The 279,905-nt window shown below is 49.6% G+C and overlaps 11 protein-coding genes across 17 annotated transcripts; 9 read left to right on the top strand and 2 right to left on the bottom strand.

The window, feature by feature from the left end:
• The first annotated feature begins 80,787 nt into the window (after positions 1–80,787).
• On the top strand, positions 80,788–97,726 carry TBC1D24 (TBC1 domain family member 24). Of its 3 annotated transcripts, none has more exons than XM_088523005.1 (8): positions 80,788–80,881; positions 86,177–87,211; positions 89,084–89,101; positions 92,527–92,685; positions 93,439–93,502; positions 95,320–95,415; positions 95,835–96,069; positions 97,250–97,726. In XM_088523005.1, exons 2-8 carry the CDS (start codon positions 86,253–86,255, stop codon positions 97,402–97,404), a joined length of 1,686 nt encoding a protein of 561 aa, XP_088379131.1. In that variant the 5' UTR covers positions 80,788–80,881; positions 86,177–86,252; the 3' UTR covers positions 97,405–97,726. The 3 variants fall into 3 exon arrangements, with proteins under 3 accessions (XP_088379131.1, XP_088379133.1, XP_088379132.1); XM_088523006.1 differs by lacking the exon at positions 80,788–80,881 and adding an exon at positions 85,903–85,971; XM_088523007.1 differs by lacking the exon at positions 89,084–89,101.
• A 15,343-nt stretch (positions 97,727–113,069) lies between these two features.
• On the top strand, positions 113,070–123,400 carry ATP6V0C (ATPase H+ transporting V0 subunit c). Its single transcript, XM_088523067.1, has 3 exons — positions 113,070–113,317; positions 121,138–121,321; positions 122,559–123,400. Exons 1-3 carry the CDS (start codon positions 113,242–113,244, stop codon positions 122,761–122,763), a joined length of 465 nt encoding a protein of 154 aa, XP_088379193.1. The 5' UTR covers positions 113,070–113,241; the 3' UTR covers positions 122,764–123,400.
• Positions 123,401–130,942: 7,542 nt separating this feature from the next.
• On the top strand, positions 130,943–139,007 carry AMDHD2 (amidohydrolase domain containing 2). The gene is made up of 12 exons (XM_088523003.1): positions 130,943–130,952; positions 131,250–131,356; positions 132,000–132,136; positions 132,878–133,017; positions 133,558–133,612; positions 134,372–134,584; positions 135,808–135,896; positions 136,208–136,352; positions 136,583–136,690; positions 137,374–137,442; positions 138,061–138,162; positions 138,391–139,007. Exons 2-12 carry the CDS (start codon positions 131,274–131,276, stop codon positions 138,477–138,479), a joined length of 1,230 nt encoding a protein of 409 aa, XP_088379129.1. The 5' UTR covers positions 130,943–130,952; positions 131,250–131,273; the 3' UTR covers positions 138,480–139,007.
• Positions 139,008–141,195: 2,188 nt separating this feature from the next.
• On the top strand, positions 141,196–144,869 carry CUNH8orf33 (chromosome unknown C8orf33 homolog). Of its 3 annotated transcripts, none has more exons than XM_088523061.1 (5): positions 141,196–141,362; positions 141,681–142,273; positions 143,100–143,190; positions 143,295–143,441; positions 143,576–144,869. In XM_088523061.1, the coding sequence occupies exons 2-5, from the start codon at positions 141,689–141,691 to the stop codon at positions 143,770–143,772; spliced, it is 1,020 nt and encodes a 339-aa protein (XP_088379187.1). In that variant the 5' UTR covers positions 141,196–141,362; positions 141,681–141,688; the 3' UTR covers positions 143,773–144,869. The 3 variants fall into 3 exon arrangements, with proteins under 3 accessions (XP_088379187.1, XP_088379188.1, XP_088379186.1); XM_088523062.1 differs by lacking the exon at positions 141,196–141,362 and having other exon boundaries at positions 141,645–141,809; positions 141,912–142,273; XM_088523060.1 differs by lacking the exon at positions 141,196–141,362 and having other exon boundaries at positions 141,645–142,273.
• Positions 144,870–146,207: 1,338 nt separating this feature from the next.
• On the top strand, positions 146,208–165,455 carry LOC148594964 (uncharacterized). 2 transcript variants are annotated; one of them, XM_088523243.1, is made up of 6 exons: positions 146,208–146,297; positions 146,649–147,538; positions 159,394–159,442; positions 160,785–160,875; positions 163,349–163,399; positions 165,179–165,455. In XM_088523243.1, the coding sequence occupies exons 2-5, from the start codon at positions 147,173–147,175 to the stop codon at positions 163,386–163,388; spliced, it is 546 nt and encodes a 181-aa protein (XP_088379369.1). In that variant the 5' UTR covers positions 146,208–146,297; positions 146,649–147,172; the 3' UTR covers positions 163,389–163,399; positions 165,179–165,455. The 2 variants fall into 2 exon arrangements, with proteins under 2 accessions (XP_088379369.1, XP_088379368.1); XM_088523242.1 differs by lacking the exon at positions 146,208–146,297 and having other exon boundaries at positions 146,550–147,538.
• A 4,928-nt stretch (positions 165,456–170,383) lies between these two features.
• Positions 170,384–184,139, top strand: LOC104578724 (uncharacterized). Its single transcript, XM_088523002.1, has 13 exons — positions 170,384–171,271; positions 173,953–174,169; positions 175,534–175,691; positions 176,008–176,109; positions 177,055–177,252; positions 177,442–178,001; positions 178,909–179,188; positions 179,770–179,980; positions 180,858–180,994; positions 181,931–182,044; positions 182,996–183,199; positions 183,496–183,589; positions 184,033–184,139. The coding sequence occupies exons 1-13, from the start codon at positions 170,401–170,403 to the stop codon at positions 184,094–184,096; spliced, it is 3,210 nt and encodes a 1,069-aa protein (XP_088379128.1). The 5' UTR covers positions 170,384–170,400; the 3' UTR covers positions 184,097–184,139.
• A 1,335-nt stretch (positions 184,140–185,474) lies between these two features.
• On the bottom strand, positions 185,475–188,195 carry LOC148594963 (uncharacterized). The gene is made up of 4 exons (XM_088523058.1): positions 187,772–188,195; positions 187,253–187,431; positions 186,482–186,616; positions 185,475–185,863 (listed from the first exon to the last, which is right to left on the bottom strand). The coding sequence occupies exons 1-4, from the start codon at positions 188,193–188,195 to the stop codon at positions 185,486–185,488; spliced, it is 1,116 nt and encodes a 371-aa protein (XP_088379184.1). The 3' UTR covers positions 185,475–185,485.
• A 5,576-nt stretch (positions 188,196–193,771) lies between these two features.
• Positions 193,772–199,690, top strand: RNPS1 (RNA binding protein with serine rich domain 1). Its single transcript, XM_088523064.1, has 7 exons — positions 193,772–193,829; positions 195,430–195,585; positions 195,904–196,095; positions 197,283–197,385; positions 198,495–198,648; positions 198,921–199,062; positions 199,531–199,690. Coding segments are annotated over exons 1-7 (855 nt in total). The 5' UTR covers positions 193,772–193,827; the 3' UTR covers positions 199,637–199,690.
• A 907-nt stretch (positions 199,691–200,597) lies between these two features.
• TELO2 (telomere maintenance 2) lies at positions 200,598–216,386 on the top strand. Its single transcript, XM_088523225.1, has 20 exons — positions 200,598–200,884; positions 201,103–201,371; positions 201,447–201,515; positions 202,061–202,208; positions 202,567–202,669; positions 203,314–203,382; positions 204,224–204,365; positions 205,432–205,568; positions 206,336–206,427; positions 207,839–207,949; positions 208,265–208,353; positions 208,538–208,629; positions 209,503–209,619; positions 210,166–210,237; positions 210,607–210,777; positions 211,508–211,599; positions 212,346–212,445; positions 212,791–212,855; positions 213,506–213,621; positions 215,976–216,386. Exons 1-20 carry the CDS (start codon positions 200,598–200,600, stop codon positions 216,077–216,079), a joined length of 2,445 nt encoding a protein of 814 aa, XP_088379351.1. The 3' UTR covers positions 216,080–216,386.
• Positions 216,387–217,441: 1,055 nt separating this feature from the next.
• IFT140 (intraflagellar transport 140) lies at positions 217,442–276,218 on the bottom strand. 2 transcript variants are annotated; one of them, XM_088523014.1, is made up of 29 exons: positions 276,072–276,218; positions 274,990–275,211; positions 272,604–272,725; positions 272,350–272,492; positions 271,215–271,390; positions 270,073–270,164; positions 268,866–268,972; positions 267,991–268,139; positions 265,907–266,110; positions 265,716–265,788; positions 265,009–265,100; positions 263,855–263,982; positions 262,225–262,342; positions 261,647–261,774; positions 259,684–259,831; positions 258,465–258,596; positions 256,549–256,745; positions 225,692–225,869; positions 223,132–223,322; positions 222,003–222,098; positions 221,523–221,655; positions 221,289–221,432; positions 220,744–220,872; positions 220,364–220,546; positions 219,641–219,847; positions 219,241–219,453; positions 218,988–219,154; positions 218,479–218,620; positions 217,442–217,700 (listed from the first exon to the last, which is right to left on the bottom strand). In XM_088523014.1, the coding sequence occupies exons 1-29, from the start codon at positions 276,216–276,218 to the stop codon at positions 217,497–217,499; spliced, it is 4,365 nt and encodes a 1,454-aa protein (XP_088379140.1). In that variant the 3' UTR covers positions 217,442–217,496. The 2 variants fall into 2 exon arrangements, with proteins under 2 accessions (XP_088379140.1, XP_088379141.1); XM_088523015.1 differs by lacking the exons at positions 272,604–272,725; positions 276,072–276,218 and having other exon boundaries at positions 274,990–275,112.
• On the top strand, positions 233,119–254,423 carry TMEM204 (transmembrane protein 204). The gene is made up of 3 exons (XM_010226278.2): positions 233,119–233,771; positions 243,580–243,735; positions 254,175–254,423. The coding sequence occupies exons 1-3, from the start codon at positions 233,498–233,500 to the stop codon at positions 254,417–254,419; spliced, it is 675 nt and encodes a 224-aa protein (XP_010224580.2). The 5' UTR covers positions 233,119–233,497; the 3' UTR covers positions 254,420–254,423.
• Positions 276,219–279,905: the final 3,687 nt, after the last annotated feature.

Here is a 279,905-nt window from a genome sequence, read left to right as displayed (position 1 = left end):
CCCAGGGGTGAGGCTGGAGGTTCCCTGTTGGCCTGGAGGTAGCCCCCCTAAAGTAGACCTGGTGGCCACCAGCAGCTCCATCCTGCTCTCCAAATCACCCTCTGGGGAGCCAAGAGCAGGAGACACCAGGAAGGTCTCTCACCAGAGAGTCTAGGGACATCCCTGGCACCATCAGCACTGGCATTGCTGAGGCTGCACCATCCCTTGGAGCCATGTGCCAGGGTCCGGGCTGAGCTGATACCTTCTGATCCTGCAGCTATCCCCTCTGAACCCAGTCCTCCAGGCCTCGCTCTGTGTGTCCTCTTTCATAGGCCTCCTGTGTCCCCAAGGCCACACAGCCCAGGACCACAGGGCTCAGCTCTGCTCGCAGCTTGGCTCCCAGACCTTGCTGGAGGGAGCTGCTCCTCCAACCACTACAGTCAGGAGCTGGAGAAGGAGGACTGCAGGGAGACAGACACCATCTCCTGTGGCACGCTCATCATCCTGTGGACCCTAGGTGGCTCATGGAGGCCTCAGCGTCCTGCATCCCTGAGCTCTGCCAATGCAACCCTGGCAGTGAGGGAAACTGAGGCAGGGAGGAGTGAGAGGGGAGGACACCTGGGAGCAATGCTCCGTTCTGATGGGAGAGCTGCACTTGCTGCAGGAGACCAAGCCTGGCAGCATCCATCACCAAGGTGGGAACGGCGGCGAGAGAGACACACGTAGCAGGGAGAGGAATGCGTCCACAGGACGGCAGGAAATGGTTGAGCTTCGGAGTGCGGGAGCCGCCTTCTAAGAAAACAAACAGCGGCCCAGGGCGGCGGGGGTGAAGCACCGGCAGAGCGGGGCAGGAAGCGGGCTCCTGGGCCAGGAATGCCGGCTATGTCCCCGCTCGGGGCAGGTGTGCCGGGCCAGGTCAGCTGCCCGGCCCGCGCGCCCAGCTGCGGGATGCGGGAAGCCTTGGAGCCGCGCTTGCCGGCACAGCCGGAATGGAGCTGAGCAGCGGCCAGGGACGCACCAGCCCTCCCTGGCCCCATGAGGCATCCGCTGCCCGCACACAAAGTCAAGAGAGCATCACTTCCCGATCCCAAAAGCGTTTTGGAAGTCTGTGTGTGAAGCACACATGGTGCAGAGCCTCATCCTGGGGTGCAGAGCCCCATCCTGGGGATGCTGGGGCAGGCACAAGCCATGACCAAGTGCTGGGCAGAGCTTTGCTGTGTCCTCAGAGCCCATGTTCCATGGGGCAGCCTCCTGACAAGGGACCCTGGGGAGCAGGAGGAGAGATGGGGGTTCTAGGCTCTCTGCACACTGGTTAGAGAGGAGGTGGGTTGTGCCAGGCTGAGCATCCCGGCCCCTTGGCAAGGCAGACTCCTTCATCCATCAGTGAAGAGCATGGAGGAGCCCTCGGGCCAACCTGCCACGAGTATCCCATAGCCTCCAAGTGGGATGAGGCCCCTGCCACCCATAGCCCCGCGCTGGTCCAGCAGCAAACCTGCCGGACACCTGCCACCACCGCGGCCACCTGCACCTCCATGGGCCCTGGCACCCCAGCAGAGGGATGCTCTGCCCAGTCCCAGGCTGATCTGCAGCCTCAGGGATATTTCTGGACCCCTTCTGTCCCATTTATAGGACAACATGGCACAAAATGCCGACTGGATCACAGTACTGTTTGGAAACTCCACTGGCTCGTAATATAATATCTGGCAGGGGAGTCTACAACTTTATCTGCAACAGATCAGGTTGGAGCAAAACCTTTTGAGACAGCATCTGGAAGTGGTTTAACCTTCGCCAAGTTTTGCATGAAATACCAATTTTCCACCCCTTTCATTTAGTTTATTGAAATTAGGAGGGGAAACTCCCCCTCCTCCTTTCTCCCACTCCCCTCGCCCTTCATTTCTCCTCCGGGGCTGCTCAACTTCCCAGATCTTTTCTGGAAAGGACGTCATGGAGTTGGGTCTCCGTGCAGGAGCACCTCTCCGTGCTGTGTCAGGCAGCGAAGCCATGATCACCTGGGGCTCTCAGACCATCTCAGAGTGAGACTCATCAAAGCAGGCACTGGAGCAAGGAGATAGAGGGCCAGAAATCCGCTTTACATGGCAGGGACCTGGTGCCGTCTTGGCTCTTGGGTGCCCTCAGGGTGGCTGTGAACCCTTTGTGGCCGAGAGCGGCAAGGGGATCTCAAGAGCAGAGTCAGCTCATCCGTCACCTCATCACCCAGCCCAGCCCAGCTCCGCTGCATCCTCCCCACAGCCTCCTCCTCCTCCTCTCCATTTCTCAGCCCATCACCACCCTTCACCCAGCTCTTACTCCTGCTCTCCCAGCCCCCTGCTCCCTCCTCTGTGTTCCAGCAGCCAGGAGGATGCCGCACCAGTGAAAATCCTTCACTTGGTGCCCTGCTTGTCCCTGCAACAGCCTCAGGTGCATTGGGCAACAGTCTGAGGGAAAGTCCTGGCACACTGAGCAGGGACACGACTCATCACACCTGAGCTCCGCTCCCACCAGGCGCTCAGCGTGCGGAGCCTGAACGGGAGCCGGCGTTGAGCAGCTTGAGGCATGAGGAGCCAGCTGCCAAGCGGTGCCAAGTTGCTGCAGATGGAGAGGCTTCAAAGGATGAATGTTTTAGCCAAACCTGATATTTTCATCAAAACACCCAGAGATATGTTCCCAATTCCAGTGCAAGAGCCTGCCAAGTCGCAAGCCCTTGCTCCAGAGCAGGGACACATGAGCTTCTTAGCAAACCATTGAGTGGATTTGAAAATCTGGCCAAATTCTGCATTCAAGCACTATTTGGAGGAACAATTGAGGTTTCCAAAGCCTGAAAATTTTGTTTAAAGTGTTATCACCTGAAGCAGGGGCCTGGCCCAGAAAAGCAACTCACAAAAGAACAATTATCCAGCATAGGACCATGGATTTGTTACCAGCCCTGCTTATCATATCCCCATCATATCCCCTACAAAGACATAGCTGGGGAAGACGCTCCCAAGTCGCTTGCTGTGCCTGGCACGTGGGTCTCCCGCGCTGCTGGGGGGGCTGGCTAGCTCATGTGCTGTGTTTGCAAGGGGCGAGCAGGTGTTTGGGGATGCAGTTGGCCCGCCCGCTTTTTTGATCGATTTGCATGTTTGACAGGGTGGCTGCTGACCACCAGATCTTGTCATTCCTGGCATGGAGCAGCACCAGTATGTTGTCCCTGGAGGCAGGCAAGGGAGAGATGAGAGATGGGGAGTCAGCTCTCTCCCTACCAGAACAAGGGTCTGGGGACATCCCCAAGGAAGGATGGATGTGGTGGAAAGCAGGGGTCTACTTTGTCTCAGCAAGAAACTCGGGCACCTAAATAGCTTCAATTTTCTGGATTTAAAACAAATCTTACCAATGCACGAAAGTCTTGCCCAGCAGCCCAGCTGGAGACTGCACCAGCAGATGCTGAGCTGCCTGCAGCTCCCACCGACACAGACAAACCTCAGCGTGGGGAACCGTCCCCACACAACTCTTCCTCTGACACCCAAGAAGGTGGGGAGCATCTCCAGACCAAAGCAGCGCAGTCCCGTGTGGCCAGGGCTGTGGAGACAAGCTGGTGCCCGAAGCGGGATGCCAGCTTGGAGGCAGCTCCAGCCGCACCGAGCACCGGCTGCTGCCGAGGAGCAGAACCCTCCGTCCTGGAGCCAGGCAGCTCTGGTAGCTGGCAGGTAGCTCATCCTGTTGCCATGGGGGCAGAGGCACCGTGGTGGCACCACCTGCCCCTCCAGGGTCCCAGCTTGTCCCAATCCCTGCACCGGAGAGGGACTTCAGGCACTCATATGGAGAAAATCTGCAATTTTGCTTAGTCTAGACTTGCAGTGATCGCTCTGTGCCTACAAGCAGGAGGTCTGGATTCCATTTACATCTGGTTTTCTCAGCCTGTTCTTTAGTGACCCTGACCACTGCTCGAGTCAGAGCAGCACACAGGTCTCCTGCCCGTCGCACCAGCCCTGCTGCTCGCTTAGCCTGCGTTCACACCCCGAGTCTTGGGCAGTCTGCGCTGGGAGAAGTCAGTGCAGCCCAGCTTTACAGAGCCAGACAGGGGTCTAGAGGCTCATTCTGCAGAGGCTTGAGTCACCCCAGGCCGTGGCCACCTCCCACGGGTGACCATCAGCCCCGTTGCGTCCCTCTCGGCCAACGCCGGGCACCCGCTCCCACACCAGCTTCCTCCCTTTGCTGCAGCCCTCGGTTGCTGCCAGCGCTGGCGGGGACCATATGTCCCTGCTCAGCTGTTGTGATGCTCCTGCCAAGGCTGAGCACCACTTCCTGCAAATCCTGCTCCTGCCAAAGCGGGAATTAGTGTACCTCTCAGATCACCCTCCCCACACACACACCCTCTCTGGATGCTGTGGGGCAGAAGGTGCCCCTGTTAGACTCCCCCCATGGCCAGGAGTTTTTTCTCCATTTTCCTCCATTTTCACCCTATCCTGAACCATCCACTTACATGGTGTCGGTCTTCCCCCATTGGGATGCACTTGTGCCTCCCAGGCTCAAGGGGCCCTCAGGAAGGATAGACAGGGACCCTCTCTCCCCGCTGCCCTCCCGTCTCCATCCAGCATCCTGCCTCTGTGTCCTCCTTCTCGTGCCCAGGACTCTCTGGCTCTGCCCAGGACCTGCCTCTCCAGGCAGGGGAGAGCAAGGGCACCGGGTCCGAGAGCTGTCCCCAGCCAAGGAGGGTCCCCACCGCCTCCAGACAGAGCCACGCTTTGGAAACTGCCTTTGTCACCCTTGAGCAGGACAGGAAGGGCATTTGTTCCTCAGCTGGCACAGGGCCCGTGGAGCCAGGCTGCCAGGCAGAGAGGGAGGAGAGACTAAGCGCCAGCTAAGGGAAGAGGGGTGGGGGGAAGAAATGAATATAGATCTTAAAAGCGTATTTACTGTGTCCTGGGCTTTCTTCTTCCTGTCTCTGCTCCCAAGAGGACAGCGACCATCCTATGTGCCATCAGGGAGCAGAGATGCAATTGCATTGGTTTCCCATCAGCTCCTGGGAGATGTGTGAAGGCCTTTCTGCTCTGGAGGGAAAGAAGCTAGAAGGGGTCCCAGGAGCATTCCCAACCTGCCCTTCTGCAAGACGGATCTGTCCTGTGGCCTCCCAGCCAAGACATCACGCACGGGCTGGACAGGTCAGCTGCAGGCAGCGGGTGCCATGACTTGGGATTGGACCCATAGGGACCATGGGCATGAGATGAGACCCCCTAAGAGCCATGGGCACAGGATAGGACCCATAGGGAGTGAACCCTGGCGTGTTAGCATGGATCTGCAGCTGGTGGGAAGACGTCCATCATGCTGCCCACTTTTGCAGGGGTGGCACCCCACAGTGAGCCGGGTATGTCCCTCTGGGATGGAGCAGCAGTAGGAGCTGAAGGACCCCAGGAAAACACAGGCCTCGTTTGGGGTGAGGATTTATAGCAAGATCCGGAGACAGTTCCCAGTAGATTTAGGCTGTAACTCGTATCCACGCACTCTAATCCACAGGTGAGACCCCAAAATGCCTCCTCATCTGTGATCCAGAACGCCTCACATTTGCCACCCATCAGCAGTTCCAAGAGGCCCCTTCCTGATGGGGAACCAGTTTCGGAGGGACAAGAGGGCCGGCCCAGCCAAGGCTGCAGCCAGGGTCACTCTGCGACTTTAGGAACAGCTCCTGACCCTGCTCTGCTCCAGGTCCATCCCTGCCGGTGCATTCCCCACAGACCACTCAGCATGATGGGAAAATCCCCCCAAAACAGGCAACACTTTCAGGGTTTTCTTTGCACTTCTGGCAACAGCTCAGTTCTGTTTCCTCAGAGTCGGAGTCAAAAAGCCAAACCACTGCTCTGATCTCACTGCATCTCCTGCCGTCCGCTGCCTCTGGAAGAGCTTGCAGGGCCAAGGATGACTCATCTGTGCAACATAATTTGTGTGAATCATCCTGATTTCCCAGTGCCCCACAGCTTCATTCGTGCACAGAATTGCATCTATCTAATTAAAGGTGTGAAATGATTGCATTAAAGCAATGCTAGGCTCTGCGTACAAACTGCTCTGACAGCTCACAAATGGCTCATTTCTTCCTTTTTTTTTTTTTTTTCCTCTTTGGCTCAATTTCCAAAGAAAATGAGGTTTACGCAATCTCGATGAGTGTGGGTATGTCCTTCTACCTAGCCCTGTTACTTTCAAAGCCATCAGCCATTTTCAGCTGAATTCAGCATAGGGATAGAGAGTTCAAAGATATTCCATTCCTTCCTGTTTCTTGGGAAGAGGAGAGCAGGAAAAGCCCCACTTTTACTGGACATCAGAGGATGCACATCGGAAATCTTCCTTAAAGTACAAATTCTTAAATCAGGGCTTACCCTCTGAAAATCTGCTCTTTTCCATTGGAAATTTTACCCTGATAAGTGGTGCTCAATTTGATTCACCGAGGGAGCAATTTTGACCCAAATGAAAATTTTGAAACTTTCTTCCCTCTTAATAATATTTCAAAAAAAAAAGAAAGAAAAAAGAAAAAAGAAAATTCAACCTCGAAAGAACAACAGTCAAGCAATACCTAACTTGTTTCAGGCACTGTCAGAGAGATCTGAATACTTATATGATACAAACTGGACCATCACCTAGATTGGAAGCATCCCTACCGATGACAAACTCATAATAAATCCTACTGATGACACTGTCGTGCACTTGGCCAGATGGTGCCTGGGTCTCATAGCTAAAGGTAGGGATGATGCAACAGCTGATGCACTCAGCTTGCAGCCCTGCTCTGGAGCTTGGAGGGGACTCTGGTCCCTGCTGAATTCCAAGGCCACCATAGCTATGGCTGCTTGAACAAGGTCCTGTGACACTTGGCTAAGCAACACCGGTGGACTGGGGTGCCTGTTGCAAACTGTGGCATCTCTGGCAGCGAAAAGAACTTAGGAACATGGTTTGACAGTGATGGTGGTGACGGGTTCGGGGTTGGACCTTGAAGGTCTTTTCCAACCATAATGATTATATGATTCTATTCTATTCTATTCTATTCTATTCTATTCTATTCTATTCTATTCTATTCTATTCTATTAGATGATTCTAAGAGAGGGAGTCCTCTCTGATCCTCTCTCTTTCACCACCATCCATCATGTTGCTGGCAGAAGGCATCAAGAGATGCTTTGGCGTGAAGCAGGGGAGGTTGGTGCTGCTCTCAGAGTGCTGCCCTAGTCCCTACTATGTCCTCCTTTGGTGGGTCTCCAGTTGCGCGGTTTTCTAGCTGGGTGACCCTGCAGGATTCTTGAAGCACTGGGACAATTGGTTTGCAGGAAACATGAAGCCAGAGGAGTTCTTGGTCCAATTTGTCCCGTTACCCTTCTCCAATATGGAGTTGCTCAGGAGAGGGAGCCTCAGGGATGTGCTTGGGCATAGAGCAGGAGCACGGGGCACTGCTTTGCCATGGTGGCCCACTGCTATGGAGAAAAGCACCAAGGCAGAGCCCAGGAGAGGCGTCTGCCCATGAGAGGAGCCCATGCCTGTCATGGGGCACATCGAGCCCTCCTCGGAGCCTGGCCCTGGGGCTCGCTGTGCTACGGAGGTGCGGACCGATCCCAGCGGCTCTTCCCTGATGGCTCTTTGCCACCTGCGAAACCCCAAATCCCCACACACCCAACCCCAGTGGCCCCGCGCTCTCCCCCTTCATGCCGCAGCAGGTGCACCGCGCTGCGCTGCTCCCCTCCCAGCGCTGCCCGTTTTAATTAGCCGATAAAGAATGCGTCCTTTTGAAGCAGGTAGGGGATTCCTTGCATCCCTGGCATTGCTGGGCTGCCTGCCTGTAACCCTATGCCAGTTAAAAGCTTTCTCCGCCGGGCCACGGCGGCCGGGGCCACCTGCTCGCCCCACACCTGCAGGCCTCGCCCTCGCTGGCTGCCCGTCGGTCACTGCTTTAATTACCCAACGTGATGATTAACCGAGGGGAGCGCAAGAGGGCCAGGGGCTTCTGCCTGCCAGCAGGGCTGGCCGGGGCGGGATGGAGGAGCAGGGGGAGAGGCTACGGGTCTGCCTCGTGTGCTCGCCTGGCCGGCGGAGGGGCTTGAACCTTGCTGAGCAGCGGAGGTCACGGATGCAGAGATGGTCCAGAGGTGACAGCGCCAAGTGCTGCCTCTGAAGCAGTCCCCAGGCAAAGCCTCCACTTCAGAGAGTGGCAATGGGGCTGGGGGCCAGAGCTGGAGGCTCCCGCGTCTCCCCATAAACACCCCATGGCCCACAGGAGACTGAGACCATGGGGCTGAGGAGACACGGAGATGCTCATTGCTGCATCGGTGTGCGGGCAGGAGAAGGCAGCAGCTCAGGACCCTGCACATTAGGCTGCACGACCAGCAAAACGTATTTCAGCGTGTGCCTGTGTGGTCTGCAGTTATGCCCCATCCTGAGACAACCTGAGCGCAGGAAGCCCCAGGCTGAGCTTTAAATCTCCCTGCCCTCCACCAGCCCCAGGCAGCAGCCCCGCAGCATCCCCCCTGCCCCGCTAACAGCACCCCCTCTCCGAAGGACAAGGGCATCCAGGAACGGCAGCCAAAGCCCCCGTCCGCGCTGAGCCCCGCACACCACGACTGCGCTGCTGATGGCATTCAGAGCCCACTCTAAATCAATTGCTGCGCTCTGGCAGCTCTATTTCCACGGTCCCATGTTATTCTTTCACTCAATCACGGGGAGAATGACTCTGTTTTCCTTCAGCAGTTTTGGTTCTTTTTTCTTTTTTTCCCCCTTTTCTTTCTGTATTCCTTTCTTTCTCAGGGCAAAGGATGGGGTCGGAGCGAATATTCATTTCCACGGTTCCAGCTCATTGAGAACAATAAGGGCAGTAAACAGAGGGCAGCATTGCTCAAGAATGTGAAGCATTTGCCTGCGGTTTAAAATTACATTTTTTTTTTTTTTACAAGCTAGAATATGTATATTTAGAGACCTAGGGACAGGCCACACTCTGCTCCCCCACCTTGCTCCCACCCTGCACCCCCAAACCTATCAAGCTTTTCGTTATAAACTGGCCATAAACGGGAGAGGCGGAGGGTGGGCGGCGAGCGAGCAGCTCCAGGGAGGCCCCGCTGCTTCTCCAATTTGCATCCCAGCAATGGGCCTGTAGTGGGGCGAGCAGACACAGGGATGCCACCTATAGCCTCTCCCTCCTGCTCAGTGTCCCCAGGAGCTGTCCCTCTGCAGGAGGACAGCTCAAAGTGGCAGGTGAAGGAGGATATTTGCCCCTGTCGAGGCATGGAGCAGGTGTCAGCACTGCTGGATAAGCCTCGAAGCTGTGCGCGTGCTGACCCGGTCCTGGAGGGCCAGACACAGCCTAGGTCTCACGGGGACAAGGGACTGCTCCCAGACACGGCTCTGCAGCCAGTGCAATGCCCCATCCCACCCAGATCTGTGCTGTTACCTCGTCCACAAAGGCCGGGAGCATCTCTGTCGTACCTGCTGTGGGTCAAGTCCTCTCTTTTCTTCTGGGTCTGGAAAGACTGGAGGGCTTCAGCCAGCAATCACTTCTCCTCAGTTCCCCAAATCTTCTTCTCTTCCTCCCTCTCACAGGAGGCAGCCCTACCATGAGAGTCAGCTGAGGACGCCCAGGCTCACAGCTTCACTTCCGAAAGAAACAGAGGAGGAAAGCATTGTTTTATTGAGAGAAATTGCTTTCATATCCCTGCCCCAGAAGACATGCATGCATCCTGTCTCAGTGCTGATTATCTCCAGATCTGCACATATTGGCTGCGTGATGATAATTGTCTCCTGCTCCCTTCTCCTGCAGGCCCCCTCCACGCAGCCCCAGGGCCGCCTTCACTGACCTTCCGCTTGGGGCAACACATCCCCAAAGAAAACAAGGCTCTGCTTGCTAGGAGCAGCTGTGGTTTCCCCATCTGGATCCTTTTTGCAGCTCTCGTTCCTGAAGGCAGCCAGTCGCGAGGAAGCTGAATGGAAACATTTGGGTCCTTTCTCTTTGCTTGCCTCTTCCTCTTTGCCCTCCATGCAGCAAGGAAACTCTTACTGCCTCTTCTGCCACCAGGACATCAAGCATGACACAAGATCTTCCCTTGGAGAGGAGCAAACACTCCTCTGGTGAGGATGGCACTCAGGCTATCCTGGACCCGTAATTCTGCACTGCAGGATGGACCCCTAGTGCAGGATCAGTTTAGGCCAAGGGATAGATCTGGACTAGATGTAAGCCTCTGACTGATGGAGCCCTGCTTCCATAGTCATTTTACAACAGTTGAACAGCCTGAAGAGTCACAAAGCATGAAGGAATATAACAGAAAGTCCATAAATCAAATAAAAGGCATAGACATAAAACTGGAGAGACATTTGCCTTTTATTGTCTCTTCAGACAGGCTTAGCATTTAAAGGCTTTTATCTCCTTTTTATGGCTTTTAGGGTGGGCTCCAAGCCAATAGGTACCTTGTGTCCTTGCTCTGTGGTAAACTACATCACAAGGAAGTGAGGCTTGGGAGCAATGCAAGAAAAAGGTCCTTTAATTAGAGGAATATATATATATTTGTGTGTGTGTGTGTATATAAACATATATATATATATATATATACACATTCTCACACACAATACACACATATATTGTAAAAATGGCTTTGCCTCCCAGCAGGCAGTAGGATGCATTAGCATCTTAGCTCTCCAAGGAGTGCATTGAAGAACATAACAGGCAAATTACTACCCACTTCCTTGGAGGGGAACTCCTCACAACTGCCAGGCTTTCAGACTGCATATATCCGGGCTTTCAGGGTGCCAAACTACTCCCGGTTAATGAAGAGGCATCTTTCATGCTCTGGACACTTCAGCCTGTGCCTAATGTTAGATGATGGGAGCAACTGTCCTGTTAAACTGTTTTGTGAAAGCCCAGAGGGCAATCCTCTGGTTTTGGGTCTAGGTCAGAAGATGAAGAGGTATCTCAGCATGCCAGCACCTCAATCACTTGCACAAACAGCTAGAGAATTACCGTGTTCCTTCCTAATAGGCCCTTAGCACATCTACTCCTCTCTTATAGAACACATGCACACACATAAACACACACCAGCATGACCTCTCCCAAACAAAAAACTTCCCAAAGCCCACCCTCCCCGAGCCAACTGTCCCAACTGCAGCAACCAGGGGCACCTGGAGAGGAGAGAGAGCGTCCCTTTCAAGAGAGAACAGAGCTTTGATGATTCCACTGAAATCCCTCATCCCAGGAGAGGTCTGGGAGCTGGTAGGTGTGACTAGAAAGGAGGAAGGCATTAATTGCTTGAGAATCCCAGGCGAAACATCACTTTCGACAATTTGTCCAAATCACCTCCAAATAAAGGGCACCAAAAAAGGATGAGGGCTGAGGTCTGTTCCAGACATGAAGAGAGAAGACAACCAGGGGTAAGGAGATGTTTTAGAGCAAAACATTTCTAAGTGAGTGAGCCATGAAGAACTGTGGCTATAGGCAGCTCGACTTTGAGTGCCTTGCCTGCCAACCGGAGCTCAACCTCCCCAATCTGGTGTGCAGACCCCTCTGCAGGGGGACTGGCCGTCTGTGGTGACCCGTAGTTTCAGGACAGGCTGTTCGTGCTGCAGAGCTGGATTTGCTCAAAAAACAGCATTGAAATGAATGTGCTTTCTGTGACGCTCCCTGCTGACACCAGACATCAGCTCGCATGATGAAAGGCTTTGCTTCCTGCCCCCTACCCCAAGATCCCCATCCTCTCCCCAGACCTTCTCCTAGAATTATTCCTGTCCCTCCATCTAAGGCCCTCAATGCATGGCGGGGGCCCAAACACAGGCTGAGAGGTGAAGGTGGCCTTTGTAGCCACATCTCTCATAGCCCTGTGAGAATACGCCCTAAAATATGATGCTGATCCCAAGATGGGTCATAGCATTACAAATGAGCACCACAAACTGGACATGTACTAGAGACCACAATGCCAGGAGCAGAGCCAGAAGCAAGGATCACCAGTGCAAACTGTGCTGTGCAATTTATGCTCTGTAGTCCTGCTCCCCGCATGACCAAGGCAGAGAGAGATTGGGTGGAAGCTCAGCTCTGTCCACTCCTTGGCCCTCTCCATCCCAACATAAAGGAGCACTGGGGCCGAGCTGCCCAGCATGACAAAAGCTGCTCTTTCTATGGCTCTCCTGCACCAGACACTGGGTACACAGTGGCAGGGAAAACCATCCTTCCAGTGAGATACGGAACTAGGATCCAGAGTACAGGACCCTCTGGCTGCCTTCAAGAGTCAGGGGATGTTAAGTCAGAGGATCTCCACCTCGCCTCTCTGTTCCTCCCTGGATTTTCACCCAGTCCTCATCTGGGTGACTAGCTATGGTGGGAAGTTGTCTATACCTATGCTATAATTACAAGTAGTTAAGAAATGACTGACAAAAGTGATAAGAAATAGGAAGAAACGGGTCTACACCAAGGGCTGCCAATCCTGTATTTAAGCTGTTAACTATGTGTCCTGTTTTCTCCTGGCAGGGTTGGGGATTTTCTGCTAAAATCCCATAGGCAGCTGGGGGCACAAGACAGTGATTTAGGTGCCTAAGCAAAGATTCAGGAAGTTTTGTTTTCCAAATCTCATCTTCCTCTTCTTAGTAAAAACTAGTTGTGTGGACAGGCATGGCGGCACCTGAGAACCATCACAATGAGAAGGGCAGATCAGGAGAGGAGGTCTCAGCAGACCTGTGCTTCCCAGAGCGCTCAAAGACAGTGATGTCCTCAGAGCTGGGACTTCATGACCAAGTGGAAGCCTAAGTTTTATATCATCATTCAAACAAATCACCCTTTAACCAGGTGACAGGCCCAAGGAGCAGCCGCAGGGCATGGGAGGACCTGATGAAGGAGAGCTGCAACAGCTTCTGCATCCCTTTTCAGGAGGCCACAGCAATTCCTGCAAAAGGGGAACATGGACATGGTCAGCAACCCATAGGATGCAAAAGTAAACAGCATTCGAAGAGTTAAAGGTGGCTTTCCCACCCAGCTTACGCTGTGTGCCAATCCTCCAAGCCATGTGTTTGAAATCCTTTCTGCTATCTCCTGAAAAATATTTACAGTACATGCAGATAAATTAGCTGTAGTGCTTATTACGTCTCCCTGGAAATATATACAGCAGTTAAAGATGTTTAAAAAAATAGCCAAAAGCCATCTCTTTACTATATCTGGAAGATATTTCACCATGAGGGGAATTTACAGGGCTGGGTGGCGGGGAAATCACATTTATTTTCACTCGAGTGGAGAAAGTTAAAGGACCCTTCACTGGAGTTTATTTTCATCTCTAACTGTGAGACAAGGGCCAAAGTTTGCTTAGAATGGGCCCGAGTGTGGAGTTGGGGACATGGAAAGGTTTATATACAAGCAGTGATGGAGACCTTGAACAAAGGACCTTGGTGCGACAAGCTCCACGGAAACCCTAGGTGCCATCGGGAATGGCTTGCCCTGCAAAGGCCTGTCAGCTTGCTCCCCATCACCCCCGGGCATCACTCATGTAGGACACCAAGTCAAAGAGTTCATAGAAATGCACAGGTGTGGACCAGGGCTGTAGGAACAGACTTGCACCATTAATGCAGGGCACACTAATTTAAAGGACCTCTGGATGTGTCCCCAAGGCAAACTGGCCATGTGGAGGCTCTGGTTTGGGACACCATCACTAGACAGCCCTTGCCTCCCTACAAGCCAAGTTACAGCCCATCCTAAGGATGACTGCTGAGATGCAGACTCTACTCTCTCAGTTCTCAGCTAGGGTAGCACTTATTTCTCTGAGACAGTTTTATCTGGCATCTTAGGTCTACTGACTTGTCCAGACCAGGTGACCAGACTCTTCTGGTGTCCCGGCCTCTCTACTCCAGACTCCACAGTACATCCTACCTCTTGCCTGAGGGGAATTCAACTGTGATTTGTGAAGCTAATCACAACTGTGATTTGTGAAGCTAATCACACTCCTTACACGTCTTCCCCAACAGGAGGCTTTTTTTTTTTTTTGTCCTATCTGCCCTATAAAGCACCTGTTTCTGAGGATGCTTAAAAGGTCCTGAAAACCTGCAAGCCGAGATTCGTTTTTAACACCCCACACCCCTCATTTGCTATTGATAAAAAAGTTTCTGCTTTCCTTGGGCATGAAGCCATGTCTACATGAACCAGCAGAAGAAGGCAACAGGAGCTGGCTGACAGAACATGCTGCCCATTTCCAGGCGCTGCGTTGGAGCAGCTCTAGTCAACCCTATGGACTGGACACCTTACAGATGCTTTTCTGGGGGCCTGCCCAGTAGGGCACAAGCCCATGGGATGGGAACAGTGCAGACAAAGCCAGGTACTGGTAACAGGGTCTGCTGACAGCCCCAGAGAAGGCAAGCGATAAACCAGGCCCTGCATCCAGCCATGGAGCCCAGTCAGGAGCAAAAGGAGATGGGGCCAGGGACAGAGTTGGAGACAAGCTACCACCGACGTCAAAGAGGTCTATCAAGATGGCACTCTCCAACACCTCCAAGGTCCATGCAAGAGATAATATGGAGGCGGGCACACCTCCAAGGGGCAGTGATGGAACTGAAGGCCCCTGGGCTCCTTGGTCCATGGCTGTGGGGTGGCGGAGGAGAGCATGTGGGGCTGGTCACTGGAATCAGCCTATTAGTCCATTCAAGGTCCTGACACCCTGAGATTGCTCAGCGTCAGCATCCACACTCTAAGCACAGCCAACTGGGAAACTTGTTCCTGATCCAACCTAAATGCTAAGGGAGATGCTCCCTTTGCTATTACAACCTCTGTCACATCTGATGCTGACGTCAATTCTTGCCTGCAAGAGAAAAGCAACAACTGATATTGTCTCCCTGCACTGATTTCTTACTTGCTTTCAGGTGAAAATAAAGATGATCCTTAAACCATGTCTTCAGCTGGAGGGCCCGGTAGACATTCCTCATCACCAGACTTCAAAGCTGATATGAGACCTCCTCAGATGTCTTTCCCTGAAGCCCTCAAACTGCCCCCACATCCACTCAGGGGCAAAAGAGGCTATGGTAAAATACCTCCACTTCTCATTTAGCTTGCCGTGAGCGCTTGCAGTGAGGACCATCACAGTCAGGGAAACCTTCTTGACTTAATTATTCCCTTTCCTTCTTTTATACTTTTTTCCTCTTGGATGATGCCTCTTATGGCAAAGGCACCTGCCAGCTAGAAGTCAAACGCCAAAGCCCCCAGATGCACTCTCAAGAAGTCACTAACCCATTAGATGACACTACGGCCAGCTAACATTGACATGTGGAATTGAACTGGTGGTCTTGACATAAAAAGCTTTGGGAAGCCATTTGCTAATTCTCCTGAGTCACTCGCTCCCTCTGGCTGTTTTGAAATTCATATCTAATGAGTGGTTTGGGTGAAGGAATTCTAAAAAGATGCAAACAGTTCTTTTGCCAAAATAAAGAGAACCAGAGCTGCGCTCATAAACATATAAATCACTTCTAGTTTTTAGCTTGCCAAGAAGATACTTGTTTCTTCATACAAATGTGGGGGCAATCAGGGCGAAAGGACTGGGGCAGGAGAGGGAGAAGGAAGAAGCATATTATGAAGAAGGACCTAAATGAAATATCCTACGGCATCTTCCCAAATGGAACATACTCGTTTCTTACAGTAGGACACCAGGGGCACTGGTGGCCCTCTAGAAAGTCTCCAGAAAAAAAAAAAATGGTGGAAAGCCAATCAGTGGAAAGTTGGTCTCTTCACAGATTTTCTGGGGTTTGGCTCCACAAACAATGATCTGTAGCAAATTAACCAATCTTAGTTTTCTCTCAAAGTGAGAGATGTGATATCTGGGCCAGGCAGGGAGATGAAACACCCTGGAGATGGAGGGAACATGCCTGCCCTCCCTTCTTTCTGGGAACTCTTCCAACCCAACCCAACCCAACCAAGGGGATGTTGGTGATCCCCTTGTAGTGGCCATGTAGGCTGGAAGACAGAACCAGGAAGGCATGAGGTTGAGGAGTTGCGTGGGGAGATGAGCATGGGACACTGGAGATGGAAGGCTAGGAAGGAGATGGACCCAGTGCCATACTAAGAACATTGCTGTCCTGGCAACTTGTTCCCTGTTTGATCATATGACTCAACAGCTAGAGTTAAAACTTAGGATTTTTACTAGTCTTTCCATTCATCCTGCATTGGAGATTGTAAGTCCCCATCCCACTGGGATGGGGGGTGCTAACCACTGGTAGCCAAGAAGGTGGTTCCAGCTCCTGCATCCCTCCCTGTCAGCACCTATCCCCCAGAGTACACCACAGCTCTAAGTGGGGACAGCACGCGGGCTCCCCAGCACAGATAGCTCCTCATGCACAGCGAAGACCCTGTCTGGAGAACTTGTTCTACCAATTTCTGAAGGGGGATGTGAGGCTGGGGCGCTTGGGTGACTTACCATGACGCCCAAATGAGACAAGAAGGAAAACCTGCAAGAGAAGTCAGCTTTTAAATCATATGCCGAGTTTCCCCTGGACTGTCACAGGGCCCTAGGAACCAAGGCGCTTCTCCAGGCACAGCCCTCCTCACAGCGTATTTGCACATCTTTAGAGGTGCTTGTCTGTAAGTTTGTTACTTGAGCAGAACTTTTATGGGACAACAGAAAAAGGGCATGACTCTCCCAAAACAAATCCAGGCATAGGACAACCCTTGAATGGCTCCAAGGATGGAGCTCACCTGTTTGCAAACTCCCTTGTAGCAGCCCTCTTGGAAACCATGCTGTTCATTCCTGTGACATTTGCTATGCCTCCCAAACACTCTCAGAGGACAGGCTTCACTCAGAAGAGTCCACACTGTTTGGCCAGAACAGCACATAAAGATTGATCTGGAAGAAAGATAAAAATATCTCCTTGTCTGTCTCCTTGTCCTAGACAAAGTCTAGGAAGCAGGCAGGAGCAAGGAGAGCCCAGTGCCAAGCAGGAGTGCCTGCAGCCCTGGAGCTGTGGGCTCTGGGCAGGCTTGGCCTGCCTATGACAGGGTGTCTTTGCTTTACCAGTCACTTGTGCAGGAGGTGGGGGAACCTGCTCCATGAGAGGGAAGCTGCTCAGAGGCAAGAGGTTTCTCTGGAACTTGTGCTAACTGCATTTTTTCCCAAATAAAGTCTTCTAACTTGGTCAAATTTGAGTATATTCCAGGGACACAAGACAAATCTCAGGCTCTCTCCTTCCCCACTTGCCAGATTTCAAGCTCTTGCTTCAAAGGCAGAATTTTAAAACAAAATAAGGACAAATGCTTTATTTTCCCCTACCCTGGTTCTTGAAAACAGCTACGCTCTCCAGCTGAAATTTCTCCCCCTTTCTCCCCTCCCCAGATTTAACTAGAGGCTGCAACTCACCCTGAAAAATTCCCCCACAGCCTGGAACAGCTGACAAAGTTAGGAACAACCTAAGGCAGGATTTTCTGAAAGGAAAAGCATCCCAAAATGTAGGGGATTATTCAGGCACCCTATGCCCAAAGCACGTGGGGACTATCTGCAGCACATTCAGGGAGCAGTCTCTTTATTTATAGGATACCGAATATCTGCTTCATTCTTCTAGGGGTCTTTCCTCTTTTTTTTTCAACTTGCGGAAGCCAAGCAGATAACCAAAGCCGTTCCTCACTTTCACAGCAGATAAGCTAATTGTCGGATGTGCCCTTTGAGATAAGAGGATCCTTGGTTTATGAGAAAACATGTGTTCTTGGGAAACACAGTCACCGAGGCTGATGCATGTGATAACCCGAGGATGTGAATGTGCAGACTCTCTTTCAGGGAAACTTCGGAGTCTGCCTCTGGAGTTTCACTTAGTGTAGAGGGCTCAAAGGCAGCTGTATGAGGCCATGGAGACCACCACAGCAGGACTTTTCTGTTAGGGGTATTTTAAGCTGCCCCCACCCCACCTCGACTTGAACCTCCGTTGTTTGATGGCAAACTCCACTCCAACCCTTTTCCTGGGGCTGATGCTGTGCTGGGGGCTGCTGGAAGCCTGCAGCACAGCCACAGCAACACGCAGGCTGCAGCAGGGACGAGGAGCGTGCCCGGGACGTGCAGGGGACATGGACACAGCCGCACGTGGGCACCGCGACGCTCTGGTGCCGCGCGCTGGGCTTTGGCACCGGCCTGGTCCCCAGCAGCAAGGTGTCCTGCACAGCGAGGGCTCAAACTGACTTTGTGGGCAGACATTTGTTCTCCCCCGGGGGAGCTGGCGCGAGGGGACAACCTGCCCCTCTGCGTAGCAACAACGGCCGCGGCCTGAAAGGGCTGCAGCCAGGATGCGGCACGTGGCTGCGCAGGCATGCGCCCCGCTCCCCCCACCGCCCGTCTTCCGCGCCCGGGCGCTCGCTGCCCTCGCTCCAATAAGAGCAGGGCACCTCGTTCCAAAACTCACAGCGGGCTGGAAGGGACGTGCCGCTGCCCCGGCCGGCTGTGGAGCCAGCTCAGCCTGTCCCCTGCCAGAGCGGCGCGGCAGGGCACGGCGCTCTGCCAGCTCACGACGCCGGCACCCGCGCTTGGCCTTGGCTCCCCTGGGTGAGCGCTTGGTGGGGGCACATGGGCCAGAGCCGGCAAGGGAAACTGCTGGGAGCAGGAGGTCTGAGGGCAGGGCTGCTCTTCCCTTTCCTTAAAGCCTGGGAGAGAGGAGGGAATTGAAGAGGGCACTGGAGGGGTTTAACCCCCAGCCCCTTCTGTCCAGCCCTGTGGAGGAAGCTTGGGGGTGCTGAAGCACTCTGGCAACAGGAGATGCTGGAGGGAGAGGGCTGCAAAGCTCTCAGTATGGCCTTGCCCTCCCGCACACACAATAGCCCCGAACAGGCCAGAGTGGGGCATCTCACCCACATGGTGGGGCAGCCTCCCGGCTACCCGTGGGGCTGTCCCCCGAGCGCCTCCCTCGCAGAGCCACCCCGCACAGCCGGCACCTGCAGAGAGGAGCACACAAAGGACCTCTGCATCCCCCAGATGCTGCTACATCCCCCGTGCCGAGGAGCTCCCCAGTGAGCCTTGTTCCCTGCCCCCCCAGGCAAGCCACCCTCACTCCACTCCTCTTCTGTCCTTTCCCTCCCTCCCCCTGAACAGTCATCACTCACCAGGCTTTGATTACGGCCACAAAGGAGCCTTGGATGAACCATGGGGAAGCTGGAGGGAGGTGGGCAGATGATGAAAGAGCTGTCAAATGGGATTAAACAGTAACCGTCTCCCCTACTGCTGGGCAGAGGGAAGGGGGACAGATTGTACTGGATTGTAATGCATGAGCCCTCCTGCTGCTGGAGCCTGCCAGGCCCATCCTCCCCACGGGCTACTGGCTGCCCATCCCGCTGTCAGTAGGCCAGGGTGGCAGCCTGCGGCGGGGGGAGGCTGGGCGCTCATCCCCGCGCTGGAGGTGATGGGCCCATGATGTGTGGCTGCAATGCCTGGGCAGCAGCAGCGGAGGACAGGTTGCCCTGGGATGTAGATATGGAAGGCGAATGCAGGGAGAGCGTGTACAGGAGGCAGGGCAGCAAGGAGGATGCTGCTGAGCTGCCTCCAGTGAGGAAAGGGTCTTTGCAAAAAGACCCATGTAACACCCAAGCACAGACACCAGCACCACCTGCCAAACCCCAGGTGCTGCCTTGGGTGAGAAGCCCAAAGCATTGGTCCTCCACCTTTGCCCTGAGGCTTGCCATGGACTTAGGAAGGGCCTTCTGATTTTTTTTTCTAATTTTTAATTTGAAAAATGATATTGGAAAAGAAAATTTCTATTTGCAACTAATGGCCATCAGCAGTTTAGAGGGGAGCTCTGCCCATTGCCAGTCACCACCTCCAGCGTTGATGTCCCATCAGGACTCAGCCTGCAGGGCATCTGCTGTTCCTGACATGGCAATCGCCACCCCAGTCACCTCCCTGGGAGGACATGGTCTGGCAGGTGATACCTCTCACTCATCCTTCTCACAAAAAGTTATCTAGAACCACCTTTCTTCTCTTGGCCTCAGACGGGCCAGGGCAGCAGGTCTCTGCCAAACAGGAGGACAGGCATGAAGCAGCCTGGGCAGGAGCATAAGGACCAGTGACTTTCCCTACGTCTCCTCGGAACACAAGAGCACCGCAGTGACAGGTGCTGCAGGCGTGAAGAGCAAGGGAAGCCATGATTCCACACGGACATCTTACATGTGTCCCTTGCTCTGCTGAGTGGCTCCTTGAACATATTTTGTTCCTCGTCCTACCAGCCATGGGAAGAGCTACCAGAGGGAAACCCCTCATGCCTCCCGTGGGGCCATCCCTCATGCCAGCCTGGGCCTGCTGGCCCTCGTGCGGCCCTGCTTTGCTTGCCAAGCGCAAGTGCTGCAGTGCAGCGGCCCGCGTGAGCGCGGCGCCCGCGGCCGCCTCCCCACCACCCCGGCGCGGGAGCCCCCAGCGCGCGGGCGTTCACACGCGGGGCCCCCGGCCCCCCAGCGCACCACGTCCTCACCACCCACCCCGCCAGCGCCGGCTCCAGTTTCTCACAGCACCCTCCTTTCTGTGCCATTCGTCATGGCCCCCCGCACAAAAGGCGGGCAGAGAAAGCAACAAGGAATAGGAAAAGGAAGGAAGATAAAGGGGGGGAAAAAGAGAGAGAGAGAGAGAGGGAGCAAGCAAGGACGAAAGAAAGAGGGAGGACAAAGAGTGAAAAGAGCCAGGTCCATCACGGAGCCAGTGCGAGGCGGCAGGAGGGAAAATAATTAAATAAACACTGCTCCTCTGTGGCTTGCGGGGCGCGCAAGACGGGCTGACCGTGGCTGAATGCTAAATGCGGGCCACACAATCGCCCATCCTGTGGCCCAGGAAGCTGCAGCCAAAGCACCTCGTGTTTATTCATGAGCGGCGCCACTTGTCCCGCCCACACTGTTGTCTCCGGATATCAATCACACCGCTTTTATTTGGGGGCATCTGTTGAGGCCCCGTGGACGGCCCAGGGGTAACAAATGAGGTGTTGGGGCCCAGGAGAGGGAATCCAGTGCCGCGCTGCTCTTGCTGCACCCTCCGTGCTGCTCTGCCCCATCTTGTGCAGCCTGGACGTGAGGTCTGCACCCACAGCAGCGATGGGCACCACAGCAGGCTCCTGTCTTTATTTGGAAAACACCAAGCACAAGCAGAGCAGGCTGCTCCAGGATGAACACATGGGTCATAAGGGCATCTTGGCAACCCAGAGCTGCGTGATCAAGGCAGGGACCCTCAAAAAGTGCTCCCTCATGCAGACAGTAGCTGGAGAGAGCAGGAAACTGCAGACTTGTTCCCATCATAGCTCCAGAGGCCGCGTTATTCTGAGCTGCATCTTCTGCCCTGAAGAAGGGCAAAGCCTGGCTGTGGTGGGCATCGCATCCACTAAATCCATCGGTTGAGGCCCTGGGGAGATCCCTGCCAAAGGTCAGAGAAGTGAGAGGGGTGGGCGACAGCACTGGGGTGGATGGAGCTGTGCTGGGATTCAAGTTGCGAGGCAGAACGCTGTGGAGCTAAAGCAGCAGCTCATAGGCTGTAGAAGTGAATCCCAGAACTGTGTTATGGGCCAGGTCACAATTTTCCTTTCTTTCCTGCCAGAAAGGAGCAGTTACTTTTTGATGAAAACTTCTCCTCTTCCCTCTGTGGTACATGGAGGAGAAGGTCATCATGGGAAGCAACGATACTCAGCACCAAAACAGAATTTGGTCATGTCAAGAGACTCAGATCATTCACAAGGTAGAAGCTCAAAGAAATAAGCAAGTCACTGGAGTGTCCTGGAGACATGAAGATTTACATGGCACAGGCATAATGAATGGCAGACAGCAGGTCATGTCAAAGAAACCTGGCGACTCTTCTGTGTTCAGGCCTGCGTGCAGGTTTAGTTGGCAGAGGTGACTGAGCTGATGCAGACGACACAGTAATAAAAGCATCTCCTGTCTGGAAGCTGACGCTCATCAAATTCAACCTTAAAATAAAAGCTACAACATTATAGCTGACAAGAAAGATGGTGAAAAAATAAAGCAGCTATCAGTGGCTGACCATGACCATGTCAGGCTGGATCTTCTTCCCAAGCCAGTGCTGTTATCCTGCTTCTGGAAGAGGAGTCACAGCCTCTGTGTGCAGGGTGGACTCCACCCCAGCATTCTGGTGGCAGACAGCAAGTCTGTCCCATTCCTCACCACCGCCAGATCTGGTACATGGAGGAGGCTAGGGAAGGCCCCGGGCTGAGACAGCAGCCGTGAAAAGCAAACCTGGCCCAGCAGCTCAGGGAGCAGATGGTGCCGTCAGCAGGAGGGAGAGAAGACACCTCCATGTGAGGGCCAGGAGTCAGCATAACAGCACGGCTCCCCTGCCAGTACCCGGAGGTGTCTGTTAGGTCAGCGAAAGCATCTGAGTGAGCAAGCATATAAATCTGATCACCCACAAATACATTTGTCCTCTGCCTTGCATATAAATGTCAGAGAGCTGTTTCTGCAGTGTGCACATCTGCGAGTGCCACAGTGACTAGGAAGATCTCAGAGCTTTGCCTCCACCCCCATCGGCTCAGACTTGGTCCCTAAAGGAAGCTGGCTCAGCACTTCTCACAAGAGCTCTATCCAGGAAAGTATTCTTGGAAGGGCATAAGGTTACTGGCTTAAAAGTCGCCTTGTAGCCATATAAACCCCAGCACAGCTGCCAGCTGTACTTCCCTGCCTCCCCTCCTTTCAAGCCCTCAGCAGAAAACACCTCTGTAATCTTGGCCAGGAGCTCCCGATCACATCAGCAATTACCACGTGCATAGGCTAGTTCCTGCCTCATGTCTCTCTCCCTATGGCCATGATTGATTGTGTGCACTGGACTCCTATCTCCAGTGTTTAGGCAAGGCCTCTGGCAAGCTTGGAGAAGATCCTGTGTGCAGAGACACCAGAGCCCCTAAATCAGAGAGTGGCCAGTGTGGCCACAGTTTGGAAACCAGGCACTACCCAAAGTTTGAAGGAAAGCCATGGCCTTGGAAATCCTCAGCCTTGGGGACCCTGAAACCCCAAGGCTGAATTTGCAAGCAGCACCCTTCCATGACTGGTTCATGCAGCCAGAGGAGATGGAAACCCTCGCTGCAGCTGGGGCCCCCATGCCCATGGTGGCCCTGCGCAAGGGGCAGCTGTGGACTAGGAGAGCCTGCCAGACAGGGCAGACAAAGACAGTGCTGTTCTCCCTCCTCAATCCTGTGGAGAGCCTGAATATCTCACCACAGGTCACCTGGGGAGAGCCACGTTGGGAACCAGATATCCCAAAGGTCAGGTGAGTGATTGCACCCCAGTCACCACCCTCTCAATCTGACAGTACTTGGGATTAGCCCAGCAGTCCTGCTAAATAATCTGCTTTCAGCAAGATTATTAAATGTATCTCTTTTAATTGCCATCCCAGGACGGTGCCACTAGACCTTCACCTTCTCCTGGCCCAGGTCAAACCGCTTGCTGTGTGAGGGAGGGCAAAAGGAGGTAGGTAGGAAGGAAATAGGTGGGAAAACCAACATAAACTTAATCCTTACAAAAACTAAGTATGTTCTAACCAAAAGCAGGGAATCTGGGGAGCTTGGGGAATCTGTAGGCTGAAAAATCTTATCTCCTTTCTGACCAGGTGCCCTGGGCGAGGGCTTTGACTGGGAGAAGTACCATCAGGGGAGAGAGGATGGTTAGCAGATAAGCACCTCACCATCTTGTATTCTAGCCAGTCCACATCCCTGCTCTGCTGGGAGCATGCTTTCCGTGAGCTCTGTGTTTTGGAGACCTCACTTCCCACTAATGAGATGCTTCCTAGGTTGTAATTCGGACAAGTTGGCTTCAGTTAAGAGAAAACCAGAAGGAAAATCCTTCCAGTCCTTCCGGCTTCTGTAATTGAATGCAAATTGCTCCGTAAATATCTGCAGCCAAACACCCCTGCGGCCACAGAGCAGAGCAGGGAGTGCCTCGCTCCAGAAGGGATGGTTTCTACCACAGGGTGATTTTCCCGGCATGCATACTTGGCTCTTCATGACAAAGGGAGAGGGCTGGGAGGCACTTCCCTAGCCATCATTCTCACTTCACGGAGGCGACGACAGGGTGGACAACATGTGTGCAGGAGGCAGTGATCCTCCCACTGCCCCCTGCTGCACTTCCTTGCCCACCACCCTCATCCCCTCACAGATGGGCCCATCTCTGGGACCCACGGCCAGTGCTGGCTGGGTCAAGGGCTGCCTGGATAGTCCTTTCAGGAAAGGAAGTGTTTAGAGGAAGAGCAATGACCTGTCTGTGAGGGATCTTCTTCAGGAAAGTAAATGATACCAGTTCTGGGTGGAGGGAGTGAAGAAATTCTGGAAGGAGACAGCTGCCCCTGGCTTGTTTGACATGGGCTATGTGGTGAAGGTGAGAACCCCCATTTCTCCTGGAGTCACTCTGGACCCCTTGCCCAGTGTCAGAGAAATCTGTCCACAGCCCCTAGCTGCCTTTCACATTCGTAGTAGGGTGCCTCATTGCAAGCAGGGGAGCTGTTACAGGGATGTTGCAATTGCACTCAGCATCCAAGTGTCAGGAATGCAACTTCTTCTCCTCTCTGTGGCCACTACTCTCCCCCATGTGGCACAGGAAAGTGGCTGGTCTGAGCTCCAGCGCTCCCTTCTTGGAAAAGAGCAGGAATGACACCAAGAGCATCACCTTGCTCATAAACCGTGAAGAAATCCCACTACAACCTGCTCTCTCCTGGCCACCTGCAATGAGCCACAAGAGAGAAACAGGCCTGGAGAACAGTAGGGATCACAGGGAGCCCAATGGGGTCATTTGTGCTGGGGTGAGTCCTGCCAGGGTCGGCTGGGATGTAGACACAATCAGGAGATATGGGACAAGCAAGGGGTGAAAGGGAGCAAGACAATAAGCAATCTGCCCCTCCACTATCTCTCCAAGAGCCTCAGTGGGGGACCACTGCTAAGGAGAAACCTTCCAGGACATAACAGCAAGCTCACCAGGTGCTATACGGCCCAGCAGCTCTGGGCTGCTGGGTCAGCCCAAAGAAATCAGCCTGGCTCTCCTTTTATCCATTTACAATAAGTTCCTCCTAAATGCTCACAGGCCCTGGGAGAAGGGATGCTCTGCGCTGTGGCCCATATACCACACTGGCACTGCTGCCCACAGGCTATGTACGAGCACGGAGACCACGCCAGCCTGGTGGCATGTGAAGTGACGAGAAGATGCCACTGAGCCTTCAGCCTCATCCTAGCTGCCAGCAAGTTCCCCCGTTGTTCAGTCTGTCCTGTCCCATGGGAAGAGGCATCTGCAAGCACCCAGTGTGATCCGGTGACAAGATGTAAATACCACACGTGTGCAAATGCAGTAAGCTGTGAACATCTCGGTGCAGACACGGGCTCATGCAATGAGATCTCTGGATACACAAACATGCTCCCAGGGAGACATTCAAGCAGGCAAAGGGAATGGTCCCAGATGCCCAAACTTGCTAACAGACAGATGCAAACATTGAGCAAGACAGCCAGGGTCCTGCGACATGTGCATACACACAGTCAGACACATCCATATACAATACCTCATTAAACATGGGCAGTGTACAGCCCCAGATTAGGTCTGGCTGGGCTGTGGGCACCAGGCCAGACTGGGATCAGGGTTCAAATTCGGCTTTGACAGTCTTGAAATCTCACAAGCTGTTCTCATGGGATTTCCATTGCCCTGGACTGTCAGCTGTCACAGAGGAACTTTGGGGCAACCCTGGTCTAGAAGAGGGGACAACATGTTAAAGTCCATCTAGTTCCAAAAGCAGGCTCAGATCTAGTGACCTGAATTGAAAGCACCTTCCCTGCACTGCAAAGGGGATTCCAGCCCAAGGCTTCTGCACATCAGACAGAGCTTCCCTTCTCCATGGCGTCTGGGGATCCACCCATGCACGAGACACATGTTGGGGCTGTGGAAAGGGATGCTGATGGATTAGCAGCCCTTCTTCAACGTGCTGCGAACACAAGGAGCCAGGAGCAGGGGAAGCTTTTCAGAGTGATTGAGTTCCTTCATTCTCACACATGCATTTCCTCCCCGGCTTTAATGTGGGGATCCTTCTCGCTGCTAATCACTCGTCACAGTGACTGCAGCGACTACCCTGGCTCCCAGCAGAGCCCAGCAATGCCCCAGGGCAGCTCTCTTGAGGATCTGGGGCTCCTGAGACACTCAAGACCTCTTAGCTCAGCCAAACCCATGAGGACCTCAGAGCAAGGGAGCACATCTCCTTGTGGACTTAACCCCAGGTTGCTCTCCAAAAAGTGACAGGACACATCTCCCTTCATTGGGATGCTCTGCCTTATCAGGGGCTTTGCTGCCATCTCTCAGCGTGCTGAGGAAACACAGCAAGGGAGCAGATACTCCCAACCTGGTCCTCAGATAATATCTTGAGGCCTGGGAACAGCCTGCTCTGGCCCATCGTTTCCTGTGAGCCCGCAGGCCACCACTGATGCAGCCACGGTGCGACCAGCATCTTCACAGGAGAGTGGCTCCTATCAGGGATGGTGTGAAAAGGGACCCAGTTACCTGTAACGCTTCACGGGATGAATACAGAAGGATTTCTCACAGCTGGGAACTACACAGGCCTGGCAAAGGCCTTCACACCAGTGTACAGCCTCTCACTTAATCTGGGGTCCGTGGAGGAGTGAAGGGTGAGGGTTGAGGAAATAAAAACCCACACAGCCTTTGCACTAAAAAAAATCTGCTACAGGCTTGTGATATTATGCCAATTCTTTATAAATGCATCATTTCAAGAAATAACAAATTCTCTATTTGTCATTGCAGAAACAAAACCTCCTGGCACCCAACTGGTTTATCCCACCTCTTATCTCACTGTGCAGGCAACAAGTTGCCTGTCAGCAGCTAAAACATTGTACAAACCCTCCCTCCTTTCAAGACTCTGTACCTCCCTTCCAGTCCAGTTTGAGTCAGTTGAGTCGGTGATGTTGCCTTGCAGGCTCCAGCTCCAAGCCACCCATCTCCTGTCCCCACTTTGAGCCTTCCAGGGTCCCTCCTTGCTCCCTTTCCTCACACATTGCTTTTGCTCCATACTGGTAACACTTCATTTTCCATTCCAATCCCGTGGTCATACTACTGTGCCTGGCCCTTCTTTCCAGTTCAACAAACCTTCCTCCCTCAAAATGGAAAAACTTCTGCATCATCCCAAGCCCAACACATAGGGGAGGGATTACTCTTTGTGCTAAGCTTTTATTTTTACTTCCTAAAGGCTGGTGATTGCTGTAGCGAGTGGTCTCAGCAGAACACAAGGCTGAAGTGATCAGGGATGGGCAATGAACCGTTGTGGCTGGCCGAAAGTGAGCTATGACCGTGATGCTGCTGCTCTTCCCATTCCCATGTCTCTTCTGCTGTGCACCAGGCCGTTCTGAGAGCAGCTAAGTCAGCAGCCAGTGAGATGGGGTTTGGGTCAAGCAGGGGTGCTGATGCATCAGAAGGTCAACAGGCCTAAAGGGATGGTCAGGCATAAGGCCCAGGCATGCCTGTGGAAGGAGACAGGTCATCCACCACCAGCTTGTGAGAGCGTCTTGCCTTTTCTTCTTGGGACAGGCAATGAACACTAGCAAGGCAAGCAATCTCCCAGATTGGCTGTAGACATGGAGCAGCAATTCCTTCTCCACATAATTTCTGAGTGTGACCATAAACTCTAATTTGCCCAGCTTCTCCCTCATGAATGCCAGATGGACTTCAGAGCCCATACGAGCATCCTGGAGAGAAGGGAAGCCAGAGTGTCCCCAGAAACCCAATCTCTGGTGCCAACCCTGGGAAACAGGAACACTTCACATCTTCATTGTGTCACCAAGTCCTCAGCGGTACATAGCAACAGGGAAATGCAATTATTGAGACAAATGCAGCTGCCTCCCACATGAAGGAAACAGAACTGGTCAAAGCCAGGAAGCTCAGGAGGGGGGATGGAGAAAATTCTCATTAAATACTATTTTTTTTAATGACAGTAGAGCTAAGAATGCATTTCCTTCTGCAATGACACTGCACGTGCGCGCAGGCACACACACACAAAACAAACAAACAAAAGCTCTAACACACACTGAGGTCCTCCAGCAATGCCTTGAACTGGTTTGTGGGAGGGCTCTCCTACAATGCCACGATCTCCATGGCCGCTCCTCTCCTGCTTTGACAAAAGCAAGCGTTACACATGCCTCAAGAAGCCAGTCCCAGAGCCAGTAACTAAGGCCCATTTGCTGTTCTTTCCATTGTTCAGCCTTAATGAATTGCCAGTGAGGGATGACCTCTGTGTCCCTCCTAAACAAAGAAACAAATACATTTCTCAAAATTACAGGGCAAAGAAAACATGTCAGATTGCATGATGGCCACAGAGCTACTGAACGTGCCATTGACAAAGACCACGAGAGCTGCAGCAAGCCAACAAGGCTAAAGATCTGCTGTAATCAGGGAGGAATTAGGAGAGCTTTGGATGGAGGTGACAGCTCAGATGGAAAAGATGGACCACCCTGAAGAGCTCTGGAGCCCAGAGCCTTGCAGGTGCAACCCAGTGTCTCAGGCTTTTATCAAGATCAGCACAAAAAGTCTCAAAGATCTCTTCTTAGATGGGACCCCCATCTGTGAGCACCTAGCAAAGGGGTCCTGAAGAACTAACTACATCCATGCAGCATGTAGTGTATGGGCCACATTGCCAGCCAGGAGAGCTCACCCATTTTCTAGACATCCAAGACTTCCTCCCCTTTCTGTGAGGTGAGACCTTTCATTTCTCTGCAAGGATCTGGGGTACAGCCAGTGATGTCCACCGCAGTATCTCCTTAAAAAAAAAAATCATCCAGGTGAATTTTCTGAGATGAAGAAAGCTGCCCTGTTAAGGTCATCAGAGAAGAGTTTGAGGGCAAGATTCTGAGAACAGAATGAGTGCATATATGGATTGGAACAACTAGCAAAGGGTGATGCTACGAGTGTCTATCCTACCACAACCACCACTGGCCAAGACCAGAAGATGCAAGAGGAACCCAGGGGAGTAGAAGGGACCAGAAAGGCCTCACCTCAGAGTCAGTTGCACCAATTGGAGCCAAAGTCCACAGGTGCACCACTGTTTCAGTGCTAGGACTGAACTCTGAAGCACAGTCTTGTGTTGATTCAGGTTGATCAGCAGCATGCCTGTTACTTTTCCTCCCTGCATCAGTTATCCAGGGTTATCACATCACCATTCATCTGTGTCTATGGCTCAGCTGTCCTGCACCTGCCCTGACTGCTGGTTTGGGGGCTCCAGTGGAGGTAGATACAGCAGCAGTAAGATCCAGCAGTTATTGATTTATTTTTCAATTCTCCTTTTTTGCCTCCTCTTTCCATGACAGCTCCGAGTGTTCAAGGGCGGAGAGACTTCACTAACATCGAGGTTGTGCACTTGCCTAAGATATCTAGGCCACTTGAGATCTCATTCCATGGCCCCATCATCTCTAGGCTTTAGAGGAGATGAAGGTATTTCTCCAATACTTTCTACTTTTCAATGTGTTGCAAACTATTTTCTGTATCAGCTGCTCCACCCAAATCCCTGCCAACGTCCAAACATCTGCAACTCCTTAGCATGTGGCATTCCCTTTTTTTATTTCATTCTCACTGCTGGAGTTAACCTTCCCGCTTCCCAGCCGCCTAGAGGCATGCACTGCACATCTCTTGGTTTTTGTTTGTTTTTTTGTTTTCGTTTTTGTTTTCTACAGCATCCACTCCGCTGAGCATCTAAGGTCTCGTACCCACTTCTCTCCATCTCATCCAGTTGCAGTAAAGGCAAGCTTCTGCTCATGGACAGTAATGCCACTTTGTGGCTCTACAAGCGTTAACACTGCAGTCCTTGAGCAGTGGGCACATCAGCATTGACTTGTTCTCTTTCCTCACGTTTCTTTATTTAGAAGCTGTTTTTTCCATGGATTTTTGGAGCTCCCGTAGAATGTTTAAGCCACTGCTGCTTGTGTGCAGAAGCACAGCTTCCATCAACGGCTGGTGGAAAAAGTAGGAGGACCTTCTCCCTGCCTTCTATACTCATCATGGCTGCAGTGAGCTCTTTCTCTCCCTCCCTTTGAACCACCTTTTTGCTGAGGCCTGTCATTCCAAAAGACATCCACCTGTGCAAACACAGTGGTTTACCCTTTCATTCTCACATAGAATCACCTTTCTTCTTCCCTGGCCCCTTGCAACATACACTGTGTCCAGAGTTAAGCCCTCCCCATCCACTCTCACTGTGACTTTCTCTCACACATGGACACACTCCATGTTTCTTCAGCTAAACAAACACTCTTTAGGTAGACCTTTTGCCCTGTCTGTACCAGTTCTTACTCGGCAATTCTGCACTTGTGATCAGTTTCCTTACATTGCCAAACAAGGACATTCCTTCCTTGCATGCCTTCTTCACAGCGACCAGACAGCCTACCCAGATGCAGGATAGTTGCCTTCTCATGTCTCACACAGTTAGACTTCCACATTGATGCCTCTATCCAGTCATTTGAACACCCATGCACAGATTGCTTTGAGTTCTTTCATTCGTTAAATACCCCAGGAGCAATTCTGGGGTCTCAAAACATAGGGCAACCCCACCGACTGCTGATATCTCCTTGGGAATCTGCAAGTGACTGAGCCTGGAGAAGAAACTCTCCACCCACCTGCCCCAGCTGGTGGCCATGGGATATTATCGGGTAGGGGAGAGCAGCAGAAGAGGTGGGATAGTGTTGTTTCATGTCACCCACTCTGCACTAGCTAGGGTAGAACCAATCATTGAAGAAATGAAAGACAGATCTAAGCAGTGGTGGAGTCACGCTGCCTGCTATGAGCAAGAACAAGGAGTCGGAAAAAATGACATGGGAGTTTTCAATCTGAGGACACTCCTTCCCTGCTCAGTGTTTGGGTCTGGGAAGCAGTTGGAAAGTGAAAGGAGTTGATACTTTTGCTGGCAGTTGAGTTCAGCAGGGGTCAGAGCTAATCCAAGCAGAGCCGACAGGAGGGGAGGGAAGTGGCGAAGTGAGTCAAGCATTGACACGCTGAGAGGTAAAAGCTGTGTCAGACGCTCCCAGGAGGGAGGAAGCAAATGTATAATCAAAACAAAACTGACTGGAGCTCGTGTGGTTGATGGTGGGTCTGCAGAGGGCTCTAATTTTACACTAAGCTGCCGCAGGGAGCATGGAGTGAGAGCAGGGCTCAGGGGTGCTGCTGTTGTGGGCCATGGTACCTGCCTGTATGTCGGCAGGAGAGAGAGGGACTATTTTGATTCACCCATGTTACAGGTAAACAGGTATCTGGCCTCAAATATATCAAGATGCCAACAGTCCACAGATCAGCTCGTGGATGGTCTAGATTCATTTTAGGTCTCATCTCAGAGCAGGACAGGGATGGTCCTGCAGGAGCTCAGCCTGATAGCCTGTGGATCATGTTAAGACTGCTGTGACATCCCAGAAACACTCAACACAGGTCCTCCAGCCCTGTGTTTGCCCATAGCTCCAGCCATTGGAATTGTTGTCACCAAGAAAGCTCAGCACTCCGGAAGGAGCAGAGACCAGGAGAAACTCAAGAAAAAATGAGCTGTAGCTCTGCAGGCAGCTCTCTCACCTGCTACCTGTGCTGAGTACCTGGCTCAAGACAGCCTTGTAGTAGTCCAACTGGGTACTAGTGGCACCAGGCACGGCATGGGAGAAGCTTTCCTTGAGCCAGTCCTCCCAGCAACCAGAAACAGCATCAAACCCAGGACTGCTGGAGTGAACAAGGGACTGGACCACCAAAGGAGCTGGCTCTTTGGTGTAAAAACCTCCCAGCATCAGTTTGCAGGTTGCATCCAGCTGTAGCACAGATGCTACTGGAGTGCACACCTAGAGATGGTAAGGTGAGCAGAGCCAACAGTCTTTTTGCAGACAAACATCAACAGGTCATGTTGGAAGTTTCTGCAGATGCATCATTCTGCATTTAATTCATCAGAAAATTTGGGACAGTACACGAGTGCAGAGAACTAGAACTAATCTAGATCCAGGTTGGGATTGTGGCCTGCTTATACCGGATTGACTTGACACTACATTTTAAGCACAGACCCAAATCACAGGATGATACTAAGTTGATAAAATCAACACTAGGCAGCCAGAGTTCATCTGCTTTAGATCAAGGGGATTACTAAAATTTTTACATATTTGTTAACAAACAGTGGGATATTTGTATGGAATCATTTGGGCCAAATCCATCTTCCAGAGAGTGGAATATTTTTTTCTTTTTTTCCTTACACATACTTTGTGCTCATCTAAAATTTGGGCTAGAGGAAAAAGATACATTTATCCTCTACAGGTATCTAAAAATCTAAAATGTATGGTTTGCTAGTGATCCTGATTTTTCTGCCCCAGGGGATTATAAGTATTCCTTTCAAAATAAAGTGATATACACAAAACACAATGATGTTAAGGACACGCAGGTACAGAAACATACACATGTCCTGTCCCACCAACCAGCCTGGGGAATCCCACTCCTGGGACACTGCCCGCATTTGCGGGGTTGGAATAAATATTCCTTAAACAGCTGCCTGGCCCTGACCTTTTCATTTACCTAGTCCTCAGCCTTGCACTAGGTCTGGGAAAAACAGGCACTAAAAAATCTTAAAGCAATTTCAGCAACAGCCATTCATGGGATTGGAAAAAAGTCTTGCACACACAAGCAGTCTGGGACATTTCAGTTTCTTCACCTATGTCTTCTGACTTTAAGATTTTGACTCTTCGAATTTCTGAGTCTTTAGGCCATGCCTAAAGTGAGTTACACGTCGTCTTTTTTTTTCGGTGACTGCAAGAGTTAGAATCATCCTTTTTCTTGCTAAGAAATGAAATGAAGTGAAATGAAATGAAATGAAATGAAATGAAATGAAATGAAATAAAATAAAATAAAATAAAATAAAATAAAATAAAATAAAATAAAATAAAATAAAATAAAATAAAATAAAATAAAATAAAATAAAATAAAATCATAGTGGAAGTCTCAAGCTTGGTCCTTAGGAGTGATGTAGCACATCGCTCAGGAAGGATGATCTGGCACAGCTGCAGTGCAAAGGTGCAGCCGTGGGACACGTGCCCCTATCCCTAACCTCCACACAGGCCCCCAGTAGCTGCATTCGAGAGCAGGAGGGGGGTTTCTCAATCTGTGGTGGAGAGCAGAAGGGAGAGGAGGCTGGAGGAGGAGCAAGGGGAGAAGACTTGATGGGATCATCATATGCCTCAGAAATGCAATATAACGGGTGGGTGCAGGTTTTCAGTTTTCAGGAATAGCCACACTGCCTCTCGCCAGCACCAAATTCACATACAAAACTGCAAGGAATGACTCCAGAGGGCTTGGCCATGAGGACGGCTGAAGCCCCTCCTAGTACAAGCGTTGGACCTGCAGCCTTTTGAAAGTGAGTCCGACCTTTTGGCATAAAAATGTTCCAGCTCCAGCAGGCTAATCTGTGAGCAGGGTCGAGCCAGGGTCCCATCAGCCTAACCACACAGCATCCAAGGGGTTAAGAAAACCAAACCTGCCACAAGAGATTTGAACAGAAACTCCACTAGAGACCTTGAAATCCTGTTAATTGATGCCACACATGTGCTGCATTTAACCTCTGCCCTTTGCTGTAATAGTTTACACAAGTGGCACGAAGGCCGATGTTTCCTGATGTACGGGATTGCCGTGTGATGCTTGCAGTGCTGCAGTCCACCCCCAGGGACAGTGAGGCCTACGCTGCCCCCCAGCTCTGGTGGGCACCGCCATGCTGATCTGTGACAGCATGGCTCCCTGTGGAAGCCCTAACCAGATATGTTTGCTTGGGAACTTACTTCACCGAGAAGAGCCTCTTCTTCCTCATCTGAGCAAGGAGGTCAGGTCCTCACCTCCTCACATGGCAGCGAGGTTCTTAATGTCTAAGTTGTTTGTGAAATGTCTTTTAGGCATATCACATCTCAAACCCTTGAATAGGAATCAGGCTCCCTTTGAGGGCAAATCCTGGGCAAAGAAAGAGTTGCAAGTTCTATTATCCAGCCACTACTAACAAAGCCCTGGTCATGGTCACCGTAGTAAATACAATCCCTTCATTTGGTGCTCAGGAAGGCAGCGTCTCAGCAGTGTTCCCGAGCGTTGCTGGGTCTTGCCCTGGCAGGGTAGAGAGATGACTGCTGTTACTGCTGTTCAATGCTACTACTGTGGGAGCAGCCTCTTCTCAACTCTGCTAATGCTAACCTTGTTCCTTGTCGCTTGAGAAAGACACTCTAGAGTCAACACTAAAAACACAAAAATCAAAAGAGTCATAGCCATTGTCGGGCCCTATTATATCGAGACAAAGCATAGGGTAAACTAGTCTTCCCAGGTTTAACTGTCTTTAAAATACCAAAGAAAAACCCACTCAGTGAACGTGAGGCCAGAACTAAAGTGAAGCCTGATTCTTTGCTGTCCTTCTGGACTTCGTTTTGTTCCATGCAGCATGCAGAACAAAGTGAGAGTAACATGGGCCCCGACTGGGACATTGACAGTTGGCAATATACGTGCAAGAACGCGAGTAGCTTCCCCAACATGGTTGAGAAATAAGTTACCTGTTTCCAAGAAGCCAGTGAGAAATGTGCCTCTCCAACCCCATCAGAAGCATTTTTAGCTCCCAGAGTCTGAACTCTCTTCTAGTTTGTTGAGGTGGACTGTCAAGTAAAGTCAAAAGTGTACATGCTCTGTGAGGTCTTGTTCAGAACAAGGCTGACAGGCTTGTCTGGAGATCATCCAAGACTTTTACTTGCACTTAAATGCAGAGATTTCTCATCACTTCCAAATCTGAAAAAGAAGAGCCTGGTAGTTCCCACCAGACATATGTCAAACTTCAGGTTTTTTCCATGCCGCCCAGGCCTCAATGTTTGACAAATTGGCGTTTTGTGCTGGCGGCAGAGCAATGCAAGAGATGCAGGAGGGGAAGGTCTCAGGAAGAAGGTAAGAGACAACAGGACTTTCTGGGGCTAGGGAAGGTCCCAGGGGCCACCTGAAATCATAGAACAACTAGAGAAGTTTCTTTGCCCTTTTACAGGAGTTAACACACCACGAAGGATGAATGTGTCTGGTTAACGTATAAGAGAGTTATCTCTTCAAGAAGGCTGTCAGCTATGAGGTTTTCTCTACAGTTATAAAGGACAGAGACATTACAGTGGAAGTTGAGACCCTGGCTGAAATTTTGAGATGTATATGATGGATCCACCAAATCCCCAGGCTGGGATTAGACAAAACATTCTACTCATGTCACAAGGGTTGTGCCACCAGGATGACCAGTCCTTCGGCCTCTCAGCTTTGATGAAGGAGCATCTTACTGTCAGCACAACACCCCACAATGCAGAGAAGGATTGAGACCCTACCAGTATATCAGGTTAAAAGTGGCTTCTCCTTTCTCCTAGAAATTACTAGGAAACATCATCACTAAGGAGTATTAGCAGAGGTGCATAATCAGATGAAACAGCAGTAAACATCGTGAAGCGTATCCTAGCTAAATTGACATACCATAATTAGCATATCCTCTGGTAAATGAAATAAAGTGAAATGAAATAAGGTCCTAAAGACAAAGAAAATTAAAGATGGGCCACTTACTATGGTATCAATGGCCATGAAGCACATGATCTGCCCTTGGACAACCCAGAACTGGATTTATACTGTATCTTTTTGCATTGCCACTTTTATTGCCAGCCTGGCCATAGTGCTTCATGGAACTGGACCCTTTATGATCAAGAGATTCAGAGCCATGATCAAGTTTTCAGATTTGAAAGAAATGCTAACACTTCTCTGTATATTTAAGTGCAATACCAGCCCATGATGTCGCGTATCATGGAGGCAGAGTTCTTGGCGGCAGAAGACTAATATGATAAGAGCATATCCTTATCTACTCACATTCCTACTTGTCCAACACTCAGAAATAACATTTGTTTTAGAGGCATAGTCTAGAAAAATCACCATCCCATGAGGAATGGCAGACTGCTGATGTTTAGATTTGTTCCATTTCAAAATGTCCTTTCACTCACAAACTGCTCCACAAAAGAAAATTCTTGAAAATTTCCCTTTTGGAATCATACCAAAAGTGGCAAAATAAAATTTAAGTTTAAATAAGTTTAAATAAAGGGTTTTTTTAATTCTCTTTGGAAAGTGGTGTGAGCACCCTTCTTAACAGCCCCAGCTGGTGGCAAAGTCGGACTGCAGCGTTTGACTTGTGACTTTGAGTGGCACAGGATAAAACACTCATTCCTGGGACAGGGGGGTGACAGCTCCATGCTACCACTAGCAGAATTGGTAGGTTGTGGCCACAGGGCCTCAACCTTTAGATGGGAACTCACCACAGTGACCTCAACACCCAGCCATCCAGGCTGCTCAAGGCAGGACAGAACTTCTCCCACAAAACCCAGGGGGAAGAGGTTTGTAGAGATGGATGAGTTTCAGCCAGGACACCAAGGCTAAACACTGTCCTCCTCTGCAGAGGGCCAGATATCCTATTTTGATGAGATCTTAGGGCTACCAAGCTCCAGCACTGAGCACATGCTCCGTTGTTTTCCCTGCACAGCACCGCTGGCATCCTGCCTGCCGGACACGGGGCACGGTCCTCACATGGCACCCAGCACCAGGCCCTGTTCCTGCAGCATCTCCCATAGCGGGGAAATGCCAGAGCCAGGTGCTGGGGCAGATGGCGGTGGGAGCAAGGCCGAGCCCAGCCAGCAGGGAGCTGGGCAAGCACCAGCACCTTCTCCCCGGGGCTGCACACGCGGGACCTCGTGCCAGGGCTACTTCCAAATAAGATATGGAGCCAGTGCTGCTTGAATTTGACATCATGAGAGGGAGACAAAGCAGAGAAACTCACCCCCAGGCTAATCAGTGAGCCTCTTATTTTATCTTCAAATGTTCCTCCACGCAGCCATTAAAGCTGCCCAGCCAATATCCCAGAGACAATTCTCTTTGAACGACCGCTTTGTCTGGTAACTTTATTTACACTTTTGATGCCAATGTTTATCCACTCTTTAAAAAGCTATTCAGAGCGTCTCCCAAATTAACTTCAGATGTGAGAGCAATGGGAACATTCCCTACATCATATTTCATACACTTTTGTGTTATTTAATTCTTGGAAACTCTTTTTTTTAAATATAAAAATATTTTTTAAAAAATCTCCAAGGTTTTGGAGACTATAACCTCTCCCTGTGTGGTCTGCAAAATCTGGCTGTAAAGCTCTTTCCTAAAGTTCACAAACTCCATTATAAATCGTCTCCTTATCTTGCTTATTAGGTTTCTGTTTTTACTGACATACATCCTGGATAAGAAAATACTCCAAATGGCCTCTGCCACCAACGGGCCTGCACCATTGGCACGAGGTGCTCTGACTCAGGATGGCCATCATGGCTGCCCTGATGATACGGAGTGGGATGACTGGAATAGGATCAGATGCAATGCAGTGGAATAGGATGGGATAGAGTGGGATGAGACATGATGGAGCAGAAAGGTATGAGATAACAGCACCTGCTTTCTCCTTTTCTCTGCAAAACCCTGCTCAGATTTCAGCTCTTTTCCTCAAGATCACAGAACCACAGAATAATTGAGGCTGGAGGGGACCTCTAGAGACCATCCAGTGCAATCCCCTGCTCCAGCAGAGACATCTAGAGCACGTGGCACAGGGTGGCATCTAGGCAGCTTTGGAAGATCTCCAGAGAAGGTAATCAGGAGTAGTCAGCATGGATTCACCAAGGAAGAGTCATATTTGATGAACCTCATAGACTTCTATGATGAGGTGATTGGCTGGATGAATGACGGGAGAGCAGTGGATGTTGTCTACCTTGATTTCAGCAAGTCTTTCAATACAGTCTCCCATAACATCCTCATAGGAAAGGTCTGGAAGTGTGGACTGAATGAGCAGACCGTGAAGTGGATTGAGGACTGGCTGGATGGCAGCGTCCAGAGGGCGGTGATAAATGGCATCGAGACTAGTTGGAGGCCTGTGACCAGTGGTGTCCCACAAGGGTCAATACTGTGCCCAGTGCTCTTCAATTTGTTCGTCAGTGACTTGGACAAGGGCACAGAAGGCACCCTCAGCAAGTTTGCAGATGACACCAAACTGGGAGGAGTGGCCGACACTCCCGAGGGCTGCGCTGACATTCAGAGAGACCTGGACAGGAAGGAGAGTTGGGCAGAGAGGAACCTCATGAGATTCAACAAGGACAAGTGCAGGGTCCTGCACCTGAGCAGGAATAACCCCAGGCACCAGCACAGATTAGGGGTTGACCTGCTGGAAAGCAGCTCCGCAGAGAGGGATGTGGGAGTCCTGATTAACAGCAGGTTAACCATGAGGCAGCAATGTGCCCTGGTGGCCAAGAAGGCCCATGGGCTCCTGGCTGCAGCAGGAGCGTTGCCAGCAAGCGAGGGAGGGGATCCTGCCCCTCTGCTCAGCTCTGGGTAGGTACCTCGAGCACTGGGGGCAGTTCCTGGCTCCCCAGGACAGGAGGGACGTGGAGCTTCTAGAGAGGGGCCAGCACAGAGCGACAAAGATGATGAAGGGACGGGAGCCTCTGTCGTGTGAAGAAAGACTGAGCGAGCGGGGCCTGTTTAGTCTGGAGAAGAGAAGGCTGAGAGGAGATTTGATCAACATGCACAAGTACCTGAGGGGAGAGTGTAGGGAGGATGGGGCCAGGATCTTCTCAGTGGTGGCCAGTGACAGGACAAGGGATAATGGGTACAAGCTGAACCCCAGGCAGCTCCATCTCCACGTGAGGAAAAACTTCTTTCCTGTGAGGGTGCCAGAGCCCTGGCACAGGCTGCCCAGAGAGGCTGTGGAGACTCCTTCTCTGGAGATCTTCAAACCCGTCTGAATGCCACCCTGTGCCACGTGCTCTGGGTGTCCCTGCTGGAGCAGGGGCGTTCGACTAGATGATCTCTAGAGGTCCCTTCCAACCTTAACCATTCTGTGATTCTGTGATTCTGTGAAGGAGACACCACAACCTCTCTGGGCAGCCTGTTCCAGGGCTCTGTCACCCTCAAAGGAAAGAAGTTCTTCCTCACGTGGAGATGGAACTTCCTGTGTTTTAATTTCTACCCGTTACCCCTTGTCCTGTCACTGGCCACCACCAAGAAGAGTTTGGCCCCATCTTCTTTACATCCTCCCCTCAGGTGCTCGTACATGTCAATCAGATCCCCTCTCAATCTTCTCCAGGCTGAACAGGCCCAGCTGGATTAGTCTTTCTTCACATGATAGACATTTGAGTCCCTTAATCATCTTCATTGCTCTACGCTGGACCCTCTCTAGAAGTTCCACATCCCTCTTGTACTGGGACCCAGAACTGCACTCAATGCTTTAAGGAAAAGGAAACTTAGACTTTCCGTATAGGAAGAGAAAGCCTAGACTAAGCAGGGCCACACTGCTGAGTATCTGGATGGCTGGGGCAGGCCTTCAGGAGGTTGTTGCAATGGCCCTGCAGATGCAAGCCCCAGACTCTTGCGCCTCCAGGAGATGCCTGCACTACAGCTACTTGGAGACAGGCCATGAGCCTGTGAAGGTTGGTATGCTTAAACTTCCAGCAGACCAGCTGTGGTGACTAAAGACGGAGACAGGTACCACCAAGACACCTACAGGCTGGATTAGTCTTTCCTATTCCCTTCCTAGTCCTGATGATCCCATGTGGATCAGAGCATAGGATTGCAGGCTCTTCACCTCACCAGAGCTCAGCTTCCTCCACTGTTGATTGACACTGGGTTGACTGGTGGCCTCTGCCCTTGCAGTGGCTAAGCCTCTTCGTGGTTCCCGTCTCTCAGCAGGAAGCAGGGATGCACAGACATTTCATAGGCACCATTTCAGAGACAGCAATGACCAAAGCTACAGCAGTGCCCAGAATGACTCAGGTTCCCAGTCAGATAGCATCACTACCTCTGTGCTCGAGTTCTCCACCGTCTTGGGCTTTCCAGCTGACTTTCCAGCTGTCAGACAGGTTAAAAGGCCTCTTCCAAGTTGGACTGGTTTTCAGAAAAAAATGTGGTAGACAGCTTGAGTCAGACTGAAAAACCACCTGACACAGCCCCAAATCGTGTGCTAAACTTCCTTACTTCATGCCAACATGACATCACCAGCCCATCTGTCCCCATGGCGGAGGGGCTTCCTTCCTTCCCTCCAGACTGTCCGGAGAAGAGGAAAACAGTCAGCCTAAGGACTGCTCAACAGATCCGGAAACAGAGACTCCTCCTGCTTTTGGGCCAAACCAGAGAGGAGTCCGATGAAAACTGTTCCACCTCCTGGGACACTGCAGCTGTGAACAAACCTCTGGACAGGACTAAGAAGGACCTGATGACAGCAAAGGGCTTGAATGGGAAAGCAGGAATCTGAGACTTTGTATTATTTGGACTCATGAGGAAGCAAGATTTCCATGCAGTTAACACCCACCCTGCTCCAGCACCAGAACCTCGTGTGCCAGGCAAATCCATTCCTGACCTAAAAAAAGAGGCTGAAAAAATGGTTCTTCACCTTACTACCAGGAGCTACAGGAGCTGCTGCGGAGGACCACCTTTTGGGCAGGAGGCTTCTCCATGGGTCTCCCAGAAAGACTGTGAGGCTGTGAAGAGCATGCCAGGCTGCACAATGGCATCCTCTCAGCTATAGCCTCATTCGTCCCCAAGTGCCTCTCATCCGGACCCCCAGGCACCAGACACTGGGAACAGGCACAGGGATGACATGCAGGGGGGCTGCTGGAGCTGAAGGAGAAGCCCTGGAGAGGACGTGTGGGAGACTGCAGTGCTAGTCCCCCTCAGGACTGTGGCCCTGAGGTGAGGTGGCATGAACAGTTTATCACCTTCTCTTAACCACAGGGGAGCAGAGAGGGTGGTACTGCGTCCTCCTGGCAGGCTCGGATACATCCGTTATTTATAGAGCACTTGGGGATGCTCAGAAGCAAGGCGCCACAAAAGCATGAGATGTCATTACAAAGGATATGATTTAAGGCTGGGAAGAGCTGGAAGGGGAGGGGGATCCAGTTTGCATGGAAGACTATACAAAATAAATCCTGTCCGAAAGGCTTCCCGCCTCCGCAGCAGAAAGCAGAGCTGTATCAGCCGGACCGTCTCTGCCGTGCTCTCCTTCTTCCTTTTAGAGGCATGGAGAGGTTTTTTGCTCATCTTTGTTGCAAGACTTGCTGGTTCCCGCCAGCTGATCCACAGCCAAGGGGAATGTCAAGGCAGGGGGAAAATAAAAACCTCCGGCGCGCGTCTGAGGTGGAACCTCAGCAGAGATGTCTACCCTCCTCTGGGTGACTTCCAGGCACCGAAGGCACTGGAGAGGTGCAGCATGGGGGAAGCTCACCACGCGTGACAGCTGATAGAGGCCATAGAAAAGGAAAGGTTTATGAGCTAGAACCCACCCTCATCAGTTCACCATCACTCCATTCCTCCTGCCACGCAGACCACCTAGGCTTAGGCTTCCCTTAGCAGAAGGATGGCTTTCTACATGTGCACTGTTTGCTCTGCCTCCTCTTCCCACCGTTCTCAGTCCATACCTTTTCTCAAATAGCTGCCCACCTGACATGCCATTGAAGCAGCTCTCCAGCCCCTGTCTCCAGTGACAATCCCAGATTACTCTGCCTAGGACTGTCTGAGCTCCGCATGCCCCTGGAAAACTGAAGACTTAACTGTATGCACATGTGAGATGACATCCCTGCCACTGAGAGAAGATGATCCAGGGAAGCTCTGCAAATAGCGTTGCATAAGCCCTCAGCTATCACGGATATGCAGATGGGAACTGCATGCAGAAAGAGCAGGCCAGGATCTGGACATCAGAGAGTGACTTGTGAACCATGAGCCTTTCAGCAGCTGCAGGAAGCCAAGCAGCACAGAGACCCAGGCTTGCGACTCGTTTCACTCCATTCAAACGAGGGCTCGGGCAGACTTTGCTGGTGTCATTCAAGACATGGCCACCTTTAGACACCTGCCCTGCCCTTCTGCTGGAGGTCAGGAACCCGCAACACGTCATAGACACCTGTTTCAAATATTGCACTTAAGCATCTTACCTTATAACTGCCAGTAAAGACAAGGCTGAGCTCATGTACCCGCAGAAATGTTCTGTTCTGCCAGCCCTAATCTGAAAAAAAAAATCAGCTTTCTCACTAATCCTTCCCTCCTTCCACACAGAGCAGGTAAGCAGTTAAACTGCCAAAGCAAAGGAAATCTCTGCAGCTCTCTCAGCTGTGATCTGCCTCTTCGCTTAAGACATCAGCTTTCCATGACTAATACACTTCTCAAAATGGATCCAATCAACTCTTAGCAGAGGACACAGCATCCAGTCTGAGAAGACACTGACAATAACCAAGAAAAAAAATAGTAAATAGAAGTCTTGGTCCTGGGGATGTTAGAGAAAGTTATTTCAGACATGGATGCAAAGAGGGAGGCGCCTTCTCCCACACATGGTACCTCCTTGGGAATAGTTTGCCTGAGCTCAGATAGCTCTGTGTGAATGGCCTTTCTCTCTTTGCTAACACGCACTCAGCTCTCCATCTACATCCATTATTCCTGCAGTTCTCCTGGTGTTTCCCAGGCTACATGCGAGGGCTGGTAGCCCACTCCCAGTGGGATCCCAGTAGGAAAACATTTAGATGCCCAGCAACTGCTCCCACCCAGCCGGGGCAGAACAGGGAATTAAAACATACCTGGAGAGCTTTGTCAGCATGAAGAATTTCAAAAGGTGAAAATAGCTCTTTTCTCCTCACCCAGTCCTTACTTTCCCCAGTAAACAGAACTCCCATGCAACTTATTTCAGGCAGAAAAAAAGGCCTCATTGTAGAATATGAACTCTTTATTTTTCAAACTCGAGGTCATGGGTGTAAACTGGGCCTTGGATGTGTGAATTCCTTGCAATTCACTTGCAGTGGAATCCAGCTGGAAAAGGAAATCTCTCACCTCTTTAGCCTTTCTTGAGCATCCCAGCCTATGCTGCTTAGACCCTTTCATGGCTCCTCTGCTTTCTCCATAGGCACCCAGCTCATCTGAGGCTGAGACCTTTGGGAATTCAGCTTGTTGCAGAGAGAGATTTGGGATTCAATAGGCAAAGTTCATTCCCTGGGAGATCCATCCCAGAGGGCCTTCACTGCCTCTGAGGAAAACAGGGCAATACAGCTCCAAGCTTGGACACTCCTTTATCATCCTGAAGTCAAGCAAGAAAATCTTGGCCTGTAGGCACCTTTGACTATGACTTTGTGTCCCAGGCTCCTTAACTAGAAAAATAAGGACGTATTTATGCAACATACACAGACAAAGAGAAGTTTGAGATTAAAGATTCAAGAGCTACAGAGCAGCAAAATCAAGAGGCCCCAAAGTTTCCAAGTTCCTGTTGGCTTTGGAGAGAAGTCCATATTGCAGGAAGCTGAGGCTTCTCCAGATCTCTAGGGTCTGTAAAACTTGCTTTGAGACTCTCCAGAAAGCAGGTTTGCTTCCACGATTTCCGGTATTTCCTAGTGCGGGAAAGTCTGAGAAATGCTGCAAGAACAGCCTTTTTATGAAGTATTTTGGCACCTTTGCTTCCAAAAGGGATCTAGAAAGTATAAAGGCTGTAAAAGCTGAGAAAATAGGGCGGAGGAGAGGGAGTTAACCGAACATTTTCAAACGTTAGCAAGTTTGATTTGGGGGCAGTTCAAGTCTGAGGTGAAAGTTCGGGCAAGGTACTTATTCTCCATGAATCAGAGCATCCGTCCTTATTTATTCTAACAATCACATGATGGAGCTGCAGAAAGCATGGGCTGAGGATCAAAGGGCAGCTGTTGAGAGGCAGGGATTTGTAATTAGAGACAGGCCAGGCCAGCCGCTCTCAGGCCCGGGATTGCACCTTCTCCCCATTCAGGGGAAGTGGGAGCTGAGCATTTCATTTAATCCACTGCAAGAAATACAGGTAGATACTGACAGTGTAGTTAGCACAGCCACAGAGATGGCCTGGATCTGTCCTAGAGTTACAGGAAGGGAGATGGGACTCTCCAGCCAGCAATGTGATTGCTCCATATTCAACAGCGAGAGGCAGGCCCTGGAGAGAAGCGAGCCCACCAACTCAACAGTTTTGAGAGGCTGGTTTATTTAGAAATCTTGTATCTATTTAAACTTAGCTTGGTTATTTACATGGTTACTAATTGTATTATTAATACTAAGCTTTTATAGTTTGTGCTGTAAGATCTCCGGAGAGTCAGTCCCATTCCACAAGCCACAGACAGATTCAGGGTGACCTGGTGGCCCTACCTGGGTGCCTCAGGCTGTGAAGAGAGAGGGTGCATCCTCTTACCCCTGGGCTGGTTGTACCCATGGAGACATGGTAGTGCACGGCGTGTTTCAGCCTCTCATAAGTCGGCCTTGGCTGCTTCTGACAGCCCCTCGGCACCCACGCCGCACACTTCCGATCCAAACCCGCCGCTCTGAAGCTGCTGGAGGTATCTGACTCTGAAGCCCATTGCTCTTAATTCACTGCAAACTGTGGCACCAGCACAGAGCAAAGAATGGGGACAGGGTATTGTGAAAGTTCTCAGGGCTGGCACACGCTTTCACCGCGGAGCGGGCACTGGGGAATTTTGAAATTCTCCAACAATGGAAAATTCCTTCCTCTCTCTCTCAAAAAAAAAGTTCATTTGGGGTAAACTGAAGCATTCTTGCTCTACTTCCGACTTTCCTTGATTGTGACTTCTCCATTTTGCATTAGGCAGGATGATGCAATAGCAAATTAAAACAAAGTGTCATTTTTTCCCAAACCTGGACTGGAATTTTCCTGTCCTGAGTCTCTTGGATCAAGATGATTTGACATTGCCAGAAAGAAATGGAAAAAGGTCCCAAACTGAAACTTGGCCAGTGCAACTTCCCAAATCGTTTTGGTTTCAACTGCATTGTGCCATTCAACTCATTCTACCCACATTTATCTGTCAAGCTGCAATGTTTTATTTCTGCTGAAATACTACATGAGCATCAATTATTTCACTGCCCAGCCAGCCTCCATGTTCTGACCTCTCCTAGATCCCTTCATTCTTATATTTAGTGTGTTATGATTTGTGCCCACAGGGTTTTGAGAAACAAACTTATATACACATAAGGAAGCTTGAGGGAGGAATTCTTGAGAGAGAAATTCTTCTATTCAAAGAAGGCAAAGGAGAATGTTGCAGCAAACCAAGTCAAGGAAGAAAACTACTCAAGGTCAGTATGGCTGCCTCATCATGGCCATCTAACCCATTTCTGGAGGAAACTTGGTTGGAAGTTTCTACAAACAAGACTGGAAGGTCTTGAACAAGCCTTGGACAAACAAGACTCAGCTTGAGCGGAATGGGAGGGAAGCATTAGTAGCACTAAGATTTGCAGCCTAGGAAAAGCCACCCGGCTTTCTCAGGGCTCCGACTGAGCGACACTACTGAGATCACTCCTGTTCCCTTTCTGGACAGTAGCACCCATTTTTTTTGAGCACATTTAATCGGGAAGGAAACAACATTCGCAGACCAAATTACAAAAACAAAGCCCTAACAAACTAACAAAGGCCATAAAATACAATAATTAACAGAGTAAATAAGCTGAACACACATTAGGTTGCGCCTATTAGGTAATGACAAGTAGTTCACAAAAACCACTTCTGAATGGACTTCACCCAATATGCATTTAATTAGGGTTTAATAAAGCAACAGCGTGTTCTTAAAGGCCAATTAGAAACATATTCACTGAGGTTTAGAAGCTATGTAATAGATGCCTGTAGGAACCAGATACGTGCTGATTACATAGCTATTAATCCTCAATAAAGGCTCTAATAATCATTTTGTGCTTCAGGAGCAGGCAGCTGCTTTATTAAATCTTAATGAAATGCATACTTGGGAGCTCTCCTTCAAAGCCAGCCTGTGTTATGAAGATGGGCTTAGAAGTGGCAGTCTGCTGAGAGAAAAGACCCCCTCCTCATCACCACCTCTGCCACCACTGAGACAGGTTTATGGCAGATGCTGCACGTGCAGGGTCAGCACGCCAGGAAGGCAGCAGTTAAATCTTGCTCTGCGGGGTGCGAAAGATTCCTAGGGAACACCCTGACACATGGGAGTGCTTTTCACCCTGTGCTGAACACTTGCTCGTGCAGGTCATCTGGTTAGGAGCTGTGCAGGGAAGCCAAGCAAGTGCTGAGAGGACCCTGACCCACATGGTCAGGAAGTCACACATTCAGAAGGTTCCAGATCTCTTCCATGCTACCCTCTGAGGAGCTCTGCTCTAAAGCGCCTCTGGGAGGCTTCCTCCCCGACGGGATATCTGCCGCTCCACCTCTGTCCTGGGCCCTGGATCCTGGTGAAGATTCTGGAGCCAGGGAGCACCGGGAAGGAGCAGCCACTCACCCCGCTGCAGGCTCGGGCTGCACAGGAGGAGGGCGCAGATGCTCCAAGCTCCACAGTTCTGCCTCCCAGTGCTGCCTTCACCTGCCTCTCTTACTCCAGACCCTAGTGGCCTGTGGCCAAGGCCAAGTGCAGGCCAGAGCTCTACCCTGCCACATGAAGACCCTTCATCCCAACCTGCCGTCCAGCCCATCCACTCGAGGAACCCGCGCTTCGCTTCATCCTGACCCACATTCCACCAGTGTGCACCTGTCCTGCCAGGTGCACCAGCGAGCATGGACATCACTGGCAGTGGCCTCCTGCTCTTGGGCAGCTGCCTCATGAGGACAAAAAGGAGCCCAAGCGCTTCTCAGAGTATCATCTGGGTCATGCACAAACACCCAAAAGGGGGGGCCAACCCCCTCCCCCAATAACTAGTTCCCTAAGCTAGGGAAAACATTCCCTCCCAGGATGGGTCCTTGGGCAGCAACATGAACCCGGCATGCCCAGGGCCCGGATTTGCACGGCATCAACTGTAACCACACACAGCCCAGGCGAAAGAGGAGCTGAAGGACACGAGGTCTCTCCTGCCAGGACGATGAGGAAGAGGCGCTGCCGTGGGCGGCCGCACGCCAAGCGCCGAGGGAGGGAGCGTGGGGCAGCAGCGCAGCCCACGCTGCGGCGGGGAGCGAAGAGCTGCCGAGCAGCTGGTTCCCGTTAGGTGCTGTCAGGCCCCGCTCTGCCACAGATGGACCAGATCGCAACATCTCTAGTGTTATTAATTAATGTGTTTTCACAGAAAATGGAAACTTCTTTCCAACGTCAGGGACAAGTTAATCCGCGGCACAAATTGGCCCTAATAACGAGCCCAAGCAGGGATAGGAGTCTGCAGAGACAGGCAGTCCACAGAGAAATTAATGGGACAAGATATTTCATTTTGTTGTTTCTGCCCACTAAGAAAAGCCAGACCTGGCCAAGGTACAGGCCACACACTTCCCATACGCCTGTCTCTCTGCTTTCTGTCAAGGAGAACCAGCCTGACATCTCTTGCCGTCTCGAGGGCAGAAAGGCCCAGCTGGTGGCACCATCCCACGCATGATGAAGAAGGGCTCCGAGGTCTTTGCAACAAACCCCCCCGGGGTGGATGAGGAACAAACCCTCCCTGCAGAGAGCCCCAGGCTGCAGGAGAAGCACCTCGTCCTCGGATGGGAGCCGGACGCCGGCAGGAGCGCGTGCCGGCGCCGGAGCAATGTGCTGCGCAGATGTTGCTCTGCTGTCCTGGCTGCACAAGGGGAGCTGCCGCCCTCGCTGGCAGTGGGACAGGCCCCCTCTGCCAGGAGCCAGGGATGCGGCTGGGCTGGCCCCAGCGCACAGGGCTGGTCTGTCTGCTCGTGTTGGGCTCTCCACACCACAGGCATGCGAGGGAGACCTTGCCGCACTGCAGCGCTGAGGAGCCGCAAACGACGCTCAGATGCTGCCGAGGGCTTCATGCCCTTGTTCTCACGCCAGGACCCTCTGCTGCAGGCCACGCGGGCACGGCTCAGTGCTGTCTTCTCCTTCCCACCCTGTCTCTAGACCAGTGATATACTGACTTGACTGGAGATGGCCTCACTGACGTATCTCCTCTGTGTGCAGGAGCAATAGACCAGAGAACAGGACTCAGCGTGATAGTCACAGACGCAGGTTACACCAGTTAGGGCTTCAGACTTGTTTTCATTCCCATGGATGAGCCCTGTTGTCCAAACAAGCAGCTTTCCTCTAGGCACTGGCCTGACTCAAAAGCCATAATCTCAGGTGCTCTCACTCTGACCTTGGTGGGCTGGCTCCAGAGGTGGCAGCTACTGCCTGGAGGGAACCGATCCAATGTGGCTGCAAACACCACCAAGCTCCCAGATGGATATTCAAGAAGGTGATGTCAGCACTGCGAATCTACACTATCTCCGGTTCACTGAAGTTAAATCAAGCCCAGCACTGCCTAACACTGGAAGATCACCTGAGAGCTTAATGCCAACTCTTGCCAAGTAAGGTGAGAAAGAGTGCCCTCCAGAAGGGTTAGCAAGGTCAGATGAGAACAACAACCAAACAAATATGGGACTTCTTGAAGTTCACAAAAGATCTAGCTTTGCCTCAAAAAGAATACAGAGAAAAATGGGTTCCATTTAATGATGATGCTCAGAGGCAGGGATATATTCTCATGCTGAGGAACCACTAAAAGAACTACCAGGAAGTCAAGCCTGAGTTTAAGCCCCATCAGAGGTCATCAGATAGCTACCTTCAGGAAGATGCTCTTTTATGGGTGTCTGCATTACCCACTTTTCCAGACTCTTTTCAGAGGTGCCCAGCAATAGGCACAAACGGAAGCAAAGGAAGCTCCACCCAAACATGAAGAACCTCTTTACTGTGAGGATGACAGAGTCCTGGGACGGGTTGCTCAGAGGGGTTGTGCAGCATCCTTCCTTGGAGCTACTCAAATGCCATCTGGACACAGTCCTGGGCAACGTGCCCTAGGTGACCCAGACTGAGCAGGGGAGTTGGACTTGATAATTTCCAGAGGTCCCTTCCAACTTCAAGGATCACCTTCTGTGATCCTTAGGTCAGATGGATCTTATGTTCAGTAGTAAGTGCACCAAGAAAAGGCAAGCAGGAAAAACTCTCCGGGAGCTCACAGGGAGGCATTTAGAGATGCCAGACAGGGTTGCAATTGTCAGTGGCTGTGTCTGCAGATGAACTCAGGAGAGACCCTTCCCATTAGTAGTCAGCTCCCCAGGACTTCATGAGTCAAAATCTCCTCCACATCATTAAGATCAATAGCCACCAAATATACCGACTACCAAAAATCTCTCTGATACCTTTTTTTAATCAAATATGGTAGTGTGGTAGCATAAAACAAGCCTTTGGGAGGCGAAGGGGCTAGTTCTGAACAAAGACAGCAGCTAAGGCCTAGCAGAACATGACAAGTCTGTTCCTGAGCCTTGAGAACTGGCACTAGGGACAAGAGTTTGTCACAGAACAGTCAGATACAAGGAATCCCAAGACCCTCTAAAACTCCTCTGCCTCTGGCCCTTGCAATAAACCTACCTCTGGTCTCCATTTCTGATGGCCAGCTGTTTCTTATTCCTAGACCTGTTTCCCTTCTACTAATTAATCAGCTCCAAATGTCTCTCCACTCAGCCTGCTTGAACCTGAGGCCTGAAATACGATGTCAGCATCAGACAAGTTCACCCAGACTCTTCACACTGCAGGTGAGGAGCCAGGAAGTGCAAACAAGAGACAAACATGATCACGTGTAGTCACACTCATGCCTCTATATAGCCAAACTCTGCAGTCCCAGCACAAGGTGGACAGCACTGTCTCTTTGGCAGAGAACAGCAGATGGAGAGTATGTGACATCAGTCACTCTTGTTGTCCCAATTCCTGACTCTAGCTCCCATGCAGAAGGAGGCAAGCACTAGCCCTATCACCGTATGTGACTCACCTCTGGACACAGCTGCAGCTAAGTCTCAAGGCAAATAGGATACCCAGGATGAATAAAAGTAAAGAAGAGATGAAGTTCTTTGCAGACTGGGGCAAACAGATGTCAGCTGTGCTTACCCACCACTGGCACATCCTCATCTAGAGCAGAGCTGCCTGAGCACGTTGCTCCTGGGGAAACAAGAACCAGGCCTTGCATCCAGGGCACCAGAGCCAGGGGCCCTCCTGGCCCCAGCCGGAGGAGCTGGGACCAGAGGTGTTGTCGACACACCCAGGCTGCACATGGCTTCAGCTTTAGTGTTCAGCCTCCCTTTCCCATGGAAAGCCTGGAAGAAACCAAATTTTCTTTTATTATCTTGGATCTGATCTTCACAGAGAAGGTGCTGCAGGGTCACCCATTGCCAGGATGTTCACAAAGTTTCCCAGCAGAAGAATGAAGCAAAACAAGGGAAAGCTCTTTGATCCTTATGTGCCTGGTGCTGTGAGCCAACGAAGCATTGAGCGTGAAGCTGCACTTCCCGTCCAGGTTTGGGATCACTCCTCTTGGCAATGGATTTTCTCTCTTCTCAGACAGCAGCAAAGAACTTCTTCATGCTGCTGAAGTTTCATTTTATCAGGGCTGGCCACAGAGAGGTGCTGGGGACCAGAGCTCTGATCCTGATTCTGCTGGTTGTCCTCGGCAAGGAGGCACATCTCAGTGCCTTGTTTTCCCATATACAGAGCAGAGGAGATGTCTCTGGCTAAGCTTCTTCCAGATACATGGGGGAAAAGCACTATTTGTCAGGTTGTCCTATGTATTTTGGGCCCCTATTACAGATAGTATAGCATACTTCACCATCATAAAGCTCTGAGGATGGAGGACACCAGCAGCTTCTTGCTGCTTAACCCCTTCTGAACAAAAAGAATTACCTGATAAATTGAAATTGAATCCTCAGTTTTGAAACACAATACCAAGGAGGATTTTGATGCTGGTTTGTCCATCTCTCCTTCAAAACCTCATTTCTTCCAATGAAAAGGCCACTCTCTGCAAGGGAAAATGTTTCAATAACGAGCCCAACGCCTGTTCCAGAGGTGGTGAGTCTCTCCATGTGGAAGTATGAACTGAAAAGTTATTTTGGCTTCTGCAAATGGCAGCCCATGGAAAAACAGGACTGTCATCACTGTGAGAATTCAGATTCTTCTTCAAATGCTCAGATCTTCTGTTGGAGCTCTCTCAAGCCTAGTAATTGGGTATTAAACAGATCCAAGCAACATTTCCAGCACCTAGAATATGGGCATACCTAGAATATGGGAAGGATCTTCCTCTTCCACAGAATTCCAGGAACCTGGAGTAACAGAAACCAGGGCCAAAGTAACACCTCTAAGCAACAGAGGCAGGCCTGAGCTGCTTGGGTTGACTAAGTCATTACAGTTGAGTCCTGTTTTTGTTAAGACAGTGGTGATCCTCAACGCACTGCATGACTTGGTTGCCATCCCTTGAGGAAAATGTAACTATTTATTCAGCTCCCAGGAACTAAGGGATGAAACTATAGTTTACCTTGCACCAGAGAAGAAAGAAGAAGCATGTAGAATATTTAATATTGGTGTGCAGAGCTTGTCCATCTCTTCCGCTTCTGCACGGGATAGGTCATCCAAGACAAGAAAGGGCTCCTGTTCAGCAAGTCAAGCTCCTCGTGCACTAGCCATGTCAAAAGAACCTGAACTTTGGTGACAACCTGTAGCTGATTCTGTGCCTTGTCATGGGGGATGGAGGGATTACTGTTTGCCCTGTGGATATGCAAATGTCCCCCCTACAGCAGCATGGAGCATGGGCCGCGCTGTGTTCCCGCACAGGCATAGCGCTTCTTTCTGTGGCCACTCAGGCCACAACAGATGTGAAGCTGAGGCCTTTGGACTTGTTGCACTAGTAAAAGCTGCAGAAACAGCCTCAGTGTGGAAGAACAGGCAAGCTATAAGCAGAGGCCATCATGGAAGCTCCTAGCATCTCTCCCTTTGCTGCGGTCCTCACTGTACGCACCGTTCAAGGGGATTTGGGAACATGCCTGCTCCGAAGTGAACAGTGCCTGATGAATGAGGTGATAACATTTTGGCAGATGGCTCCAAATGCAGCGAGGCACTTGGAGGGGTGTAGACAAAACAGAGAGGTGAAGCCCAGACGTTTAACTTCAGCATCTGGATGTGATTGCTAAACAGAGACACTCACATCTGACCATTCTGCCTGGAAATAAATGGTTTGTTTGACCTTCCCCAAATCCTGCCTCAAAGGTGTCTTGGTCTCTCCCAAGCATGTGGCAACTGCTCCCTCTTTGCTGGGACCAGCTGGACATTAGACAAGAGCCACACATCATTGTTTGAAGCAGCTAAAGGGCATCAGTCTCATAATCCCACAGTGCTCAAGAGTCCGGTGCACTGCCTCGACATGCTCACTATCTGCTCACACCACAGAAGTCTATGGATATGGAGAGGCCTTGGCTTTTGACTGAGTAAACCCACATTCAGTTCATGCAAAGCTCATCCCCAACAAAGAATCCCACCCCAGAACAGCCCTCAGACACCAAAAGACCCAAGTTTCTCCTCACTAGCACAGGCCAGGCCCAGTTCTGCCGCAGCTTCATCCTGTTGCCAGCAGCAGGTGAAACGTGAGTGGGTTTATAAGCCAAGAAGGGCCCAACCTGCTCAACATCTTGGGAGACCCCTTCTCAGGGACCCCATCTCATGCTGTTTAAGCTAGAGAGTCTCCTTCAGAAAGGATATCTAGTCTTGGATCAGAGACAGCAAGCACTGAAGAATCAAGCACGCTCCTAATAAGTGGAAATTGTAGACATTGGGTGGTGTTGAAGCTGACAATGAAGATAGTGATTAGTGATGACGGGCAGTACCAATTAGGGCTAATCTGCCTAATGGCCAAGTCTGAGGGTAATGTGTGTGACTGATGGTGACAAGTGATGGCAGCTGGAAGAGGCCACAGTGACCACAGAGATGTAAGACAATGCTGGTGGCACATTGAACAAACAAGTGGTGACACAGTAATCTGTTACTTGGACTATTTGTAATACCGCAGACACATCTGGCACTCTGAACGCATTTCAGTTCTTAGCTGCTCCTGAAGGATCAAAAAGCGACAGTACTAGAGGCAGCAAATACAAGCTGATGGAGACGTCACTCTGGTGAATTCTCACAGGCAGCACAGGATGGAAAGCAGAGAGGGCTCTCTTTGCTCTGCCAGGTCCTCAGCCAATGGACATCAGTTCTGTTCGCTCCAGCATGGCTCCACCAACACCCCTCCAAGTCCACAAGAAGAGGGCAGAGAGCAGGAACTGTCATGCAAGAGAATCAGTGAGCAGAGCAGTGGCCGGACCAACGGCATGGGCCATTGCCATCCCAGGAAGCCACCAGCTACAGCATGCACTGCTTTCACCTGGCAGCCGCATGGTCAGAGTCTTCAAGGGACTGCTCTGCCTCATCACCAAGGGGGTCGAGTTGTGGGTCCAGCATCAGCTGGGAAAAGGTGCCCAAATGCCCCATCTTGGCAAGCTGAGGGCACCCCATGGAGCTGCCCCGGATGCCAGCTTGCCTGGCGCCGGCCACTCATCCTGGCACTGTCGCTGCATCCGTCACTCACTTGTGTAAGATCGTGGCTCCATGCCAGCAGCGCATGGGCCTCACGAGCGGCCTGCTGGGGCCGCTGACAAGCAACACGCTGGGGCAGCTGGGGCACTGAGGCTGGTGACCTCAGAGCCACATGAGAAATGCGTTACCCAACCCCTGCCCCCATCTCCTCTCTGCAGCCTTTGGTGGCCCAGCCTGGGCCTTTGGTGAGCTGCTTGGGGTCCCCTCTGTGCCTCTACATCTGCCCTTGAGCTTTGGACTCGGCTGCAGAGGGATTTTGTGGGCAGCAGAAGCATGGGCTGGTGCTAACACCTGGGAGGGCAGCCTGTACAAACCAAGCCGGAGAGAGAAACAGAGGCGAAGCTTCCCATGGGCAAAGATAAAGGGCAACAACACGTCAGCTGGCTGCGATAAGAGCAGTCACACAAAGCAGGTGCCTTTCTCGGAGCAATATGTTAACTGTCACCCATAGCCTGGGGAGCGTGACAAGGGCCAGCATCTCATGCCCATCAGATTTATTCTCTGCTTGAGGTTAAACCAGGGCTACACAAGCAGACTGCCAAGGCCTGTGTGTGCACAGGGGCAAGTGAAGCTGAGTTAGACTAGCTGAAAGCTGCCCAAGAGTGACCACAGAGTTACTAGATCTCATAAGGTATAATCAGGCTTCATCAGGACTGCTGATGAAGACTGAAGTTCTCCTCCCCAAGCCTTCTCATTGGGGTAAAAAGGACTGGCTTTGTACATAGAATCATAGAATCATAGAATGCTTAGGGTTGGAAGGGGCCTCTAGAGAAACATGATACGATCAGGCGACTGCAGGTGAGAAGAGATGCTCTGGATGGCTCAGGACCCAGGTGGTTGTCTCTACCACTGCACATAGGCTGCACTGCCAAGCGTTCCAGTGGGCTGCAAATGGGGTTATGTGACTCCCTGCAGGTACTGAAAGCCATTTGCTTCTCACATGTCACCCAGTAAAGCAAACGAGAGAGCAGGTCTGCTGAAGGCTGTTGGATTAGAGCACTTGCAAGGCAGCTTCATCCCATACTAGCTACCTTGCATGCACAGTCACCGAGTAGCTGTACATGCTGAGCTGGCACACGTTGGGATCTCAGCCCAAGACTGTCCCAGAATCAGGGTCACAGTCCAGTTTCCCCATAAGAAAAGATGGAAAGAGGCATGTTTCTGAGTCCCTGGATCCCAAAGGGACTCTGCTACACTCAGACAAGTCTACAGCAGAGCTCTAGTGCCCCCAAAAGCCCTCATGCAGAGACCGCAGGTCCCTCCTGGCCTGTAGTTTGGGTAATCATTCTACACCTGGGTAAGAAATAAACCAAGTTTTGCCCATCAGGACACCTTGCTTTTGCTGGAGCAACCAGAATGGAAAGCCAGAGCCTTTTGTCCAGGCTGGTACAGAGTACCAGTGCACCTCCAGACCTTGCAGAGACACATGCACATCGCACCTCCCCTCTGCCCTGGCTCCTTTGAGCTCCTTGCCCAGCGCTCCTCACCCAAGACAGGTCCCCTCCAGCTCTGAGCCAAGGGAGCAGGATGGGAGCTCAGCTCATTTCAAGTCATTGCTTTCTAGCACTCAGCACCTTCACTCAGGCCTTCTCAGACCAGCTGGTTAACAAGCTTTGCCGAAATTCCTCTCTACTAGGGCTGCACTGAATGCATTGCAGCCAACTGGAGCGCAGGTGCATCCACCAGAGTCTCTTGCCTGTATTTCTTTCTCCAAGATTAAATGAGGGACTTGGACGAAGGATATGGGAATACCCTCATACTCCGATCAGGATGTGGCTACAACCCAGGTCATAAGAGCACACATGCAGCGTGTGCTGGCAGATGCTGCTGCGAACTTGGAAAGGAGAATCCCTTCCCCTTACGGAGACTCTGTAGCCGTATCCAGTGCTTGGCTACTTGGATGGTCACTGCCTGCCTCCAGCCCAGTCTAGGTCTGCCTGTCCCGCTTCTGCTTCACACCATACATCTCTTCTGCTACAGCTGGCGATGGTGACAGTGGCACAGATCTGGAGCCAACCACCCAGCCTGCTGTGAGAGCAGGCAGGACAGGTTAGAGACCTCCATACCCTATAGAAAAGCCGCTGCACTCACCTGAGGTCACCTGGCCCACCCATGACCAGGCCAGAAGAAAGCTCTGTGCCACCATTTTTCCTTTCTAGAGCAGTGCCCATATTGGGCACCTTGCATTGACACCTCCACCCTACATTAGCAGTCCCACAGCAGTCCCCAGAGCTGTTTCAGCTGCCAGCAGGAATGCAAGTACATGCTGAAACAGCAACTCCCTGCTGTCTTCCAACAAGTGCTTCCTTACGGAGCGAGAGGTGTCCCCATGCGGTGACTGCTGCTCCAGGCGTATGTGGCTGCCATGGTGGGGTGCTCTCCGCTTCCAGCCCTCCGTGAGCACTGATCTTATCACCAGCCTCAAGACTCCCCACGTTTTTGCCTTGGCTTTGAATTTGATCTGGTTTTAATTTGAGGGGATTAGGCTGCATTGAGCTCTGCCGCCCTTGATTAGCGCGCGGGCTCATACAAACACACACGCGCGCACGTGCACAATTGCCAGATTCAATCACACGTGTTTGCTCAAGACCTTTTGGAAGTCTTTGGACTTGGACCAACTTTTCTTTTCTTACATGCGTTTGTTGTAGTCCGATATTTATAGTTTACTTAAAATAAATGGCTCCTTATGTTTCCTGCTTCCTGTTCCCGAGGGGAGGAACTCAGGGGGTTGCTGTCTGTCTGTGATGCTGTCTTCTTCTCTCTTGAACCTTTTGATATTTTTCCCTGTTCCATAAACATTTTTGACTGTATCCTACATTTGCCAGACGCTGCTGAGCCTCATACCAGTTTCTGCAGAGGAAATTTACCCTTTCAGTAGTTCTGAAGACCAAGATATTAGATCAGACCAAAGCGGATAATGCAGCACAATGTATTTGAAGGACAGCCTCGCAGCAAAACCTTTATGGAGCAAAACCTGGAGGAGGATGAGGAGCAGGTGGGCAGCCAAGGTGGTTTCTGGGCCCCAAGAGCCATGTGCCGATCCAGACCCTGTCAGGGATTTGCCATGTGGCCAGGGGGACCTGGGGGCCACCAGCTCGCTGCCACAGCACCTGGTTTGCAGCACTGAGACACACACGTGTACTCAGGGTGTGAGCAGGAGAGCAAAGGGGTGGCCAGAGAGGGACATGCCTTTTGGAAGAGAGCATGGAGTCCACTGGTGGTGGAGGAGAAGGGAAAAGGAGAGAGGCGGGGATGATTCTGGTAGACAAGACAAGACCCTCTCCCCCATCTCCTTTTGTCTTCCAAAATCTGAGCATCATGGCACAGTGCCAGGCAGCATGGCCTCCTGAAGAGCTCTGCTCCAACCCCGGCCAGCTTAGAGCAAGGTGCCTGCTCCAGACAAGATCTGCATATCTCTAAGAATGGAGATTCCCACTCCCAGCCAAGTCTCCTATTCTAGGATTTGACCACTTCCATGATTTGTCCTTGTTGTTAAGGGGAACGTTCTTGGGGACTTTGGCTGTTTGCAGGGCAGTCCTGGGGAGGGTGAGACTCCGCTGCCCTTCGACAAAGCTGAGCAGAGGGGATGCTCCAAAGCGGCAGAGGGACACTCAGCCCTCGCTCCCACACTGCTCCCTGTACAAAGGGACATGGAGAGGGGTCAGGCGATGTCCTGAGTGAGGAGGAACAGACCTCTGTTGCCTTGCGGATCGCAGGGAGAAAGTCCGGGTGTGAGGCGGCCGGGATGTTGTTCGAGCATCTCCACAGACAGGCAGGAGGATAGAGGAATTAAACCAATGTTTGTGTGGCCTTTTACTCCCAGCAGCCTCTTGGCAGCTTTCCCCATCACTCGGGCCGACGAGTCCCGTTTATTTTGGAAGAGCTGTTTGTTTTCTAACCCTCTGCTGCAAATGGAACGTTTGAGTTGTGAGGGATCTGGCATCCGTATGTGCTGACAAGGCGTCAGCTCCACGTGATGAGCTCAGGCCCAGCCCTGGCCCCCGAACAGTCTCGGAGAAGGACTTCAGAGCCGGGGCCGACCCAGGCATGGCCTCAGAGCCGGCAGCACCAGTGGCCGCTCTGCAGAGGTGCTTTCCATGGGGACAGGCTGGCTCCAGGGTGACGGGAGATGGGGACGATCCTCACAATCTCCGCAGGGGAACTTGCAGTTAGCCGAGCGTTTGTGCATGTGGCTTGTGGGGATGCTCAGTGCAAGGGGGCTGCTTCACCAGCATCTCCTCCTCTTCAGCTGCAGCTTGTGCTCACCCCTCTTGGCTCTTGGAGGGGACATCTGCCCATGACTGTCCCTTGAGCAGCAGTACCCTGATGTTTCTCTGCTCCCCAGGCCACCCTGCCCCACACAAGCCTGCTTGTTCCTGGAAATCCCGTGTGGAGGAATCGTCCTCCAAGTTATTCACCCAGAAGGACGAAGTAAAAGCCTGGTGTTCTCCTTGTCTTCCATCCACACACCAGCCCTCCTGGAGCTGCCCACTAGCCGAGGGCAACAGAAGAGCTCAGGTTATTTCTGCAGGATGCTTTGACCTCAGTTGCTCTTTCTTTATTTATTTTCTTTTCCTCTTTCTCTTTTCTTTCTCCCTCCCTTCCACTTCCAGCTGTCTGCAGTCCATACAAGGAGCATTTGACTTTCGCACAGAGACGCTCACCCTCTGCCTGCCGGGCTGCGGCGGAGGAGCTGAGCACCCCTGTGGGGCCAGACAGGGCTAGGAAGGGCGAAGGAGCGGGATGAGCCTCGGCTTCTGGTGCTTCCCACCACCAGAGGCAGCGGCGCCGGGGTCCATGGTTGGAAAATGCCAGCAGACGACTCTGCTGCAATGAGGACAAGCTCCCTGCAAAAGTGGTCTTGCAGCTAGAATCACAATGGACGGAATTAAACACCAGTCAAAATGCTCTCCGCTGGGAGCAGGGCCACCAGCCGCCGCTCTGGCTTGGCAGCAATTCCCGCTTGGGCCGGCTCCACACCTTGGCGCAGCCCCACCTTGCTGCTGGGGCATGGGACAAAAGGGAAAAAGCCTCCGGCTGTGGCTCGGGGACACACGGTGCCCTCTCCTGTCCCCTCCGTCGCAGCCCCGCAGCCACCCCAAGCAAAGGCGGCCCCGTGCGCTTGCTGTGCCGGGGCTGCCGGGCACAAGGGGTGGCCTCAGCATCCACACTGAGCACACAGCACCTTCCTTTGCCAGCCCCCCTGTCCCACATCCCGTCCCTTGCCTAGAAGCATCACAGGTTCCAGGAGAGCCCCCCAGATGGGAGAATGGACATAGGTCAGGTCTTCAAGAGCTTCCAGGAGGAGCAATTCCTGGCAGCAAAGCCCAATTAGGAGAGGGACAGGGCAAGGACTGAGCAGCACTTGCTTGGGTATTTCTGGGTAAAGGTCCTGGCAATGCATGAAGGAGCTTGGTGTTTGGATTGGTGTGGGGACAGACCGCTGGTGCAATGGGAAACGGGCTTCAGTCGATACAGGGTCTTTCTTCCAGGAGCTCAAACAAGTATTCAGGTCCCTGTGCCTCAGTATTCACAGAGCAGCCAGTCTTCACCCAGCCCCAACCCTGCTCTCACTGATGTCCTGCCCCGCAGGACCCTGTCATCTTCCCAGGGAGAAACGGGCTCCCGAAGCCCTGCCTGCCCTCAGCCACCCCAGATGCCTGTGCCCCTTGGGACACCTCTGAGCAGTTGTGCTACCCCCAGAGAACCCAAGACCCAGCAAACGGACAGGATCTGGGAGCCACATGGGAGGTAGATAGCGGAGCCATGAATGCCTGTGAAGGGACATCAGCCAGAAGATTAGGAGGGTCCGTCCACTTCTGCAGCTGCTGTTCTTCTTTTCTGGACCCTGGCATCACCAGCCAACTCCCACCCCTGGCCTTTTGGTTCCCCCCAGAGCCTCCCTGCAGGGACAGGACCCCATACATTGCTGCTGAAGGCAGCCTGGCCTTTCCTGCAACACACTGACAGCTCTGCAGCTGCTGCGGACGGAGCTGACGTCACCCAGAGCAGCAGCATCGCCACGCAGAGCCCAGCTGCAGCATGGCTGGTCAATGCAGCGCCAAGCTCCCACAGGCCCAGCAAAAAGGGCAGTGGGTGAGGAGCAGCCAAATTGCCCTCATGGCCCCAGGAAGCACCAAATTGCCCTGAGTGGCCCCCGGAAGCACCCGGCTTTGCCCTCCCCAGCAGAGGAGGAGGAGAAGGAACAAGAAGACTCCACTGCCACTGACATCGCAGCACAGGCCAAGATGCACAGTGGACTTTGGGATGCTCAGGTGGAGAGTCCTGGACACACGGCACAGCGCCAGCTCTTCCCATCACTAACCCCAGAGGGACCCGCTCCTCCCCCCAGCACAAAGAGTCCTCAGAAATGGTCGGGGACATCTAGTTTGGAGGAGAAACCATGGCCTCAGGTGGGCCAAGGGGACATGGAAGCATCTGAGAGCAGAGATCAGCAGGATGTGGCAGGCGATGCAGCGGGAGGACGACACCAGGGCTGATCTGTGCTCCCGTCCCCATCCCAGTCCCCTGCACCATCGCAGCAGTTGAGGCCATCCAATGTGCCATGATTTTGCTGTGGTCCCAGGGTGCAGCAGCAGCTCCGAGGCTCTTCCAGCAGCCATGGGAGGACAGGGCTTCACGGGGCTTCCAGAAGCTTGCTTCCCCAACATAAGTGGTTGAAAAGCCCGGCTGGCCCGGCAGAACTGATCCAGAGGACGTATTTGATACGAGCAGAGAGCAGTGCCAGGGGCCAGCAGGAGATGAGGGGCCTCCTCCCAGGTGGGTTGGCACAGACAGAAATGGACACTCGTTGCACAGCAGCCATCAAGCCTTATCCCACCTGGCTGCCTCTGAGCACCAAGTGTTTCTATGCCAGCCAGAGAGGAGAGCGACATCGAAGAGGATGCCTAAGACCAAGAGACTCTCGTTTGGAGAGGGCCTGACTCTCTGGGAAGGACGTGCCAGCCACAAGGGAGCTTGTTCTCCAGGTCACGGAGGCCCAGCCAGCTCCAAAGAGGCCTCCTCCAGCCATGGGGGAGGCCCAGCCTCAACAAGATGCCCTCCCAGCCAAGACAGATCTGTGCTGTGGAGAGCAGGGGATGAAGAAGCGCCAGTGTAAGGATCTGACTGGGATGAACAGGTCTCCATCCCAGCCATGCTGTGCACCTCTGGCCTCAGGCAATGAGCTGCCCCTGGGTTTCCTCTGGGTAAGGGAGGGTCCTTCTCCTCCAAGAAGGACCAAGGGCCAAGTGCTCTCTGCCTCCTCAGCAGAAAGATGCTCTTAGAAGGATTTGCACTGTCCCCACTCCAGAGTGGCCTTACTGGTTGGGTAATCTATTCACGTGAGCACATGGGTGTTTCAAGAGAGATGTCAGAGCACACGGGGCATCCAAACAGCTGGAGCCCTTTGGCCCACAGGGCTGCAGATGATCCAGAATGGCACCTCTGGGAACCCCTCTTGGCCCTTGTTCAGAGCAGCAGGAGCTGCCAGGTAAGTGGCCCTCACTGCTCTCTGCAGGCGCAGGGAAGGAGGGCAGACGTGAGATCAACCCCTGGACCCATTGCTGGAAACCCAAACAGAGTGAGCCGATCATGGTATGGAGACAGGGCTCCCCATCCCTCCTTCCAAACCCAGCGACGCTTCTCCTCCAAGCCCATGCCAGAGCAGTGCACCGGCTCCTCCGTCTGCAGTAACCACAGCTCGCACGTCTTGCGCGCTCCAGGCCCTCGCAGTTGCTTGCCAGACACTGTGGCTTGGCCCCTGCCCCACAGCCTGCGCCTGCGGCCCAGGGTAAACAAACAGCCTTTCTGCCAGGGCTGTCGCCTCCGGCCACCGCGGCCGCCTCGCTCGGCCCCGGCCGCTCGCGCAGCCCGGCTGAGGCGCTGCGCAAGGGCCAGCCCTGTGGTCGCTGCGGCTCGGCTGCCATCGCGGCTGGCGGAGCGCAGCTCTGACACAACAAACAAACAAGAAACATGCGCCGCGTGGCCGGGCTCGAGCACTGGAAACAGAGATAAGCTGCTCCAAAAGCCGAATCCCAGGGAAGCGGTGCAGTGGGGAGGGGAAGGCTGCCGTGCCCCAGCAGGGGAGCAGGTGGCCTGGGAAAGGCCAGGCCGGCCTTCAGCCCTCAGCTCTGCCTCGAGGACGCTCTGCTGGGCAGCAGTGGCGCCAGGGGACTGTGGCTGGATGAGAGTTCCCAAGATCCCTCATGTGGCTGACACAGGCTTTGCCGTGATCCCACCTCAGCAGTTTCATTTTGCCCAAGGGTGAGGTTTGACCCTGAAGTTTATGTGACTTGAAGTCCCCTGGTTTAGGGACAGCACTTGGCCCCTCAGCAGGGTGGGCTCAGGGCACTGACCCTGGCTCGTCGCCTGCACTGTGGCTGCGCTGCCCCTGGACTGTCCCCACTGCCACCTCTGTGGGTGCAGGGCTGGCAACAGCAGCCTGCGAGCGGGAGCACCCATGGGCTGGACACGCAGCATCTCCACACACCTCACTCATGGTCCCCATCACGGCTCAAACACCTTCATGCTGCGCCTTGGCAGAGCAGCAGCCTTGTTGTTTAGGATTAGGATCGTATTTTTCTAAACAACTGTTCTTGCCCCTGCAAGGAGCTTGCCCCTTGGAGCAGAGCTCCTTTTTTTGTGACAGGGGTATAGGGTTGTTTCTGAAGCCCTGATTCTCTGGAAATTGCTGAAGCAGGCAAGAGAATAGTTCATGGTCCTCTTGAAAGCCTCCGACCTCCCTGGAAGAGCTGGCTGCGTTAGCAGTTTGAGCAGGAGAAGACTTGTGCTTTATTCCCAGCTCTGCCGCCGGCTCCCTGGGTGGCTCCAAGTGAATCACTTCCCTCCGCTTGTGCTTTTAAGTGGGCAGCACCGGCAGGGATGGTCGCTGCTCCCCAGCGCCAAGCCAACGTACCTGGGTGTGTGCAGAGCTCCATGGGCAGCGAGGACCTAGCACCTTGGAGAAACGCACTTTCAGCTCCATCAGGACCCATCCCTGCCCTGAAGGCCAGATCATCTGTGTTAACAGGCAAACCTAGAGATGGTTGACACCCCAAACTGTTTGTTAGACACACTGAGGTCTGCACCTGCAGGCATGCGGGATGTGGGTCCCACTCCCATTCCCATCACAGGTCTGTGCCAGGCAACAGCATCCAGCATTTGAGCAGTGAACTACACGTTCCCAGGGCACCTTCTTGAAGGGTGGCTTCTGGGGCTCACGAGGCAGTGAAGTGAAGGCCATAAATGTAGAGGTTGGTGGGGGTTGTTGTAAATGGGTGTCCCTGGCCAGGTATGCGGAGTAGCTCAGGGGATGTGGAATGGGAAGGATTAAAGCTGTTTGGAGGAACTGAAGCTCAAGGGCACAAAGGTCCACCTGTGACAAGAGCAGCCCCTGATTACACTGGCTAAGAGTTTCCATCCAGGTGGCACATAATGTTCTCCACATTTTGCTGAAAACGAAAACTATGGCAGAGCAAGGTGATGGACCATGGCTGGGCAACAGTGCGAGCGCAGGGAGTGAGGATGTCTGTGCCCTGCCCGCACCTCCATCACACACAGTTCCCCAGAGAGGGGGCACCAGGCAAGCACATGGGTGCTGTTCCCCTCCAGAGGGCACGTGGGTGTCCCGAGCACAGGGCCAAAAAATAAACCATGTGCGTCCCCTCCATGGCTCAGGACAAACAGCCATGGAAAGGGAAGAAAGGAAAAATACGTGCATCAGCATAGAGACATCTACCATAGGTTTCATGTGTGATGTGGCTTCCAGGGTCACAGGAGAGAGATGCAGGAATCCAAGGAGAAATGTGGCAAAGGGGAACATGGGGAAGTCTCTAGTGGACAGCCCTGGCAGCCCTGTGCCCAGGGCTGAGGCTTGACATTCGCTCTGCTCTCTGCCATGGATGGTGGCACGGCCTTGGCCACATCAGCCCCAGTGCCCATTGCTCTGCTGGCTGAACAGGAGCCTGCAGTGAGCCCAGGTGGCCAAGAAGTCCAGCAGCCTCCTGGCTGGTGTCAGGAACAGCGCAGCCAGCAGGAGCAGGGAAGGGATCGTCCCCCTGAGCTCAGCACTGGTGAGGCCGCCCCTCGAACACTGTGTTCAGCCTTGGGCCCCTCGCTACAAGGAGGACATGGAGGTGCTGGAGCGTGTCCAGAGAAGGGCAGCGAAGCTGGGCAAGGGCTGGAGCACAGACCATAGGAAGAGCGGCCGGGGGTTGTTTAGTGTGAAGAGGCGGCTCCGGGGAGGCCGTATTGCTCTCTACAGCTACCTGAGAGGAGGCTGTAAGGAGGTGGGGGCTGATCTCTTCTCCAGAATAGCTATGGATAGAACAAGAAGAAACAGCCTCAAGTTGCGCCAGGGGAGGTTCATGTTAGACATTAGAAGGAATTTCTACATGGAAAGAATGGTCAAGTCTTGGAACAGGCTGCCCATGGAAGTGGTGGAGTCACTGTCGCCTTCAAGAAACATGTAGATGAGGCACTTAGGGATATGGTTTAGCAGGATGGTGTTGAAGGGCTTACAGTTGGACTCGATGATCTTGAAGGTCTTTTCCAACCATAATGATTCTATGATTCTGTGTCCCCAGGGATGCTCTGAGAGACCGCAGCAGCTGAGGGGACAAGGTCTCTGCCCGAGTCACAGCAGGAAAAGCTCACAAAGAAGAGCCAGGCCTGCCACATCCCACAGACCTCTGCCAGGCCTGCGCCCACAGCCCCCGGCCATTCATCCCCGTGTTTTCCAGCCTGCTCCAGGCCAGGCAGCACTGCCCAGCTACCTGCAGCGGCAGCTGGGAGGGAAGGGGCACCCTCTGCCGCTGCTGCGGCCGGCACGGCCTCATCGCTGCGCTAACCGGCACGGCCAGAGGAAGTTTGTAAATCCAGCTCGCTCCTCAAGATGGATTTGTGTTTGGCATCTCTTCCCATGGGGGCCACAAGAACAGACTTTGATATCATTTTGGTATCATTTTACTAATGAAAACAGACCGCGATTGCCAAACATAGCTGAGCATCTTGAAAGTGCTCTTTGAATTAAGGAGGCATTGCCAAATTTAAAGTACATGTTCTTAGTTCAGAAAGTAAACCACATAATTAGACACAAGGCTAGCAGAAGAGAAGGATGCAGGCACTAGCATAGCGCTGCATGCTCCTACGTATGGCTGTACCAGATATGTGCCCGGCTTCTGTATCGCTCCTCCGGAGGCAGCATCCCTGGGACTCTGTGTTCAATTGGGAGCTGTGACTTTCCAGCCTTGCAGCATCACTTGGAGGGGCTCCCAGCAAGGAGAGGGTCCAGCATCGCCAGGGGACGCTTGTTCGGGGTGTTCAGCTGCTGGCTGCGTGGGGAAGCAGCGGCAGACACGGTGACACAGCCTGTCCCTGTGCTCCTCTGCTGAGTCCTAGCAATCTCAGGGCTCCTTAGCCAGGATCCTCAACCTAGGGCCAAAAAGCAGGAGAGAGGAATCACGCCCTTCCTCCCCACAGGGCAATGCTGGTCAGGAATTTGCTGCCATTGCCATTTTCCTAAAGCAAAATCCATTTGTGCCCAGCTGCAATTACCAGCTCCGTGACCTTTAAGACTGGCTCTCTGCGGAGAACGCAGGAAACAAGCAGATTTGTGTGCTTCAGTTTGATCCTGCTCGAAATATTTTTGGTTGTGGTCGCAATCCCAAGTGTTTCATCTCGGATCCATTCCACACTAATGGGTAATTCCCTGGCAGGCCGCGCTGCCAGCGGGGTTGTCACTGAGACGCAGCTCTCCCCTGGGCCCTGCTCCTGCGCTTGGGGGCATCTCCGTGGCTGCTGTGACTGCCATGGGTTTGGGACAAGCCCATGCCTAGTTGACAACACATTAACCATGAGTCAGCAATGTGCCCTTGTGGCCAAGAAGGCCCATGGGCTCCTGGCAGCAGCAGGAGGAGCGTTGCCAGCAAGCGAGGGAGGGGATCCTGCCCCTCTGCTCAGTTCTGGGGAGGCACCTGGAGCATTGGGGGCAGTTCCTGACTCCCCAGGACAAAAGGGATGTGGAGTTTCTAGAGAGGGGTCAGGGCAAAGGGACAAAGATGATGAAGGGACTGGAGCATCTGTCCTGTGAGGAAAGACTGAGCGAGCAGGGCCTGTTTAGCCTGGAGAAGAGAAGGCTGAGAGGGATCTGATCAACCTGTACAAGCACCTGAGGGGAGTGTAGGGAGGATGAGGCCAAACTCTTCTCGGTGGTGGCCAGTGACATGACAAGGAATAATGGGTACAAATTAAAACTCAGGCAGTTCCATCTCCACGTGAGGAAGAACTTCTTTCCTGTGAGGGTGCCAGAGCCCTGGCAGAGGCTGCCCAGAGAGGCTGTGGAGTCTCCTTCTCTGGAGATCTTCAAACCCGCCTGGATGCCGCCCTGTGCCATGTGCTCTGGGTGTCCCTGCTGGAGCAGGGTTGGACTAGATGATCTCCAGAGGTCCCTTCCAGCCTCAACCCTTCTGTGACTGTGTGAATCCATATAGCTCAGCAGAAGCGTTTTTGGGGAGATGAAGATCCATGGCTGTGGGTCCAGGTTTAGACCAGCCTCTTTTGCTGGGGTCCCTTGAGCAGCTCCTGAGCAGAGGCCCCAGGCACCTTTGGTCAATCGCATTCACTGCAGATCAGCGTTAGGCACCTCCACCTCTGAGGACACTGCCGCCCTCACACCTGCAGCCCGAGGAAAGGATCGGCTCGAATTGCAGCTCCAGGTGGAGATCTCGGCTTTCACCAGCCCCAGCTCCTTGTGCTTTGGTCGATATCTCCACCAGCCGGCCTGGAGGGTCACAGCTAATGCAACAAGCAGCTTCCAGACAACCAACAAGCCGCGCGGGACCTTCCTGGAACTTCTGGCTCTCACTGGTCCAGACACACAGCGTTTCCTAGCACGTTTAATCTCTCCAGCGTTCAGCAATGGTGGCAAGCAGAGGGGTTACCCCTCAGACACACACTGCCAGCATGAGGGCTCCAGCCCTGCGACTCCCCTGGGATGTGCAGCAGCCAGGGCTGCTGTCAGCCACTTGCCCCCACAAAGGACTTGTAGTTCATGCATTACATCCTCCTGCACCGGGTTGTGTCCCAGGGATCATCTCACACCAGCAGGGTCTTTCTAGTTGTCCATCAGCAGGGCCTGGGCTGCTCGCCTCCAGACCTAGAAAATTTTTACTACTTGACCCAAAGGCGCAGAGAGGCGAGCACAGACACAGTAGCAGACTGCAGCATTTATGGACATGTGTCTCAGTCGCACACAGGCAGCCCCAGGCTCTCCGGGACTGCTCTGAGCTGCCTACATGGGAATCTCCTCCAGCCCAGAAGACCTGCAGCTGCAGTAGCGTGGCCATTTGCCTAAGCTAACACATCCAGCAGTGCAGCGACGGCCCCAGGCTCAGCTGGCTGCAGCCACGCTTCACCTCGCTCGCATCTGAGCAGCGTTTGGACTGCGCTGTCCCTCGCCGCCGGCCCTGGGGCTCCTCTGGCTCAGGCAGAAAGGGTTTGCGGAAGGGAAGCTCTGTGTCCTCCAGCAGTGCCTGTGAGCTACGTCAGCATCTCCTTTTGCCACTATCCGTTAAATAACCAGGCAGTTCTTGGCCATGGGAAGCAGGTGTACGTACAGCTCCCAAGAAAGACTTCCACAGTTGTGATGCCGAAAAGTCTTGCAGAGCCTGGGCACTGGGCTGCCTGGCTGGGGTAATGGGCACATGCCACCATCTCAAGTGTGCCAAGGCTTCCAGGCAAATGTGGATGGTTGAGACTTTGTCCCATTGCCCATGGGCTCATATTTGTTGTCCTGTTTGTTTCTGAACCACCCCTGCTCTCTGGGACCAGCTCCTCCAGCACAGCACAAGACACACTGCGGCACAAAACTCATTTTACTTCTCCTCTTGGACTTGCAGTACCTAAACCAGCCGGATAAACCAGCTGAGCATCACACAAGAGCTTCAGAAAGCACCTGTCATGCATCCCACGGTGTATGTCTCTCCCTCTGGAGCTGCTGTTCGTAGGAAGCAGGAGATGGACCAGCAAGATGCACCACGTGGCTCTAGTGCAAAGATGATTCCAGAGGAGCTGCCAGACTGCAGCGCATGGAGCCTCTGAGCACGGATATTGTGCCAGGAACCAGGCAGCTTAGAGACAGAGACCAAAATCAAGCTTCTCCTAGCCCAAACCTTGGTTTCATACTCTGCTCGTGCCTTGGGAGAGTCCTCAGAGTGCAGCTGCAGACAGAGGTACAGTCTCAGGACAGCTGCTGTAGATCAGCGCCCGCTGGCTCCTTCCTGCGGCACAGAATTAGTTTGCACCAACAGAAAATACCACGTGAGAGCCAGGATGCGCTGTCCTCATTGCCTACGCAGTGCTTTCGGCCACCACCCAGCAGGGAATGGAGGAGCTGGCTGCTTTAACCTAGTTTCCAATGGAAATGAGACTTTAGCAAAGACACTGTGTTTGTCCATCCTGCCCCTCCCACAGCTGTGAACCCACCAGCCAGTTTCACCCAAATCCAACAGGTGTAAAGGTCTGATCAGATCTGCAGAACAGGGTCCCTCTCTCCTGCCCGCTGCATGGGATGAGCCCACGCAGAGAGCTGCAGTATGAGCTCAGCTTCCATTAGACAACAGGAAACCTATTCACGTCGAAGAGGTCCCGAACACCCTCTTCACACTGTAGCTTCAGCTGGACTTGCACCTTCCTGAACACCAGCAGATCCACCTGAGGAGGGCAGGTTGCCTCGGGTCTGCTGCTCACAGAGACTTACTGCATCTGGCATTGCACTGAGGCTGCCCCCATCAAGAAACACAGAGCTTAGCACTGAGATAACCAAGATCAGCAGGACCTCATGGAGGGAAGATGCCTCCCATCTCAAGGAACGAGCAGCCAAGAAAGCCACAAGAATCAGTCAAGCCTAGGTCTCAACAGGACCATGATTGTCTCATACTTTCGGGCAGTTTTCATTAAACACTGAGAACAAAATATTGGGGAAACAATAATGTCAGTCACTAATGCGTATGCTACAGTGCTTGAGTTGCTCATAAGAAGAAGCACAAAAATAATACAAGTTCACTGTTTATCTGATCCTGGCCAAGGGCAAATTGAGCAAACAGCTCAGGGCTCTCTCGGACGGCACAGAGCCCACAGCCCCAGCCTGCCATAAAAGGACACTGGACGCAGTGACTTTGGCAGCACTGGCTGCTGCACCTTGTCATGTCAATAAACATCCCAATATATGTCAATAAACGCCTGATATCAAAGGCTGGTGAATGGTCCCACAATGTCAAGGAGAATAGCATTTGCTGTAGAGAGACAAGGGAGAAGGCAAAATCAGCCCTATAAACATGACACCTCACCCCTATGAGATATCCATGAATAAGAAGAATTAGGAGGACTCATAGGGGAGGCTGCCTCTTTCCCACCTCGAGGTCCAAAGGCAGCTGATCCACAAACTTACGTTAGGCTGCTACAGCAGCTAATGCGTGGCTCCTGGCATAAGGCTGTTATCCCAGGAAATCGAGACCTATCCACAGGCACGAAACGGGCTCTCCCCCATGTGACTAGACTAACACACTCCCTTCGGTTGCTTGCTTTCAGAGGGAAGCTGTTTTCCGAGACCTTCAGCGTAAGAGGGTTGCCTGGAATACAACCAAGACCAGTGACAGGACAAGGGGTAATGGGTACAAATTAAAACACAGGAAGTTCCATCTCCACATGATCTCCACATCCTTCCAGTGAGGGTGACTGAGCCCCAGAGAGGCTGTGGAGTCTCCTTCTCTGGAGATCTTCCAAATCTGTCTGGATGCCACCCTGTGCAATGTGCTCTGGAGCTGGAGCAGGGGGTCCCTATCAGCCTCAACCATTCTGTGGCTCTGTGCGGAAGCAAAATCCCAGGAAATACCTCTGGACAGCAATAAGAAGTCCTGCTTTCCTGCTGGTTTCCCCCCAGCCTGTCCTGGTGACTGGGGTTACCCCTTCCTAGGAATAGGGCAGGTCTCTGCACGTGCCTTTGTTGAACTTCATGAGATTTCTCTCTGCTGATCTCTGCAGCCTGTCAAGGTCCCTCTGAAGGTCCCAGAGCCCTGTGGTGCATCAGGCACTCCTCCCAGCTTTGTGGTGACCTTGCCGAGGGTACACTCTGTCCCTTCATGAAGGCCACTGCTGAATAAGTTGAACAATACTGGACCCGGCTCCTCCTCAAAACACTGCTCTTACAGCAAGGAAGCTGGGGTCTGTCCAAGATGCTGCTGTGTCAGTGGATTGGGGATGAAAAGGAAGGCCAAGCTGTAGACCAGTCTAGCTGGGGGGAGATCATGGGTGAAATTCCACCCTTCTCTAAACATCTAAGCTGCGCATATGACAGCAACCCATTTTAAGAGCAACAATGCCCCCTGCCTGTCTCCATCCCAAGGCTTCCTCATGCTTGAATTTTCCTGCCTGAAAACAGTAACTGGGGTCTGTCTCTGCTCTCCTACCAAATCCGAGACACCAAGCTCCAGGTTTACTGAGATGGGACTTTGAGGCCTGGATTCTGCTTCAGCGTGGTGTAGAGTGAGGATGGCCATGCTGGATTCACTGAGGTCCCTCTGCTCTACAGCTAGAACCAGGACTCAGTATTGGACAAATTAGGCCACTTTCAGGGACTTAGATCCTCAGGAGTGTTCAGGAAATCAGCTACTTCTGGTTTGGGTTTAATGAACCACCCCGATAACTTCATCCTGCATCTCCTTTAAGTCATTCACCTTTGCCAACCTCCCACTGTGCCAGAGAGATCGTCCCACTGACCTGGCCAGGCAACTCGGTATCTCCTGGGTTCGAGCTCGAGAGCGGCACCTTTTCTTGACTCACTTCTGCAGAGAGAGCAAGCAAAGACCAAGGAGATGAGGCAGGTCAGAGTGCCAAAGGAGGCCTGACAGGCTAGAAAGAGGGCAGACATTTGTGGAGAGAGGTCATGTCCATTGGCACCTGCATCCCAAGGAGATCCCTAGGAGAGCCTTTCCCCAGGAAAAGGGTGCCATGACTCCAAGGAGCAGGGCAGGAAAGCTGCCAAAACAGCTTTCCAGAGAAACCAGAAGCTGGGGTAGGATCACAGATGTCCCTGAGTCGGAGTAAACTAGGACGTGGGAATCTCAAACAAGGGGCCGAGAAGTGCAGCACGGGCAGAATTTGGGGAGATGAGTCACAGAGCGGGCTCAAACAGGAGACCAGGCTGTCACGCGGTAGCCCAGTCACTGCGCACCAGCCTCACGGCCCACGTGTGTTCGCTCAGCCCGTGCAAGTAAGGGCACTGCAGCTAGTTCAGTGCGGTTCCCCCACGTCGGCTAACTCGGCTTGGCTCGCATGTGGCACGAATTAAGGGTGTGCGCACAGATGCCCCCGCTGTCAGCTCATGCGTGGCAGCACGTTGAGCCGTGATAACTTGCCCAGCCCAACCCAGCCTTCAGTCTCATTAAAAGCTTGGTCACGGGAAGAGGAAACATCCTCTCATGTTAACGAAAAGCACCCATGGCTGTGGCAAAGTAGCTGAGGAGGTCAAGGAAAGCAGGCATTGAGTCGAGCCATGCCAGGGATCCATCCTAGACCTTCCATCTTGCGTGTGCCTTCGGCAGGACACGGCCTCCTGCGCTCCTCTCCAAGGCTTGAGCCTTTTGGGCTTGGAGATGGCTGCTTGGCAGAACTGCCTCGCTAGGAACTTTCGCAACAAGCTCCCTGTGACTCTGTTAAGCAGCCTGCATCATCTGGTTTGACTTTGCTGGGTTTGTCTGTGTTCAATATATTTCTCGCAAGGGTCCCAGTTCAGCCCTCATTGACGTCAATGGGAGTCGGTCCATTCTCTTCAGTGAGAGCGAGGGCTGTTCCCTTGGTGCTTATATCTCAGCTGTTTCATTTCGGTGCCCAGCCCTGTGCACCATCCTGCTTCAAACGCGACCTTTCCCGGCCCTGCCGAGTGAGCTGGGGGTCTAATCGCCTTCTCCTTGCCTACCACTGACAGCTCCTGCGCTGGACTCGGTCCTTGCTCTCCCTGCCACAGTATCGCTTGCGTTTGTCCTACATTATTCATCTTGGCTTTCTGAGCACCTTCAGCATCTTGTTTCCTCAGATTGATCCTTACCAAAGTGTCTGTGACTGAAACGTAGACAAAGCAACAGAATCTTCTTTCTACCTGGGGATATCCTTCTGAAGCAAGTCTTCCACATTGACTTTAGAGAAGGTTTTTTCTCTGGTTCCTTTTATTTCAGCATTAGCTCCTCAGTGAGCACTTCTCATCCTAACTTAGATCTCTGTGTGGGGAATTATCAAAGCGGGAGGCTGGACAGCCACTTGGAGCACGAGCATCTGGTTTCAACGCCTCACTTTGTTCAGGATTCCCGCTGAGACTTTGGAGAAGCCATTCAAAGTATTTGATCCCTCCTGTGGAAGCGGGAGTTGTGCTCCCCTGTCGCCAGGGGGGTTGAGCAGCTCATGTACGGTACCCACAAGTACTTCTGAGACCACTCTTATGATCCCATGCAGGGAATTCTGCATCCCCAAGCCTTTGTGGGTTAGCACCATAGCTGCTTCTAAAACACTTCAAAACGGGACTTAGATGCAAAATATTAGCTGATCAGCCGCTAGATAAACCTTTCACCACATGTGGGACTGCCAGAGAAGAGGCGGGAGCAGCACGCCATGCTTGCATTCCTCCGAGCCCTTCCTAGAGCACTCGCTGGAGAGAGGAGCCTGCCCTAGACAGCTCCATGGTGAGACCCAGCACAGCCTCGCCTGCGCTCCCACACTCATCTTGGAGCCAAACTGTCTGTCTGATCTACATTATCCTACAGCAGATCTTGAGTTAATGGCACTAAAATTCTCCAGAGAAGACCCAGCTCATAGAAGAGGGGAAAGACAAGGAATGAAGGAACGACTGGAACTCTTCTTCCACATTCCATCTGGGATTGGCTGGAGCTGGCTCTAATTATGCTAGTGGAGCTCAACCCTCCTTGTACTTCTAAGGCTGCCACAACATCTCCCAGTGCTGGAGATGCACTCCCAGGCGAGGCGGGAAGCAGATGGGCTGAGCACAGCACCCCCATCCCCCGGGGGAAGGCACAATTTGGGAAAAGGGGATCCGTTTTATCAGTAACAGATATTCCGCTGGAAGGGGGGCAGACTTCCCATGAGCTTCAGCAGCGGGAAGGGACTGGGCAAAGCCATGGAAACAGCAGCCAGACGCCGTTCCAGGCAGCCACTTTCGAGATGTGGCGCTGTCCCAGTGACACGCAATCATGGAGCACTCAGCCTCAGGAAAAATCCCATGTCCCATGGGATTTGGATACGAGAAAGGGGAAAGACAAGGCTTCAAGGCTGATGTCATGCAGGGCACCCCTGCCTATCTCCCTGGGGAACTGTAGAGCCCTATTGCAGGGAAGGCTGCTCCAGCTAAAGCACGGGCACAGCCTCCGGCTCCCAAGCATGGTCGCATGGAGTGAAACGTCGAGGCCAGCAAGGATTATGGTCCCCCAGCACTGCCCCTGCCCCGTTTGGTCACCAGAGATGAGCAGAGATGCAGAGCCACTGCTGGAGAGTGACCTGGGCGGTGAGGAAGGACGGACGAGGTGACCAAGGGCTGTCAGCGCCCAGCTCAGGCAGGCACTGGGCAGCAATGGCAGCGTATCCACTATTTATGAGGAGCAAAGTGCCACAGAGCACAGCTGGGTCTGCACTACCTTCACCAACACCACGGCCTGACAAGCTCCTAATAAACCCCAACACAGGGGCACTGCACTCTCCTGGTGCTCCAGGGCAGCAGCTCCCAGCCGGAGCCCTGCTAGGCAAGCGCTTCCCCAGCATCTTGCAGCGCTTCCCGGCTCCTTCCCGTCACCCAGAGTGGCTCCATTCCCTGCCCACTTAACCCACGCCCCACCTCGTCCCGCGCACCACCCCGCTCCGCGTGGGCGACGGAGGACGCCCACGCCTGTCCTTGTTGGTTTTGGCTCGGCACTAGCCGGCTGCTTCCAGCAAAAGTGCTATGAATAATTGCCCAATTAACTGGAGGAACTTCCAGATGTGCGTTTGCTTTCATACCCATGCAGGCCCTCCGTCCCACGTGCCCAACGCGGCGCGGAGCGGCAGCACCGGCCGGGCTAGCGTCCGCCCCGCTCCGCTTCCCGCTCCACCTCCTCCCTCTCTTGAAATGGGGAAATGGTCTTTTTAACGACCCCAGGGAGAGGGAAATTTGCCCTGCCTGCCAGAGCATGGTTAGGCACGCCAAAAGCCAAGCAAGCAAAGCAGAAAGCTGATCCCATGTTATGATTTTTATCAGGTGCGCACACACTGAACCCTTTTAAGGCAGGTATTTTTTGGTCTTATTTTTTTTCTTTTCCCCCCTTTTCCCATTTATTTCGCTCTAAGTGGAGGCTTTAGTATCACCCAGATCACTTGCATCCTGCAGGACGCACTGAAGCCCTTCTGGATTGTGGGGCTCCTCTGTTGGCAGTGGGATCCAGCACTAGGATTGCCGCTCAGAGACTGCATCACCCTGTCTGGGGCCCAGGCAAAGATCTGACCTGGGCATGGAGCGCCTGGGACTCAGTCAACAGAATAAGGCCTAAAGTTGCCTCAGATCCTGCAGCTGATGTGAACTTCCCCCTCCCCCCCAAAAAAAAAAATAAATAAATAAGTAAGAAGAGGTGGATTTCACCTCCACTAAATTTAGTGGTGTGAAAGATCATCACCCAGTCTGGCCTGAATATCGAAACTCTAGGAGCAGAAACAGAAGCAGCTCCAGAGTGACCTGTTTCATCCGAGTTGTCCAAGACAAAATGAGCTGGTTTGCCCTCAGGAGGCTTCCATCTCTCTCCTCTGCGCAGCACAGATGGAGCTCAAAGGACAAAATTACAGCAGATGGCAAACTTGGGGAAGTGAATGCCATCCAAAAAAGATGAGGGAGGTTCTGGTGAGAGGGGAGAGACTGTGCAGCACCAAAGGAGGTAGAAAACAGGGAAGTGAACAAGCTTTCAAGGTGGAGTGGGTACAAGACTGTGCTGTTTCCTGAGGACAGCAGGGCCGTACGTCTGTCCTGCACCTTCAGCGTGGCAGCCGCAGGGCCGGGCCTGACCTCCCAGCACGCCACAGCCAGCGGGCACGGAGAGCACTGGGGCCACGCGCTGTTCTGCAGGGGTGGAACAACCAGCTTCCCCTCCGCAGCCTCCCCGCCACCCCACAGGGCTCTAAGTGGGCCGTAAATGTTTCCAGCATGGCACTTTCCCAAGCAGGCCCCGTAAATTACAGTCCCGTGCCGATAATAAGCCAGGTAATAGCGCCACTTTTTTGTCCTGCCAAGTGCACAAAAGGTGGCAGAGGGGAGCGGGGGCGGTGGGGGGAGCTGCCTATTAGCACCGGGCTGGGTTTTTTTACATGCACGGAAATTGTTTGTTCAGCTGGAGGCGAGAATGGCCCTGAACCCGGGAACAGGCGCTAATGAAAACAGCGCGCGCAGGAGGGGCACAGAGCCGCGATTCACGCTGCGGCGCAGGTGCGCGCGGCGGCCACGCTCCGAGGACCCACCAAGGCTGCTTGCGCTCCGACCTCTTTCCACACCCTTGGAAACACTAATTGCAGGATTTGCCTCACCATGGACTCAGAGCTAGGAGTCCACCCTGGCAAGCAGATTTTGCATCAGTGGGAATCCACTCCAGCCATGGGCCATGGGGGAACTTCATCTTCTTCTAACTCTTCGCTGCAGGTTCAGTTTATTCTGTGCTCCAGAGGGCAAAATAATGAGATCACCTCTTGCTTTGGCACTTGCTCCCTCACTGCTCCCGTTCCGTCATACAAGATGTCCTAAGGATGCAAATGCTGGAACAGCAAAGTCCCAGTTTGCCGGGTGAAATCCAGCAAGCGCCCTGGGAAGCAGTGCTGCCCGCGGGATGGCGCGGAGGAGCACAGGGCCTAAGATGTCAAAGACAGCGCAGGACGTAAATCAAGTGCCATTTACTCCTTCATCCGGGTCTGCAGAGTGTGCCTCAAAGTCCAAGCAGGATGCAGGGGGGCAGTCGCTGCATGTTTTGGTTTAGCTCGTGTCATGAGAGCGTACTCTGCGTCCCACCATGGTTATGTCCTGGCACCTTTTCCTGAAGGGGAAAGGGTGGCTGCTTTAGGACGCTGTCTCCTGATTTCTCCCTGGGATGTGCACCCAATCTGTGCATGGCGAAAGCCACCCCATCACTGCCAGGACAGGCACGGGCAGCGTGCCCAGGGGCCGGGAGCCACATCTGGCCGACACGAGTGGTAGGAAAGGTGCTTCACACCGCAAGCTCTACATTCAGATAGCAGCAGGTGATGGGAAACGTGTTGCTCGATTATCCCACGGTAATTCCCGGTTTTACCCACAGGAGGTCACACTTTGCCAGGCTTCACAAGCTTGCCGTGCGGGCAGCATTGCTACAAGCGCAGCCGATTTCTCTAGCCCTGCTCGGGGTTAAGCACCTTCCGTGGGGTTAAGCACCTTCTGTGCGCTCTGTCCTCCCCTGCTGATGCTCTGCCCGCTCTCCTAAAAGCTCCTGTGCACACATAGTCTTCCTCCATGAAGCCTGTTCCACCACTCGGGCATCCCTTGCTGTCCTTCCCTTCTTGCTTTCACTCCTTTACTTCTATCATACAAATAAAGACTAAGAAAGCTGGGCCTGTTTAGCCTGGGCAAGAGAAGACTGAGAGGGGATCTGACCAACATGTACAAGCACCTAAGGGGAGAGTGTAGGGAGGATGGGGCCAAACTCTTCTCAGTGGTGGCCAGCAACAGGACAAGGGGTAAGGACCCTTTCTACCTCTTGGTAATGGGTAGAAATTAAAACACAGGAAATTCCATCTCCACGTGAGGAAGAACTTCTTTCCTGTGAGGGTGACAGAGCACTGGAACAGGCTGCCCAGAGAGGCTGTGGAGGCTCCTTCTCTGGAGATCTTCAAACCCACCTGGATGCCGCCCTGTGCCCTGTGCTCTCGGTGTCCCTGCTGGAGCAGGGGGTGGGACTGGATGATATCCAGAAGTTCCTTCCAACCTCAGCCATCCTGTGACTCTGTGATTCTTTTCTCAGTCCAGCTTTCCAGTGACTCCATTGCCTGTGCCAAGTAGACTCCATCGCGTTCGCTATTCAGACCATAACTCTAGCCTGAGTTCACTAGAAAAGGTGACGCGTTATTCTCCTAGGTTATCTCCCAATAACACCCTGCTGAGCATCCGTGCAGGAATTTGGAGAGAGCCTGCAACTACTTGTACTTTCCGAACACTCAAAATAGTGTTTCAATTAGAGGGTACCTTCAGTTTGGGTCCTCTTTCACGATTCAGAAAGAAATCCTTCAATTTCCCCATGCCCTGGCTTGCTTCTCTAAAGTCCCTCAATCCTCAGGTTTATTTGCACACCATTTTCACGCCTCGGTTTCCCTTGGGAAACATGAGTATACTGGCACTGTCTTCCCTCAGAGGGGTGCCAAAGCCTAAACATGCACCAACTTCAAAGGATCAAAGCACTCCAGTAAAAGGGTGCCCTAAATATTGAACACGCCTGGAAGCTTTTCATCCCCTTACCGAATCCTATGGAATTTTGCCTATCCATCTTCAGAATTTTTCCTATGCATCTCTCCACCCTACTTTGCTCGCTAACTCCTTAGCTTCATTTGATGTCGGGGACACAATTTCTTTCAGAGCAAGCGCTCTTCAAGACCCTTCAGAAGCAGCCACAAGCAAACGTCGCACTCGGCGCTGGGGGTTTTATGCATTTTTGTGTTACTTTTTGTCACTGCGTCGCATCCTTCCTTGCAGCCCTTTACCATGTCTATCAGGCGCAGCAGGAAAGGAGCATTATCTGCTCGGCAAGGGCCCGCGTGACCAAGTTGCGAGAGTTTTACGGCACCGTATAAAAGATTACAGCTTTATGGGTCACTTAAGCACTCCCGGCTAACAATCCTTAGTGCGGCCGCCGTTTATACAGTCGTAAACAGGCCGCGGCAGCCGAGGGGAGTCAACTGTCCACGGCGGCAGCCCCCCGGGCGCGGAGCAGCCCCTGAAGCGACTTTTCTGCCTCAGGCTCGCCCCGCTGAGGACACCGGGCCCCGCTGCGAGGCTCCCGAACGGGCGCCCAGCGGCTTCGCCCCGCGGCCGCCCGCCCCGCGCCTCAGGGCAGCCCCCCGCCCGCCCCCGCCGCAGCGCGCGCGGCGCCTGCGCACTCGGCGCCCGCCGCCCGCTTTGCGCACGCGCGCAGTGCGCGCCCTGGCGCCCCCCCCCTCAGCGCGAGGCGGCGGCGCGCGCGTGCGCGGGGGCGCGCGGGCCTGACAGGAGCCGCGGCGCGAGGCGGCGGGTGAGGGCGGCGGCCGCGGGGGTCGGCGCGGGCGGCCCCGCCGCGCTCCGCGGGGGCTCCCCGGGGGCTCCCCGGCGCCGCGGGGCCACCCAGGCCGCGGCGCAGGCGGCTCCGAGCCGGGATGCGCCCGCGGGACTGCGCCGGCGCCCCCCGCCCCGTCCCGCCGCCACTGCTGCGCCCGCGGCGCTTTAAATGCCCGTTTTGCACTAAAAGCGGGTATTTAAATGGTCTACAGGCGCTTCGCGGTGCTAACGTGCCGTGTGCGGTGCTCTCCTGTCATCGTGCTTCACAGTGTTTCCTGTCCTAGGTGCGACGTGAGGATGATTCCTTGTGTTGCCGGTTGCTGCTAGTGCCGATCCACGTACGCTGGACCAGCCCTGTGCTGCCTGCTGAGCGTTTATGTGAGTACTTGTAAAAACACCCTCGGGACCCCAGAATATTGCTCTATGGCGGCTCCCTTGAGGGTTTTGAGATCTCTCTTGGGAAGGAAAAAATACCTCAGTTGTTTGTTTTCATGTTAGTCTTTTTCTAGGAAACATTCTCCAAACACATGTGTATATATACACAACAGATACTTAAGTGAGAGAATGTTATTGCCTGCCTGAATCTTATTTGGTTTAACATCACATTTCGGGTGCCTGCTATAATTTGAGGACCTGGATGGTCCTCAGCCTCTCCTGGCCTTCCCCAAAGTGAGCAAATAACTAAACGCATGTGGTAACCTGAGGCCAGGAGGCAGCAAGAGGATGTCCATATTGCAGGGACAGGCTTGGGTTCAGACCAGGTGATGCATGGCTGCAAGGAGGGAAGGTATAGATATTTCTGTATAGAAATACGTTGTCTTTAAAGCTTGTGTTTTGGGGCCTAGCTCAATTCCTAGAGCATCTGATTTTTTTATTGCTTTTTCTGAATTACAGGCAATCCCAATAGCATTCTCAAAGTACCCATGTACTTCCACAGAAGTACATGGTGGGCGTCTGAAGCTCTGTATTGCTAAAGATAAGGAATTCCCAGTAATGAGGATTTGCTTCCTTGTGCATTCGCTAGCAGTTAGATAGAAATCTGATGCAACAGTTTTCTAAGAGAGTCGCTATTCAGGGACCGCACTGATAACTTCAGTTTGGGTTTGTCAGCAGCATTTTGTCAGCTCTGTGTTGCTTCCAAGTGAGACAAGATCCTCCCATCCTTTGTAGTTTGCAGAATGGCAGTGCACACTGTTGCACCATACTTCACTATTTGGAATCTTTTTACCAAATGCCTCCTATATCATTAATATTTGGCAGTTTGCAGGCATTTTTGCTGCTAAAATTCAAACACTGGGGAAAGCAACTTTCTGCTTCTCCTTATACTGTTAATAATTAAAAAGCTGCCAAGTAAATGTTTGTAAGAGCTATCTATGAACGAACTCTTCCTGGAGATGAGAGTCTGCTCTTCCCAACCATCTCTTCTTACTGTAGCCTCAATTTTTTTTTTCTCGGTTTTCTTTGTCCCTTCATTCTTTTAATTTGAAATCTGGAGATGCCCTCGCTCCCTTGTTCACCTTCACCATTTGGTTTGCTAGATATCTAGCTGGAAGCCAGATAGGGCTGGGGACCAGCAAATTCTTGGTTCTTGCTGTTCTTCTGCTATTCTTGCTATTCTTCTTACTATAAAATTACTTCCTGCTCTTATTCTGGCTCTTTAGAGAGCCCTTAATTCTGCCCTGCCTGCTAGGTTTGAGAAACTTTTAACTTTTAACTTGTCTGTTAAAACTGCTTGTGTAAGGTTATATGGGTGCATACTCACAAGCAGACAGGCATACTTTAACACATGAAATGGATGAAAAGTGTTGGGGATCCAGAAGAAAAATAGCTGTTTAATCCTTATATCTGTATTAGCCTTAAGCTCTGATCAAGATCTAAAGAATTAAAATTTCCTTTAGATGCCTGACGTAATATTTGCATATGCCCTTATTATCAAATTTAACTACAATATTCTGGTGGATTTAGCGCTGTGGTTTTGTGTTGTTTTGTGATGTTTAGGTTTGATGTAAGAGATGCTGGTCTGCAGCCCCTTCGGTCCCTTCCTACTTCTCCAGGCAGTCACACGACCTTTCTGATATAAAAATAGGCAGAGCTAATTGCACTGTATTAATGATTGACTTGCTTGCATTCCATGAGTATTGATGGGAGTACATGCTGGCAAAGTCCCCGTGCAAAATCAACTGGTTTAAGTTGTCTGTGCGACAAAGTTATCTTGTTTGTGCACAAAATGCTTCTTGTCAAGCGTCCCTCCCTTTTAATAGTTTCAGCATGACCTCTTGTGGGATCTGCAACTGTATCTGCTGCTTGTAAAATCCGGGGGCGTTTCCACTGCTGCTGTCAGCTGCTGCTCTGGACCTCCTGAAACTCTAAACGTGACACACAATTGCATGACCTTCTCCTGAGACAGTTTGCACAGGAGAAAGAGAAATAAATCTGTATTTAACACAGGTAAATGCAGATCTTGTGTCTCACAGGAGAACATTTCAAAGTGTGAATCCTTAAAGATGTTTTTCTGTCATTAAGTGCTTTATTATCGATAAAGACCAAGAGTTTATGGACATCAAATTGACAGTTAAATTTCAATGCAAAAGAACAGAAAAAAAAAAGATTTGTTTTATTGCTTATGGATTTGCTGTCATATAACAGGGCTTTCCACAAATAGTTGCACTAGGTGCCCTTAGTTGTACATGAGACTGCACTCACAAATTTGGAAAAATATTAACCGAGGCATTTAGGAAAGAGCAAGAGGGGGATAAAATGAAGGATGAATATATTCAGTGTTAAATTTTTACCCAAGTCAGAGTGTGGCATTGGTGAATTCTGGTTAGTTATCAAAACAAAGGGAAGAGAGCACAGTGTGAGAGACTGCTGTTCTTACAATTAGCAGTGAAATGCAAGGAATACAGCAGGAAGAATGTATTGACTTGGCTGTTCTATTTTTAGAATTTTCCAAAATTATGAATTGCCATTTTGGAGCCTTAAAACTAGGGGAATGATATTGCTGGCAGCTGTTGCAGAAGTATTTTCTATTTTTCAGTCTGTGTTTAAATATTGTAAATGGAACTTCATAAAATGTGGGCTTGTAGTCTTTTATATTTCAAACTTATATATATATTTTTTCCAGGTTTTCTATTACACCTTCCTGAGCTCAATTCATGGTAGAACCAGCTGAGTTAGAGTGTGAACATCTGCTTCTCTTGCATTCCATGCTGGGAACAGAACATTTAGCTTTCCCACTTTCAGGAGTGTCCTTTTCAACCAGTACAGGTAAGGAAAATCTTTTTAAACTTCAACTCCTCTTCAAGGAGAAAATGAATTTGTATTTTCATGATTGTGCTTGTGTATGCATCTGATCACAGACATCTCCCGATCCCGTGGTTGAACTATGCCATCAGGAGGACTTTTTAGGATGGCACAGCTTTGCTTGTGGAATTCATTGCTCATCACCCTGTATGCCTGGCATTAGCAGATAAATTAGGGCAGTGTCTCATTAGCATTTATTGGCAGGATTGCAGGTGTTAATTCCTGTTTCCTGGCCAAGCAACTATATACTTCTTGGAGAGAAAAAAAAAATGATGCCATTATGTATTTCTTCACAAAAGGTTTAGTTTTTAACTCTTGTTATAGCAGCTGATGGAATTGTTTTATAAAGTTGTAAATGTAACATATTTTTAAAAAAGTTGCTGGAAAACAATTTCCTTTAAAAAGAAAATTGAAATTATCCCATTTTTATTAATTATTCCTCCTTTTTATGGTACAGGCAGGACAGAAGCTCTTGATTTATGCCTTTGATAACATTTACTGTTCTTCATCTTCTTACAGTGTTTCTCTCTTCTTTCTTCCCTTTTACAAAAATGTATTTTCTGTCTTTTTCCCCGCAAGAAATTTGAAATGGTTTGCCCTGTATCAGCCTTTATCGGTTACTCACAGAAATGAGAGGCGAATCCTTACTTTGGTTCAGTAGTTTCTAGCCTTTGTCCCAAAGAAAGGTGGAAAAACTTTGGGAAACAAAAAACTAACCCTCTGTTGTTGTTGATAAAGCAATATTGGAGCATTTCAGAGCTGAATTCCCTGAATTTAGCTGAATTCCATTCCCTGATGCTGGCTTGGGGTCCAGCTGTTGCTGTACACAGCGCCCGGGGCAATTTCTAAAGCAATCGAACTGCATTTAGCCTCATTAAGGCAATCCATAGAGCTCCTATGTGCTCTGCTGGAAAGGATCATCGTGCTAAAGTATGTCAACAGCATTGAAATTGCTGCCCTGCGCCGCACGCACTGGCTTCCCTGCTAAATGGGGTGCTTAATTCTAGCTCTGATGCAATCTGCCTGGCCACAGGTGGTCACTGAAGCCGTAAACGTGCAAATAAAGCGTGTTCCTGGGCTGTAGCAGGGTGAGGAGAGCACTGTGCTGTCAAACTTGATCTCCAGGTCTAGATAGCAGAGAGATGAAGGTATTGTGCTATGAATCTGCATTCAGAGAAAACTGCAGGACATGCCAAAGTATTGAGAAAGAAAGGAGAAACTGTCTATTACCTGTCTTGCTTCTGCACTATCATTATGTCTTTATAGTGCTCTGTTTTTCTTTGAACCTTCATCAGATTTTTGGGTGTTATATAAAGCAGACATCCCAGACATGACTCAATATTCTCCAAGGACCTGAAATCTTTTAGTACGAGACTGGGAGTTAATTTTCTTTTCTTGGATGAGGACTAATAGCCGACAATCAATATTGCTTCCTCAAAGATTATCTGCACGTGTTCCTTCAGCACAGATGAGGAGGGTGACCAGGTGGTAAAAGTGGACATGAGCTTCTCCTCTTGCTACATCACTGCTTGCCACTGTAAGCAACAAAACTCATGCTGGAGCTCTGAGAGGTCAGTAATAGTCTTTATTTGTAGGACAGGAAAATAAAATGTTTGCTTTCTGTTGGCACTATAAAAACCTGTGCCATTTAACACAGGGCAGTGCCTACTTGTATTACTACAGTACAGAGGAAATAGGTGAATGGAGGATATTTACAGAGCAGTCCTTAAAGCTACTGTCCCTGGTTAAGAAAAAAATCTGGTAATTTCAAAATTCAGGTTTCTTGTTATATAGCAGGTATGTTGAATGTAAATAAAATGACTTAATAAGCTATTAACTTGCTGTCAAACTTGCAGAAGGTAGGTGCAAGGACACTTGAATAGGAAATAAGTTTATACTTGTATGTACTAAGTGTATTTTACAGTTTGGGGAGGTGGGGTGGTCTGTTCTAATGTTTATTTAAAGCAATATTAAATCACGTAATCTTCCCAAGCTTTAATTGAAGTTGGAATCTATTTTTGGACAGATTTTAATGTCATTATTTCATTCCTGTGGATGTGTGTATTCTGGATTTGCAAGGAACAATTGTACTCTGAAATAATTGCAATTCAGATGTCTCAATTCAATATTTCCTGGCTTTTGGAAATCAAAAGCTGATTGCCTGAATGAACCGTAAGAAAAAAGAAAAGCAGAAAGAGTATGTATTTCTGTGACTGAAACCTCAAAAGGCCAAGTTCAAAACTTACTAATTTTTAGTTAAATTATGATTCTCTCTCTCTCTCTCTCTCTCTCCCTCTCTCTCCCTCCCTCTCTCTCTCTCCCTCCCTCCCTCTCTCTCTCTCCCTCCCTCCCTCCCTCTCTCTCCCTCCCTCTCTCTCTCTCTCTCTCTCTCTCTCTCATATGGATGTACCTTTGGATCCTTTCAAGTTTTAATTCTTCGCCAGCCGTATCCCACCCCTGGCTGTCGTACTTGGCTCCACTGATGTCTGTTTTACACAGCTTCAACAAGGTGCTCAGGCATCTTCTGAAACTAGCGCAAAGGACGAGGGAAAGAACTAAATGGAAAATGTGGCCAGACTAGCGAGTGAAATATTTCCTGAACCCTTTTAGTCACTGACTTGAAAACCTGCCCGTGTCAGTTGCCATGGTCATTGCCTGGTTTTGAATTTTAATGATTATTTGCTTGCTTCGTAGTTTATACCTAACCTTGAAAAAATCTCATGCCTGCTCTGCAGCTATTCTGGGTGTATTTTCAACATATGCTTTGTAGTTCTAATCTTCTGTCTTTTTTTTTTTTTTTTTTTTTTTTATATTGCACTTAACGGAGCTTCCAGCTTTTAGGTTATAGTCTAATAGACCTAACAAGTTTCCATTTCTTTTGCAGTTGCTGAGAAAATAGTTTGTTCTGTTGCTTCTGTTCTTTTCTTCTATGTTTATTCTTCATGTTTTGTACAAGTCCATCTCTGATTGAAAAGGATAATGACTGTTTCCATTTAAAGAAAGTAGATACCTAACTTTTAGGTAATTTTTAGTCTTTGTTGCTGCTATGAACTTTTTTGTCTTTAACTTTAACAATCCCTTTACATTCATGTCTTCACAGGTACTTGAAAGCATTGCATTTCTATATAATTCAGGTACTGATCCATCCTGCTGTCCCCAGGTCCAGTTAGAGGTTACTTGCCACCACCAATATGGTGCTAAAACCTATGGTCCAAAGTTACTTCAGCAGGAGGGGAGGAGACTTGTTGCAGTGAGGAGATAGAAACGGAGCTCAATGGAAGGAGACTCGTTGCAGAGAGGAGGTAGAAATGGGGCTCGATGCCTCTCCTGAACCATATCTTTGTGCAAACAGTTTGTTCTGAAATTTGTTTTTGTTTCTCTTCTGACTGCACCTTGTTCCCTTCTTTATAAGAGGAAGCTGGACAGTCTGGATATGAGGGCAGATTTTCTGTCCCCATCAGTTCTTAGGAAGTGTTACTCTTTACATGACTGCCAGAAGAGACATCACATCTATGGAAGGATGGGTGGAGAAGCAGGTACATTGGAGGAGACATAGGCTAGCTGGGATTTTCCTGGGGCTTTGTAGGCTCTTCTTCTCTGGCAAGTAAATACTCCCAGGTGGAGAGGTGCTGGCTTAGAGTAGCTGTTTGGCCCAGTATCAGTGGTTCTGCATCATTACACTGTAACACACTAATTCTGATGGTTTTGCGGGTACACTTGATAGCTGGCAGCCTTGGCAGTGCCCCTTTCCTTGCTGTCATCGGCCCTGGTAGCATCTAGAGCTTTGAGCAGTGTGAGCAGCCAGGACCACCTGCACACCCAGCAGGTTTTCCAAGCCAAAGGGTACATAAGCCTGCAAGCTCTTATCCCAGATTCCTGCAGTCTACTTTTCTTCCCCACTGACTTTGGAAAGCTACTGAGGAACATGTGCTTATCTAATCCATTAGCTTCTAGAATAGTGACTTCCAGGGAGAAAGTTAACTCATGTAACGAGACAGGATTAATTATTTTCTCTGCAAGGGTATTCCAAGATTTTAGATAGTGGTGATGAATTTCCCTGTGCTTTCCATGCGGAAAATGACTAAAGAAAAAAACATTAACTTCTGCAATGGACTGCTGTCCTTCCATGGCTGTCTCTGCATATCCTGGGGACTCCCTCTCAGCTCATACTGAGACACATCCTTTCCAACTTCAGAAGAAGTCCTGTTTTCACAATTGAAATGGGGACATTTTGTTGCCACCTTTAATTACAGGCTGAGAATTAATTTTGTGCAATGAAGGGTACAGCAGGAACAAATGTTGGCATTTCTCTGTGGCTCTTATGCTCAACAAAGAAAACCTAAAAAGCCATCTTTTTAGTACAAAAAAAACATGTGAAATATTTGAAAGGGAAGAGGAAGACCTGTCTTTAAGGCTTTGCTAAGAGGCACCTCTGTGTTGCTGCCATACTTTAAAAGAAGAGTTAAATTTTTAAATTTCAGCATCTGCTTCCAAAATACCCAGATTAATATTTAGCCAGCATCTAAAACTGTATGGATTAAATATCTTGTCTGAGCTAATGCTACTGTACGTTAGGAATCTCTGCCTACATGAGGCAAAACATTGGCTTTATTTTCCCAGTAGCGAAGCAGGGAGAAGCCTGGAGTTGTCTGCCTTGATGGTATAACCATCTTATGAGGTTCAAACCGTGCTGCAGCACCCGCAGCAAAAAGCATCAGGTTATAAGAGCGGAGTGTTGCGTGTGGCAGGGAGCGTTTTGCTCTGCAGAGCCTGCAGCATGGAGAGCTGTGCGTGCTGCAGCGGGCTGCGTTCTCAAAAACCTTCTCAAGGTTGATGAGAGCGGGCCCTCTAGAGGCTGGCGTGGTCATAGGAGCACAGGCAAGGTCAGGGTCACACGCATGGTGCAGACACGAGAAAAAAATTAGCAAGTAGTTTCATAAGTGCCAGAGCAGCAAACTAATCTCAGGCTTTGTGGCTGCATGAGGGAAATTCGCTTTGCCTTGAGGTGTCCACAGGAGCTACGTCTGGGCTGGCCCTTGCTAGACTGCTTCAGTGTGAGTCTTGGCAAGCGTGTAATGAAAGTAGTAATAGTGGGGATTTGGGTTTGTTTTGCTTTTAAAGCATGCCTCTAACTTATTTTGCTTTGAAAAACAGTCTTGGCAGTACAGGAGCAAGCTGAATGTATATGTTTGTCAAGTAAATAGGAAATTATCTGTTACTCACATCTCTAGTTATTTCTTTTCCTTTACCCTCTTGCAGGAGAAGCTGTGAGTCACCTAATGATCAGATAAGGTCTCCATTCTCATGATTTTTCTCGTCTGCTTTTCCTGGAGCCATGGATGAATACAACCGCTTTGTGGATTGGGAGAAAATGGACGTTACTGTCCAGAGCCAAGATCCAAAGGAACTGAGCTGCACGGAATTCCAGGAGCTTAAGCAACTGGCTCGGCAGGGCTACTGGGCCAAGAATCACTCTTTGAGAGCCAAAGTGTACCACAAACTAATCAATGATATTCCGTGCCGCACGGTGACTCCAGATGCAAACGTGTACCGGGACATTGTTGTAAAGATCATCGGAAAGCGGAGCAGCAGCTCCCTTCCACTGCCGGAGTTCGTGGATAACAGCCTGGTTCCCACCTACTGCTTGAATGCCGAAGGCATCGGGGCGGTCAGGAAGATCATCCTGTGCGTTGCAAACCAGTTCCCAGACATCTCCTTTTGCCCGGCGCTGCCCTCCGTGACAGCTTTGCTCCTGCACTACAGCAGGGATGAGGCAGAGTGCTTCGAGAAGGTTTGTCGCATCCTTGCTTGCAATGACCCCTCCAAGCGCCTCATTGACCAGACCTTCTTAGCTTTTGAGTCCTCCTGCATGACCTTTGGTGATCTGGTGAACAAGTACTGCCAGGCAGCGCACAAGCTGATGGTGGCTGTGTCTGAGGATGTCTTGGAAGTCTACTCCGACTGGCAGCGCTGGCTCTTTGGAGAGCTGCCCATGGTCTACATTGCCCGGGTCTTCGACGTGTTTCTGGTGGAGGGCTACAAGGTTCTCTACCGTGTTGCACTGGCTCTTCTGAAATTCTTTCACAAAGTCCGAGCGGGGCAGCCCAAGGAGTCGGACAACGTACAGCAGGATATTCGGTCGTTTGTGAGAGACATCGCCAAGTCGGTCACCCCAGAGCGGCTTTTGGAAAAAGCTTTTGCAATCCGGCTGTTCTCTCGGAAGGAGATCCAGCTCTTGCAGATGGCCAACGAGAAGGCCCTACAGCAGAAGGGCATCACAGTCAAGCAGAAAAGGTAAGAGTCTCTCAAATTCAGCAGGCAGCCTGTCAGAGTGACCCTGAGGAAATGAGGCTGGGAGTTGTGATAAGTGCCAGGCAAGCCTGGGTGGTTCCTGGTATCTCCTCTCACTCTTTTGCTCTGTGGACTTGATTAGAAAAAGCCAGCAGCCCCAAAATTAAGTATTGATGGGATTATCTTTTAAATATGAGACAAATTGTACAAAACTTCAATTTCATGCTGTCCAATATCTTGAATTTTGCAGTTTCTTTACTTGTAAGTAGGCAAACACCGTCTTGGAGTGTGAATGTAGCTCAGGAGCTGTCTTAGTAAGCTAAGGAAGAAATAAGAAAATCTTATTCCCAGGTTACTTTTGAACATTGTTTGACTGAAAATAGTAAGTGACATTCTGCTCTAGTATGGTAGTAAAATAGAATCATAAAATACAAATACATAATACATATACATATACATAATAGTATGCAAATATAGTAAGGACATGGCTAAGAGATTTCCGCATGTATACAGAAAAGGCAGTAATAATCTAAAGATAAGTATCCTATAAAGTCCAAATATATGTGCAATTAATTACTGGTCATGACATTTTCTGTCTTTTGAGGTCTTCTGTGACAACAGAAAACTTCTCCAAAGAAAAAAAAAACAGAAATAACTTCTGAGTGTTCAGGAGTTTTGCCAACTGTCCTGGCCTCTACAAGGAGGGTGACTTGCAGCAGTCTGCTGGGGTCAGTAAATTTGATGTCTGGAACTTGGTGATATCAAGAGACAACTTTGTTTTCCCTAAATTTATACCGGCCACCAATGTGTTAGAACCTCACAAATGATGTTGCCCAGTTAGTCACAATAGTTTCAAATGGAAACCTCTACATGGTATTGAAATGTAAACTTGTCAGAATTTGACATATAAAACAATGGAAGCATTACCTGAAACTTGTACATGACAAAGACTGTTCATGAAGTTCCTGATCCTCTCTAGCTGTTTATTTTTGGAATCACAGTTTGGTTTATGATTAGCTTCTATTTTACATGGCTTCTCCAGGGTAAAACCCAGCCTTAAATATTTCAAGGCCTTGAGGCACTGGGAGATCATGCTAGATAGACTCCAGACTGTCCTACTCAGCACACAAAAGAAGAAGTTGCAGCGCTCACAATCTAGGGCTAATGTCTTTCCTTCCTGTCTTGAAGTGTAGAAGAGCCGTAACATCTTTTCAGAGCATCTGCTTCAGGATCAGAATGAGGATTAGCAAAAGCAGAAGCTGCTGCCGCATTGAGGCGTTTTAGAGTTATCCCTTGCTCAGAACAACGGTGGTGCCTTCCAAGCAAAATGTGTTTAATTTATACCCAAATAGTGCCAATAGATCCTGCCACACTTGGCAGAGTTGCTAAAGCGTAGCTTTTCTTTGCTCTTGGCTACTTTTGTAAACACACTGAAACTTCTGTAATCCCCTGGAAAGACACAGCTGTGAACTAGGCTGGATTTGGGTTTTGGCATAGGCAAGAGCAAGTATCCTGGGAGTGAGATTTCTTGAACACTCAGAAAAAAAAGTGAGTTCCAATGTCCACGTGTGTTTGGCCTATGGACAAAGATGAATAACTTCCCAGATAGCTCTGCCCAGGTAGCAGAAAGGGAAAAAAATGTTTAAAGAAGGGAATATTTTAACCTCTCTGTTTTTTATTTTTTCCCTCTCCCCACTTTCTTGGTGATTCAAATCAAGCCTTACTCTGTGTTTCTCTCCAGGCTCTTCTCAATCACTTTGTCATGGACATAGGAAATCACTGATCTTTTCGTGTCTTTTTCTTTTTTTTTTGTCTTTCTCCTTCTACGTTCTCCTTCTGTCACTTCCATATCCACTGCACCCCTCCTGTTTGCAGTGTTACATCTCCTAAAAGGTAGGTTAAAACACATCAAGCTTTGCACTTTGCTCTTTATTTAATTTCTTTTTTCCTGTCTTTGCTTGGCTGGTTATTTTTTTCCGAGGCTGCTGTTATTTCTAATGCTGGGGCAACAGAAGCAGGGCCGCAATTGTAGCATCCAGTTGCTGTACAGCTCTCTCTTGGACACGTTCTTGCAGAGTTAGTTCACAGCACCTGCAAAGTTGTATGGTCCTTGGATTTGTGGATGGATTCAGGATTCACAGATAGGCCCAGCTAGTCAGCACAGCACTTTCATATGACCATATGGGCTTGTTTTTTGTTTGTTTTTCAGAGTGGAGAAGTTTAGTGTTAGCAATAAGATTTGTGACCTGTACACTGTGGAAAAAAATACTTTTTTAGGGGAATATCTCAAGTAATGTGTAAAGTTCTCAGAAATATTAGGCATTGGCCCACCAGACCTGATATATGCTGTTGTTATCTTTTCTTGTGCACACTTTTTCTAGTTGTTTGAAAAAATACTGGACTGAACCCAATTAGGAAACGCAAGCCTAAAATTGACTTGCCTCTATCTATACAAGATTACATTTCTGTTTACATAGGTACTTTTTTTTAAAAGAGAAAAGAGGACAAACTTTATCTTCTGTGTAGCAAAGGTCAGAGTTACTCAGCTATACAGCATTAATGGTTAATGAAGTCATTCATCAAGTTGTGGTCTGAAAAGCAAATCTTAAAGCTCAGAAATCAGTGGACTGTGATCCCTGATAAGCAGAGAGCCTAGAAAGAAGGAGCAACATTGGCCTGTAGTATTTATTCGTGCAGATGTGTGAACCTGAACTCCAGCGAATGCATTTGAGATGATCTTCTGGCTTCGTTGCGGGTGCCGTGGGTTAACTTTAGTGGGAGATGCACACTAACAATTTCACTGACTTGTAAAATAGAAGTTGGAATTAATTTCGCCATGCATTAATGTGCAAAAGAACTCTTTAAGGAGCAACTTAACCAAATATGTTTCATATCATACTTGGCATGCTGAAGCTTTTACCTCCAATAAGTTGCCTGGCTGTTAATTCCACCTAGTGAAATATTCGAAGTTCGTGTATCACTTTACTCTTGTCATCTAGATTCTGAAAGCAGCAGAAAGCTTTGAATTTTAAAGGAACACACATGAATTTTAAGCAATACACAGTAGATACAGAGTGTCTGTTGACATTGCTCTTAGCACAAAATGAGTTTTCAGGCTTAAACACCTACAGCTGCGATTTATGATTGAAAAAACATGCGTTTTCTACCATGCACTTCTGCCCTAACTACAGCAACATTTCCAAGACTCTTCTACTTACTCAATTTGTGTGGGGGGCGTTTTTGTGTGTGACCATTTTTAGTGCTTATTTATTACTTTGAAAGTCAGATGCCCCACTGAAGTACGCGGCTTTCCATACCCTAAAAAAATAAAACCCCAAATGAGAGACTCAATATACAACTAGTTACAAGTGACTCTAATTGCAAATTGCTGAAAACCACCAAAACTTTGATTAATTTTTGTTACAAAACAGCGTTTGGACAGGAGGGGACTACTGTTGGCACTGGTTTCAACATGGGATCCCATTTCAGTAGGTCTGAACCACCTACTGCTGTGATTTACAGCTGGAAATAGCAGGGCACTTTATTTCAAATCCTCCAGTCAAGATCGAAGCTCAGTTTTGCTGGCAGAATTAGAAATAAAACATTTCACAGTAGTTTTCAAGAAACAAGAATTCCATGCCTTGACCGGTTTTCCCTTTAAATGGCCAGCATGAGGCTAAATGGCTCTGAGTAACCCAGAGAGATCTGTTTGTAAAGATGCTGATCTCTCATCCTGTGAAGGCTGTAGGCTTTTCCAGGGTGCTAGAAGTGGAGTTTTAATAGGGAAGCTACTGAAACAAGGGGTTAGGGTAAGATTTTGCTGGGGAAGAGTCCTTGTTACCCAGCCAGGAGGAGGAACAGAGACAAAAGAAAGGCTTCTGGGTGCAAATACTTAATTGTAGTGCTTATATACATCTACTTAAGTGTGGAGAAAAGTATGGAGGTAACATGCAAGTGATGAGCCTGGGACCTATTTATCTAAAGCTTAGCAAGTATCTTTAAAGCTATTTTAATAATATTTGGGAGTAATGTTTAGCTTATCCATCCCTTTCTTCTCTCCTTCAAAAATCCACTGTAATAAACTAGTTGAAAGTCTTGGCTGTGTTCATAATTCCTCGAATGTGAGACCAATTTAACTTCTAATAAACCAAACCCAAGGATTTGTTGCTCAGATGGGTTCCCTAGTGCTGCCAGTCCTTAGCTGCAGAGCAGAAAGGTAGGAAGGGCTGAGGCCCAGAGCGAAATCCCAGAGGAATCCATGTGGTTTCAGTTCCTGAGTGGCCTAGGGAGGTGCCTCGCTAGAAATGCTGATGCTGAGGCCCCTAGGATAAATTTTAGGCAGCATTTCCCAATTTCTGCTAGCCAGCGCTTCTTTAAGGAGCAGTGTAAATGCTGATAACTTCTTGGCAATACAATCAAGAAATATATATAAATATAATATTGCATGTTTTAGGGAGGAAGTTAAGGGATTCTGATGTATGCAGCTATGCAATACTGAGGGGGTCTTTCGTAGTCTGTGAAGCTGAGTGGAAGGAAATGCACGTGTCAGAAAAGAATAATTGCTTGGCAAATAATTGTATCCTTTGCCTAGGCTGAACTCTTGTGTGGCTTGCAAAGCTGATCCTGCAAAATTGTCTCAACAAAGTGTGCTCAGTACCTCTGTGTCTTGCACAAGTTTATGTCACATTTCCACCCTGTCCTCGGCTGCAACACTTGTATTTTAAGGCCTTAGCACCAGTCATGGGTGCAGTAACACTTGGTTATCTCCAGGCGCTGAGTCTGTGCGTGTCTTTAGGCAGAGAAGTGAACGCTGCTCAAGATGTTCTAACTGTAATGTTGTCACTTTGGAGAGTTGAATGGGCTCTGCTCGCTGGCTCGGCTGCTGTCCCAATTCCTGCGCGATGGCCGGGGCCGGGGTGCTTCGCATCTCGGCTGCTTCTGTTCTCCTGCTCGAATCCTGTCACCTGTGAGTCTGTCTCAAGCAACAGATAATTTGCCCTATTCAAAGTCAAGGTCATCCTCACTGGCTTGCCCTTATGTCCTCTACGTTTACAAGCACAGGCTGCTGTTGCCATAAGGAGACGTTGCTCCAGCTATTCCAGCAAAGCCAGCAACTCTCAAGGGTTCTCTTAGACTCCAGTAATTTATTTTATTCTCTAAGGAACAGACTTTTAATTCCCTTTGAAGAGTAGTGCACGCACTGGGGCCTTTTGGGATTCAGCTCTCTCTGCATGTTGCTACCCAGTAACCAGAAAACTGTAGGTTTCGTCATTTCCATTAAGCTCTTTTTTCTCAGTGTTTTGCTTTGTGTTTCTCAGGCAGAACGTGCACCTCGCAGTTCATGCTGAGAACTTCAAGTCTGAAATAGTCAGTGTGAAAGAGATGCGAGACATCTGGTCCTGGATCCCAGAACGCTTTGCACTTTGCCAGCCCCTCTTGCTTTTCACCACCTTGGAACACGGCTGTAGCCTAAACAGGTAACTACAAGTTCCCTACACCTTTTTACTGTGGGATAATAAAAGAGCACCTGAACAAATGGGATGAAGTAGACATGGGTTTTCCTTGCTCTTCACAGAATCATAGAATCACAGAAGGGTTGAAGTTGGAAGGGGCCTCTGGAGACCATCCAGTCCCACCCCCTGCTCCAGCAGGGACACCCAGAGCAGGGGCACAGGGCGGCATCCAGGCAGGTTGGAAGATCTCCAGAGAAGGAGCCTCCACAGCCTCTCTGGGCAGCCTGTGCCAGGGCTCTGGCACCCTCACAGGAAAGAAGCTTGTCCTCATATGGAGATGGAACCAAATAACAGCATTTTTTTAGCTCCTAGTAGTGATTTTTGGTATCTGAAATTCTGTTTCTGAAGCGAAGAAGTGTCTGCTGTCCCAGCTCCATGAGGAAAAGCAAGGGGAATGAATCATAGTTCTTCTGTGGAAACAGGAGGCTCTTCAGACCCAGCCACGGGACCCAATTTCCTGTGGAGTGCAAAATGCTGTAAGAGGCAGCTGTCATGATCAAGAGTCTTCTGTTCATTGTGCAGAGGAGGGAATGGGAAAGGACTGCTTGACAGTCTTTGTCTGCTGTCCCTGGGGTTGCTGAAGGCACTCACAGACACTTGCTTGGTCTCAGGCCACAGTTCATGCCATGAGCTGAGGGAGTGCCTGGCATCACGGAGGAAAAGCAGGAGCAGCAGGTGATGGTGGCAGCGGGTGCTCACCCTGTGCTCTTGTTACAGGTTCTATTCGCACAGTGAAGGACATGAACCAACTCTTCTCCTCATCAAGACAACAGCAAAAGAGGTGAGCGAGGTGAAAGGTGACCAATAGAATTAAGTTTTAGGCAATCACCTAATGCTATGTTGAATACACAACATTTCATAATAAAATAGAGAAGGGATCTTGAAATCGTGTGGTTTTTTTTTTTTTCTTTAATAATGTGTGCTTTAAATTATGCTCTTTGATTAAGGGGCTGTACTTTCTTAGGTAAATATTGCAAACTGGGCCTTGGCCAGTTCCCCTTCCTTCTTTAAATATCTTCCCCCTTTACGTAACGTGGGATGCTGGACCGTAGTAACATTTACAGAGCTCTTGGTCAGCCTCTTACTCCCAGGAACAGAAGGGAGAGGCTGTGGAATAGTGGAAGGAAGCTCATGATGCATAGAAGATATTTTCCTCCCGCTCACAGAGGGAGAAAACAGCAGATACTAAGTGATATGAATAATATTGTCCACTCACTCTAACATGAAAACAAAATCCTCAGCTTCACCTCATGATTGCTTAAAGGAAATGTAATACAAGCAGCACCCCAAATGGAGCCTCACCTAACGAGAGCTGTTCTTCCACTCTGCTGTGTGACTCCTAAACATCTTGTGAATAGCTTAAAGCCACCAGTGCAGTCTGCCCGCGGGTGTTTGTGTGTGTCTTCCTGCAGGATGGCTCCCCATGATGCAGGTTCCTTTCCTCTCTCTGCCAGTGCTGAATCTAAGGGCACAGATTCATAGCTCTGTGCCAGCCTGTGATAGCTAAAGGGGAGAGGAAAGGCATTATTTTTCCTCTTGTCCTAGAGCTTGTCACAAAGTCTAGCTTTATAAGTGCTACTGGATTTTTACGACATAGCTACAGTTCTTATCCCACAAAAAACAAAAAGGGCAGGAGAATAGTTTTTTTTTTTCATTTTATATATTTTTTTAGCAGGGGTAGCTTTCATCCTTTATTCTAATGTTTATCATTACATTTTAGGAAAAAGAAAAAAAAAAAACTTGTGCTCAGGAATCTTTTGGGAATATCAGATCAAATGTAATTTCATTTACTTCCTCAGCAACAAAACCAATCCTTAGGAATTTTTGTCCTTGTAAGGCTGATAGAGGCTTAACAGCAAATGTACCTTAGAGCAATTCTGCAAAACCTATTTTAATCTTTTCCTTTTTTTTTTTTTTTTTTTTCAGTGTGGGATTGCTTTTATCTCATTCTTAGAGCTGTATTGTTTGGTCTGTCTCTGCTTGGCAGTGATCCTTATTGCGGGCAGTGAGATACAGTTCTCGGGCAAACAAAGAAGCCCACAGGAAAGCTCCGCACTGTGAGGTTGCGTTTTTCTTTATCGGGAACTAGTGCCCGTCGAAGCACACGCTGTTCTGAAGCTACTGTTTTCAGGACTTGTACTAGCTGGGCACTGCTTTAGATAACCGAGTTTTAATCTGCAGTTTGGAATTGGGAGAGAGACCAAGGCCAACATTTGCAAGCAGAAAATGCTCAGCCAACAGTGCTGACCTTGTAACTTGGGACGATACTGCTGCTTCGAATGCAAAAAATGAGGAAGCGGAAGTCAGGCTTTTCAAATTTGGAGTGATTTGTGTTTTGGTAGCTGGAGTTATATTGGACCGTTCCTCTTCTGAGGCCTGAGAGGTGTGCAATAATTTTTGAAGCTCTTCAGATTTGAAGGGTATTCCCCAATGGAATAAAGCAGTTTAAATCTATCTTTAGATATAAGTACTTATGCTGCTTTAATCCACTGATCTAGAGATTTTGAAAATCAAACTAAAAAGAACTGTTTTAGACCCTGAAATGGTGGTGCCAGTTGGTTTAACATACTTTCCTCCTAACCTTACTGTTTGTGCCAGGTCTGCGGGGCTTTTCTGTCAACTGATTGGAGTGAGCGCAGGCGAGGAGGGAACAAGCTGAGTTTCTTTGGGACAGGGGAGTGCTTTGTGTTTAGGGTGAGTATAATTTGATATTTGATTTTTCACTATCTCAGTCGCTGATGTGAGTAACTTGCACCTGCCTTCTACTGAGAAGGATTATATGTCCTTCTGGTTTTAAAGTCTGCTGAACTCTTAATTACATCCAGAGGGAAAAAATGACTTTTCAGTTCTGGGGTGAGCCTTTTTTCACCCAGAAGTGCACAACATTTTCTTACAAGAAAGGTAACTTGAAAACCATTGTGTCATTTCTTCAGCCACCGGGAAGGCAAAGGGATAAAGGAAGAAAGTACAACCTACCCTAAAAGTTTGATCTGATCTTTCCTGCTAATAGTGTGTTTGGAGTGTGGGAGGTTTTAATGTGATTTCTAAAGCAGAGCTCTCAGTATTGCAGATATTCTCTAACTACATTTTTACTCTTTTCTTCTCATATGTAGCTACAGCCTGAAGTAGAACGCTATGAGTGGGTCATAATAAAACACCCCGAACTAGCCATGAGTGTTTCTGAACCAGAAAATCATGCTTCAGGGTCTTCCAGTACTCTTTCCTCCAGTAGTATCCCAGCAGATCCCTCAGATCGTCTTTCTCCCTTCCTATCTGCTCGGCACTTCAACTTGCCTTCCAAAACAGCCTCTATGTTCATGGCTGGCAGCAGCGAATGCATCATTATAGGTAAGTCAGGGCTTGAATGTGGACATATATCCCACCTGCTCTTCCTGTCAGCTACAGTAAGAGATTCAGCTCTTTTGTTCAATATTGCTACAGTTGCTGCAAGAAAACGGGCTAAGACCTGTTGTTACCCAACAGGAAATTTGCACATCAAGCACTTTAGAATAAGCCCTTCAGTGTACCTCTAAGCATAGCTATACCTTCATCCTGCCTAGTTTGCAGTGAGAAATAACTCCTGAAGAGGAACTTACTTTGCATGGGGGTTTTTGTTTACAGGGTAAACTATACACATACACATTTATATCTTTGGAACTATTTTGGATCTGTCATGCTGTAGACTGGGGAAAAAGCCTGCCCAGTAAAGTAGTCACCTAAATGGGATTTAAAGGAAAGAGATATGAATCTGTAGTTGCCCTTGACACTTGCTAGGAGAGCCACTGGACCAGTGATTTCTGCTGCAACAACAAGCAGGTGCCAGCTGACTCTCACTTAGCAGCATGTGCTCTAACCCACCGCAGGCTGGACGGCTCCAGAACCAGCTCGGCTGCTGAAAGCAGGGGCACGTATGTGCCTGGATTGTGAGTCACTAATAATAACCGATCACAGATTGTTTTGGAGATCTTTATTGTTCATTAAAGGTAGTAATAACAGAAACAGGCTTGGGCATTGCATAGCAATTAGTGCTGTATACAATTTCACCCATAGACCAGAATTTCTATTCTTTTGATTTGCTGGGTGTTTTCTATTGCTATTCACTGCAGTCTCTGACTCTAAGCTCTGTGAATCTTGGCAGAGATCCACAGATAATCAAAACACTGTTAACAATGTGATATGGGGTTTTTTTTTATGATTAGAAGACCAAGCAAGTGCCGTTACTGGTGTGTCTTGTTTTTCTCACAGCTTTGATTTGTTCGCTAAATTCAGTGAGTTTCTTTACCGCAGTGAAAATAGGCAGTGGTAGCTGGAACCTCTAGCACTGAAAAATCGTGAAGTCAAGCATTTGAATCAGGCTTCTTGGTCTTACTGACTTACAATAATCTATACAATTATTTCCTGTTCTGATAGTTTCATTTAAAAGCTATGTATTTGAGCAGAATACTGTTTGCACCAGAAGACAGTAAGTATACATCATAAAGCTTCCCTTTCATAGCTTCCTAACACTTTTTTTTTTGCCTCTTTGCAGGAGGAGGTGATGGCCAGGCTCTCTACCTTGATGCAGATCTGAACCATGGAAGGACAAGTCACTGCGATACTTTCAATAATCAGCCGTTGTGCTCTGAAAGTTTCCAGATCTCTGTCCTGGAGGTGTGGGGCTTCAGGGACACCATGAATGGTTGACATGACTATCAACCAACAACTAGTTTTTCAGGTGTCTTAGGATTCCCAAGACAAATTCTAATGGAGGAGCCGGGTTAGGATATAATTTCCACTGGGCTCAGTATTGTTTAGTAATTACTAAGCAGCACACTTGAATGCAGGGCTTAGTTGTTTACTCTTTTTTTTAAGACAGGTCAAAGATGAAGTAGTGTATCTGATTAACTCCTTATCTCTTTACCTCTACAGATCTGGATTCAGATCTTGATACTAGATAAAAATGGAACTGTAATTATCTCAAACCATCCTAAATGGATACAAACCCATATCATAGTGTAGCTTTGCAGTGCAATGCAAATCCTCAGAGGCCCAGAGCTTGCTGAGGTGTACTGAAGAGCTGTGTGCCTCTGGCACCAGTATCTGGCTGGCAAGAGCCAGTAATACCATATTTCCACACACAGAAGCATTGAAAATCACAGATTTCACAAAAGGCACAAAAAAAATCATTGCTCCACTGTAAATGGACTTGTGCAAACAAATAAGTTAATATCAGTACTTCTCATGAGTAAGCTCTGAAAGCATTCAGTTCACAAAGGAACCATGATCACTGGATCCCCTTCTCCTAGCACCTGAACCCTTGGCACATTCCAAATGCATCTGGTTGAGGAGCTTGCCTCTAAGAAGGAGGCATCCGAACTGGACAAGGGTGCCTCCTAGTACAAGGATTTTGTTTACATTCCTATTCCATATCAGTATAATGACTTCAGACTGATTCATGTTTCAGCTGAAACTCAACAGCTCGGACACTTCCCTTTCTTCATCTTTCCTGGAAGACAAAACGGGCTTTAAATGTGAGAACAGCAACTGTGCTGACAGCAGTAAATCAGCCATTGGGGGAATTAGTCTTTGGGATGCAAAAATAATGTAGTGTCCACAAGAAAATGGAGGGAGGCGAAAAGGGAATATGAGTAATACTGTTCTGGGAGAGGACTAGTTTCCAAGGGAAACTCTAGGTGACACCATTTCCCAGTGATGAGAGTCTCAAAGAGGTAACATTCCTGCCTACGGTACCTTCTGGTAGAGCTTGGATGAGGCAGAGAGGTTGTTCTCCATTCCTGAGAATTTGTGTGGTCTCTTTGCCGTCTGTGCTAACTGAGGGTGGTTCTCCCAGGTCTGCAGCTAAACTGCTGTGTCTGGTGGGGGAGCTTCTCCCACGTGAAGCAGAAACATTCAGTCGGTGGTCCAGAGCATAGCACTGAAAGCTCCCAAAACTTCAGTGCGTGGCTTGCTAGTAAAAAGATTTGCCCCTATAGATGAAATAAGGGTAAAGAGAAAATGTTGTTTGGGGTTTTTTTGTTTGTTTGTTTGTTTTTGAGCTTTTTTTTCCAGTAATTCAATTTAAACAATTGCACTAGCATGGGGCAATACTATTTGTACCTAAACATGAAGTTTATAAAAGGGGAAGCTTAAAAATTGTGGTGATAAAATCTCAGCTGTGCTGGGCGGGGCCACAGTATTATTAAGTTGTCACAGGTAATAAGTTTAATTGATAACTTGTTCAGCTTGCCAGCAAAGAAAATGTGTCATGGTAGACTGCTGCTTCTTGGAAAGCATATGAACAAATTTGAAATTTCTTCATCAGGTGCCATTCTGAAAAAAAAAAATCCAAACTAACTCCTTGAAATATTGGACTATAGATGCAGTTTTTTTAGAGTGTTTTGCACTGTTTATGTTTGCAATTAGGTTATTTTGCACTGTCTGAGAGTCAGCACTGAGCTCCCTTTCTTGTTTGCCACTGGGCGAGTTCTGGCCAGCTGTTGGATCACTTGCTGCTTGCTTTTGTCGTAGGTTTACCATGCGTGTTTAATTGAACTGGAAGGCTTGATATAATCCACTTATACCAATGAATATCAGCAGGAAGCCCCTTCCACAGTCATATCTTGTTTCCGCAAGCGCCCTGCATGATGCTGCCTTCTACTACCCTTTTCCAAGCTAGCTGTGTCACTACTGATACGTGCTAGCATCCTATGAGCTTGCTCAGACAGAATCATGCAAAATGTATCCCATTTATCTCTTAAATGTAACGGGATCTCTAATGTAAAGTTTTTTTTTTTCATATCTCCTCTCTTTGGAGACTGTTTTTAAGTTACCTTACCAAAAAAAAAAAAAAAGGCAAGGAGAGAGGGAAGAAATAAAAAACCAGCATTAACTTTCAGTTCGCTGTCAGATTTCCTAGAGCTGGGTGTTAGCAGAATTTGTGACTTTAGTATTACTCATATGCAATTAATTGCTTTTATCTGCAAAATCTTTCTGCAGCTGGCAGGGGTGTTGTGGTTTCTCTGTCCCCATCCCTACCGTGTGCAATTACATCAGGACAACTTGAATACTTGCACCATTTCTTAAGCATACCTGAAAAAAATACTGTTCCTTTCTGTTCATACTAGACAGAAAATTGGATATTTGAGCTCAGAAATCAGTCAGAGTTGGTCACAAATCCATCATGAGGTGTTAGCCTGAGAATTGAAGGAGATCAGTGAGATTTAGACATCTGTGTCTCTAGGGCCTCTTTGAAAAGTCAGTCACAGGCCTTTGCCCAGACGCTGTTGTCAGGTGTATGCAGCTTCTGAGCACTCTGGCAGTGAAGAAGCCCAAGGAAGCTCTGTGAGCTGCCTATCTCAGTGGCCACGCACAGGCCTTTTGCACAGGACGAAGGTAAATCTCCTTTTTTGATTCTTGAAGGAACATATCACACTTGGTGGTTGGTAGTGTCTAGCAGTTGGTCTCTCTCTGGGCATTTGCAGTTGCAAGGGAGGGTACCTGGAGCAAACATCTTCCCCCGGAACAATTTGAGCTATGACCTATATGAGTTTTTTAAATCACTGCAGGGCTGGACGCTATTTCAACAGTCAAATGGGGAAATAGGTGATCCTCCTTCTACTGACAATACAATATCAGTATTAAGAGGTGTATCTTGTAGCAGCAGTTTTCGTTCGCTGTAGCACTATCCTTCTGCAAGACTGGTGTAGTTTGGATGTTCTTAGTCTGAATAGCCTAAATACCCAAGAAGCTGCAGTAGTTTGGCAAGAGGAATTACACAAAGCTGTGTCATCCTCACGAGTTCCTGTGCCCAGTATAAATGAGCGCTCCTTTTCATGTGCAAATCTTCATGAGTAATTCTCGTCGTGGTATTGAGACGGTGTAGAGGAGCAGCATTGTGACTTGATTTCCTTTCCAGTAGCAAAAGAGGCATTTTTTGTCCGTGTAGTTAAAGTTGTTAACCAGTTATATATCAAAGTTCATGTATCAAGCCAACGGTTTCTGTGCTACATGCAGAACTCTTCCAAATGAGATACCAGAATGGTTTTTAAGACAGGTACAATGTGCATTCTATCAGAAAGTGGAAATTACAGGAAATACCCCACCTGTGAAGGACTGTGATGGCATTACAACTCCGAACAAGCCTGCATGGACCCTCCCTCCCCTCTGCAGCCCTGCTGTTCAGAACGACTGTGCATTGGAATAGCGTAAAGCCAAAGAGCTAAGCGCTGCGTATCACCTGTATTTGCATATTTGCTATAATATTTGCTTTGTAATATTCCCTTGGACAATCAAGGAAGGCAGAAAAGGATTGAATCTCTTGGCATCAGAAATCAGAATTTATTTTAAATGGCAATTAAAATATCTCCAGGCCACAGGAACTATTTCTAACTCTTAGCCAAAATGGCCAGATTTCTCACTAGACCTAAAAGCTGTTATTCCTGCAAATCATGCACCTTAAAGCATCACCTTTTCTGATTAAATAGGTTAAATGGAGAGGGAGGGAAAACCTTTATTTTCTCTCTGTGGAGAAAAGAGAAGGCAAATTGGGGGTGAGAGTTGGAGTTAACGGCAGTGGAAGTGTGTTTGGCCGTGACCGCGTATCAGTCTCCTGCAGTTCTGCGTGCGTGCGCTGAAGCTGTGCGCCCCGTCCGTCAAACCCCGCCGTGTTTTCAATGGGATAGGAGTTCCCGCTGCCTGCGGCCGGAGCGGGAACCGGGGCCGGCACCGGCACCAGGACCGGGACCCGAGGGATGTCTCTTTGCCAGCGTGTCTTTGTGATGAGTTTTGCACTAAACTATTCATAGTCAATATGAATGTGCAGATTATTTGGAGTGATGATGTTCTTCAGATGAGTAGTGGCGTGGTGCTGTGCTGCCCTGCACTGATACTGTTTTTGTCACTCTGTATCTTGGATTGTATTAAAAGGTGTTTGACTGTGAAGGCTACCGACTTTATCCTTCAGCAAAGCACAGAGTGTTGCTGTCATGCAGACCCATAGCAAGGGACACGGGTAATGTGGGAAATAAACCCTCGTGAACATGTCCTCTCCTGGGAACCTTTCTGTAGAATGAAGCCCAGAGCAGTGATCAGACAGCTCCTGAACACTTCGTCAGATCTTGCGAGGTTTCCACCACGATGGCAAGGTTTAGATCAGTGGATTCAGAACTGGGGTTCTAAGCAGCCTTCCTTGTGGAAGGCCCATGAGAAGATCTTTTGCCCTGGCCCAATCTGCGATTAAAAATCAAGTGTGACTTCTGATCATCAACAGTTGTGTTTTCTTAGCTGAGTTCCTGCAAGTTTCTGTAATTCTTGTTGGTACAGTTAGAAGATACCAAGATATTCTGCAAGCAATGTATCCTTGGAAACCCCACAGGCAATAACCAGTGCAATAGAAAAGGTTCTGTATAGAGTTTCCAGAGAAATTCTACTAAAAAGCTCAGTTTAGGTACCTCATACCCACCACGGGGTGTTCTGTGCCACCTTACGTGTCTCTGAGAGCAAAGCAGTGCTCTAGCACGATGCAGCGTGGAGAAGAGGCCGTGCTGAGCTTGCAGAAGCGCCGCAGACTCGTGTTACAGCAGCTGTCCTCCCTGCAACGTCAGGGAAGGTTGGGCTGCTGTACAGAAAGCCTGCAGCCACTAGGGGTTACCCTTGGCCTGATCCTCAAGCAAGAGGAACTGCTCTCTCCCTCCACTGCAAATGCGTTTTTTTACAAGCCCAAAGTCTTACAATTTAGTAAACTTAGTATTTTTTTCCTCTCTAAAACCACAGAAGGTAGGGGAAGAGTGTGAAAGTAGGTCTTCTCGTGCTATGCTTGATTTTATAGAAGTAATACTAGCCTTAAATACTGTAAGCCCCAATTTTAGATCTCTTTTAGAAGAGATGCACTATTCAAACAAGTAAGAAGGCTGCTCAGTACCTGTCGCCGAGCACTCACAGGAACCGAAGCACTGCTGGCCCTGGCTTTTGAGCCCTTACAGATGCTTTTCATCTCTGTGACTTGAGCTCTGAAAGGGAAGGTCTGTGTTTGGCCACATCAAGCAGTGGGAGCTCCTCATCCTGCCCAGAGCAGTAGTTACGGGTGATGTCTCACAGGAGTGAAGGGCAGCATGGAGTGACCTTGGGCGCCTCATAGCTTCTGGGAAAGAGAAGCTGCCCCTTGTCTTGCCAGCGTGCTGCAATTCGAGCAATTTGCACCATTTTCTTAGTTGTACCCTCACCCCTAGGTTTTCCATGCACTGTCACACAGTAAACACGACACCAACGCCTGCTTTCAGTGGGAGAAACTCTGTTCTGAGCAGATGTGACAAGACTGCTTCTGCTAGAGAGGAAAGGTATAGGCTTTCCTGCTTTTAAAGCAGCACATGGGGTGTTTTCAGCCCTGCCTCGATGGGTTCTGTTTCCAAGCACCGCTCTGGCTTGTGCCACCTCTGACTAAGCGGCCAGGAGGGCTGCAGCACAGCTGCGTCAGCGCTGGTTTCCTTCGGGGGCCCTGGGCTGCTCTGACCCTTAGTTTTCCACTCGCATGAGGGGCTGCTTGGTGGAACCGGACACCCAAAGTGCTAAACCGGGCTCTAGCCAAGCAAGGGTGTAAAGTGTTCGGCCCCTGCCTTGCTGACCTAGTGCTCGCTTCTGTTGTGCAAACATAGATAAGGAGCAGGACTGTCTACACGGCCCCTCAGCTGAGACACGCGTGCCCCTTCAGGGCTGAATCCTTTTCCAAAGCTGCTGAGGTGCTCTCCATCTCCCCTGAGCAGCACGGTTTCTGGCTGGCCTTGTGGCCCTCCCCCTGGTCGCAAGGGGCAGCTGGGCAGGTGCGTAGGGTGGACAGCAAGGCCGCTGCGCCAGCACTGGGCCAGCCTCGTCCTCCTGGGCCGCGTGAAGGCTGATCCTCCATGCCGCAAACAACTGGGAGTCGCCATCTCCGACCCGCGAGCGTGGCAGACCGACCAGCGCCGGCGGCGGGTTCACCAGCACGGCAGAGCCAGCCGGCTGGCACCGGTGCTGCCCTCCTTGCCAGGCCCAGTGCGTTTCCATTCAGGAACTCACAAACACCGCCCTCGGCGCCAGTACTACCTTCAGCAGGGTCATGTTTGGGGGTCTCTGAATTCAAGCCCAACAAGGACCACACATAGAACTAGTTTATGCTCTAGATTGAGCCCTGTAGAGCGTCAACTTGTCCAGGTTTGTTCAAGGGAGATTCAGGCCTTGAGCAGCCCAAGGTCAGGAGCTCTGCAGGGCGTCTCAGATGTGGTGCTTCACCTCAGGTTGTGGCGTTCGGCTGGTCATGAGGCAGTTGAGCTGATGAGATATGCGTTTCCATCCTTTCTCTTATCATCGCACCCCAAGAGCTCTTTTCTGTGCCAGCAACGTCTCCATAGGCAACCCAGCAGGTACTCTCCCTTCCCAGGCAGTATCCAAAGACGTCCCTTGAGAAGGAGGGAGCTGCAGGCTTCCTTGCTGCTTCCGCAGCCATGCCACAGCAGAAGCCTTCATGCAGTCGGTTTCACCCAGATTTAACAGGAGACTGTCCAAAAGTCTCTCTGCTGAGTTCCCGGTGTGAACTCAGGATCTGTCTACTCTGGAGGGAGCAGCCAAGGGTTACCAGGCTGTTCAGTCACAACTTCCAGTGCTTCTGAGGGTGCAGGTCTTCTTCAGACAGCTTCCTTCCCAAAATGGCAATATCGTAACTGAGCACAGATTTCTGAAATTGCGGAAGTGGAAACTACGGGGGGGAATAACTGACTCGCAGAGGAAATTAAATGGACACGTTTGGTGCTGCCTGGGGAGAGGGGGAGGCATGGGCACGTATGGAGGTTTCTGAAGCACCGTCAAGCAGTCCTCATTGCAGGAGGTCTGCCTGGCTGATATTTAACCCTCGGACAGTTTCGGGGCTGCCTCTAGCTCCAGGGGCTCAAGATTCCCTCTGAAATTCCTGTCCTGTGTGATTCCTGTCCTGCCACCAGCCAGCACAACTTCCAGGCAGTGCCTGCCCTGAGGCCTGAGCCATCTTAAGGAGCTTCACAGGAAGGACAGTCTGGAGCAACCCAGAAGAAAAGGGAAGTGCAGGACTTCAGCACACAAGTCAGTGTAACCGAGTTCCAAGCAAGAGCCTTTGGCCTGAATCACGTCTTATGACCTCTCTGCAGCGACCCAGCAGCCAGAACCTGCTTGCAGGGGCTGGATCTGTGTTTCTTTGTACACAAGACACGGGTACATACACTCCCAGAGCCATCAGTCCTAGCCAGTTCCTGCCCTGATTTTTGACTGGTTTTGAGGCAAAGGATGTTTTAAGGGCTTAATGTTTAATCAGCATCATAGCTGCTGGAGGAACTTACTGAGGCTAAGCAAGGCTGGAAGATTTCTGTACAAGGTGCTGTCGCTTCCCGACATCCATGCGCCTACAGCCTGCAACCCCTGACCTGGCCAGTTGTCTGACTCTTCCAAAGCATGTGGGTGGGAAATCTTAAAAGCTGCTTGCTCGAGCTGGCAAGAGGCACATAGCAAAGAACGACCAGCTTCAAGGCAAGGAACAAAACTGTGCTGTGAGCACAGGAAAGAGGCACAATGAGAAAACTCTGCATTTCTGGGCAGTGTTTCAGGAAGGGCACCCTGCTTTCGGCCAAGCAGGAGCAGACGTGTTCAGCAGGAAGCCCCGAGGGGAGCAAAGTCCTCCCTTTGCTTCAGAGCTCAGCCCGGCCCTGGGTGCCACGGCCGCGCCGCTCCCAGCTCCGCGTGCTCAGGCAGACGGCGCCTCCATCACGGTTGCGGCAGACGGTTGTGGCAGACTCCCCTGACCCCCTCTCATGCTCTGCCGGTCTGCGCAGCTTCCTCTTCCAGGCCAAGCCCGGGGCTTTCTTAGTCATCATCTAAGATTGCCCAGCTTTAAAACTGGAGCCACCCAAAGGTCAGGCGATGTCCCCAGAGCAGCAGCTCTGCCCATTGGCCCGAGGCAACCGCCCTGTTCTCTGAAGGGCCTTATCTTGAACTAATCATCTTCACCACCATTACTGACATTCCCTCCCAGTCTTCTGCTGAGCTATAGTACATTAATGCACAAAATGTTCAAATAACCAAATCAATATAGAGGATTGTGAACTGCTTCGCCGTGCTCTGCATCTGCCATGCGGTATTTCAAGGAGGACCTGAACTGGTGGAGCTGGGAGCCCGCATGTGTCCCCACAAATCACAGTCGCCTCGTGCCAGGACGAGAGGCAGAGCTCTGCCCTGCCACCCTGCCCCAGCGCATTCCCCTCAGTGCCCATCCCAGAGATGCACATCCTGGAGGCGCTTGGATCCCTCCTTGTCTCCCGGCCCTCCAGCAATGGCTGGAGAGGAGGCGCCGGCGGGGGGAGCAGGAGGTACCTGGTTGCACCAGGTTTCCTCCAACCGGCTCAGAGCTGCCCACGCCTCTCAGTCCGGCCTCCTCTGCGAGCAGACCGGGAGGCTGAGATGGTGCCATCTTCATGGCAACGCTCTACATTTCCGCTCCCTTTATATAGGTCTCTCTCTTTGCTTTCCCAACCTCTCTGCTCCAGAGAAGATTCAAAATTTTCTCTACTGATTTCCTCCTCATGCTAATTCCTTGCAGAAACAAGTCCCAGCACCGAGAGGGAGCTCCGTGGCTGTGGGGTGCGTGTGGTGCCGCTTAGCAGATATTACTAAGACAAACGTAACTGTATAGACATTCTTAAATCACAAGCTATTCCTGACCCCAAGGCACCCCATGTGATCCTGACTGTGTCAGCTGATGGGAAAAAATCTCTTTATGGAAGAAACATGGAACTCTTAATATAGGCCCAGGACTGGGCAGATTTTCCCCCTGTTCCTCTGTGTTCAGTCAGCTTGGAGCCAGCTGCATTGCAAGGATGTGACAAGAGAACAGATTTAGAGCCTGAGAGATGGAGGAAGGTTCAAACTCAAACTTGGCTTGAGATGTTTGAAACACTGCCTGGGTTTCACTACCTGGGTGTCCTCTGGGCTTTCGTGTCATGGCTGTTGTAACCTTGGGCTCCCTGAAAGCCAGCCAGTGTGTTTCAAAACCTGGTGGTATCGCTGCATAAAACCTTGTTCTTTTTATCTGTTCCACATACATTGGCGTTTAATTCCTGCCACATCCTTAGAGGCCATGGCAAAAAAGAGGAACTGGCTGTTTTCATGAAAGCCCCAATATTTCCACCGAGTCCCCTCTAACTCTTCTCCTTTTCTGGCTGAATATCCTTGTGTGACCCTTCGTCACCAGCTCTTGCCATTTCCATCTACATGTGCTGAACTTGGCTGCTGCAATGGGGTCTTTTTCAAAAGCAGATGGTTAAAGGACTTGTGCTTTCTTCCCTGAGCAAAGACCCCAAATTCCAGATTTCTGCATGGCCCTGTAGTGGACTGTACAGAATGAGCCAGGAATACTCAAGTCCAGGCCTCTAGGAAAGTCCAGGGCTATGGGAAAGGGAGAAGCAGGAAAGTTTTGGAGACCCTGGGGCCAGCCCTGGCCCAGATCAGGATCCACTTTGAGATCCTTGCTCCAACTGCTGAAGAGCAGAGCAAGGTACTGGACATCTTTGAAGGACCATGATGTGAGATAATCACACAGAATCACAGAATGGTTGAGGTTGGAAGGGACCTCTGCAGATCATCCAGCCCAACGCCTCTCCTCCAGCAGGGACGCCCAGAGCACGGGGCACAGGGCGGCATCCAGGCAGGTTTTGAAGATCTCCAGATAAGGAGCCTCCACAGCCTCTCTGGGCAGCCTGTTCCAGGTCTCCAGCACCCTCACAGCAAAGAAGTTCTTCCTCACGTGGAGATGGAACTGCCTGGGTTTTAATTTGTACCCATTACCCCTTGTCCTGTCACTGGCCACCACTGAGAAGAGTTTGGCCCCATCCTCCCTACAATCACCCCTCAAGTACTTGAACATGTTGATCAATTCTCCTCTCAAGCTTCTCTTCTCCAGACTAAACAGGCCCAGCTCGCTTAGTCTTTCCTCATAAGGAAAGCTAAACTCCAGTCCCTTAATCATCCTTGTCGCTCTATGCTGCACCCTCTCTAGCAGCTCCATGTCCCTCTTGTCCTGGGGAGCCCAGAACTGCCCCCAATGCTCCAGGTGCCTCCCCAGAGCTGAGCAGAGGGGCAGGATCCCTCCCTCACCCACTGGCAACGCTCCTCCTGGTGCAGCCAGGAGCCCATGGGCCTTCCTGGCCACGAGGGCATGTTGCTGCCTCATGGGGAACTTGGTGTCAACCAGGACTCCCAGATCCCTCTCTGCGGAGCTGCTTTCCAGCAGGTCAACCCCTAATCTGTGCTGGTGCCTGAAGTTATTCCTGCTCAGGTGCAGGACCCTGCACTGGTCCTTGTTGAACCTCATGAGGTTCCTCTCTGCCCATCTCTCCATCCTGTCCAGGTCTCTCTGAATGGCAGCGCAGCCCTTGGGAGTGTCGGCCACTCCTCCCAGCTTGGTGTCATCTGCAAATTTCTGTTCCCTAGTCCAAGTCATCGATGAACAAATTGAATAGCTCCAGGTCCAGCCTGACCCCTGCGGGACACCATTGGCCACAGACCTCCAACTAGACTCAGACCCATTTACCACCACCCTCTGGGCTCCTCCATCCAGCCAGTCCTCAATCCACTTCACTGTCTGCTCATTCAGTCCACACTTCCAGAGCTTTCCTATGAGGATGTTATAGGAGACTGTGTCGAAAGACTTGCTGAAATCAAGGTAGGCAACATCCACAGCTCTTGGACCATCCATCCAGCTGGTTACTTCATTGTAGAAGGCTATCCGGTTCGTCAGACACGACTTCCCCTTGGTGAATCCATGCTGACTACTCCTGATCACCTTCTTTTCCTTGACATGTCTAGAGATGGTCTCAAGGATGAGCTGTTCCATCACCTTTCCAGGGACGCAGGTGAGGTTTACCTGCCTGTAGTTTCCCGGTTCCTCCCTCTTGCCCTTTTTGAAGCCTGGAGTGATGTTGGTTTCTTCCAGACCTCCGGTACCTCTCCATGACCTCTCCATGACCTCTCAAAGATGATGGAGAGCGGCTAAGCAATGACCGCTGCCAGTTCCCTCAGCACTCTTGGGTGCATCCCATCCGGGCCCATAGATTTATGGGTGTCCAGATTGCCTAAATAATTCCTAACCCAAATCCTCCTCGACCAGCAGAAATTCCTCCTCTCTCCTGATTTTCTCTCTTGTCTCTGGGCTCTGTAGTTCATGGGGACTAGCCTTAGCAGTAAAGACAGGAGCAAAGAAGGCATTTAGTAACTCTGCTTTCTCTGCATCCTCCACCATAAAGGCACCCTCTCCATTCAGCAGCGGACTAACATTTTCCCTAGTCTTCCTCTTGCTGCTGTGTATTTGTAGAAGCCCTTCCTGTTGCCCCTGACATCTCTCACTAACTCTAATTCCAAACGGGCCTTGGCCTTCCTTGTTGCACTCTGACAATGTTCCTATATTCTTCCCACGCGGCCTGGCCCTTCTTCCACATTATGTATATGCTCTTTCTCTCATTGAGTTTACCCAACAGCCTCTTGCCAATCCACGCATGTCTCCTGCCCACCTTGCTCAACTTCTTTCTTATAGGAATGCACTGATCCTGAGCTTGGAGAAAGTGTTGAGTGGTGGTGTTTGAGTATTAGCCAACTCTCCTGGACCCCCTTTCCTTCTAGGGCCCTGGTCCAGGGGATTCCTCCAAGGAAGTCCCTGAAGGGGTCCAACTTGGCTCTTTTGAAGTCCAGGGTTGCAGTCCTACTTCTTGTGCACCTTCCTCCTCGCAGGATCGTGAATTCCAGCATCTCGTGGACCCTACAGCCAAGACTGCCCCCAGTCCTCACATTTCCCACTAGACCATCTCTGCTTCTTAGTATCCGGTCTAGCAGCGCCTCTCCCCTTGTTGGCTCATGGGCCACCTGCATCGTGCAGTTGTCTGCAGTGTTCTGCAGGAACCTCCTGCACTGCCCGTTCCCAGCTGTGCAGTTATCCCAGCAGACAGCAGGGTGGTTGAAGTCCCCCGTGAGGACCAGGGCCTGGGACAATGGGGCTTCCTGCAGCGGCCTGCAGAGGCCTCATCCACTGCTCTCCCTCAGGCCTGCAGTGAACACCCACCGCAGTGTCGCCCCTGTTGGCTGCCCTTTAATCCTCACCCGCAGCCTCTCGACTGTCCTCCCCTGTGCTGAGCTCCATACATTCCAGTTGCTCTCACACAAAGGGCAACTCTGCCACCTCGCCTCCCCGGCCCATCCTTCCTACAAAGCCTGAAACCATCCATGGCCACGTTCCAGTCATGACAGCTGTCCCACTGTGTCTCAGCAACTGCAGTGAGATCGTGGCCCTGCAGTCGCACACGCATCTCCAGTTCCCCTTGTTTATTCCCTGCGCTGCGTGTGTTTCCATAGGGGCATTTGAGTCGGGCACCCAGTGTGCCTCTTTCTAGCTGGGGCAGCTGGAACTTGACCATGTGGGCCTTCAGAAGATAAGCTTCCTGTAGGGCGGGTATTTGAACACGGACCTGGGAAAGTCTGCTTGTTTTGTCTGCTTTTATGTCAGTTTTAAAAATGTATTATCAGGGTGCAACAGTGGCCATCAATGCTCACTGCTTTTGCTCTGAAAGTTTAGGGAAGGCCTTTTGGTGAGGAGGACCTTGTGCAACCTTAAACAGGGGACTCTGAAAGGTCCACACCAGGAAGTGAATTTTGCACAATAATTCCTTTCCCAGTGGCCTCTTCGTGCAGCACAAGAGGAACAGAAACTCTTTGCTCCTACTGCCAAGGCTGGGCCTTTCCCGCATCCCCCTCCGTTGTTTTCCTGCTCGTTCCTGTTTGTGCTACTGTGATTGGAAAACAGCCAGTCACTGAGCTACATCCCTGTGCCAGCGGCTAGCTGAAAGTGCAAGAAAACACAGGGAAAGGTGTGGGAACCTGTGCTCTGGTGGGAGCAGCGGGATGCGCAGTGCCGGGCTCACGCTGCGCCGGGAAAACAGTGCGGGCCAAGGCCAGGCGGAGGGCAGCTGGGCGCTCAGATAAGTGAATGTGGAGTTTCCTCCTCTCGCAGGACTAACCAGTATCAGCACTGCCAGTTGCATCTGGTTTTGTAGGAGAGGGGCTGCCTGGCCCGAGGAGAGAGACACCTGACCTCTAACGCGGAAAAGACAGTTGTTCTTTCAGCTTTCCAAATGCCCCTCCTCTACATCACAACATGCTCCTGCATCCCCTCACTGGACCCTACAAGCGATGTCTAAAAAACCACAAGACCTGGGGCGAGCTGCAGTGAAAACCCCTTCCCCTGGGATGCAGCTATGGGAACTGGACTGGGATAAGCAAAGAGCTGGGGCCCCCGGCCAGCAGCAAGCTGGAAAAATGGGAATAGCAGGTACAACTGGTCAAATCGACTCCCGTGCAAAAAAGGTGGGAGCAATCTAGACCTATTTTGTCAAATTTCTTCGCACAGACAGAAATATATGTCTGCATGTGTGTTAATCAACCTGTGTGGAGATGTATGTGCCGGAGGAGGACGACAGCCTGAAGACAAGGAGCCTCTTCCCTGGCAGTGACTCTCCATCCAGCGCCGCTCCCAGGCTCTCCAGTGCCGGGAGGAGCCGGCCGGCGCCGCGGAGGGAGGCTGTCGGCTCCTGCCCGCTCCCTGCCAGCTTTTGGCACGAGATTCCTGCAGTTATCGCCAGGCTCCATGGTCAGCCCCAACCTCCCCTTGGAGGTCACGCTGCTCCGGGTGTCTCCGTAGGGGAGCCCAGTCCCTTCTGCTCCTCTTGCTGGGATAAGGGCAGATCCTCCTGCCAGGCGAGGGGGTCTGGGACAAGATCTCCCACACGGAGGTAACCGGTGCTGCTCCATGTGCACCAGGTTTTACACATGGAACTGTTGGTTATCGCTAATTCAAGAGCTGCATCTGGCAGCCAACTGAAATCATGGCGAAATTCCTGTAATCCCATGGGAAAATCACCAAAACCCTGAGAAATTCATGCCATTTTGATGCACCCATTTGATGGCAAAAAGCAGCAGTTTGTGCTGCATCAGACTGAGGCAGAAATCACCCAAGCAGGGAGAGCCACACGGCTTCCGCCAGTAACTATGGAAACTCAGAGCAAACCTGTGCTATTTTCAAGCACGGGCAGAAATTCCTGACGGAAGGTTTCTCCATAGGGCAGGAACACGCTGGATGGAAGGGGGATAGGATTGCATTGGTTAGGTTAGATTATGTTAGGTTAGATTAGATTCAGTTAATGCTGCTAATCCGCCTGCATGGAGACGTTTGGTGCGGAGCGGTGTCCCGGATGAAAGCGGAGTTAGTGCTCGGGATGGAAACCAGTTAATTAAGAGCTGAGCTGGGCAGGACAATCACGCACAGGGGACGTGGCACGGAGGCACAGGACGTGGCACAGGGACTTGGCATGGGGGACGTGGCATGGGGACATGGCATGGGGACATGTCACAGGGCACACAAGACCCAGGTACAAGGGGCATTGCACAGAGGACATGGCAGATGGCACAGCAAGGCATGGGGCCATGGCACAGCACACAGGACTTTGCGAGGGTGACATGGCACAGGGACGTGGCATAGAAGATGTGCCACATGGCACACATAGGACATGGCAGAGAGGATATGGCACAAAGGAGCTGGCATGGGGCACAGCACACAGGACATGGCACAGAGAGGCATGGGATATGGCATGAGGGACACAAGACATTGCATAGAGGACATGGCACAGGGAACATGGCAAAGGACAAGGCAAGGGGGACATGGCACAGGGGACAAGGGACAACAAGGGACATGACAGGACATGGCACAAGGGACAAGGCACAGGGTGACACAGGACATGGCACAAGGGACATGGCACAGGAGGACACAAGACACAGCACAGGGGGCACGGCACAAGGGACACAGGACAACATGCAGGACACGGCACAAGGGGACACAGGATATGGCACAATGGACACGGCGCAGGGGACACGGCACGGGGGACACGGCTCAGGGCCACTCGGCGGGGCGGGGCCAGCGGCGCCGCGGGGCGGGGCCTCGTCGCGACCCCGCCCCTTATGCTAATGAACGCTGAATCACGCTCGGCGCTACCGCCCGCCCCGGCGGCGCGACCGATCCACCTCAGCGGGGGCGGGGGGGAGCACAGCGGACTGAGCGCGCACTGCGCATGCGCCAGGCGGCAGCGCCGCGCTCCCCGCGGGGGGGCGGAGGCGGCCGTTGTCCCTGCGCCCCCCCCGGGGCTGCCCGCGCGTGGTAGAGGCCGGCGCCATTTTGTGCGGCGGCGGCCGTATTTAGGGCGCGCGGGGCGGGCGCGCCGCTCACTCGCCAGGACGCAGCCGCAGCAGCGCCTCCCCCGCCGCGGCCCCCGCCCTGCCGCCTCCGCCATCTTGTCGCCGAGCCGTGCCCGAGCAGGAGCCGGAGCGCCGAGGCAGGCGGCGGCGGCGGGTCTCGCTCTTTCCTTCGCCCGCTCCTCGCCCCATCTCGACTCTTGCCGCCGCGGCGCCGGCCGCGCGCAGCGCAGTGCAGCGCTCCCGTCCCCGCCGCCCGCAGCCATGTCGTCGAGCAGCACCCCCGAGTACGCCTCCTTCTTCGGCGTCATGGGCGCCTCGGCCGCCATGGTCTTCAGCGGTGAGAGCCCCCCCGCGGCGCGGCACCAGGGTGGAGGCCGTCGGCGGTCGGCGCTGCGCTGACAGCAGCCCCCACCCCAGGGCGGGGGGCGCGCAGGGCTGGGACCCAATGGGGTGTTGATTTTTTTTTTTTTTTTTTTTTTTGAAGGCCGGGTTTTCTTGAGCACCGGGGCTGGCGGCAGCGCGCTGTCCATGGCGGCCCTGGCTGGGTGCCGCTGGGGTGGGGGGAGGTCCCCGCTGTGCCGCCCTCCCCGTGGCGGCCTCGGGCGAGCCTGGGGCTCCGTGACACGGCCGAGGCACCGCGGGCCCCCCCGCCGCATCCGGGCCAGCGGGGCGGCGAGGGGCGCGCCGTGACGTCACCGCGCCGCGGCCGTCGGGGCCCGGCGCTCACGTGACTGCGGGGCCCTGCGCCGCCCCGGGGCCCCGCGGCGCCGCCGCGACCTTGGGCGCCCCCCTCGGCGCCGCCGCTCGGGACGGAGCCCGGCGGCCGCCCCGGGCGGGCCGAGCGCGCCCATCCCGCGGCCGCTGCGCTGGGCGTAGCTCCTCTCCACACGCCCTCGCTGTATATGGGGCAGCGGCGTTTTTAACAGGAATGCCGTTAGTCTCCAGGCATGCTTGGCCACTTTCTGCTAATACTGAAGCCTAAATGTGGCAATTAATTGTAGGAGTGAAGGCAGCTTTAGAGAGCTTAGTGTTATTAAAGTGGGCAGGTTTTCTTTTGGTATCTTAAGTGAGAGTTTCACCAAATATCACAAATCAGCCTGTGCATTTAAGTGCATGCATGTACACTGGCCTGTTGTCTGCTCCTCTGGTACCTCTTTTAATTCCTGAGTAAGGACCCAAGCCACACAGCAGTTATGGCTGGAGTTGTGTGTCTGCTGATGTACAGGGGCTGCAAGGGTAATATTGTGGGAGATGCTCTTGCTGGATGAGTATTTCACATTGAATATGGGTTGTAGGCTACATTTAAAAACAGCAGCTGAGGGGGAACCGTCCAGCCCTGCTGGTGCTGGCAGAGGGCTCTCTAGCTGTTTTGTGCCAGGTACATCTGTGGCTTCCCCTTCAGGCCTCGCTTGCTGCGTTTCCTCCTGCTGTGCTCATGGCAGTTAGTGGCCACCTCCTTTGAACCCCAAGCCTCAGGATGGGCAAGTCAGGAGCTTCTTAAGACAGAATATCAGGAAAGTGGTGGAAGCTGCTCCAGTCTGAGGAACCATTGACTTCAGCCGCTTGGCCAGTGATAGCAAAGGAGGAACAGGCAAGACCTAGTGGCAGTTTGGAGAAACAAGGAAATTGGATTGGTAGATCCTAGACTTTTGCAATAGTGATTAATGTCTTAAATACTGGGCTTTAAGCAAGTTGTTCTTGAGTTATTTGTCCACAATTGAAGATGGGAGCAAAAGAATAGAATTGTATGATTTAAAAAAAAAAATCTTTAATTCTGAGTTGTTCTACTAAAGCTTCGGGGCGAGGGATACAAGGTTGTACTAACCTTTAGTAAGACTTCAAAGTATCTCTAAAGTGGAACTGAAGTGTTCCCTAGAAACAGGAGGTTTCATTATTTTGTGGAATTGTAAATTAGAGAATGAGACTTTGCATTGGGTAGCTCCCAATGGGTGATTGCTGATGCATCTTGGCTGTTGCAGTGCTGTGGGTGTGTGTGGCTGGTCCTTGATGTGGGCTCTTGGTGACATGTGGTCTGATGCACCAAGCTAGAGTTGCAGGGCCCTAACACATGATGAAGAGTGTGGTCACCTGATCAAGTCTAGATAGGTATAGATAGTGCTAATTTTGAATTAATTTCTTAATTCTGGCTCCTACTGAGTTGTGTGTCTAATATCTCAAGATGTAGAAGGCAGCGCTGCAGAGGTGTTGTACAGGATAAGCTAATACTTGCAGCACTATTCAGCTTTCCAAATTGGGAAGCAGCACTGCAGCATGTTCTGGTGTTAATTGAACATTAATTGTTTCAGCAAGCTGATTTAGAATCAAGGGGCTTAGAAGGCAGCCTCTATAAGCTATGTAAAGCTACCAAAAATGTCCCAGATCAGTGTTAATTGGTGCAGTAGTCATGTATGACTCATGCTGTATCTAAAGCACAGATTTGTGCAGAGCTGCTATTTTGGAGACCTGTTTCCAGTAAACACATTCAGGTTCTATACTGTCCAGGCTAGTTTGGTGTGAAAACAAGCAGCTTTATGCAGTTCTGTTTGGTGTCGGAACATGAACTGCTGATAGTAAGCAGATAGGGAAACTTGTTGTGCTGGGGCAGCGCTGGTGGCAGCGTGAGACACAGCAGCTTCCTGCGACCTTGTCTGCCTTGTTGACCTGCCTGCTCCTGGGGTGCTCGCAGCCTGCTCTGGTGGCGAAGGTCCCTTGATTTCCTCCGTGTAAAACACATGGCTGGCACAGGGTCAGGTGCTGGTGAGTGATCAGATTATACAGGGATTTCCGTGTGACTCCTGTGTGCCCCAAATGGAAAAGCAGAGTATTGGGCAAAGCTTTGGTGCTAGAAGATTCTTTCCCTAGGAAAGCAGCAAGTGTCGCAGGCTTATCCTGCTCTTGTCCTTGCATTTTAGTGTTTCTGCAAATTAAACCTTGTGTGGGGGATGCATGACATTCAGTGCTGCTGATACTGCTACAGCATCGCACATCTGGAAGGTTGCTAATGAAGAGCTCTAGCCAGCAGCTTTAAGGCTAGTCCTGTGCTCTACTTATTGTTGCTGCAGAGCTAGTAAGAAAATGCCATTTTTGTCAAATAAGGCAATCATGAAGCAGCTGGTTAGCTGTTGAGTGACCTGCATGGGGGAACTTCTTGACTCGGAACTAGCTTCATGCATGGCCTGAACCTCATCTAGCTTCATCTAGCTTCATGCATGGCCTGAACCTCAGTCTGATTTTTTAATATACCTGTGAAAACAACTTGTACATTTGCAGGCAAATTATGTCTATGCTTCCTGAAATGTTGCAATTCCTTGGGTCTTCTCTGGGAGAAGGGAGCTGATGACTTACATGAAGACTTTCAGACCTTATCTGAAGAGAAGACTATGGGTTCCTTAGCTATAACTTGAAGCGGGGGGAAAATGAAGTTCAAAGTAAAGTGCAAATGAAGATGCCATTTTGTGTTCCAGAATCACTAGAGAAGACTTGGAAGGTGGTGTGGTGTGAGCAGGAGTAGTTGCATAGGAAAGAGAATTGGTGCATCAAAGCTTGGAACTGCCAAACTCTGAAGCAGAAAGACTAGCATAAACCAGATTTTACTGCAAGCAGGTAAAATATTGTACATCAGAGAAGTATTATAAGAGAAGTAAGCTGTATTTCCACAGCTTAGATAAGGGAAGACATTAAGGGTCTCCTTTCCACTCAGTAACCAGTGCTCGGAACAGCTGAAATCCAGATTCAGCATCAAAATAGAAACAATTTTGACCCTTGGCTCTGCAGAACCTGGCTCAAGTGGTTCATGCTGCTGCTTGTCCTGGGGCTGCCTTCCTGGGTGCTTGGTAGGGCTCCTGCCTCACCCTGAAGTCGCTGCAGACTGCAGCATTTGCAGGAAGAAGCAGTGAAGATGAGCACCAGCTGCCTCAGGCCTAATCATACCTGCCCAGAGCCTGAGGCGTTTGGGCTGATGGTCACAGGCCTAAAAAACTTGTATTTGGCCTGAGCAAACGGATCGGTGATGCTTGAGACGCGCAGCTCCAGAAGTGCCTGCTTCCATGTGCCCTGCTGTCACCACAAAACATGGGGTGCAACCTGCTGAGCTTGCTGGGCCCTCTTCAAAAAGTGAAGCTGGTGCGTGCAGGGCCTCAAACTGGGCTAGTCTGGCTAGTCCACTGGGTGCCCTGTGAGATGACCTTGACCTCTGTGTGTCAGAAATGGGCCCTTCTGTCTGCAAATGACCTTGGCTAGTGGTGCAGGCTGGATGGGTGAAATGGACTCCGGCAGCAGCTTGAAATAACAGCTCTGCTAGTCCATGTCTGGAGCATACAGACCCCCAGCATAAGAAATGTCACCTTTCAGCTCAGAGCAGTTTGTATGGTAAAGAAAGTGTCAGGCCCTCCTTTCTCAGATTTATTGAACAGGAGTAAATTGCCCCTTAGCCTTGCTGACTAACTCTTAATGCTGTACCCTCAATGTCCTAGGTCTGCCTGAAATCTCCACACCCTCTGGAGTTAGGGACTGTGTGTTTTTATTCTTCCTTAGTCCTACAAGAGGTGACTCGCTAAAGAGCCACTCTGCAGGACACTATGTGCTTATCTGTTTACTCCCCACAGTTACCAGTGGGGAACAAGCTCAAGTTTTCAGTGTAATTTGAATTTGCCTGGGCTGCAGATACGCCACTGATGTGGCCACCTCTTTTATATGGTGCTGAAACTGTACACAGCAACAGGGTTTTATGGGCTCTTCGTGTGGCTGCTCATTGTAATTGGAGATATGGCTGTGCTCATGTTCAGACTGGCTGAGTCTCAGTGGGAGGAAGCCTGTTCCTTTGAAAACACCCCAGCTCCCAGCATGGCAAAGCAAGAAGTGTGCTTGACCTGGATGCAGTCTCTGTAGAGCTCTGCACCTCCTGGTCAAGAACAAAGTCTAGCAGGACTTCAGGGGAACTGGTGCCTCTGCTGGGTTTGGGAGAAGCCTCCTTCCTGCTGTATGGGGCAGCCTGTCTGGTACAGGATTAATCAAGGCCCCAGGTACAAGTCCTCATCTGAGAAACAGCAGAAGTCAGAAGCACTATGATAGTAACCCGTGATACGTCAATGGAAAGCCTGGCTGTTATTGCTGACTTGCTTCCTAATGCAAGGAAGTGCTGTTTATTAGTGTTCTGGAATCTCTGCTCTGTCCATGCTATGGGTCCCACCGCAGTGACGTGGGTTCTGCTCGGCAGGCCCTGGCTGTGCTGGGGCAGGCCCTGCTGCCTGGCTGAGCACAGCGGGGTGCTTCAGCTGAGCCTGGAGGAAGTGGGATCTGTGCAAATGCTCCTTTGACTTGAAAGCTGTTGATAACATAACCACTATTGAGCAGCTGCAGTCCTGGTGTGCGGCAATGAATACCTCTTGTTCCTGCTTTCAATCTTTGCCATACAGCTTTTCAAACCCTATTTACCAAGAAGCTGTGTCCTTATCTCCTAACTCAATGGTATCTTAAATACAGAATATATGTGAGGCTCTGTGCTTCAAACATTCCCAGTTGTCAAGAGGTACATGACAATGATCTCAGTGCTAAGTGTGACCTGCAGGTGAAGAGCTGTGATGCTTTATGGCTGTGTCCTGCTAGGAGATGGACATGGTTTGGGCCAGCTGGAATGCAGTCTGCAGTGTTGCCTGGGGTGCAGGAACTGCTTCTCAGTTTAGTGAAGCGCAGTGGAGCCGGCTGTCCTGGAGGAGATGCAGAGATGCAGTTGCAGGAACTCCAGGGTGAGCTGCCCATCAGGAGGCTACTGCAAGTCTCCCCTGGGGACAGAGGTGTCAGGCCCCACTGGGGCTTGTTCTTCCAGGGTCTGTGACTTTCCCTTGCCCCCAGTAGTGCAATCGCACTGGGGCTACCTAAAACTGTGGCAACGAGCTGTCCCAGAGCCAAGATGAGAAGTGTGGATAGCTCATGCTCAGATGCAAGCATCTGTGTGTGCCTTAGAGCAGAGCAACTGTGAAGTCACAAACCTGCCCTGATCTTCCCTTCCGCGGAAGCAGACTGGCTTTCTGTAAGTGCTGTTACAAAATCGGCTTCTGTAAGTCATCCCCCTATTAATTGCAACATGTTTGACTTCAGGCTTGGGGAAGCTACTGACTGCACTAGCGTTGAACGGTGAACTTCTCCCTCAAAGCATCTGCTTTCCTGCAGAGGATTGCAAAAGATTCTGGACAGAAAGAAATAGCTTGTGTGAAATGCTGCAGCCAGTCTATAAGTAGGTCATCTGCCTCTTGAATCCACATTCTTTGTGTCTCTGAAAGATATTCCAGCCAGAAGAGAAAGCTCCAAATTCAAGCAGGATACAGGGTGATTTCTGTTGTCTTAAATCTCCCAAGGGAAAGGCACTTCCCTGTTGCCACTGGTTTTGCTGGGCTGAGACTGTGCGCTGGTTCCCAGGCTCATAGCTTAAATCTTCAAGTAAAATCTGTTTCCTGCTCTTGGTTCTGATGTGCAGATATAAAGAGTTGCTCAGTGGTGGTTTAGAAGTGAGTCTGTCTCAGTGGTGACTGCCTGTTGACTGCAGAAGAACCAGTCTGCAGGAGGCTGTTAATACAGGAGTGATCTGTAGGTGAGTGAGTCTCTACAACTGAAACTAAACCTCCTCTTGATGGTCATCTTTGTGTTAGTACTGTGAACTTGATTAATTGTCTGAAGATTTAGTGCAAAACCAGGAGTACTACTCAGTTCCTGACTGCTTAAGGATAGAATCTTATGTAGATGCTGAATGTGGAGTGGGAAACCGTATATTGCAAACCCCATGAATACCTTCCAGCAACTCTTCTGCCCAAGCTGCGGCATTCCCCGTATGGATACCAGTGTGAGAGGAACGAATAAAGCCCCACTGTGGAACAGGCAGAGCTCCCTTTTAGAGATGGGCTGAACAAACTTGGGCATAGCAAATCTGAGGAGTGAAGTGACTTCCGATAGCCTTTTAGAGCAGCTTCATGCTGGTTAAACAGGACTCACACCTTTGAATATCCACCTGAAGGTGTCTGAGGAGGAGCTTCCCTCTCCAAACAGCTGACTATGCTGTTCCAAGTCATGGCTGTTAACCAATGCATCTCAGTGCTGATGAGTGCAATCCCGTGTTCCAGCCCAGATGGCTGGGGAATGTCCAGTTCCAGGGTAAATTTCAAAGGACAGGGTCTTCCCAAGTATTTCAGAATCAAAGCATGAAGCATTTGTTGAAGCTTTTGTGAGATTAATGCACATTTTCAAGGCAGAAGGTACTTTGGGGTAGGACTGTAGGTCTCAAATCCAGCAGACCTCCCTTGGAGGTAACAAGCTTGTGTTCTGGTTTGCAAACCTGGCTTTGGGCTCATGGCTTGATCTTGGTGTGCTGGGGCAATGCAGCTGGGTGGGTGATCGTGTACCTGAGTGGAGCTCAGGAACAAGGTGGCTCTGCCTACAAGCTCTGACTCTGGTTCCAGGAGTTGGATGATCAGATGATTGGCGTCAAGTCCTTTACAAGTAGATATTAGCTAAATGATCCTTTCAGCAAGGAAGGAAGTGTGGCTCCCTGCTGTCTTGGATGCTTGATACGACTGAAAGTGTCTTTTACTGCAGCCCAATCCTTGGGCCACATAGGCTTTGTAATGAAAGAAGCCTTGAAGGACACTGATGGGAAACAACTTGTTGGGTTGAGTTCTTGAATGTGCTCATGTTTAAGTGGTTTAAAGCTCAGTGACTGTAAGAAATGTAGTTTTTGTTCATGTTATGTCCTGCTGCATTAACCAGGCATGTCCTGCTGCTGCATTTCTGCCACAGTTCAGCTGAACAGCTGCTCCTGGAAGGGCTTCCTGAGGACACGAACTCTGAAGTAGCAAGATCAGGTTTAGGCCCTAAGCACTGGTCTCTAGGGAATGGATTCCCTGCATATGAAGCTAACCAGGTTGGAGAAAGTGTTTTATCACAGAGCAGGAGAGCTGCTCTTCTCCTTAGTTCTAGACTGAAACTAGATAAGTTATAAGTTACTCCCCATCCTTCTGGAAATATTCCTGGCAGACAAATCAAGTAGTCAAGTGACCATGTTAGATTTGCATGACTCTTCCCTGGGCTGACTCAGCACTTCCAGCACTGTGGTCTAAGGAAAGAGATGGTGTTTGGGAACAGGTTTAACATGACTTTTTTCTCTTCCAGCCTTGGGAGCTGCTTATGGAACAGCAAAGAGTGGCACAGGTATCGCAGCCATGTCTGTCATGAGGCCTGAGCTGATCATGAAGTCAATCATCCCTGTCGTCATGGCGGGTATTATAGCCATCTATGGCTTGGTAGTGGCAGTCCTCATTGCCAACGCACTCTCTTCTTCCATCACGCTATTCAAGTAAGTTGGTGCTGTCCCCCTTGGGTCCATCTATGCTTGTGAGTCACAGCTTTGTTGTTCCCAAATGTGGGGGTGTCACCACTGGCAATGCCAAAATGCAGTGTAAAGGCTAATAAGCCTGAGCGGGGCTGCAGGCATGGGCTGGATTTCAGCTGTCCTGCCTCATGCCTTGCCTTCAGTGGCAGCTCACAAGCTGGACATGGTGTTGCTGGAGGTAGTGCAGAAGCTACAATTTGCAAGAAACAGTGTTCAGAGTCCTAGGATAGGAAGTGAAGGTTGTTTCATGGAGCTAGATTCTAGACCTGGAATACATATGTCTTCCAAGGAGTTACTAAGTGGCTCTGCTGTTGCCTGGGAGATGCATGTGAATAATTAATACTGTTCACTACTTTATGTGCTGGTAAGCCAATCCTCAAGCTAGACACGGTGGTTCTACTCCTGCTACAGCCTGAAACTTAATCTACCTTTGGCTTTTTGGAGTAGCTGGGAGAGGCTTGAACCTTGTTAGGGTAACATGACACAATGTCGTCTCTACGATGTCTAACAGGGTAGATGCCTGTGCCGTTGTGCAAGCTCTAACTCATGAGCCTTATGTTAGGCCTGGTCAGATTTGGCCTTGATATGAGAAACAGCAGGTTCATGTTATTTCTTGGTTACCAGATGGTCAAATAGCGATAGGAACTGCTCCTCAGGCACCCCAGTCTGGAAAAATGGGCCACTTGCTACTGACATGAGTGCATCTGGTTCATGTGCAACTTTCCTGCATTGCAGTGTGTTAATTATCCAGATGTGCCATGATACAGTAAGGTGGCTAAAGGCAGGAAAGAAGCAGCTGGCAGGCTACCCAGTGGTGTGGGAGGGGCACTGCTGTAGGTGGCCCCTGTGGCCGGAATATCTGCAGCTTCAGTAGGATGTGGAGCCTGGTGCTGACCAAAGCGGCTGCCGGCAGCCCCGAGGGCTGTGCAGACTTGTAGGCCCAGTGCCCGAGCGTAGCTCATGTGGTGTCATTGAACATCAGCTGATCTGGGTCTTGCAAAGCTCCTGATCCTTGAAGCATGTGCTCCTTCAGAGGTCTGGCTGCAGGACCTGGAACTCCTCACCTAAGAGTATGGGAGGCTCCCTTTAAATGCTTTTAATTCTTAAATTTGCTTTGGGAGAGCAAAGAACTGCCTAGTCTGCAGGTAAAGGGCTGGGTTTGCTGCTTGCCACTGAAACTTCTCTCATCTCTGTCCCACAGGAGCTTTCTTCAGCTGGGTGCTGGCTTGAGTGTGGGCCTCAGTGGCCTGGCTGCTGGCTTTGCCATCGGCATCGTGGGCGATGCAGGTGTACGGGGAACAGCACAGCAGCCCCGGTTATTTGTGGGCATGATCCTCATCTTGATCTTCGCTGAAGTTTTGGGTCTCTATGGCCTCATTGTTGCCCTTATCCTCTCTACAAAGTAAATGTCACACTATGATGTAAAGAGATATAACAAATCTACATTTTAAAAAAAGCTCCAGAATGAAAATGGTCTCTCCAATGTGTACAGTTGTCCCAATTTGGTAGTTGATCTCTTGTAAATGCGCAACGTATGTTAGTGACTTGTCTGTCCTGTGTATACTTCAATATTAAATTGGATGGGCTGCTCCAAGCCTCCTGCGTGGCTTGGGGTGGCCTGTGTGCAATTTTCCACCCATTTGCTGTTAGTACTTTATGTATAAATATGAACTAGATGTGTAATTTTCTCTTCACTGGATGTTTATTTATAAAAGACTTGACATGTTCATACACCCATGGAGCAAGGTTTTTCAATTTCCCATGCTATATATATTAATCTTATATATAGGTAGATTATTACACTGTGGGGTCAATTGTAAGTGCAGAGAATTCCTTGGATGTAATTTTGATTCTAAAAGATTGCTGTAGTGTCCTGGTATTGGAATATGAGAATTGTCGTGTTATATTACAGCAATTGTCAGAAACACTCTTGTGTTTCCAGTAGTAAAAGCGTATGCTCCGGCATCAAAGTCGTGCATCCAGTGTTGGGTTACAAAGTTATACAACGTTTCCAAATAAAACTTCCTCACTACATTGCTGTAACAGACTCCTGTGGCTTAATTTTGGGCAGGAAGGGGAAAAGTTCTCTTAAGGAGGGAGGTAGATTCTTGAAGTAAAGGTCTGGAAGAGTCTCATCCTGTAAGTAAAGGCTCATGTGACCTTTCTCCTGGGCAGAGAACAAGGGTGCTCCCAGCAGCTGCCTGGGAGGAACAGCCATGGTGGCTGCTGCTCAGGCACAACCTGACAATCGTGTCTCTTCCCCTAGTGTCACATGCTGCTTCCATGGAGCAGGGTGGTCAGGGACAAGGATGTAGTCTTAGCAGAAGCTGTCAGAAGTGCTTTAGGCAGTGCAAAAACCCCATCTTATTCAAAAGTGCTGGTTGCCAGTGCTGGTTACCACTAAGATACCTCAATAACTGTCTTTTCTCTGAAGATAAATTAATTTTAGCTAATCAACTCATAAGGGGGAAATTATACATGGTAAGAACTTGTATCACCTTCATGGTGTGATGTAGAGTGGTGCACTCTGTTCTGTCTGGGCCTTGCCCATCATGCCTGGACTGCTGCCACCTGTGGTATCTTGCTGTTCAAGTCAAGCTGGGGCATCTGCAGGGATCTGTTACAACCCCTCTCAGCTGTGCTGAGAGCATGGGGCTGGCAGCAGTGGTGTAGGTTTATTCTATGAATGCACTTAATGTGAACACCTCTGCAGGAAGGGAGCAAGTATCTGTGTTGTAAAGGATTGTGGCCCAAGGCACAGCATCAATGTGGTAGAAGCACCTGCACCTCCCATGTAGCTGGTCTGCAGAACAGGGAGCAGTCAGGATGGTTATGAGCAAGTTCTAGCAGTGGTTTTCATCACAGCTTCCATAAAAGTACAGTTTTATGGGTTGGTTCACTCTGTTTTCTAAAACCTGACCTGTCTGAACTCATTTAACAGACTGCTTGGCTTTGTAGGGGGGTACCCTGCAAGTCTTACATTTTAGAGTGACTTGGGAGCACTTGGCAGTAGTGATGGTTGTGCTCTGGGTGCAGAGGCATAAACTGATATATGGAAAATGCTGGATGTCTGTGAAGCATCAGAGGGAAGTTTTTCTAGAGCCTGCTCACTTGCATCATTTTGGTCTTCCTTGAGCAAAAGTAGTAGAGTCTGCATACCTAAACTGTGCTTAACCCTGCGCACTCGGCCGCCAGGCCCTTTCCCAAAGCCTGTTCCCTGTCACGCTGTTTGGAGGCAGGACAGCTGGACCTGCAGCAGGAGCGGCAGAGCCCTGGCCAGGGCTGTGAGCGCCTCTCTAGGGTCTGTCCTTCCATTCCTTGGGGGGAGTCTGCTCTCAGCCTGGCTTTCACCTGATTCAGAGGAATGTGAGCAAATGGCATTTAGGAGAGCAACTAAGTGTTGGTGGTAACTCTCCAGAAGAAAAATAAAAGCAAGTTAAAGGCAGGCCTCTCTAAGGTCATGTTGTAGCTTGGTGACATCTCTCAGAAAGGTGGCAGTTACCGGCTCAAGTTCATGACAGACACTTACATAACGAAAGGCAGCCGAAATCCCCTCGCCAAGCGTTCAGCTTCGTGCCTTCGAAGGCTGAGCCCTTCCATTCTTACATAAGCCCACGCAAGGCAGCGGAGCAGAGCATCAAGCAGAAGCTGGGGCAAACGCACAGGAGGGCTGCTCTGCAGCCAGAGCCAGCCGAGGAGCTAGAAGCAAAATGAGCAGTCTGAGCGTGTTGCCTCAGCCACACGTTTGCACTGGTGGTCACGCTCCAGAGCCTCGGTTCTGACTCCCAGCTGAAAACTCGCGCTCCAAGTCCTTTGTCGACCCTGTTTTGTCAGCAGATTTCTCAAGTGAGCCAGGGAATTAGGAAAATTATGGAGCTTTTGGTCCCTTTCCTTCATTTCCTGCCAGCAGCGTGCCAGCAGAATGCAGCCCTTGCCAGGGAGTGAGAAAGACACTGCCTGCAAACACTGCTAGGAGAGAATTCTATAGTTTCCTTGAACATTTATGGCCACGGGGTTGGCACAGGTGACTTGATAGTTGGTTTGGAAGAGAACAGGCAGCGCCAGACCGTGAGAGGCCGGGCTCTGGAGCGCCCGATGCAGCGGAGGCGGCGCCTGCTGGCACGCACAGAGTTGTCTCTAGCGTGGCAGATCGCGCCCGCGCTGGGCACTGCAGCGTGAGTCAGCCCTGCGCCGCGGAGCAGGCGGCTCTGCAGCGGCACTGCACTCTGCTTCAGGCTACGGAAGGGCAGGAGATGCCGCTGTCGGATGCTACCTGAATCCACGATGCCTCCCTAGAGCCTGCTGACCTTTCTCGTATTTAAGTCTTTCACACTAGCTGGTTTTTTTTATTCCTCAAAAACAGGCTGCAGCTCTTTGTATTGGCGGGAGGGGGTTACCGCTGCACTGGAAAATCACATCCTCAAAGTTTGGTCAGAGGCTGCTTTAGTTAAATTCAAATCCTTCTTTAAACGAGCAGCAATCAGACAAGAACCGTTCGCAGAAACGCCTGTTCCTCTCCCACAGGAACCAGGGGAACCCTGCGGTGGATGCGCTGCTGGAAGCGGGGAACGAGCACCCACCGCTGACCAAAAAAACATAACTCCCAGTGAGAAAAGCCCAGCAACTGGGTGAGAGGAGGAACAAGCCAAGCAGCAGGAGTTGCAGAAAGCTGCAGAAATGAGAAAGCTTGACTAGTGGCTCAGAATGTGGGTGCCATTTCCAGCGTTATTCCTTTTCCCCTGCGTGATGCTGGCGGGGCTCCCTGTTCCCGCGGTCCTGCACTGCGGAGCGAGGTGCTAAGCTGTTGTCAGAGATCTGCTTTAATTAATCGCGCAGCGCACTGCGTGCTCCATGCGACGCCCGGGGCTGTTCCTGTGCTACAAACAGGCTTTGCAGGGGACGTCTCCGGCAGCTGAGCACAGGGAGTGGGTAGGTCTGAACAGGAAATCTGTCTTCGCTCCCATCACTGTAGAAACCTGGGGAAACCTTGGCTTTATGCTGGGTTTTGGAGATGCTGGATGACCCGCTTTTACCATCCTGCTGTCTGTAGAGGTACCCGGGTGATAACTCGCATGTTGCCCTTCCCCAGCAATCCCCTGCTCCGTGAGCCGGAGCAGAGCCAGGATTCCCGGAGCACTGAGGGCAGCTGCAGGGGACAGCAGGCTCTTCAGCAGCGCTGGGGATTTCCTCCTCCTCCCGTGGGAATGAGTCTTCCCATATGCGGTGGATCTTGCACCCACCTTGTGCACTGAGGGAATGGGAGTTTCCAGCAGCATTTTCTAAGGTTAATTCGCAAGGTTCTTACTTCAAGAGTACTGCAATGGTAAAGATGAGTTGCATTTTTTTCCAGAATTTCTTATTTCAGGGTCAGGATTTCATCAGCCCCAGCAAACCATGGAGTGCTTGCTAACGGATAGAAGGATTTCATCACGACCATTACGGACCCGCTCATCCCATCCGGACTCCGAGCTAGGAGGACAAATGATTGTTGGGGAACAATGGAGTCAGACCTAAAGTTTGAAAAAAAAAATACTAGAAATTCAAGACTAAAAATTCCCAACCAACCTTAACTTTCAGGTAACTTGTCTTTCAGGCAATTGTTTTAAATTACTGTGATGTTCTAAGATGAAAAATAATCAACTAAATTTTCTTTAAAAACCTTGATGAATTTTCTTTTTAAGTTTCCGGTTTGGGATAAGCTCAGCAAGGGAAAATTGCGTGACTACACTGCCATGTGGAATTACTTCTGTTTTGAGCTACTAAGCTACTGTTTTCAACTACAGTGCAATAGTAAATAGAATAAAAACAAGTCTCTCTCAATAAACCTTGCTTGCCTCACAGTCTAACCTTGTGGATGTTGATTTTATGGCCTCACACAGCTTCTGTCTTACCTTGCCATAGAAAACCTCACTTGAGATTTACCTGGGCCTTTGACACACGTGGACTTAACCAGTTGTACTTGCTCTGTCAGCTTCAAAGCATCCAGAAACAATCCCCACTACCACAACCACCCCTCACCTTGTGGTATTCTAGGACTAAACTATCCTAGGGGCCAAACTGGGGGATCCTGGATGCCTCCCCCAGGACCTGGAGCACAGACGCTTCTCACTGGCTCCCATCAGAGGACCTGCATAGCAGGAAGCCAAAATCAGGTGCTGGAGAAACCCACGGCTTGGGTTGACGTTTTCCTTTTGCCAAGGGAATGAGAGGCTCTCACCACCGCTGCAGACTTGTCACCTTGCCGTTTCCTGAAGCTTTGCTGGTGGCTTTTGCAGGGCCCAGGTCCCTTATCAGCACTCTGAACCACCTTGTTTATGCTGTTAAATCTGTTCTTTGCTCCTGTGCCACTTGTTGAGAGAAAGGGGTGACCTCAAGTGGCAGTGAGCCATGATCACCACCTCCGTTTAAACTGTGTAGGTCAGGTAAATTGAGATTAAATCAGGAAATGGCCAATTCCCAGGACTGACAGTGTGCTTCCAACTCATGGATGGACACAGTATCCCTGCCTGCTGGGTGCATTAGGGCTATTCCTTAGGCTTCTTTGGGAATGTACCTGAGAAGTTGGAAGCCAAGGCTTTACTTTCACAGGTGTTTCTCTTAGCAGCAGTGCTAGCTTAAGCCTCTCCTCCTCTGGCCACCTCTCTTCTTTCACAGCTATAGCACACGCTTCCCTGCTTCTTCCAAGTGTGTTGGTACAACGAGCACGCAGCCAGGCAGCGAGTCTGATTTGGGAATTGAGCCAGGTTAAAAATAACTATCCCTGAAGGAGAGGAAAAAAAAAAAAAGTGAAACTTCAGCTTGAAATTCTCTCAGGCTATTTCTGGGGCAGGAGGGGGAAAGAGTTTGCAGCTACTGGTGGCACAAGACAGTTCACTACAAACTGCGGAATAAAGGCAGAACATCCACAGGGATAGGTACGTAAGCAGGACAGATAGGTGACTAAAGTTGGCCCGGGTGACACACCTGGAACTTGGATGAAGCCACTTGCGATACATTCCGTCTCGGCACAGCCTGTTCTGTTTTCTGTGCAGTGTGGTGGGAGGCTCAGGCTGTTTACAGCAGTCTGATTCAGCAGCTCATTTTCTGGCTTGCCTCTTCTTACAGATCTTACATTCCTCTGTCACCAAAGGGTCACCGAATCTATGTTAAGATTGGGCTTTGTGGCAGAATATTCTTAAGCCCTGGATGTTACTATCTGTAAGCAGTCAGTGCTGGCGTTTACCTGCATGTCCCTTCCACTGCCAAGGAAAGTTATTGTCACCAGTGTCTCAGCACGTACATGGGATGAAAGTGCCCTGCTTTGGCCATGGGCACTTCGGGTGCTGCATACACCATTTGACACCAGAGCTCACTTTAGCAGCTCGGTGCTGAGAAAACCATTTGATCAAATAAGCAGGCCGAGGATACATTTTTAGGATTTATTTCCTCATTTTACTTCTGGTGAGTTTGTTTCTTCAGTTTTGCCTCTACCAAAAGCCACAAATCATTCCCACTGCTGTGCAGCAGGATGCCCCTGGCCGTGGGTAACTTCAGACATGATGAGTAAAACCTGCCCAAAGCCATTCTGAGCTCAGATTCCCCACACAGGGCTATGCATCTTTTTCTTGGGCTCAATTAAAAGCAGTCCCAGCTATCTATCTCAATGACCTTTACTGCTGACAGTAAGAGGTAGCTTACATAGTGTGGGCAATCATTGACATAATGGAATGATAAGTACAGCATAAAACCTCACTGAATTCAATTGCTGGCCAGGCAGGGATGCTATGTTCACGCACAATTACGTTTCCCATCATTTATCTTTTCCAGTGTGATTCATCAGAGGAGCTCACATCAGCACCCTGCCTAGAAACAGTCCGTGACTCTCTGCAATACCGTGGGCGCAGAATTAGATACATACGAGAGCGAGAATGGAGAGTGGTCCCTCTGGAGCAAAGAGGATGGAAAACAAGTGGGGGTGTCTGCAAGGAGGTATTTAGTACTAAATATTGGGAGTGTTGAGGACACTGGATTTGATTTGAACAAAACGTGGTACTTGCCTTTAAAGCACGGGCATTTTGGAGATCTATTCTCCTTCTGGCCGCAGAGTACAGGCATCAAAAGGGCTGCTGGCAGCATCAGTGCCCCCGAAAAGGCAGAAGGACTAGCTATTAGAGCACAGGACGAGGGCCCTGTGTTCACTTCCACACTGCTGCTGCCTTGTCGAGGACACAGTTTGCAACACTTCATCCAACAGCTCTCCGGGACAAGCAGCAACGTGTACACCTAGCACACCTGGGTCTAGCCATTCGAGAGGTAAATAATCGCGAGCCTGGCAAAGCAAGGCTCAACAGCATTGCCTCCCTGCATACTGAATGTAATCCATAGGCACCACATGGCACGCTGCAGGCAGGGCCTAAGGAATCCCATGTATGGGCAGCCAGTCCCTCCAAGCAGAGTCCTTATCCCCCCTGAGATGCTTCTGCCCACCACAGACATTCAAGCAAAAGTTGCTTATTCACAAACACACAGATGTAAAAGCCCTTAGGAACTGCTAATTCATCTCATCTGACCTGATAAAAAATTATGCTTGTATCAGAGCCTTTGGGGAAGAAATGCTGTACTCAAAGATGTCGAACATCGCAGGTACATTGGCCGAGCGCACTGAGAGACGTGGCACCCAGACCCAGCCGCTTGTGACAGGGCTGCTCAGCTTGTGGTTATGTTACCAGTGCAATAGCTGCACTGTGGAGCACTGGGTCCTCGACTGGGTCTCTCAGCACAGGTCCTCACTGCAGAATCCTCAGCCAGAAGCTGCCAGGTACTGTCAAGGTGGTGGATCTGTAAAGGTAAGATTAGTTCTAGCCTACCCTAGGCTGGATAGGGGCTGCCCACCCCCTCAGAGACCTTAATACAAAACATTACCCTTGTCTCCATTTACTGCTTAGTGTGATCCAAGCAGACCCAGAGAGCAACGCTACGGAGATGCTGGTGTGCAAGCGGGCAAACCGCCCCAAGCCCCAGCCTCAGGGCCCAAATTTGAGCCGCAGCAGAGCAAGGAGCTCTGGCCCCACAAGGGGAGCGTTGCAAGGGACCACTGCTGAGGCCACATCGTGTCACCCACTCTGCGCAGATGGATCCGTCTCTGCCCTCGAGCAGCCTCTTGCCATGCTCTGGTGGCAGCAGGGCTATCTTTGCCTCTTAGCTGTCCCACATGGCTTTATTTCAGATGGGCAACTTCAGTGCCAAGAGCAAGAGGGGATAGTCTGAGAGGAAGAAACCCCAGCTCCCCCCAGCCCAAGCTGCAGCGCCGGGGTTCAGAGCCAGCGGCGGGGCCCTGGCGCAGGACCCTCCGCAGGTCCCTCCTGCGGCAGAAACGCCGGCCACAGCCACGGGCCCCGCCTGCGCGGGGCCGCCCCCTCCCCAAGATGGCGGCCGCGGCCGCCCTCCCCCTTCCCGCCCTTCCCGTGATGGCGGCGCGGGGCGGGCCGGGACTGTCTCACGTGAGCGGCGGTGCGGGCTGGGCCGGGCCGGGCCGGGCCGGGGCGGCGGCCGCAGCCTCGCCCGCCTCCTCCGCGCTCCTGCCGCAGGGGCGGCGGGGCTGAGGCGGCGGCCCCAGGTGAGGCGGCGGCGGGCGCGGCTCCGGGTCCCTCTGCGGGCGCGCTCGGCGCCTCGGGAGCCCCGGGGAAGGGGGCGCCGGTGCCGCGGCCGCGCTCGGGACCCCCTTCCCCCCGGCTAGCGGCGGGGGGGGGGACTGCTCCGCCACCCAAGTGCCCTCCTGGGCCTATCCCCTCGGCCTCTCCTGCTCGTGTCCCCGCATCATGTCCCCTCCTCGGCACCCTCGTCCCCTGCTGCCTCGCCACTCGTCCCCGGACCCCGTCCGAGTCCTCAGCGCTGTCTCCCTGGCCCCTTGCAGGTCGCTCTCCTCCCAGCCCCGATAATGCCATCTAATAAATCTGTCTCGGACGCACCGATCTTCCAGTTTACAAACTGCCGTATCCTGAGGAATCACGAGCTGCAAAGGTGAGTGGGCTCTGCTGGGCGCTGCCTCCTGCTGAGGCCCCCAGAGATGACCTTGAACACAGGCACGTCCCAGGAAGAAGATCCACTTTTCTTAGGACGTGACTCCAGGTTCGCATGACCTGCTTCCCAGCATTTCTTGTCCCCCACAGCCCCAGCTCTTGGCCTGATCCTTGAAGGAAGGGTGATGTGTTCATCATACGTCTAACATGCCCCCTACACTTTCACTTGTCTCTCATGCAATCCGGTCAGTCAGCTCTCGGCCCTTTGGCCGTTTGACAGAGGGCTCAGGATTATCAAGTGAGCCTCATAAAACTAGAGGCCAAGTAGAGAGGCAGTTGGTCGCTGGTTGTGTCTCTGCTGCGTTCCTGAGCACAGCCCTTTGTAGGTGTCAGGTACTTTGCAAAGAGGCAGCTTCTGACCAGGGAAGCAAAGCCATTCAATTTCCCTGCCTGTCCTGTAAGCTGTGGTCGCCCGTCGCTTGACCTCCTTTTCCCACGTAGTTTCAGGTCCCTACATAAAATCGGAGATTGCAGTTGGAAAATGTAGCAGATCTGGGAAATAAGGAGGGTTTGTGGTGTGTGGAGAAGTCGGGGCCCCTCTCCTGCTGCCAGGAGGAGCAGCGTGTGCCTGACTGTCCATGCAGGGAGGACCTGTGGGTGCGAGAAGGGAAGATCCTCAACCCGGAGAAGCTCTTCTTTGACGAGAAGGGCTCTGCCGACATCCAGCTGGACTGCAAGGACAGCATCATTGCCCCTGGTTTCATAGATGTGCAGATCAATGGTAAGGAGAAGCCACCCTGAGATAGGGGGTTCCCAGGTATGTCCGTTGTTGTTCACTGTGCGAGTCCTGCAATTTAATTTATCTGAGCAGGGTGACAGCTGCTTGAGGGAGATGTGAGTCACCAAACTCATGATAAAGAGCCATTTTGCCCATGGTTACTGCTGTTGCAAAATGGATGAATTTTGATGCTTTGGCCCTGTGGGGTTTTGGACCCAGCTTTCCTCTTAACTTCTTTTTAATCCATAGTTTCTTTTCTCTTGCATGTGGAGGATTGGAGTGGGACTTGTCAAAGGAACAGATTTTATCAGCGGTAGCTCTTTTTTGGATGCTGAGAAGGGCTGTGCTAGATCATGACAAAAGTCAGCTCTCTTCTTTAATGGGTTTCAAAATTACATTTTTCCCCTGAGTCAAAATGAAAAGTTGGTATTTCTTGCAAACCCCTGGGATGTTGTGGCAAAAAACATTTCAACAGGACAGTGTTGGTTGGATTTGTGCTTTGAGAGCTTTGAGAATGTAAAACACAAGTGCTGATAGAGCTCTTGGGGTCCAGTCATTGCAGATATGAATGGAGTGGTTTCATCTTGTCATGCAAAATAATTCTGAAGCATTTTTGGGTGGGAGAACGTAACACATTCTCAGAGTACCCTGTCACTATTTGACTGGAGGGGAAGTTCTGGATAGGGAGGAGAGTGGTTCCATGAGGAGGCTACAGCCTTCATTTCTGTTTTGTTCATGCTGCAGGAGGCTTTGGGGTTGACTTCTCCCTGGCTACCGATGACTTCAAATCAGGGATCGACCTGGTCAGTCAGAAAATCCTCTCCCATGGAGTGACCTCCTTCTGCCCCACGCTGGTGACTTCTCCCCCATCTGTGTACCACCAGGTAAGAGGAGCTCCTCCCTACACATCCCCAGGGTGATGAAGCTCTGCAGGCTGAGGCTGCAGCCCCACTCTTTGGTGGCTGAGGTAGCTGCCTTGAAAGCAAAGCCATGAGCAACTGGACTCCAAGTCCTTGATTTTTGGCCCTAACCTTTCAACTATTCAAGTCGAATATTCATCAAGTCAGCGATGTCTCCTAGCAGTTGCCTGGCACAAGTGGGGCTTGCGGCTTGCTCTTTTTTTGCGAGCTGCATTTGGCTAATGGTCCCCAGTGCTCCACCTGCCAAGCTCTGCAGGAACCCAAGGATTTGGAGGGAAATCTTTCACCTCTGTCTCACCAGGAACAGAGATGTGGCTGTTTCTGCTTAGGGGAGATGCTTCAGGGTGCTCCCCTGAGCAGAACCAGCTGGGTTTGTATGGCAAACATCAGCCCTTGCTGTTGGTACCGGGGGCTGCTGCTCTGCTGGGGCAGCTCCAGGGGTATCTCAGCAGGGTAAGCTGGGTTTCTACATCTGCAAGGCTCTGACAAACCTCCCTTTTCTAGATCCTCCCTCAGATCAGTGTAAGAAACGGTGGAGCCCATGGAGCAGGTATTCTGGGTAAGTGCTTTTGCTTCTCTCATGCTGCCATAGGAGGATAATTAACTTTTTCCTCATTATGGGAGAAGAAGCTAGAGTGGGGAAAGACCGATTGGGGGCCGGTGGTGGGAAAGATGCACAGGCAGGCACAGACCTGCTTTCTCCCTCGGCCTTTCCCTGGCCTTTGCTGTGTTCTCTGCCTCTGAACACGCACAACTCCAGCTCTCTGGGCCAGACAGGATAATGGCAGCGTGCTGCCAGCTTGGCCAGTGCTCCATCTCTACCATGCTGAGTGCTGCAATCCAGAGACTTTTGTTGTTTGCTGGGTATTCAGGGGATTGATTTCCCCCACTACCCTGAAAAATTGGTTGGGATACCTCTTTGGGAAGGCTGCCGTCCTGGGATCTTACTTAGAGCTCTTCATAGCCCCATCCCAGAATGGACTGCCAGGGGAGCACAGCCTGGAAATGGGCTTTGGAAGTGATCTTGCAAGGCCTGAGCTGAGGGAAAGCAGAGATTGGGGACTGCCAGCAGCTATTTCATGTTGGGGCAGGGGGGAGCTGGTTACCAGCGGAGGGAGCTGGAGCAAAAATAAAAGTGAATGGGGCGAAATCTTACTCTCACTCAGGTCTCTGCCATTGCTCCTGCTCAGAGTTGCCTGGACAGGGTGTTTTGCAGAGGTAGGGCACCAGCAGCTTGACTAGAGTGGGACTGAAGCAGCAGGTTCCCTAGTCCGGTTGGGAGAGGGAGAGCCCTGGCTCACTGTTGCTGTTTGGGCAGGGGTCCATCTGGAAGGACCGTTCATCAGCAAGGAGAAGAAGGGGGCACACCCGGAGCGCTGCCTCCGCACCTTCGAGGCCGGCGCCTTCCAGGACCTGCTTGCCACCTACGGGAGCCTCGACTGTGTCCGCATAGTCACGCTGGCCCCGGAGATGCAGAGGAGCAGCGAGGTGATTCGTGAGCTCACCCGGCGGGGCATCCGCGTCTCACTTGGTACGGCCACTGCCGAGGCTCGGGGACACTCAGGGTGACCTCCCTGTGCTGCACAGAGCGTGGGCCGGGCAGCCTCTTCCCTCAGGGCCACAGCAACCATAAAGTCATGTCCTGGTGCCACCGATGCGGAGCGGGGTTGCTGTGGCTGCCCCCTCCAAGGCTAGGGAGGCTCTCTGTTTCCCAGGAGTGCTAGGAGCCCTTGCAGGGTAGTGGCTTTCCTGGGTCACTGGCAGCAGTCCTGGTCTGCGCGGGGGTGACAGACTTGTCACAAGCTGGGGCACAGGTTGATCTTGAAGATTTGTCTCCCTTTCCATGGCATCAAATTTCATATCAATTAAAGAGCCCCTGCGCTTTAACACACAGTAGTGCTGGTGCTGTTCAAATGCAGGAAGGAATGGCAGCTTTTTTTTCTTTTCCATTTAATAACGACTCCTTGGAAAGGTTCAAACTCTGAAGTTCAGCTGCTTTAGGCCTTATTGACAGGCAACATGAGTTTTCCAAAGGTTGCTGCTGAGTTCTGATAACTCGATTTTTTCAGCCGGAAATGGTCCGGGAGATGTTTTCCTCCACTGTTTTGCAGGCTACTGACTGAAAACTGGCCACATTTTTCTGGTCCCATTTATGTATTCTTTTTTTGCCTTGGATCAGTTGGGGAAAAAAACGGGGGATTTTTAGTCAGAGTGAAATTGAACCTTATGCAAAATGGATATTTGTACAGCAGAGCCCACAGTTCTTACCTTACAGCCCAGACAAGGAGAGGAACTTCAGAAAGGTAAAGTTCACCCATAGAGCATTAAGCTGCTGTCTGTGTTGGGAAAAACAAAATTGTTTGCTTTGGGCTGTGTATTATCCACACCTTCTTTCTTGGCAAAGTACCCCATGGCTCTCTATTCTCCTTGACATACATCCTCCCCATATCTAGCCCTTAAATACCCAAGGACAGCAGAATGGCCCTAGGACCTCCGGGCTAGTCAAATGACCAACTCCCCAGTTCTTTTGGGACCAAGGCAGCATTTGTGGTTATTACAGTACGAACCACACATTTGTTCAGGTGACATCCACAAGCAGAGTCATTGCCAGATACCTGTGGCAAGGCTGGCATCTCGTACGTAGTGGGGGGATAAGAACAGTGTGCTAGTGTCGGATTCTTGGGTGTCTCTTTGGGTAGCTAAGCGGAGAAAGAAACAGGAAGAACAACATGAAGCAGTGGCTTTTGTTTGCAGGTCACTCGGTGGCTAATCTCTCGCAGGCAGAGGAGGCCGTGCAGCAGGGCGCTACCTTCATCACTCACCTCTTCAACGCCATGCTGCCGGTGAGTGGCTGAGGGCCCCTGCCCTCTGCTTGTGCTACTTTCGGTGCCTTCTCTCTCACTCCCCATGGGTGCTTATTCTCCTCAGCTTGTTTCACACTAGGCCTTTCAACGGGGTTTCAGCACTGAACCTCTAGCTTCACATTGCTGCTGCCTGATCTAAAAGAGAGTCGAGGCTGAAGCCAACAAGTGATGGGGTTGCCCAGCTGCCAGGCACTGTGTGACAGAGATGGCAGCTGTGTCCCTAGCAGGAGCAGTCGCGGCCTCCGCGTCCTGGTGGTGCTCCACAGCTTGCGCTCTCTCCCCTCGGGCAGTTCCACCATCGCGACCCGGGCATCGTGGGGCTGCTGACAAGTGACAAGATTCCTGCTGGGCGGAGGGTCTTCTATGGCATGATCTCTGATGGCATCCACACCAACCCGGCTGCCCTGCGCATTGCCCACCGAGCGCATCCCAAAGGTGAGCGGTGCCAGAGCCACGCAGAGTTGCCAGCTGGGCCCCTTGCCATCTCAGACAGCGTGCCACATGCCAAGTCTTGCTGCCTCAGAAATGCTCTTCCCCCAGAACCTCCCACCTCAGAGAGACACCACTCAAGATGTTGCTCCCCTCCAGGGGGGTCAGCCGAGCGCAGTGCTCAGACCCGCAGGACAGCAGGCAGGAAGCTAACGCAGTTTCCTTGCGTTCCTCAGGCCTGGTGCTGGTGACGGACGCGATCGCTGGCATGGGGCTGGCACCCGGGCGGCACACGCTGGGCCAGCAGGTGGTGGAGATTGACGGGCTCAACACCTACATTGCAGGTAAGCGCCGCTTGCAAAGGAGCCGTGGTCACCATTGCCCTTCCTGGCAGCACAAGACAGTGCTTGTGCCTTCCTCTTGGATTGTGTGGCCCCGTAATTAATAGCTGTGTAATAACTTGGCCCTGGGATGGTTGCAGTACTTCAAGAGGAGGGCATGGGCCCTGTTTTGCTGCAATGAGCTGAGAAACACTAGGTTCTTCCTATCCACAACACCTTGGGACCTGTTATTGCACAGGATGCTACAGGTTCTGGTGGGGATAGAAAGGAGGGGGAAATTCCACAGACATTTATTGTTCTTTGTCTTCACTATAATACCACCACTTTTGGTTAAAGAAGTCCTCAAACTGCAAACAGTTGAAGACTGCAGGGATATTTCAGGGGAGAATCATCCTTTGCTCAGTACACTGACCCTGGCAGCAACTGCCTGAGCTGCAGGCTGGGATTTTGTTCAGTCCAGCTGGTCTGATGGTGAAACTGGGGTGTTTTTTTTTCTCAGCACTCCTCCCCGCTCTGCCAGAATGGGCTGTGTCTCCCCTTGTTCAGTCACTCAGCAGCAGTGGCTGAGAGTCCTCCAAGTTGCTTCTTATAATCCCAAATTTTCCACCTTCTTGCGTTTCGCCTCCCCCTGTATTTTTGACGCCTGCTGTGGGGACGTGCTCAGTGCTGTCCCGCTCCTCTCGCAGGCACGAAGACCCTGAGTGGCAGCGTAGCGACCATGGACACGTGTGTGCGGCACTTCCTCGAAGCCACAGGTAACCGGCCTGGTCCCCAGGCCTGCGGGGACTTGGGAAAGCCCTTGCTCTTGCTCAGCCAGGAAGTGCTTCTCTTTGCCCAAGAGATGAGGGGAAGGGCTGAGATCACTGGCATGGGCCTCAGATGAGCACTTCTTTGAGCAGCAACCTCATTTGAACTTGCAGTAGCAATAACCAGTGAACTCTCTTGCCCTTTTCTCACGAAGATATTGAAGGTAACTCTTTACCTCTCCCCATACCCTAGATATTTAGCTCTCCTCTCCCTGCTGTCTTGATAGGGATGTTTCCCCTCCTCAGCTCCATCCTGCTGGGATGACAGCATGGGCAGCCCCTCCAGCACTTTTTGTACATAAGCTCTTAGGAGTCCAAGGAAAAGGCAGCATCCCCTAGGGAGATCGGATGCTAATGCCTTCCCGCAACAGGAGGGGAGAAATTTCAGTGCTGGAAATACCGTGGTGCCCTGTGGGTTTGGTCATCCAGGCAAGTCCCTGCCAGGTGCCCTTTTGGAGGAGTTTCCCTGCTGTGTTTGTCCCCAAGCCATTCCCTTAGGGAAGAGATGCTGGTGCTGCTCTGGCACCGGGTCTGTGTTTGCTGCCTAAAGCTCTTCCTCTGCTCAAGGGTGCTCCGTAGAGACCGCCTTGGAGGCAGCATCTCTCCATCCCGCCCAGCTCCTGGGGATTGAACATGAAAAGGGAACCCTGAATTATGACTCCGATGCAGGTACTGGTATGGGGACAGCAGTGTGACTTCTCATGCCCAGGGCTCCTGGGGGCTGTCACTTCTGCAGTGGGGAGCAGCTCTTTCCTAAGAGTCCTATGTCTTTAGACTCTATGTCTTTAGGACTCTGCTAACGCAGAGTCTGGTTCCCCCCAGTCGGATTCAGCTGCTCTGCTTCCCTTCCCTCTGTTCCTCCCTGACGGCTCTTCCTTTCTGTCCTGTCTGGTGCAGATTTCCTGATGCTCAGCGACAGTCTGTACGTGCAAGCCACGTACATCGCAGGCGAGCGGGTCTGGCGCCGGGACGCGTCGGGCATGTGACGCCGGAGCCCCCGCAGCTCCCTACCATTGTGGTTGGCAGCTTTGGAAACCACCCCACTTCTCTCTTCCTTCCTGCAACTCACTTAAAGGAGCCTCATACCAAAGAGCTGTGTTTTCCAGCACAACCACTGCTTCCAGTCACAGCCATGCCTGCAACGAATTTGTTGGTGCTCAGTCGGCGGAGCAGGGAAAAATAGGCAGATCAGTGTTGTGGGGAAGGGGAGGACAGTCACTAGTCCCTGGGGTGACCTGTAGGGCTGCAGAGCTGCCCTATGCAGAGCCCCAGGCAGAGGTGCTACCATCACTGTCTTCGAGCAGCGTGGGGCTTGTCCTGGCCTTGGTGCTGCTTCGTCCAGCACACACTGTCCTGCCCGCTGTGCAGGGCAGGCTCCAGCCATCCCTCCTCTCCTTGCTGTTTGCCTTACTCGGGGGCCGCCGTGCTTGACTGGACATCACCTTCCACCAGCCCAGCTTGCAGCTCTTCATGTCAAAAGGCAGAAGTTGAGCATCCCGCTCCGGTGCCCCAGAACTTCCTCTGTTACGTGGCCTCTCGCTGAGCCGGAGCATTGCGGGGCTCTGTTTCTGTGGGGCTGGATCCTCAGGGCAGAGATCAAACCCAGGAAAACCAGGCACTGCTGGCCCTTTGTGCCTTCTCCTGCACGGGCATAGAGCCCCCAGCCTGCAGTTTCTGCTGGAGACACGGACAACGTCCTGCCCCAGGAAGCAGGGGCAGAGGGGAACCCTTAGCTCTGGCTCTGGGCTCTGCACCCAGTGAGGGTTTGATGCTTTGCTCAAGCCACAGGAGCAGTGTTTTTACTTAAGGAGATATGTCCAACCCGTTAGTGACTGTTTCACAAGCCCTTGGTCCAGCTTGGGGGCTAAGGGAAAGACAGCAGTGGCCCTCGGGCCTTCCATGACAGCTGGCAATAGCTCATTGCTCCCCTGCTCGCATTCCCTCTCCAATACTTGGCTATCAGCTAACATTCTGACACTTGAAAACTTCTTCTTGGGGACCGAGTATGACTTTGAACCTACCGCCATCAGAAAAGCCTCGTGATGAGCCACAGGCTCAGCCTGAGCAGCCCCGGAGCCATTAGAGGAGATGTGCAAGACTCAGACCAGGGCTCGGCTGGTAGAAGGGGCGGATTTTTCCCCAGTACCTTTTTATATGCAGTCGCAGCACCATTTGGAAGTGCTTTCCTAGGATGTTAAAGCCCTGCTGGAGCGAGCGGTGGCCTGGGAGGCTCCCTGGCAGCTCGTACCTGTGTCCGCGAAGCTGTGGTGCCGGAGACCCCCCAGCACAGGCCGTGCCAGCGCCTCCGCTCACTGCTTGTCTGAAGAGAAAAAATTAAGGAAGTGAAAGAAATAAAATATCCAAGGGAGAAACAATATGAAACAAGGTGTCCCTCTGCTTATTGGTTTAGAGAGAGAAAAAAAAAAAAAAAAAAGAAATCTAAAAGGGGCGGGGACGGGGCCGCAGCGGAACCGCGGCGCCGGGGCCCGGGAGCCGCCCGGAGTGCCGGACCGTGGCGCAGCGCACGCGGCCGTTGGCGGCGGCCGTTGGCGGCGGCGGCGCCGCGCGAGGGGCCTGGCCGGGCCCGGGAGGCGGCGGGGGCAGCGCGGGTGCAGGTAGGGGCGGCGGGGGCGGCTGCCGCGGGCCCGCGTCCCACACGCTGCCCGCCCCGGGCCGGAGCCGCCAGCCCGCGGCCTCCGTGTCGGCCCTGGAGCTTCGGCAGTTTCTCCTCACCCCATCCATCTTCCCTTCTCGTTGTAGCCCCCCAGTTCCCTAAAACCCTGAGCTTAGGAGCTAGTCCAGCCGTGCCTGCCTGTCCCCTGCCTCGTTTTCTGTCTCTTTTTTTCGCAGCTTGCTGTAGGGTCTCATTTCCCTGCCCGATCGCGTGTTGTGTGGTTCTGCTGCAGTTCGTTTTCCTCTCCTGAGGGGATCCTGTACACAGGCCATCCCACAGATGCGTGTTGGGCTCCTCTGGAGAAGGTCCTGCTTGTGCCCCTCACCAGGAGAAACCACCGGGAAGAGCAGGTCCTTTAACGCAATTTGGAGGAGTCTGTGGTTTCTGCTGCTCAGTCCAGCTTGTTGATGGCGAAGGCTGGATCCTGCTCGTGCCGGTGGTGCAGTGCCCAGGAGGCAGGCGACCTCCGTAACGTGCCTGCTGGAGCGCAGAGCAGTAACCTGTATGTGCCCCCATGCAGCACTTGGCCATTAGGGCTGGTTTTTCTTCTTTACACCGCCCTGCCCTACTGGGTCCATAGGGTTCTGGAGCAGCAAGAGCACCCGCTCCCACACGGGAGGGTGAGGTGGGAGCCGAGCATGAGAACAAGGCAGCAGGAGCAGCGGCTGCTCCCAGGACAGCAGCAGGGCCGCGATCCCGCCGGGCTCGCAGAGACGCAGCGGGATAGCCTGACTGGGACGTCACGGTGGATACGGGCACTTCAGGGAGGAAGGACAGGCCGGGAGGATGAGGGGGGAGCAGCTGGAGCGTGCGGAGCTCCGCTATGGGATGGTGATGGCCTCACCGAGGGCTCCTGCGTCCGTGTTAGGGGCAGGCAAATATGTGGAATGTTGCTGCGGATGTTTCCTCAAGTTGTAAATGAGGCTTCTGCTGATGGCTAAAAGTAGCCTCACACTTACAGACTCTGGTCCTCATGGAGCATCAGCAGCCTGCAGTACAGTCTGTGAGGCCCATCCTGACCTGTTTCTTCTCTCTTTTGATCTTTTTATTGAATTCAGCAGGAAAAACTCAGCACTTTGTCACGGTCCTGCACGCCCAGGAGACAGCCCTGGTGAAGAAGCGACAAATGGTGGACCTGAGTTTGGGGATTAGCAGCTCAAAGTGGCTGAGGAGCAAAAGAGCAGGGAGAAAGCAGGTGATGTTGAACTCTCCCTCCAGGGGATTTGATATTAGGTTCCTATCTCAAGACTTCTTATCCCGTGGCATTTGGCTCCCCGCAGCTCTGCCTTGCAGAGGGAGCTGCAATAGCAGTGGCATCCCCGCAGGAGGAGTGTCCGTGTATTGACAGTAACATTCCCTACCTCTCCTAGCTCTGGGAGCCGCTGGGAAGCAGACGTGCAGCCGGGCAGTGGGCAGCCTTCAGGTGCTGTGAACAGGAAACAGTCTGACCAAGCCTCCGAGGCAAAGCTGGAGTAGTTCACGTCTGACAACAGCTTCCGATTCCACTTCACAGCTGCTGAGATGGACCTGGCAGCAGTCAGCATGGCTTTGAGAGCAGCTCCTAGTGCCGCTGGTGCTGAGCAGAAACAAGCTAATGTAAGAACCCCAGAGCAAGAGAATTTGAGTGAAACCTTGAGTTTTGCTGCCTTTGGACAAGAACCCAAGTTCACTTTCAACTCTAACATCCCAGGTGAAGATCATCCTCCGGCCCCACTGGGTCTAGCGAACCACAGAACTAGGGAACCCACAGAGAGCGCAGCGGCCTGTGAAGCACCAGGCAATTCCCTGCCCCCGGAATCACCAGGTGGGCTGGAGAGTTCGGCCTCGCAGAAGCCTGAGCGGACTCAGACCACAGACAGTGCAACTGGAGAAGACAGAGGCCATTTCACATCCAACAGGCCCAAAGCGGAGAGCACTCCTGCAGAGGAGGCAGTGACAGAAAAAGCAGCAGCAGATGGAACGGCCCAGAAGAAGAAAAAGAAGAAGAAACAAAAAGCAGCTAGCAGTAAAAAGGAGAAAGAAGAACCTGAGATAAACAGGGAGGCAAAGGCAGAAGCCAGCGGATGTCTGACTAAAGATGTATCCCACCAGGATGAGACCACTCAGGTATCTGAATGCGGATAGGATTCCATAAATTATGAACCTTTCAATAGAAGAGAAATTTGTTGTCTGTGCACAGCTTATCAATTAGTGTCCTGGCATGAACTGCAAGCTGGAAAACAAGGGTTGCTGCTTATTTCTTACAGCAGCTGTTTTCTTCCTCTGCTAGTCAGCTGAGGGACTGACATAGTAGAAAGGAAGTTAGTGCTTTTATTTGTTACCTGCTGGAGACCTGTGCTGAAACATTCTGTGTTTCATTATGTGTGAGACCTGTGGCAGATAACCTCTGGGAGGCCAGGGACCACATTTACCTTAGGAAAAAAAATTCACTGCTCTCAGAGCCAGGCTGTGAGTGCTGAATCGGGCACTCGCCCATCACTTGCCATCAGGGAGGAGAATTTAGGCAAATAGCAAAGTTGAGGTGCAGAGCTGCCTCCAAGTGGCATCTGAGACACCAAGATTCTGCTTCTGGACTTGTCCATTGCTTGCTCTATGGGCAGCCTAGTTTAATATTATTATTAATGCCTATTTCTCCCATTGTAAGTTGGTTTCACAGCTTCTTTGATATCCTGAAATCCTGAAGGGTTTTCCAGAGAACTGCATCTTCTGAAGGGCAGCCAGATATTAAGCCCACCAAATAGAGATAGCGAGTCACAACTGAACATTTTGTATATCATTCTACATTTATCCAATGAAAAACACTGCAGGGCAGGTCTTGTGAAGTTTATAAAGTGACACCAAAACCTGAAATTCTGAGTTAGTCCTGATTTTACATAGATTTCCTTTGGGAAATGTTTGGAGGACTTATTTCCCTGTGTTTTACTCTGTATAGCAATCAGAGGACCAGCTGCGGAAAGAAGTGGACTGGTGTGTGGAACAGCTGGAGCTTGGCCTGAAGACCCAAAAGCCCACTCCTAAACAAGGTGAGACCTGAGGGAGCAGGGGGCTGCCAGGCAGGACAGCGGCGCAGGGGAAGGGCCCTCGCGGAGTCTAAACTGTGGCTCGTTGGTGCTTCCCGCTGCTGCAGCGGAGGAGGCTCTGCGTGCCATCAGGACGCTGCGCAGCGACAAGGCCCCGCTGGTGAAGAAGCGCCAAGTCATGAGGACTTTGTTCGGGGACTACAGGAGGAGGATGGAGGAGGACTGGTGCCAGCAGCTGAAGCTCATGCAAGCAGGTAGGGGACTGTGCGCAGGGGGAGTCGGCTCCCCATGGCTGCAGAGCCTCCTTCGCTCTCACCCTCCACATAGCTCAGGAGTGGGATGTAAGATGACTAAACCCCTCTTCTTATTTTCTTCTCCCCTCTGCAAGCTATGAAGTCTGCCCGGATTGTGGAAGTGAAGGAGGACATCCGCAGGAAGAGCTGCCGGGTTGTGCGGAAGCGCTCTGGAGCTTGCAGGAAAAGGCAGGATTCAGCAGAATCCCCTTCGACATCACCCAGGACATCTAACACAGACTCATTCAGATTCACAACTTCCCAAGAAAAGTTTTACTTTAATTTTTTCTAGGAAGGTTTTAGACTAAAATTGTGGCTGAAAGCTGTGCCAAATTGTCTGTAAACCCAAGATGGTTAGAAGAATGCAGGGCAAATGTTACTTAAGAATCTGTGGGTATTTCCCAAAGAAAGGATTGTCTACCAGAGTGCCTTATGTGGAGATGTATTCTACACACAACTCCAGTTCTCAGTGTACTGAGTAGACTTCTGTCCTCACGTTATAGCAATTCACATTTTCAAAAGAGCAGCAGTGACATGGATATCCAGAAGGCCCTGGGTACTGTCTTTAATTAAATGCAACTTTGCAAGAGTTCAGGAACTGAGAGGAAAATGAAGGGAATCATCTTTGCTCGTTCATTTCTCTACCTGGCAGGCACAGGCTTAGAGCAGAACTGCTGATGCTGATTTACTTTAGCTTAGGGATGTTGGGCAACTGTTTCCAGAGGGGAAAGATTTTAGTTTCTAAAGTCAGGTCCTCACCAGCTGGGGAGGATGTACAGTCAGTTTTTAAAAAAAGAAGCTTACCTTATAAGTGGCCCAGTGACAACCAGCAGTGACTCAGAAGATAAATTGACTGTGTCCCAAACCTTGGGTGACAGTGAAACGGGCTGTGACAGCCCAAGGAATCTGTTGCATTTGATCTGTATTAATTTTCTACTTTCTTGTATGGCTTTGGTGGCTCACACTATTTCAGCCACTGAACCTGTCACCCATGTTCATGCAGAAAATCTTCCCCATTCAGTCCTAAAAAGGTGGAGGAATAAAAGACCTTTAAAAACAAATGTAGTGTCAGATGTCCCCATGGAGCAGGGCTTTCCTATCTTTTAGAGCCCAGACAGACGTACCATATGAGAAGCAAGAAATGGAAGTGGAGGCAGATTCCAGGGTGGACTGAGAGACAGTCGGAGAAACGGTTTGTTGAAGTCTTTTTCCTGAAAAAAAAATGGGAATTAAGCTCAGATAAAGTAAATTGCATCTGGAGGATTTGTTTTCAATATTTAAAATAATGACTGTTCAAAGGCACAAGGGGAGAGTGAAACTGTGTAGCATATCCAATAAGGAGAAAATATACAGAAGACCTAAATAAACTGGAAATGGGTAGCTCAGTCATTCCTTCCCTTTCTGGTGAGCACTGTTGCCATGTTGTCCTGCATGCACAGGACAGCAGTTTGCAGACTCTTACCTAGCTGCTTATGCAGCGTATATTAGAGAAATAGTGTTTTTTTTTTTTTTTTTTTTCTCCATGTTGTTTCAGGTGAAGTTCGAGTTGATAAAACTTCATAAAATCCTGTGCTTTGAGAGCTCGGGAGAGTATCCTGAGAAGCATTTGTACATGACTGCCTCGTTCTTCAGGCACTCCCAGCTAAAATAAAGGTCCTGCTGAGGACCTTTGGTGCCACCTAATCCCGCCAGCTTTGTGCTCTTACCTCCGTGGCGGGCAGGAGAAACGTCTTCCTACCGCAGGAGAGGCTGCTGTGGTGGGCAGGTTTCATGTGAGGTGTGACTTGCCGAGCCACCCTGTCCTTCAACCCTGCAGGGGTACTGCAGGATTGGAGGCTCACAAGGCACATGTTCCCCAGAACTATTTGACCCAAGTAAGCCAGGACACTTCCACCAGTGACACATGTGATATTGGGGAAAATGTTTTGTCTTCCTGTGTCAGCTGCCTGTTGGGATCGTGGAGGTGATGCTGCCTGTGCTTCTGACAGCCGTATCAGTTAACTCCTAAATGGCTGTGCCTTGCAGAGGCAACGAGACCAAAGTTTGATCAGGGCTTTGCTCTACTAGTTACTGTAATCTGTGTGGATGGGGAATGCTCCAGGCCCTGAGCATTAGTAGTGCAGGGCAAGGAGGGAGAAAACATCTGGTTGGAGTTGTTTTCTAACATGTTAAGACCCCAGCACAAGCAAGTGCACGTCTGTCCTGCCAGTCTCCTCCTCTTCCTCTTGTGCCACCCCTTGAGGTCAGTGTAAAAGGGGCGACTGATTTTTACTCTCTTGCTTGGGTGACTCTCCACCCAGGGCAGTGCAGCAGGTCCAGGTTCCAGCAAACTGTGCATGTTTTCCAGCATAGCTGTGACCTCAGGAAGGAGATAAAGCAAGGTGAGAATGGAGGGAAGAGTCCTGCAGTGCTGCTGGAGCACAACCTGCTTCATGGCATTGGTCCTGAAACAGAAAACTGGAGGATTGATCTCTAAAGTAAGGGGATCTAGCAAAGCAGAGGAGAAGTGTCACTGCTGGAAACAAAGTGAAGAATTCTGGAGTTGTTTCGGTGGCATGTTGAGCCCAAGAATGTTTTCATGCAGAGGCAGCAGAAATCCGGGTGTGCTCGCTGCTCCTTTTAGGCTTGGCACCCTCATCTGTAAAAAGATCCCCCAGCAAAGGTTAGGAAACGCAATCCCCTTCCAGAGACCCAGCCCCGAGGGGTGCGAGCGGTGTCCGTGGCCGCCCCCCCCGTGCGGATCGGCCCCATCCCGGTGGCTTCTCGTCCCTCCTTCAGTTTTGGCCGTTCACCTCAACGCTGGGAGCCAATTGGTAAGTTCTCCCAATCCCTTCCCTTGGGGTTGGTCGCTGGAAATGGATTTATTGGCGCCTGGGCTGCCCAACGGCTGCTTGAAGTAGTTGGGGTGGGAGCAGAGTGCAAGGGGTGTCCAGGGATCCCCGCGAGGTGCAGCCCAAATCATCTCCCCAGTCCCAGCCTCCCGCGGGCAGCAGAGAAGAGGGCGCCAGCAGAGCAGCTCCAGGCACCCGGTTCCTTCCTGCACTTCAGTTTTCTGCTAGAGGCGGACTGTGGATTTGGCATCTAATGACCCCTAAAGGATAAAATATTTGATCTATCCTAAGGGAGGAAAACCCCAATTGTAATTTATCTTTTGTTTGAATTCAAAAGAAGAGCTTACCATTTCAAGCACGACGACTCAAACGTTAGAAGAGTTGTTATTTGAAGAGCAATAAGCGTCGGACCTGCAGCTCCATAGACTGAAGCTGCCACGTGCCTCCCACCAGGATTGTCCAGGACTCCCTGTCTCTGAAGATACCAAGTGCTTATAACTGGTCACGAAAAAAAGAGGAATAGTGGTCTTTGAATAACATTTGAAGGAGCTGGAACAGATGAACTTGTATCTTTCTGCTGAAGCTTTTTCACTCCAACAAGGAAGTAATTTTATTTTCTTGGCTTAAAACTTGTTGCTGTTTGCTGCTTGCACATTGAGACCTGAAGGAAGCTCTGTAAATCGCACTGCTAACACAGAACCTGAGCTTTGACCCAGTGCTTTCAATAGCGCCACAGTCCTCTCCTGTGGATGCTGAAGCCTACGAAGCACTGAACGTCTTCTGTGTTTGGCATATTTGTCTTCTTTCTTTTACCTTTAAGTAGAGCAGCCAGCACCAGCCCGTTGATATCTCATCACCACCATGGAAGAAGTCTGGGTTGTATATCTGTGCCTGATCCTGCTCATTATGGTGCTTCTTCTCATGAGGCATAACCCGCATTTGGAAGAGGCCAAGAAGGACAGGGAAAGCAAAAGCCCCCCGCCGTCCTCTTCCTTTTTCCCCAGTGCTGTTGGCAAGCAGCTGGAGCACACCCAGGAGGAGCTGGAGCACTATCTGGAGAGGCTAACCCATGTCTTCTTCGACTCGGAAGAGAGGAAACGGGATGGCCACCACGAGCACCAGCACCAGCATCAGCATCGAGTCGCTGGTGCTACGTCTGAAACTAAAGAGCATGTGGGGAAGGAGAGAGCATTTCCTCAGCACATGCCGAGCCACACGAGGGTTCAGGTATGAGGCCTCTAGAGAATTTGCAACTCTACTGGGTTCAGAGCTTCTGGCTGAAGCAGTGGGTTCTGCTGAAATAGGTGTCCATGGACGGGGTTGGGAAGGAGGGCGCATCACGCTGTGCTGAGGTGTGACACCAGGTCGTGCTTCTGCACCGTGGCTTTCAACACACAGCTCCGCGTGGCACCAGTTGTGTGGATGCTCCAGGTGTAAGCAAGACGCTAATGCTGCTGTTATCATATGTGCACACGTGCACATCCCTGTGGTGAATTACGCTCCTTCCTCTCTTTTTAGAAGCAGATGGTTTTTTTACTTAAAGAAATAACAGGGCAGCTCTTTAACTGTTACAAATCTACCCACTTTGCCCACCTAAAGTAACATTTTGCCAGTTTGCTCAGATAAAGATCCGGCCCTGTTGCGTAGAGAAGCTCTGCAGACACCTACCCTAGCCAGCAGTGCTGGATATGATGTGACATGATATGATATATAATGTTAACCCTTTGGAAATATCACATTATTTTTCTCCTGGGCAAGATGATTGTGCACATTGCACTCTGCAAAGACGAGAGGCACTATTGTGAGCCCGCGAAATTCTCCTGGCCTTGGCCAAGGCCCTTTTTTAGGCAGTGAAACCAGATGCATGCCTTTATATTTTTATCGTTATCCTCACGGCAATACATCAGATTTTGCCCTTGGGATGACAGAGTTTCATGGCCTCTGTGCGAGGCTGTATTACATTGGAGAGCAGCTGTTTGTATTCTTCATCCCTGAGACAGGTAGCTTGCTGTGCCAATCCCTGCGCCGGCTCAAGGTGGGAATTGCCATGCGTAGCCTTCACCTTAGGGAGAACCTGGATGTTGACACCAGCTCCCTGCCAAGGAATCAAGACATTTCTTAGTGAATAAAGCGAATATCTTAGTGAATAAAGCAGTGCTTTGCAGCCTTTTCGGTGAGCTGTGCAGCTGCCTGGGTGCCTGAGACTTCAAGAGCCACCCTAGCTCTTCAGGGGAATCGATACAACCATTTTATAGGGAGAATATGCAAAATGGGAGACTACGCTGTGCAGAATATTGGCAGAGGGAGTCATTCATGTGATTATTTACCTGCTGGCACATTTGGCTTGCTCAAGAAGCTGCTCTTAGTTTTACTAGATCTATTGCAGTTCCAAAATAGATGAATAAATAAAGCGACGGTTTCGTAAGTGGATTATGGTGCAAAGTAACAGCATTAGCTTATTTTCTTTTTGTGCTGTATTACAGGTGGTTATATTAGTACAAGATGAATTGCGAAGGAAGTGTGCACTACCTTTATACAGTTTAAACCAGCACAGTTTAGCTTCACTTGCTCAGAAGAAACGGTTATATTTTATTCACAAGCTTGATGCAGCAGATCATCTCTGTCAGGATAGCTGTGAACATTAGCGTAAGCTCCTCTTTCATGAGAAACTAATGGAAATCGTTCAGCAGAAATCAGCTCTTGTTGCTCACTTGTTTTGAGGGAATAGTGAGAAAGAAGCCACGACGGACACAAACACTTGTCAGGAGCTCGTCCAGAATGCAAGGGCTAATTCTGCCTCGGTGAAATGCTTAACTCTTCAGCCGTGCTTGGAAGAGGGTTCGTGCCAAGGCAGGGTGTTGTTTGTCAGGCAGGCGGAGTCGGAGCAGCAGCAGTTTCAGAAGTGCTGAGCGGGTCACAGGGCCCACGCGCTGCCGTGGGGCTGCTTATGTGTCTGAGGGCACCAGCTTGTGTGGCCACGTGTGAAGGCATTTGGGTCTCCAGCCCACGTGGAGCAAGGATGTTGTTGCTTTTGTTCAGAGAAGAGGTAGCCTTTTATTATTTATTATTGTTGTTATTTTATTATTATTGTCAGCATTTTATAACTCTTTTAAAGCATACAGGTTATTTGAAGGTGCCAGATTAGGTTCTCTGGAAAATGAAATCCTCTGTGCTGTCTGGAAGAAGTGGGATAACTTGCTAAGAGCTGTCCTTAAAGCCTCGGTGTGTCAATCTCAGTCTAAAGCAGCCACATCCAGGCTCCCTGCTGCCTTGGCCGGCCCAATTCTGAGCAAAGCAGCAGCTGTGCTGGTGCTGCTGTGCTAGAGAGGGGCATAAAAACCTGTGATGGGAGGAAAGAGTGAGAGAATGGCATCCAGCTGTAAGAGGAGGTCCTGGACAAGCGTGTTCAAGAGCAAAAATCCATGGAAATTCAGAATAACACAGCTAGTATCGGCAAGAAGCCTTTCAGATTTTTCAGGGGGCATGAGGTTAGGTGGGCTTTGGATCGAGGTGCTGCTGGCCATACTTGTTCAGGTGTTAATGGCCTCCAAGTCGCCCATCATCCAGTGGGGACAGCTGGTTGCCTTGCACATAGGTGCTCAGGAGCAGCATGGTGGGTTCAGGGTTGAGGTTTGGGCAGGGTGCACTGTAATTCACTACACGCGTCTAGCCCTTGCCTAGGGTGATAAAACCCCTGTTTTCTTACATATTTCTATTTGCTTTTACAGTTGAATTTATTAAATGATATAAAAATAACTTCCAAATTCTCCCGAATACCCAGTGACTCCTGGTTCTCATGGAAACTCAGTTGTTGACTCATTACAGCCAAAAAGGAGCAAATAGTGGATTTGGACTTAGCAGTGAAGAGCGCAGAAGGGCAGGACAGGGAGAGGCAGTAGGTGTGACACATCCGTAAACAGATTGTTTAGAGGGGAAAAAAGGGTACTCAGAGGTTTTCCCACTTCATTAAATATAATCAGAGCAGGAGTATTTTGGGGTTGTTTTCAGATGCAATGAGAAATGAATGGGGACAGATGGCAAAGAGGCGCAGGTCCAGGAAAACCAGGTTTTCAGACGCATGAAGGCCTCATGAGGGTAGAACATGGGCCTTTGGAGACAAGGCAGAAGAGGGAAATCTGAAAGGCAGCCAAGCTAACCTCAGCAGGCAGATCTGCAGGAGAAGGAGTGTTTATATGCACAGGGTTGCCTTTGGTGATTCAAGACCGGCCTTCCCCCTTTCCCAGTTCTGCCAGGACCGCAGGCTTTCTCTAGCCCATTCCTGGTGGCTTTGGGCTTGTATGAATTGTGCCACAAGAGGCCTTGCCGCTCCTGCCGGCGAGAGCCCGGTCCTTCCCTGAGCCCCCTACACAGCGCTCAGAACCTGCAGATAACTCGGTCGTGAGGGTAACCGTCTGCGTGGACCTCCCAGCGCAGCGAGACACCTCGCAGGGACTGCCTGGGGCAGGACTGTGGTGAGCCTGGGTTTCTCTAATGCCCTCAAGGCCTGCCATCATACTGCTATTTAGGTCTGTGTTGTAACCATCTTCTTTTCTATAAGGATATCGGTTTCTAGGCAGAGAGAATGTCTTTCATTACACATGTAGTCATTTAAAGAAGGGCTTGTGTGCCCAAAGGCTTCTTTGATTTTTTTCTAGCTATATCATCTGGTAAAAGATATGCTGCCTCCCACACTTGTGTTTCATGCTGTGCCTGGTCCAGATAGTTCCTTACAGACTCACAGAACAGCTGAGGTCACACAGGACCTCTGGAGATCACATAGTCCAACCCCCTTGCCAAAAGCAGGGTCAGCTAGAGTAGGTTACCCAGGACTATGTCCAATCAGGCTTTGAAAATCTCTATCTGGATACTTGAATGTCTCTCAATACTTTGAATATCTCTATTTAGATACTTATACACCCTCCAACGTGGTAATATTTGAGCATTTCTATAAGAAAAAAACAACATGTAGTTTCTTTTGAAGTCTCTGTTTATGTCCAGTTTCTCCTTCATCTTGGTATTCTCAGCAGCATCTAGAGATCTCTCAATCTCATAACTCCTCTAGCACATGCCGTGTTCCCAGGGAAGTGTCTTAGGCAGATACTGGGATGTGGATCTGCCAAGGGAAGTTTCGTGATTGTGCTTCGGCCTTGACTTTGATCAGGCCTGTTCCAAGGCGCACATGAAACATGGGAAAACTTCTCTCACAGTGCGAGCAGGTGACTCTGCCCTGCTTCTCCTCGCTATTTAGGAGGACTAGGGAGTCCTGGCAAGATGAGCAGAGGTTCTGTGACTGCTTATCATAAGCAACAAGCATCAATTTACAGGTGCAGAAATTCCTTCTCCTTGAATCGCTCTTCTTAACTCAGCTGCTGGTGACATTTAAGCAACATCTCTATTTGTAGTCTAACAGATTAGGATTCTTTAATTCACAAGATTAAGGTTCCAATGAGCTGAAAAGCAAACTACAACACAGTATTTGTTACATAATTATCCGCTTGTTGTCGGCATTGTGGTGTGTGGAGGCATTTGGTTCTCTGAGAGAAAGAGCAGAAAGAGTTTGTTATTTTGGGGAAAACTAGCGAATGTTTTGGAGAAGCCCTGGCTACTTCCAGTGTTTCCTTTCCTGACGTGTTTTGTGTAACTGTCAAGCCTTGTTGCTGAATGTGCTAATCTGCTATTTTCTTGCCACACAGTCGTCGTTTCCTCTTTTCTGGCTGTGGTGAGGAGGGTCACATCTGAAGCACCTGTGTTGTATCTGATGCATTGAATCTGGGGAGCATTTCAGTTCTTAAATCCTTTGCCTATGGTTCTTAAAACACTACTTTTTAGTAGTATCTTTACAGGTCTCGAGTAACGAAGAAAAGAGGTGGCAGGCCCAACAGAAAATGACCATAAGCAAGCAAGCAAGCAAGCCCTTAACGTAGGAGAAGTCAGCATGGTTTCATCCCTGCAGCTCTCCATACCAGTTTGTCCTGCAAGCTCCACTCCAGAGTAGTGGTGTCCCCAGCATTTGATGGAGAGGTGTCCATTTAACCGAACGGAGGTTGTACTCAGCATGTTCTCTGTGCTCTGCTCCCTGGTAGCAGATCTGTAATCAGGTTCCTGCTGGCCTTTAAGGTGAGCAGAAGTGACCTCGAGCACTCGTACTTCCTAACTTCAGGCTTTTGACTTAGGTGCCCTGCTTTGCCTTTGGGAGGCAGCAGCCCCTCTGTGCTGACTGTCCAGCGAGACTTGGAGCACTGAAGTTGGAAGCAAAATTAAAATGCCTAAAGTAGCCTCAGGTAATAGTGCCGTTAACCATATACCAACCTTCTCCAATTAGCTTGCCCCTAACATGCCACACTCTGCTGAGCTATTGACGTTCGGTACTGAAAGACGGATCAAGAGATGAGTGTGCAGATTTGCAGCTCAGGAGTGCTCTAACTTAGGGGCTAAAAAGCCATCTAAAGCCTGACCAAGATACCTGGGGCTCCCTCTGTAATCAAGAGAGATTACAGGCATCCTCAGAGGACGGTTCCTTTCATCCCGCCAGCACCTCAGGTCACGCGGATTGCCCAAGCTGGGCAATGCGAGTCCCGTCCCTCTCTCTGGCACAGCAAGGGGTGGTTTAGAGGTAACAGAGCTGGTGGTCCAAACAGCAGCAGTGCAGAATGGTGCTCCACTCCCACCACTTAGCCCAGCATGTTGCTTAAAATAATTGCTAGATTTTAATGATTTTGCTTCACAGTTCTCGGCTGACCCTTATAAATGTTCTTGGCTCATTTCCTAGACTCCACAAACTCTCAAGATGGGTGCAACTGATCAGTGTATCCATACAGCTGGTGGGACTCGCAGTCTAATAAAGGAATAGTCTTCCCACGAAGTCCAGGGGCTTTGGGAAAGACTGCTGCAGTAAGGGAAAGAATTCATCCTAGTTGATCCCAGTTAAATAAATTAACACATAAATTAACAAATGCATAGTCTAGCCTTAAGACAAAATACCTGTCATCTGGCTAGATGGTTAGAAGTTTTTGTGACTATTCAACGGCGTAAAGGCAGTGCCTTTAGCGTCTCAGGTTAGGTTTCTGCTCTAAACTGATAATAGCACAAAGAGAAATTTCCTTAAGAATTATAAGAGCTAGCAATCCTGTCACTGATTTCAGAAGGAAGCATTGCAGTTTTGTCTTTATATATATACATACATGTGTATGTGTGTATATATATATATATATATAAATAAATGCATATTTATATTACCACAAGCTGTTGCTACTTGATACATTCTTTTCCTTATCAGCATTGTGATTTCTGCTACTGCACTATAGAGTTTATTAGCTAAATTGTAATTAAATGTAAAATTTGTTAAGCTGTGGTAAGGCATTTGCATTAGACTATCCAAGCAAATCCTTAGTGGAGGAATCTTTCTCGAGTCGGTTGTGTTTAAAAATACACTTGACAAGGTGCCTGAATGTTTCAAGAAATTGTACAGAGAGGGTAGGTAGCCTTCAAGTGGATGCTTTAAATATCTTGTATCTGATTTTCCAGGGGCTTATGCGGCATCTTTTTTTATCACAGTTGTTGGTAAGCACCTGTTCTTACCTCGACTTGGTGCTTTGGAGAATCTTGGCACAAGCTGTGGAATAAGTTGTTGTTGTCCACGTCGTGCCATTTTTGTAGAGTGCCCCAAGGATTGTGGCTCCGAGCCTGTTGATCTTTGTAGCAAATGCCATGTTCAGTTTAGCTGTAGAAAGCACGAATCTAGATTTCAAATGTGTCTGGGAGAAAGACGGCTGAGGAGAGGGCAATGAAGTCTCTAAAACCTGAAGGATGCAGAGACGGTGAGTTGGGAATGACTGTGCACTCTTCTCCCTTCCCTGCAAGACTGTGGCTTAGCCAACAACAGCACCAAACATCAGATTTAAAACCAAGAGCAGCAGGCACAGAACACGTGGTTTAATTGTGAATTTCTGCTAGTAAATTATGTGGACGCTGAAAGTATCAATTGTTTCCTAACAGATTAAGCACATCCATAGAAGTTTGGTCTATGCACATCCGTGGAAGTTGGCACAAACACACAGAGAGATGTAGCTTGTCTCATGCTCCCTCTTAAGGTTTGCTGCCAAACTAATTTTCATGCATGTTCTTAGGTTAAATAAACTACCTTGTATATATTGCATCTTGGATTTGGACTGAAAAGACTTTTCAGTGTTTGTCCTCCCTCTGAAAATGAGATGGTTAAAAAATAGCTTATTTCTTAGGCTGAAAGGAGGCAGGGCAGGGCAGGTGTGCCGAACATTTAACCTTTGGTGTCCTGCCAAATGGGAAGAGCTTCTCCAGTCCTAGCAGACATATAAGGCGAATGCTCAGATAAAACAAGACATTTATTTCAGCTAGCCTCACTTCTGACAAACTAGATTTCAAAATCTGCTGGCCATCAGAAAGGAATCTGGCACAGCTGCTAGCTGTCCAAGCCTCAGTGATGGAGCCGTGCTGCTAGCACTTACAGTGACAGATTTACAGCTGATCATGTGTCTATTTTCAAGTCAGAGACAGCTGATGGGCCTTGTGAGAAATGTTGGAGCATTACAGAGGGCTTTGAAGGAGCACGTAGCAAGATGTGGAACCAAGCTGGGTTAAACCCTCTGAGGAACTGTTCTAAGTCTAAAGGTAGATTTCCTAGGCGTGATAATGGCTTTCTACTTCCAGTAGGGCAATGATACTGTATTCTTGAGGTTGATCAGGGCTTTGAGGGGATTAAGCCTTCAGGATTTGGGAGCTGAAAGTAATGGAGTGTTTAATATGAAAGTCTTTTTAAGATTCTTGGTCTTAGTTGAGGACCAAGACCTCATAGAAGGACCGCATTGTGGTCAAGGCTTAGCAGTTCCTGGTTATTTTCCTCACTCTTCCGGTTGTGCTTGGGTAAATCTCCGTGTAGGCTTTACTTTGAGGGACTCTCTGAGGCTGCTCTTGAGAGCAGATTGTGTTCACAGGTTGTTATGGGTCTGTAAAACCTCCAAGGCACGGGAGGGAGGCAGGCAGGTTGGGAGCACTTGGTGCTCCAAGCACACACAGCCTCAACCTGCCTTCTGAAAGTGAAGCCAGGTATATTTCATATTGCATTCCAGAAAGCCCCACAGAAAAGGCAGGATGGAGGTGCAGTAGGCAAGAAGAGAAAGAAGAAAGGCTCCTCACGTGTCAGATGAGGAAAGTGAATTACCAGGACTTAATGAAAAGCTGCATACAGAGTGATCATTGCGGATGCTGAAGCTGTGGAAGGGGCCTAAGGTGGTCAAGACAGAAAAGAAAGAGAAAAAGGCCCTTCGTAAGAACAGGTAAAGTGTGCCTGGGGCACATCAAATTTGGGAAAGGTGGCGTAGACATCCAAGAGATGATACCTTGGCAGAGGCACCAAGATAAATCATTAATATAAAGGTAATGGCTAGAAATCAAGAGTCCCTTTAGTTTGGTTCAGAACTGATGAGTGGAGAACGTGTTTGCTGGCATGGGTGCTTCCTGCACACCTCGAAAGAAGCCAAGTTATGGCAGTGTGAGAAGACAGAGCACTAAAGTAGAAAAGCAGATGGATGTGAAGCAAGAACAAGAGTGTATTTGAGGAAGAATGCAAGTATCTGTGAGGAGAAGAACAAATGGGACAAGAGGCTAGTGATCGGGGGGCTCGAGACACCAGGAACAGAGGGCAAATGCAAATGCGATGATTGAGCGATGATTGTGATATGGAGAGGGCAGAACATGCTCAACAGTTCCTGTCAGTTCTTTCTTCAGAACTGTTAGTCAAATTGTGAAGCAGTGGCAGAGCAAACAGGATGGGAAGGTTCCTCAGGTAGGAAGAAGTTTAGGAATGGATTCGGGAGAAGTGAATTTCTTTGGGAGACATCTAAGCTGAATGAAAAGCCAAAAGAGATGAAAGGAAGGAAGGAATAGCATAAAGGCAGAGATAGTGAAGGAGAAGGAGCTACCGGTACTGGTTTCACCAGGGTTGGGTGAGAGGAGTCCTAAGATGAATGCAGGGAGTCATGGGACAGCAGGGTGGAAGGAGCAGGTTAAGAGCAGCTGACTGAACTTCTCCAAGATGAAAGAGGCTTGAAGGCCATCTAAGTAATGAAGACTGGCAGGGAAGCTGTGAAGTGCAGACAACTTGCAGGGTGAGGAGAGCAGAATAGTGCGATAGGGAGACAATGAGAGGTGACCAGGAGGAAGCTCAGTGAGGAGGAGTACAAAAACGTGGTGAAAAACTCTGTAGCTTTTAATAGAACTTGTCAGCTAGCACACAGGAAGTGTGATAAGCTGGGTGTTCACTTAAGTCACATTTTAAACCATGTCATCTTTTCTTCACATTTTAAACCATGTCATCTTTTCTTCACAATCAAGACACGCCTAGCCTCGGCTCGGCCTTGGCTTAGCCTTGGCTCAGCTGACTGATAACGTGTCAAGCTGCACTAAGATGATCGCTTGCGACCATTAAGTCTAAGGAAGGATGGCACAAAATCACCACTTGCATTTGCCTCTGTGCGGTAGCGGTGATACATCCATGTGTGCTGGGTCCCAGCAGGCCACAGCCAGAGGCTGTGTGCTCCAGGTGAGATGTCCTATTGGATTTAGCGTGTACATCCCGCTTGTCATGCCTTGCTGCATGTAATTTTGTGCGCGCTGGCCTGGCAGCCAGGATCCCTGTGGTTTTGTTGTAAACCATTTGCACCCAGGTGGAGCTGGTGGCCCGAGCTCAGCCCTAGCAGTATTGCAGACCCTCTGGCCAGCTCTTGATTGCTTCATTTCCAGTTTTGCTCCCCAGAAGCGGACTTTCGCCACCGAATGGGTGTCCTGCTGTTTCTAGGTGGCTGCATCAGTGGGCAGTGCTTGACCATGTCAGTGGAGCGGCCAAAAAAAGCTGTAACTCTGGTCAGGGACTGACCCTACTCCTCAGCTGAGACCTGTCCCTGTCGCAGCAGCCTCCTGGGGTCCTCCGAGCGGGAGCCGGGAATCTTGGACTGCGGCTCCCGCTAGCGGGGTGCTGCGGCCTGGGACAATATTGAGTTACAGTCAGGGCCCTGTGGGAATGCAGCCCCGAGCCAGAGTGACCGGTTCAGACATCTAGACCCACGGCAGGGGTTGCTGGCAGCCTTTAAACTGCATAGGTCAAGTTAATGTCACACAGCCCCTTTGCCAAAGGGAAGGCTCTGAAAGCACGGCCGGGGGGAGCTCGCAGGAGATTCGCTCCCCGACGCTCTGTATTTTTCCATTCCTTTGTTTGGCCGCCCCCTCTCACATGGAAGGTGCTGGGGCTGCTGGAGGGCAGCGCTTGAGGCCCAGTCCTCCCTTAGGTGGCTCTCCCGGGCATCGGAAGCCCTGGGACGAGGGATGGAGGCCAAAGGGGCCTCCATTGCGCTGAGCCCGGCCCCAGGGGAGGCCGCTTGCCCAGCGGGAGCCTCCTCGGCGCAAAGGTCAGTGCCGGAGCAGCTGCTCCGCTCTGCCATTTGAGTGTGAAACACGAACTGCGGCAGCCGGCCGGTGCGCGGGCAGCCCGGGAGGCCGCCACGGCACCCGCGCACAACACCCGCAGCGGGTTAGCAGGAGCACTCCGGGCCTCGGAGACGCGCTAGGAGGAGACGCTAGAGCCAACCCCGCAATAACAGCTAGCCCGAAAGCTCAGCAGTGCCACACGCTGCCCAGAGCTCCGAGGGGAGGATCCGCACGGAGACCCCAAGTGCCTGCGCCTCTTCTGCTCCTCCATGGCTCTCTTTCTTCAGTCATGGTCTCTTACAGCATGGCCAGGCAAGACGTAACAGATGTTCACAACTGATTAAAATGTGATTGCTGCTCTGCTTTTGGATTCTTTCTGCCCTCACATAGAAAGGTTGAGGTTGCTTGAGATGGGTCCTGTGCTAGGCAGGGAAAGGACAGTGGGGGCACCAAGCTGCACAGGAGCAGAAAGGAGCCCCATCACTTGAATTAAATCAAATTGCCATTTTGTTGCTCTGTGCTCTTTACACCTAAAAGTAAAAGGATCTTTGTTGCGATTTTCAAAGCACTTTCAGTTTTTTTTTTACTCTCCCTAAATTTTCTTCTTCTTTCCAAAGAGCTGAAATGAGACTCCATTTCATGGACCCCTTGATGTGGTTTCCTTTGCTATCCCAAACAGCAAATACTCCAGAGCCTGTTGGGTAAAGGTAGTCAGGTTTTCCACTGAGAAACCCTGTGAACCCCTAAATAAATTAATGCCATCATTTGGCCTCACTCTCCTAGTTCATCTTTCCCTATGTATAACATGGTTGCTGACTTTGAGATATTAAGAAATGTTCTGCAGGGTGTGCATGTGCTTATGGTGCTCGTTCAGCTGGAGTTAGGAAACACCTCATCTTGCATGATAGACTTCAGTCTGGTTCCCATTTAGCCTCTGAGGATGGGATCTGACCTTTGGGTGAAGGAGGACCCAGCTGCCAAAGACCTCCAAGTGTCTGCAGGGCAGAGTATCATCCACCTGCATAACGGGCTGCAGAGCCTCCAGCTAGAGTAGCACGAATGCTTAGACCTTTAGTATCAAGAAATGTCTAATGTTTGGTTATGCTGAACGTACCACTCATGAGATCTTTAAGGCTTCGTGTGTTTGTGGATTTGGGGGCAGCTGTGCTCTCCATACTTGCTCGGTGTGTACGTCAGCCACACTGGCGTTGTCCTTCAGAGGAATGGACTGTGGTTCTTCTCCTTGCTCTTTCTCCCAGACTCTGTAGCAAACAGTGCAAATTTGCCCAATGTTGCTTTTTAAAGGAAAATAAACATTTTAAAAAGCATGAGGAGAAGGACTTGAGGTGGCTGCACGGCAGCACAATTGAAGGACTTGCACTAGATAGGATGGAAACCACGTTGTTGGGCGGTACAGCTGGAGCCTTGGTTGGCTGAAGATGGCAGGTCCTGGTGCTTGCAAGCAGGAGGGCACCAGCTCCGTCTCCATGACCTTCATGGTGTTAATCATAGCAAGGACCAGGAAATCCACAGCACTCTGTAGTCCTCTCTCGGAGCAAAGCGGCAGGTTGAGGGGCACCCACCTGAGGTTGTTTTTTTGTTTGTTTTGTTTTGTTTCTGAACAGGAGAATACCGCTCCTCCTGGAAGCACTGAGAATATTGAGGAAGAGATTGGTGAGTTGGGCTAAGCTGTGAGATTATGACTGGAAGAAGCTCCTTCTCTCATGCAGTGTGCTCATTTCCTTCATCACTTCCACTAGGAGTGATGGGGAAAACACTCATGGCTTTGCCCTCTCTTGCATGAATATCTGTATACCCAATCAAGGACTCAGGTCCCTCCCCGGCTCCCTGGTCTGAAGGTTGTATTTTATCTGTTAGGCAATGGCCACTTCCCTGCAGCAAGTTTTTGGAGCAAAAACCCTCCACAGTGCACAAGAAACCAGAAATAATTAAATCCATTACAAGAAATCTGAGTTCCTAGAAGACAAATGTTAGTCAATAACAGCAAAATTCTAGTGCAGATTCTGTTCTTTTTTTATGGAAAATAATGAAACTCTTCCCCTCCAGATTTATTTTTGTCCCTTTTGCCTCCTCCTTGAGTTAGTTGTTCCCCACAAGCTCTCTGCAGGAAAACTTAGATCAACCCCAACCAACTCCCTGCATTTGGTTTTATACAGGTGTGGGTATATCCTAGGCACATACGATCACTCATGAGTAATGGTATTACCAGTGCAACTGGGCATTTTGCTGTATAAACTCAGTCAGACCCTGTGCTGACCCTGCTGTGACCAAACAGTAGCCTTTGGTCTGCAAAACCTGTGGAGGATATTTACCTCCTAAGCATTCACTTGCCAAAGTCTTCCTGAAGAAATCTGACTCAAATTCTCCGAATGGGAGAATGATTTTAATTTGGCCATGTGGTTTGGGGCTCTTCTGTCTGGTTTGGACTGTTCTGAGAAACACAGCAGGTGAAGTGCTTCATAGGAAGGCAAGAAGGAAGGGACTGAAAGGGAATCTGTGCCTTCATATGGTATAAGACCAGCCTTCTTGGCCAGTGTGGAGGAGAAGAGAGACCAGAAGCATGTCCATGTCTCCAGTGACTTGGTAGTCATTTGGAGACGCTTGTTTCTGCGTACACACATAACCCAATGACCCCCTTGCTTCTGAGGGGCCAGCTGTAACCCCAAAGGCCTCTACCTACAGTCACCTGCTCTGTGCAGCAGTAACGATCTTCAGGAGGTTGAGGTGCTTGGTTTCCAGACACCCCCCCCCCCCAAAAAAAGAAAGTCCGCCTAATAAAAAGCCTATAATCAAGCTTGAGAGGATAAAGGCATTTTTAGCTGAAGAAGGAAAGAGGCTTTCGGGACCATTACATGGCGTTTGAGAGTGCCATTCCTAGGGTCCTCCAGTACTTAGCCCCCGCCAGGTGCTCTCACAAGGTAGTCTCCTGCAGGGCCTGCTAACGATTGCAGGGAGCTTATCAACAGAGGTGTATTTTTCTTTGTCCTGCTTCCAGAGCAAGCGGTTCAGGAGACGGTAGACACAGATCTCTATTCAAGAAGAAGACAGCGCCCGACCTCTTCCAGGAGATACCGTGAGGGGCACCGGTAAAGACAGTTCTCCCTGAGCGCTCTTGTTTTCGCTGTAGTTCTTGTCTCACTCTTCTTTTCTGGTCTTGTGGACTCTGTCTCTGCTAAGCTCGGCCTTGCCCTTAGCGGGGTGGGGAGAGGGGCAGGGACTGCCAGCATGTGGCTCTTGGTGGCTCCCCGTGGTGTTGGTGGCTCCCCATGGTGTGCAGTGGCCCTGGGGAGGGGGTGTCAGCGCTGAAAGCCGTGGTGGCTACAGGCCTGCCCCAGGGGGCCACAGTGAAGTCAGGGGCTATGAAGAGCATGAGGAGACTCTGCTCTGCCCCTCCTCCTGTGGAGCTGGTGGCATCGTCTCCTCATCCCAGCATGGGTCACTGAGGAGACTTTCTCATGAGCAGGCCGAACAGGCTGGCATTCCAGGAGGCCTCCTCCACAGCATCCCCCATCCCGTGGGGTGTGTGCCTGGGGGAACGGCCTGGGGTCTTGTCCCGGCATCTCTGGTGGAACCCACGCGGCCTTTCCCAGCGCGCTGCCTCTGCCGGCAGCTGAGCCCTGATGGAGCCCAGGCTCTGGCTGGCACCCTGAGCACCCTGAGCAGTGGCCACGCCACGCGCGACTCGGAGGCGGTGCTGTAGCAGGGTCTTGCTGTAGCAGATTCTGGCGTCGTCCGAGCCACGCTCGGCCGCTGGGCAGAGGCGCTGGCAGTGACGCTGCTAAGCCAACAAGGAAAGGTTCCCATCTCGCATCATCGGATGCGCTGATGGGCTGGGCCAAGCAACCACGTCACCACCGGTCCAGTCCAGCTCCAAAGGCTGCCATGGTCCCCGTGACAGGAAAGGGAGGCATAGCACCTATGGAAACTGCCGTGCGGACTCTTAGAGGCAGCTGTCCCGCTAGCCACGTCAGGAAAGGAGTAGAGAAAGGGTCATGTAAGGTCTATGTGTGCCAAAAAGGGGTGCGACCTTTTTTTTATGTTATTCAGCCACTAAAACCCATGTCTTTGGGACTGTGTTTCCTCAAGCAGACTGAGGGCATTGTGCTGCTCCTGGGAGTTTGTTCTCTCAGGAGCTCTTGTATGGGGGTGCTCCTTGCTTGGAGCAACGCACAGTGCATGGATGAAAGTGTGAACGTCTATAGGGGTGGGAGATAGACATACCAGTATCTAGACCATTCCCTGCTTATTTCCACCTGCTTTAATGCACATTACACATGTGGGCTTATTTCACTTGAGGATAAACACAGTTGAAAGTAGTTGACATATGCATACTTACTGTTAGGTAGTTCCATATGAGGGGCTTTGCATACACCCACTGTATATTATATGCTATGTCATATAGTGCACATATGGTGTGTGTGGTGTGTTGCTGTAACGGCACAGGTTAACCTTGCTCTGGCTCTCCAAGGTAAGTGGTGCCAAACGCTTGCTCATGGCAGCGCAGAGCTGTGCCAGGGCTGCTACGCATCCGGGTATCGCGGCGGCTGGACTACACAAGTGCAAATTCAGGGCAGGGGCTGGAGGGGAGGGTGGGCTGTGTGTGGATGCAGGCGCGGGACCCTGAGAATGACTCGGCTCCTGGAGAAGCAAGATGCCGGTCACGGGGCTAGGGAGAGCCATGCTGCGACTCCATTATGGGGACACCCATCCAGCATCCAACACGAGGCAGATATTCAAGCAGCTTCCATTTTATTTCCTTAAAAACATGGTAAAGAAGGAAATTAAGTTCAGAGAGCCCATCTCCCGGGAGCCAGTGTCTCCCAGGGTTGTCTGCTGAAAGCAAAGTCTCTTCATGCTTTCCAGAGTTGGCTTGGCACATGTTTAGGCCTGCTTTGAAGAAGATACAAGTGTTGAAGCACTTACTGGACAAGCAGTCTCAGCTCTTCATAGCTGAAACGCTGCTCAGGGATGGGCAGCGGGTCCTCTGCATGCTGGAAGTGCCTTTGGCAACCTGATCTGCCATGGCTGCATGCTTGTTCAACCAGGCTCTGCCAAGCTCAGTCCTCGCCTTAATGCACTCTAGTATAAAGCCCAGCTTGGGTCCCTGGAGTCACTTGAACTTTACACCAGTGCAAAGACAGGATTTGGGACTGGAGCAGTGAGTGTGCACAGAGCTCTGCAGCTGGATTGATAAGAAGTCAAGCTAAAGGGGTTCTCCCCTGCCCTTCTCCTAAATCGTGGTATAGATCAGAAGTACTACCCAAATGCAGCAGCCCCCCTGCTGTGCTGAGCCCTCATCAGTGACACTGAGCAAGTAACATGCTATGGGCAGCCTCTTCCTTCACTCTCCCCAGGGCCTTGATTTGAACTGTTGGGTGTCCTCATGCCATGAGCAATATCAGCAGGTCTCACCCACTAGTACTGGGCTGAGGACCACAGTTCTGAAAGTGTCCTTTCCCCCAAGGTGATGCCACTGTTGGGTTTCTCCTGTTGCTTCAGAATATTCTGTCTTCCCACTACTGACCACCTATGTGTTTTGGTTTTGTTCTTTTCTTGCAGGCTTGAACCAACCAGTCAGCCTGAGACAGATAATACTTAGAGCAGTTGTTGGTAAGTGATCCCCATAACTCACCACCTGTTTTATGTAGCTCCACCAAGTTAGGTGAACTGACACCTGTCAGCACTGGATGATAGATGTAGCTGTCCTCAGCCCGCTGTGTCCATGGAATGAGAAACAAGCCCCAGTCCTGGGCTTGCTTAGGGCTGTGTTTACCTTAGCAGCTGTTTGACTGGCCAGGAAGCCTTAAGGGATGTACCAGAGGACGGTCCAGCTCCCACAGAGAGGGAGGTCCTCCCTTTCCTTCAGTTTGTGATTAAGAGGTGATTGAAAGTGGCTTCCTCCAGAAGCGACTTATGCTTCCCACCTCCAAGGAGCCCTCTGGGGAGCCCTTCAGAGCCCAAGGACCAAACTGAACATGCTGGGCCTCCAATGACACTTCCTATCATGCCAGGAGTCCCAGCAGACTTCAGGTCCTGCATTATTTTTGCTCCCTGGCATGTGGTTGCCTTGCTTCCATGTGCCTGGATGTTTCCAGAGAGGAGGGCTGAGATTGATCTCCCTCTTCTCCCTACCCCACCGCCACAGGCTTTCTGCCTCAGCTTCATAGTTTAGGCAGTTTCCACTTTTTCCCCCAATTTGGTCACTAGTTTGAGACTGTTGTGCCCTTGCCAAGAGACAACCTGAAACCCCACAGGAGCTGACAGAGGCCCTGCTGGTTGGCAGGACCTCCCAGGGCCATTTAAACGGCGGCTCACTCAAAATGGCTCCATCCAGCCCACAGTGTCTCCGCCCTGGGACCCAGCAAGGAGAACCTGACAGGGAAAATGTCCTCTTCCCCCTTCTCCTCATCCAGCCAGATCCTGCCTGTGAGGAAACCAGCAGGAGCTAAGAGGTGACAAAAGTTTCTGTGTTTGTCAGGGGACCAGAAATGGAGAAATGGTTCTTTGCCGCCATTGTTGTCATCCGCCTTGAAGCGAAACTGGTCCTGGGGGTAGAAATTGGTTCCTGGGGTGTCTGGCATCATTGGAGCCACCCCAAGAATCTGCCTGGCCCAGCCAAAAGCCTTCTCTGAGACTTGGGTCAGGCCTGACTGATCTTGAAAGAGTTTTGGGAGCCTCATGGCATCCCCAGTGAGGCTGGAGGCTTATGTTTAAGCACCTACATTTTGCCCTGGTTTTGTTGTGTTCTCAATATCCACTTGCCTTGCAAGCAAGCATATGCTGAGAACACAATGTTCTTCTCTGTCTTATGGTATCCAGCCTTTGGCAAGGGAGGGCTGGTCAGGATATAACATTCTTGCTCTTTCACATTTCAGGTTTGTAAAAATATCCCTTCCTTTCCCACCTCTTCAGACAAGTTACTAGGCTAGGAGGAAGTTCACTGCCTTGGCGTAGGATGAGACCATCTTATTTTTTTTTTTCTGCCTGAACTGGAACTTGATGTTCAGTCTGTGTCAATCAGGAGAGCAGTATGATCTAGCCCTGCTCTAGACAGAGTGGGTCTCGTAAGTTCTTTCTTCACCTAGGGCCCTTTCTGGGCCACTATAGAGATACAGACGTGACTTGGAGCCTTGACTGTGCATCCAGGACTGCCAGTGGTTTAGTAACAGCTCCTGCAACACACGCACCGCTGGGGCCCTCTGTGCCACAGGGACAGTGTGGGGAAATGGAGACCTGGGGGGAAGCCAAGCTGCAAGGGATGGTAGATTGAAACTTTGGGACTCCCGTGAGAAGTTCTGGCATCTCTTTCCACTCCCTACCTTGCCATCTGTATCTCTGCACGTGATCTTCCATCTGGCTTCATTCCCTTTCCTTTCTGTCTCCCAACAGCTCCAGTTTCCACTGTGTGTGGTGGCAGCTTGCAGCATTAGTGGTATTGCAGCCTTCCTGGAGGAGACCTGGAGTGACCTGAGCAGTTTGGTGGGATGGGACAGGGGCATCTTTATGGGTGAATCCGCGTGCAAGGAGGAGGAGGGAGTAGTGAACATTTGGCATTGCATTTCTGTATTGGCTAAGGCAAAAAAGCCTTCCCCATGTTGAGGCCAGGCCAGGTACATTTGTAGTTTCTTGAGAATGAGTGTCCCGCCCTGTTTGCAGAGCTGCAGTCCTCATCTCATCAGCAATTCCTTCCCTGAAGATGTCAGGCTCTGCAGCGAGCTCCTCACCTGCACCTCCTGCTGGCCGAGCTTCCACTCGGCACCAAGGAAAAAAATGTGGTGCATAAAAATAGAAGGCAAAAATCTCAAGAAACGTCCTGTAATTTGACCTGGCCTGTTCCCTTCAGTAGGTCGATGCAGGGCCGGCCTCAGGCCACACAAAGTGCAAAGCTCTTCCACAGCCCAAGCGCAGCCGGCACCGGGAGGGTAGCAGCCTGGCTGGAGGACCCCTGGCTAGAGAGAGATGATGCTCCCTGTCCTGGGATGCTGGAGTATCTGCTTGACCTCTAGACCTCATTGGCTTTGGGGGGTTGGGTGAATTCTCAGTCACAGCATGAGTCTTATTCCAGCACAGAGGGGTGGGAGATGTGAAGCCCACCCCACCACTGGGCTGGGGATGAGATTTCCATGGGAACCCAGCTGGAAGGGACCTGGGAAGGGACCTTTGGAGCTCATCTAGTTCAACCACCTGCTCAAGCAGGGTCACCTAGAGCACATTGCCCAGGAATACCACCAGGAATGGAGACTTCACAACCTCCGGGCAACCTGTGGTCAGTCACCCTCACAGTCAAAAGTGCTTTTTCTTTATTCCAGTGGAGCCTTCCGTGTTTCAGTTCGTGCCCATTGGCTCTTCTCCTCTCCCTGGGTGCACCACATTTTGGCCTCCTGATGAGCACACATCCCTCCTCACCCAAGCACTAAATGTCTGACACATCTTCCAGCTCACAGAGGACATGCCAGCCGCCCCGCCAACGCTTCGTTAAAAGCAGCAAGGAAATCTCCAGGTCCAAGGGGGGCAGTGCATTTTAGTCGTGCTTCGCAGCCGTAGTGTTAGAGGCAGCGCTGATCAGCCTAGAGGTGCCATGGCTGCCCATGGTCTGGGTTAGCTATGGAAGGAAGACCCTGCCGAGTGCGGGGAGGGAGCTCAGTCCTGGCAGCAGAACACGCGCGCGGGGAGCACTGGTATCCACACGAGTGCAGACCACTCCAATCCTCCACGCCGAGCCCCTGCACATGCAGGCGTTGCTGGAGCTGGGTGCCCTCAGATGGGTACCTCATCCCTCCCGTGGTAGCGTAGATGCAGTCAGAGCCTCGTGCGTTCACAGTGGGGTCAGCGCAGGTGATTTGGCAGGGCCACGCTCTGCAGAGCTGAGCGCTGCTTCCAGGATGCCTGAGGATGTTCTCCCAAGGCCGTCTCTAGCGCTGTTTGTGTGTATGTATCTGTGCGCACCGCAGAGCCAGCTTAGTCTCTGTCCTAACCGTTAGAAACCCAAGCAAAACCAATAAACACTGAGCTCTTGGTGAAACGAAGCTTCCTCACCTGCGTCTTCACTTGGCTTCCCTGCACCCTCCAGCTCACCCCTGTGTCTGGGGGCAGCCTGGACGCAGCTGCCTGGCAGGAAAGATGTGACCCCGCTGCCTTGGCCGACTGCCAGGGCACAGCACTCATGGCCACGGGACACGACGCCTGTAGCCAAAGTTGTTTGCCCCATCAAGGCCCATGGCCATGGATGCTGCTCTCATGGCTCTACAGTGGCCACCATGGTGAGTGGAGGAACTCATCCAGATGTCTCCCCGAAGGAAGCCGGGCTGCTCTGGAGCCCGTTCAGCCCAGCCTGGTCCTACCCAGATGTAACTGGCAGTGCTCAGCCAAGACAACCCCTTGGGTGCGGAGGAGCACCCCCTTGTCTCCCCACACCTAAGATCAGCCATCCCCAACCACTGATCATCTCAACCTGAGACCCAACATGCTTGCCCAGCTACAGACCTGGCCGAGCCCCAGAGACATGAACAGAGGTAAGTGAGAGGCTGAAACCAGCTTCCTCTGGGGCATCTTTGGCACAAGAGGAACTCTCTCTTGTAAAGCATCTGAGCCGTCCGGACTTTTTCTGCCTTTAACTAGTGCAGCCAGCAGACGTTATTCAAAATACAGGCAGGAAATACATTCTGACAGTATGGTATGTTTTCCTAATTAAGAAGTCATCAAAATTTTTGTACAGCTGTGAACAGCTGAGTCCTAGAGGGTCTGGCTGGGCAAAGCTCCACAGTGGCCTCTCTTAGTAGCCCTGCAGCTCAGAACACCATCTCATGGGCTAGGTATTCCCAGTGCTGCCAAGCATGGGCCAGGCTCTCTTTCACACGACAGAGCTCCACAGGCTTTAGGAAAAGGGAACTGCATCAATGACAGAACTGCCAGGACACTTTGGACTCACTAGGCCGAATGTGAAGACATTAGAGTTGCCTTAGGCCGTTGAACCCGTGTGAGAAGGGCTCCTTGGGGTGCCTCTTGCTTCTGCCCCAGCAAGAAGCACAGAGGTCACAGCACAAGCTCCATCTCCATGGTTAGGTTCATTTCTCAGGGAATATCTGCAAGCAGAGCTGCATCTTCATTTACCTAAACCCCAGCTGATGCTTCCCCCTCTCCTTTTTAATATGACCTTCTAAAGTGCCTCTCACTCCCAAAGTATTTTGATGATTTCTAGCCTCCTCAAAGGTGCCGCTTGTGCACGTGTGTCTGACTTCACTGTTCGCAACACAGATTTGGGGGAAGCACCATCAGCTCCACATCCTCAGGATGGGTCCGAGTGTGGGAAAACAGAGAGGAGCAGGCAACACTGCCCAGAGGCCCCACTGCCCCTTCTCCATCCAGGATCTCTCTCTAGTAGTCTACCCAGATGATTCTTATATCCTCACCTCTCTTTACCTTTACCACAACCTTCCCAGATGCTGCTTATATCTCACCAGGTGTTTCTTGTTACCATCTAACAGCTGGCCTCAGAACATCCTTTAGTCCATCAAGCAATCAGCAAGTAATCAACATTTTCATCCTTGGCCAACCTTTCTTCCTATTCCTTATTCCTACATCCGAGGGCACCCGAATACCAGGATCTCCTAAATGCTCATTAGGAAAGGCTGTTCCTGTTGCAGTTTGTCCACCTTTAAAGGTCTCACAGCAAATTCCCAGGCCTCGGTCACACTGTGTGACCGTCACAGTTTGGCTCCACAGAGCAGAGCCATAGCTCCAATGTCCCCTCAGTGCCAGGGCACCCAGCTGGATGGTGCCAACCGGGGCAGGCTCTGCCCTCTGCCTCGTGCTTCCCATGTTGGGAATTGCCTGGTAGCTCTTGCAGGGCCCTACAGTGGCAAATGGCACTTGGACTTGATACTTTTGAAGGCGCTGAGATGGCAAGCAGTCCACATGCAGTCCAGTTAAACCAGTACGGGAACAGATCCTGCCACAGAGGCACTGGAGGAGGCCGAAAGAAGAATCCCAGCCCCGGGCTCACTGCGGGGGAGCGGGGCCGGGCCGGGCCGGGCCGGGCGGAGCCACCGCCCCCGGGCCGAGACCGCGGCCCGACGGCACCAGCGGCGGCAGCGGCGGCCTGGGACTGGCGGCGGTGAGAGCGGCGGCCCCGGGGCGACCGGGGTGGCGGGGGAGGGACCCCGAGGGGACAGGGGACGGGGGGAGGTCGGGCACCCGCCCGCTCTCGCGTTGCCGGGCGGAGCGGGGCCGCGGCGGCTCCGCTTTGTGCGCGCCCGAGCCCGGCCCCGCTCCCGGCCCCGGCCCCGCTCCCGGCCCCGCTCCCGGTCCCAGCCCCGCTCCCGCTCCCGGCCCCGGCCCCGCTCCTGGTCCCACTCCTGGTCCCGCTCCCGGCCCCGCTCCTGATCCCACTCCTGGTCCTGGCGGCTCCAGCTGCCCCCGGCTGCATCAGGGGCCTCCCGCGTGGTTTCGAGCTCCTCGGAAGGAGACTCCTTTTGCTCTCCAGAGCCACTTCCAAAAGCAGCACATGCCTGTGTCTACATCCTGATCAGGCCAGTCTGTACAGCAAAACTTACCCGTGTGCTGAGCTGTGCCGGGAAATCCCTGGCTGCCGTATGACCTTGCCCAATGCCTGGAAAATTTATTTACCCTTTTTTTTTCCTGATCTCTTGTGGTTTCAGTGCTGTCCTGCACCACCCTTGGACAGCAGCCTTCCCCGTGTATTCCTCACTCCTTATCCCTCCTTCTAACTGAAATGGGGAGAGAATGTGGGAATAGGATGGGTTTGTGAGGGAGGAGAAGCCAGTGTGGATTCTGTCTTTGGAGGCTGAGCGGGGAGAAGAGCTGCCCAGAGGAGTGTATTGATAGTGATGCTGGGGAAGAGCCATAACTGAAAAGGACAGGGGACATTCCTGATCCTGAACATCTGGCAGAAAAGAGAGCAGATGTGAGGAGCAGTCCTGGGAAAGTGAGGGCTTCCCAGGCTCCTGGGCATGACAGCGGGTGAAGTTAAGGGCTGTGGAGAAGAGGGGAAGGTGTTTGGGGGCAGACTGGCTCTCTGTGACCCTCCCACCAGGGTCCATGCTTTCGTGGGATCACTGTGGCTCACTTTGGCATTAGGCAGCTTCCTCATGTTCAGTCTATCTCGCAGTCCCCAGCTGTCTATTTCAGTAGCTGAAGGTGGTTAAGCATCTTGGTAAATCCATAAAGAAGCAAAGCAAGAAAAGTTAGAGATGCCCACATGTACTGGGGCTCCAAAGCCATTAACTTGCACTGGTGTGTTTTTGTGCTTTTTTTTTCGCCTTTTGGTCTTATATTTTCTCTTTTTTTCTCTCCCCCCCCCACACACTTTTTTTCCTCTTTTCCTTTTTCTCTTTTTCTCCTTTTTCCCTTTTCCCTTTTTTATTCTTCCACCTTCAAAGGAAAGAGCTCAGCCAGGAAATCCCTTGCTCAAACCACTCCTTTTTCTGTCTGATTTTTGTGGGATTGCTGCTTTGCTTCGCACATCTGGCCTACCCCAGTCGGCAGCCAGTTGTGAGGCCTCGTGTTGCCACCTTGCAATGACCAAGTGGTAGCATCTTCTTTCCATGCTGCATCGTGGCTGGGAAAGGGACACTGGAGTTCCAGCCTTCGTCATGGGAGCTTCCAGGCTGGTTGGGTTGATGGCACTTGCTTGCATCTGGTTTCACAAAGTTGCTGCTCAGAATCTTATAAAAAACCCTAGAGACCAGAAAACTGAGCACACGCTTTTGATTAATGAAGTTAATGCTGACAGCCCCGGAGAGGACACTTCTGAATTTGTGGAACTCTATCACACCAGTGGTCGAACTGCTCACTTAGATGGCTACTATCTGGTATTCTACAACGGCAATGGAAACCAAGCCTACAAGGTGTTGAACCTCCAGGGCAAAGTCACTAACAGCCAAGGGTTCTTCCTCATTGGCTCCTCTTCCTTAAACCCTGCTATGGTCATTCCTAAGAACACCATCCAGAATGGCCCTGATGCTATTGCTCTGTACTATGGGAAGGGGAATTACAAGGAAGGCATGAGCGTTACAAGCGACGGTCTGGTGGATGCCTTGGTCCATAAGATTAAGAAGACAGACAGAGCAGATACACTGGTCAGTGTTCTGACCCCTGGTAGAGATGCTTTCCTGGAGGACTTCACATTCAGGACCTTGGATGAGTCAATTGAAAGATGCCGCGGGGCCGATTCTCAATGGATCTTCCAGGTGGCCATGCCCAGCCCAGGCAAAGACAACCACTGCATCCTGACTTCTCAGCTGAATGCATCCACTGTCCTGATCAGTGAGGTCCACACTGTCTCTTCTTCTGAGGACTTTGAGTACATAGAGCTCCAGGGTCCCCATTCCGCCATGGTGAGGGATGTGGTTCTGGTGCTAGTCGATGGACAGACCAAAGAGATTTATTTTGCCATGGACATTTGTGGCAAAACCTCACCGGATGGGCTACTTCTAATTGGTCCAGCACAAAACCAAACTCCAGGTAAGGACTGTGTCCTGATGGTCATCTAAGAGCTGTGGGAGACATTGGGCAAGTTTGGGGCTGGGAAATGCTGTCCTTTGCCTGTTTGGCATTGTGATAGATCAGTACAAATGTGAGCTGAGTACTCAGTGACGGAGGAAAAAAAATACAAAATTGGAGAAGGAATTACAAAAAGAAGATTAAATATCAGAAATTGTTAGGAAAAGAAAATGAAATGGAGGCCATCCCAATGCCACTGCATAAATCCATGATCTGCCTGTATCTTGAATTGTATCTTATCTGGTATAATACTTTAGTCTCAAAAAGGATATATGAGAGCTGAAAAAAGTTGGAGAAGGTCAGCAAGGATGTTCGGCAGTCTGGAACAGCTTAGCATGCTAGAACTCTTCAGCCTACAAGGGGAAAAGTTTAGCAGGGCCATGACAGAGGTCCCAGAAATGTGAATAGTCTGAAGAAAATGGACAGGGATCACTTGTTCAGGGTCTCTTCTGGCGCAAGAGCTGAGGGTCCTCAAACAGAGATGGAAGGAGGTAGTTTCAGGACAAACAAATTGAGGCAGTTTTTTCCCACAGTGATGGTAGAGCCCCTGCAGAGCTCCAGGGTGACCTTATGGAAGGTCAGAAGTTTGCATGGGCTCACAGGGAAACTGGGAAGGCTCATCGAAGAAAGTCCCATAAGTTTGCTAAATAGACAAAAGTATATCCAGCTTATAAACTTTCCAAACTAAAGACTGATACTGAGAAAACATTAGGGGGAAATGTTATGTATGCTTCTCCTGATCTTCCCTGGACATCTGTGTACAGTCACTGTTGAGAAGGAAGTCCATGTGAATATTCACTGCACTCTCACAAAAGCACAGGGGCTTTTCTTTCACTGGGTTACCTTCAAATGCAGAAGATCACACTTGTATCAGTCGTTTGAAACTGCGATCTAAACTCCTCTCCAGCTTTCCAAATTTCATCTGAGTTGTCAGATGAAGATGGGCTGTCTTGTTCTTTTGGGCACCTCAGAAGAAGAATTTGGCAGCTGGAGACACTGACTCTGCAGCTCTCTTGTGCAACTGCCTGAATCATGAGCTCTGAGTCAGGGCTTGTCATCTCTTAAAAATCTGGTTCCCATGTTGCAATTAAACGCATATATAAAATTGTTGTTTCCAAATCAGTAGTTGGGTTGCTAAACAAAACCAGAACAAAGCTCAGATGGATGCCGCCAGAAGAACATAGAGTTGGAGCACTTTTAAATTGAAGCCTTGCTTCTCCTTGACAGACACTGAATTTGTTGTCTAAACTCTTCTCTGGGGCTGGTCCTCATCTTTGCCGTGCTTCAAGCAGAGGTTTTTCCTACATGGCCCTGACTTGAGATTGGGGGCCATAAATTTGGTAAAGACTAAGGCCCATGGCTGGTCCCTCTTCCCCCTCCGCAGGCAGAAGGCTACCGGGGTTCAACGAAAGTGCTCCGAGAGCACGACGAGCTCGCAGGCCAAGGGCTGAACTCCCAATTCTAGCGATGAGGTTGAACTGTCCCTCCAGGCTCATTCAAGCAAGAAGGTGATGCTCGATATGCTTTGGCTTTTCTTCCACTGGGGCTTTCTCAAGACGTGTCACGCATACTGATAAGCTCTTTTCTGCAGAAGGGTAGTCCAGATTTTTCTAAAAAAAGAAAATAAAGTGATACTGGGTTACATTTTAGTCATCTAAAAAGGCTGCTTTCATAGTGTTGCCACACTAAGCACTCTGTGAAAAGCTGACCCTTGAATTATCGTCAATTTGGGCCAGGAGCTCTTAAAATAGCTTTGGATTTAAAACTGTAAGAGCACTAGGGCAAAAGTCCTGCCCTGATTTCTGCTGGTGTAAAATCCTTCAGTGGAATAAGGAAAAAGTGCCCCCCTGGGCAGATTTCAGCTGGGCAGGGCGCAGGGGTACCTCAGTGCCCAACGCACCGGGCTGTCCGTTAGCCTGCAGGTCCTTGCTGGTGGCACTTCACAGGTGGCCCTCCCTTTTCTGCACCCCTTGGCCTTCTCCTACGATTCCTGCTTTTATGTTTATTCCCTGGAGTCCTTTAGACAAGGGAGGATTATTGAAACTTCAGCAGTCTGCTGCTCTGTGATGGCCTCAGCACTTCCTGCCGGGTGTCAGGAAAGGAGCATGTAAAGCATATGCAAGGAGAGAAGCTCAGGAAACTGGAAAAGCACCAAATTCTCCTGATATCTTGGGCCTTTGTGCAGAGTATGTGTTTGTGAAAACCAGGTATTGCTAGTTAAATGCTAAAATAAAATGAAAGTTCTTAAATATCTTGGTGGCCCTATTAGAGCAACCACTACTTTCAAACTTAGTTCATTTTGCAGATTTCTTTTAGATATTAAAAACTGACCCTAGCATGAACAGCACATGAGCACTCTGCAGTTTCCCATGAATCAGCTTCTCTGTTAGGAGAACCCAAATAGCAGAACAAACTCTGCTCAGACTTCCCCTCCGGCCCCTTCCCAGCCCGCGACCTTGAACTCGAAGGGAGAAATCCAGCCCTGCAGGCCTTGCAAGATCCGTGACCACCGGCGCTTCTCCGGGTTAGCGCATCCTGCTCTCTAGGCCCTACGGGATGCTGGGTTCCTGCAATAACCAGCTGGGTATTGGTTGTGCATTTCTTACATACTGCCATTTTTCCTTTTGTTTCCTGGCGTGCAGTGGATCTGCCGTTCCCACCAAACGCCAGCAGCCCCATCCTCAGGGATGGTGCCAGTGCCATCGCCCTCTACAGAGGCACCAGCAGCCGCTTCCTCCTGGGGAAATCACTGCCGACGACCGGCCTGGTGGATGCCTTTGTATACACGAGCAATGAGGGACCAGACCCCGAGCTGCTGGAGACCCTGACCCCGGGCAGACCTGCCTACGAAAAAACATGGTGAGGGGCTTCTTGTTGGATAGGGCTGGGAAGAGAATCTGGCTGCTGGAGTCAGCCTTGCCTACTGGAGTCTTTAAATCATGTCTTTACCCTTCCAAAAAGAGGTTTTGACTGTGAAGAGGTTTAGGTCCCCTTGGAGAGGAGAGCTCCTCGCAGCCGTGAGGTCTGTAGTGCCGTATGACACACCTCCAGTTTGGCCTTCACTGCTCTATGATGGATGGATGGATGGAATTCCAGGTCAAAATGAGGGAGAGGGGAGGGAGCTTGGTATCTCTGATGGTGATGATGCTCACCTGATCCAGGCTGAAATCCCTGCTCTGACCAAGGACTTGAAGTTGGGTTACTTGCCATTTTAGATTGAGCCACTTTCTTCCTGGTTTTTGAAGAGCAAATGTTTGCCCCCATGTGGGTTGAAAGATACATTGGTAATGTCAAATTTTTGTGGGACATGAAAACTATTTCTTTCACATTTTAGGCAGGTTTTACTCACTGGAAAATTAGAGGACAAACAGAACGGCTGAAAAACAGTGGTACAAGTGGAGGGGCAGAGGCAGTGAGATGCAATGCACATGGACATGATGTTGGGTGTGTAGAACAAGATAATAAGGAAAAAAAATCTGGGAAAGCTCTTGTCCGTGGCTTTCAGACTTGATCTGTGTGTAACTGATCAATTAAATACCAGTGTCCTGGCTCCACAGCTGCAGATCATCCTTTCAGGATGAGCCCGAGAACATCTAAGACCTCATCAGAGTTAACTGAGTCAGGAAAAGAGCATCGTTTAATTCCGTGCTAGGGTCACCAACACAGCACACTCCTATTCCTTTCATTTTCTCATCTTCCTGCTCTTGGTGGAACAAAATCCACATTTCTGCCATAAGGTGTCTTTTTTTCTGAGGTCATTGCTGTCAAGTTGAGGGCTCCTGCCCAAACCTTTCATCCTCAGATGCTCCCTTTCTGTGTTCTCTAGCTGCACCTCGCTGGTCCCCCCGCATCATCTCAGCATGAGCACAAGCATCTCTGTACTGAGTTGCCTGTCTTCAGTCAAAAGCCTTGTGTTGTGGCCACTCTATGGAGACAGATATGGATAGCAAGGAAGCTGAGAGGAAAGTAGCAGGTGACTTACTAGAATAGAAAGGGTGCTGTGGAGCCTGTGCCCTTCTCTTGCGGGCTAGAGAGCTTTTGGGCTCATATTTTACACAGCAAGATACTGGGGAGAAGGGGGTATCTCTCCAGATCTTGTGAGGGGAGAAGATCTTACGTGTACAGTTTCATCCTCTAGCGCGAGTAGATATAACTTGCAGGTGAAGAGCACCCCATTCTCTGGCTTTCCTCTCATTTCTCGTTTTCCCGTGTGTCTCTTTCAGGCGCCGGCCGGGTGACGTGTCCATGAGCCAATGCAACTGCTGCTCTGTGACCAGGGATTCTACCTCCTTCGTCCTCAGCAGCCCCACCCCTGGCAAGGTCAATGACTGCCCCAGTAGGCACTTCAGCCAGACCATCTCCTTCTGCCTCCCTGTGGCAGGTGGGTGTTAGTGGCTTGCTCTGCTCCTGCAGGCACAGCTTGCTAAGGACAAGAGCGTGTGCCCAAAGCCAGGGGTTCTACCTTGAACCATGTCGAGATGTGTGGGAGTTACCAAAATGGATGCAACAGGAACAGCTGACAACTCTACGGGATATTTTTCTTCCCAGAAACTTGTTCCAGACTAAACCTCTTCAGTCTGCCTTTTCAGACCCTCTGAGTAGCAAATAACAGTTGAGCTGCATCCATGCAGGAATGAACTGGAGCCTATGGCTGAAGTTTCCCTGGCTGGATAATGCTCGTTTTCTTTCTCTCCTAGATTGCCAGGAGTGGCTCCTGAGGTCAGAGGAGATCCTGATGACTCTAGTCCAAGCCCTCGACAAGTCCTGCGACTGTGGAATCTCCATCGCCTACTTCAAAGGTGAGGAAGGCAGGAGAGGGCCAGTCCAGGGCCCGCTGGCAGTTAATGCCAAGTCACATCTGGTTTTCAACCCTGTGCAATCACATCCTTCTGGTCTAGATCCCAACTCATATGAATTTGTGTGAAGCTGCTGATCACAGAAAAGCCAAGTGTTAAGCAGGGCGTGGTGCTGTTCTGCACATGTTCTGCAGAGCACTGTCACCTGCATCTCTCCCAACATACACCAGTGTTGATCTGCCCTGCCACCTATTTCAGCCTATTTTCTATCAGGCAGGGGTGGCAACAAGACCAACATCTTGACTAAGAGTTAGTTGCCTAACTGACCTTAGGATCCAAATAAAACTGGACTCCAGAAAGCCAAAATTAGTTCATTAATCCCCGAATCACCTTGCAGAAGGTGATGCCACTTGGCTGGGGAGAGATGACCACAATGGTAACGCACAGTTGCAGTAGCAACAAACAGGTTTCTGAGTAAGGTTCCTGTTGAATCGAGTGTTGTGGACCTGCCAAATAAGCCAAGTTGCAGCAGAAACACAAATGGACTTACTGGTTGCTGTGTTCCTGTGACACCACTGCTAGACTCGTGTGCAGGCGTGGTGAGCACGAGCAGACGCATGGAGAGGCCTATCTGTGCAACCTGAGCTGACGGCAGTGTGATGTTCAGCTCCCTGTGTTGAGTCTCCTCCAAGGGACCACTCTGTTTGCTGCTGGGGTTACAAAGCCTCCAGGAGGATTGAGGATGAACAGGCACAGAGGATGCTGCAGAGCTCACAGCACTGAGCTGGTGGTATGAGCCATTTGCTTAAGCTCTTCTCCTGAATCGGCTCTGACCAGGAGGGCAGCAGAGGTGGAGATGAGCTGGTTTGCTCTTCATCCCTTCCAGGATGAAGTGTATCTTCATGAGGATGCGGTGAAACTGAGGCAGTTCTCTGCTTGCCTTTCCAGATTCCAAGGCAGTCTGCCAGGACCTGGGGCTTGCGTTCAGCGCTCTGCTAACGGGCAGGTCAGAAGACCAGCTGAGCAGCCTGCTGCTAGACTTCAGAACCTTCCTAGAGAGCCCCAGAGTTTTGAGTTTTGACGGGAAGAACATCACAGCAGAAAGCTCCTGCTTCAAGGACATGAATGCGCCAGAATTACCTCCAGGTACCAAGCATGATTCTTGCTGGTTGGGGGACACAGTGCATGTGAGGGTGGACGTGAGGGTCTAACTCACCCAGAAGAGAGATGTTCCTCCCTCCATTTCCCTAACTCTGGCAAAGACTTCCTTGCTCCCCTTCCTTTGCCTAGGGCTCTGTGTTTAGGCCCATGCTCGTGTCATTTTTGCTTTCTAAGGTGTCCCATCAGAGATACCAGAAGGGACACAAGAGCCCTCTGCACAAGTGGCCAAGCTACTCATCAGTGAGATAAACCCAGACAACCCAGGAGGAAGAGAAGACACAGAGTACATCGAACTCTTCTACACTGGACGGAGACGCTTCGACCTTCAGGGATACTGGCTGGTCCTCTACAACGGTAAAAATAACCTGGCCTACCGGGTGTTGGACCTGTCCGGGCATCATACAAATGAGCTGGGGTTCTTCCTGGTGGGGAGCAGTGCTGTGAGCCCAGCACCCATGATCAGGCTGCCCTCAAACACCATCCAGAACGGGGCGGACGCGGTGGCCCTCTACTACAGCAACACCACCTCCTACAAGGCGACTGCGGCGGTGACGGCGCGCGGGCTGGTGGATGCGGTGGTGTACACCTCCCGACCGTCGGAAAAGGCAGACCGCCTGATCCAAGTGCTGCTGCCAGGGCAGAGCATCCTGTACGAAGACGATTCCCACAGCCCTGAAGACGAGTCTCTGAGCCGCTGTAACAGCCTGAGCGCAAAACTGCAGAGCAGCTTCCAGGTAGGTGGAGGGCAGATGTCTGTTCTCCATCCATATTCCCTGGGAAGGTGACGTTGCCTTCCAATATGTCCTTTATTGGGAAAAACAGGGCATTCTGATGAATCATTTCTATCTCCTGTCAGCACTGCTGCTCTCCACCAGCCATCACCTGCCCCACTTTCATTCCTGTATTTAGTCATATATTAACTCCATGCCCTGTGCCACACAGTTCAGAGCCCCTAAGGCAGCTCCCATGCCACCAGTCCAGACCCGGGCAGTTTGCTCTGGGAGAGCACCCTCATCTTTAGGGTTTTCCCAGGCCAGATGCAGAGCCACCTCTTTACCCTGCTTGCCTGGTGCCAGTTTCAGGATGTGTGATACAACAGTTCACATCCATGAAACCCTTCTTCTTGCAAGGTGAAGCTGTAAAGGACATATCTTAAATGTTGGTGTGACTGATTGATGTTGATTTTTATGAAAAATAGAGACCATAAAAGTGCTGTGGATGTAGAAGAGATCTGTGATAGAGGAGATACTAAGCTGCCATCACACTGTTACATTCCAAGGGACTTATGCACCAGGAAAAGGATCCAAGGAAGTGTTGGTATGGAGTCGAGATATGAGTGTAGAAATGCCCCTGTTATCAGGGAAAGAGAATTTCTCTTTGTCTCAAAGACGGAAGTGAAGACAACAATGCGGAAAAAAGGAAGGCAGCGATGGGGGCTGTAACCCTGCAGTTAGGACAGCCCTTTGATGAGGTAGTGGGAGGTGAGGAACAGCTGTGAGTCAGAACCAACCACATCCTCCTGTGGGTCTTACCTGAGGCTCTGGGGAGACTTGAGCAAGGAGTAGCACCGTGAGGAGCAGTATCTCCACCTGGAGAAATGGGGACGGTGATGGTGGCAGCAGCTTGTCCATCTCCCCGCAGGTGACCGTGACGACGCCGCTCGCAGAGAACTCCTGCAGCCCCTCCGCAGCTCTGCCTCCTCGCGCCTCTGCCATCCTCATCAACGAGCTGTGCCTCGTTAACGGCACTGCTCCCTACTGCTTCGTGGAGCTGAAGGGGGAGCCCGGAGCCAGCCTGAAAGGACACAGCCTGGTCCTCTTCTCCAAGAAGGGGGGCAAAGTGTCCGCCAGCATCCCACTGTGGGGCACCTTTGGAGCCACGGGGCTGTTCGTGCTTGCAGCAGATGGAGAGCCCAAGCACGGTAAGACTCATGGTGGAGCCTCGCAGGCAGATGGTCCTTTCCTTCATGGCCTGGCTCTGGGCTCTGGCCTGGGTGGAATGTTCCTCCTGAGCAAGGGTTTAAGGTTCATAGATTAGTTGCTTTGCTGAGCTGTTGGTGTAGAGCAGAGTGACCTGGAAGACTGAGAGCTCCTTCGCCAGTCCCATGGCCAGGCGGGTTTTAGCAGAAGTGGAGTCTGCTCTCAGCTCTTCACTGGTATCTTACTTGCTCCTGAGGCTGGATGGGCCAGCAGCCTGCAACGCTGCTGCCTCCTCCTGGTGATGAGATGGTGTTTCCTTGGCACATGCATTAATGTTTATTTTTGTTCTTAAATTCTGCCTGGGTTGCATGAAGAGCACTCTGTATCTTAGAGGAACCTTGACCTTCCAGAAACCTGTGTTCACAGCAAGCAGTGGCTTCTTCTAGTCCATCACTATCACTGTTTTGCCTGCCGTTTCTTCAAGTTCTCTGGCGAAATCCACTCTTTATTACCAGCTTGTCCTTTCGGGCTCAAGGCCCTAAGCTCTAGATGTTCACTCCCTTTATCCCCCTGGCATTTCCAGATGACATGAAGCCGACTGTCAAGGACATTCCTGCTGCCAGTGAAGGTTATGGTGCTATTGCCGTGTACAACACCAGCCTCATTCCTGGCGACATAAAGGCAACAGCGGAGAACCTGGTGGACGCTGTGGTTTTCACATGTGGACCTGGCAGTGGGGGAGGACAGTTGGACGTCCTGGGACCATCCTACGTCGTGCCCTGCAAGGGTGACAGGTGAGGCGACTTCCCCTGGGAAATGCCTGTATGTTCTTCATGTCCAGAGCTGCCAGACAGCACGTTGTGGAGCTCGCTGTCTTGTCTGGTGTCCTGCAAAGCCCAACACATTCACCACAGGTGGGATGAAGAAAGGAGAAGTGGGCACCGTGGGTAGCATATTGCCATGGAAGAGGATTTCCCTCCTTCAGCATAGGGAATTCAGACTTGGCACTGTGCTGCTGGCTTCCATTGCCTTCTTCACAGAATCACCCATTGAATCACAGAGTCACAGAGTGGTTAAGGTTGGAAGGGACCTCTGGAGATCATCCAGTCCAACCCCTGCTCCAGCGGGGACACCCAGAGCACGTGGCACAGGGCGGCATCCAGGCGGGTTTTGGAGCTCTCCAGAGAAGGAGCCTCCACAGCCTCTCTGGGCAGCCTGTTCCCCTTCCTCAAGGGGTACATATTGATATGTGGCATCAGGTGAAGGAATTCAGACTTCACAGTTAGCAACTGCAGTACTGCTTTGCCAAACTTCATTTTTTTTCCTTAAAACTCGTCTTTGTGAGCAGCAGACCAAAAACAAACCTGACTTTCCTTTCATAACTAGGTGGATTCTCTGCTTGGCAAAGGCAGAGAATCCTGAGGTGAGAATACCAGGAATTTTCTCCTTTCAACAAAATCACCTCTTTGAACTAAAGCCACCCTCTTTAAGTGCTGTACGCCACTGTAACATGTTCTTACTCCTCTAGAAACCAGGCAAATCGAGTAGGTTTCCTTTTGCCAAACCCAACTCCCTGCCACCCCCAGGAATGGCAAGGACTGTGGCTCTGGAGGGGATGTGGGAAACCCGCGTGCTGCGCTGCTGAGGTTTGCCTCGTTTCTCTGGGGCCAGGCCCGTGTCTCTGAGCCGCTGCCCCTGCTGCGGCGCGGCGCTGCACTTCGCCGTCTCGGCGCCGACACCCGGCGTGCGGAACAGCTGTCCCCAGGAGGCCCTCGGCGTGGACCTCGACCTGTGCTTCCTGACGCCCGGTGAGCAGAGTGGGCAGCGATGGCTTGGGAAGGGCCTGGGGCACCGGGAGGGAAATGTTGTGCTCGCTGTGACCGCCCCTGGCCTGCAGGGTCCTCTCATGGTGCAAGGGGGCCGCGGGCAGGAGGGAGGCTTGATGTAGACCCTGACATGTTGGTGTGACGGAGACCACACTGCTGCTCTGAGTGGGCAGCCTCACCCATGCTCTTCATATGAAGGTGGCAGCGTATTTTGTTGGAGACACCTCTGCTCAGCAGGGATGCAGCCCTGCTCTTGAGATGTTTGCCCAGCCACGTGGAAAGTCACTTTGCTTTCCAGCAACGGTCAGATATCCTCTTTGGGGTCTGCAATGGTAACAGCCACACAGCCAGGGAAATGGTCAGCAAACCATCCTGTCCCAGTCCAGCAGGACGAGCCGAGCAGTGCGACCTTGTCCAGGCCCTGGCGACAGCGACTGGGTGCACAGTGGGGTCTGCAGCCCCCACAGGGGCCACGCTGGGGTCAGCTTTGGAGAAGATGTTTTGGGATATAAAAGAGGGAGTTAAACTACTGCGTGTGTCCGCTGAAGGCCAGAAGGGAAGAGCCAGAAGAGCCAGAGCCAGAGAGCTGCAGAAAAGTAGAGGAGATTGGGATGCAGCTGCTTCTTCCCTGTAAATATTGGAGTAAGGCAGGGAACCTCATCACTTTTTTCGCAGTCTTGGGCTGTAAGGGGTTGCTCTGACCCCGAGGGAGCCATGGGACAAGGCCCAGCCAGCCGGAGGGCTCCCGTGCAAGCACCCTTCTCCACGTGGAGGCTGCCACCAAGCAGTGACCAGGCTGTGGCCAGCTTTGCTCATGAGGCCAAGCATGAGGACGCCTGTTTCGGAAGGAGGGCAGAGCTGGAAGCTTATGCACAGGCCTGAGCTGCGCTCAAGTAACCACTTCTCCTCTTCCTGTAGATTGTTCTGCGTGGGCCCTGAACCGCAGCAGGATGCTGGAGAGCATGGGAAGCGTCTTGCTGGATTCCTTGGAGCAGAACTGCTCCTGCGGCGTCTCGCGGCTCTACCTGCAGGGTGAGGGCCCCGCTCGGCGCGCGCAGTCTGCAGTGCTGCCGATCCGCGGCCGCCCCGGGCAGGCCACAGGAAGGGTCACGTTCCCTCCTCTGAGGCAGTTCCTCGTTCTGAGCCCTGCACACTCATGACGCGAGTGAGGTGAGCCGGCCATGCAGTGGTGCCTGCCCAGACCTTCACCAAGGAGAGCGCAGGGGCTGCCTAGTAGAGCACGGGCCAGCAAAAGGGACTACAAGGGACTCCTAATATCAGTGTGACACACCTCTGAAAATGGTCCAAATGGTTTGAGATCACAGATCTGATCTCCCCACCATTTCCTTTATGGCCAACTATCCAGTACAATGTGGGACAAGGATAGGGCAAGGTTGCCAAGAAGGGCATGTAAGTGATGCCTTGGGGTGCCTGGGAGGCAGATCTAAACTTGCAAAGCAAGAAGTCCTTTACACCCTAAAGACCTCTGGCCTCCAGAGAAGGGGGTGTTTCTTACCCCTTCCCAAATCAGATGCCTTTAGAGTGTCCTATATCTAGCTGAAGTACCTAGAACAGAAAAATCACTTCCAAAAGTCTTAGTGCCCTGCAGCTTTTGAGAGCTAGAAAGAAATGCTGCCTATTTTTTAGCTTGGTTGTGTAAGGACATGAACAGTCCTACCAGCTGCCAGGCCTCCCTCTCCTGAGCAGTTTCTTTGGCAGAAGAGTCTTTTGGTCCTTCGAACAATTTCAAGCAACTCCGACCAATGGGTAGAAGTCTTGAAGTTATGAAGTCACTCTGAGTGTAGCCCAAGGTATTCTGAGGGTTGGGAGGAGCACTCCAAGGTCATTCTGTCATTGAAAGGAGGGTTGAGCATGTGCTTGAGCTACATATTCTGGAGGGAATGAAGCGCCGTCCACCGTGGGTGATTTCAGAAGCAGGAGGCTTCAGCTTCTTAATGGGGACCCTGTGTCACTTCTCCGCAGAGCTGAACGCGACGTGCGTGGACGGCCTGGTGCAGGTGTCCGGCCAGGTGTGGGCCCGGCAGCCGGAGCAGCAGCGGGACATCATGGCCTGGCACCGGGGCCTCCTGGCCAGCCCGCAGCCCCTTTCCGTGGAAGGCCGGGTGCTGAGGAGCAGCGCTGAGTGCAGCACCTGGAGGAACGTACCTCGGATGTCGCCAGGTGGCTGTGAGTAGGAGGCAGAGCTAACATGGCGCTCTGCTCCTCTGCGGCCAGCACAGCAAGCGGGGCTGCGGCCCGGCGGGGTTAGAGAGTTGTTACCAGAGAAAACCCTCCTGCCTTGAGGGACCAGTTGGCACCCAAGCTGGGCTAGAGCAAACGCAAAGTTGCTGCAGGATGGATATTCTCCAGGGTGGTGGAAGGGGGCTCTGCAGAGGAGGCTGGGAGAAGCCGACCTCTCGAAGGCACTATAGGCTTGCAAAGATCATGAGCACAACTTTCTGTCTCTATTTTTCCACCCTCAGCCTCCTTCCAGGGCTGGGAAATTGCCCTGTTTGTGGTGGGATCTCTCCTGCTTGCGCTCTTGTTGATTGGCCTGGCATTTCACCTCATCAGAAGGTAAGAAATTGTCTCTGCCTGCCCATCTGCAGTGCCCCTCACACCTCTTGCTGCCACAGTGGTTCAGGGAAGCCACAGACTTAAGGTTCTTAAAACTGATCTGCAGAATAGCAAAATCTCAGCACGTATTTTTAAAGGAATGTTTAAAATGCTGTAAGTCAGGGCATCTCCTTCAGAAAGCAAGATGCTGTTAAGTTCATGTATGTATGTAAGTACAAGCTGATGCTAAGTGTTCTGCCCCATCTTTTCCCCTAGATGTTTATAGACTTTACTAAACTCTATGTTCAGCCCTGTTCATTTTAATACAAACCTGAGATGTGCCGAGTGGCTGTGACTTCAGCACCTCTGCCTCTAGAACCCAGAGGAGGAGACAGGAGTCTTGCTGCCCTGTATGACCAAGCAAAGCAACTAATCTTGCCCTCTCCCTGCCCCTTGCTTTCTAGACATCCTCCACATTACACCAACATCGAGATGAACGACCGCAGGGAGATGGCGGCAGATTTCTAGCGCTGCCGGGCGCTGCTGCAGCGGCAGCTCCATCGCCTGTGGGACGGGCAGACCGGCTGTCCACCACCCTCCTTCACCAGGATTGCTGCAAGGACCTGCAAAACACCCACAGGACAGCTCTATATATACATGTATACATATGCACACACACACACATATTTTTTTTAATGCTTGAATTATTTTTACCCTTTTATTTTTGACCTCCAATGAAAGGAGTCCAAAGAAAAAGGCTGGGGGCTTGTTCTAGGCAGAGTTTATGCTCGGTGAGGTACCAAGAAAGAAAGAAAAGCATCGTGGTGGCATCATCCTCAACTGATGCAGAGGAAGGATGAGTTCATCTCCTCGAGGTTTGCTGCTGGACCTGCCGGTCCTTTCCCCTCAAAGGCAAGTCCAGTTACTGTCACTCTGGACTCTGCTGCTGCAGTGAAGATGCATCAGCTCCCCGGAGCCCTTCTCATTCATGCAGGATGAGATCCTGGCCAAGTATAGAAGAGAAGGTTTGAGGAGACACAAATACCTGACTCATGTCAGCATCCGTTCTGTTCACATCCCTTGAAACACACGGTCCTGTGAGACTCTGCCTGCAGCCTGTACTCTGGCCGGACACTGAGCAGGAGCAGAGGCTAGTGCCAAACTCCCGATTTGCTCGGAATTGGGGAGCAGGGAATGTGACCTGGGTGGGCGCTGCATGGCTGAAGAAACTGTTTCCTACACAAGTGAGCCTTATCCCTGACCGTGCAGAGGCTGATGCCTCCAGTGATGTCTTTGGTGTACAAAGTGGTGGTCTCACTTCATAGGCTGCCCACCCTGAGCACCTCAGTGCATGATGGCAGCTGGAACAGCCTTGAATCTATCCATCCCGGTGCTGATGGGGGGACGTGCGGGTAAAACAGAGAATTAGATCCCACACTTTCCTGACCCACCATGTGTGCAGGTTTTTACTGCACAGGGCTCTGCAGGGGAGGGTACAGAGCAGTCGTGCGACTCCCTGTTGCAATGGTGACTCCTGTGACAGCCTCGTGTTGTGGGGCACCTGCCTGCCTGCTGCACCCCTCCTTGTTGAGCTGCGACTGTAGCTGCCCTGCCTGAGCTGCTGGGGTCCGTCAGCGACGGGCCAGCTCCGGCAGCAGCTGGCACGGGCAGAAGGGAGGCCTCAGCTTTCTGCTGCCCTCCCTCCTAGGCCTGGCAGCTCCTTTTAGGTGACAAAGCTGAAGCAGAGCATGACGTGACACAGCAGGGACTCTGCTCTGCCAGTGGCCAGGCGTAATCCCGAGGCGGCCGACGCAGCTTCGGGAGCGTTAGAGCCCGCTGTGCTTCCTGGCTTTTACCCCCGTGCAGCGGTACTCGGGGCTGCTCCTGCTCCGGGCCCGTGCTTGGGCAGCAGTGAGGTCAGATGAGCTCCATCTTGAACTGGCTGAAGCTGGGCACGGGGGGCGAGGGCTCGGCCCCGCCGCTGAAGGGGACACAGGGCTGCTCCCCGCGCACGGCGCCGGGGCTCACGGTGCAGCTCAGCTGCTGCAGCGTCACCAGCACCTCCTGCTGCAGCCGCTGCTGCTGCTCCTGCTGCCGCTCCAGGCGGCACTGCCTCTCCAGCACCGCGTGCACGGCCCGGCTCAGCTTCTGCATCTCGCTGTGGAGGGCGTCCAGCTTCTCGGCAACGGCGTGCGAGCTGGGAGCGGGGGGCAGCGCGGGGCCCCCCCACCCGACGTTCTGGCTTCCAGCACCCGCGACGTTCAGCAGGACAGTCTGAGTGCTGGCATCCTTCACCTGGAAACAGTGAGAGGCAGGTGAGATGGGAAGGTCAAAACTTATCGATTGCTCCTTCAGTGGAGCACTAGCTAAAGGATTTATTCAGTGCTTCAGTAACAACACAGGAGGCAAAGCGGCAGCACTGGCCTTGCTGCAGACTTTTAGATCCCTCCGGGCTCCCATCAGCTTTTCCTGCCCGCTCAGCCTCCTTGCCTTGGCTCTGGGGACATGCTCACTGCTGTGAGCCCCCAGCCATGACGGCAGCAGAGGGCAGCGAGGCTGCATGCCTGGGATCGCTTTCCACAGGGACAGAAATAGCACATCCTCCTTCCTTCCCCCCTCTTTTATTGTTTATTTTTTTGCATTGCACCCTGCAAAGCTCAACCCTAGAACTGGTTTTGCTGCTCTGTTTCCTGAGAGAGATCACACAGTAGGTATTGAGCCCCTGGGAAGTGTTTCTTCCAGTGGGGCTCCTCAAGCAGCTGGCAAGGGCTCTTGGCAGACACCTGAGCACTCTGGAGAAGCCCCATGGAGTTGGCTACATCAGAGCAGCGACAGTGTGAGCTCCTGCTGCTCTGTATAGGACACTGACGCCCCAAGGCTCTGTTTTGGGCCCAGGCGCCCCGGGTAACTTACATCTGTGCTGTGGCTCCCTGCAGTGGCCAGGTCAGCCGGGCTGCACTGCCGGGCCTGGCCGCCCGGCTGCACTCCCACCAGGAAAGGCAGGACACTCGTGGAGCCTGAGAGGCCCTGCCTGTTCTGAATGCTGACCTGCGGGGAGAACAACAAGTGTCACACTGTGTGCAGCCCACCCCGAGGGGTCGGGGGGCCTGCACTGAACACCAAACTGTAATGGGAATGTCCATGAGATGTTCTGGAGGAGCAGGAGGCCAAATGCTCATAGAAACACTCACATCACTTGTGCTGCTCCTTTCCAAAAAACAAGCAGCAACTGCACCCCGAAGTCTTCAGCCAACTGCCTTGAACAGGGGCAATGGGGAAACTTCCCCAGTGACCTGACAAAGTGCTTAATTTTAAGCATTTCTTAAGGGTGTAACTAGCATACGTTTGCCATGTATTTCAGGAGGCCCCGACGTACCCGCTGTGCACATAGTTTAAAAGAGGCTTTGAATCCAAGGAGTGAGGTGTGTGCTTGGCCAGGACGGCCGTGCGGCACCTGTGCTGGGCCTGTCCCTATGGGGAGCGTGGCCCAGGTGAGGCAGCAGCAGGGACGATGCCCACCATGCAGGACATCCACACACCTCTCCCTGCACGTGGGTGTCATCTGCTGTCCCCCAGTGCTTCCCGGGGTCCCAGCAGCAGCGATGTGAGCAGTGTCTCATGTGAGTTACGCACAGCGCTGGGTCGTGGCACCCTCCAGCCCCTCCAAGCCCCCTTGCCCTGTACCTTTTTCTGGAGGAGAATAGCCCTATCCACGATCTTCTTCTTGACAATGAGGGCAGGGTTCCTGGCAGGGGACCCGAGGAGCCTCCCTCGGCCGGGCAGCGGCTGCAGGGGGGCGGCTGGCGGCAGGAGGGCTGTGCAGCTCCCCTGGGCGCTCGGGCCGCTCACTACACCCTCCTCACCTGCAAGGGACGTGGACAGAAAGGCCTCAGGAGGGGAGCTTTCCATCCACCACTGCCCTTCCAAGCTCCGCCCATGCAGGACGCAGAGCTCCTGGCCTCCTGGCGCAGTGCAGGCCCAAGGGAGGGAGCTTCCAAGGCACAGCCTGGCCCCTGCACCACCCCCGATGCTCTGAGACCAACTTCCTCAGCCTGCCAGGCACGGCTGGATAGTGCTGGAGAAGCCCCCGCCATCCACCTGGGACTGGGAAGCTGGGGCAGAGCGGTGTTTTTCCCACTGTCAGGCAAAAAACGCCAGCACCACCCGAGAGGCAGGAACAGGGGGTGGAAACCCAGGCCTTACTGTTCCCGGGGGCCGCCTGGCCGCCGGACAGCGTTCCCGCGGGCACCGGCTGCCCGAAGCGCCCGCCGTCCTTGCAGAGCGAGGTGACACTCACGATCCTGATGCCCTCGTCGCCAGCGCGGCCCTCGCAGGGACAGGGCCACTGGCCACGTACGGCAGCCGTGGCCTCGTGCCCGGCCTCGCTGCCCTCCAGCCCGGGCCAGAGCTGCGGGGCCTGCCAGGCGGCAGGGCCGGCCCCCGCACCCTGCTGCGCCGCGGCCGCCCACGGCGGCTCCACGCTCTTCCTCTTGAGGAAGAGGTAGACGGCCTGCGGCGTCACGCGGATGTTGTCCAGCTCCAGGACCTTCTTGATCTTGCGGAAGCTCAGCCCGGCTTTGCGCAGCTCCACGATCCTCTTCTTGGCGTGCTCGTCCAGGCGGCCCATGGCTGCCCGCGCCCTGCTGGCCCTTCCCTACATCCCGGCTGGCCACGTGGCTGGCGGCAAAGAGCCGGGGACACTACACGCCGCAGGCAGCGGCCACCCTTGCCCACGGTGCTCCTGCTCCGCTACTGCTTGGTCCCCCAGCCACTGGTGGCAGCTGTGGCTGCGCAGGGGACCAGGACGAGCTCTGAGCAGTGACAAGGCTCCGCCACACACCAAGGCGCAGGGTGGGAAGGAGGATTGTTGGGATAGGAAGCAATTGGGATGGCCAGGAAACACATCCCTCCAGCAGGAGCTTCCCAGGGATTGCCCAGGAACGGAAAGTCTGGCCAAGACACAGGGACACAGAGTGCAGGAACAAGCTCTGTCCTACCCAATGTCCCAAACCAGGTATCAATCCCCCGCTGCTGTCAGTGCATCAGTGATGGATAGAGAAGGAGAGCTGGGCCAGAGCAGGCCTCAGACGATGGGGTCCTGCTTCTCCTCTGGCAAGCAGCAGATGGGTTGCTGGAGGAAGGAAAGTATACTCCAAGTCCACTCAGAAAACACTTTTGAGCTCCTCTAGAAGTTGCTGTTGTTAAAAACTCTTTGCGTGACTACAAAACATTTGTAAACGCAATCGGCCAAGGCAGCCAGGTCCCATCATTTCAGGTGAGGGCTGCCGCTCCCTCGGATGTGAACATCAACTGTTCCCCCTTTTGCTGTGATAAGGAAGAGAATATTGTGTGTACACCAAGGACCAGGACGGCTGACTCACTCACTGCTGCTTTGCAGGCTGCTACTTCCAGGGGCTGCTTAGGCAGTGAGCAAAGAGCAGCTGCCTCCTCTTGTTTCCAGACTGGGAGCGCTGCAGATCCCGCTGTGCGCACAGGCCGCCTCTCATTTGCGTTCCGTCATGCTCGTGCCCAACGCAGACGTGTCCTGCAGTGCCCAAGCAGCCACACTGGGATCCAGAGCAGCAGGAGGCTCTGCTCAGGAGCTCAGAGCATGTTCAGGGAAACAGCAGCAGTCCATGGTGCCAGGCTGGCAGCAGGCAGGGCCTCCCTGGGGATTCCCCTCTCTTTGGTGGTCTGTAACATTGGCAGAAGCAGGGACTCCAGCTCCGCAGGCTGCTCCGGGAAACAGTCAGCGCCTTCAAGCCTCTTTGAGGCTGCAGACTGCGCTGTCCCCTACCTCTGAAACAAGAAAAAGGAAAGTTACATCCTGGTTGAATCAGGCCAACAGAGAGGCAACTCCTGCCCTTCCCTAGCACTCGCCCCTTCCCTCCCCTCTGCACTCCCCTTGCTCCACCGCTGCCCTCGCGCACATAACGACACCCAAAGGGCTGCCAGAGCCACGGGCACCCCGAAGCACCTCCCAGGAAAGAAGCCCCCTTCCTTGTCCTCTGTCCTTGGCCCACAGAAAAGCCGGGGATCCACAAAGTCAAAGAGCAAAGCAAGCTGGGCAGGAGAAGAGGGCTCCAGGGCCACCGGGAAAGCCAAGGTCAGGCTTCCACTTCCCCAAGCACAGGCTGCCCTCGAAGAAGCCAAGAGCACCCAGCAAGAAGGCACAGAGATTATTGCAGATCACCACAGAGAGCCACCAGGAGAAATGCAGCCACTTCAGGCCCTTTTGCATTTTATTTCTTCTGCAGTAAGAGAGCAAGAGGAATTCACTCGAGCGATGTAGACCGTGCTTTGATGCAGAGCTGTGGACATGTAGAGGTCACCCCACACCCTGTGACGAGCACCAGCAATCACGGGGCGAGAGCTGGGGAGCAGGCACGGGAAAATAGCAATGGCCCTGGCTGCAGGTGCAGCTATCACAGAGCAACAGAAACACCCCAATTTCTCCAATCCCAGGGGCTCTCCCGCAGAAGAGGGGAGAAGGGACAGCAGGGAAGCGCTGTGAGGTGGGAGCACGGCGCTCCCGCCACCACGGAGGCCTCCAGCTCCGTTTGAGCCTTTGCTCCTGCTTGCAAAGTCCCGGGTTTCCCGTGTTAAACCCTGCCCATTCCCAAATCTTCGTCCACGGCCCTCTCCTCTTTCTCCCTCTGCAGAGGGGCTCTCGGGGGGGAGCTGCAGCCTGCACGGTCCATGTGGTTGGGCAACGCAGCTGCTCTGGTTACACATTCACGGAGAAGAGACCTTTACGCTCACCCATCCTGCCAGAGGCTGCTTAGGCTCTGATGAATTTTATATATCCTTCCCCTCCGCTCCCCCCCCCCAAAAAAAAAAAAATCAATCCAATTGTAGGGAAAGTTGCAGGGAGCCTCTCAGGTCCCCAGCTTTGCACCAGGGAGGGAAGAGCTAGCACAGGAGAGCCCGCAAGGAGCCCCGAGGCCCATGTGCCAGACCCCGCTTTGCTCCAGAGCCCAGGGCCACAGGTGGTAGCAAGGAGGCACCTCTGGACCTCCCTTCTCTTAGCCCCCCGTTCCCAGCCCACCTTTCCCGGGCTGCCTTTGGGAAGCCAGAAGGGCCGCGAGCAGCTGGGACGCGACGCTGCCCTGCTCACATCGGTTTCGCCGCTTTCCCACAGATTTCTAAACAGTGGCTGCAAAATCTGGCAAGATGAGGCCTTTCTCGTTCCGCAGCAGCTTGGGAAAAAGAAAATAACCCGGGAGCCGCACAAGGACACGGCAGGGCAGCACGGGGTGATTCTGGATTCGGACATGGAAAAGCATTTCTGGAGAGCAAGAGCTGTTTCAAGCGGAGCTTCATGGCCATGGGCTTGACACAGACAGGTGCAAAAATTTAGGCAGACCCTGTTACAGAGCCCTGATTTTCTTTGCAGAATTAGAGAAGTGGATGCAAAGGAGCTGTTGATTCAGACGGTGCCATCACCTGAGCCACGCTGACTCGCAGCCTGGAGGGATAAACTCCTAAGCAGCTTTCTGCAGGTTCACTGCATGCTTGAGGTTGGAAAGGACCTTTGGACGTTATCTAACCCAAGCGAGGTCACCTAGGGCAGGTTGCCCAGCAGCTTTTGAACTTGGTCTCCAGGGACGGAGACTCCCTCAGCCTCACAGTAAAGAAGCTTGTCCTTAAGTTCAGCTGGAGCTTCCTGAAAAAGCACCGAAAAAAGATCAGATCCTCAAGCAGAAGACACAAAACTGCTAGTGAACCACAGCCAGGAGGAACCAGAGGTTTTCACGGGCCACCCAAAGGAGCTGGGTGAGAGGCACAGCTTCGCCTCCTATCCAAAATCAGAATCAGCTCTGTCCTGAGGCTGCACAAAGGCTGATCGAGCTGAGCTTAAGTATTTGTACCTTAATGTGCGAGAAACCTTCTCTTTAATGTGTTTGGCATCTCTGCTTCCAGTGGGGGGAATCATAAAAACTAAACCGGGGTCATCCTTTGGACTTCTATTTTCTGAATAAGTGACAAGGAAATCACTGCAAAAAGTAGCTATTTACCTTGGCTTTCATATGCCTGAAGAGACATCTCTGAATACGAGACAAGGAAATCACTGGAAAAAAAAAGTAATGAAAGTAATATTCTCTGTTCCTTGTGGTAAAATGGGGATTTTTGAGGAAGTTGGCTATTCAGCAGGCATGTTCCTCCAGCATTAGGAGTCTCGGCTTTGGAAGCATCGCAGGAAAAGAGGGAAAACAGGCATCGTGGCGAATGTTTAGGCCAAGGTCCTACACACACAAGCTTGCACAGACTCCCCCTCCGCTACGAACAGCCTTGGAGTCTTCAGTGTGTGACGCAGCTGCCGGAGCGCTTCGCGTCTCCAGAGGGCAGGCCAGAGGTTCAGAGGCTGCTGCTCAGAACTGAAGCCCCTGAGAAGCTCGGGTTGAGCTAGCCTGGTAAAGTTCACATCGCTCTACAGAGCCGAGAGGAACCTGCCAAAATCTTCTTTTCCTGACATTCCTAATCTAGGTAACTACTTGGCCACGCGACCATAGGCAACTCAGGCTAAACTCAACCCTCTGCAGGGCCAATTGAAGCTGTTTTTACACATTGAGATGGAAAGTTTCCAAAGGCATTAGATGAAAAATCCCCCATGCTGCAATTCCTCCAGCAAAGTAACACAAACTGTACTCGGCAAAGCCAGACACTTCCAGCCCCTTTTTCATACAGGTGTAGAAGGAAGGACAGACTGCAGACAGAGACCAAAGATGTGTCTGTGGTGGGGGAAAAACATGAGCATTAGGGCATTGAAGATCTCACCAAGCCCACAACGAGCTTGGGTGGCATCTCCACAACGCCCCGTGCCTTCTGCACAAGCCGTGAACACTCAGCGCTGCAGTCCGCAGCGCAGTCCAGGGTCTCCTGCATCCCCCAGGGCTTAGAGAGAGCTGCGGACAGAGGTGGACCCCAGGGCTAATGACGAGGGAGCAGCACAGCGCAGAGGAGCAGCTGCTTCCAGCCCGGCGCGCAGGGACGCTGAGTACCCGGGCCTGCTCGCGCTCCTCCTCGGCGCATCGGGGATGGCAGGGCCAGCGGCGCCCACGCGAGCAGAGCGGAGGTGCGGGGAGGATTTCGGGGCGAAACCCGAGAGCAGCCCTCGCCCAGCTGCCCCTTTCCTCTCCTGCTCCGGTGCCTGGTGGCTCTCGGCTGGAGCGGTTTCGTGGCTGCCAGCCGGCTCAGACTCACCCTCCCGGGCACACGCGTGCGGTTCCTACGGAGGCGGCTGCACCTCTGCCGGGAAGCGGCTGGGCAGGCGGCGGCGCCTGGAGAGCAGCCGGGAAGCGGCACGGCGGAGCGGGCGCCCGCGCAGCCCCCAGCGGGCCGCGCCGCCGCGTCCGGGCTGACCGCGAGCGCCGCGGTCCCGGCAGGGCGGCGGGGGCCCGGCTTAGCCAAGGCGCCAGCGCACCCGACTTCTCGGGACGCTGCTGTTTGAAAAGCGCCTGCCCTCTTTGTTGGCGCGGGGCAGAGCCAGCCGGGGCTGCCGGGAAGGGCCCCCGGGCGCAGAGGCGGGTGCTCCGAGGGAGGAGCCCTCCCGCGCTTAACCCCTTCGGGGCGGCCCTGCTGCCGGGGCTGCGCCGCCCGTCCCCGCGGCAGGAGCGTGGGCGACGCGGAGGGGGAGCCCGCGCCGGCGGCGCCATCCCGACCCCCCGCTCCTGCGGCGGGAGCTGGTGGGCCCGAGAACGGCCCCGTTGTTCCCACCGCGGCTGCGACGGGGCGGGCAGCAGCTCCGGGCACGGCGGCTCCCCGCTGAGCGCGGCGGGACGAGGCTGCGGCCCTGCCCAGGAGGGACGGGGCCGCTCCGGGACGCGGACACGGCCCGGGCCCAGCTCCTCCTCGCTGCTCGCGGCCGCAGCAGCTCTGCGCCGAGCAGCAAGGCTGGATGCCCGCACTGAGGGGCCGCCCTTCCGCGGGATAACCCGCCGGGGCCCCGGGGACTTGCAGGGGACACAACCGGGGTGCCCAGAGTCTTCAAGGCCACCTAGTCTCCTTGGCCGCTATTTCCGCGCCCAGGATGGGGACTCGCCACCAAAACACACGCGTAAATCGCCCTGGGGCGCGGGGAGCTCCGCTGTGGCCCGGCCCGGCCCCTCCGCTCCGCTGCGGCCGCCGCGTCCCCCCGCCCCTCAGGCTCCCGCCACCGCCCCGCCCGTGACGCCATCAGCGCGCGCCGCGCGGCGCCTTCCCGCCCGCGCTGCGTGTATCGCGCGCGACGGTGGCGGCGGCCGAGGCGGGCGCCGAGGATGTGAGTGGCGGCCGGGTCGGAGCGGGGCTGGGGCGGGGGGGGCGCGGCGGATCCGCCGCCATCCGGCCCGCCCGCGCCGCCCGCCGCCCTCCGCGGCCGCGCGAGAGCCGCCCGCCTCCCCGGGGCGCCTTCTGGCGCCTTCTGGCGGCGGCGCGGCCTGCGGCGGGGGGCAGCGCCCCCCATTTTGTGAACGGGGAGCCGGCCGCCATTAGGGGTCCCGGGGGGCAGCGCGGGGCCTCCCCGCCGGAGGCGCCTCCGGGAGCCGCGGGCGCCCAGCGCGGGGCCCGCGGCGGGAAGCGCTCTCCTCGCCCGGGTTTCGGTTCCGGGCTGGCGCCCTTTGCGTTGTCTGTTGTTCCTGTGACGAGACGGGGGCTGCCTGGGGTGGACTTGGGGCCGTTGATTTGTGCTGTTTGGGAATTCCTGGGGAAGCTGGTGTGGTGTGAAGGGGAACTGCGAAGCTGACGCCAGGGAAGCGACGTCCAGTGAGGTCTTTTCCCCAAACAAGTTTAATTAGGAGTGTGGCAGCGATTAGCAGAGGAGCAGGGAACAACGCTGCCGTGCCCTGCAAACCAGGGAGGTTTTCTCATCCTAGTGCCCTTTGCTCCCGGTGTTTATCGGTCTGGGGAGGTGATCCCGGCCCCGGCGTGTTGGGGCTATCCATGCTGCTGGAGCTGCAGGAATGCTGCCCCTCTCCCCTTCTCCTGGGAAAGGCAGGTCTTGCACCAAATCAACCCCCCCGCACTGCTTCAGTGAGTACTTGGCCGTGTGTTGGAGGCATCATTGTAATTCAGATGTCAAGCAGGGCAGGTGGAACAGTCAAGATGCAAAAAAGTTTCTGGGGATCATATTATATGTGAGAGATCCAGCCTTCTCATGGAAAATACCTGCCACTGGGTTAGCGGCTGGTATTTTCATCCCAGTTGCTGCTCCGTTGCCTCCTTTTGCACCTAGAATCAGCGAGGAGCTTCCCGGGGTCAGAAGCACCTTGGGTTTTCCGCCTTGCAGCTAGAGCAGGCTCTGCACTTGCAGCGGGGCAGCAGCTTTGCAGTAAACTGACTCTGAAGGGAGCCCTAGAAATGAGCAGAGTTTCTGGTTTGGGCAACCCCGTCTGTGCAGCACCAGCTGCCCAGGGGGGTAAGCAGTGCTCTGAAAACCCCTCTGAAAACAAGGCAGCTGGCGAGAGAAAAATCTCTCAGATAAAATGTTTCCTCTCTCCTTGCCATTAATTTTGGCTGGAAAATGAGGATTCTTTGTACTTCTGTGGATGTCAAATGATAGCTTGAAATGACCCAGTGAAGGTGAGGACTTGGAAATGCAATTTTCCATGCGTGAGAATTTATGTTGGCTACAACCGTTCTGAGAGCTGCTCTGTAATGTAAAATGTTTTTGTTTTTTGGGTTTTTTTTGTTTTGTTGTTGTTGTTGTTGTTTTTTTAAAAAAAGCCCAAACTGGCCTTATGCTGCTTAAGCCTTAACCCTTTGTTTATGGTGGTGTTGAGTGACACTTGACGTTCAAGGAGCTGTGCTGCTTTTTGCTGTTGTTTTGTTGGAAGGGTTTATTTTTTTCTTACAATTACATCTTCTGTATTTTGTTCCTAAAGGGCTCCCTCACCCACCAAGCGCAAGGATAGGTCTGAAGACAAATCCAAGGACCGGTCCAAAGATAAATCAGGCACCAAGGAATCAAGTGAGAAGGATCGTGGTCGGGACAAGACCCGCAAGCGGCGCAGCGCTTCCAGTGGGAGCAGCAGTACCAGGTAGCACTTTTTCCTTGGTGTTTCTCAGCAATCTCGTGGGCAGTAGCAAACCACTGTATTTGCAGAAGCTACCATCCTGATTTCTGGTCTGTATTCCCAGTGTCATGGATTTGCTGAAAGTCTGCACTGTGTTAGTTACAGTGACGTTTTCTAGTTTAAGAGAGTTTATTTTTGTGAGGTATGAACGTTCTTTAGCTGAGCTAGTGAGCTATGAGGGTTAGTTTTCACTGTTTTCAGTCACAATTCCTTTCTCTAATTATCAGAAGGCTTTTTTGGCTATTTTTCATGGTAGTCCGCTCTGGCTTTTTCCCATTACAGATCCCGTTCCAGCTCGACTTCCAGTTCGGGGTCCAGTTCCAGCACTGGTTCTAGCAGTGGTTCTAGTTCCTCCTCTGCTTCAAGCCGGTCCGGGAGCTCTAGCACCTCTCGCAGTTCCAGCTCCAGCAGCTCCTCCGGATCCCCAAGTCCCTCTCGACGGAGACATGACAACAGGAGACGCTCCCGCTCCAAGTGAGTTTGATTTGTCTTCTGAGGATCACCAGATAGGAGGTTAATTTCCACGCAGAACACAAGATCAGAGCAGAAATCTTTTAGAAGACTTTGCTTTCTCTGTGATGTAGAGACCTGAATTTTGTTAGAATGTGGTGTCCCTTACGAATACAACTGAAGCATCTGCCCTGTAAGGAAGGGAGATCAAAGATGTTTTTTAAGGATGGTTGCTACCTGGTGTGTTTTGTGTGGACAGCTTTGGACAGTGTTTGACCGCCAAGGAGGCAAATGGGTGCTAGATGAGCGTAAAACACTTTGTATGTACTGTGTAACTTAGAGCCAAAACAACAGAAGAATTAGGGCTAAAATGATGTGTGTGTATGAGTGTGTGTATTATATATATGTATGGTGTGGAGGAAACCTAAGGAAGCATATTTTGAAAGGGGAGAAATTAAATTTAATTCCCATTTTTTTTCCTTTGAGTAATTCTGTGAATAAGGTGCTTAAGGGTGATAAAATCTACTAAAGCATTAGAATCTATTGTGTTTTGAGCGTATCCCTGAGGCTATGGACACTAAAATTGGGAAGAAATATAAATACAAATCTTCTACATAGTGAATTTTTTTTAAAAAATCCTTTTGTAATATAAATTTTAAAACTACAAAGAAATTGCAATGTACAGCTACTTAAATAATTTGTTTCATGCATGTGACATTTTTAGCCCCTTCTAGTGAACAGAAAATGCAGGAACACAAATCACTGGGTCTATAAGCTTCCTGGTTGGGGTATATTTCGTGTTGTTGTCTGTGTTTAGATTTTGTTATTGCAAATCCAAAGCATGCTAGTAGTCTTGTTTTAATAAATACAAAATTCTATGACTGTAGCCAGCAACTTTGAAGAAATGTCTTTCAAATTTCCACATCTGTTACCCTATTTGTGGTAAGAACTCACAAAAAACAAGATTATCTAAAATTCCAGGAGTTTCTAGAGCAAAATCAGAAAAGACAGATTTGAATCTTGAGATGTTGCCAAGTGGAAACTGCCCCTCTGTTACCTTTGGAACATGTAACTTGTCATCTCAAAGAAAAAAGGTGCCCCTGCCCCCCTCTCATAACCAAGAAATGCTGCTTTTTTATTATGTGGTTGGGATTGACTTGTAGTTTTTGTATTGAGTGTTCCTAGACAATATTTTGTGTTGTCAAAATCAGATCTAAGGCACCCAAGAGAGATGAGAAGGAGCGGAAGAGGCGGAGCCCCTCGCCCAGGCCGACCAAGGTGCACGTTGGAAGGCTCACCAGGAACGTAACCAAGGTGGGGACACGTGCGCCACCGCGTCGCTGGCCGCAGCCTGAGGAGGAAGCCTCAGTGTGCCCGTGTGCCACCTGAGGGTTTTTCTTTGTTTGCATGGATGTTGTTTTTCCCTTTTATATCCCCAACCTTTTTGTTACTGCAATGTTGATAACATTTTGCTGTTGGAAATTGCTGCTTTGGGGCCAATTAGATGAGTGAGTGAAACTTTTGTAGGGTTACCCTGAGCTGGATAAAATGCAGGTTTTAAGGCTGTGCAGTACGAAATGGCCCATCTGCTTTCTCAGTATCCCAGACTTAGGCCACCTTATCAGGGTGCTTAAGTATCTGAAGGGATGGTATAAAGAAGGTGGAATCAGATTCTTCTCAGTGGTGCCCAGTGACAGGGTGAGAGACAGGCATAAACTGGAACACGGGGAGCTCCATCTGAACACGCCTTGAGTGTGAAGGTTCCTGAGCACTGGAGCAGGTTGCCCAGAGGTGTAGTGGAGCTGCCATCCCTGGAGATGTCCAGAATCCTGCCCAGACAGCTTTTGAATTATGTGCTGTAGAGGACCTTGCTTGACAAGTGGGGTTGGACCAGGAGGTCTTTAAGGGTTCCTCCCAACATCAGCTTTTCTGTGATACGACCTTGGAGGTGTTAAAGATATCTGAAAGTCTTGATTAATGGATCCGAAGAGAGCTGGGCTGATTTGAGTTGTCTTTCCTGGAATGTAGTTTGAAGGTCTTCACAGAAGAAAAAATGTTTAGGATGTTGAAAAGTAAATATTTTTATATAGCATTAAGCAAATGCTGCTTTAGCAATGAGCACTTGATGGAAGTTGTCTTTTGAAGTCCCAAGAGGTTGTTGATTTTCTGGATTTTTACACTTGATAGATTTTCTGTAGCCTGGAAGATTTGGCCGGATTTGTCACACAGGCAGTGATGCTGTTAGACCTTAAGGTTTGAAGCTACATGAGGCAGAGCAGAATAGGCAGCAGTAGAGAAAGCAGCAGCAATCCGGCCTCTTGTCCACATCTAGCCAATAAAATGCATCTGTCCCTGATGGTGGCATTGATTTAAGGCTAATTTAGTGTAGTGTATGTCCTTAAGACTTGCTTTTTTTTCTGCAGGATCACATCATGGAAATTTTTTCCACGTATGGAAAGATTAAAATGATTGACATGCCAGTCGACAGGCTAAATCCGCATCTCTCCAAGGGTTATGCCTATGTGGAGTTCGAGAACCCCGATGATGCTGAGAAAGCCCTGAAACACATGGACGGGGGTAGGTATCGGGTGCTGCAAGGATGCTGGAGGCTTTAAAAAAGTATTTGGAACCCATGGGGTTGATCTGAAAATGAGTTGGCGGGGCAGATTTTCGGTAGCTGAAATCCGTTTAATGAGGTCTAATAAAACCAAGTTTTCCGAAGCAGGACTGTAGGCTGACTCATAGTTCACTTGCTTGTGACAAAGCAGTGAATCGCGTCGCACATGGGGCGTGAAGATGCTAGTACTGGAAAGTGTCATCTCTTTGTGCATCTGTGATTCTCTGCACAGGTCAGATCGATGGTCAGGAGATCACGGCCACAGCTGTTCTGGCACCGCGGCCCAGACCCCCTCCCAGGCGCTTTAGCCCACCCAGGAGGATGCTGCCTCCGCCACCCATGTGGCGTAGGTCGCCCCCTCGCATGAGGAGAAGGTGAGACCTGTGACAACCCGCGTTTCCTTCTCGTGTAACAACCTGGCACCATGGAAGACTCAGCATGGGGACCGTTTCACCTGGCTGGACTTGCCTTTCCCTTCCAAACAACAGTAACGTCTCTTAGGTGTCAGATGAACCTGGATTGGGCTTCTTAGCTCCTTAGTGCAAGGGTGACCTGCTCCGACAGAGTGAACTTAAGATCATTCCTTTGCTTGAGCTAAAAGACAAAATTCTCGTGCATTCGTTGGACTTGCAAGATTCTTTCAACTTCTTGAGGAGTAGAGAGCCTTGCCAGAATATTCCTGCTAGGTAGTCAGTGTTTGGATTGCCTTTTCTCCTCCGTATATTTCAGTGAAACTTATTTACAGTACTTTTCTTCGAAAAAGATAATGCATGAGGTGACAGACCTCTGGAACCTGTCGCTCTCATCTCCTAACAGGATCTTTTTCCTTCCTTGTCCACCAGGTCCCGGTCTCCTCGGCGCAGATCCCCTGTTCGCCGGCGTTCGAGATCCAGATCTCCTGGGCGAAGGCGCCACCGCAGCCGCTCCAGCTCAAACTCTTCACGATAAAGCAAAAAGACTGGACAGCTTTTTATTTTTTAACTTAAGTCCCACAAAACTAAATATTGTACCTTTTTTTACAATGGGTCTGGGTGAGGAGGAGTGAGAGGTAGATTCCCGGCAGTGAAGGCAACCTAAGAGAAGAGAGCGCAGTTCCTAGTCAGTAAATAGATAACCTTTGCTGTGGAGCTTCTAGTTTCCTGGCATTTAATTGAAATTATTTAGAAATGGCTTCGATTTAAAGGCTGCAAATGTAACATCTCTTCCAGCTAAATGAAAGGAAAGTTGCCATTGTTCTTCGTTCAGCAGGCTGCTCCTTGATGATTTCTAGACGCTTGGTGCGCTGTGTAGATGCACGTGTGACTGTCGAAGCGGTTGGAGATCCCCACAGCGGGGGCAGGGAAGCGTTAGCTCAGCGTCTAGGTGCCAGTGCAGGGTCTTGAGAACAGCTGGAGTCTGGATTGAAGAACCTGTTTTAGACTACAGTAGTGACTTGTTTAGTTCCAGTTCATATCAGCTTAGTTGCTGCCTAGTGTTGCAGCCAAGGGCCCGCAAGGGACCCTCAAAGCTACCGGCCGGCAGGAGCAGAGGCTCCTGCCCGCCAGCCTTGGAAAGGAAGCGGGAAGCGCCAGTGCTGCTTCCCACTGCCTTTCCCGCAGGCTTTCGCATTAGAACCTCCATCCCCTCCAGCCCACCCTGTGAATCGGTGCAAGTGCTTCTGCTTTTACCCATCTGCTCCACGCATTCCCCTGCAGCCACAAGGGCCGTGAGGGTGGCTGCAGGCCCCCTCGCTGCCTCCTGTACAGACAGCGCGATACGCTTGGTTCGGGTTTTTTTTTTTTTTTTTTTTTTTTTTTTTGCCTTTTTTCCTTTATGTTTTTTGTACCCGCTGTGTCCGTTGAATAAACGTAGCGTTGAGAAGCCTCGTCCCGCGCGGCCTCCTTGGGGGCGGGCGGGAGGCGGGGCGGCGATGGCGGCGGCGCCCAAGATGGCGGCGGCGGCCGCGGCGCTGCGGGCGGCGGTCGAGGCGCTGCGGGACGGCGGGGAGGAGGCGGCGGCGGCGCTGGAGGCCGCGCGGGCCGCGCTGGCGGCGGCGGGCGGAGCGGCGGCGCTGGCGGCGCGCGAGCGGGCGCAGCTGGGCGCGCTCCTGCGCTGCTGCCTGCGCGCCCCGGCGCCGCCCGCATGGCGGGCGCTGTGGGACGAGGCGCCCGCCGCGCTGCGCCTCACGCTGCTGCTCGAGGCGCTCGCGGAGCCCGGGTCCGTGCGCAGGGACGCGGGGAGGGCGGCGGGGAGGGGCCCGGGCCCGGCCTGGCGCTGCCTTCCCTGGTGCCCGGTATCCCACATGGCGGGGATGTCCCTGTGCAGGGGAACTGTTAATTGCTGCGTGTGCTGCAGCAAGATCCATTAGCGATACAGCCTGTGTTGTCTCATCCCGTACAAAACGGAGCCCTAACTCTCCTTCTTGTTCCTTGCAGCCCCGAGTCTAGTGTGGCGCCGGTGCTGGCGCTGCTGGAGCAGCTGGTATGCGGGGACGGCCTGGCAGCGCTGCTGTGGCAGCAGTGCGAGCCGCACGCACCCGACCCGCGCGCCGACGGGCTGCTGGGGCTGCTTGTGGGGCTGCCCGACCGCGTGGGCAACCGGCTGCAGGGCCGGGCCCCCGAGGCGCTGCTGCCGCGCGGCTACTTCCCGCTGCTGGGCAGCGCGGTGCTGCAGGCGCTGCGGCGCGTCGCGGACTCGCTGCGAGGTGAGCGCGCCCCACCAAGCCCCTCCGCGCGGTGCCGCGCTGCCGCTTCCTCATGTGGTGGCTCTTCTCCGCCAGGTGGCCTGGACTGCTCCGTCTCTTTCGTGTCACACGTCGTGGGGAAGGTTTGCGTTCACGGGAGACAGAGTGAGCACTTTACTACACTGTTTGGGGGAGAGGGGAAATCTGTTGTAGTGTTAGTGAGGAAACATGAGCATGATAATTGTCAACAGAAGAAAGGAGAGAGTGGCCAGAGAGGTTGTGGAGTCTCCTCTCTGGAGATCTTCAAACCCACCTGGCTGTCACCCAGTGCCATGTGCCTGGGTGTCCCTGCTGGAGCAGGGGATTGGACTGGATGATCTCCAGAGGTCTCTTGCAACCTCAACCATTCTGTGGTTCTTGTGATCAGGTCAGGTAATACTTTTGAGTTTCTTGTGAATCAGCCTGTGGCTGCTCTTTATGAGACTCTTCAAAACTACGTGCTTGGCGGATGTCATGCTTTTGTGTCCGCTCATGTCCTCTCCAAAAGCTGAGAAGAGCATTAAGTCGTCTCTCCGCCCTGCTGTTTTGGGCTGTACTAACTATAACAATTTGGGCTGTATTAACGCTTCTTACCCCCATTGTCTGAAAAGGTTTTGCGAGTACCAGCCCCATCCGGCTGGAGTATTTACCTCTCCTCTCTTCCACTTCAGAGGAAATTCTGAGCGTTTTGATGCCCCAGCTAACAGAGCTCACCCAGTCAGACTGCATCTGGCAGCGGATTTGCTGGCGACTGGTTGAAAGCGTACCTGACCGCTGGATGGAAGCAGTGCTCCTCGGCTTCGTTCAGAGCGCGTCAGGGTAAGAACTCTGCTCTGCCCTCCGATCCGGAGCAAAGGCTGGAATTGTGTCACAAATGCTTTCGGCATCAAGGCCTGTGTGTTTGTGTAGGCTGTTTCTTGTGGTGCTGTTCACTGAGATGCGCTAGGGTTAAATAGCCCTCTCAGGCAGAGCCTTCACCATTCCTCGAAGATCTGGATTCTGCAGTGAAAAAAACAAGTGTTATTCATAATCACTGACCAACTTAGAATTTCTAGAGCCGTTTCAGTAATCCTCAGGTTTTGCCTTCATTCCTGCTCACAGGCCTGCTTGCGATCGGTGGCAGGATGACAGTCATGCCACTGACTCCTGAAGTTTTGCCCTTGACATCTCTTGCTAGGGCAGATGCCTTGTCCCGATTGCTGGGGAACTTGGTGGTGAAGAACAAGAAAGCTCAATTCGTGATGACGCAGAAGCTGCTGCTCTTGCAGTATGGCTACACGGTGAGGACTCGGCTGGAATGGTGAGGTGGGAAGACCTCTCCTTCCCGAAATATTGATGTATTTTTTAGCTGAGTTCTCCAACTGTGAGCAACATTTAACTCAGTTATAAAATCCTCCCATGTCGTCTCAATCACTCTGCTGGTACCTGAGCTCTGTTCACTTGCATCCCCGTAGCTGAGCAGAAGGGAAGGGGGAAATGGTGCCTTTCAGACCATGGGTTCATGTGCTCTCTGGGGTTGATATGATTAGCAGAACTGCTGTCTTTTCTTTCTGGAAACAAATGAGTATTTGCACATAATCATGGTTATTCTGGTTAGCTGGAGGTGTCTACTTAATTTAGGATCTGAAAGAAGAGACTCGGGAAACTATGACCTATCCTCGGGGATAGGAATAGAGATGAATAGACAAGGCCAGAGTTTGATGTGAAAATCTCTTTCCTGATAGTGTAAGGGAGAACTGAGAGCTGGAAACAGGATATTCTCTGTGAAGGCCATTCTCTGCAGGGATATTCTCTATGTCTGGAGTGCTCTGTGTTTACCTGAAATTGTTCTGGTCTGGTCTGAAAGGTGTAAGCACTGTATTCCCATCCTGGTTTTTTCTTGTACTTTGCCTGGTTAAAGCAAGACCTGTGGTTCTCCTTGCAGACTGCAGTGCTACAGAACGTCCTCGGCTACCTGTCCCTGGACAACCAGCGGCGTGCCTTGTTGATCAAAGTAAGGTTTAGGCATGTTTTTGGTCAGGTATCTGCTGGATTAAAAAAAATACCGTGTGAGAGTGTGTGTGTGTGTGTGTGTTCCAGAAATCTGGTCTCCTCTAATTCACCTCTGCTGCTGTTCAGGAAAGTGAGGAAAACCTTAGCACACTGAAGAAGGTGACACAGTTTGTGGTGTACAAAGTGAAGACTCTGTGCTGCCCGTGGTCTTTTTTTCCATGTTTTGTTGGCAAATTGTCTTCTGAGCAGCAGAGCCCATGAAGCCTGGATTAATGCAGTGGTCCTGGTCCCTGTCAGCTTCCTCCCTCCTTCCCTATCTACGTGGCTGGACGGGTGGCAGCATGTGATGAAACTGGCTGCAAGCTCCCTGTGTGCTGAGTGATTCTGATGTTTCAGAACATCTCTTTATCTAGCTTTTCCTCCACAGGGATGCAGATCTTTTCCCTCTCCAGGTCAGGGGTGTAGTGGACCTTCTAGGAACTTCCTGTTGCTGGAACTCTCTCTACCCTTCTTTCAGTGTTTTTGGTGTTGGTTCCAGGTTCAGAAATGATCTGTGAGTACTGGCAGCTCTATAGACTTTGAAGAGTGGACTTCAAAAACACCCTGAACTTGGAGGAAGTTGGTGGGGGGTTCTCCGTTGACCAAACATGGCATCATTTGGGCTTGTGCAGTACTTGGTTAGCTCAGTTTGAAGGGAGAACGTAATTCCACCGAGGAGACCGAAGACCCAAGGACCATCAGAATAGATGCTGTGTGGATGAAGTGAGAGTGTTCCTTCGGGAAGGATACTGCCTGTGTGTGGCAAAGAGGAATTTGGAGCTAACTCGGGTTTTGTGGCTTAGGTGCTGCAGGAGCTCTTGGAGACGTGGGGCAGCAGCAGCGCCGTGAGACACTCTCCGGTGGAGCAGCAGCAGTACATCAGCAAGGCCGTTCTCATCTGCCTCTCCCACCTGAAGGAGCCCGAAATAGAGAGCTGCAGGCAAGGTGAGGGGGGGAAAGGGGCCGCAGGCAACACGTGTTTAAAAGAGGCTAAATGCAGGTGGAAAAACATCATGTATGGATGCAGAGGTAAACAAAATCGTTGTAACGTTGTAACTTGGCAAACGGGGGCTCCAGGTGTGACTACTCACCGGGTGACAAAGGTTGGTACAGCAAAGCTGAAGGACCTGCTACTGACTGCAGGGAGTGCTGAGCTTGTCAGTCTCTTTCCATGCGTCTCTCTCACACCAGGACAGTGAGCTTGTATTGGCAAGGACCACTTTTGTCCTGTGCTTTTCAGCTCAGAGCATTTTGGGGTCCTGGTCTGGTTTATTTCAGTTTCTTACTGAAATAAAATGATCTAATTTCCAGAGTAGTTTGTTACTTCTTTGTACAGCTTTTTGTTTGTGGAAGTTTGCCTTACAAGAGCATGAATCTGCTTCATTCCAGAATTAATTCTTTAGGACAACAAATAACCTATTATTTACTTGGCATAAAAGTAATAACAAATAAATAAATTAAATAAAAGGCTTTTATGAGCTGATAGATTTGCTGCTGTTTGACTTCTTTCTGGGAAATGTAGCTACTGTCATTCCCTGTGCAATGAGAATTGCCAGCGTGGGCTACCTGTCTGTACCTGTCTAGGTGGTGAGGGAAATCGTCCCCTCCACAACTATTGGACAGTTGTCAGAATTGGCAGTTTCCTTGTGACATGATGTGTCACTTCGGAGGTTTGAAAACACTCCATGGGAATTAAATATTGATTTGACTTGCTGCTCTTTTTTGGTTTTATATTTCAGCGAAAACCTGAAATATTCCACATTTAGAATATTTGTAATATTCTGTAATCATTGGTTGACTTTGTAAGCTTTTTTTTATTATATGGGTGTTGAGGGGAAGTGCCACTCTTGCGGAGCATAGTTGTAGTAGCAGAGCATGGTTGTGTTTTTAGGCCCTTCCTGTCTCCCTCCCTGTTTTTGAGCAGGGGATGGCTGAAGAAGCGCCCTTGGGGGGCTGCCACGGAGACCTCTCCGTGCTCCTCTCCTTGCTTGACGCCCTCTTTGCCTTCCAGAGCTCCTCACAAACATGATGGCGGGTGTAAAATGCCACCTGGACAGCAGCCTGCCGCAGATACGGCGCCTGGGCATGATCGTGGCCGAGAGCCTTAGTGCGAAGCTGAATGCCGACGGGCCCGTCCTGAAGTTTCAGGTGAGGCGCCAATGAAATTCCTGCTGTGCAAGGCTTAAGAGGAGATGCAAGCTTGAAAACAGGTGATTTCAGGCATTATAGTGAGTAATACTTATTATTACAGAGAGAGGCAACAGCGCTTCCAAAAAGAGGCGTAATCTGCTGTTTACAAAACAGAATTGTGTTAAAAATACAGGGGTGCATAAGAATGACCTTAGAGTGTACTCTGGTGACAAATATTAGGATAAACTGTTGATAAAAAAGGACTGCTAGAAAATAATAAGAACTGCACAAGAGTATTGGAATCTGATCCATGGAAGTTGAGAGGGAGCTTCCAACCTAAATCAGTAGTGGATTTTTGGTCCCTAACATGGTGGGAACCCCCTTGTCTGAGCTGAGATTTCCAAGGCTGACTTGGAGACTTTAGTTGTGCTATTTCAAGTTGAGGTTATAGGAATTATATGATATAAATCTCATTCTTTCCTTAAAACCCTTCATCATGTTGTACTGCAGTCTATTACATGTTTTAAAGATTGTAAATAACCCTGTGACCAGTGATAAGAGTGTGAACCAGTGCTACTGTTGAGTACTGAAATCTGCTACAAAGGTTACCTGAGGCCCAGGTTGCTGTACAGCATAAACACCAACTTCTGGCAGCTTCAAGATTGAAACAAATGGGATTTTTAGGTGTCCAGCTGCTCATAATTCAGCCTTCGTTTCTGCTAAGCAGAAGGGTGAGATGAGGAATGCTGTGCATGTTTGCAATAACTATTCTTCTGAATGTCTAGTATGAAGACGACGACGAGACGCGAGAGCTGAAGTCCCTCCTGGTGCAGGCTGCTCCGGGCTGCGGCGTCCCCGTCCCCAGCCCTCCACACGAGTAAGACATGGCTGCTGCTCACCTCCCAGGCCCTTTCCAGTAGCAAGTTTTAAAAATGTATTGAGCAGAAGTGGGCAAGTTTTGTCTTCCAGATTGTGTTTCTCTAGATTATCAGTAGGTTTCCATCTGCAAGAGATGTCATTTCATTTTTATCTTCATACTCCCTGTTATTTTGTTCATGTCCATCACATCTTCCCTCACTTGTCTCTTCCAGACTCAAGATTCTCATCTATTTAGTTGTTCCTTGTGTGGAAACTGTTTTGTACCTTTGATCATTCTTTTTCCCTTCTCCATGCCATTTTTTCAGTTACACACCAGCACTGTACATAGCATTAAAGATTTGCATCTTATATATTTTTCTATAATGATATAATATATATCATTTATATCATAGAATCATAGAACCATAGAATGCTTAGGGTTGGAAGGGACCTCTAGAGATCATCTAGTCCAACCCCCCTGTACACGCAGGGACACCTAGAGCACATGGCACAGGACTGCGTCCAAGCGGGTTTGGAAGATCTCCAGAGAAGGAGACTCCACAACCTCTCTGGGCAGCCTGTTCCAGTGCTCTGTCACCCTCACTGTTAAGAAATTTTTCCTTAAGTTCCTATGGAATTTTTGATGTTTCAGTTTCCGGCCATTTCCTCTAGTCCTATCAGTGGCCACCACTGAAAAGAGACCAGCACCATCCTCTGCACTCCCTCCCTGGAGGTCCTTATAGACACTGATTAGATCCCCTCTCAGCCTTCTCTTCTCCAGGCTGAACAGGCCCAGCTCCCTCAGCCTCTCCTCATAGGGCAGATGTTCCAGGCCCCTGATCATCCTTGTGGCCCTGCGCTGGACTCTCTCCAGCAGCTCCACATCCCTCTTGTACTGTGGAGCCCAGAACTGGACACAATACTCCAGATGCGGCCTCACCAGGGCTGAGTAGAGGGGCAGGATCACTTCCCTCGAATTATAAATTATATATTATATAATTCCCTTATATAATATTTGCATCTTATATATTCTTATAAAGCATAATAATGCCCTTATTCTTAGAACGCAGTGTAATCATGGCAAACTCATAATTCAAGTGGTAGCGTGCATTAAAATTGCTCATTTGATAGCTGCGTATACTGAATCCATACTGTGGTGTTTAGGGGTCATATATGCTCTTGAGTGAAATCAGACAGCCCTTTCTCTCCATATACAGTAATACATGTTAGTGCAGGCAGAACACAGCAAATCAGCTGCCTTGATTTTTGTCCCCCCTTGCTCTTTCCCTGTGAGATTCCACTTTTCTTCCCCACTCAGCTCGTTCCCTCTGCGCGTGCGGGTCAAAGGCAGCAAGGTCGTCTGGTGAGGATGGTGTCCTGTGAATAAGGCCTGTTGCTTTATTGCTTGTAACACTTCTTGTTGTTCACAGCAGGAATGAAGGAGCAGATGCGGCACCGCCAGGGGAATTGAAAGGTGCTGAAAAGCCACTGACAGCAGCCCAGGTGGTGCCAGATGAAGACTCGGATGCTGAGCTTGACAGGTAGGTATTAGAACAAGCCACGGGGCAAGAAGCTGGTAGGAAATGGAAAATATTCAGCAAGTTCTGATGAGCGGCCTCGGAGAGAAGGAAGCTCTTGGTACCTGCTTATGTTGGCAAATCTGGTGCTTTCTGGCTGGAACGAGGGAGCAGACCTTGCTCAGATGAGTGATGTTCAGCCTCTGAGTGTCAGTCGATAGGGTGAAGCCATCATCATGTACAACCATCCCATTTATTCCATTTGAGTCACTTATTTACAAGTTTCCTGATAGAACGCAGTGGAAATATGGATGCATTGATCCATTGTTCCTTTAACAGTGATGATGACCTCGTCCCTTACGACATGTCAGAGGATAAAGAATTAAAGAGCACTAAGGCTCCTGTGTATATTCGTGACTGTATTGAAGGTATGAGAATTTGGGTTGAGTCTTCATCTGTTTCTTCTAATGCTTTTGTGAAAGGGGTTTGTGTAGGCGGATTTTATTTCTTAGTTCCTAATGTGTGACGTGCTGGGTTAGCAGCCAGGCTGTGTTATTTACCTGAGCCTGACCATTCTGTTACAGCTTTTGTTTGTCTTTTGGTTACTTTTAGTCCTAACGGGGTCTGATGATGTGGACAAATGGGATGCTACAATCAAGGCTCTTGAGGGCTTGATTCGAAAGAATCCAGCAGCTACAAGAGAGGTGAAGCAGTGTGGGCTGACAGTTACTGGGGGGCTGCAAAAGAGGGTTTTTCCTTCTCCCTGTTGAAGAAACTAAACTAGCCAGCAACAGGCCAGGCTCAACTGCACGCGAATTTAAAGGTTTCAATTTAGAAAGAGAAATAGAAGGGAATATCTTCTTTGGATATGAGGCCGCATAGCACAGAGGACCAAAGGAGCTGGCAAAGGTGACCAAAGATGCCAGCGTGTATGGAAGGTGCCAGGACAGCATTTGGCAGCTCTTGCACTGCAGATGAAATGTGTGTGCAAGGAGATCCTACCAGCAGCTTGAGACAGCGGAGGGTGTGGGAAGCTGCATCCTTTGTGCTGGGCCGAAGAAACATTAGAAATGCAAGCTACAGAGCAGGCACTAATCCCACAAATACAGCAAGCAAAAGGGAGGAAAAATCAGTGGAGCTTCCCCGTTCGCCTGGACAAGGCTGGGAGCCTCTGGCCGCTGAGGGAGGTTACGGCACGGCCAGCAGTGCTGGTGCTGCACCGAGCTGGACGGGCTCCTGGGGACCCTGTTCCACCTCACCCAGGAGCTGCGGGGACGAGTCCTCCTGCGCTCATGATACTGAGATTAGTCCCGAGAGCCGAGCCGTAGTGCAAAGTGCTTTGAACAGAGAAATCAATCTGGGGCTTTGCTCAGTGCCGTGAGAGATCGGTGTCGATGGCCTTCAGCTTCGTGGGGTTTCTCTCTCTCCTGAGGACTAGATGTGCTGTTGCCTGTATTCTATTCCCTTGTTGTTTTGCCTGAAAAAAAATAAGAATGGACAGTGGATGCTGCTCTGTAAATCCAATGAGAAGGAAAACACCTGCAGTGATTTGATTCCTCTGCTCATATTTTGAACAGGTTAGTGTGGAGCTGGCAAAAATCCTACTGCACGTGGAAGAGAAGAGCTGCATTGAAGGCTTTGCAGTGCTCCGACAGAAAGCCCAAGTAGCCGTTTTAACCACTGATCCAATACCTGTGAGTCCCCTTAGTGCCTCCTTTTTCTAAGGGAGGCAAGGGCAGGGATTTGAGCTGGCGAAGGCTCCTGCTGGGTGGGTGGAGGCACCTCCTGGCCTGTGCTAGGATTGACGTTGGGGTCTGACTGCATTAATGCAAGTGGGCCATGTACCCAAGGATGACTGAGACAAGGGGAAAGGGAAAACGGGGTCAGATTGGGCGAGCTTGTTGCACCGAAGGGAGGTTGTTTTGCGTACAGGGAAACTGAGGCACACATGATGTCTCTGAGAGAAGGTCTGGGGGCTGTTTGGATACCTCTGCATAGGAGGTGCCAAAGAGCAGCAGTCCTGTTTGTCATTCACATCCTTTGGGAGGACTGAGAAGTAGAAACCTCTGAATTTCCCATGCTCACACACCTCTGCTCCTCTCTCCTCTTGGATGCTTCTGCTTCGCTACCAGGGAGCAGGACTCCTCCTGGAACAGGCTGCTTTGGGAATTAGCGGGAAGGCTGTTCCCGGGCTGGGGTTGTGCTCATTGCTTCTTGCCCTTCTTTCTTCTCGTGTGCAGGTCGCGCAGTTCCTGACCTCTCAGTTCTACTCCCTGAACTACAGCCTTCGACAGCGCATGGACATCCTCGACGTAAGCGCTCTTCTCCCTTCACACATCTGGGGACATTTCCTAGAAGAAGCCACTCTTTCCTGAAGCGTCACCAGTCTGTTACCTCATCACTTGCTGGAAGGCAGCAGTCTGCCTCTTTCCACACCCTCTCACTTGCTGTGCCTAAACAGGAAGCCCCTGCTCTGTTCCAGGGCCAAGTGCCCGAGCATTTGGCCCAATTCCTCAGAGCCAGGTGTTTGTCTGGGGATCAGTTACCTGCCCTGTTGTTCTTGCTTCTTACCCCACTGACCCTTTCTGCCTTGGTATCAGTTTGAGGATAGTTAGTTCTGTTACTGTTCCCCAGTACAGGGATTATCCTTTTCTAATGAAACCTCTCTCTTTTTCCTCTAGGTATTGGTTCTGGCAGCTCAGGAAATGTCTTCTTCCAAAATCCATGGGAAGAACAAGCAATCTAATGCTCAGAAACCTTGTATCCAGCTCCTTCCCGAAAGCGACAGCTCCAAGGACTGGAGAAAGATTGTTGATGAGAGGATCAAAAGCAAGACCCGAAGGTTTGCTAAGGTAAAAGCAGAACAGAAACCTAGCAATATAAAGTCCTGCAAAAGTAGAGACAGTTGAAGTGACTTTAGGAGCTGCTGTAGTTCTAGCCAAAAAGGGCAAACTAGCCATGAAGTTGGGCCCAAGCCAGCGGGTTTGTTGATGGGTCAAGAGGAAGCAGGATTTTTCCTGAAACGGGGTGCTTCTCACATGAATGGGAAGGCTGTTCCCAGGCTGGGGCTGTGTTTGCCACTCCTTGATTTTTTTTTTTTTTTCCTTTCTGACTGTATAACTTAAAACCCCAGTTCCACTTTAATCTTTTCCGGTGGTAAGTATCATTTCCCATAGTCCTCTCCCAGCAGGGAGAGGATAATAAGCCTTGAACTCTCGCACTGCCAGGCGGTGCCTGCTGTTCTGTGCTTGCTCGGAGCGCGTCCGGCCGCTGCAGGGAGCTGTGGCTGCACCTCCCGGCCTCAGAGCTGCTGCTTTCAGACCCGCTTGCCCTGCACTGGACTGTAGCCTCAAGCTTCCTTCTTTGAGAGATGAAGATAAATTGATGCCCATATCCTAGGCTCCAGAACTCCCTTATGGTTCATTTTGGAAGACTTGCTTTTCAGAGCTGCTTTACCCCTTGTTCTTGTCCCAATGTTCTTGTTTCTTGTATCTCACCCAGCACAATTGAGCTCTATTGCACTGAGATATTTTGGAAAAACTGTGCAGTGCTGTATCTAGACTTCAGCTTTCTCCTACACAGGGTCGGTCTCAAGTGGAACCGGATTCTGGCCCAAACAAGTTCAATTCTGTAGCTGGGCACTTCTTCTTCCCCCTGATCCAGAACTTCGACAGGTGAGTGTGAGCGCCCTGTGCTGCGGATGGCACAGTGGCCATGGGGACGGATCCCGCGAGGGCGCAGAGCAGAGGCCTGGCACGGGCAGAGGGAGGAGGGTTTGGGGGCGTCTCTCAGGCACCCTGTGAAGTGTTGGGGGTACGGAATAGGTAAGACCTTGCAGTAAGCAAATACACATTACTAAGAAGAACTTGTAGGGAGATGCCCTGGAGATGACTGGGGTACTCAACGGTGTCTTGGTTGAGCGCTCACAGTGGGAGGCTCACACTAACCCACAACACTGGGCTTTGGGCTTTAGCGGAGGTTATCTCTGGCTGAAACCTGGGCCTAAGGTCACCCAAGTAAGTCCTTGTGACCAGGGTGAGGCAGGAAGACATCTTTGCCCCTGTAGGATACAGTCAATTTTGGCTTTTCTCACCTAAGGAAGACTCAAAAATAATTAATTCTGTAAGGACCAAGATTCTTATCATACTAATCATAATGGTTTGTTTCTAGTATGGCCATAAGACTCATTTCTTTACGCTGTAAATAAAGCTTTTTGTAGGTAGAATAAGTGAGAACTGCTCTAAGAGTAGAGGATATTTACAGCAAAGATGGGAGAAAGCAACTGTGGCCCCTGTTAAACAAACTGGGCATCACTCTATTAGATTGTTCTAGGAATGGCAGCTCGTGTGGGACAGTCACAGCCACCCTGGCTGTCGCCCCGAGCAGCCGTGCCCGTGCCCCAGGACCGTGTATCTTGCAGGCCCTTGTCCACGTTTGATCTGCTGGGAGAAGATCATTTTGTGCTCGGCAGATTGGTGCACACCCTGGCCGTGCTCATGTACCTGGCTGCCAACGCTGTGGTAAGCGGCGCCGCGAGCACGCGGGGAGCGGGCGGCTGCTCCCCGACACAGGGAGCCCCGGGGCTTGCGACACGCGGATGGGGGGAGTCCCTGGGGCCCAGGAGCTGCAGAAAGCGCTGAGGAAAGATGGTCAGAAGAGATCTGGGCACTCCTGCTTTTTTGGATAGCTTTTCTGTTAACTCTTACTGAACATTTGAGACATCGTTTCAATTTACTGTCTTATTTTCCTCATCTGTAACGTGGTGTTAAACGTAACCCTGCTGTTGACAGCAGGGTCTGCCAAGGGCCGGTTGCGCAGGCCAGCGGGGCTGCGCTCAGTGTTTCTCTCTCAACCCTCGTTCACAGGCAGTCACCACCATGGGAAAGGCGCTGCTGGAGTTTGTCTGGGCTCTGCGCTTCCACACCGACTCGTAAGTTGCGTCTGGTTGCAGTTTTAGAGAGCAGCTTTGAGCCTGGTGTGCAGCCACGGCCCATCTGTGCCTCAGAGCCCCACCGGCCTGGGTGGGTTCATGACTCAGTTAATTCTTTTTTACTACTGTCCTCCTGCCTTCTCTTCTTATGACATTGAGTGTGTCAAGAGCAAGAATTTACAATGAAGTTGTCACTTCATTGCCAGACCAACATAAAAGTATTTAGCTAGTGTCTTCTGTTGTGCAGGGACAGTCATTACCTGTAAAGAGCATGAGAAATTTCTTGATCAGCTGTCCTGGTTATATTTCATAGACCTCAGAAAACCTGATAGATTGAATTCCCACATTTAGCCTTGGAAAGAAATCAAGGCATGTAGCCAAAACGCTGCAAACAGCTAATTTCTGTTCAACCTCAAGGCTGCTTTAGGCCTCTGAATTCTGGTAGATTCCCTAAACCACAGCTTGGCTGGGGCTGTGTATGTGGGCACTATGCCAGCTAGTTGTGTGATTGAACCCTAGCTCAGCAGGGTGACAACAGTGATTGACATCACGAAGAGTGGGACATGGAGGGCTTTTGGGAAGAGGCATATTAAGGAAATCACAGTAGAGCAAGAAGCTGCAGGATTTAGAACTCAGTCCTTCTCCAACAGGTACGTGCGCCAAGGTCTGCTGTCCTGCATCTCGTCCATCCTGCTCAGCGTCCCTGCTGCCCATCTGCTGGAAGACGTGGCAGAGCTGCTCGTGGAGACTCGGTGCTGGCTGGCAGGTAGGGGGTGACACACACCAGCAGTTCCCTGCTTAGTGCTTCAGCTTGCATGCAGAATCCTTTCTAAGACTGGGGTGGGAGCAGCATCGTCCTTGAGCTTGACCGGCTGTAATACACAGGGTTTTGTAGGGCTCTTTGTGCTTTGAGGATGTGTTTCATGAGAGCCGAGTAAGAGAAGGAAGACAAACATATCCCTTTTTCCTCCCTTCCCGGTGGCTGGAAGGGCAGCCTGTGGATGATGCCCTAGCTTGTGTTGGGGGAAGACACGTGCTTTGCATTGTGTTGTTTTTGGGCACTGGCACCCTACCTGAGCCCGCAAGTCGGGGGGCTGAGGATCACAGTGTGCTGGGAGGACAAGAGGAAGGCATGGCGTGCGCCTCATGCCTCCCCTGTGTTCAGAGGGAGCTCCCAGGGCTGGTTTCCTTTGCCAGCCTTGCTCTTGGTGAGTTGCCTTCCCACAGGGAGCAGGCAGGAAGTGACACTGACACAGCCGGCCTCTGATCCCTGCAGGTTTTGGAGCTCTGTGCACTTTAAAAGGAAGGGAGCTGCCCTTTGGGGCCAAAAACTTTGCTTTTCCCATGCCATGATGTGCTCTGAATCTGCTTCTCTCTGCTGTTAGTAAGTAGAGCCTTTCCAGGAATGTTTCAATGTCTTTTCAGCATGAAGGTCCGTGCAGTCCGTTTTTAATGAGTTATTTTTGGCAGGAGGACAGCTGAGGTAGTAGCATCCTTCTATGCCTGTAGGTAGTGCAATAGCCACTTCACGTAGCGCTGTTGTGTGGAAATTGTGCCTCTGATTCCGGTGGGAATGGCAACAGGATAAGACCCCACTTGTCCCTGTATAGCACAGACAGGGGAACTGTTGTAGGAGCCATTCAGAACCTCCTAGGGAATACAATTCAGCTCCACTTCTCATCAAAGACCCCTTAAGTGCGATGTAAAACTTGGCTCTGCTTTCAGAGCTGCACCGTGGCCTCGAGCCGCGCGCTGGGCTCTGCAGGGCTGGTGGCTGCAGGCTCCTTGGTGGAGCAGCTCTCCCTGGGGGTGCTGGCCCTGTGGCCGCTCCACCCGCACTGGGAAGGCACTCGGAGCTGCCCTTGGGACAGGCCCCCGGCTCCAAGCGCGGGGCGGCTGCTGCCTCAACGCTGCCAGACGAGGGGACGTGGCTCAGACCTGCTGCTGCAGCTAGGAGAAACAACAGGCTCCCCAACACCCAGGTGTAGCACGGGAGAACTTGGCACATCTCCTGCTCAAGGAGGAGGCTAAAATCTGCCTATTTGTCTCTCCTGCCCCTTACTACTAGGCTGGAGCTGCCACGCAGTAGCTTGCTCTTTTGGGGGTGTGCAGGGGAGAAGGCCAAGCATTTACAGGAAGAAAATCCTTCAATTGCTCCACGGCTGCCTTGGAGGGAATTTCCCAGGCCTTGCCCACACTGCAGAGCTATGTCCCAAGCAAGCTTGTTTTCCATAAAGATCTGAAGGAACTTGTAGTGCCCTGTGTGCCTCCCTCTCTGTGGAGCCAATTCAAGGTCCCTGCTGATGCAATTGGAAATGGTGCCCATCTTGGGCTGGGAACTAACTTGTCCTGTAGCCTCCCCTTGTAGAGGGGGTCTGGAAAGGCACCCGGCCGCTCTCCTGCAGTTATAAATAGCCCTGCAGCATCTGCATGAGTCATGTGTTTGGGCTCAGCGCGGCGCTGAGCACACGCTCGTGCGTACAGGATATCCGCGCACAGGCTCCCTGCTCTTCCAGGCTCCCCGTGCTCCGACATCCTGAGCGCATCCTGGTTTTTACTTTGCAGGCCCATTAAGGGCCCCTGAAATAACAGCTGCTGGAGCAGCTTCATGTCCTGGTGCAAGGCAAAAGCCTTCGCTCCCATGCTGCCTGAAGTGGGACAGAACTAGCAGTTTATCAGAAGAGCAGGTCTGCGAGGATTGATGATGTGCTGAAACGCAGCAGCTGCCTCTCCTTTCCTCTGCTTAAAGGGCGCTGTGACCACCGAGCACTTGCTTATTTTGCAGGAATGGGCAGAGTGGAGACGAGCTTCTGAGCGAGGGGGTTTCCACTTGCAAACTGCACCTGTGCTCACAGATGAGTCCCCTAAGGAGGTTACAGCCTCCAGAGTGCAGAAGCCCAAACTCTGGCAGGGTGGCTGCTCAGTCGAGTGCCAGGTTAGGCAGTTGCTGTGAGTGTTGCCACCCATGGGTTACCTGCTGCTGCTGCTGCAAGGACAGCATGAGGCTTTTTGCTGTTGCCTTTAGTACTGTTTAGTGACAGCCAGTGAGAGAGCAGAGAAGCGTTGGACCAAGAGCAGTTTTTGCCATCTTCTAAATAACAGCATCTTCCTCTCTTACAGATGTGGTGGAGAAAGACCCTGATGGGGACTGCAGGGGGCTGGCCTTGCAGAACTTGCTGCTAATGGAGAACCTGAAAAAGAAACTTCAAAGTGCCCCTGCCTAGCTGAAGTGACCTCGGCACTGCACTCCTGCCAGCTGGACGCCCGCAGGCACCGCGGGGGCCTCTCCAGCAGTCACCTGGCTGCACGAGAGGAAGGAGGGGGAAGGGTGCAGAGCTGGAAGCCAGAGAACCCGACTTGACATCTGGACTTTGTAGTGGAGGCCAATTTAGTGAGCGCTGGCCATCCGGTACGGCGTGTACAGATGCAGGAAGGTAGCAAGCGCTGCCATCCTCTCACACCTCCTCCAGCCCCCAGCCCCAGCTATTTATAACCTGAATGCTCTGCTAAAAATACAGAGGAGACCTCGGAGCAGGCTTCTTGTCAGGAAAACAGGAGGGCTGGCACCAGTCCCTCGGCTCCTGGGGGGCGAGGGCCAGGGAATCCCCTGCCCAAGGCTCCTGTGTCCCCTGGTGCAGCGCAGCCCGGTGCTGAGCGGGCCGGCGCGTTGGCGGCGCCGCTGCCGCGGACGAGACGTTGCGAGGGGCTGCAGCCGCTCCGGGAACACGGCCTGACTCACTTGTGGCAGCGAGCGATCATCTTAGTACCAAAGAAGCATCTGTTAAAAGGTAAATAAGGGCCAAATTTGGGCCTTAAAATAAGTTCAAAGTGACCCCAAGTTTTGAAGCAAGTCATCGAAGACTTTATGTCTAGGCAGAAGAGATGGCTGGTACAAAATGGGTGCACATGGGTCTTTGTAAATACAGTTTCTTTGATGTGAGAGGATAACAGGCTTAAAGCAACCAAGATTTTGCTCACCTGGATGTTGGGTCCACTTCTGGCTAATCCTGCTCGCGCCAGGGAAGAACCTGCATCCTCAAATACAACTAGTATGGAGCAGCCTGCCTAACTGTGGTGTTTGGAAAAGAAACTTCCCCGTGTGGCGGTTCTAAGATGACCCTTTGACATTCATATATAAAAGCTTCAGGATGGGGAAGTCTAATTCTTTCTCCTGCAGTAGGGAATGAGTTTGACTTTTACCCAAGCTTGTACTCAAGCTGGCAGAGATTGTTTCCTTGGAAGTTGACCTCTGAAAAGACAGATAGGTTAGCACATTATCAAGGCACTCCGTAAAGTTTGTCCAGTCGAGAGTTTCCACTTCGGTTACAGAACTCTTCTCTAGACCCAGGCAAGGCCTGAAATTACAATACAGAGTTTCCATTCTTTTTCTTTTTTTCCCTCAGATTTATTAAAATACTAAAAACAGTTTCAAAACAGTGTATGTACATTTGAGTTTTTGCAATTAGTGTTTGAAATAGTATGTAATGGTGCTGTACAATCATCAAGCAGAAAAAAATAGATTTCTTTGAAAGAAACTAAAAACTTCCTGCAGCAGCGAGTTGATGGATGTGTGACCCCTACTGAGGAGAGGAGATGGGGCCTGGTGTGAAAGTCAGTTTTGCCTCTGGGGAGTCCAGGCTGTCAGGGGTCCTCCAGCTCATCAGCCACTTCTTCCTCCACCTCCTTGGTGTCCACACTGCTGTGCCCAGGTTGCTCTGGCGCCAGCGTTCGGCTCAAGGGCACGCCGGCTCCTCGGTGAACGGCCTCCACGGTCTCCTGAGGCACGAAGTAGCTTGGGTTCCCACCCGGAATTCTCTTCCGCATCTCTTCCAGGTAGCGGTAAGCCTAAGGAAACGCACAGAGATCCCTGGTGCAGAGCGTGTAGCAAAAGGAGGAAAAGCAGCCCCCTGGATGACTCGAGTTCAGTGGCAGAAGGGAGCTGATGCTTAGCCAGGAGTTAGAGCCCTTGCTGAGAACAAAATGACCTTTCTTAATGATCTGTGTCAATTCTAGCTTTTTCTTTAAAAAAAGAAGCGGGTTCTTGCATGCTAGCTTTATGTTCTCCTGATAGCTGAAGCAGCATCACATACTGCACACGCAATCCTTAAACCACTACACATTACAAGGGAGGTTAATCAGCATGGTTGGAGGATCTAGTGCTTCACATCAGCCAGGTTCATAATAGCAGCAGGTTACGTTTTAGTCAAACCCTTTGTGTGTGGCACTTCCTGCTGTGAAGAAGTGACTCACCGTTTCCTCAAACGACTGCAATTTTATATATTTTTTTTTTCTCTCCTTTGGCCAGGTGGCAAACGAAGTACAGTGTAATTGCTGAGAAATGCACCCAGGCCTCTGTGTTCTTGTTGCTATTAATAGAAAAAGTTTAAGGAGTCACCACTCTGTTATGCTCCATGTCCTGTGAGCTTTCTTTGCCCTCCAATGACATGAAATTAAAAATACACCAATTCAGTGATGCATCCTTAGGTATTCCTTACCCTGCCAAGCGGTTTAGCTCTCATGGGTTTCTCTACAAAGGGTGCTATGCCAAACCACACCGATGTTTATGAAGTCCAGGCCCTTTGGACTGGAAGCCTTCCCTGGACTGTGCTAGGAATCAACGTACCGTATGGAAATCCTGCACTTGCAGATAGTGTTCTACCAGAAACCCCAGGACATCCCCGCGACGGATGGTGCTGTCGAGATCTTGTTCACCCAGGAGTTGTTCACACTGTCTCACCGCTTCTGTGGGGTCTTCAGAGTGAATTCTAATAAAAGAACAAAATGAAATTATCACAGTGTCGGGGTGTTGCGGAGAGCCTTCAGCTTCTCATGTGAAGCACATGGAAAATTTTTGTACCAGGCATGCTTCACAATCACCTCTCTGGCAGGTTAGTGGAGAGAAGAGAGCTTTCACACTTTCACAAATCAACAGAACTACTCATATCTAAGGTTACCTTTTGGTCTTGAATGTCAGCAACACTTAAAATCACATATGGTTGCCTGACAACAAAAATGTAACAATAGCTTTTAGAAGAACGTCTTCTCCACATTATTTATTAAACTTGGCAGGCAACTTTCCTCCTAGGTGCTACTTTTTTCGTTAGTCTACACGTTTTGAATACTGCAAATCACCTCCGAGCATGGATGAATCGCTTGATCAGGGCCATCTTGCTTTGCAGAAGTGCTATTTTGCTTTCCTGTTCCAGAGGGCTTCTCATTTTTGCTTTTGAAAGGCACTTGTACGCTTCTGTCAGCGCTCCCTGTGCTTTCTCATAGTTCTGATACTCATCGATTTCCACCTACAAGAAGACACATGAGCTGAGGACGCTCTTCTCAGAGCTAACAAACCAAATGCCTTGAGGAATTACAGGGCAGGGAAATGTACCTGAGCACAAGCATCATAGAAACCTGCCAACAGATCGAGGGCCTTTCCTTTGGTATAGAAGCTAATGATGTTCTTCATAATCTCCGGGTCCTTGCGCCAATCCAGTGACTGCAGGTAGTTGGCTGCCATGATATAAATCTCTCTCTGTCTGGATACTCCAGCAAAAAACACAATTTTCTCCGTGTCTCCAGATTTCAGCAGTGCTCTCATAGCCTAGAAGGGAGAAGGTAAAAAAAAAAATACCACTGTGAATGCAAAAAACAAAGTCAGGTAGCCAGGAATCCTCCCCCTTCCGGATACTCTATTGTATGAAGACTGTACCAAAATTTACTTATCCAAAAACTTCTAAAGATAAGCTGCTCAGCCTCTTCGGGTGTTAGTTCTACCTACGCAGACTGACCTTTAACTTATTTCCTGCCTGAGTGTACTTCTTGGTTGCCATGTGGTAGTTGCCTTGCCTCATACAGCAGTCGGCAACTTGTTCCAGCAGCTCCCTTCGAGACTCCTCCGAGATGTCCTCGGAGTCCTTGGCGATGGTCATCTTCTCAGCCATCTCCTCCGTGATGGTCAGATTCTGCTTCAGGCAAACTTGCAGGGCCTTGTGGTACTAAAAGAAGGGAGAAAGCAACGAGCTGTTCTAAACCTACAGAAACATTGGCTGAGAGTGGCACAAGTTCTAACAGAATTTAACAGATCCCAGAATGCTGGACTCTTGTGCACAGCATGTTGGTAGGGCTCAGTTGTCAGCACAGCAGAACCAGGTAGAAGATAGGAAGAAAGAGCCTTGACTACATTGATGTTGTGATAGGAGGGTCATCACTGATTTTTGACTGATGTTATTAAAGTTTCTCCATCTCCAAATATGTTAGTTTAGAAAGATTTTTTTTTGCCCAACAGCATGAAGTCTCATGGTTTTTGCATAGAAAGAAAACACAAAGTCAGGGATTCATTTCTACAGTTGAGCCAGGTGGATACCACCATGTGAGTCATCATTTTGAGAGGAAACTTTAAAGCTTAAAAATGTCATCACATATCTGCTAATAAACAAAGACAAACGTGTGTACAGACACGTACCGCCCTGCTGTGCTCCTACAGATGGGGGGAGCAAAATGTAAACACCTACCTTTTTGGCTGTTAGCAGCAGCTCTATGGCCTTCTCGTACTGGCCATGCTCGATGAAGAAGTCAGAGCAGCGGGCCAGCAGTGCCGGGTCAGACTTCTCATCCAGGTCTTCAGCAATTAGCTGGAGGGCCCCAAACTGCTGCGTGGCAAAGGCAAGTTCCAGGGCTTTGGAGAAGTGTCCTGCCTGCAAAGTTAAGGGTGGTTCTTCAAAGTGCAGAGGAAGATCTGCAGAACCAGGGGACAGGGTACCGTACGGAATTAAGAGCCCACCAGGTTCATAAGTGATGAATAGTGCATAGTCAAGCCTACAGTTTATTTAATGCTCCTCTGTTGAAATAATTGCTTCAATACAAAGTCAGATATTTTTACTGAGTCGTTTACCTTGTGGTACAACATGACAGCTCTGTCCATTTGCTCTGTTTTTTCCTCATAGTAGCAGGCTGCCTCTATCATGTCTTCTGGAGAGCTCAGAAGAGCCAGGTTCATCAGCAGATCATCTAAATTGTTCTCCTATTCAAAAGCAAAGATTTGGCTAGGTAAGCAGCAAACAGGTACACAATTCTATCCAGGCTCTAGCTGGATACTGTCGCACAGCAGCCCATCAGCCATCTCTATGTAAAATCTATTGCAACCCAAATAACTCGGAGCTGGAAAGTTGATAATTTGTTCCAGGAGTTTTTCTGTTGAGACAGATATATGACAAGGAAACATTCTCTGTGTTACAACCATCCCTTTGCTGACATAGTTTCTTAAAAGATGTAGGGACAATCCAGGAGCATCTTCACTAGCTGCACTGTATGAGCAAGCAGTGTCTCCCACTTGGAAAAGAAAATGAGTACAAACTAATGGTATCCATTTTATTCTGTGTGCTACCTAAAGACAGAGCCCTACTTTGTTCTTGGACAGAAATGTACATCTTCCCATACCTTACACAGGCGAATGGCATTGTTAAATGCTTGGGCCCTGGTGTAGAAGTGTACAGCCTGCTTGATTTCATCCTGACTCTCGTACTGGCGGGCCAAGTGATACGATGCAGCCCAATTCCCTGTTACATTCGCAATTTCAGCAGCCTGAAAGAAAAAACATGCCTTTACTTTGTGCCCGTGGGCCTCCTGGGAATGGGCATTTTCTGCAGGTGGAAGGGAGCAAGGCTGCCCTACCTTCTGAATGTTGCCCTGGAAGCAGTGCACACGCACCAGGGAAAAATAATCCTGAGCCAGTTCATAGTACTTGAGTGCAGCTTCCATATCTGACTGGCTCTCTAGGTACTGTGCCCACCATTTCCAGAGGTTCCTAGAAAAGCAACAAAATTAAGTGCAGTAGCAATAATTATCACAGCAATGGATTCCTCATTTCTGGAGATGCTGACTTCAAGAATAGATATATTTTTGGAGTATGGACAAGCTCTACCCAAATTCACAGGTCTGCCCTCAATAGGAGTTCAGAAGAGATAACCTAGTGTGGCAGTTCTCAGGTGAGATCCAGAGCGGATCCTAGAAAGCTGAGCCAGAATCAATGCATGAGGCTGGGGCTGATCGTGCAGCTGAGAGGATTTGCATTACTCCTTCCCTGCTCTCTTTACAAAACATGTTTCAGACCTGAAAGTCCCTTTCAGGAGAAGGAATGAACACAGCACTGACTTGTCTTTCATCTTGTTGACATAGGTCTCCAAGGCTTGCAAGTCTTCAGAGAGCATTCGGGGTACCTCAAATCGGTGTGTGTCCGACTTCTCATAACTGTGTAGAAAAAAAACATGATATATGTGAAATGACTACATTAAGAGAAGTATCTCTCTTCCTCTGTAAATGCATTTAATTTTGTTTGTCTGCTACAGAGCGGCAACACCGATGACAGGACTTCATTGGTATTATTCAGTTCACCTCAAGACCAGCTGCACCATCAAAAGCACCACCAAATATGAAAGGGAGGATGCTCCTGCAAGACACCTAGAATTGTGGAAGCAACACGATCAATAAATTGTGAATACTTTAACACAAAGCGCCGGTGATGCTCCCAGTGACATCCGTAGACATTAAGCTCAATCCTTTGAATCTGGCTGGAAGGGTAGCAAAAACTCTGGGTTCCTCCTCTCAGTCCTGCTGCCACCCAATGCAGTTTCAGTCTTGTTTCCACTCCTGAGAGACAACCACACTTACGCAGCCACCTACTGCTACAGTCTGTCCTCAGCCCCCCACCACAACCTCATCATCTCACGGATCTAATTGCACCAGAACTCGCCTCTGCTTTTCAATGGAAGTGATCTTATTAGGGAGCAGAACACTTCACCATGCAAAAAGCAAGATTTACAATGAGTGCAACACATGAAAAGTCAACTCCACTAACCTCTCCATGGACCCATCTGTCACAGAGGGGACTGGAGGCCGGGTGCACCAAAAGCCCTCAAGTCAGACTAAGATACCAGTTGTGTCTGGGACTCTCAGGAGTAGGAAATAACGAATGGTTTTGTCACGGAAAAGGAAGGAAAAGGGCAGTGGTCTTACAGAAACAAGTACAGGATTAGATACTATTGGTGTTCCACTAGAGTAAGTGGCCTCTGAGAAGACACTTAACCTTTCTGACTCTTAGTTTTATTAGGAATTTTATTGTAACAATGCTTTCACTCCCTGAGATAGAAAGCACCAGAAACAGGAAAAGACTTTAATTAATCATTAGTGGTCATCACCAGACATCCTCCTTAACAACCTGCCTCTAGTCTCCCCAGGCTCCAAATGCCCTGCACATGCCATGGCACCTGAGGCTGGCACTTACTGGGTGAGCGCGAGGCCGTGGTCGCCGGTGGCCTCCAGGTGCTTGGCGTAGTTGTAGTAGGTGGTGCGGAGATGGACCCGGTCGTGCTGCTCTGCTGTCTCCAGCGCTTTCTGCCACTGGTTTGAGGCTTGGTAGAACTTGTTCAGGAGGTCATAGCGCTTGCAAGACATGTAGAGTCGCTCTGCGTCCTCCTGGAGGGAAGGGCACAGAGAGGCCGTCAGCTCCAGTGCGGGTCTCACGGGTGCCCATCCAAGCAGTAACTCACAACGGACACTGCGCTGCTGGGTGTTTACTAGGTACAGAACAGGCATTGCAGCTAAAGCAGCAATAACTCAGACGGGGGGAAAGAAGGGGAGGTGTTAACCAACTACATACACATAGCCTGGAATAGCACATTACTGGGAAACAGGATGCTGATGTGAAAACAAGGAAAGCACTCGGATCCTGGCATTTGCCGTGCACTATCAACTGAACTGCACCTCTTAGCAGCTGGGCATGGAGTGGGTGTCAAAGCGCTGCAGAAAGGCAGGACAGGCTCACGCGAGGGCCACGCGGCCACCCCGGTCGGGCTGCGCATCCGCAGGAGGACCTGCAAGGAGGTACACTAAGGGCCAGGGGAAGCCCGGGAACTCAGGGAAGGTCTTTAGAAGCAGGAATTCTGTTCTTGGACAACTGACGTCTGTTGCTGGGGATAAACGCTATTACTCTCAGCCAGAATTGGAACAGGATGGCTTTGCCCACGCTGGGCGAGCTAATTTGGAACGAATATTTTTACATGCTGAGAGGTTCTTGTATGGAAGAAGCTTTTTCCTGCTCCACCCAACTGCTGTCTAGCTGAACACTATATTTAGCGGACACAGATTATCTGTTCAAGACAGATAAATAGTTTCTGTGTCTTATTGTTTCAAATTCAAAAAACATAGAAATTAGGGATGGAAGTCATCTGTACTACGATTCTATTACTGTAGGAAAGAAAAGAAGCAACCAAACATTAGTGGTACGAGATTTCCCCTCCGTCTCTCCAGGTAGATGTTAATATGCAAGAGAAGGAATGCTACCACTTTTCAGCCTCATAATTTTCTCTATCAGGAAGCTTTTACAAATATTTAGTTTAGATTTTCCTTTTCTTTAATTCAGAATAGTTCCTCTACCTCTCTAGAACTTATACTCCTACAATAGCTGTAGATTGCTAAATACCTCTTTAAGCCAAATTCTAACCATTTGGCTATTTTAAACATTTCCTTTTTCATAAAATCTTTCCAAAAGCTTAACAATTTGCATTGATTTGCTCTGAACTTCTTCCAGTTCATCAACACTTTTTCTGGTAATGAGGTACTTCAGGATTGAAGGCAACGTTCCAGCAGCAGCTGCAACAAACGCACGGACAGATCTGTCAAACCAAAGCTCCAGGATGTGGTGTCTCTGCAAACTCAGCCCCAAACAGATTTGGCCAGTTTGACCGTCAAATCATATTGCCAGTTTGTGCCTAATTTATGACCTGCTAGGAAGTGAGGGATATTTCATCTATTCTGCTTTCCCACTTTCTCCCTCCCACTGACCATTTGGCCGGGATGTGTTTATCTTTCATTGTTCCCAAAACAGAAATCTCTTCATTTTTTCATACAGATCACTGAGGAAGATATCAAATCAAGACTAACTTAGCAAAATACATGCTTTTAGCATTTGTCCGTGCTCCAATCTGTTCTCAGTCCACAAAGATGGGTCAAGTCCAGTAATGGAAAGGAGTGGATTCAGACTGAAGGACAGGCAGGAAGACGCTCCGGTCTGCGTGTCCACTGCAAGGCGACTCTCTGGACACAGGCACAGCGACCCCGTGCACTGGCCTACGAGGGGGAAGCAGGGCAGCCCGATGGCTAATTGGCACTAGAAGCCAGTCAAGCTCCGGGAAGCTGTAATTTGGGCTGTGCTGCTGCTTAAGCTCGGGAGGTCGGACTAGATGATCTCTAGAGGTCCCTTCCAACCTCAACCATTCTGTGATTCTGTGAATTAGACCTCAATAAAAAATCTTCATGATTGCACATTTCATGTTTCGCATATACACCATTCTTAAAAGGCTTTCTTCACTCAGCAGTGTTCTTCCTACGTATTTTCTGCAAAGCAGTTAAGAAGACTGAAGAAATAATATCTGCTGTAACCTTATGCACCTACGGTTCACAATATTCTCAGGCATCGGATTCTGCCCTGCTCATTCTCCTTTAGTCATCACGGAAGAAGAAAATGGCTCACAAGAGTGATAAGCTTCTAGAAATCTGGCACCGATTGCAGAGTAAGACACTCCTCACTGTTATACAGTAATCGTGCAGCACTGGATCATAAAATGCTGAAGGGGACCCTCTATTTGTGTAATATAAAAACTCAGTATCAGGAAAATAATGGTCAGAACCATTCATCATTGCTCCTTAGGGAACAGGTCACAGGCTTCATGACTGTACAAGGTTTTTGCATCTTGCTAGGATTCTTCACAAACGGCCCTTTTTTCTTCTGTTGCCTAGTTAAACTGTGAGGATATTGCAGGACCCGTAGGATTGCCAGGGATTACCAGCATGCCCAGCTGAATGGCCAGCACAGCCACTCTGGCCTCCTGCTCGGGTTCCTGCTCGGCCTCCCTCAGCGCCTTGGCCCCTCTGGCATGACCCATGTTCCCAAGGCAGACTTTGGCAACATCCAGTCTCTGAGTCTTCACACACATGCGAGCCATGTTCTCCCAGACGGCTTCACTAGGGAAAACAGGAAAGAAAAAGGGAAGAGTTAAGGTCTCACCTTCAAGACTTGTGTATGGCAGGCAGGTAAGCCCCAAGGAAGGAGGGGAACCACGGGGCAAGCAGGCCGCATGATGCACCCTCACCAGAGAATAGAAACAAACCCCAGACACAAGGGTCAGTCCTGAAGCTGAACATCCACAGCCCTCAGGAAGCACAGGAGCTTTGGTTTCACTCTGATGTCTAAACAAAAGCAGTTATATTTGCACATAGATAAACATTTATCAAGCGCTCATCAACCGTTTCTTGTTGCAGTTGCATTATTCAACATATAAACATTAATAACAGCCCCACACCAATGGGAATCTGAAAACGCACTTGCAATCTGAAAAATTCTTGCAAATGGTTTAAAACTTACACTGAAATTGTCCTCCTGTGACTGCCTGTCTTCTGCGGTTCAGATCTGGAGCAGCTATGAGGGATTTACCACTTACAGTAAGGAATTGATGTGCAGGAAATAACGTAGCAAACTATTGTGCTTTAATTTAAAACTTGCATAGAAAAATGGCACGAAAATAAAAGCCTCACAATGCTCAAAACGGGAATTCCCCAGGGCTCAGGATGCTTCACATTGTAAATTCACCTGCCAAGACCGAAGCAGTGAAGCCAGGCAGCAGCTCCAGCTCTCCCCCCACTGCACTGCCCGCAGCAGAGCTCACAAGCAAAGATCCACATGGATCCTATTTACACCTGAAGCTCTTCAGAGTAAAATGCAGCAGACTTGATGACTAAAAACTATGAGCATTTAAAATTGTCCTTTCTTTGCAGTGCCTGTAGCTAACTGGAGGTGCACAGCATGTAATTACACTCCTCAGACACCACCACAACTCAAAACAAGCATCTAAGTGACAAAATCAGAGAAAGAAAACACATAAAAAACAGTTGAATGACACTTCAGGCCCTGCACAAGCACCTAGCTCCCCTTCCATTCTAGAGGGGGCTGATGGTCACGTTTTCCTATGATTAAAATGTTTTTCTCTTCGCAGTGGCTGTGGGAAAGACCCGCACAAACAGGGGAAAATGACTAACCGGGAAGCAGCGGAGCGGGCGGACGCGACGTGCTGTCAAACACGGGCGACGCGGCCGCACAAACCTCCTCCTGCCCCTCTGCTCCGCACGGAGGGGTCTGCAGCGGCCAGGCGCCGCTACCGCCGCCGCGGGGACAGGCTGATGTGTTCAAACACGGACTTCATGAAGGACAAGCGATACGGAAAACACAAAATCAGATCGAAAGCAATAAATCAGGGACACATTTCGGATCGTTCAGGTGATTTTTTTTTAAAAGCAAGGTCCATGTTGAGTGCTGTAGTGAATTTCTCATATGGGCAGGTCCAGATTGGTTCTGGTTCAGGCATGGCCTCCTCTTGCTCTGTTTCCATGCACCCAAGTCACTGCCTGCCTGAGAATCACAAGGAGAGGGAAGCAGGACCATTTCTGAAGCCGAGAGGCCTTCCTGAAACTTCTGTCCCCCTGTGGGGGAGACTATGGATCTCCCCTCAATACAGAAGTGCTGATTTATATCAGCAGAAGATGTGACCTTCCTAACTTCTGAAACGTTTGAATTACTCTTTTATTTTATTCAAACCACTACCCATATCTGCAACTGGAAATAGCTGGAAAAAACACACTTAAAGAGCATTTTGGTCACGTTAGATGTCACTACCATATCTGGCTTTGATAAAAAGAGTAAATTCTGTCATTAGCAAAAGATGTCAGATTTTATAAAAGATGTGTGTGCGCCCATAGCTGTGCTTCATTAGGGGAGAAATGTACATAAAAGAAATCTATTTTCTGGAGTCTGCAGCATGCCAGCAGAAGCTGCCCCTAGCTATTTCACTCTGGCTGAAGGAACGCAGCCTCTGCTGTATTTTGTCAAGCTGACACACAGCAAATTTCTTCAAGGAGATCAAAATCTTAATTCTTAAGAGCCTTGACAGCTTGCAGTTCCCTTGATGCAAAGAGAAGGGAGTTCATGGACTTGAACAGAGACAAGGGGAAGATAAATCTTGTTTATGCTACAGGGGCTGGGAACTTTTGAAATGAAATGAGCCAAAAAAGTATATTTTAAAATAAAAAGCTAAAAGTTAACAGTATGCAGAGACTTGGGAGAGTTTAGAAGTTGCTACTTATCATCTATTGGCACATTTCTGCTCTCATTTTGGGCCGCGGCTCCTGCCAAGTTTCAGACCCAGAGGGAGGTGCTGTCACACCAGGTCCCTCTCATCAGCTTGCAAGAACCGGAGCTCCCTCATCCCATCTCTTCCTCCTCCGCTCCAGACCCAACGGAGCTGAAAGGCTTTTGCATCTCTGCTCCCAGAGCCCAGCCATCTTCAGCCCACACCACTATCTAACAACTGATAAGAAAAACTTCAAGTATTTCTGACACAGTAACATACTGTTTGCTTTCAAAGACTGTCTTCGAAGGCACATAAAGACACATATTTATTAAAATATTTATAAGTGTACTTAATATTTACGTATTTAAAAAAATCTGCTATACCTTATTTTAAATTAAGGAAGACGCTAGAGTAAGAACACCATACGAAATGCTAAAGAACCGAGGTGCTTTACAAGGATAACCCGTGGGGCAGAACTGAGCTGGTCTCGCTAGCCAAGAGGGATGCAGCCGGCCTGGGCAGACCAGGCGCCCGCGCGGGGCACGGAGCAGAGCTGCGCTCAGGAAACAAACCAAGGAGCAGCAGCCAAAGCTCCCGTGTTTCTCTGTGTGCCAAGAGCCGCAGCCCTGTCCTGCAGGGGCCCTTCAGCTAGCGGGCTGTCCTCTCCCGCAGCCGCACGGAGCGTGGCTGCCCCTCCGGAGCAGCTGCGGGCGGCTCGTCAGGCTGCAACAGCCAACGCTGCACGAAGAACCGCAGCGAGTTGGACAGGCAGGTCAAGAACCAGGAACCTGGTTTCCTTTCTTGACAGTTGTTCGCGCAGCAAGAAAGATGAATCTGTCATTGCATCCATAAAAGGCAGCGACTTTTCCACTCCAGCCGCGGCCTCGCTGTCCAACATAAAACCCCAACTCATGCTTTACCCTCCCCCCAGCTCCAAGAATTTCCTGTTCTTCCCATCCCCCTGGTTCTCCTCTCCCTCGGGAAAGGCAGCCCACAGCTGCACTTCATCAGCCCCAGCTGAAAACTTAATGAAGAGCAGAGGCCATAACAGGGCCTGGGGCGCTGTAGGGATGTGCCTGTCCTTCAGCTCCAGGAGGTCTGCGCCTCCCCACGGAGCACCTTCATATATGACCAGTCCTTACGGATCATACATGTATCTACTGACGCGTATGAGGCCTGACCACAACCACTCCAAGCTGCAGGCCCCATCAAGTGTTACAGATGCCAAAGCAAACGTTGATGTCTCCCAACTCTGGACACAGGTAGAACCACGTAGAAGATGAAACATTTTTTTTCTTCCTGTATTTCGGATCTCTCGGGATTTCTTTTTTTTCAATGAAACCATGCTTGTAACATCTAATAGTCTGATTTCACTATGCCTTCTATTACTAGATAATTTTCATTAGCTTCAAGTTTTTTTAAAAATGAATAAATCCAGTAAATGGAGAGCTATTTACAAATGCTAGGTGCTTTTATGGCTGAAGCAGCTGTCTGCAAAATCTCTTGTCCTCTATTTAATGAAAAATTCGCATATTCCCATTTCATTTCTTGTCGAGCAGGAGAAAACAGAAATCCTCTTTCCAGCATGGGTTCCACTTTACCAAACAGGGCACTAAGTATTCTGATTTAAAAGCCTAACTCACAGTGCAAAGGCCAGTATTACTATGAGATATAATATTTAGGATGCATTATGATAAGAAACAGTAATGTAATACATAGAATTGGACAGATTTTCCTGCTACCATCTGCGCGAATACACAAAATAGCTTTCCCCATGTCAACAAGAGCCACAGCGGTAACGTCAACAGGAGCAGGGCCACGTCCCCAACAAACAGGTCTTCCTAGGACTGGTTCAAGTGAATATATATTAACTTCACTAAAACTCAAGATGATAACAAATGGTATGAAGAAAGTGAGAAATTCAAAGAAATCTCCGGAGCCTGGGAAGGCAGCGGGTGCTATTCCAAGTACCGAATGGGAACCGCGTCCAGACAAACACTGCGAGGGTGGCACCACCCCGGCCCTCTCTTCCACCTGTGCTGCTTGCGCCAAGGAAAAGGATGGGACAAGGCAGGGGCTGTTTCCTGAGGAAAAGTGACAACTACTGTGATCTTGCAGATGTTAATTATGTGCGAATAGTCAATTGAAAACAAGATCATTCAGCAGAAATTTGCAATGGGAAAGAAGGCTTGATGTGGTTGCTGAATTACTGCAGGCAACACCCATTCCTGCTGCCTTGCCTTGCTCCTCAGATGCTCTCCATGCCGACCTCTTTCTTGGGTGGGTGACACGTCAAGTGCTGCTGTCCTTCCTCCCCGATAAGCAGGGAACAGGGCTAACATCCTATCAACACAAAAACCCAGCGCTGAAATCAGCTGTGACAAAGTGGTCCCCTCCAGTGACCGGACAACATGGACTTAAAATGACGCACCCGTTTCAGGGGGAACCTGCTCGCCATAACCTGAGATCTAAACCAACCTGATCTAAAGCTCATGTTATCAGGAGACCCAGGGCCTCCTCCTACGTTTTGCCTGGCAGCGAACTCGTTTCATCAACCCCAGCTCCCACCTGCAGCTCCTCACCCATCCGAGGCCACAAGCAAAACAACTGGGCAGGGAGCACGAGGGAATTTTACCCCTTGCAACGCTGCTGTAAAAGCAAACTCATTGATTTGCATGAATTTCCCATCTCAAAGCCACAGTAATTAGACGAGCTGGACTGCCTGAGACTTGCAGCCTCGTGCCGCTCATGAAGAAGGTGCCTGCTTTTTGAAGGCAACTTAATTCAGAAAAGAAATGCAATAACTATATGCAGCCCAATAACTGCTGCGGAAAGAGGAACTGCTGTGGCTGGGGTTTAAAGGGTTAGACTCATTTTGTTCAGCATTTGCAAAATACGATTGCCTTATTTTCACATGTGCAACAGGAAAACAACCTTGTGCCCTTCTGAAAACATACTTTCAGATTTCAATAAATGACAGAAATCAAAGACAAGAAGAGCAGAAACCTGTAAAGGTTTATCATCTGCCCTCATGTTGAATCACAGGCTTAATTTTTATAACCCATAGTTATTTATGGTTATTTTAAAATATGGTCATTCTGTTTAGGAAAATTCTTTGAAAAATGGCAGGCAGCAGTGTATTATTTATATTACAACATTCAAAATTTATAGAAATATGATCACTTAGAGAGGAAAATAAAAAAGAAATCAAATAGGCTCCACTGCTGTGAAAGTATGATAATGTTCATGTACTTAAAGCTTAATTTGTTAATAGAATAAAAATGAACTGAGTCAATAGAGGATCAGTGAATTTTTGACCAGATTTGTAGATTTTGACAGATGAAAAATACTTACAGAGTTGTATCATTCAAACATTTGCTCGAGATAAATTCTAAACAGTTCCTCTGAGTACTGAGGCAACAGCGATCTATTGCGTAAGTAACTTAGCTGCTATGATAAAATTGCTTATAAATGAGATCTGTTTTTTAATTTATTAAGTCTACTGACGTGAACTCTTGTGCATCCTGCACACTCTGCCTCGGCACAGCCCAGGGAAGCAGCTACTCTCGCCCGACTTCTCACTGCTCCCTCTCCAGGCTGTTGACAAGAACGTAGGTGTCGTCCCATCTGCATTTTATCACGCCGTATTTAAGGCTACGCGTTATTTTTTACATTGTGTTCATTTATGGTGTTTTTTTCCAGCCTGAAGACTTTTCCCAGGATCGGGCTAGGGGAGGGACCCGCTGCAGCCAAGCCTGGAGGGCAGAGGGGCAGGAGGAAACCTGCAGCTCCAGGTGGGCACAGAGCCTCGGGGAGCAGCGACCGCTGCAGCTCCGTGGCTCCGAGGTGGCTGCTGCGCTGCCTTGCCGCAGCGATTGCCTAAAACATGAATAGTTATTGAGAGGCAGCCTCTCTGCAAGAGCCTTCTGAAAACACCAACGCTTGAGGATGCTTCCTTTTCCAATTATGCTGGGAAATGCAATAACCCTTTTTCAATCCCTCATGGAGCAGCTTTCCTTGAGGTTTGCACAGACTGAGACCCGTCAGAGCCAGCCGCCTGCACAGCGGTTAATACTGTATGAACACAGGCATTGGATTAAGCAACTTCTAGAAGCTTTTCCACTCTTGAGGCGCTGCGAGTTGTTGGCGGGCGCTCCCAGAAGGGCTGCGGAGCCACGAGATGTCTCTGTGTGCCAGGACGCAGGGTCAGGGCCGTGTCGGCCCCGCGCGGTCTGGCAGCCACGGCCCTCATGTTATGGGGGCTGCAGCTTCTTCTTCAATTTATTTATTGGGTTGAGAACATGTGGTTGGGAGAGCTCATCTGCCCTGCAACGTTACAGGGACCTCAGCACAAAAAAAAAAAAAAGGGGGTGCCAAGGGTGCCCCACACAAGGCAGGAGGCTCAAGGGAGCTCCAACATCAGGCTTTTGTTAAAAATAATTTTAAAATGCTTCTTCCTTCCCCTCAGTCCACTTCTGCAGCCCCAATGCTGCGGATCTGGAGTTTTTCCCCCGACGTGGGAGGCCGGTCGTGGTCCCGGTCGTGGGCGCTGCGGCCGTGGCAGCTCCAGCTCCGCTCGCCCGCGGCTGGGTGGGAGGAGGGAGACGGGAGGGGGGGCTCGGCCAGGGAGGAGGTCCAACTTTAGAAGTCTCCATTGCCTTTTCCTTTCAGGAAACACATCCTGTTCATGTTTGACTGCTGCGGCAGCGGGCTCTGTTTGTTGCAGCCGGCTACGCCCTGAGGCTCACCAAAAACAGACGCAAAAAACAGCCATTTCCTCTGTGTGGAGAGACAGAGGAGGGGGGCCAGAAAACCCTTTTCCTCACAGCAGTCTCTGCGCTCCGGTCGCTGCCACTCACGGCTCGCACATTGGGAACGGGACACAGCAAATTCCTCAAGAGACCCTGAGCTCCGTGGGTGCCTTTGGGGGATGAAAAGAGCAGCGTTTGGCTCAGCTTTGAGGATGACCATGCTCGGCGTGTGGGCACTTTTCTGAAGGCTGCCCCCGAGGAGGCTGCGGGCGCCGCCGGTCGCCGCCAAGCCGCACGCCGCTGGCCAGCATTGCGCCCGCTTGCGTCCCGACGGCTGCTCGGGCCCTCCCGCCGCGGGACCGGAGTCTTTCTGGCTGCACCTCGTGTCCCAAGGAATGGACCTCCCCGTCACGCAGTTCATCACCGGGCTGGCGTTGCTCATCAAAGTGCAAGAAGGCGGATAAGCTGAAGCCGCGAAGGGCAGAGCTGCCCGGAGAGCTTCTTGGCATCCGTGTTTTATGGATTTCTCCCACCTACCTCTCCATAGTCTCATTTGCTTGATCGGAAGCGCCTCGGGAGCCGACGTTGAGAATGAACGGTGATGTCCTCTAGCCGCCCATAACACCGCAGCGAAGCCGGGCCCGACTTCCATGTGCCGCAGCTGACTGAGACCTCGCGTCTTCTGTGCACACGCACGGCAGCGAGCTGACAGTCAGATATGACTGTCCAGAAACTGGTAGCCACAGCTGTGTTGGTAGCCCTGGTCTCGCTCATTCTCAACAACGCGGCTGCCTTCACTCCCAACTGGGTGTACCAGACGCTGGAGGATGGGCGCAAGCGCAGCGTGGGGCTCTGGAAGATGTGCTGGCTGGTGGAGAAGGGCCGAGCGGGCACGGGTGCCCAGCACGGGCACGGGGAGGAGCGCGAGTGCGAGGGCCTGGGCTGGGGCTCCGAGTCCGCCGGCTTCCAGGAGTCCCGCAGCACCGTCAAACGTAAGTGCAGCCGTTGTCACCCACGCGGCCGCGGGAAGCAACACGAGGAGGGGCTTTGCCCCCCCTGGAATCCCAGCTGAAAGGCTGATTCACAACATCCGTAAAGCTCCATCCCCAGATAAACAAACCTGGGGATGTCAGAATGACTAGGTGCCCCAGATAAACCGAATTCCCCTCCCTCTCGCAAAGACGTGTTCTCAATTGCACGGTCCATTTTGTACAGCAGGCAGAAAGATGTGCTCTGAAAAACACACCTGTGACTTGTAGCCCTAAAGCGCAGAGGAATCTCCTGTTCTCCTTTCCCTCCTCCCAGGCTCCTACCATAAGCTTAGATCTTCCTTCTCAGTACAGCGACCCCCTAACTCCAGTCGCTTCAAACACTAAAAATCCAAAAGCAGCAACAATGTGGTTCTGATACTATGCTAGATTATTTCTCTCTCTTTTTGGACGTGCTAGGGAGGAAGAAGACAGCAGCGTTTGGGGCAAACACAAGTATACACTGAGCTGAGCCTCAAATGCATGCACACTAGTCGCCCGTTGTGTGCTCTGCGTGGGCAATGGGGACTCCTTAGCCACAGCATCCTTCTTATTTTGCAAATTCAGAGATTCTGAGCATCGGAAAAACACATATAGTTTGAACTGAGCTATAAGCTGAAAAATTGGGGGTATTGGGATGGTAGGGACAGAGGCTTGGAGCAGCAGTGCCTTGGGCTTCACTCATTCACTCAAATGAATTTCACTCAAAAATCATTCACTCTATCAGTGAGTCCTCAGAAAAGTCACACTAGTAATGTGATTTTACATAGAGTTTTGTCATGGGTTTGAAATGAGGAGAGTGAATTGTTCCGTTCCTCCTCAAGGCCTCTCACACGTGACCCAAAGGAAGAAAGAAAAGAGAAATTTCTTTCCAAAAAAATGCCTTGCTGTGGACCCATGCCATATCATTCTTTTCCCAAAAAAGCATGCAATAATTTTCTGCACATGAGCTAATAGTAGTAGCAGCGGTGGTAGTAGTAGTAGTAGTTTTGGGTAAACCACAAATAGAAATCTTCCAAAATGTTCTAAAGTCCTTAGACCTGATTTTCCTTTTTTTTTTTTTGAAAGAATTTTTATTGATAAATAGTTATAAAAATGATGAGGCCATTGAAAAAGTCCCTCAATGCATATCTGTAATTTTATCATTGGAGTAAATGATAATTGGGGTATATCACTGCCCCGATCAGTATTTATAAACCATGTTCTAACCTCAAAAAAATGTGCACACCATTCAGGATTTTAAAAGCACATGCTCTGCATTCAGCAGCTGGAATGACCTCCTGCATATTGAATTTGGCTCCTGCTGTGTGTTTTATGCCTGCAAGCTCATGGGTATTTCTTGCTATGCATCGTTCAGCAGACGGGTGGTGCTATAAAGATTGGCACAGAGCTATCAGTTTTCTAGCAGAATTGCACGGGCAGCAATTTCTTACAAACAGAAGCAAAAAGTAATGGAAAATGCTAAAAATTCGAAGTAAGAGTTATAGTATGAGCACGTTCCCCCGAAAATTATTTTAGCTAACAAACATGCTTAAAAAAAAAAGTTTAAAGAAGGACCTTGAGGCCTGATGGCTCAATTTGTGTATGAATAAAGCACCTATTCACTATTTTACATGTGCATATAGCAAGAAAAAAAGGCGAAGTTTGAGTCTTTGGAAGCCATTTAAAGTAAAACTTTACCCCTACATGAGAAACTACTGATGCAACCAATCTGTTGTGCTTGCTTTTCAGACGGATGTATTTCCGTCTCATTTTACTCTCAGTTATTATGGGCCAGATTCTGCATCCAGATTTTTATCATTGTAAAAAATTTCTCTAATAAGAAATCATGTGTTATTTTAATAAGGTGTAATGCAATCCACACCTGTCAGTTATAGATAATCACAACTATACAAACATATATACGTGTGGGAGTGTGTGTGTGTGTGTATATATATATGCATACTATATATATAAAACTTTCTAAAATAAGTTAATTCCTTGAAGAGATGAGCTACCCTATAATATTTTGCATATGATTGTGAAAACATTGCCTTGCCATTTGAAGAACAAGCAGAAAACGTGCTCTTGCAGCAGCAACGCAAGAAAAGTTACAACACCACTCAAAAATGTATGTTTACTTCCACACACACACACATTCACACACCTATATATGTATATATAGATATGCATGTATGTACATTTATCCAGAGGAAAGCTTATCTTACAGTTCAAAAGAAAAACTAAAACCTTGGAGAAGCAGCTTTTCCATATACTGACAATTTCTGCATTAGCAGTACGTAAATAATAACCAACTGAATGCACCGCTACACTCTCGCTCGTGCATAGAAGGGGCAAAATGAAAGCAGGGCCCCGGTCCCCTCGCATCACGCACACAACTCAAAGAACATGATTCACACCAAAAATATGCAAGTAGGTCAATGTGTCAGGACTTGCATATGCTTGAACTAAACCACAGGAATTTCAAACAAATAATACTTGAAGTCTTGCACATATGGGGGGAAAATACCAAAGAAAATGATCTGTCAAGGTCACAGAGTGGGTGAATGGGAAAAGTCACAGAGCACATCCACCAAACATCTCTCTGGAAGAGCAAATTCCACAGCAAAACACTTCTCTGAACAAACTCCTCACTAACAAGACATGGACATGAATTTTCCCATCATGCTACGAATGACTGGAGCAAGAGGAGAGCTCCGTCATTTTGCATTCAAATCACCAGATGCATCAAGGCTGTTGAGGAGCCAGGAAAGCAACCCTGGGGTGAACTCCAAAGACCATAAAAGACAAGGGGAAGTCACACATGCCCTAGTAAAGAGGTGCTTGTGGGTAGAAAGGGTTAGAAATAGAAAAAAAATGAAGTCCAGGGACAGGAATAAACCATATGAACCAGCAAATCTGTGCATCCAGGTCTTAATTTAGAAAAATCATGTTAAAGGCTCCTGAGGGAGGACTCCTGTATGTGCTGGATAGTCTTGTTTCTATGAGTGGAAATGTTTAAGTAAAAATACAGCCAAACATACAGGAAATAATAAGCAGTGGAACAAGCAATTAAGACAGGCTTATTAATTCAGCAGATTATTAACCTAATAACCTTCACCACCACCACTTTAATCACACATTTTTTCTGATACTTGCTTCTTGCACAATCAATTTCTCCCCTTACCTATTTAAAATACTTACTTATAGAGTAACATATTCCTCACTCCAGGGAAGCATCTCCATAGGGAGCGCAAGTCAATGTAGCAGCGCTGACTGAAGCACCTAGAGACTTTCCACTCCTGTTTTTATCCACTTCTTCCTTCCCTTTCTTGCCATTCAGCCCTGTACCTACCCCTCTTTCAACTACCTCTTTTGCCAGAAAGCTTCTGTGAGCCCCTTCAAATGATTCCAGTGCCCAAGCACTGGAAGAGAGAGGTTATGGAGCATCCTCCTTCCTTGGGGCTATTCCAAGGCTGAGGTGACCTTGCTTGAGCAGAGGGACGGACCGGATGGTCTCCTGAGACCCCTTCCAAACTTAGCCCTTCTGAGCTTCGGTGTGATTCCATGGCTAACACACCATGAAGACACCGGGTTTGGAAGGGAGGGTTATTTTTTTCCTTGGTAATTTAAGCTGGATTGAGGAGTCATATTTGGAGTCCAACAAGTGCTGCAGTAGAATAATGAAGGGTGAAAAAGATCCCTGCTAGTAGCAGTGAACAAGCACATCTGAAATCTTTATACTCAGAAGCGGAGCTCGGTTATAAGGATTACCATCCAAATATTTCTAACATTCACATGCCACTAAATGATATAAATTTAAAGCCTTATCATGGCATGTATTTCTCTTGCTGGGAACTCAGCTGGCAGGTCTCCACCTCCCTTTAGAAACAATCTAGTTCGTTAACTTAATGCTCACAGCAACTGGAATGAGGACAAAGACTCTTGTCCAAGTCACAGAGATTTGGTTGCAGAGCTGCTGTTACACTGTGGATATGCCACATGGTTGGGCTCTTGCGTGCCTCTCCTAACCCTCCCAAAAAGCGCGTGGGTCAAAGCAGAAATGCACTCGGTGCCTGGGTAGCAGAACTTGTCTTGAGGGCTTCCACAGGGACCAAATGTAAACGCCCATCCAGCCAACAGCTGAGCATGGTACAGACACATACCCCTTGTTCCACATATACAGACCAAGAGAAGCCCTACTGGATCTGGGGGAGCTTCTGCCCAGGAAACTGTTCAGGCTCAGACAGAGTCAGCTCAGTCGGTAGCTCTGGGCTTGTGATGCCCTTTCTAACCATAGATCAACATTCAAATCAATGATTTGCAATGTTTTCAGTGCAATAATTTGATGCAATCAGTGCAATGCAGTTCTCTGTGGTGGCCAGTGACAGGACAAGGGGTAATGGGTAAAAATCAAAACCGAGACAGTTCCACCTCCCTGTGAGAAAGAACTTCTTTCCTGTGAGGGTGCCAGAGCCCTGGCACAGGCTGCCCAGAGAGGCTGTGGAGGCTCCTTCTCTGGAGATCTTCCAACCTGCCTGGCTGCCGCCCTGTGCCCCTGCTCTGGGTGTCCCTGCTGGAGCAGGGGTTGGACTGGATGATCTCCAGGGGTCCCTTCCAGCCTCAGCCATTCTGTGAGTCTGTGATTGAAGCACTAGTGGATCACAGCAGAGGCAAGAGGCCTGTTCTTCAGCTGAGAGTGAATGTTCATTTTAACACGAACTAGCATTCTACTATGCTGTAAATAAGTAAAATCACATTTGGTTTCTCTCCCTCCGGTCAGGTCTGTCTGCCTTTCATATTAAATACTTGAGTACTAAATTTCAAGCTCAGCACTTGAAACCAAAGCATTGCCACACACTTCCTAATAAGCCCTTTTCCCACCCGATCTCTGCCTCAGTTAGTAAATGAGCTCATAGGGTGACTTCTGCTCAATACATGGCCCCTGTACACTTCATCCACAACATCAGAGTGCTCTGGAGAAACACAATAATCTTACATCCTTCCTTCCCATTCCTATGGAGCTGCCAGTGCTGCTCCAGGTTCTCCACAGCTCTGCCTTGGCCCCGCCCGAAGCGGCGCCCCGCGGCTCATCGCAGCGCTCAGCCCTCGCCTGAGGCGCTCGCTCGCACGACGCAGCCGGAGCCCTCAGCGTAGCCAGGGCCTCTCTGCTTACATTGTCCAACAGTCGCCAAACTGCTCTTTTTCCTACCTAGCAGCTGCAGGACATTCAGTCTTTGGGAGCTAAACCAGAGCTGAAGTGGGATCAAACTGCCCCTTAATGTTAGATTGTAGACTCACAGTTATGTTAAGAAACATTTCTCAGGATGCCTAGCATTTTCATAGTGGTCTTGGTGTTCAAGGCAGGAATTATACAGGAGAGCTGCTTCTAAAATAAGCCCAAGTTCACTTCTCCCGGACGGATTCAGCTTTATTAACGGCCAAACCCCAAGCGGGACACAGCACAAGCGGAGAGCCAGGCGCACGACCCCGCTCCAGCTCGTGCACTAGTTCATGGAGCTCCCACAAATTAAAACCGTATAGGCCTCTTCAAGTAAAATATATTTTTTTGGCTTTTCCTCATGTTCAAATGCCTTGCATTTCTGCAGTCCCCCTAAAGTGGATTTTTCAAAACGACAGAAAAAGCAGAACTTCATTGCACAGAGGCCACGCACTACCCCGGCCTGAATCACGGGCAGGCGTCACACCCCGAGCTTTACGCAGAGCCATCACTGTTACTTTCTACCCAACTTAACAACTGCGTCAGGCACGGGAGATCACCAGGCACTCACAGCAGGGGCTCAGAACTGGCCCAAACTAATTTTTATAGAAAAAACAAGAGATTTATACCTTACCTCAAGGTAACACCTTATCAAGATGTCAAGTTACAGATGAAAAACACGTATGGCGATAGATTATAATAGAGAAAACTGACTTACTGAACCTGCTTGGATTAAATTGTAGCAGAAGAATATGGTCTCAGGCCACAGACACCCAATCCCCAAAGACGTTTCCTACCCAAGCCTAGCAAATGAAGCTGTTGAAGGATTATATAAGAGATTATAAGCCTGTTGAAGCATTACCAACTTCACTAATAAATGTTTAGAAAAATCTATAGGTCATTCAGAAAGGCAAGGCATGCAGTCACTTCTTCTCTCCAACATCAAGCTATACGAGAACACTTAGTATTGGTAAGAATGATACCTCAGTGTGTAGATTCAGAGTTTCAATAAATAAGTAACCAATAAATAAACCCAAGGATCATAAAAAGGAAAGGTCACCAATGGTAGAAATCCCTTTTCTTTCAAATTCCTTTCATCTCAGACATAGCAACCATTGAATTCCCTCCTATAACCTCTGCCTTTTTATACTAACAATTTTTTAAAGTTAATAACTGAGTAATTAAAAAGAAAAAAAAAGGATGAAAAGGTACAATGCTAATTGGTTGAAATAATTTTTAAATAGAAACCAGAAAGGGAAACATTTGGTTTTAAAAGAAAACTGAAGATAAACACAACGATAGTGTAACGCTTGATCAATACCAGCTTGACTAGAGGAATTTCCTTTAAAAAAAAAGCTTCAGCTGAGAAAAATGAATGCCAGCCCATCCAGTTCCAAAGACTTTTCTAATTCTTTTGATAGGCTTTTCTGGATTCGCTCCTGGTGCACGGGCGCCCGCGCTGATGGTTGCGCTCGCTCTGTGCTCGCCAAAGCAGAGCTCCTTCTCAGGGAACGTTTTGAGCAAAGACTAAAATAGCACAAGCTGTGAAGTGTTCTCCACACACACTTTGTGCTTTGGTCCGTCAAAAGCTTTGATTCCAGCCTATGATTTTGCATTTCCCTAAATGTGTCAGGCAGTTTGGGAAGAAAACCTCACATTTTAAGCAATTAGCACAATTTGATTTTCTTTTCAGTGAAATCATCCTTCCTCATTACTACAAAACACCATAGATTACTCTCTCATTTGACTAACCTACTTTTTCCAAAGCGCAAACCACCCCGGGGCTATCATATAACATAATAGAGCAAAATAGCTGCTTGCAAATAACAAAATCAAATCAACGTTTCCAATCCAGATGGATACATCTGGTCTAGGAAATGAGTAAGGCAACAAGGAATTTGAATTGGTCTCATCCCTGGAGCTTGGGTTTTGACCCTTGACTGATCACTGTGCTTTAAACGAAGCAGAACTCGTTAGGCAGTGCCCCGAGCTGCCCAGTTGGATTCCCTGTTCCTGATTAAATCCTTCTCAAAGTAAACTAGGCTTGAGCTGGTCTTCCAAATGGATAGAGCTAAAGAAATTGGGCTTTTATATTTGTCTGTTTTATACTGCACAACAACAGCTGCTTCAAATTTTGGCTGGCCTGTGCTCCTTTCCCCATCTCAGAAGGAATGAACCCTCCTGGGCAGCCAGTGTGGCTCCCTCGTTGCTCATTAACAAGGAGTTTTTAGTTCCCTGCTTGACTACAACTCCAGGCACCAGTCACCCACAACACCCACCCCTAGCTGCAGGAATTGCTTTTGGCAGCGAGACTTCAGAGGTGCAACAAGTTCAAATCTCATTTGGTGGCCACCAGTGTCAGCAGGACAGACTGAGACACCAAGTTCTAGAAGCTAAGGGTTAACCTGAACACCAGCACATCTGGGACACAGCTGTTACAGCCCTCACGCACCTCATGTTTCACACACTGGGGCTAAACCAGTCTGCAAACCTGGTGGAGCTGGCAACGGCGATGGGGGAGCGTAGCTACTAGGAATGAAGCAGAAATGTTTGAAAACAGTCAAAACATCCTTCTAAATTAATGCTAGCTATAAAAGGGGATGTAACCCATCCGAGCATCTTGTCCCAGCTTATTCCATAGACATCACTGTCCTGATGTCATGAAACTATGCCAAGGGATTCCTCCCTATTCTACTCTCTCTCATCAGCAGCCTGTTGCAGATCCATCCTGAACCATGTCACCTTCTTTGGGGTTAAAAGTAGTTTTGTCAAATAGCAGCTGCCTTTCTAGATCCCTCTGAACAACAGATATTATCTTAGGGGAATAAGTGTCCCCAAGTTTGCAGTTACTCCAAGTAATAGCAATAAAGATGTTCTAGATTGTATGTCCATGTATAAATTCTGCTGCACTCTCCATCCACAAGAGATCAGCGATCAAGGAACCTTTATTTAAAGGCTAAGTTATTACAAACTCTGCTGGCTTTCAGTGGGGCTATAGTCATAAACTTGTTATTTTCAGTATCCTGGCTGTAATAATCTCTATGGCAAAGGCAGCAGAGTTTTTAATACAGTTAAGCAATAAAAAAAAAAGCAGTGTTGCTATGCCAATGGGTTTTAAATATTTCAGGGATGAGATCTGGGGCATTTACAGAGCATCTGGATGGTACTGGCTGCCAGACAAAATTTGTTACAGCTGTAAACCTGCTTGGTTTTGCACTACAGACAGTCTTATAGATGAATAAAAGTACTTTTATAATAAAGGCTGCAAGCCTGTAGCTTCTCATATGTATCTTGTTTCAAAGCCATGGCTATTTCTTCAGAATCTATCAGTCCTCAAAGTCCTATAGAAGTATTTAAGTAGAAAAACACATGAATGCTCAAAGCTTTGCAAATATTTACTAAGCTCAACAATATGAGAACATTATTTTAGTGTCAGCCAACATGCTTTGCTACCTATAAATGCTCAACGTGGCAAGACGCCTAAATTCTCTCAATGCTGTAGAAGTAACTTGGAAACTAAAAACAAAAAGGCTAAACATTTTTGAGAGAAGAGGAAAGAATGGCTTGATGCATTTTTATGGCTTGCTTCACCAGACCTGACTGACTGCAAGGAAGTTTGCTCTTGCTTGCTAGTATCAAGGTTTGTGTTCCATGCTTTCTAACAGTCTCCTTGGAAGACCAGGAATTTATTTCTTAGACTTCAGTTCTTCTGTCATTCATGGACTGTTGCAGGAAAATGCCTCTCTCTGAGACAAAAATGAGCTAGCCCAACAAAATACACTCAGTCTTCCTGCACGGCAGCACTGAGCAGGAACATCAGATACCTTTAAGAGATGTGTTAGAATGGAAAAATACACTGGGACATCAGGGTACACTGAAATCCTGCATTTCTGCTGCCAAGAAAAAAAAAAAGACATCCAAAAAAAGCCCTAGATAAAGCAATCTGGCTGACAATTAATCCTCTGATAAGAATTTTCCAGGAAAAATAAAATAAAAATAATAAAACTCTGGTTGACTTCCCAAGCTCATTCATAACTAGCGAAGTCCCTCTTGAACATTCACTCTCCTCCCTGCCCCCTTGCACTCTGGGCTGCCTCTGTTTCAGAGCAGCAGCAACACGTTAGCAGGAGAGGCTGGACTGGCCCTGTGCTGTCCCCAGCACCCACCTTTAGCTGCAGAGGAAGGAAGAGAAGGAAAACAGGACATCCCTCAGGTTAACAGGAAAAGCAAGGGAAAGAAATCTGACTAAAACTATCGAACTGCAACGAATATATTCCATTCAGCAGCCAGCTGGGGGGAGGGGACATAATTTATTAGTTTCTCTACTTATTCCTGTAATTATTTCTGTGCTTGACTTTATATTTACTGCACAAGAACTTATTATGTGCTTGCTTATACCTATGGAAACGATGGCAAACTCGTTGCGCAGACGAGCGGAGCACCGCTGCCCCGCGCTGCTGCCCGCGCTACGGCCGGGAACGCAGCCTCCTTGCGGCGCGGTTGAGCGTGAGTGTGAGTGCGAGTGCGAGGGGAGCCGCGCGGCGCGCTCTGACCGCGGTGCCCTGTCCGCAGTGCAGTTCGACATGATGCGTGCCTGCAACCTCATCGCCAGCGTGGCCCTCGCCGCCGGCCAGATCCTCTTCGGCCTCGGCCTGCTGGAGCTGCCCCTCGTTTCCCAGGACACCCAGTGGTGGGAGGAGGCCATCGCCGCCGTCTTCCAGCTTGCGAGTAAGTACATTTCTTTTTATGGATGGAGAGAGAAGTGCCTATGAAATCCAAGTTTCCTACCTTAGGAGTGTTTCAGGTGGCAAAGGGTGGCAGCAAAAAGGCCTACAGATAAGTTTATTGCCTCTTAAAAGCTCTCCCCACAAGATTCTGCAGCATCTGGGTGTACATGAATAGAGACTTTTCTCTTGGATATATCAGGAGGAGTCTTCTGCCAACCAAGGAACACAAGCCGTTATTATTTCCTCAGAATCCAGGAAGGAAAACGTGAAAGAAAGAAACTGGATGTAATTTTAACCCAGGATTTAGGAGGCCAAAACGTACCAAAGGAAGTGTCTGAAAGCACAGCAGAAGAGCTGCACACATTTCTGAAGTCCTACTGAAACAACATTACACAATTTTGAGATGGATAAATCTTACTCCATGGAGATGAGCTGGATTCTGATGCATGGATTAAAAACTAGCAAATGAAATGCCAGTGAACGACTTGGAAATGATGCTGGCTATAAATAAATAAAACTCCCCCAGTAGCTCTCATGATCGAAGAGTGCAGAATGGAGCAAGGAAAGGAAGAAACAGCTTTATCTTGATTGCAGAGCAAATGAACTGACCCCAAACGAAACATTTTTAGATTGATTTATGATTTAGAGACCATAATCATGATTTACAGAAAGGCATGCATGCTTCTGAGCCACAAGGTATTTATCAGGCCAGGTGGCCAATCCTATAAAATATCTATGTGTGAAACTGTCAGTTGTGGAGTGTCATATTCAGACTGATTCAGACCTTACAAGATCAGCTTCAAAATACATTATTATTATTATAACCAACAGGCTATACTAAAATAACTTTTTTTGTTGTTGTTATTTTGATTTTTAAAAGTCAGGATATTTAGAATGGCATAGAAGGGCCCCGGTTTGCAGTGCTGCAGGATGAGACAGTAGCACAGCTCACGTGCACAGGGGTGCACGGCAGCAGCACCCAGCAAGGCGAACGGCACCGAGACGCAGGGCCACGGGGATGGCAGAGCCCTCCGGCCCTCGCCGCCCTCCGCCGCGCGCCCGTGTCTCACGGGGCGGAAGCGCCCGCCGGCCCTGCGCGGGTTTGTTGTTTCATTGACAAACAGCACAGGGGACGACCGTGGGCCTTTCTTCTATCAGGGCTGCTAATTTTAGACTGGACTTTTTTTTTTTCTTTTTTTTTCCTGTGCTGGAGGCTGTTTTAAACACAGTCCGAGAGAGACTGAAGGGCGCCAGGATATCCCGGCCGGGAGGAGGAAATGCCTGCTATTACCTGTTATGCAACTGAACCTTGAAATCCCCAGCGCTGGCGGGGCAGAGGGGAGAGCCAGAGCCCGCAGGACGAGCACAGCCCTAGCAGCACCGGCCGCAGAGGCTGTCAAACCAATTCCCCTGCCTGGCGCTACCCAGAGACGCGCGGGGGCCGCAGGAACCGCGGCGCTGCCCTGCGGCGGCCGCGCGGGACCCTCCCCTCCACGGCCCTTTTACTGATCGTTCCTGCTCTGCAATCAGATTTGCAGCCTTGCACTGAGCAACACGAGAGTCCTGGTCCATCTCATTGCCTTAATATATGTTTTATTTAGGATATTTAAGGGTTTTTAATGCATTGGTTAAAGCCAATGCATTTTAGTCTAGACAGACCATCTGGGTGAAAGGAGCAATGTTTAAGAAGCAACATCCTTAGATCTTGTTAAACATTTCCTTAGCGCTCGCTATTTACTTATTGCACTTTCCAACAAGCTATCCTGTCACACACTGAGAACGGAGGCACCCATGTCCCGATCTTCTCTTTTTCAAAATCCGAACACTCTGAGGAATTGTTCTGCAATTTCTCTCTCTGTAGGAAACTTAAGGAAAGAGAAATCTTGAACCATGTCCCCTCTCCTGCCAGCACAGGTTTCTCCTGCCGTATGTCAACCAGTGCTGAAGAGATGAGCACAGGTCACTGGCAGCCTAATATGTAAAATGGCAGGGGAAGCCTTGAGGTTAAGTCTCCATATTGCAATGCTGACCAACAACTTGCTTATTTTTATCATCAGAGACATGCGCGTCTCACTATAGTCCTGAGGCAGGAACAGAAGTCCTTATTTGAAGTTATTGTACTTCCAACCCTATCAAATTTTAAAATGACCATCTCTGGTCTTGCCAGAGCCCGCCAAGGCTCTGGGCACCGCTGGTTTTCCTTGCGCTTCTGCCACCTGCACAAGCATTCGACTATCATTTGGAAAGGACAGGGCGCTCCCAGAGACTGAAGCCCCAGGAAGGAGCGAGGAGGGAAAGGAGAGAGGAAACACTGCTGCTCCAGGGACTGCAACAGGATCCGCACAGCTCCAAAGCCTCCCGGCCTTGCGGGTCCCGTCCACAGCAAAGCTGGCTGTTGGCTTTGGGAAGGGAACATGGCAAACGGGAGCCACCGTTGCATGGGGAATTGCGTGTCAATGTGCCAAGAATTATCCCAGAGGATTTATCCTTCCCCCTCCCACCCCTGGGAAAGGCTCCAGACTTAGTACGTTGACTTCTGGATGAATAACAGAGCCCTGCAGAAGAGCAATCAGCAGAGGGAAGTCCATAGTCACAGGACAGGGGGTAGAGAGGAATTCAGAGAAGCCTGAGCCACTAAAAGCAGCAACCTGCCAGGCTAGATCAGACCAAAGGGGTTAGAGCCACATGCCCTACCCTGAACCATGGTAAATACCAGAGATTTGAAGGGGGAAATGTTAGAAACATAACAGGGAAGATGTGGGATATAATATTCCTCACATTACGTCTCATCCTAGTTTCAGGATTGAAGATTGCTATAAACCTCAGGAATAACAGTTAATATCCTTTCCAAATACTTTTCAGCATTACATTCTTTTAATATATAATATCCTGAACACTAAGAGGAAGTTTTGTGTCCCTGCTGTGCTTGTCATTTACAACCATATAAACTGCCATTTTACTTCTCTTGAATTTCAAGCCTTGCATCCAAACTTTCTCTACCGTGTATTTTTGCTGAGAGCGTATTTCACTCCAGATCCCTAATGCATCACAGGAAACCCAAGGCCATAGGATCCCAGCACTGTAAAATCTAAAACAAGTAACTGTTAGAGCACTTACCCTCTCTTCTTTCTGAGTACTACAACTTTGGATCTGTTGATCTCTAGACAATCTTAATGCGGAACAGAAGAGCAGGGCAGTCACTGGAGAGAAAAACTCAGGATGGTCATGATAGAAATGTGACCCTGTTTTCTGTATTACTTCCTTCCACCGCTTTCCTCCGTGACACCCAAGGCACATTTGTTCCAAGACGTGCTCTTACTGAGCTGTAAACCTAGTGCTTCCTGAAAAGGAAGCACATCACCGACACGCTGCAAGTCATCTAAAAATCGTGAAAGAAGACGGAATTTAACTGGATGATTTGCGGTACATGGTTTTGTTGTTTCACACCTTTTACTTCACCCCCGTGCCAAACCTGTGTGTTCTTTACCTGGACTACAAACCGCACCAGAGTGACCTCGCTTTCTGCACAATGAACTGCCATTGCCAAGGTCTTAAGTTGCGTAGGCTGGTCGTGCTCGTTGCAGTGACACAGCTCCCGCAAGCTGCCAAAGCGGCTCGCTGGAAAGGGCCGCCGCTCTCAGGAAGGGATCGCGCTCTTCGACTGGCAGAGCCACAGCAGGGAGACCCGCGGATACTCTCCATGTCTAAATGCACACACGAGCAGCTGGCAGTTTGTAACAGCACCTCAATGTCAAGAGCTCTGATTACAATTACGCTGCGCAACAGGTATTGAACCAGGTAAATGCCACTTGTGCAAGTAAGTGATACGTCCTTAAAAAAGTCTCAAGCTAAAGCTGAAAAACTATGTAACTATTAGTGTTTGATGCATCAGGATATAAGAAAGACAGAGCACTTGAAGCATGAGCTGCTCTCACTGATTTTCCAAGTTAAACCAGCCACAGCCGTTCCCGCCGGGCGCCTTCACTCCAGCCAAAGCTTCTCGCCTGTGCCCGGCCCAACTGCAGAGGACAGCAGAGATTTCAGGCACGCTGGCACCCCTGCACGGGGCCAGAAGTGCCAAGTTCAGGTCGCTCGCAGTGCCCGCGCGTTCATCTGAGGCAAACAGCAGTTACGGCCACCTCACAGGAAATGCTATTGAGCTTTCTGCTCAAGGAGCAGCCTCGTTTCTGGGGAAATCACCAACAGCAAGTTGTCTGAGAGCAAACCGAACATGTCCGCAGGGCTCTGCGCCCCCGTGGAGGATTACTGCCAATATAAGGTAGAAATCACTGCCTTGCACTAACGCTCCCAACCTTATCAGGTTAAGGACAAAGAGGGATTGACAAATGCGAAAAAACAGCCTAACACACAGAATCTGCTGTAATTCTGTGATGAAAAGCAAAGGAAGAGAGCCTTATTGCTCTCAAGGATCTTTGTTACTCCCAGTTTGCTTCATTCTAGGTATCGTGTTCTACTCCACATCCTCAAAGGGAATTTTTATTGTATTTAGCAATACCAAGGTGAAAACTCAAAAGCTACTCAAGACTTTCTGACATTATAAACACAATAAAATCCTTCTGTGGCTTTCAATCTGGTGCTACAAAGAGCCAGAATCTAGTATAGAAGCATTACATTTAATATTTAATATTAACAGACATAGGAAAAGGCGTTCACCTAAGCATTTCTATAAGCTCTGTAGCAATCACACTTGGGCAATCTATGATAAATAGAAACCAAGTATTTGATAAATAAATCTGAGCTCCTACAAGCAGCTCCTCCAGGGTTGTGACTTGCAACAGCTAAATGACTCTGAAAAAAGTGCAACAGGGAGGTAGAGGGTGAAAACTCCCCCCATCTGCAGTTCTGCTGGGCAAGGCTGCCCTTTTCTTACTTCTCTCTCTTCCTGGCGGGAAAGGGTACCTGAAAAGGGCTGTGCAGAGAAGAACTATAGTTTTCCTGCACGGAGCTACTGCGCTGGCTTCTCACTGCAGAGCAGCAGCCCGCTGTGCCTGCGCTCCGGCACAGCAGAGCAGGGGACAGGACTGGATTTCCTGAGGCAACTCCACGCTGTTCCCAACCCAGTCTGGCTGCCAATCCCCTAATGCCGTCATGCAGAGTTCTGCGACTGCATCAGCACTGTGCTAATAAAAGGAGAGGGCAAACCGAGGCAGGGGAGCTGGGGAAGCAGAAAGGGGCCAGCGAGCTCCTCCAGCGCTAAAGCCGTGGCACGGGCTCACAGCCAGCTGTCAGCCAACAGGAAGCTCAGCATTCAGCCCCAAAATGCAAGTTCAAAAAGTAACATTCTCCCAAGCTGCCCCCACTGCCACAGCCCGCGGTGTCCCAACCAAAAGTCCTCCTAGTGAATTTGTTATCTGCTTCCTTCCCCAGCGGAAAAAGCCCCCCCCGAGCAGGCTTGTTTTGCTAAAGTTGGGAAACAACTAGAGATAAACAACAGCTCTATGGGAAAATCAAGTGCTTTTAAGTAATCTCATCAGGGTTTTAGAAAAGATCTGGCCCCTGTGCAGACTTTGCACAATGCACAATAAAGTGACCTGAATTTGACTGACAAGCAGTTCTTCCCCAGCCTAACTATCCACCAACAAAATTAATGTAGGGCAAGATGGCAATGCATCTACAACCCTGTCATCTCTGCAAAACAGAAAAGAAACTAAGCCAGACCAAAACATTTAATATTTTTGTAACTAAATTCAACGTAGAAAAGAGTTTTTCCCATCTGCAGCCCTCCTAAAAGAAACAAGGACTACAAAGGATACTATTCAAGTAGGTATTTTAATTGCTTTCCACTAGGAAATGCCCTGCACTCTGCAGGTTCGCAGTAAAAAGTCAGCTATACCCACGTTATTCAGCCAGCTGTAGGAGCTTAACAGCATTCTTTTTCCCTACCATAGTCACAAAAAAATGATGCACTGACTGAATATTCAGCAACAGCAGCAGTTCAACAGCAACAGACAAGGATATACAATACTAATGACTGTCACAGTAAACAAATTTAGAGGTTATGATCCCATTATTATATTTTGTTTACCTGCATTAGTGAAAATGAAGCAGTAGTCACACTTCAGTTTATTCTTTTAGCAGTAGTCACAATTCAGTTTATTACAGATATAGACAGTATCCTATTAATGTACTAGGATTTGCTTACCAGCAACCAAATGGTACTTATGTAACAAGCCAGCCCTAATGTTGCATCCTCCAAACCGGCACAAAAGACCATTCCTCAGCCACAGCCATGCAGTAGAGCCTCAGCTGAATCAAAATCTACGTTCCCCAAGAGAGCAGCAGCAGAATAGCACCAGTGAATGACCCGGAGGTGCCCTGCCATGCTGGTCGGCTGCAGTCTCTGCTGCTGTGCAGGACTGCTCGCAGAACGAACAAGACTTGTGGCACACACGCAGCACCTCTCCTCCCAAGCGAGCGGCGGAGGGCTTCACATACGGCTATCTTTAGAAAAGCAGCATGCCTCAAAGCACAAATATCTCACCTTCTGAGCTCCATCTTGCTGGATCGATGAAATCACTCCACTGGGAAACCTCTCCCAAGCACTAGGCTTTCCCTTTCCAAAACACTAGGCAATCGTGTTTTTCTCTCCTCTTAAATATCACGTCCTGCCCAGCCCGTGGCAAATACACAAACTATTCCAAGGAGATGCTGTGTTTTGCCCTCAAGGGCTGCAGTGTGGGAAGGCAGGGAGCTGTGCGGGTGCCCACCTCCCTGCACCGCAGGGGCAGAGCCCAGGGCTCGGCTACGCGAGGCCAAGGCCACCTTGGCAGCAGCAATTCACCTCTCTAGCACCATAAAGGAATGGAATACATATATACAGAATACGTAAGGCTGCTCACGCTAGCCAAAGGAGCAAAGAATGAAGAGCCTCGTGCCCAGGAAATTTAGCTCTCAAAAAGGCTGTGAATCCTAGATGTTTTCCCAGCAGGTTTGCACCAGCAGATGTGACATTCGGGCAGGAACCTGGAAGCTCTATCACCCACTATTTCCAAATGTTAGTGACAAATACCTGGAAATCTGCACTGAAGAAGGCACCAGTCACAGTTCAGTAACGGGAAGCTATGCAGCTCTGGCACTGAATCTGCAGTCATTCCAAGTGCTGTGTTTTAATCTGCAGTGACCCCACAAGTGGGCTACTGAGGAACAACTCAAACATAAACTAAAGCTCCCAAGCCAGTAGAAAGGCTGCTACTGAGTTCAACTAGCTTCTGATCATGCTGTCTCCAGTTCTGTGCATCCCATTGTAGGAAACACTGAAAAGAAAAACAAAACCTATTACAAACATAGCGCACCATGGTACTCTCTGCAACTGGTCTTCTTGCACCCAGCTGTCTCTGCTAAGAAAGCCTGAAAGAAATAATGTCAGGCTGAGTAAAAGCTATTAATATTTGCAACTGCCCTTTAGTAGTTGTAAGTAGTCTTGACACACATCTCAAGAACTTGAATTCCTCCTCCTTAAAATCAAAATTCAATCAAATTGAATTCCAGCCTTAAAATGCATATTAGTTAGAACTATTTCAAGTCTCACCAATGAGTCTCTGACAGATTTTGTGATTTATATCACACTTCCTTTCTATCTCGATGAAAAGGCATATACACTAGAGAAGAGTGTCTGAACAGAAAAATAACCTCATACGATTTGGCGTCATGCACCAAAGGGACTCATCAGTAAGCTGGCTCTCTCATTCCTTCCTCGGTGCCCTGCTTCCTCTGGGAGTTTGAAAACAGAAGGAAAAGAAACAGTCCCTAACCTGGCCACAGGAAACACAAACAATCTCCCTCTCAGTTTCCTGCCTTTATATGGGAAAAGTAGTAGTTGTCATCCTTCAAAAGCGCACTGCAACCCAGAGAGGAGAAGAGCATAATTGGTATTTATTTGTGTTGTAAGACCTCAAGACCTCAGATATATAGATGAGGAGATACAACTTCTCTATAAACACATAGCAACAGACACATGCTGCTCCCACAGGATCACAGCTGGGAAGTACAAAACAAACATGGGAGTAAAGAAGTTTTCCTGGTTCTAAATATGGGGAATGAAGTCCTCTCAGAGGAGAGTTGAAGAAAGTGATGTATTACACAGACAATCCAGGATCTCTCTCTCTCTCCAGTGACCTCTCCTTCAACATTTTTAGCATCAATTCTTTCCACAGACGTTCACAGATAATTTGCCTCCAACAGTTGGCACCATTCATGGATGTAGATAGCATCTGCCTGGCTTTGAGAAGCAGTATTTTTAAAGGGACGCTTAATCTGATCTAAAACATGTTATCCACCAGTGACTACTGAAAAAAAAAATGAAGATTTATGCTTAATTTGTCCAGAAAAGCTTCACTACATTTCCATCTCAATCAGAACGCAGTTATTTTATCCAACAGAAAACAAGAAGCAACTTTTTAACCCATATATTTAGAAATAATGCTAGATGATGACCTGGTGGGATCCCATCTCCAATTCAGGTAACGTGGAGAACACAAGCAGAGTTCTAAATAACCCTGTGGGCTCAGCTTGGAGCCTGGGCCAACAACCATTGCACCAGCCTGTGGTTTCCGTAGCACAATTAGGTTGATGTGCTCCATGTGGCTACATTTTTTCCCCCACATCAAAGTAGCTCATCTTTGAATAAACCAATGACATGGCTACCAGGTCTCACAATGTCCATAAGAATCTTAAGGACAAAATGAAGGCATTCTCTCAATTGCCACCCTTACAACGGATTCATCAGCCTCAAAAACAAGTGGAGCTCGTTTCTTCACAGCAGATGCAACGACAGCGTGGCAAAGCAGCCAGAAAGAACTAGTCCTTCTGAGGAACATGCTTCCTCTTCACATATCCTTAGGACGGTCAGCTTCACTTCCAGCCACCTCTGGCACCTGCCATCTCCAGCACAAGCCTACTTTAAGAGGATGAGGGATAGCAAGGAGCTATAGGGATTACCGGTCACCTCCTAGGTAGACACAGGAGAGCCGAGGATGCCAGATATTTTCTGAATTAGGACTCACTCTACACTAATTTATAAGGACTTGTCTTTCTCAATGCTGACTCTCAGAATAAGTGACATGTCTAAGTGGTGGCTGACTCCCCAGCTCTGACACTTTTTTCTCATCTCCTTACTCTGTTTTTTAATCTGTGCAGCCTTTTCGTCTATCCCATCCCCACCACACTACTAGCGTGTCTGCAAGCACCGAGACTCCCATCGCGTGCGCGTCCCCCGCCTCCTTACGGAGCCCCACGCCGCATCCGTGGGGACGGCGTCTCCCCACAGCGCAGCTCGTGGCCAAAGCAGCACGCTCAGACCTTGCGCTGCGGGAGGAAGGGCCTGTCCTCGCCCACGGGCTGCGGGAGACGGTCCCGACCGACCCTTCTGGCCCTTTGCAGCCCCTGTTTAGCCTGGTCGTCTTCCTTCACCAGCCAGCCCTTCGGTCCATGCTGCTTCTGGTGTCGCAGCAGCAGTTACATGTTAACTGTTAGGAGGACAAGGAGGAAACCTCTCCCCGGTTAGTGAGACATATTTGCCTCGTTGTATGATTGTTTCAACCTAATTGCATCTACAAATATAAATTCAGCTTTTACAAGCTGAAAGCAAGTTCCTTGGGTAATAGGGATAGGAAGAAAAACTAATACAAGGCCCTGAGCACAGAGAAGTAATTACAAACTACTGATGCCTTCTGCAACAGGAGGGCAGTCTCACTGAGGTAAGAAAGTGGCAGTCGAGGGGTTTCGTTTCTGTTCCTTGGTCTAAGACAGAATTCCTCTGTGACTAGAAGTTACTTCATCTGTGAAATAGGGAACACTACTATATAGCAGGGGAGTATATCCAAAAGAACATGCAAAACTTATTTTAGTATTTGCAAATTATACCATCTGGATGGAAATTCTAGCTAGTGCAGCATTAGTACTCGATTAGCAGCTTTTATGATATTCTGCTTAAGGTTAAGGACTAATGTGCTCGAGGCTAGGCAGGAACAGAAACCTTGGCTCTGATGGCTTCTGGTGGCACAGTATTGTTCCTGCCTGGTTTATTCTCTCGTAACACCTTTTTTTTTCCAGCACAGAAAAAAAATGCAGCCATAAGGTCTCACTGCCTTTTTTTTTTTTGGTTGTTGTTCTTTTTTGTTGTTGTTTTTATTTCTATAACATATATTATGCTATTCATCGTATTTGCAGTTCATAACAGTGACCTGCCTTAAACAAACATTTTACAGTACAGAAGAACAACTCCTTCTGAACAAAGGATTTTCATTATTATTACTATTCATATACCTGCTCGTTATGTTGGCAGCGGGAATAAGAAAGATGACATTTGTGTTAGTGAAACAAGAGGACGGGGGAAGAAAAAAAATAATCGTCTAAGATGTCTCAGTACCGGAGAAATACGAAATAACTCACTACAAAATGTCTGTCCCCTCCTCCTTGCAGGTTTCGTTCTGGTTATTGGCCTGGTGACTTTCTACCGCATCGGCCCGTACACCAACCTCTCGTGGTCCTGCTACCTGAACATCGGAGCGTGCCTTTTGGCCACGCTGGCGGCCGCCATCCTCATCTGGAACATCCTGCACCGGCGCGAGGACTGCATGGCGCCGCGCGTCATCGTCATCAGCCGCACGCTGACCGCGCGCTTCCGCCGCGGCCTCGACAACGACTACGTGGAGTCGCCCTGCTGAGCGCCCGGCCGTGCCGCGGGAGCCGCCGAGCAGGGCCGCACCGCAGCCACGCGCCATTAACATCTGCATCATTTAAAACTGAGGGTTGAAGGACATCACAGCGCTCGCTCTTGTGGGCAGAGGCTCTCCATTATTATTTGGATGGGCTCCATCTATATACATATGTATAATGCACATAATTTTATATATATATATTTTATATTATATTGCCCTTCCCCTCTGCTGTACAGCACAGACTATCGGATTGTCCAAATCCTGACAGGACGTCACAGCCACTTGTACGCGGGGTTCAGCTGGAGCAGTCACGGAGTGTGTGAGAGGAAAGACAAGTCACACACACTCCTCCAGTCTGCATAATTTTCTCCCACTCCCCAAGGATGATTCAAGAAAGCTACAGGAGACCACTGATAACTATTCTTCCTTTAGAGGTAACAAACAGGCAATCTGAGAAAGCAGAAAACTCATTGCATAAGTGATAATTTCTAGCTGGAGTTTAAATTTCAGTTCTCTTTAGTCCCTTCACCTGCATTCATCTCCTCCTCCCCAAGGACTTTCTAATTAGCTGCATCTCCTTGCAAGCCAAAGTACGATCCACACAGGAGCAAAAAGTGCAATTCAACACGCTAATAGTAAAGTAAGGGAATGAAGAACTAAGTTGCATTTTTTTTTCCCCAGATATGTCTTTTACATCCTCAAACTGAGGTTTGGGATTGTCTTGTTGCTATAAGAATAAGCCATTAGCAGACAGGAGGGTACCCAGAGGCCACAGAGGGTGCTGAAAATCCACTTGAGTGTTATAATGTGGCAAGGCTACCTGGGCTCCCTAACAACCTCTGCTACTATTAGCTCGCTTTATTGGGAAGGGCTACTGAGAACATACACTTCAGCCCAAATTATTTTCTCCTCAGCTTGTGCTCATTTTTGCCATGACATTTCCAGGTCAGAGTGCTATGTCAGGGACACCCAGCTCTGCCCATTGGTGGTCAGAGGAACATCCACACTGAACCCTGAGGCTTTGTGGCCACTGAATACTTAGCCATGAGAGAAAAAGACCTGCCTGGTACCTTAACTTAGAAATTAAAATCATTAGCACTCTCAAAATCAGGCATGATGTTTATAAGGCTCACAAGTGCCAAGTGCATGTGACTTTCAGGAAGAAAACCATCAGGTCAGAGGCTATTATATGGAAATACCTAAAATACAGGAACTAGAGGCAATGACAGATGTTTAAGAACACCTAAGGATGCCACTCTGAGCACAGTTACCAATCGGTTTGAAGGATCAGGAGCTGTGAACATTACAAATTCTTTAGGATTGCTGTGTTGCTCCCAGTTGAGTTTGTCACTTTCCTCTTTATCGTTACGTCCACCAAACTGTGCCACCCTTTGGTAAAAAGTGATCATCAAGCTGGCTCTTGAGTTCTCTTCCGCACCCAGTTCTGATGTAGTAAGAAACTCAACCCCAACTGCCACTCTGCACCATGTTCAAAGTGAGCAACTAGTCTCTCTGCAGAGACTGATGCTCTAGAACAAGTGCTTTGTTCTAGGCTATCAGGGTACAATACCATGAAGCTGACAGAGTTTCTTCTAACAGTAGGTTTGTAAAAACCAACTAAGATTTGTATTCGTTTGTCTGCATTACTTTCTGGAAAAGCTCTATGTTTTCTAGAAATAACATGCTATAATTAATTGCATTTTTTTAAAATAAGGTATTGGAATATTTAAAAGACATTATATTATTTCTTCTAATATTGCAATATCCATATTATAATGTACATTTAAATTTTAAATCAGCTATATGGTTGGTAAATTTGTAATATTTGATATTACTGTGATTATTTTAGATGTATAAATAAAGTTGTGAATGTTCAGTTCTCTTCTAGTCATAATGTGGGCTTTTTGCCATTCAGATGCAAAATCTGGTTATCAATTCATCTCTCCCCATTTAGTAAAAAAGAATGCATACGACCGTATGCAACGACAGCTTATAGACAAAAAAAAGACCACGTTAAATGTCTGTAAAAGCATTTCATCTTGCTTGAAAAATGGAAGGGGAACTGAAAAATAACAACTTCTTACAGACTTTTAATAAAAATAAACCCTACCCATGAAGACATAAAAACACGATACCTTTTGATCAGCTTTATGGCTCTGAAAGCCTCGTCCATGTCTCCAGCAGTCAGATGGAAGCTGAAGTTCAGCATGGCATCCCGGGTAGTCTTATCACAGTCTCCTAATCCAACAAAATCTCTCATGGGTCTTCGGGCAACCATCTGGGAAACCTTTGAGCCAGACTCTGCTTGTCCTTCTGTCTCAGCTTCTCCTGACTAAAATGAGAACAAGATCAGTTAGGTACAAAGCAGGACAAAACTCCTTCACGTGTCTGAAGGATGTTCATTAGATGATTATTTCCACTGCAGTCCAGGATTTCTACTTCTGTGGGATGGTGATCAAGAGTGAACAGTCACAACAGGTCACAGCTTCAAGGTTCCATAAATAAGAATGTCACAGAAGAGATTAGTCTAGCATGACATTTAATGAACAACCAAAACACTTCTTCACCAATATCTAGGAGACTCAGATGCAACAACAACTATTATAATTAAGACTCTCTGAAAATAACTAATAAGTCCTTCGGATTTCTGAAGATTTCAAATAAACATTTCTAAGCTTAGTCTTTTCTTAAAGATAAGTCTGTTATTCTAAAAGTAATAATTTAGAACCAATTCTTTTATTTTTGCCTGCATAGGAGGTGAACACCAAGCCTCAGATTTAAACGCTTTCCAGTACAACTGGCAGTTCTGGAGCCTCTGGAACTTCAAGCAGCAAGAGAAATATGTTTGTCTCCAATTTGGGGAATTTATGGAACAAGGACAGGAAAGGCATTATAATGAGTAAGGAGAACTCCTGAGCTGATACTCAGTCAAGTAAACCTTGTTCCCATTAACTTCACTTTCTATATTTAAAATAACCTTGGTTATATACTGAATCACGTTTGCAACATGAATTAGTACAGAACAAGTAATTTAGACCTTAAAATGCAGTGAACTACTATAGGGAAAAAAATGGAAACAGAAAAAAGAAAAGAAAGTTGAACGAAGACTATTAGAATACTGCAATTATAGATACTTACAGGTTTATAGACCCATCCTCTCTGAAAAAACAACTAAAGGCAGCAATAACCATATGGAGAAAAAAGAGAGAGAGATGTAATACCGAAGTAAAATGACATGAAACATGATAGGGGAAGGAAATGCAGATCATCTTTGACCTTTCACATTAATGGAAAAAAAAGGCAAAATTCTAACTACAATTCTAAAAGTTAGGTCTGCATGGGGAGACTATTGTATGTGGTCTGTTCTTTGGGAAGGGGCTACACTGCAGAGTCCTGCTCTGAATCTAAATACATTGAACTAGAGGGAAGTCTACATAAAGACTCCCTGATTAGTAATTCTCCTAACTTAAATGAGCTGAGATTTATGCCTTATGCATGTGCAGGGGGGTTGGACCTCTAGAGGTCCCTTCTAACCTTAAGCATTCTATGATTCTATGATTTGGAGGATTCGAGGTATCATTAATATCACATTCCTTCAGACTCTACAGAAATAAGTGTTTTGGTCGAGCAGACTCCACTAGCTCCTCCTGGAAGAAGGCAGCAGTACAAATCACCATCTCAACAGACAGTGAAGAACTCAGGTCAGGGCTTGACCTGAGATCCTTTCCGTAAGCAATTTAAGTTTCATCATTTCCAGCATAAAGGTAACTATTAATCATGTTAAGATGCTCTTTTGGATCCGCATTCAAGTTTCCAAGAAGCTATACAATGCAGCCCTGAAAAAAGGAAAAGTCAATTCATTACAATTTCCCCCAAATTGGCAGAAAATCTGATATCAGAATGATCTCAATGTCACTGCTGCATATGATGCAGCCACTACCACCGGAGTTGCTGCTACGTACTCCAGACTCAGTTTGAGTAAAATTGATTCCTACAGCATTGAAAAATCTAAGTTTATGGGAGGAAAAAGAACTGCAAATGATCTCCTCACCTTTTTTGCAAAGTAATAATGTGGCACCTCGATGCCCAAGAGAACCTGGTAGGATGAAGGTAGTGGAAAGCTTTCCTGAAGCAAAAGGCCATGCTCTTCAGTGCTGAAGAATGATATAATCAAAACATCCAGCTGGAAAAGGAAGCAAAGTATTGTTTTGTTTTTCATGCTGCAATATCCTTCTCTCATTTTGTTTTTATTTTCCATTTTCACTTGGCAGAAGCTGCTCTTGCAAATCACCCAACGGCCCCGCTCCCGACCCCCCGGCGGGGAGGGCAGGGCCGCAGGCTTCCTCCTCGCAGCGCGGGGCCAACACGTCCCTGTCCGCGCGGAGCTGCGGCCCCGCTGCGAGGAGCGGCCAGGCAGGAACCCACCTGTCCACGCTCGAAGGAATCCCCTGGCAGCCGACTGCGCATCTGGAAGTCTCTCTCTGAGATGTGACTCAGAGACAGATGGGTTTCACACTTTCTAGCTGTAATGTGGCACTATTTCTGCTATCATCTCAGCAGCTCAAACACTGCTGAGAGATATCGAGGAATATACTAGTCACCTACAACAGTTTCTGTAATGGTTTAAATCTTGACCTTAAACCAAAATTAAAGCACTTTAGCTGAAGTTAGTCGCTCTCTTAATTTGTTAAAGAACAAGCATACAGTTAAAACAGCTTTTGAATATGGGCCAAGAAATTGCACTCATTTTATACCTTTGATTTGTCAAAATTATTCAGAAGCCAAATCATTTTGTTTCTTTGTATTAGAAATACTGGGTTGAAATCTTCCCCTCTTTGCTGGAAGATGCCAGCAAGGTTTAAGACACTCAGTTCCTTTCCACCTTGGTCTTTCCACAACCTAAGTCATTGAATCAGTAAGAAAGCTTTCTAACTGGGAGAGATTAAAATAAAATAATGGATGAATCTGAGCACTTAATTCAATATGGACATTTTAAAATCAAAGGAATATTCTTCAAAATGAGACAGTTTTGCACAGATAAGATGAAAAAGAGTGCTATAAGTACAGGAGAAAGGGAAATTGTTCATCAGATGAAACAGCTTTTTGATTAGATTATTTGTGAACAATAAAAATAAAATATTTTTTGCTATTGTGAAAAGGTGTAAAATACAATTTGGTCCTGCGGGTTAGTGAAGAGCAGGCAGTTAACCACTGACAGAGGGAGAACTCCATGCAGAGCAAGATAAAAGGAAGACACCAAAAGACCATACTGTGCTCTCGGGCTGTTCTTCCTTCTGCTCTGGAGACTGGCAGCTTGTCTCCAGGACCGCTTCACATACAAACAGTCTTGGCTCACTCTGGTCCCAGAAATGGCAGAGAGGGACGTGACTGCGCAGCTCTGGGTACTCCACAGTGGTCCTGACACAGGGAAAGACAACAAAAAAGCACAGACAGGGATATAAAACAATTGCAGCCTTATCTGTACATGAATATAAAGAAAGGCTAAAAAAGACTAACTAAATAATGATGATAACTTATCACAATGTGTGCAAATATATTTTTTTTCAGAATATGAGGTGAGGCAGAAGATTGTACTTCTATTTTTGCCAATAGTTTCAACCTCATAAAAAGCAGTGCAAAACTATGCCCATTAGCTCACCTAAGCATTTAGAGCTTGCTCAGTCTATCACACAATTTGAAATCTATGTCTACTGTCTACATCTCTACTGAATCCCCAGGATATTCCTGATACATTTACTATAATATAAATATATATTTTATATGCCTTATATATATTTTAGAAGACTTTTCCTTTTGAAATATTGCATTGGTCAAACATATTGGCGAATGGAAAACAGCAGAAAACTCAAAGACATTGTAGAAGACCTCTCAACTACCTCTATTAGTGAGGGTTTTAAGGAGTCTTTTTAACAAAGATTAAACCACAGCAGCATCTAAGTGCCTGCTCATTCAAGCTACTTAGAGAGCTGAATTCCATCTTTTAATCCCTTGCTTCCCTTGCCTTGCTACATCCTCCTGTGGAACAGCTATGCCCACTGGGGGAATGAGTTTTTGCGCACTCAGCAAGAGAGGTCTTCGCTCATCCTGCACCTACTCCCTAGTCTCCCTATCCTATCTCCAGCACGAAGCTGAGGACACAGATGCAACATGTGACATCCTGAGGCTCCGCACAGCCGAGGGCTCCATTCCCTGGAACTCTGCAACAAAGAAGTTCTATGCAACTAGCTCTTTCTTACAAAAGACAATCTCAGTCCACACAGAAGTCAGAATTTCTAATTTTTATGCAGGCACCTCGTTAGCCCATACTTAAAACATTGTAAAGATATGTAAAAAATAAAACATTCTACCAGGAGGCAGGCTCAGTTATCTAGACCAGTAGCTCTGTATTTCAATATCAATCATATTTATCTTCCTACCTCCTAACATTTTACATGTGCGCAATGCCACTTCTCGTCTGCTCTGCACGTTTGCAGAAATAGTATTTGTGTAAAAATGAGAATTTTTAGATTTTGTCTCAACCAGATAGGGGGAAGGGAAGTAATATATAATAATCCTTCTCTGATGAGTTTACTCATTCTGATTTCAAGATAAATGGAGACCAGATAAATGGTTTATTCATGCTGACACCATGCAGCATTTGAATTCAGTGAAATGATATTCCTAGATTGTGCTGGCCTCTGTCGGGCTGCACAAGATGCTACACTTGAAATCAACTTTCTCAAGATTTCTTGTTACGCTGCTTGCATAACTGGCTAAGATAAAAGACCCCAGTCTGCACTCTCTCTAGTTATTAAGATCAATATTTTATTTTATTGGTGCAAAAAGAGTAATAGCATTTAGTAATATCTGCATTGACTAGTTTCTAAAAACAAAACTTTGTATTAAAAGGCTGTCTAATCTTAAAAAAAAATACAGAAAGATAAACCACTGTAAACCCAAGTGGAAATCTGGACTCTCAATATTCCACTGCACATTCCCTACTAATTCCCAGGTCACTGTATGATGCTGCCCTGTGGCTAGGGTTTCTAATGAACTTTTTTCATACAAGCTGCTCTCTGGCAGATACATAATTTCTAAGTAATTGTTTCCTGAAAAGTTGGCACGAGTTCCTACACAGAGAGAGAAAAATTGTTATGAAGATGTGGCTTCTTTTCCAGGGCTGATTTCTACCTTAAGGCACAAGGCTCTTTTTTCAAAATAGAAGATTCTTACTTGTTAATGTCTTGTCCAGAAGGAAGTTTCTCTCTACCGTTTCCTTGTTGAGCTTTGAAATCAAAGAGGGTAACTTTGTCCATTTCCACATCGTAGAAACAGATCTTGGAATCAACATTCCCATCCACCTACAGAAAGGGAAAAATCACAAATCACTGAACCCTGCAGTTAACAAGAAAAAAGGTAAAGTTCACATGGTATGTTCTTCTCATTTGCTCCATGCTGTCATAGTTGCATGCACTGGTAACCGCACAGGAACATTGTTAGGAAGAAGTGCCAGAAAATGTCATACTGCTTTTCTGTTTTAATAAGTTAGCCTTTGGCTTCTTGGTAATACTATAAAATAGCATTTGTGCTAATCTGACCTCTCCTTTTCCAAGTTGTTCTTCTCATGGGATGTACAAAACAGCTTAGTTCTAGCATTTAGCTACATGCTTGGACTTGAAATTTCAAGCGCCACTGCAATGGAATTGTAGGAAAAGGTTCAATTGTTTCTGAAAAGGTAATGCTGTGTTTTCAGAAACCTGCCTGCACAGCAGCAGCCCGGCAGCTGCTGGCCAGGCCCCGGGCAGCCTCACCTTGTTCACGAGGATGCTGACTTGGCTGCCGTTAGCGTTGCACTTGACAGAGGCAAGGCCTCCCAGGCCAGGAAACAGCTCGCAGAAATCCTTGCTCTGGCAGTGCACTTTTGCCTCTCTGTGAAAAGAAATAAACTTAATTCATTTGGCGGCATTAAAGTGGCAGCACTCAGGAACATTTTTTATATTACAAGAAAGACTTAGAAAGTCTTCTTTTTATATCTACCTTCTGCCCCAGAGTAGTTTCCTCTCCAGAGGATTGCTCCTACCTGACTTACTTTCATGAAGAGGTTAATGGGACACTTTTCTGAATGAAACACAAAGAATAAACTCAAGTACCCCCACAGAATTCCATCAACAGAGCTACACAACAGGAATATCCTGCCAGAATTTTGAATTTGCAGTGCCTAAGTTGTTTTCCTCTGCCAGGAATTGAGTAGACAGCCTGTCCCCTAAGGACTGTGAGTGGGGATGAATGTGGACCAGAAGTAAAGTCACCGGCACAGGGAGGATATTGATATCATCATACTGGTTAGTTCTGATAGTTCACAATTTTAAAAGATTGCATCACTCACACACTTGCCCCCTTTTTTTTTTTTCCTATCTCAAAACAAAAGTTCTACTTCTGTAGCTACAAAACACTATTTAGGACAAAAGGGAAAAGTCTTGTGAATCAATAAAGGTGACAGACAAAAATGACAGTATTTTAAATCCGTAATATGGATTTAGTGTTGACATATGACATTATAGTCATCATTTGGGAGGGAGGATTTTCATAACCGGCCATGGAAACGTTAACCTAGCAAGCAGGAACTAAGCTCATTTCTTTCACTGTTAAATGTTGCATCGAGTGTGATCTTTATGTTAGCTACAAACCGCCCAATCCACCACATTCAAATTGTGCCCTGTGTTATATTTAGGCAATCTCACCACAGCTAGTGACCATGCCAGGGGGTAGAGCTAGGGTAGCTACTCATGGCAGTGCATAAAACAGGAGAGTACATAAAGGACAAACTATTTTACTCTTTTCTTCCAAATTTTAAAATGTGCATTGGTCCCCAGTAGATACATTCCTGAAAGTCGTGTCAGGATTTTATCTTTTTTCATGCTAAAGCTGCTTGTCAGCATGGAAGCACACAATATAATTTGAACATTCCAAACTTATAACTTAGGTTAAACAAGGCCTTAATCTCAGAAGAGGTGAAACAAATGAAAAAATGAGTTGGATCTCACATCTTGTCATAAATCCACAAACCTGGAGAGAGTGATGTTAGGAGTAGTGGACACTATTCTTCTTGTTTTGGTTATCAGCCAGAACATGTGACATCCTGGCCTTGATCTTCCTAAACTTTTCCACTTACTCTCAAATACACATAAACATCTCCCACAAAATATGTATTTTTAATTATTGCTATTACAGTGCTTTTTCCACGGTTTGTCTAGTAGTACAGTGGCTCTTCCCTTGCTTTAGAAAAAGGCCATCAACTTGCACACGGTGCATGTACTGTTTTGAGATTCAAAGAAGCTATCACTTTTCATCAGAACAAAACAACTAGAAGTTCCCTCCTGACTACAAAAATAAATAAATAAATAAAAAGCCCTCAAAGGTTTTCTGAAGCCTGATTAATACCTGCGAGAGAGATCAAAGATTTTGAAGTGAGCAGAGTCAGTTCCCACAGCGAGGAAATTGCCACAGACATCCAGGAGGCAGGGATTGCCCTCAGCTTCGGAGAACACCAGCAGCTGTTTGACTGTGCCCTGAGGGGACAGGCAGAACATTAACTCTGTGCATTCAGGCTCTAAGGAAGACGAATTTATTTTGTCAGTAAGATAACTAACTGCTGGACTTGTTAGCCAAATCATTATCAGCAAAATGAGAGAAACTAGACACCCAAACTCACAAACCACCTCACACTGGGTTTCCACAAATGCAATCTGCACTTCAGGTCCTATTCCTCAATTTACAGCCTCCAAAAATGTTAAGTTTAGAAGTACCCTTCTGCAAAGATGGGCTCAGTAATAATACAACTTCTTCTGGGTAAAATGGACGTATAAATAAGAGGCCCTACAGCTCTATTAATGCACTACCGGGAAAATAAATACATAAAATCATTCCTTAAATAAAATATTTCTGAAAAAAATATTTCTTAAATAAAATTAGCTATCACAGAACTCTACACAGATTTCTCTTTACTTCTCATGGATTAACTAAGGTTGCAATGTTTAAACAAAAGATCTGGCAGGTCTGGTTCACTTGTAACAGAACTTCTACGTGGTGTTATCATTACCTTATAAAAATACTGTGTATATTCATATTCCTGTTAATAAGATATACATTCAGTATGTGTGCATTTTGATCATCTTATAAAGTTTGGTCCTTACAGGACTCTATTTTCTATTATAAATATTTACAAGTTAGATTATAGCAATGTTTAAGTATGACAGACATTTTAAAGAACAGAAAGTGACAAAGACTTTTCAGCTGAAATCATCAGCTGATTTTGTGACAAAGGTAGAGTCAGTAGATTTACCTCCATGTAACTTGAAAGTTACAAGTGCAACACACCTAAACTTTGCAAACAGTAAAGCATATCGGCCAGTTTCAGCTTTGGGCCCCTGTTTTTAGGTAACCACACTCTCAAACAACCATTATGGCTGTCACCTAGAAGAACATGCTCCTTTTGCCTATGTCTGCTCAGCTAGGTCCACAGTGAGAATCCTGCCAGAGCTAGGACACCCTGAGGGGGATTACTCCTCTGCTCCAAAAGCTTCATGAGCTCTTACCTGCCAGGTGCGGACCTGGACCCGATTGGGCTCAACCGTGTACAGATTTTCTTCATGTGCACACAAAACTGGAGAGTCGCAAAGGAAAGAGCCTGGAACAGTCACAATAAAAGCACCATTACAATAAAAACATGCAAAAAGGAAGCAACTGTTGTGATTTACTTGAAACGGTGGAGACTTCTCCATACAACATATTTATGTAAGAACACAATATTCAAGATCTGAGAACACTTTTTAAGTCTAGACTTGACACTTAGGCTGTGTGGAAGAGCTCGGTTTTGTCAAGGCACATCGCACAACTTGGTGCCTTAGAAACTTTATGAATGAGGCAGACATTTTTTGGCCACCTCCAGCATTGGGCTGAAGCTGAACAGAAGTTACATGGATATATATTTTAATTTTATGCCTACGAATGCACTTCCTGAAGTCAACCTGTTTAATTCTATTCTAGTACATTTAGTGAATAAAGCACAGACCTAGGAGACAGTATCTGAGCTCTGGTTTTTTAGATGACTTGTTTAACTACTAACATTTTTATACCTCAGTCTTTCTCTTCTGCGAAATGGCAATATTAAATCTAACTACTATTCATAGGTGCAAAGTGAAAAATATTATTAGCATACTCTCTTACCTAACATGATTGAAGTAAACATTTAAGTTAACATTTTAACACTCTTCATAGTCCACTCACCGCTCTGAAGTCTTACCTGCATTTCTTAAGGTAACACCCGAGCACTCAAAGACAGAAACTTGCTTCCCATTCCAGAATACTACAACATCCTAAAGCAATCAAAAAAGCACAAGTTACTCTTTTTTTTTTTTTTTTTTTTTTGGGGGGGGGGGGGGCATATTTGTGTATGTATATACAGGACCACCCACAGCTGGGCTGGGAAGTTACCTTAGTAGTGTAGACTCCATTCACGTTCATATCGACACGAAGACTCTGCGTGGCTCCTGTGCTGAAGAAGGTCACATTAAACAGGTTGGGAGACACCTGAACCACAGCCACTTGCTGGTTAAAATGAGAGGACATGGCCTGCTCGCTGAGGATCACCACCGAGCTGATGTTGTTCACGGCCAGAAGGTTTCTCCTAGAGCCCCACTGCAAACCATGCAAGGAGACAGAAAAAGAAAAAGCAGCAGTTTCCTCTAAGACCTTAAGCTTTCATAGCTATGTCCCAAAGCAAAGAAGCAGGCTTAGGGCAGACGAACTGCATATTTATACATATATATATATGGCACAAAGTCCTACTGTCCAAATAAAACCACAGCCAAATGGCTAAACTGCTACAGACTGGAAATATTTTTCTTTCCTAAAATGTTATTCTACCACCTTATGTCTAATACTGTGAGAAAAAAATCACATAAGCCAAAGCATTAACAACACTTTAATTTGTAAAAGCAAGCTGCACACACCATTTCTTATTCATTTACCTTAATCTTTTCTGCAACTTTGGGAGTCCTTTTGATCAACAATGTAGTTCAAACTCTCTAGCAGATTACTGATCACTGTATTTGGAAATATTTTATTCAATGGTATCTCTTGAGAAATAATTTGCATGGTTCACTGTTTGTTTTTTAAAACATCAATTACTTGTAACTAACAGCTGCTAGAGTACTACTCCACTGCCCAGGACGCAAGCTAGAGCGCAAATCCCAACCACTTCTCCTCAGAAGCCCCTATGCCAGGTTGAAAAAAAAAAAAAAAAAAAAAAAAGATCAGCTTGGCAAGGAGCCCAATGAAGATACTGCCACTCTGATTTCACAACAGCGGGCAGCTGTCCCTAGATTCCCATGGAAGCACAGAAATTACCTAAAGATCCCATGTGAAAATCATTTACAGAACATTTTTGACTATAAAGATTAACACTACAAATCAAACAAACAAATCAGAGCATGCATAATTAAAGTTATCTTTATAAAATGAGACACAAATGCAGTGATTGCTGGTGCTAGCTTGGCAGTGGTCTTGTTTATTCTGACAAACAGCGGGAACAAGGTGCTATTTCTGGACGGCACTCCGTATCCTGTTAGCTGGAAAATAACCGAATGGTGAAGCTGACACAAACATCTGTAACTCTTCCTCCCCACCAGCTTCTTTGCAGACGTATGACACGCTAATGGCACACACTGCTTCCTATATCCTCAGCCTTTTGTCATGGGAGCATCTTAACGGATTTTGGTTGCTGACTTCAAGAGTGTTTCCCAGTCTTACATTTGAATTTACAAGTAGGACTCCCTTACTACGTTCCTAGCTAGAGCAGGCAAATGCCGTTATTCATGCTAAAGCGAAACCCAAATAGAGGCAAATGTAGAAATACTTTGTCTTGTAAGGCACCAGAGAAGTTAGATTTTCACTGTTCTCACATATTCAGCAAAGCACCAGATCAATGTAAGTTCTAAGAGAAAATCTAAAAAACACACACAATTTTAGATTAGTGAATAACAAAATGAAAATCCCAGGAGAATTTAGCAGAAAGAGCTTTGTTTATCTTTTAAGAGTATGGTGGGTGGTCAAAAAGGGTTTTTTTTGTTAATGTACGCACTTAAAATTTATTACTGTACACTCATTTCTTTTGTCATAGCAAAATGTTAACAAATAAATATGGAAAGACAATGTTTATGCGTAAGTCTAAAATAATCATTGAAAATAATTTAAACAACAAACGATGAATCCTGCAGCTTAATGAAGAATGGATTAAAAAATAATAAATCTCAAAATACAACGAATTGTTATAACTTTCAGTATTAAAAATAATGTAAAAAAGCAGTAGAAATGTTTTGAAATATTGGATCTGTTAATTTATAACAGAAAACCTATTATCGCCCATGCAGAGTCTGAAATGTCATGTATAAAAAACATATCTATCTAGTAAACGAGGCATTGCTTACTTTCTGATTTTGAAAAAAAAAAAAAAGAGAGAAAAAAAATCACATTCATTGTGAAGTCTTCCTAAAATGCAAAAGTCCTTCCCATCTTACCTGTATCTGAGTGATATTTCCGTCAAGCTCTGTAGGTGCCTGGAGCTTCCAGCCGTCCCTGCCGTCCAGCGTCGCGGCGGTCCGGCCGGGCACTGTCGCTCTCTTCCACATCGCGACGCGCCCTTTGCTGGTGCCAGCTGCCAGAAGCCCTGCCAGTCACAAACCTTTTAGAGACCTCACTTCAACAGGAAAAACAAACCAACATTAAACAAAGGAGCAAGCAGCCAAATACTGGTTTTGAGGTCTCGAGAAGTCTTCTAGGAGTTTTCCCTTCTTTGTCTCGCCCACAAGCCTGAACTCTTCTGGGAAGACAACGGGAGAAGTTTCATGGAGCGAGAGCCATTTTCTAAGCTACCAGGTGACGTTCTCAGTTAATCATGTCAATGATTTCATACCCACCGTTTATTTTTCAATAGTTCCATCTGGAGTATAAGTCAATATTGAAATCAATTCTAGCAGCCCCTGGCCATGTCTAGGCCAGCACCCAGGAGTGATGTAGAGAGGAACAGGCTGTGTTAAGGACCCAGGGCACATCTGGAGAGCTCTGCTTTGGATTAGCTCTAGTGTGGCCTTGTAGGCTGAAAGGCCCTTGCTGGGTGGAGTGCTAGGTGCACTCCTGGAGCACGTCCTCCTCTTCAGTGCCAAAGGGAATCCAGTTTGTGCTCTTTGAATGATCTCCAAGGTCACTCCACACCACGAATCAACATGTGCAAGTGTTGAATTCTCTCACTGCCTCATCAAAAGGGACATAACTGATCTGAACTACAACTCAACCAAAACATTTCCAGCAGCTAGATAAATACTTAAAATGGCTACGGGGCACTAAAGATCGATACTTTGACAAGGTTTAGGAACCAGAGACTGCAGATTCTCACCTTTAGCACTGCAGTAAGAAACACAGTTAACGCATTCTCCTGCCTCAAAGCCAAATTGCACATCTGGGACGAGCACATAGTTCTCACCTCGCTCCAAATCCCAGAACCTAAAGAACAGAAAACAAGAGAGTTTTAACAATGCTTTTCCTTCCAGGTGGCTCGCTAAACACAGTCAATAGGATGCTATACGTGGCATTAATTTGCTGCTTCCAGAATGCCCAAATCATCTAATTTTTAAAATGAAATTGTCAGCAACTTCCTCTGGAATGTGAATTTCTTAACAATCTCCTTCCTCTTCCTTTGGTTCCTTACTCTGCTACACGTATTGTGATACTCTTCTACGCAGGAAGAAGTCAGAAACAAACTCAGTGTTTGTTGGTGCTTAAAAAAAATAATGAGTTATAACTTTTTTTCCTACTTATGTTTCCTCATTTTTAATGGATGATCCCTGTCTGATTTACTCCTAGTAGCCCTCTGGATTCCAAATGCATTTTGGTGAATATTGTTAATCAAATGTATTCCTTGTCAATAATTGGTCTTTGTCACCTTCTCAAAAAAACAATCAGAGGATTCAGTGTGATAACAAGAGAGAAAGGCTTAAAGAAGTGAGCCACTGATGTTAGCTGACAGTCTCTGGAGTTGTCTCTCCCACCAAGAAGTTAGGGGAAAGACATGTGCTCGTAGCACTATTAAAAAACTAAAAGATTTTGCACATAGTTTAAAAAAAAAGGAAAAAGATAAAGCCTACAGAACACTGCAGGCAACAAAGTGACATATTTAAGGAATTAGGGATAAAAATAAGCAAAATACTTATATTGCATGTGTTAGAGAGACATCTTGACAAGCAGAGCACATTTCTCCTGTGGTTGATGCTCTGACTGTGGTAAGTCTCAGAGAGAAAGAGTAGAAAGAGCAAGGAAGTGACTATCTTTTCAATGCACAAAATCAGATCTATTTTCAGAAAGAAATGCACTCAGAAAGGAACAAGTTTGGGTAGCATTGGCAGGTAAAAATACCTTGAGGGAAGGGAAAAAAAGAGCTTTTCCTCAAGAAAATGAAGAGAATTTAAAAATCTATTTTGAGAAACAGAAAGAGAAAATAACGTATACTACATGCTCAGGAAAAACTTTAGTCCACTGCAGACTATAATTCTTTCAGCTGGCATCCCTCTTGGAAAAGAGCAGCAGCTTTAAAACAAGATTCGTACCTGAGGACTGTCTCACCTACTGCTGTAACAATAAGACACTGGTCTATTAAAATGATGTCTGCAGAATGGCCCATCTTGCCACTCAACTTCACCTGTTAACCAAAAAAAAAAAAAATCAGAACATTGATCCATATTGACAGATTATAGGTATCTGAATTGCCTAGTGAGGCTGCAAAGTTAAAATATAAGAATTGCTAGATAGTTCAGACAGACCAACAGTTTCCCTCAGACAACCACCACCACTAAATGAGTTAGGTATATCACATACAAAAGCAATAGAAGGAATGTTAGCAAGCAACTCTAAAAATATTACTCCAGGTCAAAAATAAGTACTGATAAATAAAAAGCAGATACTCCCGTAATACCCAAGTGTCTAGTCCTTTTTAAAAATTATTATTTTAGAAGAAAATCTAAGAAAAAGATAGTTGTTTTTTTCAAAGTCATGTTCTCCAACAGCACAGTGGGATTTTTGTTTTGTTTTTGTTTGTTTTTACACACTGGGCTAACGCTACTATGGTCCAGGGTGAAGTTTGTTTGCTGTTTCTCCCTTTACAGCCATTTTCAGTGTCACGACATAACTATTTGTGGGTTACTATTTTTAAAATGTTTCTAGCCCTTGCAGCTCTGAAGAACACTTCGATAAAGTGAAAAGAAAACCTCCTTTCACACTTGCAAAGACAATGTCACCAAGACAGGTAGGGTAAGGCTGCCACTAACCTGAAAGAGAAGGCAGCTCCGAACTGAGTACAAATCTGAGTATATTATCAGCCACTTATCCATATCCACTTTGATAAAGATTTGGCTATAGTGAAATTATACAGAAATTTGAAGAGTATCAAGTTTCAATTATTCTCTAATTCACTAAGACTGGATAAATGAAGATTAAAAAGATTAATATAGCATCAAAAGGAAAACAGCTAAAAAAAAATTAGGAAGGCAAGATGAAAAGCATCTTTCCAAGTTCAGGAATATACTTTTTTATTCCATGTTTAAATGATCTCATATTTGCTTACCAAAGGTATTATCTGAGATGGAAAAATAGGAGTCAATTCCTTCGTGAGCAAAAAAAAGTGACAAAAAGACACTAACACATAGTTATAAAGACAAAATATTTCTACGTTACCTTGCAGTCTGACTCTTACCCTCATGAGCTCTTCTGCCTCTCCCTCGGGAGTAATTGTATGCAAGGACAACAGCAGGTTCTCTGTTATTATCACTAAAACATCTCTTTTCTCCATGAACAGAAGCTTTTGGACAGGACTGTCTATGGACAACATATCACTTGTCTTCCCTTTCTCATTCACATAATGCACAGACCCTGTCATACACAAAGCAGTTGAAAGAAAATGTGAGGACTCTTGCAGGACAACGTGTCTGTCCCTAGATGGTGCTGGACATCACCAGAAAACTGTTCTCAAAAATCACTGTAACACACAGCTAAGCAAAGACTCCTTGATGGACATTTCGTTTCAGCAATTAATGTAAAGCTGTATTGGTGTTAGCTACGGGTGTCATTCTTGCTAATGGAAACACTGAATTATGCTATAATTGTGTTGTGGAACGAGCATAACTTAAATGGATTTTAAGAGCTGCTAATACTTGGTTTGAGAGGACTGCACAGTTAAATTACCTCCAGAACCACGCTCAGTAGGCTGGTCACACTTGCCAGCTAACAGGTTAGGAGACAAAAGGCAACACCAGAAAAACTAGCGAGGAGGCACATGCCAGAGAAAGAAAAAATTTTTGGAAGAAGGCTACAGAAAACACATATATTATTTTCAATCTGTATAAAATAGGGCAATTTCTACTCCATTTACTTTTGGGTGTTAGAATGTGCTTCTCCATCTGGAGAGAGGCACATGTTAAGCAGTAACTAGTCACAGCTCTTTTAAAGTCTGTGTTTCTTCAGAGCTCGAAGATGTTTCACTTGTCAGAAATGCCAGAACAAGGACTACTGTCTCCTTTCACAAATAGCTATTGCACTTCCAAAAGAAAACAGGCCTCACTTGCATCAACAGGACAGAGTATCCACTAATCTCTCAATGTGGGTGGGAACCTGGCTAATGCAATATCCATAGAGTTCTTTTTGCACTGCTTCACCCTGATATGTGAGCACTTTCATTGTTTTATACATTTTTTCTTATTAGACACTCTCCAATATCTATGAATACTATATCCTGTTGAATCTATGAAAACAGGATTACCTTGCAATTAAGTGTTTTGAAGCACTAAGGAGACAGATTTTCAGCAGACTGGAAACATGTTTTCAGTTCTTACCATCTGTCAAAGTGATAAAGAAGGACAGTCCTTCCTGTGGACCCATTTTCAAAGGTGGCCCTGTTCCAGCTTTTCTCCAGTTAAACATATCCAAAGCCTTCTCATCACCACTCACCGCTGCTTTGGCCAGTTGCACAAAGTCCCTGCAAACAAGCAGGGACAACAAGAAAGTCTATCTGGGAAAAGGGGTGTCCTTCTGTGTAAGGAGAGAAGGACCCGGCCCGCCAGGGCTCCCCAAGGGGCAGCATACTTACTCGCCAGGAGCAGGTGGCCGAAAGATACAGTGAGAAATGTGTTTGCCATAATCGTGTTTCAGCAGCGGAGGACCCTGCACTCGACCTCGCTGGTCCATTCTCCACAGAACCAAGACCCCATGCTAGAAAGAGCAAAGTGTTAATTCATTACACGTTCCACACAAAAAATACAAACTCAAACTAAGAACACACAAAAGGATCAACTCAGTAAATATTATTTTATTGACTGAGCGATACCTGTCATACTTTTATTTAGATGACAAATGACATTGCTCCTGCCTAAAATCAAAACACAAGGAGTAAGAATACTTTTATATCACATATATATTTAAAATCGAGTTGTCTAAAAAGACTTGTTGGTCATACCTATTCCTAGTAAAATGATACTTCTAGAGAAATTGAAACAGCCTTATTTTTCTCTGCAAGGATGCATACACAGATATTCATTTAGATAACTGTCTTTGCTGTTTTCTTGCAAGTAGTCATCTTGCTAAAAGAAAAAGCATTAAGCTATAGGATAGTAAATGAAATGATATACATGTCTCAATAAGTGCATGTAACACTAACGTGTGAGCTCCCACAGTGACGACCACCTGCCTAGGAAGAGACTTCAGAAATTCTGCAGCTTCTCCTTTCTTCCGTACAGTAGACATTAAACCACAATAAGAATCCATTAAATCAAAAAAATCACAGCTGAAAAAAATGTAGAAGCCGAAGAAAGGAAAGTCTGGTTAGCTAATTAATTCAATGGGCGTCAATAAAAATTGAGTCCTGGTATTTTCCTGATATTCCTAATTATATGTATGATTATTCCTGATATAATATTCCTGATATAATTGATTTCCTGATATTTTCTGAGGAATGTAACTGTAATATTATGAAACGTTATATTCTTAAACTGCCATTTTGCTGCCAGTTTTGTACACCAACTAGGGATGTACACCCTGGCCTGGAGCCAAAACACAAGCAGACACACAAGTGAAAGAGCAGCCACGGGGCAAATATCAGAGCCTGGCACAGGTTCTGAGGCTAAGGGGCATTTTGCTGCGCCAGCTCAGGCCAAGGATGAATTTCAAAGCCCTGCTGACTGCAGAGAAGTGAAAAGACAGTGCAGCAAGACACACACAGTAACAGGGCCAACTGACTTACACTACAGCTTCACAGCTGGAATTTTAAGACTTACTATTTATTAGTGTCATTATGCTAATGACAAGGAACCAAATTGCATCTGGAGGCCTCCTGTGTAAGCACTGCATGAAAAAAGTCAATTTGCTGTCTAAAGTTTAATCTCATTTTGTTTCATTGAGACAAATTACAATTAAGAATGTATTACAGTTTTCTCTATTTCTCTTTGCTGTTTTTAATGGACTACTATAGAAATGAAAGACCAGTAACAGCAGGATATAGTACCTGCTTACACCTCACAGTTCTAACTCGAACCCACAGAGGATGCAGCTGAGACCTTCCGAGGAAACATTTAGTTCCTTCCTCCTAAGTGCCAGGAATCAAAGTTCTAAATTCTTTTCAGCAGTAAGATGATAATATTTATACCATACAAAATTCTTGACCAAGTGTAATGCTGTCTCTTTCAGCTTAAAGTCTGCATCTGGGAAACTGCACTACCCAACTCCCAAGAGGCCACCAATGGGTCACACTGTCTCTGGAGAACACATGAAAGTACAAAAAGTTCATGTCTTATTGGTTGCTCTTCTAACATTTCCATCAGCTTTTCCTTTGACTCTTGTAGACAAAGATTCTGAAAGCAAAGAACCGAAATACTTGGACAAGCTTATGTTTGTATCAAGCAGATGATAACAAAAACAGATTTTTTATTTGCTGACTCAAGGACAAAACCAAAATACTCCACAATACTGAATACTAAATACTCAATAGCTAATTTCTCATTTCACTATCAAATGGCAACCAGCTCATTAAGAAATAGAGATGAACACATTTCAAAATGTTTTTTTCACAATGTATTTTCAACAAAATAGCTGCTGCTTATTTTTAAAGCATTAATGAAAATAATACAACCTACACTAACACAAGAGAGATTAACATGTTTTTAAGTATTTAAGTGATGGCAACTATGCACATGCAATGGATAATACACTGCGCAGCTCTCTTATGGAACTTTGAGTCCAGGCATTTTGGCTTGATTCTTGAGTCTGCCAAAATAATCCTTTATAGACAGGAACAATTAAAAAAATAAAACTTTCTGTGCCTCTGTTATTCCATCCATTAATTTGTATCTAAAACAATAAAATTGAACTTTTCTCCCAAAACTAGTAGCCCACTAGTAGTCCATTCCACAAACCTCTTCTGTCAGCGGGGTTTGCAATGTTGTACCCCGCACCAAAACCACTTTGGGTATTTCACCACTTACCCTATCACCAGACACAAGACGGGTACCATTTGTACTCCAGTTCAGGACTGTAATTTCAGCACTGTGCGTGGGAGGGACAACGTGCTGCTCCCTGTCCTGTTTGTTGAGTACCACAACCTCGCCAGTCTCCCAGCCTGCTGCCAAAACCAGCCGGGAGGGCTGCCAGGAGAGGGCCGTGACCCGAAAGCTTCTCTCCACATGCGCCTCAGCCACGTGTTCTCCCTGCAAACAGATGAGCGCAGGGTTGGTACAACGGGAGCTTGGCGCCGCGGTGCAGCTACGCCTTCACACTTGCTCCCCAACCAACCATGTGTTTTTCTGTCTTATAGAATACAGACACATAACAGAGCATCCTGCAAAACCTAAGAGATGGCTACACAAATTTCGTTTATGCCTCTTCTACCTGCATAAAAAGGCACTACGATAGGCAGCACATCCACTTGAAAACTGCTAATGAAAACATGGTGATATTAAAAGCGGTTGCTTCACTCTGCCCTTCCAGGCTATTTCTCCCTCAAACATTTATGAGCAGCTCTCTCAGTCCTGCATTCTCTTCCTGTAGGAAGGACAAGAAGGCTTCTGCTAGATTTGAAGCTAGAAGACAACTCTTTGAAGAACAATACAGCAGCTTCACTGAGGATACAGAATACTCCAGTGTTAAAAGGCCTGTCTGCAGGCAGCAACTGCATTAGGAAACATCTCCCCAAAATACATTTTATTTACTTAGTGTTTCTAAAAAAGAAGGCGTCCATTTTACTTTTAAACCCGAATTCCCCTATCACAAGGATCAAGTGTCTTAAGTTTTAAAGGCAAATTGGTTGCCAGCAGGAAAAAAAAAGACCCAAGAACCATAAAAAATAAATTTCAGTGGAAAGATAAATATAATCAATGAAGAACTTGTTATGAAATGCCTGTAACTGATGACTCTGACTTGTCCTAAATTGCATGAGACATGAATAGTAATTAAAATTGAGAGCGGAGGATTGAAGGAGCACAAGTAAGGGTACAAATGTATGTAAAACAAAAGCAAAGTTTCAAAGCAGCCAAATGACAGCACATCCAAAGTTAGTGACTGCTTATACCTGTTCCAGATAGACATCCACGCAGCCCCCGGATGCTGTGCTGATGGAAGCGACTGCCAGGAGCGGGTGAAGCGGGTGCCACGATATGTGAGAGGGGGAGGCAACTGAGTCAGGAGCTTCTATTCGATGATCCACATATACGGCCATAGCAAACTATTACACACTGCAAACCTGTCCAAAACAAACATTTATAACATGTAACGATATGCAAAGAAATTGGAGAAAAAAATAAACATCTAAAGCAATATGCCTTACAGCCCATAGGTTCATGCTTCACTTATCTTTGTGCCCCGATCAAGAACCTGCAGATGGACATGCAGAAGTTCAGTTAGCCTTGAACACGGGTAGTTCGGTATCTTGCCTCTAATATTAATTCAAATATTAGTAATACTGTATTGTGGAAAGAAGTTATTCCACATTTAAACAAATGTTATATTGTAACAAATGTTATATTGTCTCTGAACTTTAAGTAATAGAGAAATCCATTTTAGGTTCAAATAAAAATCTGTGATGCCTAAATAAAATATGCTTGGTATGAAATAAAGACTGTATCCATCATACCAATCCACACCACTGTGATTTGTTTTCTAAAGCCACATACTTTTTCTCTTAAGTGTTCATTGCATCTGCAGTCAGAAATATATTAAGTCCCTTCAGATATCTATATTTTACATACATATTAATTCCCTAAAGGAGGAGATTCAATTAGTTTTAGAAGTCATGTCTCTTGATCAGGTCAAGCCATTTGTCTGCGTGACTACATGAGTGTCAACTTGTTACAGATAAGACCTCTATATCCTTTTTAGCTTGAATGCAGAGCAAGAACAATTTTCCAGTCAAAAATGTGTATTTCCAGAAAGGCAGACTAGCACTTACTGAAGCAAGAGCTGGGGATATTGTTATGCAAACTACAGACAACCCCCAATAACACTTTTCCCCACCTCAACAACTTTGCAAAATGGTCTAAGAGATTGCTGTATGTAAATAAATAGTTTATATAACTAGATTTCTCATGACACAAAATGACTTAAAATCATTGTTTTGTATGTAGCATTCAGTATATTGGCAATTTATTATCCACATATTTACTGTTACTTGAAGAGCTTGTGCATTTAAACTCACACTGGCTGCCAGATACCTCTCCAAAAAATGCCTTCATAAGGAAAACACAGCACAAGGGAAACCAAAGCTCGTTGCTGAGCTCAACAAACTGGATTTAGGTGAGTACCCGTAAGAGTTTCTTTGCTACTAAGAAGAGCGGTGAGCCAGAATTAAAGTATTTCAAAGGGTAATGATTCACATTCAGAAAAAAAAAGAATACATATTTATGCTATTCTGTATTTGCTATAAAAGTTATTTATGTGCCCCATGTGATAAAGGTTATTGGTGCATTTAGAATCTAGGACAGCTGACCCAGATTACGTTTAAAACCATTGAAGAGTAGCGACAGCCCACAAGTCTACCAGAAAAGCATCATCAAACGCCCTGATGAAAACTGTTTTTATATACGTGTGTGCTAGGATGTTTTCCTGACTGATTTTTCAATATAAAACCACGGCTTTTGGTTTAATTACCCTTACCTATAAGGTAAAATAAACAGACAAAATCAAGTTATGCTATAAAAGCATGGTAAATGACTAATACTCTTTTCTGTAAGTAGTAAAAATCTAATTCAACTCTGAATCAACAAGGAGAGGGACGGAATGAGAGAACCACGTGCGGGCCCCAGTCCAGCCCGTTTCTAAGGTGTCTTCCTTGCGTGCAGGACAGAGTTGAGTCCATGCCGTTCGCCGGGGGCAACGTTATGGCCGAGGGCCGGCGAGCAACGGGCCTCGCGAGCCCCCCAAGGCCCGGGGGGGCAGCCCCCGGCCCAGCTTCCGCCCAGCGCGGCCTCCGTCCCGCCCGGGCGCCCCGAAGCGCCGCCGTCCGCTCCTACCTGCCGGCGGCGCGGGGCCAGCGCCGCTCCGCGTTACCCCTGACAACGGACCGAGCCTGTCGCGGAAACGCCCGAAACGGCGCCGACGGGCCGCGGAAACGCCCGAACGGGAGCCGAAGGGCCGCGGAAAGTACCGAAGTGGCGCGCGCCTGCCCGTTGCGGTGGCAGAGAGAGACGGAAAGCGCCGGAAAGCGCCGAGCGCTCCGCCCGCGCGCGGCGGGCTCGTGCTCACAGCAGAAGCTTCAGGCAGGCACCGAGCTCGTGTCCCCTCTAGGGGCTGGAGCGAAGACCCGGGTTCAGAAAACATTAACTCTCACAGGGCCGAGTCGCCTTATTTTTAGTACAGGTCAGTGTGCACGCTGTCCTAAATGTTATACAGAAAGTTTTGCCTCCTACCTAAACTGCTCATTCCTGGTTGTTCCCTTGAGGGAAAACACACCATGATTTTTCTTTTTTTTCTTTTTTTTAACCTAAGAAGTTTTTTTTCATCAGAGAAGTAGTTTAATGTTATTAGTGTAATGGCCATGCACATTAGGTACAAAATTAAAGGCTCAACAGAATACACTTCGCCACATAAACTTCGTCCTTCTGTTAGGCAAACCATGCAGGAGAGGAATGCTATTCGTTTCTATCAAGCATGTGGTTGCTGATGCCTCGAAACACACAGGATGAGCAGCAAACCCAACCTAACGTTGGCCTAGTCTAGAAAATCTTAGAAAATAATGTTTACTGTTATCTGTGACACTCTTCCACCCATCACGGTAAGAAGACATTCATGTGTCTTTGAATATCAGAAACTGACTCCTGCCTCTTCACTCCGTTTCGAAGCTTCTTCCCCTCTTCTCTCACAGACATTCACACACAGGAGCAGTTTCGCACCTTAACAGCCCGCTGGAGGCTGTTCACACACACACACAGTTATTTACATGCACGGAGAACAGTCCCTGAGCTCCTCAGGGAACCGAACGTATCTTCACATCCGCTTGCAAATCACCATGGAAATACATGGCGCTGCACACGCCAGATGTACCATTTCCTGCCAGTCTTGTTCAAGCGGGTTGAGATCATGCTGATTTGCAAAACTACTCAGTTTAAGCTATAAGATCTGAGGCTACACCATAACAAGATGGGGAAACACACTTTACAGAAAGCAAACCTAATGAAGGGATGCACTTTAAATTTAAAGCTAGACAGCAGACCACATTAGGAGCTGAGATCAATAGGCAATTTAGTTCCTTTTAATCTACGAATTCTATTTAGAGTAATAAACCTGGTTAATCACAACCATGCAGAACTGCATATTATGGTAAGAATATTTCCAAGGAGATTATGTGCTCTAGGCAAGTTCAAGTAAATTGAGCTCAGCATAAGATGACTCTGAGAGACCCCCTTGAGAGTCTGCATGTGACTGCAAAGTTTTTGAATCATTAATCTGTTACTTTTTAGTTTACAAAGATTTTTTTCCTCAAGGGAAGATTAAAATATCCTGGGATTTCCCTTAAGCATTAAAAAGAGACCTCATATTCCCCACTAAAAAAAAAAAAAAAAACTCACACAGCACCAGCTGCAAGATTCATGGGAATCATTTTGCTGGCAGTTAACAAGAAATCACTACACAAACACCAGGCACCCATTGCTGGAGAAAGAGCCTAAAGGTCTGGCTAGCAAGTGAAATTCAAACCCCTTCAACATAATTCTGCACCTGAGTAGAACTTCTTAATCCTGCAAAATAGTGCAAGTAACATGCCATTTTGGAAGACCTACACTATTTGTATAGAGAGTTTAACAGAACAAGAGCATTTAATTAACAGCAAATACACAATTGGGAAAAGATGCTCTTCAGCAGCCCTTCTGCTCAAGGCCCTCTACGCCCAGAACCTTCTGGAAACCCAGGCTGC

The sequence above is a fragment of the Tinamus guttatus genome, unplaced genomic scaffold, assembly GCF_059628265.1.
Source record: "Tinamus guttatus ecotype Peru unplaced genomic scaffold, ASM5962826v1 Tinamus_guttatus_pri_ptg000172l, whole genome shotgun sequence".
Classification (NCBI taxonomy): Eukaryota; Metazoa; Chordata; class Aves; order Tinamiformes; family Tinamidae; genus Tinamus; species Tinamus guttatus.
The sequence above is the reverse complement of the archived record's forward strand: the minus strand, read 5'-3'. Positions and strand labels throughout refer to the sequence as shown.

Excerpts from the sequence above, each read along its gene's own strand:
- IFT140 (XM_088523014.1), bottom strand. The coding sequence starts at position 276,218 with ATGGCCGTATATGTGGATCATCGAATAGAAGCTCCTGACTCAGTTGCC. Across the intron at positions 225,870-256,548 it reads GCCATAAAGCTGATCAAAAG|TGAAGCCGTCTGGGAGAACA; the intron begins GTATCGTGTTTT and ends TGTTTTCCCTAG. Across the intron at positions 219,155-219,240 it reads TCTATGATGCTTGTGCTCAG|GTGGAAATCGATGAGTATCA; the intron begins GTACATTTCCCT and ends GTCTTCTTGTAG.
- LOC148594964 (XM_088523243.1), top strand. The coding sequence starts at position 147,173 with ATGGAAGAAGTCTGGGTTGTATATCTGTGCCTGATCCTGCTCATTATG. Across the intron at positions 147,539-159,393 it reads CGAGCCACACGAGGGTTCAG|GAGAATACCGCTCCTCCTGG; the intron begins GTATGAGGCCTC and ends GTTTCTGAACAG. Across the intron at positions 159,443-160,784 it reads GAATATTGAGGAAGAGATTG|AGCAAGCGGTTCAGGAGACG; the intron begins GTGAGTTGGGCT and ends TCCTGCTTCCAG.
- LOC148594963 (XM_088523058.1), bottom strand. The coding sequence starts at position 188,195 with ATGGGCCGCCTGGACGAGCACGCCAAGAAGAGGATCGTGGAGCTGCGC. Across the intron at positions 187,432-187,771 it reads CCAGGCGGCCCCCGGGAACA|GTGAGGAGGGTGTAGTGAGC; the intron begins GTAAGGCCTGGG and ends CGTCCCTTGCAG. Across the intron at positions 185,864-186,481 it reads CAGGGAGCCACAGCACAGAT|GTGAAGGATGCCAGCACTCA; the intron begins GTAAGTTACCCG and ends CACTGTTTCCAG.
- CUNH8orf33 (XM_088523061.1), top strand. The coding sequence starts at position 141,689 with ATGGACCTGGCAGCAGTCAGCATGGCTTTGAGAGCAGCTCCTAGTGCC. Across the intron at positions 142,274-143,099 it reads ACCAGGATGAGACCACTCAG|CAATCAGAGGACCAGCTGCG; the intron begins GTATCTGAATGC and ends TACTCTGTATAG. Across the intron at positions 143,442-143,575 it reads GCTGAAGCTCATGCAAGCAG|CTATGAAGTCTGCCCGGATT; the intron begins GTAGGGGACTGT and ends CCCCTCTGCAAG.
- TMEM204 (XM_010226278.2), top strand. The coding sequence starts at position 233,498 with ATGACTGTCCAGAAACTGGTAGCCACAGCTGTGTTGGTAGCCCTGGTC. Across the intron at positions 233,772-243,579 it reads GTCCCGCAGCACCGTCAAAC|TGCAGTTCGACATGATGCGT; the intron begins GTAAGTGCAGCC and ends CCCTGTCCGCAG. Across the intron at positions 243,736-254,174 it reads CGCCGTCTTCCAGCTTGCGA|GTTTCGTTCTGGTTATTGGC; the intron begins GTAAGTACATTT and ends TCCTCCTTGCAG.
- RNPS1 (XM_088523064.1), top strand. Across the intron at positions 197,386-198,494 it reads TCACCAGGAACGTAACCAAG|GATCACATCATGGAAATTTT; the intron begins GTGGGGACACGT and ends TTTTTTCTGCAG. Across the intron at positions 198,649-198,920 it reads CCTGAAACACATGGACGGGG|GTCAGATCGATGGTCAGGAG; the intron begins GTAGGTATCGGG and ends TTCTCTGCACAG.
- TBC1D24 (XM_088523005.1), top strand. The coding sequence starts at position 86,253 with ATGGATGAATACAACCGCTTTGTGGATTGGGAGAAAATGGACGTTACT. Across the intron at positions 92,686-93,438 it reads CACGGCTGTAGCCTAAACAG|GTTCTATTCGCACAGTGAAG; the intron begins GTAACTACAAGT and ends CTCTTGTTACAG. Across the intron at positions 96,070-97,249 it reads CAGCGAATGCATCATTATAG|GAGGAGGTGATGGCCAGGCT; the intron begins GTAAGTCAGGGC and ends GCCTCTTTGCAG.
- LOC104578724 (XM_088523002.1), top strand. The coding sequence starts at position 170,401 with ATGGGAGCTTCCAGGCTGGTTGGGTTGATGGCACTTGCTTGCATCTGG. Across the intron at positions 178,002-178,908 it reads AACTGCAGAGCAGCTTCCAG|GTGACCGTGACGACGCCGCT; the intron begins GTAGGTGGAGGG and ends ATCTCCCCGCAG. Across the intron at positions 183,590-184,032 it reads GCATTTCACCTCATCAGAAG|ACATCCTCCACATTACACCA; the intron begins GTAAGAAATTGT and ends CTTGCTTTCTAG.
- AMDHD2 (XM_088523003.1), top strand. The coding sequence starts at position 131,274 with ATGCCATCTAATAAATCTGTCTCGGACGCACCGATCTTCCAGTTTACA. Across the intron at positions 131,357-131,999 it reads AGGAATCACGAGCTGCAAAG|GGAGGACCTGTGGGTGCGAG; the intron begins GTGAGTGGGCTC and ends CTGTCCATGCAG. Across the intron at positions 132,137-132,877 it reads CATAGATGTGCAGATCAATG|GAGGCTTTGGGGTTGACTTC; the intron begins GTAAGGAGAAGC and ends TTCATGCTGCAG.
- TELO2 (XM_088523225.1), top strand. The coding sequence starts at position 200,598 with ATGGCGGCGGCGCCCAAGATGGCGGCGGCGGCCGCGGCGCTGCGGGCG. Across the intron at positions 203,383-204,223 it reads GGCGTGCCTTGTTGATCAAA|GTGCTGCAGGAGCTCTTGGA; the intron begins GTAAGGTTTAGG and ends TTTGTGGCTTAG. Across the intron at positions 210,778-211,507 it reads AGACCCGAAGGTTTGCTAAG|GGTCGGTCTCAAGTGGAACC; the intron begins GTAAAAGCAGAA and ends TCTCCTACACAG.
- ATP6V0C (XM_088523067.1), top strand. The coding sequence starts at position 113,242 with ATGTCGTCGAGCAGCACCCCCGAGTACGCCTCCTTCTTCGGCGTCATG. Across the intron at positions 113,318-121,137 it reads GGCCGCCATGGTCTTCAGCG|CCTTGGGAGCTGCTTATGGA; the intron begins GTGAGAGCCCCC and ends TTTCTCTTCCAG. Across the intron at positions 121,322-122,558 it reads TCTTCCATCACGCTATTCAA|GAGCTTTCTTCAGCTGGGTG; the intron begins GTAAGTTGGTGC and ends TCTGTCCCACAG.